The sequence below is a fragment of the Mytilus trossulus genome, chromosome 4, assembly GCF_036588685.1.
Source record: "Mytilus trossulus isolate FHL-02 chromosome 4, PNRI_Mtr1.1.1.hap1, whole genome shotgun sequence".
Classification (NCBI taxonomy): Eukaryota; Metazoa; Mollusca; class Bivalvia; order Mytilida; family Mytilidae; genus Mytilus; species Mytilus trossulus.
In genome coordinates, this window is record NC_086376.1 from 21587484 (window position 1) to 21875841 (window position 288358).

A 288358-nucleotide genomic window follows, 5' to 3' on the forward strand; every position below is an offset into this window, starting at 1 on the left:
TTTCTTTTTTATAGCAAGGGGGGTTGGATGAGGGTGTGTGTGGTTTTATTTATTGGGGGATCATTAGTATATGATGAATATAAAACTCTTCGTATTGATAGAATATAATGCAACCGACTTATCCTGCTTGAATCCCACTTCCGGCTTCTCGTAAGTGAGTAGGTGACTAAGACTAACGGAAAGGGCACTTTTCCTTATAATTGAATACATTTATCAATGAATAAGTATTATTACCTGAGCTTACCTGAGTTTACCTGTCAAATAAATGCGCGCAATTGTAATCAAAAGCGGCGCACAAACGTAATGAGTTTTGCGCGCAAACGTAATGAGTTTTGCGCGCAAATGTAATGGTAATGCGCGCAAACGTAATGCACCGTCCTCTACAATGTGCCACCTTTACTTTTATAAAAGATTAAGGGTATAGCCGCTGTTTAATAAATCTTATAAAAGAGGGACGAAAGATACCAAAGGGACAGTCAAACTCATAAATCTAAAACAAACTGACAACGCCATGTCTAAAAATGAAAAAGACAAACAGAAAAACAATAGTACACATGACACAACATAGAAAACTGAAGAATAAACTACACGAACCCCACCAAAAACTAGGGGTGATCTCAGGTGCTCCGGAAGGGTAAGATGCAGTGACACTATCTCCTTAATTTATTCACCACAAAGCAACTATAGAAAAATATTTGAAAACTAAAACTGTATTTCAAACAATTTGGATAGCGTGTTTCAAAAAATATTTTTTATTGAAGATTTTACTTGCAAAAAAATAATATTCTTAACAAAATCTAATGGTATTGATTCGGTTGGCATTCGTTATATAAGATTTTATAAATATGCTATTTAAATAATTTTTTTTACAATAAATCTAATGTTTTTTGTTGTTGTTTTTTTTAAAATTCTATTCGAAACATCTGCTGGTGGTATACTTGTCACGGGGGACATCATTTGATCGGTAGTCCGTGCTTCGGTACGGATACCATTTATTACATTCTTGAAAAAATCTATCCATATTAGAAAAGAAATTATTTAGAAACCAATATTTCAACTCCTTCAAGAATACTTTACCTTAGAAGAATTTAGGTATTTTTTTAGGATCTATTGATCATACAACCCTAACGTTTTTACATATTTATTCATCATTGGATTGCATTTGTTTATGTTTGAGCGTTACAGATGAAGGTAAATCCAGAAACACGAAGGTATTCATGTGATACTTTCATTTACTAGCACTGGGTCGATGTCTCTGCTGGTGGACTATAAGTCCCAGAAGGTATCATCATATCAGAAGTCAGCGCTTCGGTGCGGACATGATTTTTAACAATACTCCTAATTGATAAAATAAAAATTATGAAGAAACTAAAGTATCAACTTCCCAAAGCCAAAATAGTCCTCAGATGAATTTGGCTATTCTTGTTTGTCCCCTTTTGGTCATATACCTCCTAATGTTTCTACGTATCTATACATCACTGGCTTTCAAGTGTTAGAGTGTTACTGTTAAAGATAAATCAAGAAAAGCGTCTCTGAAGCACGAAATTTATCAAGTGTTATTTTTTTCTAAGACTTGAAATACATTTATTGAAAATCACCTGAATATGATTTACCTTGTATAAGCCAGGGAAGTATACACAAGGGGCCCTATAATCCAACGTCCAGGGATAAACGGTGGACTCTATTATGAAAAAAATCGATTTTATATTTTTTCCATACATAAGTTATACATTCATATTAATTACACAGATTGAGTTTGCGTATAAAATATTCATAATATTTTACAGTAAATAAAATACATCAAAAGTCCCCAAAACACACTACAATCTAAACAATAATTTTCCTTTTCTTATAATTGACATTTAATATTTTGTACTTTTAACACCTGGTTTACATTGTTATGTGTCGGTCAGTGATTTTATAGGTCACATGCTCGACCTTGTGTTACTTTCATTTACTAGCAAAGTATCAATTTTCTTGCAAATGTACTGTCAGATCCTAGGATATCATCATCTCAGTAGTCAGTGTTTCGGTATTCTTTATCTTATATCCCATGATGATAAATTAAGAAATTATATATAAAAAAACAAAAAAAACAAGCCCCAACCAGTGTTATCCCTGGCTTAAAAATGTTTAGGTATAAGCGGTCCGGATGAAAATAAATCAAGAAAAGAGCTTCAGAAGCAATAACCTTATAAATTTAAGAGTTACTTTCATTAGACTGACTAGGCAAGTGTGTTTAAGATACATAAATAATTATTTTGTTTCAGGTACATGCATTAGTCAAGGTAAAGTCCAAAGAGAAGGCAACTCATTTCGCTGCGCGGATGGGTGTAATACATGTACATGTCACACGTCAACAATTGCTATGTGCTATAATAGATATCCACCAAAAGAATGCAGAGGCTATAACGAAGGAAAACGTGACACCTTGAGAAAAATACTTGGAGAATAAATATTTCATTTCATTAGTCCTTTTTATCATTTATACTGGTTTCGTTTCATTTTTAAAGTGTAACAGCTGTGTTTTCAGTTACGACTTACGTCCTTGAGGCATGAACACTTGGGCTTGTTTTTTTGTCTTATATTCAGACTTAAAGTGGAATTTGAGTTCTTGGCATATACAGTGTATTAATGAGTGAGTTTTCTAGCCCAACAATCGTACGATATAGTTTTGATCCCGTATTTATAGTTTGATGAAAATCTCCATATAGGCCATTTTTGCCTGATTAAATCAAATATGTAATAAACAATATCCCTTCATGTGCTACTTTTTGAGTCAAATGAGGTCGAAATTTTGTATATTTGCTATAAAAAATTTGGATTTGTGGCCGTGTTTTCCCTTTCGAAAGAAAGCCATAACTTTTTAGTTTTAGACATTTTTTAAAGTTATATCGTATTTTTTCTTATTGTAATGCATTTGAATCGGAATAACAGTACTGTAGTTGAAGAGTTGCCACCGTCAATTTTGATTTGACGGTCGCAAATCTCCGTTTTACTGTCTCCGCTACGCGTCGCCAGTAAAACTGCATTTGCGACCGTCAAATCTACAATTGACGGTGGCAACTCTTTAACTACAGTACTGTTATTCCTTAATTCTACGCTAGTACTATCCTAAACTTACGTCACAAATACGGAAAACCTCTTTTTCGATAAAAGGGTTGCGTTATTTTTTATTTGTAATATACCCATTTATTATTCTGTATACTACATTTTGTTGTTCTTGTTAAACACCATGTGCTTGCCCTGCATTACATGTAACAGTATTCGTCCATACCAATTTTAAGCAAATTAAATCGTCTTGCAGGCCTCCAGATTTTTTTGAAAATTTAGTGTTCACCCCAAGAACTGGTTTAGCCACAACAAAACAATTTCAAGTTTATTTACAAATTACACAGTGTGTATATGTAAAGTATGTTTAAGGTTCATGTGGTCCCCTGGAAAAGTTTTAAGGCATAGCATGCCCTAGATAATTAGAATTCAAATGCATTGTATGATTTAGAAAATTTATTAATTAACTGGATTTAATGTCCATGTCAATTAAAAATGCTCACTTTAACTTTTACCAGAGGGGAAGTTCTCAAACCTGTTTCCCAACTTAGTTTATTTTGGCACCTTCTGGAGGAATAAAAAAAGTGCACAGCAAAATCCCGGTAAGTTTTTATTTTTCTAAAACATAAAACATACTTAAAATTCATTTATCTAGGGCATGCTATGCCTGAATTTTTTTACAGATGCGCAGGTTTGTCTGTACTCAGAGAAAATTTTGAGGAGAAAATACGGCCATTTTAGCCATAGGGTCCACATGAACCTTAAATGAACATATGTTCTCATAGTTTATGACTTTATTCATTATAGGTTGAAAAATACAGGCAAAGTTTAGATGTTTATGAAGTGTCCTATATTTTGACTTTAGTGGAACCTTAAAACAAGTTTATCAATATAGTTATTGGTTAAATCAAATATAAATATGGACAAAATCAAGTGCACCTTTTTGTGTGCGCTCGAGATATGTGACTCGGCACGAGGTGTTTTTCAATTTACAGGTTGCTAAGAACTTTTTGTAAACAAGAACGCTAGCACATCATAGAAAAGCAAGTGAGTAATCCATTTTTAAAATTTTATAACAAAAATCTTAGAATTGAAGGCTGTGGATTTTCTATAACAATCTTTGTTTATTTGCCACAAATTCCTCTTTTTCTATTAAAGGCAATGAAACAGTAAATAACAATGTTTTGCATCAAGTTTCCCCTTGGATAACATACCTGACAACTGTCACTTTTTGCGGGGGATTTCCGGGGTTCCCAAATTGAAATATTTGGAAGAGCAATTTTGTCCACAATTTTAAACAAAACAGTTAATTTACAAAGACTGTAGGCTTATAAAATTATGACGAAGCCAAAAAAAAGCAACATTAAAATGTATTTGAAGGCCCCCGAGAAGGTTTTTTAGGACTATGACAGCCATCTTGCACGCAAACCCCCCATGGGCATTTTCAAAAGTTGGCAGCTATGGGATAATGCAAAAAATAGCCTATCTCTATTATTCATTATATTGTTGTTTTGATACCATTGCAGTTTGAAAAGTTCGTACAAAAATGGCTACAGAAGAGGTCATAAACCTTAAAATACCGAACTCCAAAGATAATTAAAAACGAAAAGTCCATTGATGAATATCAAGATCTAAAGCTCAACCACACTAAAAGAAAGGAAAACAACTGCCAAATTTATGACTAGGGACAGGTGTCCTTTTCTCCAGAAAATGGTTGGTTTAACCTAGTTTTAAAGCTAGTGACACTTCTCATTTGTATGACGGTCGTTTAAACCAAGTTTCTAGTGTCTAGTTCAGTAATGAAAAGAAAATGGTGATCTTAAATGATATTTACCTTGTTTTCATCCTTTCGACTTTCAAAATTATCTCATGATCCTACAATTTGATGCATAAACAATTGCAACATAATAGATTCTTATTTCTTGTGTTAAAACACTTGATTTAACCCAGCCACATTATTTATGTATGTGCCTGTCCCAAGTCAGGAGCCTGTTATTCAGTGATTGTCGTTTGTTGCATATTTGATTTTCGTTCATTTTTTTTTTAAATAGATAAAGCCGTTGGTTTTCTCGTTTGAACTATTTATTGCTGATTATGTGGTATGGGCTAGGCTCTGTTGAAGACCGTAGGGTGACCTAAAGTTGTTAATGAATTTTTCCGCAGCGGTCTTTAATTGATACTACATAAGAAAAACACAGTTATGTCTATTTTTTTCGTTTCAGGTACATGTGACAATGGTGGTAGAGTGTTTAGAGAGAACGAACATTTTACATGTGCTGATGGATGTAATCACTGTACTTGCCACACTCATACATGGATAGGGTGCACATTCAATTTACCACCAGAAATATACAGAAAAAACGAAACCCTTTGAGAAATCTTTTGTGCTTTTAACGTTTTTGCTAAAGCTTTTGATACATTTTGGAGAAATGGCATGCTGAAATAAGTACTATTAAACTATATAAACCCTGTGATATCTTTTTTGTGCTTTTATAGATTGCTAAAGCTTTTGTTACAGTTTGGAGAAATGGCCTGCCGCAAAAATTACAAGTAACTGTTAAATTATTTAAACCCTTTGAGAACTTTTTGTGCTTTTATCGATATTGCTAAATCTTTTGGTACAGTTTGGAGAAATAGCCTGCTGCAATCACTACTATTGAATTATATAGACCCTTTGAGATCTTTATGTGCTTTTATCGTTATTGCTAAACCTTTTGGTACTGTTTGGAGAAACGGTCTGCTGCAATAATTACTATTAGATTATATAAACCCTTTGAGAACTTTTTGTGCTTTTATTGTTATTGCTAAAGGTTTAAATACAGTTTAGAGAAATGGCCTGCTGCAATAATTACTATTAAAAGATATGTTACATATTTGTTTGTTTTATAGTGATTAAGAATATAACACAATGTTGACTGCTGCATCTCAATTTAAAAAAAAAAAAAATCCTAACATTTCTGTCTGTTTTGTTCAGACATCGTTGTCAATATAATGGATTGTGCAACTGTCATTCAAGTGAGAGATAAAACCAGGTTTAATCCACCATTTTCTTAATAAAAAATGCCTATACCAAAGCAGGAATATGACAGTTGTTATCCATTTGTTTGATGTGTTTAAGCTTTTGAATTTGCCATGTGATAAGGGACTTTACGTTTCGAAATTTCCTCGGTGTTCGGTATTTTTGTGATTTTACTTTTTTTCCACTTATGGAACGGATATGGGTTAGCCTTCATAATAAAATATCCTTATTACAGGGGAATAACTAAGTATCACAGAATCAGTTTGGATTGGAGAACATTGATATGCAGTTAACCATATAAATTTATATTAAAATCCATTCTGGTTTGAAATTTTCAATTTGATTATTATTATCTGTTTTTGGATAGTTGGACACATTTGCTGCATTGTTTTTTTAGAGTTACTACAGATAATTACTAAAAATATTATCAATCCTGTTATCATGTGTTCTTTTTTAAATTGTATTTAAATATAGATACTTGGGTTGTTTGTTGCTCATATAAAATATAAATACAATTAGGATGGGAAACGGGGTGGGGGTACTGATCCTATAACAGATTCATTGCAACTTAATCTCATTTAAATGCTTAAATATGGCATTGAGGGCGATTTAGTTAATTTCTTGCATTTTAATCATATATATCTGTGTTCAAGTATAACTAAAAAATGCAGTAAAAATAAAAAGTGAACGAAACGTGTCATCTCGATTACCACATAGTTTCATCATGCAATTTTATTTTCGACTTGATCTCTAAATTCTGTTCAAATTCTAAGAAAAGTATTATTTTTCTTAATAAATAATAGATCATAATAACCACGATGGAGGTTGAGTTTTCTTTTTAACAGCTGAAATTTATTGGGTATGCCATCAACATCAAATTTCCAGTATCAAAACTCAGAAGGAGATATATTTATGTGTGATTAAAAATATACAATTACCTTTCTTTCAATTTAGATTTCTCTTAACTAAAATTCACATTTAATTGATCGGCAGGTGACGTGTATAGAGTTTGCCACTAACACCATCCTGATACCCAATATTTACCCATGAATAACATTTAGGTATAAATTATGTATGCTTCAGGAATAAATTTAAGGCATTCAGAAAACAACTTTAATATGAAGATATGAAAGATAAAATAAATTCATCTAGATAAAATAAAGCAAACAATCTTACAATAAGACTATTTTTATCATCTGATTAGGGACTTTCCGATTGAATTTTCCTCGGAGTTCAGTGTTTTTGTGATTTTACATTTTGAGTGCTGATATCGTAATTGGTCAGTGTTATTCGGATTTGCAGAAACTGGAAACTGCAATTGGATAAAGATTTTGAATATTTAACTGCATGTTAAACTTGAAGAAGAATACAGTCCAAAGTAATAAACAAAAAAAACATTAAAATGTACTAGTATTCAAATGGTAACTGAATACACCAAATCTATTTTTATTTACAACTAAAATAACATTAGTACTTTTAATTGACGTGTGCAAGAAAATAGTACACCCATTTACATATGTTCAATAAAGCTGTTTTAACAGATCAATACCTTATTCACAGTCAATTATTTCAAATCAAAATCCGAAAATTTAAGCAGGATTTGTTTGGTGATCAGTTGGAGGTTTCATGTTCTCGAGAAAGCAAGCACCTTGTTATATATTTTTGTTCACAATCGCGAGTGTACCTGATTTAAGTAATTGCAGAAACAAGTGCTATGTTAAAAGAAATCAGAATCACACGTGGTTTCGTTTCTTAACCACAGTGTATGAAAAATTCTGTAATATCGGACCTTGGTGTGAATTAAGTAGGATAAATTATTCATAGCTTAATTATTTATAGTATTCAAACATTCCACATGTTGAAATTCTACATTGAATATCATTCGGACAAATAACGAAAAGTAATTTACAGAAAATATGGACATTATATTTGAGCTTTGTTATATAAGGACAGTTATTATAAGGCTTAGTTAGTAATTATCAATGTATATTAATTAGATTCTGCTCCATCATACAATAAGACTAGTGAATAAGTTGGAATGGTTACCCTGCTGAAGTCTCCCCTGTAGTCACATACTGTCACGGTTGTTTGAATTTATTCTGATAAAGTAGTGGGTTAAGTTCACAAAGGTAACTTTTTGTCCTATATCTAAAACACTTTATTAGTATTTACTTTAAACGATAGATGCTACCTACAAGGACAACCAGGATATTTCTTAAGGATGCTTTCCGATCAAAATACATCTTTGTATGACACATTTATTTTGTTCTAAGGGTGTATCCAATGTAGGTTTTTTTTTAAAGCAGTTTACATTCATTTAAGAATTGAATGCTTCTTTTTGTAAATTTATTGGGGTGTAAAAAAGTTGACCGAAGTACATTTTGTATGAAGCGCGGAAGCGCTTCATTCTAAAAATGTACGCACGGTCAACGCTTTTACAACCCTATAAAGTTACAAGAAGAAGCATTCAATACTTATAATTACATTTTTTAGCTAGGATTATAAAAACACGATTTTCATGAAGTTCAATTTTTAAATTCACCTGTGCACTTTATTGTGGGACCTCGTGTCATCATGAATGAAATGTTATTGTCTCATGCAATTGCTTACGGAATAACATGTGATGTGCAATTAGCCAATCAGAATAACGTATTATAATGAAACATATATCTAATGTAATTATTTGCATTTAAACAGACAATCTTGTTAAAATCCGTAAAATATCATACTTTTAAACATGTCAAAATGGTTGCAATGAACAGCAGACAGACATAGGGTAGAGTATAAATTTGCATATTCAAGTTCATAGATCTATAGGTTTTTGCATATGATATCATAAATGTATATTTGTTGGGTCAAATTAAGGCTGTCAGAGCCCCAATTCCTTCAACAATGGTCCTTAGGCAGTTCTTTTGTTCGATATTTTTATCTAATGTATATGATATTTGACTCAGTTGAATCAGTTGATATCAACTAAGATATGATACATTGTACAGTACAATAGTCCCAGATTTCAATATCTGTATTTCTTATTTCCATCGTCTACTTACATCTGTACAAAAATGTGCAGTTTTTTCTAGAAATTGACACTATAGAAAGATTTAAAACTAAGATTTATGAAAAAGAATAAAGTAAGTGGTCACTTAATCAAATTGCAATGCTACAATCCTGCTTCAAAATATTTAGACCAATTTAGTGATCTTTAGTGAATGAAATAAACGAACACTAGGCTTTTCCACCTTCTACACAATAATCTCATCACAGATACCAGGATCAAATTTTGTATTTACGCAAACGCGCGTTTCGTCTACAAAAGACTTATCAGTGACGCTCGAGTTCAAAAAAGTAAAAAAGGCCAAACATAGTACGAAGTTGAACAGCATTTAGGAACAAAATTTCTAAAAGTTTTGCCAAATACAGCTACGGTAATCCATTCCTGAGGTAGAAAAGCCTTAAAGTTATTGTTTCAAGAAATTCAAAATTCAAAAGTTTTGTAAACAGTTGATTTATAAATATGACCATATCAGTGACGCTCGAATCAAAATCATAAGATTACATTAAGCTTTGACCTTTTCAAGGACACGTTGGAATCAAAATGGCTAAACAACCCGGCTGAGCTTTCATCTTAAAAAGGTCACTCACTTTTTTAAACACTCTGAGTCTAGTCGACTACGAAATTGATCACACAATGTCATTGTTCTGCATATCCTCAATACATTTCCGTGTTGAAGTAAACTACAAATTTAACAAATAATGTCAATGAACTTGTGTTGTTTTATCTCACCCGAATCTGCTTCCTGTCATAATGGAATACAATAGTGACCTTCATGGGGCTATCAAACTTACAATAGTGACCTTCATGTGTCTATCACACAAATAAAATGTAAATTATAGTTTGCCTTTTAAATCATAAATAGATAACAGATATAAGAAGATGTGGTATGAGTGCCAATGAGACATATCTCCATCCAAGTAACAATTTGTAAAAGTAAACCATTATAGGTCAAAGTCAGTGACGATTCAACACAGAGGCTTGGTTCACACCAAACAGAAAGCTATAAAGGGCACCAAAAGTGACTAGTGTAAAACCATTCAAACGGGAAAACCAACGGTCTTGTCTATATAAAAAACGAGAAACTAGAAACACGTATGAGCCACATCAACAAACGACAACCACTGACCACCAGGTTCCTGACGAGCGTCTGGCGTATCAAATTATAATCCTGGTACCTTCAGATGACATTTGGTAACTATTTTAGGACAGGCCCAAACGAATGCAGCGGGTGGAACCGTTTTAATAGGTACAAACCTTCACTCTAACCTGAAACAATAGGGTTACATCACTACATAGAAAGACACACTATAAGATACTAGTTGAAGTGGCTTAATTCAATCAAAAGACTTATTTACAAAAACAGGTGAACATACCTGAACGAATCAATTTGATCTATGACACAAAGAAAATACAAAATTAATAAAAATAAGGGGTGAGCTGTTAAAAATAATATCAGTAAGACAAGCATAACCTTGGATGCATAGTTTAGAATGATAGTTCTTTCTTTTAAAGAATCAACCCGGACGATACCAAGGTTCAATGAAATATGATTCAAAACATAAACTAAAGACCTGTGTAATTTATAGTTTGCATTTCAATCAGGGAGGTTTATGTCGTGAAACAAATCATTGAAACTGAATATAGTATCTAAGTCATGAAATTCGCGGTTGGTTTTTTTTTTCCTCTTTTTTTCTTGGTAGTGGTCGTTGCAGATGTTATTTTTCAGTAATGTTACAGGTGTTGTCCTTGAAGAATTAGAATATAATGAATGTATGTATCTTACCTATCACATTATATGTTATAAATACCGATGAGCGTCGCCTCAATCGTAGAATTTATATATCCACTGTTAAGATTATGTTTACACTCCTCACGTATAAGTAAGAATAGAAAAGGAGATTACTCCCATTTAACCGTGGACAATTGTTAGACCAGCAAATATAATTTAGTATTAATTTTCAATGTCACTGTGCTTATCCAGTGACCTTTGGGGTATCACAATAGCAATGACTAAAACAGTTTACCAAATTGCAGTTAGATTTCTACTCCAACTAACTGATTAACTGGTGAAATATTTAAGCAGATTGCTCAAGTGAATTATTGTTAGTTTGAAGTGAGTGTTGTAAAACAAAAAGTATTACTTACCATTTAGAACAAGTTGGTTGATACCTTTGACAATCATTTTCTAACAAAAATAATACCTTACTATAGTATGATTCACTGAATAAGTAGGTCTAATTTTGACATGGAAACTTCTATCATAAATAAATATTATAAATTAATAGTTCAAAACATTGTTTTGTAGGTGTATATTTAATAGCTTTGTCTTCTAAGATGAAGTTATTGTGCAATCGTGATTCGAATAATAGTTTCTATACTATTAACTGATCTGCTGGCATTAAAGAGAAATAATTTTTATTGAGTTCAAATGTACACTAAAAATTTAATCAATGATACCAGGCTTATGATTTTTACTACAAAAGAGTCATCAATACGACTGGAATAAAAAAAAAATGATATGCAAAATTAGTATGAAGTTGAAGGGCATGTAGGACACAAATTAGAAAGGTTTTGCAGAAACTGCTTATAAGTTATCTTGTGCTCCTTGGAAGAGAACCCTTTTATACTTTGAACAATTCAACATTTTGCAAAACAGCTGTTAATCTATAAGTTTACCATATCAATAAAAATGCATGTCAAAATAAAATTGCTGACTACTTGGCTGGTGATACCTTCTTAATTTAAAGGGGAATTTGAATGATATAGAACTTTGAGTGTGTTCAATAATAGGGTTTTAAATTTTAAAGCATCTTTCATCATTAAATAAATTTCATTGATCTTTCAGAACAGAGGATAAAAGTTAAATAATCACAGAGATAATGTTACAAACAAATTAAATGGGAAAATTTGATATTTGTCAGACAGAAGAAAATTTTGCTGATTATCAGTAATGTAAAAAATATTTTCCCTTTATAATGCCAGCAGATTAGTAATTTGTATAGAAAATATTATTCGAATCACAATTGCACAATAACTTTCTCTTAGAAGACAAAGCTATAAAATATACACCTACAAAACAATGTTTTGAACTATTAATTTATAATATTTATTTATGATAGAAGTTTCCATGTCAAAATTAGACCTTTTTATTCAGTGACTCATACTATAGTATAGATATTATTTTTATTAGAAATGATTGACAACGGTATCATCTATTAACTTATTTAAAATGGTTAGTATTACTTTTTATTTAACAGCACTCTTTCATACTAACAACAATTTGCTTGAGCAATCTGCTAAAATATTTCACCAGTTGATCAGTTAGTTGGAGTAGAAATCTAACTGCAATTTGGTAAACTGTTTTAGTCATTGCTAATGTGATACCCCAAAGGTCACTGGATAAGCACTGTAAGACTTTAAATGTTCTAATGATATGTGCAATAAGACCTATCAAATCTACTTTTATTATAATGGTGCAAAAATGTACTGAGATAAACAAAAAATCATAGGCAATTGTGTAGAAAAATACTAAAATATGAATACAATACCACATTTTTCTACTTATTCTGCTGTTCTGCAATTTTTTTTTTAGTCTTTAAATTCATTATTATGTTTTCGACAATTTTCTTATATATGAAGAACCAAAAATTTGCGAAAGCAAATTTACAGATCTAACATTGTTGGGTTGATGTTTAGACGAGTTGTATAGACATAATGTACACAGCAATGTATCACCATTTCGGCTGGTTATCCGATGCATACATCTGTTGAAGAGTTGTCACTAGCTCAGACGTATTTATAAATATAATTATTTTCTGTGACTGTATCTACATTAATTTGTAGGATCTTTTACTATATATAATTTAGCTGATCTGTAATAACATATTCATGCCTTAGATATTATGTACTGTAGTACGACGCTAGATTAAAACTGACGTGGAAAGGTAACACCCGGCCACCGACAGCTTCATTTTATGAAGCCTATGTGATCGTGTGGTCTAGCGCAGCGGTTACAGTGCAGGCGATTTAGTATCACGATATCTCAGTAGCATGGGTTCGAATCCTGGCGAAGGAAGAACCAAAAATTTGCGAATGCAAATTTACAGATCTAACATTGTTGGGTTGATGTTTAGACGAGTTGTATATGTTATATATATACATATATATTAAATGTAATTATCCTTGTTATTCGTTTAAGTTTCCTGTTAAGGTTAAAAAAAGAAAAAAACATTTCCTTATTCAACGATCTTACTAGCGATTAATGAACTTCTAAGTTCACATTTAAAGTTTATAAGTGTTTAAAGGTTTATATGAAACTGAAACTTTACTTTTGGATTTATAACTATCCGTGAATAACATTTTTCGTAGTTTCAATAAAATTGTATTTTCGCATATATTTGGTATCGTGGTTCTGTCAAAGTGCACATACAAGTCCAAAGGAAATGTTTACTTTATTGAACATTAAAATGTGTGGTTATTTTTAACCACGAATGCCATGAAAATTGGTAACCCACAAAACATAATGAATCCACAGTATACTAGGTTAGAAAATTACAAAATTGCACGTCACTTCTTAAATAGTTTTCCTTAAATGAATCAGACATTATAGGCCTTAAAAATTTTAACCGTTTTTTGTTATGCCGTTGCCTGTCTTGCTTTAGAAAAGGCTGCAGATAGCATAAAATGAAATTTATTGTCAACGAAATAGTAGGCTAACAACAAAAGTTATTATCTGAATAAAATTGAGAATGGAAATGGGGAATGTGCAAAAGAGACAACAACCCGACCAAAGAGTTTTAATATATACGTCTAAATAAATTAACTATTATAAAGCTTTATTTTGAGATTAACAAATTATTAAAATACAAAATATATCCAGTATGTATAACAAGAACATAAATAATGAGTTCGGAAACTGCTATATAATGATAAAACTGTTCATTTGAGTTTGGAAACTGCTATATATAATGATAAAACTGATCCTTTAATTTTGGAAACTGCTATATAATGATAAAACTGCTTCTTGATCTCCGAGATTGTCTAGAATATCTCACTACATTTAGTTCTCTTCTGAATTTCTGACTCATGATCAAATACAGCCAAAAGTTAAAGAAACACCCCAAAGAAACAATAAGATATAAGTACTGGAGGGCGTATGCTGTAAAGTGCTTAACGATCCTAAGCTCGAGGCAAATCGAAACTAGCACACTTGGAAATTCTGACAGGATAAAAATAACGGTAATATAGATTATAATGAATGTCGAACGACGGTTTCGACGCCTGACCATCTTGCTGTCAGTCCACAGAGTTTTCCTCAGACAAGTCAGTTTGGTTGTGATGTATAACGTTGTCATAATTTGTATCACTATAGAAATAAATAAAAGTCCTGATCTAAAATAATGCGAGAAATCAAAGAATCTTCTTACCGTTAAAGGGTCTATAACTAATACTTTACAACATTCCCCATTTGATGTTGGATTAAAAGAAAAGAAAAACGCATAAGGCATTTCTAAGCCTAAACAAAACGTCAAGACAACAATAGTTACAATTATTGCACATCTCTTGTTTAAGTTGCACTTACTGAACACAGGGAATAACATAACAAGTGTTTTCTGTATTCCCAGTAATGTTGTTATCACAATAGCGGTAGAGTGAAATCCAGAACTCAAGATGTTCCTCGCCCAATACGCTAAGGCACAAAATGGGTATTTCTCAAACGATGCCGATATCATGCTATATTCACCAAAAGCTGTTCCATTGTAATATTTGAAGATCGCTCCAATATGTTCAGGCACAAACCAGAAAAAGACAGAAAGCGTGTCACTCAGAGCTAATACAGATAACAATATAGAAACCGGTGACAGTAGATGCCGCTGAAGAAATATTCGAATGATGATGATGTTTTGAATTACACACACATAAGCTAGTCCTGCTCCAACGTGTGGTAACCATGCCGATCTAGAAAACATGAACGGTAAAATGTTGTCTTCGAAATTACATCTACTATAATTATCTGTGAATAAAGTCTCATTTTGACTGTTTCTTATATCTGTCAAATTCATAGCGATTTTTTGAGAGAAAAAATCCAAAATAAATCTCGTTCACGGTTATCCAAGTACCATAATAAATCTTTCTGTTATTACACCGACTCCATAATGAACTTGAAAGACATACAATGGTCAGTAATGACCATGTCAAAGTTATTCAAAGTCCTGTCAATAGTTAGTATCCAATGAAGTTCTAACTGTTAATCTGTGTCAACTTATTGATCTTCATACAATCACCATATATATTACTAATTGTAAAATATAATGACCGTTCATGTCTCTTAACGTTGATTATGTATTACAAGGAAATCCCCTATTGAGTCTTAATACATAGGACATTAGAAGTCAGTTACAGTTCACGTGTATGAACGTAGTTAACTTAATGACATTAAAATCACAGTTTGCTTTCATGGCGTATGCTGGAAGTTGCTGCAAGCTTTAGTTTTAAAAGAAAAAACTTTTCACGTTACACTACTAGAAGTTCTTTTTTCAAATTGCTTGTATAATGACCTGTTCTAAATTCGTTTTATAAATTATAGAACCCAAACAAATTAAACTACATAAATAAAACATAATTAAAGTTAATTTTTTAACCTTTCGGAAAGGTGTTTAAACTGCAATACACAATTAAATCACAGCGTTTGTTTGTTGTTTAATTAGGCGAATTTTGCAGAAAACCACAGTTAGCATTTATTTACGAAGTATGTATTTTTTTCAAAACTCTGATCCTCTTGTTTTGGTTTGAGTTTCGTTATTACAAGTAATATGCTACAAAATGGAACAGGCATCATTCGGATGGTCAAGAATAAGAGGCTGAAAAAAAGAAAATGAAACATGAAATTTTAGTGCAAAAAATAAAACTCTGACAGGTTAAACAACAAACAGAATATACACAAAAACATAAAATAGTGCATGAAACTGATTTTTTTCATTAGAACAAGGAGGTTAAACTGAATTGAACCTCATTGACTACTGACTGACATGTGATACCATTAATTCTCAGGGGCGGATCCAGCCATTCAAAAAAGGGGAGAGCATTAAGAACAAAATCCAGAAATTATATACCCTCGATGGACACATACTCCAGCAAATCCAACACAATCAATACTTGGGGCTACATAAATTAGAAGATCTTAATTGGACCACCATCCTTTCAAATGTAGTCAAGAAAGCAAATTCGACACTAGGCTTTATAAGACTGAAAATAATGTACTGTTATACCTATGTCTCAGGTTAGGGGGAGGTTTGGGATCCCGCTAACATGTTTAACCCCGCCACATTATTTATGTAAGTGCCTATCCCAAGTCAGGAGCCTTTAATTCAGTGGTTTCCGTTTGTTTTTGTGTTTCATATTTGTTCTTCGTTAATTTTTTATACAAACGAGGCCGTTAGTTTTCTCGTTTGAATTGTTTTACATTGTCATTTTGGGGTCTTTTTATAGCCGACTATGCGGTATTGGCTTTTCTCATTGTTGAACGCCGTACGGTGACCTACAGTTGATAATGTCTGTGTCATTTTGGTCTCTTGTGGACAGTTGTCTCATTGGCAATCATACCACATCTTCTTTTTTTTTTATATTGCACTGTGATTGGACGCAAAAAAGTTACAGTCATAATAATATTTTCATTATTTGAAACCGGGACAGCAAACATAACTAGCTTTATAACCATTTATCACTATCTGTACCAATAGACAACCAACTGTACCAACCGTCAACAAACCAATTGAACCAATCATCAATCAGTTTGATCAACAACCAACAACAAACTTAACCCGTGAACCACTATCAACCAACTGTCAACCATCAACAGCCAACTATTTCAACAATCAACTTTACGAACATTTAACAAACAACTGCACCTACCACCACCATTCAACTTCACCAACCATGTACAATTTATCATATCATCTCTCAATAATCAACGGTACAAACCCCTAATAAAAACTTTGTGAACTATCAACAGTCAACAACCAACTTTACTAAAATATCAACAACCAACTATGCTAACCAATATCAACTAACTTTACCAACCATTAACATCCAACTGTACAAACCACTGTCAATTAACTTTACCAGCCATTAACAACCAACTATACAAACAATTATCAACTAACTTTACCAACCATTAACAACCAACTATGCTAACCATTATCAACTAACTTTACCAACCATTAACATCCAACTGTACAAATCATTGTCAACTCACTTTACCAGCCATTAACATCTAACTATACAAACAATTATCAACTAACTTAACCAACCATTAACAACCAACTATACAAACCATTATCAACTCACTTTACCAGCCATTAACATCTAACTATACAAACAATTATCAACTAACTTAACCAACCATTAACAACCAACTATACAAACCATTATCAACTCACTTTACCAACCATTAACATCCAACTGTACAAATCATTGTCAACTCACTTTACCAACCATTAACAACTAACTATACAAACAATTATCAACTAACTTTACCATCCAGTAACAACCACCTCTACAAACCATTATCAACTAACTTTACCAACCATTTACAACCAACTATACAAACCATTATCAACTAACTGTTCCAACCATTAACAATCAACTATACGAAACATTATTAACTAACTTCACTAACCATTAACAACTAACTATACAAACCATTATCAACTAACTGTTCCAACCATTAACAACCAACTATACGAACCATTATCAACTAACTTTACCAACCATTAACAACCAACTATACAATCCATTATCAACTTACTTTACCAACCATTAACAACCAACTATACAAACAATTATCAACTAACTTTACTAACCATGAACAATGAACTATACGAACCATTATCAACTAACTTTACCAACCATTAACAACTAACTATACAAACCATTATGAACTAACTTTACTAACCATGAACAATGAACTATACGAACCATTATCAACTAACTTTACCAACCATTAACAACTAACTATACAAACCATTATGAACTAACTGTTACAACCATTAACAACTAACTATACCAACCAACTATACAAACCATTATTCAACATTTTAGTAGTCTCAGATTGGAAGTACATGTAGTAGCATTCACGACTTAGATGGATGAAAAGGTCGAATGCCTTCATTTGTATTTATAAAACTTATATTGCTTTTACACCACTACTTCATGTTAGGGTGAAGGTTGGTGTCTGTTAATACGTTGAAACACGCTGTATTTGTTTGCACCTGTCCCAATTCATGAATCTGTTGTTCAGGGGTTGTGGTTTGTCGATGAGGTTCATAAGTGTTTCTCTTTTTTGATATAAATTAGACCGTTTGTTTTCCTGTTTGAATGGTTTTGCACTAGTAATTTTGTACGCAGTAAAACTTGAAAGGATACCAGATGAAATTAAGTCAGATCTTTAGTAATGGATAAAAAGACAGTCGGATGAGGACAAAAGAGATGATTTCAGTTTTCTTATTATTAATTTTCCATTCCTATGTAGCAGAATTCCAGTAGCATCTGGTTTGGTATCATATTCTAAGATTAGTGTTACCCAGCATTATTTTCCTGATATAGAGTTACAGCTTACTAGGAATCATTGAAGTTCTTTTAGGAAGATTTTTGGATGGCATAATTTTTTAGTGATCTGGCACAGATCGAAGCTTTAATTCTATTGTCTGTCACTCATTGTTGAAATCACAGAAAACTTAACTTGCAATAAACAATCCAGTAGGTGGCATCAGAGGAGCAGTAAAAAACAGGCTATTATTTGAAATTGGAATTATTTTTAATTATGGAATTTGCGTGATTTCTCATTATTGAATTTTTTAATAAATTTCATGTTTATTCTGTACTGAAATGTTCTGTGCTGCGCACAACACTTTCTATTTTACAAAGAAAATAGTATATTTTCAATAGAATGTACTGTGTCCCGCACAACACTATCTAACCAAAAATACATTGTATGGAAAGTGTTATTAACCACTCAAAAGATTATAATACCAAATAAACATGAAATTTATTATAAATTTTAAACACAAGAAATCAAGCAAATTCCAAGTTCAAATAATAGCCTGTTAGTTATAGTGTTTGCTTAGCATTGGGGAACACTGGAATTCTTCTATCACAAGGATTTCATGTTGCTTCAATATTCTGGGTTCTATTTTAATTTAGTTTTTTCGTATACCAGGTGAGTGAGTTAGTCTTGTCCTTGACATCTTGTTTTCCTTCTAACTTTAACAATCAAAGAAGTGAAGTGTGAAGACTAAAGAATTAACCAGACCAATTTGGTGATATCTTATGATTAAATGTGAAGTAGGAATATATGACATCTCAGGCACACGAGTATGCCCCAGAATGTTGACATGGTTGCAGTTGCTGAATTAATTTTTTCTATGTACATGATGTAGTATATAGTTTAATGTGAACTGTTGTTTGATTTCCAGCCACATTCATTTTGGCTATGTTATCTTCAACATTGGTCAATGTAGTAAAACCCTTGAAAATTGTCATTATCAATGCTAACATTTTTAATAGTATAGTACTTCACTTTTACATGTAGTGTGTCAGCTATCTAGAGCTTTGGTCCTACATCCTTTTGATACTTAATAAGATTTCTTTTGATGTCATTGGATTAACTCCATTAATAAAGGTAGTACAGTGACCTGTGATTGTTTCATCCTGGTCCTCTGGTCTCTGGGTCAATCACACCACAACTTCATATTTGTATTCTTAAAATTTTAAATCAAGTAAAAGAAGGATATTCAAACTCATATTTAAAAGTCATATATGAAGGGGGATAGGAGGGGTCCTGATCCGGAAATCCCAGGCTTAAAAACACAAAATTCCGTCGTCCCGATATACGAAAAACAGAATTCCCAGATCCCTAAAGGGTCAATCCTGAAATCCTGAGCTTAAAAACACCCGATCCAGGAGTCCCGATAAAGGTCCTTTCCCCCCCTCATATATACAGTTTGGCAAAAAGTGAAAAACAATTAAGACAAGCAACATTCTATAAAACTGAAGATAAATTGACTGATTGATTGTTGTTGTTTTAATGCCACTTTAAACCAATACCTCTTTAATATTGGTGGAGGAAGCCAAAGCACTTGGAGAAATCCACCAACCTTCATTAGGAAAACTGACAATCCTAGTCAATTTAGATTGTAGTCAAGTGCACCTGCACAATCAGTGTTCGAAATCACAACCTAAGTGTTGACTGGCTAATGATTACAGTAGTAGAACTACTTAGACCACTTGGTCACTGAGGCCCTTGAAGATGGAAAACAAAATATTAAGTAACACAAGTAAATTTCATGCCTTTGTTTAACTATTCGAAGCAATATGTATTCTGATTCTTTTACTAGTAATTATTTTCAATCCACAATATGGGTCATCTTTATAATGATATCCATGTTGTAGATTTGATTTGATTTTTGGTGATTTAAAGTAGTTTTTAAGCAGAAGCAGGAGTGGAAGGACCTTTGATAGGAAAATATCAACCTTGTAGAGACATAATATACATAAGACGGGACTAAAAGATTATGAATATTTATTGTTTTATAATATACATAACAAAAGAAGATAAAAAATTTAACAATTGGATTTCATGCTACCACAACCATAAATCCTGGAATTCTCAATGAGATTTATCTCTATCTATAGAATTTTATTGTCCAAAAAATCTGACAAAATAGAAAAAATATCTATGTATAACAGAAAAAAAACACATATACATGTATGTATATAAATATTAAACTAAAACAAACAAAAAATATTTCTCCAACTGAACATAAATTTTGACTTTCGTCACTACCTCTTGTTAGTAAGTTATACTAAAAATATTGTCGTAATAAATTTATCTTCATTAAATATGCAGTATGACACCATACAACCAACATGAATCTTTCAAGTCAAACTAACGTCACATGATCAACTGCCATTGTTTGTTTACTTTTCAAATGATTCCCCAAAAAATTATTTAACAGTTGTTTACACCAAATGCAACGGAACATATGGCTGCATAGTTGCATGTCTATTATAATTGATTGATTAATTTAACTGCCAAAATGTTAACAATTTTAAAGAAGTATGTTTGATAAAAGCCCAATATGACCCTTATTTCTAGTTAAATTTCCTTAGCGGACTACCTACCTTTCAAATATCACAGATTAAAAACTGCTGAAAAAGCTTTGGAGGAAATATTGTTTTGATCATGACCAATTTTGGTATGTTCAAAATGTTTCTACTGATTTTAATATTTGTACCTAAATCTACTTAAAGTTCAAAATAGCAGACTACGTTTTGAAAGTAAAATTTACTTCATTGTTTGTGCCAATATGATATTGTTACCTTTTAATATAAAACAAGACTTGTTGACCATGCTCGTCAGTTTCCTTTTTTAAAATGAACATAAATCAGGTTTGTTGTAAAAATACATCACCAGGACTCATAATATCTATTTTCTGGATATATACTGTAACAAAGGCAGTGTTCCGCGACAAATATTCTCACAGAATTTTTAACAATACTTCAATTTGAATTAAATGGTAACTAGCACAATAGATTTTTTTTTTTTTTTTTTTTTTTTTTTATATTCTCATGTTTTATTGATAGTTTTTCACATTTGTTAGTTGATACATCAAATACCGGTACCTTATCCCGGCCTCGTTAACCGTTAGTAGTATATAATAAATTTTGTTAGTATTTGTTAGTTTAATTTGTGTTTGAAACATACATTTTTTAATTAATAATATAATCTGACTGATTGTTAGTCAATTACAAATAGAAAAAAAAAATACAATATAAGCATATATAATTGCAAATCATTCACATTTATAACTACGTAATTTTGTACCGTATTTGACCCTTACTTTAACATCCTTATTATTAAATACAATCTACCTGACACATATTGCTCGTTTAGAAAAATCGTGCAGATTTCTTAATGTGATCAGATAATCGTAACTTGACGTGATTGAGGGATAATATACTTCACGTGTTAATCTTTTCGCTTTTGGATTATTATCAAAAGGTGAGATATTTTATGTTTATTATTATAGAAATATGAATTTATTATCTTTGTACATAATCTGTACCTTATTGTGTTTTGATTTAAGTTTTAGAATAGGTGTATTTTAAGGGTTTTTCTTTACGGCCGCTGAGGTGTCGATTTTTATATTTTATAATCTAACAGTTTAAAGATTTTTTTGAAATTTGCGAATTAAATTACTTTTACTTTTTTTTACACATCTGTTAACTTCAAAATATAATTCAAATTCTTTTTTAAAGATATTGTATATGTCGGCGGATTTTGTTCTTTGCTCCGACGTGTAAAATGATTTGTAAATTGAGAAACCTATCAACGTTATAATAAGATTTATGTCATTATAATGTTGGTCTCCTATTTTATATCCAAAGACTATATCTATTAAGTTTATTTTCTTACAGAAGTTTATGATATTCATTTTTTCTGTTATTTTATTCCACAAATCTTTTAAAAATTTACAGTCGATAAAAAAGTGTTGATAATTGTCTGTGCATTTGCATAAAGTACACTCTGACGTATTATATATTTTCCATTTAAAAAGATTTTCTGTGTTCGGCAATATATAGCTAAATAATTTCCATTTATATACTTTAAGTTTGTTTGTGTATATTTCTTTGTTTGTAAATGATAAGGAGTGTTTAATTTGTAATGGTTTTACGCCTAATGATTTTTGCCATTTTATTAATCCAATGTTTGGAGTTATTTTGTTTTTTAAAAAATATTGATATACGGTTTTGTTATCTAGATCTGCTAAATTTATTTCTGTTTCATTCATTCTGATTATTTTTTCGTTGATATAAACGCGGGTTTTAACAGATTTATTTGTTTTCAGGATATCTATCCAACATTTTGGAATAGCTTTTTTTAATATTGATAGTTCGGCTATCCAGTTGTGTTTTATTTCTAACTTACGCAGTATTGTCTTTTCGTTGATTTGACCGTTTTCGTCAATAATTTCATTTATATAGATTATATTGCTTCCGATCCAACTGAGCATCAATAATGGTTTATTTTTTATTTTTATGTTTTTATTACCCCATATAATTTCTTTGCGTATTTCTCTAAAGTTAGTGGGTGATTTAGTTTGACCTCCACCTTTCCGTATCCAACATTTTACAATATCCAGATAAAATTCTGGTAGTTCAGTTGTTATTTTAAGTGGTTTTAAATTTTTAAGTTCTAAATTCATTTTGAAGATAAGGAAGTTTTTCCCGTATTTATCAAAAAAGAATCTCGGAATGATTGACCAATTTTCATGTTTTGACTCCATTAGTCTTGATACCCATTTAATTTTAAGTGTGTTGAAGTAGCTGTCGATATCTATCATATTAAGTCCTCCCGTATTGTAATCTGCTATGAGAGTTGACCTTTTTAATTTATCTTGTTTACCGTTCCAGATGAAATTAAAAATTTCTTTTTCTAAATTGTCGCTATACATTTTATTTATGACTGTCATACTTGCTAAGTATGTAAATTGTGGGATGATAAGTGATTTGATAATAAGAATTTTACCGATGATCGTAAGATGTCTTTTTTCCCAAGATTTCATGAGTTTTTTTGCTTTTTCAAACTTATTTTCCCAATTTAGTTTTGCGCATTCTGCTTTATTTGTGCCGAAATACAATCCCAACACTTTAACGGGTTTATCTGTGAATTTTATATTATCTACCTTATCTTTACAATTTTTTAGTTTTCCTATCCAAATTCCTTCCGTTTTGTTTTTATTTAATTTAAGACCAGAAAATGTGCCAAATATTTCAATAACGTTTAATGCTGCTATAATTTCATTTTTTGATTTAAGAAAAAGAGTGGTATCATCTGCTAACTGGGAAATTTTTAAATTATGTTTTGAATGGTCAAGTTTGATTTCGAAACCTTTAATGTTATAATCATTCCTTAATTTACATGCCATAATTTCAACTGCGATCACGAAGATCATGGAAGAGCAGGGGCATCCTTGACGCACCCCCCTTTTTAGACTAATTGGTGCAGAAATCCATCCATTATTGAACACTGAGCTATTTATATCAGAATATAACGTCTTGATCCAGTTAATAAATGAACTATTAAAGCCGAAATGTTCGAGAGTTTGGTACATAAAGGTCCATTTTAAAGTATCAAATGCTTTTGAAAAGTCTAGAAACAAAATTGCACCTTCCACATTAAATTTGTCGGCGTAATCTATGATGTCTTGTATTTGTCTGAGATTGAAGCCAATATATCGTTTTTTTATATATCCTGTTTGGTCTGCATTTATTATTAAATTTAGTACATTTTTTATTCTTTGAGCTAATGTGTAAGATAGTATTTTATAGTCCGAGTTTAATAAGGAGATTGGCCTATAATTTGAAAGATCTAGTGGATCATTCTTTTTGTATATAAGATTAAGAATACTTTGTCTTTGAGAAAATGGTAGCTTTTGCCTGTCGTAACTTGTATTAAAGATGTTAAGAAGGATTGGACCTAATGATTGCCAAAACTTTTTATAGAAATTTGTTGAGATGCCATCTTTACCTGGGCTTTTATTGGGTTTTAAATTGTTTACTGCTAGTGTTAGTTCATCTATTGTAACATATCCATCGCACGTCTGACTTTCATTTTTTGATAATTTATTTTTTACTTCAGTACTGTTAATATATTCCCATGATTGGGCTATGTTTTCGTTTTCTTTTGAATACAGTTTTTCGTAAAATTTCTTTTCAATTTGAAGTATTTCACTTTGATCTGTTACAATATTTCCTTGGTCGTCTTTTAGTTTTATTATTGTTTTTTTTGTTTGTTTATTTTTTTCTAGGCCTAAAAAGTAAGCTGTATTTTTTTCGCCTTTTTCTACCCAATCTTGTTTAGACCTTAATTGGGCGCCCTTAGCTTTATATTCATAATGTGTTTCTAGCTGATTTTCAATTTGATTTATTTTTTGCAAAATATCATTATTTTCATTTTTTTGGTATTTTTCAGTTAAGAGTGTTAATTTTTTTTCCATTTGCTTTATTTCGTTATTTTTATTGTAAGCTCTACTTTTGCAATAATTTATTGTAAATAATTTAATATCAAGTTTAATCGCGTCCCAAAGAAGATGCACATCCGTAGTTGTGTCTTGCATGATAGTTTTATATTTTGCAATTATTGTTTCTATTTCTTTACAATATTCATTTTCTTCTAAAATAGAATTATTTAATTTCCAGTATCCTGGACCTTTACTTTCGGCCGTTACGCTTTGTAATTTAAGAGATACGCCTTGGTGGTCTGTGCTTTTTATTAATGCGGGTCTTATATCGCTTGATTTTGTATTGAGCACAAAATCTTTATTAATTAAAAAGTAATCAATTCGACTTGCTTGACTGAAGTTTTGTCTTTTCCAGGTAAACTGTACTTTTTTCGGATTTAAATATCTCCATATATCGATTAGATTGTGTGTTTTAATTAAAGATTTTAAACTGTTTACTGGTTTTATATTTTTTCGTTTTCCATTAGTAAGTTTTCTATCTAAGTTTGACAATGCATCGTTCATGTCGCCGCCTAGTATTACTGTTCCAATTGCATAATTACTTATGAAATCAGACAGATTTTTAAAGAACTTGTTTCTTTCCGTTTCTATGTTTGGTGCATATATGTTAATGAGCGAATAAATTATGTTTTCTATTTCTATATTTAACATTAGTATTCTACCGTCTTTGTCTTTGTTTTCATTAATTACTTTACATTCTAACTTATTATCAATTATAATGGCTACCCCTCTACTTTGGGTTGTACCATGACTAAAATAGATAACGTTACTAGTTTCAGTATATAATTTTTTTTCAAGATTTTCATCAAAGTGACTCTCTTGTATAAAAGTTATAAGACTTTTTTGATTTTTTATCCATTGATAAAATCTTGTCCTTTTCTCTTTATCTCTGAGTCCTTTAACATTTAGCGTACATATATGGATGTCTTTTATCATATTGATTGATTTTAAATTTGTTATTTATTTTATTTAAAGTACGCTTGACTGACTCGTAACTACTTTCTTGTTGATAAATTCTAAAGGTGTAACACGTGACAGCCTGGTGGTAAAGTTGTTTAAAACTGTTGGGTTACTTTTAGTACCATTCATTAAAATTTCAAAGTTGTTTATTATTTTGATTCTAATCATAGGTGGTTTGTGCATTCTTTCTTTTTTAAGTGCACTTTTAATTTTAAAAAGTGAAGATAAAAATAGGCATTGTTTTGTCTTCACACATAAATAGTTGTTGTTTATATAAATATATTTTTCTGGGACTTTCAATTTTTTATTTTTTATTATATTAGCTTTTTTCCCAAAAGTGCCTAGTTCAGTTAAAGTTTCCGCTAGCCGTATGTGATCGTTTGGCATGTTTGTTCTAACTTTAAATATAAGCTTTAAGATGTTTTCTGATCTTATGCATGTTATAAGATGTTTTCTGATCTTATGCATGTTATAAGGTGTTTACATATTATACGATGTATACAATAAAGACATACGAGTAAATGACAGTAGCGCAAGCATGCAAACCATGCGCGTACAATGATGGTAACATACAAACTGTAACACATGTATGATAAAAACAGAGAATACCTATACGTTGTTAGACAGTCTTTTGGTATCTCTGTTGTGTTCTCGTAACAAATAGTATACAACAAATTACATATTAACCAATGTATATATAGCTGTAAGTCTTTACATTGCGTTATTGTAATATAACAAGTTCTATAACACAAAGTCATTCGTTTACTACATGATTTCCTTGCTGTATTACGTAACTTGTGTTTGTGTATCTGAAAACATCTATTTACAAACAGTATCATCATGTACGAATAATATGAAGTTTTATTTATGTAAATATGTATTACTTTATTTAATTTTATTGATTTATTTTTAGGTTTATTAGATAAGATTTGACAGTCGGTACTTGTCAGAACAGATAATGTAAGTATTACTGTTGTTATCTTTTCTTTTAATATTTTTTGATGCGATCTTGTTGCATTATATCTGTTGTTAATAAAGTTTGAATTGTTACTAAAAATAGAAATGGGAAAGCCCATTTTTGAAAATGTATTTGATTTTATACATTTCTTACAAGTAAGTTTGTTGATAAAATACAAATGTACTAGTATCATCATCACTGTTGAATACTTCAGATAGCATTTGATTTTATGTTGATACTGAATGTATGACATATAGATTTCATTTGTGTTATCACTCTTTTGTAATAAAGGAAAACTAAGTATGGAAAAGATTATATACATTATATACAATGACATCATTTTTTTAATTTTTTTTTTATATTAAGATAAAAGATATAATTAAAGTTTTCGATTAAGTCTTTGCAGCCTTGTTTTCTTTGTCTTGGCTTGGTGGAGTTGGTGGTGTTCTTCCTTTTAGATTTTCTTGTCTTCTATTTGGAGTGGTAAATCTGTTTATGTCCAATTGTTTCTGACTTGTTTGTTTACCTGTATTGTTGGTTTTTGAGACTGCACTATGCGAAAGGCTTTCATTTTTTTCTGGTATGTTTTTCTTTTTTCTTTCTTTTTTCTTCTCTGGGGTAAGATTTTGTTTGTCATCTGTGGTAGCTGTTATGTTCTGTTCCAAATTAGCACTTAATTGAATTGAAAGATCTGTACATCCATCTGTTTTGTCCACTTCTTGATTGTGTTGATGTGTGATATCTTCTATGTGTTCTTTTTGTGTTGTTTCTTGCATTATGTTGTCAGGTTCTGTTATTTGATTTTCCTTCTCTTGTTGGTCTTTTGTTTCTTTTTGTCTCATATTTTCAAAAAATGTTGGACAGTTTATGAATTTGTGACCTGACTTGTTGCAGCCTCTACACATCCATTCATTGGGACAGTCACTTGTAAAGTGGCCATGTTGGAGGCATTTACTGCAGATGAAATGAGTGTTTATGTCTATTTGACCAAAGTGTGAGACTCTAGCAAGATATTTTCCAAATTGCATAGTTTTTGGCAGTTGTTCCTCAAATTTCTCACAGAAAACCACTCTGTCTCCTGTTTCACAATCTGTCATTTGATTATCTACTCTTAATCTGTCTCTGTTTATGGATATAACTTTGATATTTCTCTTCTCTAATTCTCTTTGTATCTGTCCATCATCTGCAGATAATGGCACATTCTTTACTCTGACTTTTTTTAAATTGCTTTTATAGTTGGGGTTGTTTGGGTTATGTGAAAGGATTATCGCCCCTGATACCAAGGTCTCTCGTAGTGAGAACTCTCATATAAATATTGAATTTTTATGCTAAAAAAACAACAAAATGTCTAAAGACTGGGAAAATGAATGGGAAAGTGACATAGGCAGCAGACAATCAATGCAAACCAACCCATATTACGATGATAAACACTTAAAACCGAGTCGAAATGTATCTGACTCGACAGAAAACGTAAACAATATGGCGCCAACATATGCAAAAGTAACTGCTGGTAACCTTACAATCAATACAGATACAAACGGAACAAAAACAAATGATACAAACGGTGTCAAACCTATATTTATCAAAGAAACAGACGTTTTTGGAGCCTCAAACCCACCCAAAGAACTTTGGCTCACCCACTTAGAAATATTCAGAGGAATGTCAATGTCAATAAAAAGAGAACATATAAAAGGAATTCAGAGAATAGGAAAAATGTGGAGGTTATATTTAGACGCAGAAGAAGACAGGCTTAAACTCCTAAGTGAAGGAGTAGTCCTCAGAGGAAAGACCATCCCCCTCCTTCCACATAACCCAAACAACTAGCACAATAGATTACATGATATAAATTTAATTGCTAGACAGTCTGAGTTTATCTATCTGCGTGCCTTTTATAGATATATGAGAAGATAGAATCCTGTTAATGTATTAATTATGCATATTACCTCGTACTCTATAAATAAATATATAAATCTACATGATCAACTTTGGCCACTGATGATAGTTATATTGCAGTTTAAAAATAATTTAATTAAATAAACAAAATAAATGTATATCATTATTCTAACAAATATAAACCTCTCTAGAATGAATCGGATTTCAAGTAAAATAAAAAGGGGGAGTTGAATAAATGAATATTTTAGAAAGTGTGCAGTTCATGTCTTTGACAACAATAAAACCGAGAAGGGAAATTTGGAATATGTCAAAGAGACAATAACCCAACCAAAGAGCTGACAGCAACCGAAGGCCACTAATCGGTCTTCAAAATATGTTTTTTAAAAATAGTTATGGTATTACACAGGACTGTTTTTCTTTTAAAAACTAAAAATTTGCACTGTTTTATTTTCCTTTAAGTCAATTTTATTGATTGTGAATAAGCTGTCATCAAAGACATAAACTGCTACAAGTTTCTGTTAATATTACTGGGAACCAAATATAATTTGGTATATTTCAATGTACCATCAAAAATGTATAATGTTTTCTGGTGACAAATTCAAATAAATTCAAAGCATTCTACATTTGACATTGGAAAGCTTTTAAAAGTTTGTCATTGCACTGTTTAATGGAGAGTTGATCTTGTTTATCACTTTAAGCATTGATATTTATCTGTCAACAGAATCTATATAAACTAAGACATTTTGATTGTAAAACAACTATATTGCACGTTTATGACATGGTTACCATGGTTACCCTTGCAATTTACATACCTGCCAACTGTCACTATTTGCGGGGGGTTTCCCCCATGGAGGCTCCCAAATTGAAATTTTGTCCACAATTTCAAACAAAACAATTACTTTTACAATGAATTGAGGATTATAAAAGTATGAAGAAGCCAAAAAAACAACATTAATATGTATTTGAAGGCCCCCTTGAAGATTTTTTAGGACTATGACAGCCATCTTAAACGCAAAACACCCATGGGCATTTTGAAAAGTTGGCAGGTATGAATTTATATATAATATATGTAATTCTATGTCTAGTATACATTGATGGATTTTGGATACATTTTCAACCATGATACCCATCAACAGTTCAGAGATCATCTTGTCAATTACAATGCAAGGAAACCTTTCAACAAATTGAATGTATAATCTTTTGTGTGCTTACAAACTTCATAAAATTGAATAATATTTGTAAGTTTTAACATAACATTCCATACTGAATAATAAACATAGAATTCATGGTTCATACTCTAGAGATAAAATACAAAGAAAAAAATACCAAAAGAAGTATTTTTATGGATTTTAGAAATGGATTAAAGCGGTAATGTAACTTTTTTTATTCATCAATTTTATATGATCAACTACCAACTGTTTTCATACACCTTATCGCTATTTGTCTGCCATTACTGGATATCACACAGATTCCCGTAAAATTTTGACGTCATAAATATAGAATAACCATACATTGTCTCGAAATATCAATGTTATTTGTACGAGGCTTAGAAACAGGTAAAAGTGAGGCTGTGCCGAGCATTTTTACCTGTTTCCAGCCGAGTACAAATAACCGATTGATATTTCGAGACAATGTATGGTTATTCTTTATATGCTGCAGCTCTTAAAACTGTTCTATTTAGGGTAAAAAACATCATTTTTAAATTTGAAGCGGACGACGTAAAATTTCCGCGAACCTGTATGTTTTATTGACGTCATAAATAAAACTCTACGGAAACGCATTGTCCACGTCATAAACAAGGTGATATACGGTCAGTGACTGTATATGACATATGAATATATGGTCAACGCAATTTGACTGCTCAAATAGCACAGCTGCAGTATATAACAAAATATCTGACGCCACAATGGAAAAGTGATTGTTGTATGCGTCAAAAGGTCGAGCCGCCGCGTCAGCTGGCCGAGTAGGCTAATAGCGATAAGGTGTATTATAAACTCTGCAGGTTAAGTACTGTTAATTGAAACCCCATAAGTTTATATGTAAATAATAGCTGTAAACTCAAGAATAAATCAATAGGAATGTACATCTGGAATTTGATTTTATATGGAATCTATTTTACAGGAATCAACATCAGTATATATATATACAACATAACTTTACAAATAAATAATAATAACAACCTTTTTATAGAAAGACTTATAGACATACCCGCTCATACAACTAAATGCTTTAATAAAGATATTTTTCAACCTGTGGTTGTTTTAAAAATCAACATAATAAGAAATCAACAAAATTTTGATTTATAATCATTTTTTTTCTCTCACTTAGATAATTGTTCATGTCACAGTTTGAAAGTATTGAAATAGTTCAAATGATATTTTTGTTCATAGTCCCAGACAGATCAATATAATTTATTGATTATAACAGTGTTCACTTGTTTAATATTCAGTTCAATTTAATATAGAAAACACTATAAATCAGAATGAAAACAAAATTACCATAAGTATATCAAAATATTTCACTTTAATAAGGTAAATTTATTTTATCCAACTATATATTAACTCTAATAGAATATTTTACTTGTTTAAACAATTATAAAATATTTATCTGACAGATATTATAACTAGTATCACAGAGAGTCGAATAGGATGAACTGAGGATTTGAAAGGATTTCTATCAAGACAAAAAAAACCAAAAAACAAAAACTAGCTTGTCTTATGTTAACAAAAACAATTTAATAATTTACTAACTTGTAGATAAATTTTAATAACTGATTTGGTTACACAGTAACTCGCAAAAAAGTAATATAATTTACTCTTAAATATAATAATAAACTGATTTAGAAGCAAAATTTTCTTAACTCACTGTTTAAATGCTTTTCTAGAGTAAAATCCATCATGTTTGGATAGGTAACAGTTTTACATCATTTCCTAGTTAACTAATTTTTTCACATAGAAATTTAGTTTACTTGTTTGTGTAATGTTTACTGACAACAAAAAGCAATTAACATAATTCTTCCTGTAACTTTGATAATAGACCTGTAAATGGCAGAGAATATTACTTATGTTTGTACTATATATATAGCAATTTAACACTATTCATATGTTAATGTAAATAAAATGTCCTTAAGTTAACAGTTTTGAGGGGATAAGTTCATCTGATTAAGACACAAATGACTTAAATTTTAGTTGACAAAATAATAAGACGAAAAATCCAACAAAAATTAAAGCTTGACGAACCAATATCACATTCGACATTGCACTACAACTTGTTTAAAACCTAGAAACTTAACAGTAGAAATGTATAAAAAAATTCTATACATATATATATATATATATTACACAACTTTGAAAGTTTTGAGCATTTTACAAAATTGTGTGAAAGCATTTGCAAAGACGCATGTTGAAAATCTTGAGTGAAAACAAGAAGTAATATTATATTAATTCTTTTTTTTTTTAATATGTTTTTTTATATGTTACAATGAATAAAAGTTTGATTGTTAGTAATGAAAACTGGAAGCAGAATTTACCATGAACCATGATCTTCACAAATGCTTAACACAACTAGAATTACACAACTGGATTCACTTTCTGGTACCCTCTCCCAAAACCACCTGTCTTCCATTACTCCTGTACTGATATTTTAACCTCCAGCAAGCACTTTTAGAAAACAACCTCAACAGAACCAGTATACCTTCTAAGTAGTGTTCAAACTATTACCAGCATGAGTCCCGAACCAGAATAGAATCTATATATAGACATGATGTAAGGATCATCATTTTACCTCCTCTGCATGCCTTACTTCTGACTTTAATTTCACAAATTCTTTGGCAACTTCATCGTTCGTTCTCTGAGATAAAATACGCAAAATAGTCCATCCTGTCTCGTCTAAATGAATTCTGGGACATAAGGAGCACCAACAAGCACAGCTTCCTTGTTCGATAATGTTTTTTAACTGCATGACTGCTACACCAATCAGTCGATCTTCTCTGGCAAAACAATAGTCTTTAACACAAATATGGAGTTCATATGCATCTGGCTCATCCTCATTTCCAAGGATGCTGCAAAATGTGACAAATATTTTATTAATATGAAATCATCTTCAATTCTTTTCAAAATCTTCATTGTTACTCTTACATTTGATGTAATTTTAATATGTATCAAAATAATTGGTTATCTAATAATTTAAGAGACTTTTAACCTCCACTGTAAAGGAAACTAGATACTGACATAATAATAGGGGTAAAATTGGCCATGCTTTATGTTTGTTGAAATTATTTTGTAAAATCTAACACTACTTTTTTTTGGTGTTTTCAAACCATTTTGATATGAAAATGTCTAATTTAAAGATTATGCTATACCATCCAGTTATATACTTACAATTGAAATGTTTCATTAAACTTTGGCGACCAGTTGTTACTTTTTGATTTTGTGGAATGTTTTCTACGTTTGTCACTCAAATGAGGACCTATAATGATGACCTCCACAAAAGGTCGGAACATTGATGATGTCTGCCATTTAAGGTCATTGGCTGCCACAACTGAAAAAGAAAAAGGATAAACATGAATAATTTTCAACATGTATATTTTTGTAAATAATTAGAAAATGTGTCCAAAGTATACAAATGATACCCCCGCTAGCATATAAAGTTCTAAAGCGACAAAACTCAATAACGGTAAAAGTGATGGTACCAAAATTCTTATTTGATCTAAGTTTCCTGGCAATATTATAAGCATTGTGTAGTCATAACATTTGGTTGATGCAAACTTATTTTAGACATTCTTCTTTTTTACTAACCATTGATATTATGTTTATATTCCTAAATATAAAGTTTTACTACAACTAAAACATAAACCTAATAAGATTCAAGAGAATGAGGTCAAGGACAATAGACATATGACAGATTGAAACCTCATAACATAAGGAATCTATCTATATACAAAGTATGAATGATCCAGACCTTCTGAAACATTAAACTATCAAAAAGTTTGTTAACATAACTGCTGGATCACTATCCCTATCAAGCTTTCTACAACAAAAGTCACTCATCAAAAACAGAATGAAACAAGAATGTGTTCTAAGTACACGGATGCCCCACTTGCACTATCATTTTTCATGTTCAATGGACCATGAAATTGGGTAGAAAATCTAATTTGGCATTAAAATTAAAAAGATCATATCATAAGCAACAAGTGTATTAAGTTTCAAGTTGATTGGACTTCAGCTTCATCAAAAACTTTAACCTGTAACTCTGACTTTCATTTTCTATGTTCATTGGACCGTGAAATTGGCGTCAAATGTCTAATTTGGCATTAAAATTAGAAAGATCATATCATAAGCTTAAGATATGATCTTTCTAATTTTAAAATCTAATTTGGCATTAAAATTAGAAAGATCATATCATAAGCTTATGATATGATCTTTCTAATTTTAATGCCAAATTAGACATTTGACGCGCATTAAAATTAGAAAGATCATATCATAAGCTTATGATATGATCTTTCTAATTTTAATGCCAAATTAGACATTTGACGCCAATTTCACGGTCCAATGAACATAGAAAATGAAGTGATATGATCTTTCTAATTTTAATGCCAAATTAGACATTTGACGCCAATTTCACGGTCCAATGAACATAGAAAATGAAAGTGCAAGTTTCAGGTTAAAGTTTTTGGTCAAGGTAGTTTGTGAGGAAGCTGAAGTCCAATCAATTTGAAACTTAGTACACTTGTTGCTTTTATTGGACCGTGAAATTGGGGTCAAATGTCTAATTTGGCATTAAAATTAGAAAGATCATATCATAAGCAACAAGTGTACTAAATTTCAAATTGATTGGACTTCAGCTTCATCAAAAACTACCTTGACCAAAAACTTTAACCTGAAACTTGCACTTTCATTTTCTATGTTCATTGGACCGTGAAATTGGGGTCAAATGTATAATTTGGCATTAAAATTAGAAAGATCATATCATAAGCAACAAGTGTACTAAGTTTCAAATTTGATTCATCAAATACTACTATCGTAGGTGGGGCATAAAAAAGTAGTTTAATCATTTGTAGAGGGGCATAACACTACAACGGTAAAAGTGACCCCTCTCATTGTATTTCTATTTCTGGTGTGGGTGCCACATGTGGAGCACCTAGATTATTTTTCCTAAGATCTAGACAGGTGCCACATGTGGAGCACCTGAGATCAATAGTCACTCAATACCCGTTTTTTATGGCATTTATGTTGCTCTTTTTCTTAGCTTTTTGTGTTGTTTTTTTGTCTTTGAGTTGTTTTTCATTTTTTGCCACAGCATTGTCAGTTTGTTTCTGACTTTATGGCTTTATTATTCCCTATGGTATTTTCCACCTCTCCTTCTTCAATGTTAGACCTACCTTTAATTGTAACTTTATGTTCCCCCCTTTCCCGGATGAGTTACCTACCTTTAACTGTAACTTTATGTTCCCCCGTTTCTGGATGAGTTACCTACCTTTAACTGTAACTTTATGTTCCCCCGTTCCCGGATGAGTTACCTACCTTTAACTGTAACTTTATGTTCCCCCATTCCCGGATGAGTTACCTACCTTTAACTGTAACTTTATGTTCCCCCGTTCCCGGATGAGTTACCTACCTTTAACTGTAACTTAATGTTCCCCGGTTCCTGGATGAGTTACCTACCTTAAACAGTAACTTTATGTTCCCCCGTTTCTGGATGAGTTACCTACCTTTAACTGTAACTTTATGTTCCCCCGTTCCTGGATGAGTTACCTACCTTTAACTGTAACTTTATGTTCCCCCGTTCCTGGATGAGTTACCTACCTTTAACTGTAACTTTATGTTCCCCCGTTCCTGGATGAGTTACCTACCTTTAACTGTAACTTTATGTTCCCCCGTTCCTGGATGAGTTACCTACCTTTAACTGTAACTTTATGTTCCCCCGTTCCTGGATGAGTTACCTACCTTTAACTGTAACTTTATGTTCCCCTGTTCCTGGATGGGTTATGAGATCTACTTGGATTGACACTTCACCGACAGGATCCTTATTGCCAAGTTCGTCCTGTGAAGTTTGTGTACTGACAAATGTTTTTATCAAAGTATCTGTAGTTTGAGTATATAATGACAGAGCATATCTGAGGGACTGTAATTCAGGGGACTTGTCAAGGAACGTCTTCTTAAGACCCTGCCCACCAGCATGGAAGAATTGCTTGATTGTATCCAAGGCCATGTCCAACACAGCACACTGTTTAGGACTTAAATTCTTCTCTGCCTCTTTTGACATATCCTACATTCAAAAGAACATTCAAATTGTAAAAAATAATAATAATAATAACATCAAATAAAATTCAAATTTAATATAATTATTAAAATCATTAAATGTTTCAAAACAAATAAAAGTATGTTGATTCATCTCAATTAGTTTCTTTAAGTCACTGTAATATTTAAATCAGCTAAGTAGAATTATTCAAAATTCTTTAGTCGAAAAAATTTCCTTATAATTTGTGTAATTTTGTCGTTAATAGTGTCGACTTAAAGTTCTTATTTGCCAGCATTCTGAAGTCATCTTTTGAAGAAAAAAAACCCTCATTTTCTATAAACATTTCATCTGAAATTATTTGAACATAGCTACAATTTTTGACTGTTTTCTTGTGTTTATTTAATTTAACTAATAAGATCTGGAGCTTGTGACTAGAGAAACAATTTTGTTGTAAACATCTTTATTCAATAAAGAACATGCACTATAGAAGCATTTGAAGCTGACATGCATATTTTACTAACCATAGCATGCAAATTTTAAGATTTTTTGTTGTTCAGAAAGGCAGTGAAAAAGAGTAAAAAGCTGAAAATATCACTAGAAACTACAAGACAATCTAGTTGTAGAAATATATGGATCGTCCCTTTTAAAGGAGTTTTATAATAACTCATAATAGGGGCGGATCCAGCCATTTTAAAAAGGGGGCTATATGTGCCAATTCAAATGCACTGATCGTCAAAAGAAAAGGGGGATTCCAACCCCCGGAACCCACTCCCTGGATCTGCCAATGCATAAAGAAATCAATGAAATGGGAATCAGCAAATGCAAATGAAATTCTGGAATGCATTTAAGGATTGGTAATTCATTCAATTTTAGACTACCTCAGTGAATTTTTTATGAACCATAGAGTAAACGTTTTTTTACAGCTGTTTAGCTGTAGTTGCTGATACAAAGTGGAACATAAGGATAAATTAAACAGACCCTTCCATCATTATATACCCCCCCCCCCCCCCCCATGTTTTGTTAGTTGCAGGAGTTTTTGATGGGGGATGTTCGCCCCTATAATATGAAAAAGCACAGAGAAATGGTCTGGAGAGAAAGATAGACACCCTTATCACTATATACCCCTATTCGATTAAGGGATATAGATAGAGTTGACTTATTGCTTACAGTATCTGAGAAATAATTGTCTCCATAAAACCTACACAATCACAAAATCCTTGGGAATATATAGTTTACCTATTGCTTCCAATACATGAAAAAATAGACCTAATCAGGAAAACTGAGTTAATGATCTACGAACTTGTATAACTTGCAATGTTTTTATTTTCCAAATATCTTATTTACATGATAAGTGAGAACATCATGTGTTGCTTAAATGAAACATGACAATAAGGTCAAATACTATGGAAAGTTCAGAACATAAGGTTTCTTTATACAAGATATGAAGTATCAAGATCATTTAACTTCAAGAATATAAAACTTTATATAAATAATTCAAGTCACAAAAACACCCAATTTAGATGACCATCCTTGTGGCTCATATTTTGTGATGTTGCAGGCAAGACAAAAATGACCATTTAGGACAAATATTTCAATTTCAAGTACTGGGGATTCATTTATTTTCCTGGCTATCAATTTTCATGGGTTAAGGAATTCTTTAATTTTTGTAGATATTTGATTTCGTAATTTGCCAAAATCTGCATACATTCCTGTTGAACATTTGAATTCAGGGTTCCTAGGTAACTACCAAATCCACTAAAATTGGTATCCAAAGAATAATTATAAATCCGTATTATTCTGTGTTTATTTGATGATGACATATATTATCGCTATTTTGTGCATTTTTCCTTTGATCTTTTTTTGTGATAATTTTCATATCATGCTTCTCGCTTGAGATGGTAAAATTATCGCTAGAAACTAAGGAGGCCACGTGGCGTTGCTAACGAAATTGACAACTTCGTCATAGGTAAAATAGCGATAAACAGATTATCATTGGTCATCTTAACTCGATTGCTTTTCTCACTTTCGCTGTACCAGCTCAAGCGAGAAAATCAATCTTGTTGAGATAATCAACGATAATCTATAAGTAAACAGGTCTATTCTGCATTGTGATATAGAAAGGGATATACTATCGATTCATTTATTTTCATGGATTGAGGAAAACTTACATAATGATGGATATTTAATTTTGTTGTTTTACATACATTCCTACAGAAAACTCCTTCAAATAATGAATCCCCAGTATTGGATAGAAATAATGAATCCCCAGTATTGGATAGAAATAATGAATCCCCAGTATTGGATAGGAATAATGAATCCCCAGTATTGGATAGGAATAATGAATCCCCAGTATTGGATAGGAATAATGAATCCCCAGTATTGGATAGGAATAATGAATCCCCAGTATTGGATAGGAATAATGAATCCCCAGTATTGGATAGAAATAATGAATCCCCAGTATTGGATAGGAATAATGAATCCCCAGTATTGGATAGGAATAATGAATCCCCAGTATTGGATAGGAATAATGAATCCCCAGTATTGGATAGGAATAATGAATCCCCAGTATTGGATAGGAATAATGAATCCCCAGTATTGGATAGGAATAATGAATCCCCAGTATTGGATAGGAATAATGAATCCCCAGTATTGGATAGGAATAATGAATCCCCAGTATTGGATAGGAATTCTCAACATTTTCCAGTCCCTACATCTGTTAGATAAATTAAATATGATTGGTTTCCATGTGTAAAAGTTTTGAATATCTAATAAGGGATAGTTGTAATGTTTAATCTGGATACTCCTTAGGCAATATCATTGTTCCAATAAAGGTAATACCCCATTTTAAATGATGAACTCCTTAATTAAAGTACTTATGTTGTGCAGTGGTGAGGTATTATATTGAACTATATGTCTGTGTGTAAAATAATCAATCTTTAAAAAAAAAAAAAATGAATGTTATGTTTTATACACACATATATATTGAAATATCTTCCACTACAAGTGCAAACACTACTATTATATGTGCAAGTTTTTTCCTATTCTGATTTATCTCACAAAAAAATATTGAACTGAAAAAAATAACTGACAATAATCAACGTATAAACAAAATCACTTCATAAAAATAAACAAATAATGACAATTACATGAAATCAAAGGGAGACAACAATTGATACAACATAAGGTTTCACCTGGATCATAGGCACATTCATGGGCATTTGGCTGACATGGTTTAGGAAAAGGCGAGAGACATCTTCAATCTTAGCCTGTGCTGTCCCAGGCAAGGGTATAAGCTGAAAGAGCATAGCCATAATTCATACCTCAGTCCATTTCCAACATATCATGACAAATACACAAGTTATATAAAATAAAATATATTTGGACATGCCTTGGTTTTCTCCCATGATCAAAATTTGCCATGGAGAAAGTAGCTTCATTCATTTGGTTGTAGAAAATATAATTCATGCAAGAAATTTCAATCTTATAATTTTTTTTTTAGATCAAATCTTCATAAATCAAAAAGCAGGTGAAAGGTCAAGGTAAAAGGGATACACAAACTGTCTAAAGACTACAACCAACATTTGGTAAAATAACTGAAAAATAAAAAAATCCATAAAAATGACAATATTGTATTTCAGCCATCATAGTCATAAAAGCTAACAACGTAAACAAGTAAGGTGGTTCCTTGACTTACACCACCAAAGATAAAACGTCTAGGTTTATCAAAACCACCTTTGGCTGTTATTAAGTACTGAAATGGTACAGGTAGAAATATATCAATTAAATTACATGGTAAAGAAAAGAGGTGGTATTCTGGCTCCCTGTTTACAAACTGTCTAGGTTTTATCAGAAGTACTTGTGTCATAAATCTTAATAATAGAAATAGTACAGGTGCACCTAAATCAAAATGTTAATTTCATGGGGAAGATTCATGGTGGAATCTAATACATCTTTGGTAAATACATGTACCACAAAAGGTTTTTGCACTGAAAGTTTTCCATCAATATACATAAAACATATATATAATATAGTTCCTCATTGAATAACCAATCACCATGAATTTGAATATAAGCAAAGATAGATAAATAAATGCTGAAAACCATATCCAGTCCTATATAGCATGTCTTAAATCTGTTATCTTAAAATAGTTTGTATTCCTTTCTGTACTAGCTTGTGGTTAATTAAACTATACTATTCAAGTAAAATTTTCAATTGTTAGAACAAATATATATATTCTATATGTGACACTAAAGACACTATTAATGACGTTAGCATATATATATATTTCCACTAGATAGCACACAGTTTCATTAGTAGATTAAAATAACAGATTTTCATCCTGATTATATATTCTATAAAGCATGGTTTTAATCAATCTTCAATACAGAGGCTTCTTCCTTCATCAGACTTTTTTCCAATATTTCTAATTTTATCAAGATTTTTTCAAGGCACATTTAAGAAATTACAATGATGACATATTAGTAAAACAAAGATGTTTGACATGGAAGGAGCTCTATTTTGGAGATTTTAAAAATTACAATCGTGTCAATACCCTAAGATCTTTGTCTTTGTTCTCATCTTTATTCTTCAAAAATACATAACAAACAATTGTACAGAACTAAAAATAACAGCAATATTAGCTATGCCCCAGTAAAATTAATACTGTTTTGATACACTTCTCATACATTTTAGATGTCATGTTCAGTTTAATAAGTACTGTTGGATTAAAAGCAGACAGCTCCACTATAATGATTATAACTTAAAGAGACAAATAGCTAAATAGCCCGTAGTATTTGATATGAGCTTGAGACAGCTAGTATATATGAAGCACATCTTCCATTTTTCAAACCTTTGCCTAATTGTTCTTCAAACTTTTGCAATGTTGTTGTTAAAACTTTTGCCGAATTGTTGATAATGAGTATCTAGATTCTTTCATGAAGACAATACAGGAAACTGCAAGATGATGAACAGCAATACTAGTTTTCCAATTCTACCTAAGTCATTGGCAATATTGTTTTAAGGGGCTCGCGGATCTAAATCAAATTTTTTATTTAATAAAGGATTTCTCTATATTTTTCTATTAATAGAAAAATGAAAAAAGAACTAAATTACAGAAATCGCTTAAATTTTACATTTATTCAGTTAATGTACAGCTTATTCGAAAACAACAATAAAAAATATATAATAGGTCACCAATGAGTTAAAAAAGATATTTCAAAATGGCATTTTTGCACCAAAGGGAGATAATTTGGAGCTTTTTTCAATGATATCTACATTTTAAAAGTCACCTGTGGCAAACACAAATTGATTTTTTGGAACGATTTTTGTACCATATGATAAAGTAACAACTACTAAAGGTAATAAATAAAATTTGTAAGGAAAAAATAATTTTTAATTTTTTTCTGAAAATCTTATACCCGCGAGCCTCTTTAAGTACAATAGCCTGTATATAAAAGTAACTTCAATCACCAACTTCAACTAAAATTCAAATTTAAATTAATAAAACATCACTTTAAACATTAAATATGTGAATTACCTGTCTTGGATCAGAGAGGGGAGGAAGCACAACTATTTTCTCCATCGTATAAACTACTATTCTCCATAACTCCTGAAAGACGAAAATTTAAATTATCAATAAAATATAATATGTATTCATAATATCTTATATCTTAGTTCCATGAAGATCATAATGAAAAGTAAGCAGTAGTGTTCTACTTTATAAATCATTGATGATAATGAACTGATGCATTCAAAGTAAGCCGTAATTCTGAGCTTGAGCTGGTACAGCGAAAGTGAGAAAAGCAATCGAGTTGAAATGACAAATGATAATCTGTTTATCGCTATTTTACCTTTAACGACGTTGTCAATTTCAATGTCAATTTCGTTAGCAACACAAGTGGCTATTAGTTTCTAGCGATAATTTTTCCATCTCAATCTAGAAGCATGATATGAAAATTATCACAAAAAAAAAATCAAAGGAAAAATGCACAAAATAGCGATAAATTGCATTACTCTTGCTTTTTTACTATATTAAACTGTTTGTTATGACAGAGTTGAGGTTTTTCATTAGTGACATAGTTTCTGTTACATTATATGCTTTATGGTGTAAACAAATAAACGGTAACATAGACCATACCTTATTAATATAAATTAAACCACACTGTACAACTCTAACTGACCTACACAAGAAGAAACAATACAATAGTTCATATACTTGTAAAACCTTTAAGATTTCCATGAGACAATATTTAGATTTTCAGCCAATATTGTAGGTGGCTACATATGATTGACTTGCATACTATACCTTGAGTAATCTTTTCAGCACAGTCTTTTCACACACTCTGGCAAACAGTTGTAAGCTGAAACAAACATTGTAGTCATTAGTAAAACATTCCAAACAATCAAAAAGAAAATAGTTAGTATCTTGCAAAATCAAAATGAATCAGTTCTAGATGCAATATCAAACTGAACACAATGCATGATTAGTAGTTTTCTTTGTTTGTTTTTTCATTCTTTCTTTCACAGAATTTAGCAAGGCTTATACAGAAGTGCAAACAAAAGCTAACAGATATCTTTCTTACACTATTCATCACAAATACACTATGTTATTTAGAGCTATTCCATTATGTTATTTAGGGTTATATCATTAAAACCTAAAAGGTGTCCAGGGAAGGCACTTTAAAAATGGGGTGACCAGAGGCATATGGAAATTTCACTTACATTTCCACTTTGCAGAAACATACATGACTATATGCGGTATGGGCTTTGCTCATTGTTGAAGGCCATATGGTGATCTATAATTGTTAATGTTTGTGTCATTTTGGTCTTTTGTGGATAGTTGTCTCGTTAGCAATCATACCACATCTTCTTTTTTATATGAAACTCACCCATAGCATACCTGCCAACTTTACAAAATGCCCATGGGGATTTTGCCTGCAAGAAGGCTCTTGTAGTCCTATAAAACCTTCAAAGGGGCCTTCAAATGTATTTTAATGTTGTTTTTTTGCTTCTTCACACTGTAAAAAGCCTACAGCAATAGTAAAACTACTGTTTTGTTTAAAATTGTTGATAAAAATGCTCTTACAAAATTTCCATTTGCGAGCTTCTATGGGGGGAATCCCCCCCAAATAGTGACAGTTTGCAGGTATGCCATAGTTGAGATTAGGAAGTGCCTTCTTTGGGTCCCATGAATGTTTTCATAAAAGCCTTATAGAACTAAAAAATATTTATTTGACAGTAAGATCTACCAAGCTCTCTTTAATATTCATGCCTAATACCTACCTGCTGTCTAACACATCCATTAAGGGTCGTAGCAGTGTAACTTTCTTGATACCTTCCTGCTATCTAACACATCCATTAAGGGTCGTAGCACCGTGTAACTTTCTTGATACCTACCTGCTGTCTAACACATCCATTAAGGGTCGTAGCAGTGTAACTTTCTTGATACCTACCTGCTATCTAACACATCCATTAAGGGTCGTAGCACCGTGTAACTTTCTTGATACCTACCTGCTGTCTAACACATCCATTAAGGGTCGTAGCAGTGTAACTTTCTTGATACCTACCTGCTATCTAACACATCCATATAGGGTTGTAACACCGTGTAACTTTCTTGATACCTACCTGCTATCTAACACATCCATTAAGGGTCGTAGCAGTGTAACTTTCTTGATACCTACCTGCTATCTAACACATCCATATAGGGTTGTAACACCGTGTAACTTTCTTGATACTTACCTGCTGTCTAACATATCCATTAAGGGTCGTAGCACCGTGTAACTTTCTTGATACCTACCTGCTATCTAACACATCCATTAAGGGTCGTAGCAGTGTAACTTTCTTGATACCTACCTGCTATCTAACACATCCATATAGGGTTGTAACACCGTGTAACTTTCTTGATACCTACCTGCTGTCTAACACATCCATTAAGGGTCGTAGCACTGTGTAACTTTCTTGATACCTACCTGCTATCTAACACATCCATTAAGGGTCGTAGCACCGTGTAACTTTCTTGATACCTACCTGCTGTCTAACACATCCATTAAGGGTCGTAGCAGTGTAACTTTCTTGATACCTACCTGCTATCTAACCCATCCATATAGGGTTGTAACACTGTGTAATTTTCTTGATACCTACCTGCTGTCTAACACATCCATATAGGGTTGTAACACCGTGTAACTTTCTTGATACCTACCTGCTATCTAACACATCCATATAGGGTTGTAACACTGTGTAATTTTCTTGATACCTACCTGCTATCTAACACATCCATTAAGGGTCGTAGCACTGTGTAACTTTCTTGATACCTACCTGCTGTCTAACACATCCATTAAGGGTCGTAGCACCGTGTAACTTTCTTGATACCTACCTGCTATCTAACACATCCATTAAGGGTCGTAGCACCGTGTAACTTTCTTGATACCTACCTGCTGTCTAACACATCCATTAAGGGTCGTAGCACCGTGTAACTTTCTTGATACCTACCTGCTATCTAACACATCCATTAAGGGTCGTAGCACCGTGTAACTTTCTTGATACCTACCTGCTGTCTAACACATCCATTAAGGGTCGTAGCACTGTGTAACTTTCTTGATACCTACCTGCTGTCTAACACATCCATTAAGGGTCGTAGCACTGTGTAACTTTCTTGATACCTACCTGCTATCTAACACATCCATTAAGGGTCGTAGCACCGTGTAACTTTCTTGATACCTACCTGCTGTCTAACACATCCATTAAGGGTCGTAGCACCGTGTAACTTTCTTGATACCTACCTGCTATCTAACACATCCATATAGGGTTGTAACACCGTGTTACTTTCTTGATACCTACCTGCTATCTAACACATCCATTAAGGGTCGTAGCACCGTGTAACTTTCTTGATACCTACCTGCTATCTAACACATCCATTAAGGGTCGTAGCACCATGTAACTTTCTTGATACCTACCTGCTGTCTAACACATCCATTAAGGGTCGTAGCACCGTGTAACTTTCTTGATACCTACCTGCTGTCTAACACATCCATTAAGGGTCGTAGCACTGTGTAACTTTCTTGATACCTACCTGCTATCTAACCCATCCATATAGGGTTGTAACACCGTGTAACTTTCTTGATACCTACCTGCTGTCTAACACATCCATTAAGGGTCGTAGCACTGTGTAATTTTCTTGATACCTACCTGCTGTCTAACCCATCCATATAGGGTTGTAACACCGTGTAACTTTCTTGATACCTACCTGCTGTCTAACACATCCATTAAGGGTCGTAGCACCATGTAACTTTCTTGATACCTACCTGCTGTCTAACACATCCATTAAGGGTCGTAGCACTGTGTAACTTTCTTGATACCTACCTGCTATCTAACACATCCATTAAGGGTCGTAGCACCGTGTAACTTTCTTGATACCTACCTGCTATCTTACACATCCATTAAGGGTCGTAGCACCGTGTAACTTTCTTGATACCTACCTGCTATCTAACACATCCATTAAGGGTTGTAGCACCATGTAACTTTCTTGATACCTACCTGCTATCTAACACATCCATTAAGGGTCGTAGCACCGTGTAACTTTCTTATAACCTACCTGCTGTCTAACATATCCATTAAGGGTCGTAGCACCGTGTAACTTTCTTGATACCTACCTGCTATCTAACACATCCATTAAGGGTCGTAGCACCATTTAACTTTCTTGATACTTACCTGCTGTCTAACACATCCATTAAGGGTCGTAGCACCGTGTAACTTTCTTGATACCTACCTGCTATTTAACACATCCATTAAGGGTCGTAGCACCATGTAACTTTCTTGATACCTACCAGCTATCTAACACATCCATTAAGGGTTGTAGCACCATGTAACTTTCTTGATACCTACCTGCTATCTAACACATCCATTAAGGGTCGTAGCACCATGTAACTTTCTTGATACCTACCTGCTGTCTAACACATCCATTAAGGGTCGTAGCACCGTGTAACTTTCTTGATACCTACCTGCTGTCTGACACATCCATTAAGGGTTGTTGCACCTTGTAACTTTCTTGATACCTACCTGCTGTCTAACACATCCATTAAGGGTCGTAGCACCGTGTCACTTTTTTGATACCTACCAGCTGTCTAACATATCCATTAAGGGTCATAGCACTGTGTAACTTTCTTGATACCTACCTGCTATCTAACACCTCCATTAAGGGTTGTAGCACCATGTAACTTTCTTGATACCTACCTGCTGTCTAACACATCCATTAAGGTTCGTAGCACCGTGTATCTTTCTTGATACCTACCTGCTGTCTAACACATCCATTAAGGGTCGTAGCACCGTGTAACTTTCTTGATACCTACCTGCTGTCTAACACATCCATTAAGGGTCGTAGCACTGTGTAACTTTCTTGATACCTACCTGCTATCTAACACATCCATTAAGGGTCGTAGCACCGTGTAACTTTCTTATAACCTACCTGCTGTCTAACACATCCATTAAGGGTCGTAGCACCGTGTAACTTTCTTGCTGAATGTTATTTCGCTGACTGGGTTGAGCCAGGGAGACCTGCCCTGCCCCCTTTACTTTGGCCAATAAAGCACCAAGTTCCTGCATGCTCTGCTGAATTTGTGATTCCAAACTTTTGGCAAAAGTTGTTGCTAAATTATCCAACACAGTATTTAGTTTCTGCTGAAGTTCATTTAAAATCTGTGCTGCTGATTCATCCAACTGTGAACATATCACAAAGAAAATGGTTTTTTAAATTTCTCCATAACTGGAAAACTATTTCAACTTATAAGCTCAATTCCAACATTCTAGATTCGGAGCCTGCTAGTGCTAGTTAATAATATCATATAATGGAGCTCTTTTTTAACATGTAAGTAACTGAGGTTTCAGACCTATATTCAGAATTGGAGGTAAGGGGACATAACCCTAAGTTGACAGTTGACATTTGAACTTTTAACCTTTTTTTCAGCATATTTTTTATGGCAATTTACATTTCAGTGGTTTCCATTTCAAGGTATTGCTGGGTTCATCATTAAGAAAGATAACAATGAACAAAGAATGAAAAAGTTTTCAAAATAAAATGTATCGGTAATAGCTTAAAAGTTTGCTCAAGTAAATGATAAGTAAAGAATTCTTACCTTTTCTCCTCCCATAGATTCAAACACTTTTTCTAACTGTACCCTCAACTGTTGGATATTGTTCATTAAAGTACAGGCCTGAAATAAATTGTACATACAATATAAATTGTTAATCGTAAAATAAATTATTTGTTATTGACAGCAAATAGATATTTGGTCTCTTATGAGAAGTTTTATCATCTTCTTATCTTAACATACACCTAATTCTCAAAATGTACAATAATTCTTACAATTACCCCCTTCAGTTTTAAATGTAGGTTCTATAAAAATATTTTCCAATCATCAAGTTCACCTTGTTTTTTAAATATCCTCTACATTCAACATAATCACTTATCATGAAAAAAATGTAACACAGGCTTTAATGTAGATCATAACATACACCCAGATGCACGATGAACCATTACAATGATTCAATGTAGAATATTATAATTGATAGATCTATGTCATTAGATAAACAGTTATATATATCAAAATATCTCCTTACAAGTTTGCAGGTTAAAAAATGCTCTGGAGAAATGACACTGAGATGTTTCATGAACTAATGTCAATGAAGGATAATCCATCAATAAGATTTAAGGTATAGATACCATTTATGTTTAATTCTACACAGGTAACTGCAGAGAAATGTAGGTCAGAGTGACCTAACTTACTTCTTTCTGTCTGTGTGTATACTTGTCAAAATCTCTACTAACAATGTCTGCATAGGCTAGGAGTACTTTATTTACAGTCTGAAAAATATATCAACATTGTAATACTCCATTCAGTGGATCAGAATTCAGAATAATTTCTCTAAATATATCTCTCATTCATTCAACAGTATAAAGTAGCATATATATATATTTACCTAACCATATCAAGATATTGGTATTGAGTCGGATCTTAATATGTATTTGTGATTTGTTACAAACCGGTATTTTTAAAAATAAACATACAAATGTCGAAATGTTCAAGACTTAATTAAATCTGTATTTGGGTAAGATGATGCAAACATACAATTTTTATTGTGTCTTACACTCTGAGTGGCAAATAATCTTTTACTACTTTATTAAAATATTGTGTAAAAACATTAATTATGAGCTATGAAAGTCAAGCGGGTCAAGCATTTTTCTGAGGAAGTTTAAAAAAAATTCAAAGAGATATTGTTTACAGTGGATTAGCCTTCATTAGTCTTCACTACCCTATATATTAACAACTTTTGGTTATATTTATAATTTATGAACAGTTAATTCATTATATTGATGTGCCATTTGTATGCAAGAGTGACATTCCTTTGTATTATGTGTGGATTGGAAAAAAAGTTATGCCAGTATGTCTCCCTCTAACAGGTACATTATTTTTAGTTAGGTATAGGTTTCTGATATAATCTTAAATAATCACAAAATGTATCAATTCAATATATTTCAGTTTTTGATATTGGTGTATCAAAAACATTGATGTACGCATATAATTTCATAAATTTGAAACGTTTAAAATGATTACATACCAATATAAAGAACCTTTCATCATTTTTGAAAAAGACTATAAATGAATGTCAAATGATTTATCTCCCCTTCATGAAGTATTGATTGGGAAATTAACCAGAGTTATCTTATATCAATCACAGGGAGGGACTAGCAAGCAATTTTTCTATTGTAGCTAGTATAACGTTAAAACAATTTTCCACTATAAATGAATGTTACTTTATACAAATTTTATAAGAAATTAAGAGGAGTTCTTATTACAATAGATTAATATGCTATATAAAGCTTATAAAAATATTGCTTGAAAGACAATTGAATTTAAATTTTTCCATTTCAAAAGATATCAAGAAATATTTCTTACATTAGCAAATCTCTGCATGTAAATTTTAACAATGTCTGGATCAGGACATTCTAATTTTTTGATGACATCAGAGCATTGATTCAACTGTGTAAATACATCTACGACCGATGAGGAAAATAATGCATGCTCAGCACTCTTCTGGAACTGTAATATAAATAAACAAACATTCAACAATAAGTAATGTTACAATAATTCAATAAATATACAAACTTTAAGTAAAGCAAACATAAATATTTTGAGTTCTGCCATAACTTGGAAGTGGAAATGTAAATGCTTAATCAGTGTGTTAAATTGACTTTTAGATAAATGTGTCATCTACAATTCTGCATTGTTCTGTGTGTGATTGCAATCAACACTGCTATTAAAACCAATTGCATGAGAATCCAGGGGCGGATCCTGCCATTTTTAAAAGGGGTGTTCCCAACCCAGGACAAAAGAAGGGGGGGGGGGGGGGGGGGGGGGGTGTTCCAACTATATGTCCCCATTCAAATGCATTGATCGGCCAAAAAAAGGGGGGTTCCACCCCCCACCCCCCCCTTGGATCCGCCAATGCAATCAATAAACCATCCCCTTATTACATGAAATCTACATCTAAAATTTTTTGCACATCGTAAGCACTGATATGTTTATATTAAATGGAAACATCATCATTCTAATTCAACCCTATACCCTTCATATATATCTATAAAGATTGTCCTTCACTAATTTGAGAGTATACATACGTCATCTTTCTTGTCTCTATCATAAGCACCATGTAAATATTCCATGGAGACATCATCATTTTCATTTAACCACTGTAGCACAAATGGAACAAACCACCTAAAAACAAACAACAGTTACTTCCCTTTATTAAGATTGAAAAACATTTATTTCCTAGCTATGGAAACTTATCAATATTAAAATGCTTCAAATTGGTAGTGAATACTATATACAAATATTCAACAAAAAAATTAAAGGCCTACCTTTTATGGAATATAGATATGGCTATATATATTTTAAGTAAGCAAAAAAAAATAGTACTAAGTCAATACATTTTCTTGCTGTTAATTCTAAAAAAACCACATATAGTGTAAAACAACTTAACATTTTAATTACGTTGTGTTGTAAAAGGTACATTAATCTTCTCAATGATCAAAATTGGTGTTTATCAAATTGCCATATAACCAGTGCAATTTTTCTGACAAAACAGTTGGTTCAAAATTTTTTAAATTTTCATATTTTTGTTTATTTACTTTGACAAAATTTTATGAAAATTAAACGAGCCAAATTATTTTAAATAGTGGAAGTGTTGGGTACCACTTAGTAGTTGATATTATTATACCTCAGTATGTTTTTTCTATATAAAAAAAAATGAAATAGTTGTGCTATTTCATTCTACAGACTATTTACCAGTCAATAGTTTCAAAGACTATTACCCCGGTCAATAGTTTCATAATCATCTTTCCCGTACTTTACATGCTTATTTTTCATATGCACGGAAAATCTAAGACAAGTATTTCAAGTCTAAAATTGCAATTAATGAAATATTTATAAATACAAGGAATACTATAAAAACAGATGTATAGTTCATCTTGTGCAGTTCAAGTTATGTGACATTTTTTTCTTTCCTTTCAGATGATATATTTACACTTTTAGAAAATTAGTTAATTTGGTATATAAAAACACTTAATGACTGTGTTGTTCAGTATAATAAAACACCTAATGACTGGATATTCCAGGATATCTCCTTTGAATTGAGGCACATCATTAACATATTTATTATACAACTGTTTAACATACTTACTTAGGATATTCTGGGATATCTCCTTTAAACTGAGGCACATCATTAACATATTTATTATACAACTGTTTAACTTGGAAGTGGAGATTCATGTATTCTGAACTTTTACATGTTCTCTCTTTTTCATGAACTGAAAAAAAATATACATTATAAATTATGGTGAAATAACATGTTTTCAAAACATCTTTCAGGATAAACACTTTCAAACTAACTTCACAGGGATGTTCATTTTTGACATTTTTGTACTTTGATGTAGTTGTATTGTGGAGATTAGATTCAAGCATATTTTATTTCTTCTCTACCAAGTCTCACAAATAAATCATAAAATGTTAGTTGGTTTAACCTATAATGTTTTTCTTATAAACAGTCAATGCACTATCTAGGTCAGTTTCTGATACGGACTTACAGAATAGATCAAACCTTAGTAAAGATATTTTTTGAGTGTCTTTTCAAATTATTGACATACCATACCACCTTATAAAGACAGTTGATGTTAGATGTGAGAGACCCACTTAAAATTTCAAAATTTGAATGCTGATTGTTTTTATATATAATATAAGAGAGGAAAACCAATTCATTAACAGAGTCACTATAAAAGAAGCCATAAATAGGTAGTATTCAACAACAGTTGAGCCTGTTCTCCAGGAATAATTCTTTAACTTTTGTTAGGTGACAAATTAGTGAAAACCATACCAAAATTAAGATTGTAGAAAATAGTTCTGGTAAAGCTGTGAAAATTGTTCATTGTACCGTAATCGGCCGTGTATAGTACGCATTTATGTATAGTCCGCACCCCCTTTCCATTACCAAACACCATAACATTCTCTATCCCTAATAACCTACCTTGTAATGCATAGCAAGCATCTTGTGCAAATAAAGTCCACATGTTAGAGGCACTGACTTGTCCAACATTTAATTCTGAGGGAAATCTACAAACACACATCATACAAATCAATTATTCTTACTCTTCTGGTTTCAATAATTCATTCTTAAAGGATGAAATATACTATTATATATATACAAATAGGCTTGGGGACAGAAGGTAGAAAAACAAACTAAAAATAAAATGTTAAGTTACTTCTAGAACTAAATACATGTATGAGTACTTACATGGTACATAAGAGCACAATAAACTAAGCTGATAAGGCAATAAACAGAGCAAGCTAAAAATAATCATAGAACGATTGAAAATAAAAGTAAGCAAATCATAGAAAGATTGAAAATAAAAGTAAGCAAATCATAGAAAGATTGAAAATAAAAGTAAGCAAATCATAGAAAGATTGAAAATAAAAGTAAGCAAATCATAAAAAGATTGAAAATAAAAGTAAGCAACAAAATATATAACCAAAAAGATAAATAAACAAACAATAAAATACATAAAACAAACATGCAATAAAAAGAAGTAAAACACAAAATATTGAAACAGAAAATAACTTAAATAAAAAAAGGATAAAAACCAAAAAATATTTGAAGGAAAGAAAAATAAACTTAGGCATGTTAGGAAGGGTTAGGTTCTTGTTAAATGAACCCGATTGTAATTGATTTCCATTTGCAAGCATAATCCTCCCTGAGACCAGAAGTTTTAGATACCTTTAATAAACTGTGAGAACAGAGAGCTATTTCTCGCCTGAATGTGACTTTAAAAGTATAATGCAAAAGTTGAAATCAAAATGGCAATAATTTAAACTGAAAACTACAACACTGTAGAACATTTCAATGATAAGTGACTAAAGGTCCAGGGCCAAATAACTGCCCTGGAAATAGCAAATGCCACAACAACTGCATATCAAATACCATTGAATTACCATTAAAAACTGCTCTAATCCGAAATTTTTACATGTAACTTTGTAAAAGTTTGAAAGTCAATTAACAATTGAACTGTAGGGGCGAGCTTACAGAGGGAAAACAATTAACTGAAACTAATTTTATCTTTTACTTTTCAAGAATTTCTCTATTACTGGATATTAGATACTAGTTCTTAACATTAATCTTTTTAACTTCATAATTATGCTAGCATGAAATCTTTTAGGACTATAACAACACTATATCTTGGTAATGAACTGTTTTAGAATTTATATGTCTATAGGTGATTTCTTCTTTGGTACTAAAAAATGCAAATAGCATCAATATCCATTGTTCAGGACTCTTTTTAACCCACCACAATGTTTTGGTGTCTAGCATAAGACAAGTATATGATTTTAAAACCATGAATTTAATAAGTTTGTCTTCTCATTAGTAGCTTTCACAGCTGAAATAATCTGTACTATAAATTTACATTATGAGTACAATATATTGTGGACAACACAGCTGATTGGACACAGACTTACGGCCCTCCAGCCTTGATCAGATCGCCTTCAAGTTTTGGATCTATGATGACCTGCCTATCAATCAAACCATCATATGTTTTTCATATAAATCAAACTTTGACATTTTTTTGTTAAATTGAGACAGATATAATTATACAAAAGGGTTCAAAATAAATGACAAAAAATCTGATGGTCTATCAGAAGTTCTCTGACTTTCCTGCAAAATAACAACATAAAGATGACTTTGTTTATTAAGGATCAGCCATCTATAAAACGGTCTGGATTAAATGAAAACAAATATCAATGAAGATTTCACACGTTTCAATTTTTTTCTTTGAACATTTATAAAAAATCTAGCTTTAATTAACAGTAATTTAAGTGTTTCTTGACTATTACAGCAACTTACTGATTTAATACAGGTGTATAACATTTTCTATCTTCCTCTATCACAGACACAATTAAAGCAATTAATTTCCGCCAGAATTCTAAACTATGAGCACTGGGACCTTCTTGGTCTATATTAACACTTTCTGAGGCATTACCCTCTTGAAATTCTCGCTGATACAGTTCGTAGCAATTGTCAAATAAGAACTGGTATGTAGACTTTATACATGCTATAACACAGTCTTTTACTACAGTACTGGCCCGTGGAGGACTTGGTAATTCTTGAACCTGGAAAAGTTAAATAAACTGTTTTAGATATATGAATCCTCCCTAAAAAAAGGAAATTTATATCATATTGTACTACATGCCAAAAAAATAGATTATAATAAAAATAAAGTGCAAATAAAAATTACATAAAGTGTGGAATTCAAACTAATATTGCTATTTAAAGTAAAGGTTAAAACAGGGTCACAGTCCCCCAATCTTTCAATTTGACTTTTATCTTTTTTTATCACAATCACATCAATAAATCTCTATGAAAATCTTAAACTTATGTTTTACTTATTTGGAATTTACTGGATACAAATAACAACAGAAGACAAATGTTAAAAAGAAAGTGAATGATTGAAAAAACATGCAAAATACATGAGCTTGGAATTAAATGTTGGTATGTGACATCTGAATATGGGATACTTTTGTTTGTATTTGTATATGGTCTGAAAAGTTGTAAAACCCAATTTCAATTGTAAGGTTTGTAATTTTGTATTTTATTTATTACCAATTGTTTATATTAGAATGTATCGAGTATATTGGAAAATATCATATGGATTAAAGGAAAAGAGAGAACGTAAGAAAGCTAGGTCACTTTAAATGTATAATCTTTATAGAAAGACATTAATATGCAGAAAACTGATTGGACGTTGATTAGTTAAAAGCTAAGATGATATAAGACATGTTAAAAATACTTATCTCGATTCAAGGATATCAAATACCATGACAAAAAGTACACTAATAAAACACTAGTTCGTTCTTTTTTCCAGAAGTAACAGAAAAGGTGAGTAATTAAACATTAAAAGGACATACAAAAAGAACTGACAATATTACTATCCAGCTTTGTAGTCTTAAATTTTTTTAATTAAAAAAAAAACAAAGCAGAAAAGCTGCAGTCAACATTTGTGACAAAACTAATTAAAAGTTATTTCTAAGCAACACTTATACTTCTTAAAGACATTATTTGTTAAACTGTGTACTTAGAAATATTGATGTGCAAGCTTATTGATAGAAAAAATTAATAAAAATCATTTACATGAACTTTCAATATAGAAATATTGCCTTTTCTTGATTACAACAGTTAATTACAATTCAAAAGTTGTGTCTGTGCAGGTTTAATAAAAATTAAAGATAGATGTTTTAACAAAGTGGGTTATCCATTTAAAGATTGTTTCTTTTTTTTGGTACAATTTAAAAAACAATGTCTTCTTGATATCTGTATTTTGTACGTCATGTATTTGTAGTTTTCTCTTATCTATGAACATTCAATGCTAACCTCGGGATAAGGTCCATTTGAATTTGCTTAGTAACTTAATTCAAAGGTGTGAATGAAAGGGGAAGTAGATCCTTAAGCAGTACAGCTGTGCGTGTCAATTGTGAACTAACCCAATTTTTTTTTATCATGACCAGTCCACTGATCCACAATGTGATACAAATGTAACGACAGTTAGTACACATCAAAGAAAAAATGCACAAATTACGGATAATAACTACATGTATTATTACTCTAAGCTCTTATAGTCTGTTGTTCTTGTTGGTTGTCATTTTCAGAGGGAAATGATTAAATAATATGGAAATTTTGTTATTTTTTCAATTCATTTTTTTCCCCTACTATTTACCAGAATGTGATTTGATTATTAGTATCATCCTTGCTTAAATGGAACAAACACTGATAAAGGTCAAGATTTCAGTGTTTGCAAGGGAGGTAATATTTTGACATGTGAATAAAACAATATATGGTTTAAAGGCCAGCTGTCACAACCATAACCAAAACTATACAAAACCTCTCAACTCTCAGTGAAAGATATAATAAAGAGTGTATATGCTTAGAAAATATAATACTTTATATGCAAACACTGTATATGCTAAGATAATTGATGCTGTATGCTAAGTATGCATTCTTTGTACATTGTTTAATTTAAAACACCAAACAAAAACAATCATACAAAAAGTTCTCAAAGTCTTGACAATTGAACCCACTATGTTTTAATAGAGTAAAGTGAAGATCCCTATACATGTAAAGCAGAACGTTGATGTATATGTTAGTAAAGTGTCTATTAAGTCCTACTTATAACTTACAGCAGTATTAACCTGTACATAGATATAGTCTTATAATCAATATTCTTATATATAATATATACAGAGGCTGAGGCCAGAGATATGATAGTCTTACAAATAAAGTGTCTATTAAGTCCTACTTATAACTTACAGCAGTATTAACCTGTACATAGATATAGTCGTGTAATCAATATTCTTATATATAATATATACAGAGGCTGTGGCCAGAGATATGATAGTCTTACAACAAATACATCTCAGTCACATGTAATATTTACACACAAGGGTTGTCTACATGGGAAGTCTTATAAATAAAATGTTTGATTACATTCTTAATGTTGCATGCAAGATGAGTTGGACATGTAAAATATCTTTAAATCACTTTTTCACTTTTTAAATCACCCCCCCCCCCCCCCTCCCAAGAAAATTTAACAAGATTAGACACCCTTTTATGGGAATTAGTTTTTTCTGAGTATAATTAACTAGATCTTAATTTGCAATCTTAAAAACCCTTCATGATACAAGAAGTTGATATAGGTTTGGTTGTGTCCTGACTTATATGCTATGGTCTTGGCAAAGTCAGCAAACATTCCCTTGGGAAATTTATAATTCATTGAAATTTTAATCCCACTGTTCCCACCAAATGATTGACACTAGAAAGCACAAAATAACATGACATTTCAAATTAATGTGGCCATTTATATAAAATCAAATTAAACCAAACAATAACGTTAATTTGATTACAAAATATTCATAAGACAAAAATTGAAACTATGAATAATCAGGTAACCTTTTCTAAAATCCCTCCATTTTGTTTATAAAGATGTTAACCTTTGCCAAGTTGTAATATCCTTACCTTCATTCTAAAGAAAGTTATACTAGTGAGCAAATCTACAGTAGATTTTAAATCTTGTAGCCTAGCCTGGTCAGATGCTGGGAAATTGTTCTGAAAAATTTAAGTATAAAATTCAAATCTGCATCTAATTCTTATGATCTATTTTACTCTAATGGTTTATAAGTTTAATAATATAAATGAAATCATTTCATTAAATACAAGTTCTAGTTATCTGCCTGTTCTGTATTTGGTCATATTTATCAAATCATTAACTAACCAATTCTAGGAAAGTAGTATGAACATGAATCTGCTTTGACAGCAATTAAACCTATACTTATCTTCCTGAAAGAACTCACCCTGTACATAGATAAATCTATCCTGAGAGAATTGTGCAACTGGTCCAACAACTTCACAAACTTTTCTTTCTGTATAAAAAGAAAATAAAGAAAGAATTAACATTAAATAAATAGTATTTGAGTTTTTAACCTTCTTGATACCATTATATATTTAAAATACTTTTTTTTTTCAATTTCTAATTTTTGTGTATACAAAATTAACTTCTCTGGAGAAGAGGTTTGATTTATGTATATTTTTTTTGATTGAGTTAAGTCTGCCAATTGATATTTTATCGTGTGTTTTTCTATGTTGTAATGTTATGCTATTGTTTCCAAAAAAGGGAGAAGGTGTGGATCCATTAAAATGTCTAATCCTGCTGCAAATGTTTGCACCTGTCCTAAGTCAAGAATCTGATGTACAGTAGTTGTCGTTTGTTTATGTAATATATACTTGTTTCTCGTTTTGTTTATATAGATTAGACCGTTGGTTTTCCTGTTTGAATGGTTTTACATTAGTAATTTGGGGCCCTTTATAGCTTGTTGTTCGGTGTGAGCCAAGGCTCCGTGTTGAAGGCCTTACATTGACCTATAATGGTTTACTTTTTTAAATTGTTATTTGGAAGGAGAGTTGTCTCATTGGCACTTATAATGTATGTGTTCCTTTCCTATTGATGTTATATTTGATTGTTTTATAATGTATGTGTTCCTTTCCTATTGATGTTATATTTGGTTGTTTTATAATGTTTGTGTTCCTTTCCTATTGATGTTATATTTGTTGTTTTATAATGTATGTGTTCCTTTCCTATTGATGTTATATTTGGTTGTTTTACAATGTATGTGTTCCTTTCCTATTGATGTTATATTTGGTTGTTTTATAATGTATGTGTTCCTTTCCTATTGATGTTATATTTGTTGTTTCATAATGTATGTGTTCCTTTCCTATTGATGTTATATTTGTTGTTTTATAATGTATGTGTTCCTTTCCTATTGATGTTATATTTGGTTGTTTTATAATGTTTGTGTTCCTTTCCTATTGATGTTATATTTGTTGTTTTATAATGTATGTGTTCCTTTCCTATTGATGTTATATTTGTTGTTTTATAATGTATGTGTTCCTTTCCTATTGATGTTATATTTGGTTGTTTTATAATGTATGTGTTCCTTTCCTATTGATGTTATATTTGGTTGTTTTATAATGTATGTGTTCCTTTCCTATTGATGTTATATTTGTTGTTTTATAATGTATGTGTTCCTTTCCTATTGATGTTATATTTGGTTGTTTTATAATGTATGTGTTCCTTTCCTATTGATGTTATATTTGGTTGTTTTATAATGTATGTGTTCCTTTCCTATTGATGTTATATTTGTTGTTTTATAATGTATGTGTTCCTTTCCTATTGATGTTATATTTGGTTGTTTTATAATGTATGTGTTCCTTTCCTATTGATGTTATATTTGGTTGTTTTATAATGTATGTGTTCCTTTCCTATTGATGTTATATTTGGTTGTTTTATAATGTATGTGTTCCTTTCCTATTGATGTTATATTTGTTGTTTTATAATGTATGTGTTCCTTTCCTATTGATGTTATATTTGTTGTTTTATAATGTATGTGTTCCTTTCCTATTGATGTTATATTTGGTTGTTTTATAATGTATGTGTTCCTTTCCTATTGATGTTATATTTGGTTGTTTTATAATGTTTGTGTTCCTTTCCTATTGATGTTATATTTGTTGTTTTATAATGTATGTGTTCCTTTCCTATTGCTGTGTGTTTGTTTTTTCTACATTGACTACATGTATAGGGGAAGTGTTGAGATCTCAAAAAAACATGTTTAACCCAGCCGCATTTTTGAGCCTGACCTAAATCAGAAATCTTTGGGCTTTGTTACTCTTGTATGATTTTAAATTTTAATATCTTTTATATAATTTGAAGTTTCATATGAAGTCCATTATCACTAAACTAATACACATTTTTGTTTGGTGGCCAACTGAAGCACGCATTCCTTTCTCTTTGTATTGAAGACCCATTGGTGGCCTTCAGCAGTTTTCTGCTCTTTGGTTGTCAGAGTTGTTGTCTCTTTGACACATTCCCCATTTCAATTCTCCATTTTATTTCCTTACCCCAAAGTTTGAAGCAGCAAATCTATCACTTGCTGACACAGCAGTAGAGGCTGTAGTGTGTGCATAGAAGGCGTTGATATTGGCAAGTAATGTACTCATAACAGCAGGCACGCCAGGACACATGTACTTTGTGGAAAGACAGGAAAAATGCCTGAAATATATAAACGGATGAACATGTAACAGAAAGTATTACAGGAAACCGGCGCTTCCTGGAAGACAGGAAAATTGGCTAAAATAAATAAAAGGATGAACAAGTGAAACTGTGAGCTACTGCTCACTGATGATACCCCCGCCACAAGTGGATAATATCAATAGTGTAAAAATATGCAAGTGTTCGGTAAACAGGAAGTTGTCAAGTGATCAATCTGAAAACGCATCACACGGTATAGCTGACTTAGATAAACCCTGAAACCAAATTTCAGAAATCCTTGTATTGTAGTTCGTGAGAAAAATCTGACGAAAATTTTCAACTTGGCTATCATGTGTAAAATCATACAAGTGTTCGGTAAACAGGAAGTCTGTGATGAATCTGAAAACGCATCACACGGTATGGCTGACATATATAAATGTTGATACCAAATTACAGAAAGGGTGGATGTGTAGTTCCTGAGAAAAATGTGACGAAAGTTTCGTGGGACGGACTGACGGACGGACAGACAGAGGTAAAACAGTATCCCCCTTTTTTAAAGCGGGTTTAAAGGGGAAAAGGGGGGGTATAAAAAGATCAAAATATTTTAAGAATGTAGTCATAACATCAAGCAAGTCGATGTACATGCACTTTTGGAAATATCAGGAAAAATGGCACAAATACATAAAAGGATAAAAAGGAGCAAAATATGTTTATGAATGTAGTCAAAACAGCAGACAAGCCAGACAGAGTACATGTATTTTTGGAAATGTTAAGAAAAAAAACTACATTTTATCAAAGAATTAACTTTTAAAAATAGAAGGCACATAAAAAAGTACTTCATCAAAAGACAAAAAAAATGGCTGAAATATATTAAAGAATAAACTCTCAATACTAGATAATTATCAGGACACATTTTTTTAGTGCAAGCAGGGCAAACGACTGAAAAATAATCATAAACTTAATGTTCTTTGTTATTGTAGTTAAAAGTTAAAATCTTTTGTTAAAATAAGAAATAAATCAAATATTATGTCAATTTTTGTCAATTTGATCATATATAAATTTATTGTACAATGTCATAGATTAGTTAACTCACGTCATTGCTTGGTATATAGATTCTATTCCATATCTCATAGCAAATTCATCTACAATTTCTTGTGCTGGCTCATCAAAGTAAACCTTCCAAGCTTCATCCTAAAATGTTATATCATTAAAATAGAACAGCATAATATATATATTAGGTGTCACGATATCACAGTAGCATGGGTTCAAATCCAGACGAGGGAAGAACAAATTTCGCAAATTTACAGATCTAACATTGTTGGGTTGATGTTTAGACGAGTTGTATATATATTCGAACCCATGCTACTGTGATACTGTGACACCAAATCGCCTGCACTGCTGCCGCTAGACCACACGACCACCTGGGCTCTACAAAAATAAAGCTTTCAGTGGCCGTCTGTTACCTTTCCTCGTCAGTTTTAATCTAGTGGTGTACTACAGTACATGATATATAAGGCATGGAGATGTATATACCAGTAAGTGTCTAAGGCATGGAGATATATATATAAGTGTCTTAGAATGTAACTTTAACACAGTAGCTCAAGCTACAAAGATATTTTTTGTCATGCATTCGTTTTCACCTAGATAGATGCACACGCCCGATGAAGCTAATTTGTTTAGTGAAATATTTCTAGAATAATATATAAAATATAACAACTAATTTTATAACACTAATTAGTGTGTTAAAGTTACATTCTTAGACACTTATATAATATAATTTAGTAACTGCATCAGTTTATTTACAAACTGATCTAGGTCTAGATAGATTGAATGTTGATTGTTGCTTTTTTTAGACACTATATATATATATAATTGTTAATTCATAATAGAAAATTTGAATCAAGTTTCCAGTAGGCAGATGTAAATTTTTCAATTTGATTTATTTTTTAAATAATTGTAACAGTATCTTTCTCATTTATCTTTTAAATTGCTTACTATAAATTCAGAAATTATTGCTTGCATTTATTATTGCGACTTTGTCATTTTAGACTTAAATGCGATTTTAATTTTTACGATTTTGAGAAAAACCCTGTTAAATTCATATAAAATATATCAAAATGGGAGTTAAAATTATTGCGTTTACAACTCAGTCGCATTTTTCGCAATAATGAAAACCTTGCATTAATTTCTGAATTTACAGTATATGAGAATTTTTTTTCAAATGGTCATCAGTGTTTTTAATTGTAAACAATGTTTCTTTTGACTTTTATAGCTAGTGGTAAACAAATGCTTTAATGAGTATGTACAGATTATATATATACTGACCCCCTTGGCATCTGGAAGTTTGACCACACCTCCTGACTGCTCACAAAGATAATGGAATAGATTCTGGAATAACAAAAAAAAAACACCATTAAATTATAACTTACAGTTCACATTTGAATATGGATTATAGTACTATTTCTTTAAATCAAATATTCAAAAAGGACATAAATTTTACATGTTGTTGAAAATTTATAATTTGAGTAAATAATACAGAATACCTTCTACAAATTTCTGCAGTAAAGACCCTTCCTATTAGTTTGTCTTCCTCAACTTTGATTGTTTTAAGTGTTTGAGATAGATGTATAAATGGTTGTATATTATAGAGGAACATCCTGAAAATTAAGCCTGGGTTACGGTCAGATGACAAACATTTGGTGACTACACAATTTGGGGGGGATAAAAAGGGGGTGGTACTATACACAACTGCATACTATACTATAAATGGCTGAATACAGTATTCTCATCATGAACAACTATTGAACAAATTCTGTCCTCATTTCTTGTCAAATGTCCAATTATGTGTACATACATAGTGTGTATACCAAAGTGAACACAGTTGTCAGCTTACCTCGTGTAGACATGTATACTGTACATGGTAGGGAGCAACTTTCTCCTCTCCTTTAATTTCTACACTAATGTGTAAACGTATAGCACCAGAAACAGCTGATTTGTCAGTTCTCTTTTCTGTAATGGCAAATTTGATTATAGGAAAAAATATAACATGGCACATAACACATCTGACAATATATTTTCACATCAAAATGCAAAAATTATTCATAACTATAATTTTCAGGAATTTCAAATTTGTATGTTTATGTATATTTTAAAATTAATTCTGTAAAAAAGAATATCTGGTAAATAAAATTTTCTGAATTTTATCCTCCCTATTCAAAGATATGCAGTAATTTGTATTCTATATATTCGACGTCATCAGACATGGTTGTCTATTTTCATAACATCACAATAGGAAAATATAGAAGAAACCAAGAAAAATTTGACATCATAATTAAATTTCAACCATTTGCCAAGAACAAAGATCTCATAAGGTAGGAGAAATACTTTTTCACACTGATCAAGAAAAGTGAAAATAACACAAACAAATTTAGCGGAATCTTATTCTCACTCGACCCAACTGAGAAAAAAATATTACTGTGGATTCATTATTATTCATTGGATACCAATTTTCGTGAATTTCGTGGGTAAAGATGAACCACGAAATTAAATGTTCAAAGAATGACAAATTTCCCATATGTTCTGTACACAGAAATCAGCAAACCATGAAATCAAATATCAACGAAAATGCAAGTTTTCCTCAATCCACGAAAATTGATACCCACGAAAATAAAAGAATCCACAGTATCCGTTGAGCTGCTAGAGATTAAACATTTGTACAAAAAAAGATCAAAGTTAAATTATGAAAATAGCAACAATGAATTATATTTTATAATTTGAAATCATACGATACTTGGTTTCAAAGGGATATGATCTATTAATTCATGAAACAAAATCCTTTAAAACACTTCTCAAGGCAACATCATAAGAACAGCACTTTGGTTGCAATTCTTTATCTCAGCTTAATTTGCTTGATCAAATAAATGTGCACAAAAATTTCATGAAAAATTGAGAGCTTATAAACTGCAGCTTAAAAGAACTGTTTCTAATGAAGCTCCTATTCAAATTGAGCTGTTACAATTCAATATACTATACAAATGTGATGTAAATAATTCAATAATTATTGTTCATTATTCATATAGAGCATAAAATAAAATACATTAAGGAGGCTTGCTGGTATAAAATTTTTGAAAAAAAATAAACATTAATTTTTCATTAATACAAATTTTATTTATTACCTTTAGTAGTTGTTACTTTATCTTATGGTACAAAAAATATTCCAAAAAATTGATTTGTGTTGGCCCAGGTGACTTTTAAAATGTAGATATCATTGAAAACGTTCTAAATTTTCTCCCTTTGATGCGATAATGCCATTTTTTGGCATGTCAATTGAAATATCTTTCTGAACTCATGGGTGACCTATATTTTTTATTATTGTTTTCAAATAAGCTGTACATAAACTAAATAATTGTAAAATTTAATCGATTTCTGTAATTTAGTTCTTTTTTTATTTGGATATTACTACTATTTCTCCTATCAGTTAAACAGAAAAAAAGGACATTAACAAAAATGTATGCTTCTTTCGAAGGCAGATTGTGAGCGTAAATGAATGGTGACCCCATTTTTTAATTTCATTTTTCTTTTAAGTATAAGATAAAGTTCATTTATAGAGAAATACATTGAAATCCTATATTAAAGAATAAAATTGATTTAGACCCGCAAGCCCCCTTAAATGATTGTCCTGTTGCATTTGTTGCAAATTAATAATTATTTCTGAAAATAAGTTGAATTAATGCATATCACGTAGTATGATTTGTTGGTCATTAAGTGAAACATCCATTTTAATGTTTTCTAATAAAATAAAATGTTTTTATACTGCAACTACTTCTGTATATTTTCTAAATATAGTAACACAGCTATAATTTGTGCAATTTCAATTTCTTCAGGGAATACTTTTTTCCACAGTCAGGAGTTCATTAAAGGATGAAAATAAGTTTGAAATTTGTTTTAAAGTTTAAATAGCTATCAATGTATTACTTTAAGTTGCAGTATAGAAACAATATTAGGTCAATGTCATAAAAGTTATAAACTTTTTAGTATTCAGCACAAAACTTGGGAAGGTCTTCATAGAACCTCGCCCTTCCCCAGTTTCTCAGCCTCATACAATTTTTTTATATATTTTTCCAACATTGCCCTAATATTGTATATAACATGTATAAATCAGTAAGAAATCAGGAATCTATCTTTAAATAAAATCATGCTATAAATAAGGCAAATGTAAATAAATTGCTTGTTTCTCAAACCTCATTATAAAAATTATGCCTGATAAAAACTTGTCAAATATGAAAATTAGTTTAGAAATAATAAATTTCCTCCAAAATATTTTTGTCATGTTATAAAGAACATAAATAAAAATCAAATGACATTTTTTTTTTTAAATTTATCTTGATTTGAGTACAAACAAACAATTTATTTTACTCTGCCTATGTTTGTAAGTCTATAAATAGAATAGAAACTAACAATTATTATCAAAGCTGAAACAAAAAGTTGACGAAGTTGAATAGATTAGATGTATGATAAATTTTGTGACAGACAGTCATCACAATGCATTTACATGCAAATTATAAAAAAAAGAAAGATCTATTGAAATAATATTTATTTACTTTATGAACTAAAAGTGATACAAATTCTACGACAAAATAATGTGACATTTAATCAGTTATATATGTGACATGCATACTTCTGTCTCAGAAATTCTTGAATTGATTTCAACCATACATTTCATTTAACTGTTAATTTTAGCAATGATCAAATGTTGGTACAAGGGCTGTCTAAATTCTTGCAAGTCTGTATGCTTCTTTAAATAAATCCATTTTTTTTCTTGTACTAGTCTGAAATCATCCATTCAATAGATGATAACTTTTAATATCATTTCCTATTAGGAATTCTTTTCATACTGTCAGAAGTTCAACAGTAGTTGTATTAATGTACCACTAATGAAAAAAAAAAATTGTTAGTACAAAGGGAAGTATACTTAAGTCATGCTGTGTTAGATAAAATATACCAGTTTCAAACAGGATAGTTAAGGTATAATAGCACACTTTATAAAGTCAGGACTAAATTTCAAGGTATCGTATCTTAAATTACTTTTAACAAAATCTCATTTTGTAAATTTTGTTTTGGTCAAAAGCACTATTATAAATCCTTTTTTCATAACATGTTCATATCTTACTCCTTTGCTCTGACATTTAAACTGTAGATCTGCAATAGTCAAACTACACTTTTGTTCTGAGACTGTCAGAGAAGGGCAACACCCTTATATTTATATTTGACATTCTCATTTTTGTTTTTTGTTTTGAATTTCTTTTGAATTTCTTTGCCAAAAAGTTTGAACAGACTCTGTTTTACTCAAATATATTCATCATTATCAACAGAAGACTGAGATTTTTTATAATTGAAATTTCTCTTTATATCACTTAAAATAGTATTGCAAAATTTGAAAACCTTGAATCTTTATTTTTAAATAAATCTTTTGAGATGAAAGACACAATAGAATTACAAAATGCACTACCAATTAAATAAATTAGAGAGTTACAGCAACATACAAATTGGTATTATTTTGAAAATAACAAGTTAATGAAAAAGAAAGTATGCATATTAACATATAGATGAATTGAAAATAGATATAGATTCTGGGAAAAAAAGAAAAAAAACTGCAGAATTTGACAGACGACACACGCTTGAGCATTGTGCAGGGCTGACTGACCTAAATTATACCATACATCCATTTCCCCACTCAAAGTAGTCACGTCAATAATTGTTTGACCCAAAAAATCATCTGATTCTCTCGTAAATTTTTGTCTCAGCTTTGATTTGATGTCATCATCCTCATCCCTGGAAAGATACAAAAATAAGTTCAATCACAAAGCCCACTTAACACTGTACCCATGATGCAGTTCACATTATAAACTGTCATAATTAAAACAACTTCTAGTCTAACTCACCCAAATTATACCACACGTCCATTTCACCACTCAATGTACGAACTTCTATTATTGTTTGACCCAGAAAATCATCAGATTCTCTGGTCAATTTCTGACGTAACTTGGATTTCAAATCATTATCTTCATCCCTATAATTTACAATATTGTAGCCTTGTCAATATGAATGTAAAATATTTGACAATGTGTTAGTTTTAAAAGTAAGTACATTATTTAAATACTTGCAAGCTTGTATGTCAACCTACTGTATTGTAATATTCATACTGTTGTCCATTGTTCCCTATATCCTAAGTTACGTTTTCTGTTCTTGTTTTTTTTTTTTTAATTTTTTTTTCATAATTTATAATAAGATGCTTTTCATGTCATGCAAATAAAAAATTACATATAAACTACAATACATTTTCCTATACATACCACACTCTAACTTTTATTCTGTCTGAGGAATTATGGCACTCACTGAAAAGAACAAATAAAAATAAAATTAAATATTATAGGAATTACCTGACTAGTGACATGTGGGTTTTTTTAATTAAAGGATCACTTGCAGTTAAATTCATGTTCACCGATTTCACTCATCATCAATATTTCTTAGCTTATTTTGACAAAATTGAACCATACTGGCTGCTAAAAGCGATATATTATTTCATTCATTCAACATAGTAATTGATATAGTTTTTCAGCTATTTTAAATAGAGAACATGTTACATGTCTAGCACACAAAATTTTAAGCCTATCTAAGATAGATTTAAAAAAAAAAATATGTTCTTTTATCCTTTACAAACAGAATAACTTAAAATAAATTAAAATATACATACAAATAAAATTTTTCATTCCAGATTGGATTCAGGTCCTGTGGTACTGTTTTTGTACGTTTCTTCACTTTGCCAACTTGAACTGTGACATAGGGATCACTTGTACCTGTTTTATCTTTACCAATCAAACCTTGGGCACATTTTACTGAAATAATTAAAAATGGAAAATTCAAATAAAAATATAATCCTTTTTCTTTTTACAAATCAACGATTTTTAATTTCTATTATTTCTTAAAATTTACAGAAGACATCTTATAAAGTATTGATCATTTTGCATTACCTAGTCTACCAGTGTGCAACATTCAATTAAACCTGAATATCAAATAAATATATTAGTAATAAAACTTTAACAATGATAAAAAGCAATTAAAGTTTCATATTTCAATAAAATAAAATAAAGCAAATAAGTTCAAATATAATGAAAGTGTAACATGCAAAAAGGACCAAACATTAAATACCATTTGCTAAATATTTAAAAGTGTCGGAATACAGAATTTTAAAATGTAGTTTTTTACATTGATGTTTGAGTTTTGTATGACCATCTCTTTATTGCTATGACTTTGTCGCATTTTTTAATCTGATTAAAAGCATAACCTTTGCACATTTGTCATGATCTCAGAATAACTGACGAAAATAAACCACATTAAAAAAAATCTCCTTTTTAAATCCCCTGTTTGGGAATAAAGCAAAAAGCTGTTAAGTAATTATTAAAACACAGACTGAAAGTTGTTGATTATCAATTTCTTTGTTTCTCTTTAAAAAATCAAATTATCTGATTTTTAACAACAAAAACTTTCCCCAAAACCTAGTTCCCAATCATTGAAAATGTCAAATTATGTTATCAATACTGTGGAAACTTTCAGTCAATAACAACTATAAGTAATGTCTGCCAAAAGCCAAGCCACCAAGCCACACCCCACCACAAATCTACCTGTAATGGCCACTTTGGCTGACCATTTTGATGTGCCATCTAACACACATTGTTTTGCTAGTTTTATATGTTCCTTGAAAGTTTTAGTATCAACATTATAATATTCTCTGAAACAAAGAGCCCAGACAGACTATTAATGACAACAATAGTACAATACTAAATGATACATGTAAATAAGACCATATAGTTTTATCAAGCAGATATTACTCTATATGACCTTAGATATACAGGCATGCAAAAATAACTATGCTATAAATATTTTTTATTGACATTTTTGGTATTTTTCTAAGATATTATCATGCCCTACCAGATTATTAGCCTCTCAATTTGTCACCCCTTCCCTCCCCTTTTACAGGTACAAATACAATAAAGATTTATATGATGTAAATCAGGTATAGATCACTGCTATTGATCCTAAATATTGGCTGCATGACAATAAAATAATTTTTATCTTTCTTGAAATACCAGTTCTTTAGTTAACTCATATCTAGACATTTCCTGAAAACCTACAGCAGAAAACATTGTGTGTGTAGGTAAAGGTATAATCTGTGGGAAGCTTGCTTGTTAGCAGAACCATGAAGAGTCATTATTAGGTTAGGTATACTAACCCACTTTCAGAGAAGTCTAGTCCTACAGCAAGATAGATTGGTTATCTGTTTGACTAGTCTACTTTTAAAGGAGGGTAGTTAACCTTACCTAATAATGACTTCATGCTTCAGCTATCAAGCAAGCCAACTATAGATATTATCTTTACCGACACACTCAATGCATTCTGCTGTAATACAAGACCCAGTCATAAATTCACCCAATAAAGTTAATCTTTCCATGATATTTCTTTCAGAATATTTTCTCTCCCAAATGAAACTTCATATATGTGTGAGCAGTCAAATATTTAAAAAATGTTAGATATTTGTAACATATAGGTAAGAAATATCTATCTCATAGTTATTATTGTATGCCTAAGGTAGAGATCAGTTGTATACACCAAAAGTTTATCATAAATCGAAGAATATTATCCTATTATTGGTAAAATCAAAACTATTCAAAATATATGTCTCATTACATCTAGATAAAGAACCGCCATTAAAATATTTAAATTTTTTGGTTATATAAATACGTTTTCTTTCCTTTTAAAATAAAATTTCACAAAAGAAATAAAATCAGAAAATTTGATAATTGACCGATTGTTTATATTAAACCTTTGGTGTACACATTATATAAGGTACATATTAGTTATACACCAGTTATTAGTATTGCTACAGAGTTACACATCAAGTCGTGCTACACAGTTACAAACCACTCGTTAGTCGTGCAATAGTGTCGTGCACAGACTTACCCGTGATGGCAATTTTGGCAGACCATTTTGAAGTTCCATCAAGTACACTTTGTTTGACTGCCTTCATGTGACCTGTATGGGATTTTTTGTCAACTCCAAAAACTTGCCTATTGAAAGTGGGCACAATATCAATGTCCATAAGTACACATTTAAAACATTAGTATTTCACAGCCCCTTATGTATTTCTTTGTATCTGTTAACCAAAACATAAGACAAAAAAGTTTTATTTGAAAAAAAGACAAAAGAAATCCAACATTAAAAATGTGACCAAGTAATATAAAGACTTGTATAAATTAGTTTTAGATTGTCATGCATTGAACCAGTGGTTTCCTTACTAAGTTATGTAAGTAACTTCATTGATAAAAACATGGCTTTAAGTTGTAAGAACCTACCAAAAGCTAAGTTCATGTTACATACCTTATTAATTCAAATATTTCTGGTTTAACTCTCTCCCGTATTTTCATACGATCTTTCATTGCACTTATTATGTTTTGTGTTTTATCTTCAGCACCATGTTTAGAACTTTTCTCAGCAGCTCCTGTTAAAATAAATATCCATGCTCGTATCATTTTTACAAGTCAGAAAAAAATATTCATATTTAGTCAAAGAAATCCTGTGTCAGTATTATTTGAAAATAAACAACTTCATTATATTTCATCCTTTAAATTTCTTATATCCAACATCATTTGATGACTGCTTTAAAAAGTATATATTCTTACAACCAGTTTAAAATGGTCTTAAAAGCAGATCCAGTAAAATCGGAACACTTTAAAATCTCAACTTGAATTAACCTCAAAAGAAATTAGATTCCTTAAGTTACCAGTATCTTTTGTTAATAAGACATAACAAAAATCAATTGCAAATAAGAAAATTGAATAGTTTTTACCACAGTAACTATAAGTAACTGAACTTTGGGAATGTTCTGCTGAACTGATCAGAGAGGTACAATAAGACTGTACATAAATTCTCCGTAAAATGTCATACATTTTATGCAACTGAGGGGGTGTTTGTCAACCGTGCACGTTCTAAAGTGTTAAATAAATCAACAGTCATTATAATAACATTATCCTGTTAATAACTGACAAAGACATATATCATTTTAGCCAAATCATAAACTTAAAAATTTTCTTTTATCAGCAATCGGTAATGACCTTTATTTAATGAGAGATAATTTTTCATTTCTACCTTGTTTCAGACGCGGAAAGTGTACAAATGTCGAATTATAATACAATAATATCTATCACATCCTATCACAAACCGGGAGATCAATAAATAATCATTGATCCAATTGAAATACTGACATTAGAGTACTTAAAGTACTTTAAAGCTTTACATTAAAAATACAGGAAGTGTTCAAAATTCTAAAAGCAGATGAAAAACCTTCTTTTTTCAAATTACATGAATTCCACATAGAAAATACGGCAAATAATTGATAGTTGTAAAAGCCAATGAAAAGTTTAATATCTGATTTCCAAGAGAGAAAGCATATATATATTTTTTTTATAAATAAGAACTACCTTTTCTTCTCATGGACTTTCTGTACCACAAATGGTGAATTCATTGACACAGATGATACCTTAGCTTGCATATCACATTACAAAGGGACATAACTCAAGCACACTAAAAATGACAAAACCCAAATCTTTACTTGATTTGAGTTTTGAGGTAATAAACATTGTGTATAAGTTTCATTACATTTGGTTGAGGAGACCTTAAGTTAGAGAAAGGACAAACAAGAATGTGTCCAAAGTACATGGATGCCCACTCCCCCTATCATTTTCCATGTTCAAAGACCCGCAAATTAGGTAAATAATCAAATTTGGCATTAAAATTAGAAAGATCATGTCATAAGCAACATGTGTACTAAGTTTCAAGTCGATTGGACTTCAGCTTCATCAAAAACTACATTGACCAAAAACTTTAACCTGAAGCGAGACAGACAGACGAACAAACGAATGGACACACAGACCAGAAAACATAATGCCCCTCTTCTATCATAGGTGGGGCATAAAAAAAGCTGATTTTTTTCCTTTTGTTAAGGCACACAACTTAAGACAGGTAAAAAGTTCACACTTAGTTTGTGCTTTGTGGTAATAGGAAATGTGTATGATTTTCTTAACATTTGGTTGAGGTAAAGTTAAGTTAGAGAAAGGAAACCACTTTCAGAATGAAGGGACAGGGTAGAACTTTATGCCTGGTATATAAATGTTATTTCGAGGCAGACAAAGAACACTTGAGTATGTTAAATGTTAGTATAAGTGAACTAAAGAAGAATGTAATATATTAATGGATGGTATTTTTGTTAGTCAATTCTTTCAGAAGGCTAATTATTTGTCAACAGTTTTTACTAGAGATTGAAGATATAACTATGGATTCATCTTCTTTAGATACTAATTTTCATGGATTTCTTTGGTTCAGGTGAACCACAAATTTAAATATTCAACGGATTACAAATTTTTCATAAACTTGTATGCATACTTTAGCAAAATCATGAATTCAAATATCAGAAAAAGTGTAAAATTTCCTCAATCCACGAAAAATGGTAACCACAATAATAAATGAATCCACAGTAGTTGGAATGCACTATAGGGAAGGACTAATTACCTATAACTGCCAAAAATTTGTCTATGTCTATTTGTTTTTCTTAAAAATAAAATGCTGGATATAACACTAATGTTTCTCTGCATTTAAACCTCTTGTAATTACACTATGACTGTTTTATACTTAAGTTCATCCTTGTTTCAATTCTTCAAATTTCAACATGTTAAATTGTGCCTTTTAACTTTTTGGAATCAAGGGTAACTAATGAGTCTTGTACAGACGAAAATTATGTACTGGTATACATAGCCTGGTATTTTTCAAAATCGTTTTTTTCTATCTCCTGTACAGAAGTTATGACCAACTTCTTTTAATCTAAATTTAATATTATATTACATTTGACAATTATCTATCGCAGACCAAATAAACTGTAATAAATATGTTGAATTTATTTTTTATGTAAATATGGACTGCCTTATAACATAAAAAAAAATATGGAAACATTTACATTTCAGCGTTGATTTTTTTCCATTTTGTATGTATTCAGTATTAAATATGTGTGTATTTTGTGATTATTTTCAGTAACTGAGGACTACTCTGTACAGTTTCTGTTTGATACTTACTCTGTAGACAATCAGCGTTTAATAAATCTTTACATTTCTCGTGACATTTGACCCCACATTCTGTACACCTGACCCCCTGTCGCACCATTCCCCACAGTAACCCCTCACATTCGAAACAGTATGTCGGAGAGGTTGCTGTCCACACTACAAAATGATGAGGTGTTGTACTAGAGATCGGGTAGATTAAGGCTTGTAATGTCTTCTTGTAAACATGCATTTTCTGAAATGAGAAAGATGAGGTTTGCCACATAATTCATATCATATAATGTAGAATTTTAATAAAAAATAGTTTGCAATATTACAATGAAATGGATTCAGTGCAAGGTAAATAAAAAAAAATGGAGAATGTGTTCCAGTGGCTTGTATACAACTTTATAAAGGGACATAACTCAAGAACTCAAGTACAACGCTTTACTGAATATTGTTAGAGAAAAAAATAATTTAAATAGAATATGACGGGAATTACAAATTTTAACTTCAAAGATGTCATCAATTTTCCAATTAATAATTCCTAATTACAACTGCAATGCTTCAATTCATCTGCAGTTATTACACAATACTATTGATGCATCATGACAATTAAATCATATTTCATAAAGTCAAATATACTTCATTAATACAAAATAAGTCATTATCTTCCCATTAAAACTTCTATGACACTGATACAACAATCAGCGTCAACTTTATAAATTAGCTGTGTTTAAAGTTACTGCATGGAAATTATTGAAAAAAATTCCATTATCTTGTCAAACTTCAGATAAATGTGAAGAACAATATTATTTTTCTTTTTTTTCTGTGAAAATAGAAACGTTTATATGAAATGTACTTTTTCTCCTAGTCGAATTAGAATTTCACAGTTAACAAAAGAAATCACCTGATAATGTATCTCATATGATATTCTGTTGTACATAAGGCTATATCCCATAAAAAGAAAGTAAATTAGCCAAATACATAAGACTGTATCCCATAATAAGAAAGTAACACTGACCATGACCTGCATCTAAAATCTTTGCCACTCATAAATGATACTAAGACAGACTGCACTACAAGACGCTCAGTGTGAATCACACAGGCTTTAATTGTGTCAGAACAATATAACATCTAGGGTGTTAGCATTGCAATTGCTTTTCTTGAAATGTTTTTATAATCAAATTTCATTTTGATAAACAATAATAAACATTTATGTATCAGTTAGATTTTGACAAATTAGGTCATCATACTGCTAAAATCTATTTAACACCTGGGCTTCCATTGGTCAGTTCAAATGTAGTCTATGCAGAGATGTATATTGCAATGTGTGAGGACAACAGGGAGATAACTCTGTAAAATCAGCTAAACATTTTAATTATGTTGTGTTGTTAAGGGAATACTAAGCTTTTCAATGATCAAAATTAGTGTTTGTCAAACTGCTATATAACCAGTGTATTTTTTCTGATAAAATGGTTGGTTCAAAATTTTTGAATTTTTTTATATATTTTTGTCAAAAGGTCAAAGTAACTACTTCGTCAAAATTTTATGAAAATTAAACGAGCCAAATCAATTTTAGTGAAGGTGTTGGGAACCACCTTAAGATTGGGATAATGCAACTATGGCAGATCTTTAAAATCTTCAAACTTAAAAGACAATTTCCTGCTCACAGATAAAGGGACCCATCTTCATGGTAATATTTGTTTACATTGCGTTTGGTTATAGGACCTACCAACTCATCATCTTTGAGTGACTGTCTAGCTACCATCGCAGAGGGAACACCAGCATTTCTCTTCGAAGCAGCCATTGTCTGAAAACACAAATTTAATCTTTGTTTCATAAAATAATTGATTTCAGATTGTTTTTTTTAAATAAAAAATGTACATTTTGTATTAAATTTATATCTTATGACATAAATAAGAAAGCTATATCAAACATTTGTTAAACTTGAAGTAGATGTCAAATTGAACACATGGATAATTCTATTGGTCATGCTTTGAGAGTAAAATGTAATTCATGGGAATACATTAATGCTAATTTTTATATCAACCAAACAAAAGGCTCATGTAAAGTTGTAAACATACAACATTTCCCCCAATTTTATTTTAGCTCTAATGTTGATATATAAATACAATCACATACAATTTGTCCATCTGTTTAATTATTAACATACTTTTTGCAACCTGTATTATTTTACACCAAAAATAACATTCATTGTTCCATCAAATTATTAGTTATTATCATTAATCTAACCACATGTATGATTTGTTTCATTTATATAAATTCCTGAGAACTCAAACTACCATCCGTGTAATTAGTTTGAACTTTTCTCATTTTATTTATAGACTGCCTTTCCTAGAGGACAAGTTAAAAGAATAGAAACATGTTAAACAAGATTTAAAACTTTCAGCTTTACTTGGAGTCACAAGAAAGTCTGGTGTATAGGTAAGAAATACACAGAACCATTAACCTATATCATTATTTTTGTCAGATAAATTAAGAAATAAACTATAAGTGAAACAAAAAGTTGTGCAACTGTAAGCAAATGAACAATCAAATTTATCTTATGCAATATGATCTATATTCTGATTCCATGCATTTACAAATAAAAAATATCACATATGTAAGTATGTATGTGTAGCATGCTTGCACTTAATGCACAATTCAGTTGTAATTTCTTAAAACATCTTAAAACACATAAAGTGTAAACGTCCATATCTATCATAACCCTTGTTAAACAAGAATGTGTCCCAAGTACACAGATGCCCCATCTGCACTATCAATTTCTATGTCCAGTGGACCGTGTAAATAGGATAAAATATATAATTTGGCATAAAAATTAGAAAGATAATATCATAGGGTACATGTTTACTAAGTTTCAACTTCATCAAAAACTACCTCTTCCAAAAACTTTGACCAAAACTTTAACCTGAAATGGAAGAAAGGACGGAAGAACAAACAGACGGACAGAAGGACGAAAAAAACAGAAAACATAATGTACATAAACTGGGCATAAAAATCCTTTTTATAAAATTTTAAGTTTTAATGGAAGATTGTGAATGTGTTTTTGTTCATTTTTATATAATTACATTTAAAGATACTTTTAGTTTATTTATATTTTATTTGAATACTTCAGATCCTTGCATTTTAAAGTAAGTTGGATATAGCCTCTACAAACCATAAATATACAGACATTTTACAGACTCTGACCTACACAAACTACATATATATACATACAATATAAAGGAAATAGTTTTTTGATTATCTTTTGATTAGGCCGTGTTCACACCAAACGCCATGTACAGTAAACATGTTTACAATTAGTTTAATGTAATGGACACTGGTTTCACATTAGATTTGTTCACATCTATACACCTTGTTTAATTACCTGTACATAAGATTTGTTCACACTTGTAAACCATATATGTCATTTAAATGTTCATTATGTAGAACTGAATGCAAAGTTTTCTGACAACTTTTCTAGCAGTAAGGGAACGACCATTTGACTTTAAAAAGGGGGGATGAAATATTCCGATCCCCAAATAGATAAAAAAGAATCTAGTCATGCAGATGATTAAAAAAAATCTGAATCAAGAGTTTCCCCATACATTATAGTGTTAAATATTGAAAAACGTTCACATGGAAAAAAAATCTGACTCAGATAAAAAAAAAATTATCCCCCTTTTTTTGAGTTACATGGTTGCTTCTTTATGAAAGCCATTTTGATGATTTACAGTAGTTTAAATATACTAAAGATATCTTGATTACTCATTAGAAAACGTAGGCTGCAGCAGCGTGCTTACATACGAAAAAAAAAGGATTATTAGGGATCACTACATTTTTATCTTTTGTTTGTTTCAAATGTTTTTTCTTCTCCAAGGAGTATTTGGCAAAGGTAGAGGGTAATGTTTTTTTTCAATTTTTAGTGTAGTTTAACGGATATGAGATACTAGACAAACATATCATTCACCTCACACTTTTTCTTAGTAGTGCATTTATTGTGAATCATTGTTTGACTAAAGACCAGTGGTGAATATTTCTGTGTAAGTCAAGTAGATTAGGAAAGACCTTTTTAAATGATTAAACTATTTAATTTTCAGGGGGGGGGGAATAGATTTTTTCAGGACAAATTTTGGTGACAAGTCGATAACAACTTTTTTCAGAGTATTTTTCTCTCTCAAAAAACTGGAAACAAATATTTTTCCAAAGAAATCCATAGCGCCCCCCCCCCCCCCCCCCCCTAAAATCAAATGGTAGCTACCTTATGGGTTCAGCAATAATGCTGCTTTGAGTCTTGATCAGGGGTTATAAAAATATCAATTTTATTCAAAAATAGTTTCATCCTTAAATATATTCACGGTAAAACTGATGTCCTAAATGCCTAGTTTTGTATACACTTAACCTACACAAGGCCTACATTGACTATTGACTGTGTGTAGACAAAACATGATTTAAACTACATGTAAACATTGAGTTTTATCAATGGGAACGCAATTGTGTTTAGTTTACGTGTGAGTTACACTAACACAACACAGAATTTAGGTCAATGTGAACACGACCTAAATTTATGATTTTATAGGATACTTAAAAAATAACAACCAAAAGAAAACATGATTGTAGTGACAATAAAAATGTATGTTGTGGACAAGCCTACTATCTGTCATTTAAAGAAGCCTTTCTTAATATTTGTTTTTCTTAGAGCTCATTTCCTAATGCTTGTAGAGTAAGACTCTGGTTTGTATGCTTGCTATGTTTTTATAAACTTTTCTCAAGCTTTGTAATTCAGATTGACATCTTCATCAATATAGATAGGCATAGTATGTATATGTATTACATTTTATTTTGATGTCCCCCCAAATACTATTGTATAATGAGGGGGGATAGGATCTTTATCAGGACTCCTGGATCAGGTGATTTTAAGCTCGGGATTTCGGGATTGACCCTTTCAAGATCCTGGATTCTTTTTTTTTTAATTTCGGGATGTCAGGATTTGAATTTATTCAAATTCCGGACTTCAGTATTTTGTGTTTTTAAGCCCAGGATTTCAGAATCAGGACCCCTCCTATCCCCCCTCTATAACATACAAACAAAGCCAACTAACCAAAGTCTTGCTCTACATGCATTAGGAAATTAGCTCTAATTGACATCATTTATGCTCTTCTGCACTTGGAAATTTATCACACAAAATATGTTATCTTTAACTAGATGTGTTTAAATGACATGAATGGGCCTTCCTCGCCAAAGATAAAGTTGCCGCAATTTTTAGGAGTGGAAGTCCAAAGCATTTGATTTTAAACCCCTCCAATGGAGCGAACCAAAATTTATGGATGTGAATTTGAATCAATCAGTGAGTTTTGTTTGATTTATAGACAAAAAAATAAATACCAAACATTTTTTTTCAATTATGACCTTAAGACTTATAAATGGATATGATATGTGCACCTACATTTTTTTTGTTGTTTGGTTGAAAAGCTGGAAATAATTTGAATTCTTTGGTTTTTGTTTAAATGCATATTTATAAACTGTGCAACACAACAATGAAAATTACAAATCTAATTCATTAAAAAAAATCCACATTTTTTCCTATTTTTAAAATAAAATGTAGATAAAAGAAACTTTTATATATATCATGTTTTAAGATTTAAACAGATAAAGTATCATTGTGAAGAAAAAAGTGAAAAAGTGATTCCAAGTGAAAATGTGTAAAAAATAAAAAAGTGATTTTGAAAAAATATCTAGCTAATATGTTAAGAAATGCAAACATGTTTATGTAAAAACGAACTACACTACACAACTATTATACCTTCACCACCTGTTGAAATACATAGTCAATTTCATGTTAGTACAATACACAACTCACTTAGAACACAGCAAAAACACACAAATTTCAAATTTCCTTGGTATTCATTTCTTAAATAAATCAGATTAACATATTTCAATCCATTAAATTTATAGTGACTAAGAATTGAAAATGAAAAGATACATTTTCATCTTTAGAAAAAAAAAGAAAAAAAATTGGTCTGAAATAAACTAATTAATGACGTGTATATGATGAATCATTTTACTAATTAAGAACTTTTACAGCAATTAAATAAATCAGTTAAGAAATGAGCGATTTTAAACTGTAACATTTTTATTTGTTCCTGATCTTTAATTTTTAAAATAGATATTGAAGTGAAGTAGCCAAGAACATATTTTTTTAATATTTTGAAGAGAAAACAATTAAAAAATGAAATATCAATCATGGAATGTTTAAAATTAAGTTGAGAATTTAGAAATTATAGACAATGAAGATATTATCTTTAGAAAAAAAGTGATCAAAAGAGTTGTTACCAAAAAGTTTTAGGGAGCCTTGATGGTTATTTTTTGGAAAACTGCCTCAACTAAGAAGCTTTTAAATGTTAGAAAAGAGTTCAGCAGTAGCTCATTTAGTTAAGGATACGCTATTCAAACAATTTTTAGAAGTTTAAGAACTAAATGAAGAATGATATTTTTTTTAAAAACAAAATATTATATGTTGGTTATAACCTTGATTTTATCAATAAATGATTCAAAACTAGTCAACGTTTAAAAAACAATAACCATGAGTTAATGTAAAAATTGGATAGTTAACTTCTCACAGAGTATGACATAAACATATGTGTACCTATCTAATTTTAGAATAGCAATACTATTGATAAAAGGTGCAAGTCTGGTAGAGAAGAAGTTTTATTCTCAGCGAATGATAAAAGCCTGAAGTACATAAACAAACATAACACGAATGGAGTCTAAACAAATGTATGTTAAAAGTTGATGTCAAACTCTGTAAAGGGAAAATTAATTTCAAAACAGGAACAATAACTCTTTATTAATAATTTTACCCTAGAACGATCTAAAAAGCGTAGAGTTCCTGGTGTTATCTGAAGATTAAAATTCAATTATGCAGTTTTCAGTTGATAATAAAGCGTTTAATTCAACAAAGGTAAATATAAACAATGTAATTTTGCCTGACTGATGTCAAACAATAAGTCTTCGGATCATATTTGGCCAAAAAACAAGTCATCTGACCAAGTTAATTAGTTTGTATCCTATAGTTAGTAATTATTAAATTATAAATGAGAAGATTGAGCTACATCAAGCAAACTATACTAACTACCATGCAGTGTTATGTTATGGCACATTTTGTACACTTGTGTATCTAAACACATCAAACCCCGTTACTAGACTTAAACACATGGTTACAAAAAAGATAACTGTATCTAAGGAAGCCTTATTTCTAACCTACCATCTTATAATGGAACAAAAGCCCAAATTTTTGGTATAAAATGGTCAACAAAATTTCGCCTGGCTGTGGTCACTATTATTTTGATCATTAAAAACAATGAGACCCTGCTTTCCTTGGATAATGGATACTGCTAATCGGCCTTGTAGCAGACATTTTTTCATTAATTAACAGTATCAATGTGCCATAACTTTTAACGTACTCTATATCTATTTCTACTTTCAACTAGGTAAAGGGGTAAATAATTCCTTGTCCATGTAAAATACTCATGCACATTGACATCATTGAATTTTATCCCTTAAACTGACTGGAGTTTAAATAAAACTTAACTTTTTAGATAGAATTTGATGTAATTCCTTCCAAATAGTTATTAACTAGACATCATTGGGATTGGAGACATCTCTGTGGGTCCCACTATGAATAGTTTGAGGTCAAAAATATCTATCTTTACCATAGGACCTAGACCTAGAAAGTTGTACATAAATTATGACACACCCTCTGGTGTTAGTAATATGACACACCCTCTGGTGTTGGTTTATATACATTTCAAGTACAAACTTTGAAATGATAAAGATTCTCCATATAGAGTGGACATGATCTTTACCATAGGACATGGGGTTGTCACCTGAGAACAAAGTTTTTTTTTACCTTGACCTTTAGTTTAGATTTAACAGTATTTTATTCAAATAAATTGAATTGGGCTTGAATTTTGACCTAGGAAGTTTTTCAAACATTATGACACACCCTCTAGTGTTGGTTCATATTCATGTCGAAAATAAATTTAAAATTAAAATTGAGCGGACACAATTTGATAAGGATGGATGGACAGACTGATCACTATAGGGAAGGCCCTAATAATCATAATGGTGTGCCCATCATACAAGTATTAAAGACTTCAGCCTCTAAAACAAAAACACCCAAAAAACCCTTAAAATCCTAAATATGTGATAGTAAAATATACCCAAAACAATATTTAACTGAAGAGGAATCTAATAGGAAAACTCTTAATATAATTATAACTGTTATAACTAGAGGTTCTGGAGGGCCTGTGTCACTCACTTTGGTCTATGTGCATATTAAACAAAGGAAAGGACACAGATGGATGCATGACAAAATTGTGTTTTGGTGATGTGTTTGAATATCTCCCTTTACTGAACATTCTTGTTGCTACAAGTATCTCTATCTATAATGAACATTATCTCTATTTTGTGCATTTTTCCTTTGGTCTTTTTTTGTAATAATTTTCATATCATGCTTCTCGCTTGAGATGGAAAAATTATCGCTAGAAACTAAGGAAGCCACGTGGCGTTGCTAACAAAATTGACATTGAAATTGACAACAGCGTCATAGGTAAAATAGCGATAAACAGATTATCATTGGTCATCTCAACTCGATTGCTTTTCTCACTTTCGCTGTACCAGCTCAAGCGAGAAAATCAATCTTGTTGAGATAATCAACGATAATCTATAATTATTGCTGTTTACAGTTTATCTCTATCTATAATAATATTCAAGATAATAACCAAAATCTGCAAAATTTCCTTAAAATTACCAATTCAGGGGCAGCAACCCAACAACAGGTTGTCCGAATTGTCTGAAAATTTTAGGGCAGATAGATCTTGACCTGATAAACAATTTTATTCCTGTTAGATTTGTTCTAACTGCTTTGGTTTCAGAGTTATAAGCCAAAATCTACATTTTACCCCTATGTTCTATTTTTAGCCATGGCGGCCATCTTGGTTGGTTGGCAGGGTCACGCCACAAATTCTTAAAACTAGATAGATACTCCAATGAGGAGTGAGGCCAAATTTGGTTAAATTTGTCCTAGTAGTATTATACAGAGGAGAAGATTTTTTAAAAAGTTTACAGATGCGGGACAATGCTGGATGACGGATGCCAAGTGATGAGAAAAGCTCACTTGACCTTTCAGGTCAGGTGAGCTGAAAAGGGAGAGAAAAAAAAAGTAAAGGTTGTCCAGATATTCAACCTAGTTAATATAATAGTCATGGGTTGCCAAAACTCAGCTGTGGAATGAAGGTAAGTAAAAATGTGAAGGATAAGAACTAAGTTCCTCCTTATTATAAAGAATCAAACCAAATACCAAAATTTCTTTTATAGTAAACAACCATATACCAATGTTTTTGTTAATTTGTTTAACACACATATAAACTAAATGTTACAAATGAGTGTTACAACAGATAGAGGTCACATGGGTACTTACAAGGTCACTGACACATTTTTTACTCCTTGGTTTGATTTCAGGCATGCTGTCTATGATATTATAAAACTCATAGTTACTGGGTCTAAAATAAACAATGTAAACAATATATTATGATACTTACAAGGTCACTAACTAGGACACCAGATTTCTTACTTCTCGGTTTGATTTCAGGCATACTGTCTATGTTCTTGTAAAATTCGTTGTTATTCGGTCTAAAATAAAGAGGCATACACAAATTTTTACTTGAGGTTAACAAAAAGAAATGTATTCTTCACCAAAACTGTCTCTGTAATCTATTTGCTAATACTGTGTCCGTACCAAATTCTCCTCTAATCTGACAAATTCTGTTCTTACAAAATACAATAAGTTGTCTGATTGATCAAAAATTGAGTCAGATGATAGTTTTTGATAAGACATGTTGTATGGGTGGAATAATGGCTTGTTTTCTTCAAATCTGGTACTTATAGCACATTATCAGTAGGAATCAATGAAAATCTATTATTTCTGAAACTGATTTACATAAATTGGGTGATTGTATCTCTTCTTTATTTCACAGTTCTTTTAAATATTAGATGCAAAACAAATCTGACTAGTGTTTTATTTACTGATAAAGACCATCAGACTGAGAGCATTATTGGAAGACAAAATCAACATCCATTGACTTTGGTGTTAAAAAAGACCATCAGACTGAGAGCATTATTGGAAGACAAAATCAACATCCTATGACTTTGGTGTAATACTCATTCACTTCAGACTTCAATTTCAAATGATGTATACAAGGCCCCCTTTTTTTAAAGGACTTGGTACTATACAACCTTCTTTTGCTTAATTTTCACAGACATTTGAACTCAATCTACTAATATTTTAAGACATACCCTCCATTTACATGTGGCCAAGGCCTTTCTCTTCCTTCATCACTAATAATGTCACCCTCCATGGAACTCGTCTGAAAATAAACACAAGATCTTCAACAAAGTGACAACTATTAAATATATTTATACCATTTATGACCTTTTTTTTAATCAGTTATCAGCAATATATGTCTGAAAAGTCAAAAGAGAAGAGGAATATTTGTTTATCTACAGGAACCATGCGGGGCTCCCACATTCCAGTTTAGTGACTGCAAAAACCAAGGGGTTAATACCAGAATTTGGCTTATGCTTCAAAAAGTCCACAGATTTATGGTAAACATACTGATACAGAACAGATGGACCATTATGGACAGATGAGTCTTCTGTGTTTTCATTTTGTGGGGTCTTAAAAAAACTCATTAAGAGTTCTTAAGTTGTTAGGAATAGAAATTGCATGATTTTCTGGAGCATTCATATATTTTCATGGTTTTGTATACATCAGAAGACAGAAACCTGCCAATACCAAACTAAATGGCTTTCAGTAACTGAGCTGAATTTTTAAAGAATTGGGAAAAAAGTATCCTGAATCTCATATAACAGAAATTTTCATCATGGCAATTATTGCGTGTATATAAGCAGGATAAGTTTATTCTCAAGTGGAGATGTATTTATATAACTGAGGTAAAACTCTTTAATGGTTTTTTTCCAGATTATATTAAATATCAAATGTATTCATAACACATAAAAGCATCATATGGTAGTTATAATTAAAATGTCTGGGGACTTATCGTGTCTCCTGTCACTCCAAAGAATCATATCAATATCATTTCCATAACAGAATTTGTAACTATGGTCACATCTTTTAAGAATGTCTGATTTCAGGACAATACCATCAAGACCTAACTTAACAATAGGTTAAACCTTGAAGAATTTGTTATCTTTTTTATGTATGATTCTTCCTTTTATCATGTTTATTTATAATACAAAGGAACCACACAAATAGAAGTTTGTCATAATAGGATTGATGATTCTGCATTCAAAGGAAATTTTATATTCAAATGTCAAATGTCTCTTGCTAAAACAGAAAAAAACCATTCCTATATCATGATAACTGGTCAAATCTATGGCAATGGTCATGATAACTGGTCAAAGCTATGGCAATGGTCATGATAACTGGTCAAATCTATGGCAATGGTCATGATAACTGGTCAAATCTATGGCAATGGTCATGATAACTGGTCAAAGCTATGGCAATGGTCATGATAACTGGTCAAATCTATGGCAATGGTCATGATAACTGGTCAAATCTATGGCAATGGTCATGATAACTGGTCAAAGCTATGGCAATGGTCATGATAACTGGTCAAATCTATGGCAATGGTCATGATAACTGGTCAAAGCTATGGCAATGGTCATGATAACTGGTCAAAGCTATGGCAATGGTCATGATAACTGGTCAAATCTATGGCAATGGTCATGATAACTGGTCAAATCTATGGCAATGACTGCTTGACCTTCTTGATGGTAAACACATGTTAAAGAAAACAAGGATTCCATTTCTACTTCTACCAGATACTGACCACCGTCAACAGCCAAGACAGACAACTCCCCAGTTGTCAAAGTCATTCCAACAAAATAAATATGATGCTCAATGAAAAACATCAATAATGAAAATTACAACAAAATATACAATTTTATGTTTTAGTACTCAAATATCAGATGTCAATATTAAATAATCTGTGAGTTGCTGATCCAGAGGAAGAGTTCCAGGGGTTGGAATCCTTTTTTGTGACAATTAATGCAAAGGAATGGGGACATATAGTTAGTACCACCCTGTCCCTTGGTTAGAGAACCCCTTTTCAAAAATAGCTGGATCTGCCCCTGAAAAATGACAATTAAATAAATTTGAATTCCAGTCTTACCTGACCACCCATATTGTATTGACTGGGTATAAGTAAATCTTATATTCCAGAAAGACTATAAACATGATAAGGAAAGATTCAAAAGCCTTAGGACAAAATGATCAACTTAAAAGTTCCAGATGTGTTATACATACAGTTTACGAAAGCACAGAAACAAAATACTCAAAACAAAAGACGATTAGAAATGTGAGACTTCTTTGATGGAGAATTTCATCAAAATTTAAATAACATTTGAAAACAAACAGCTTTCTTGGTTTCATATGTCATTATGCAAGAATGGTGTATCTTATTATAAGTTCAGGACAACACAATACAGTGGCCTTACAATTATAGACTTATTCTACAAATAAACTTCACCTTTGATTCATGGTAGATGGAAAAACATTTACATTATCATATAACTCAGTAAGTCAATGAAGCATGAAAATAAGGTCAAAACATGTAATTTTTCCAAGCTACAATAATTTCTGAAACTAGAAAAAGGAGGTTTCACATGTATGGCTTAGGGGTTACTTAGCTTTATATCAAATGAACAATGTGAATCAATTGAAGACCCTCAGCCATACATGAATGCCAAACCTTACTTGTAATATACCAGAAACTTCAATGTTTTTCTAAATTTTCAAAATCATTGCAAATTAAACAATTCGGTTTTAATAACATATGCTAGACAGGAAATCCTGACAATAATCCATCTCTCTACAAAACAGGAAGCTTTATACAATCAAGCAATGCAACACTATTATTAATATACATATGGCTAACAAGGTGAGCAGAATATTATGTCACTTTAAAGGAAAAAAACTTTGATTCCAAAAAAGAAACATTACTGACTAACTCTGAGTATGGATCTATCAATTCTCAAGTTGATTATGCAATAGCAGTTAAATTAATGCTAGTTCTAAAATATGGAAATGAGGTTAAGTTACCAAAGGAAGACAACTCACAATCAAAAGACAAAAAGACAAGGATGTTTACAACTAATGGCCTCTTAAACAGCATCTCTTTCAACATTGGACAAGGCTATGATTTACAAGCCTCTTAAACAGCACCTCTTTCAACAATGATTACAAGCCTCTTAAACAGCACCTCTTTCAACAATAGACAAGGCAATGATTTACAAAATGTGATACAATTCAAAGACATAACTAATGGCCTGATTTCAGTCTATTAAAGATTTAACTTCTTCTAGTTTTAGAATTAGAACTTTTTTAAACAAAATATCATTTGAAAATTAATCCATTATTTTCAGATAAATGCATTTTATACGAAAAAAAATTCTGGTGTAGATTCATAAATTTTGTGTGGGACTGCTCTTTGTGGATATTTGATTTCCTCGTTTTGCTGAAGATTAAAGTACAAACCTACATGGTATATTTACTTCCTTTCACAATTAAATTTGTGGTTTACATATACCTACAAAGTCCATGAAAATAGGTATCCCACTAATAATAAATCTACAGTCAAGTTTGGTTTGTGGAAAAAAAACCTCAAAGAAAACAGAAATGATTGGACTTGTCTTACCATTATGTTCAGTGATTCCAGAAAATTAATTTACAGTGTAATCCTTCCGGGTAACAGGATTAATTCATTTCAAAACAAAGGATTTAGATTAATAAAGCAACATTTTCAGACTTGAGGGGAAAATAAACATTTAACACAGCTTAATAAAATGTTTAGATTTCAAGGAAACAATATATTTCATTTCGATAATTAAACAGCCATCAAATAATTTAGAAAACATAACAAAAGAATTAAGTTCATATTCAAAACCATGAGGCTCCTCACCAAAAGCGGACATTAACCAAAGTATAAACCATGAATAAATTCCTCTATTACCATGATTATCAGATTAATCTTTAGAATTTAAAAACAAAATCACATACAAATATTTTGATCTTCCTATAATTTTGTTATTCAATCCAAAAGTTCCCAGAGGAAAATTGTCCACTAGCTCAATTATAGCCAAGTGGAAATGTGTCCTGTAGTCCAGAAATTTCCCAGTGGAAATGTATCTTTTAGTCTAGCAATTTCCCAGTGGAAATGTGTCCTCTAGTCCTGCAATTTCCCAGTGGAAATGTGTCCTCTAGTCCACAATTTCCCAGTAAAAATGTGTCCTCTTGCCCTGCAATTTCCCAGTGGAAATGTGTCCTTTAGTCCAACAATTTCCCAGTGGAAATGTGTTCTCTAGTCCTGCAATTTCTCAGTGGAAATGTGTCCTCTAGTCCGTAATTTCCCAGTGGAAATGTGTCCTCTAGTCCTGCAATTTCCCAGTGGAAATGTGTCATCTAGTCCAGCAATTTCAAGCTGGTTACTAGACCACTAATATCCTATTTGAATTGTATCCACTAGTCCAGTGATTTGCAGTTTGCTACTAGACCAGTACTTTCTAAGTAGAAAAGAGCCCACTTAAGTCCAGTAATTCACAGTTGAAAATTTCCAATATTTACAGTTATTGTTTATTGGAAATGTGTCCACTAACTAGTCCATTATTTTCCAATAGGAATTTAATGTTAACTTGCTGTAATTTCCAAGAGGAATAATGTTAACTAGTCCAGTAATTTCCTATTAGAAATGTGTTCATTAGTCCAGTTAATTTCTAATAAAAATAATGTCAAACAGTCCAGTAAATTCCTATTTGAAATGTGTCCCTTAGTCCAGTAATTTCCAAGTGAAATATCATTACTTGAGTCCAGTAATGTCCAATTTAAATAATATTACTTGAGTCCAGTAATGTCCAAGTTTAATAATATTACTTGAGTCCAGTAATGTTCAAGTTTAATAATATTACTTGAGTCCAGTAATGTCCAAGCAGAAATGAATCCAGGAGACTACTTTACTGTTTACATGAGTTCAGTTTGATGAACAAATATCCAAGGAATATTTAATCTTTTCATCTTTGCTGTCATCACTAACTGAGACCACCATTCCTCCACATACAAACATGATACAACACTTAATCACAACTCTACCCTTCTGTTTAACCAGCCACAACCCATTATACCTAGGCATGTACTAAATCCCTCATTAAGCATTGTAATTTTACTTTCTGGAATTCTAGCTATTTAGCAAATTATGAAGTTATGGATAATTTCAAAGGTTTTACATAATAATTGTCAATCTATTTGCATAATAAAAGCCAATGTACTTATGACCAAATATATAAATTACTTATAGGTAAGAAAGGACCATGTAGAAATGCAACACTGAGCTAAATGTTTTTATTTTTAGAACAATATATAAACTGAAAATACAAACTGCATGTGCTTGAAACTTGTCTTTCTTGCTGGAAAAAACAACAAGTAAACTTTTTTACTGTCAAATGCTTAATTCATAAAATTTCGATGAATAACAATAATTCTCAAAATTACTGCTGATATTAATTTGTTTCTATGTTGAAAGTGAAAAAGAAATGTAAATTTGAAAAGCAATTATAAAACCCTTCCGTTTTATTAATTATTACTTATTCTGACATGCCTAAATTAAATACAAATATTTTCTAAAGTGATTGGTTAAATATTTCTCAGTGTGTTTGAATTTTTTTGTTAGCCTTTTGGTCATGAATGTTTGTCTTTAATATTTAATTAACTGTGCATTTGTATTCAGATATCGCAGATCAAATTTATTCGTTCATTGTGTAATCATACGTTTTTTGATTGAGTTAAGTCTGCCAATTGATATTTTATCGTATGTTTTTATATGTTGTGATGTTATGCTATTGTTTCAGAAAAGGGAGAAGGTTTGGGCCCATTAAAACGTTTAATCCCGCTGCAAATGTTTGCACCTGTCCTAAGTCAGGAATCTGATGTACAGTAGTTGTCGTTTGTTTATGTAATATATTTGTGTTTCTCGTTTTGTTTATATAGATTAGACCGTTGGTTTTCCCGTTTGAATGGTTTTACACTAGTAATTTTGGGGCCCTTTATAGCTTGTTGTTCGGTGTGAGCCAAGGCTCCGTGTTGAAGGCCGTACTTTAACCTATAATGGTTTAATTTTTAAATTGTTATTTGGATGGAGAGTTGTCTCATTGGCACTCACACCACATCTTCCTATATCTATGAAAAATATTTTTTTTTTATCAAATTAAACAAAGAACCTTTAAAATAAATTTTGATGAATGTTTTTAAATAAACAAAGTTCTCATCATTACATTTATTGTTGTCATTGAGCTCTTGCTTATTCATATAATCAAACAGGAAGTCCTTATGTAATCCAATAACACCCCCCCCACACACACACATAAGTTGCACAGCAGAAACTTTTTTTTTTTACATTGAATTGATAAAATCATCATCTTTTTCTCCAATTCAACTATCTCTCTCTTCTAATTTTTTGGAAAATCACAAGGCGTAAAGCAAAAGAAAAGAGAATGGAAATGTGGAATGTGCCAAAGTCAGGCAAAGAGGCAACACACAATGTGACAAAGGCTGAAAACAGTCCATAGCGGCAAATTTGTTCCTCAACACAGCAAGAAAATACCTGGCAATCAAAAATATGCAAGGGCAATAACTCACTTATCCTTCATTTATATTAGTTCTAAAACACTTGAACTCAAAACTCAATTTTTAGTTTAAAAAAAATCTCATGTCCAAAATTAACAAAGTATCACTAAATTCATTATTTATTAAAGTCGATATAAAATATGGAGATGTGGTATACAAGTAATGCCTGCAGTCTGAAAAGAAAACCCAAATTCTATTTTTACCTGTCACATTTAAACAGGACAGAAATTTTAAACAAATCTGGTATACCTTTTTGACAAATGAGTATTTGATATATCTATGCTCTAGTTTGTGCTTCACTGCTGTTAGCAAGGCTGATCAAATGGCTAAAATAACTCAAACATTTTTGTTATATGAATTGATTTCCATTTATAATTCATAAGTAGAATGAAATGACACTGTTTGCTGCAAATGGATTTTCTATATTATGGTTTAAATACAAGTAAAACCTCTTTTTTAAATGTTTAAACTTTGATTATCTATACCAATATAAACAATAGAAACTAAAATAAAACCTAATAGTCAAATATTATGTGTTTACTAACCACAAAATAAATTTATTTAGGTATAAATATATACATGTAATAGATCCTTTCTTGAAACACTTTGATACAGTTTTCTTGAATGGGCTCTCAAGGATTTAGATTGAGGTTGTTTGAGTTCAGATTTAGGTTACCTAGACATCTAACTTAGATTGAGGTTGTTTGAGTTCAGATTTAAGTTACCTAGACATCTAACTTAGATTGAGGTTGTTTGAGTTCAGATTTAGGTTACCTAGACATCTGATTTAGATTAAGGTTGTTAGGTTAAGATCTTATTTGCTCTGCTAACATCATGGTCATCTTAAGCTTGTTATAGTGAGGAACATGAAAAGTAGGGATCAAGACCAAGAAGAACTATCACAGCTAAACTTGAAAAAATACAGTTGAAAAACAAGTGTAGGTTTTTTTAAATTGCCACTAATAGAGCATTACAAAATTTCTCACTCATTTTTTGTGTTCACAATAATAGACTGAAACCATCTAGAAGACCGTGTACCAGCAAAAGGTGTAAAGATATTAAAGGTTTCTTAAAAATTCAATAAATTAACTGCACCTTCAACCTGTTGTTTTAAGCGCTTGCAACTACAGGACAATGCAGTGAAAGCATTGACAAACACACATTCCCCACAAACTCCAATGTTATCTTGAAAAACTTTTAGTGACCTAGCGGATAGCAAAGTGCTTTCTGTTTGCTTTCAGCTGTCACTTTTTTTTTAACAATGTATGATTTTTGATAGTTATAATTTATCTTACACAAAGCTTATTTAGGTATAGCATGTATAATGACCATGACCTTTATTAGTAGTAACCTCAACATCTTTCTCAAAGTATATGTGATAATATATTCAATTAATGATGTTAAATAACAATGATCTAGACCTTGGAGGAAGTCACCTCAGAATAGAAAGGAACCCATATCTCTTATATGTGACCATATAGCATCGTAAGGTTGCTTATTACATATTATTCTTAAATAACAGTAGATTTCATACATTTTTCTTGTTTGAAGGACAATGTTTGAAACAGAAAGCAGAACCAATAACAACATGGTCTGATCCCTGATGCACCTTAGTGCAATGATTATTGTAAAATAATATGAAACAAGAATGTGCCCATAGTACAGGGATGTTGCACTCACACTATCATTTTCTATGTTCAGTGGACCATGAAATTGGAGTCAAAACTGAAATATGCATTCAAATTAGAAGGATCATATCATAGGAAACATGTGCAAAGTTTCAAGTTGATTGGACATCAAAAACTACCTTGACCAATAACTTTAACCAGAAGTGGGACAGACAGACAAATGAACAGACACACTGACTGAAAAACATAATGCCCCTAGGTGGGACATAAAATTCAGAGCATAATAATACAAATATGAGTCTACTTTTGGTTTTAAAGAAGAATAATATGTGAAAATATGCAATTTCGTACTTACATAATCAGAAAACGAAATATCAAAATTGTGGTCCTCAAGAAGCTTACTGCTCGCTACCTTATCAATAACTAATTAAAATAAAACTTCAACTACCTGTGATTTTAAATATTCGTCACTATTTTCATCTTCAATCAGTGATGCGTCTGATACTTCTATATCACATTCCTCCTCAAGTGCAGCAAAATCCTCATCCTCCCCAAATAAAAAACGTAATCCAAAATCATCGTCTTTATCGACTTCTTCTGCCTCAGTGTCTGAAAGAACCTCTTGTGCCTCAGATTCTGAAAGAGCTTCCTGGGCCTCAGCCTCTGAAAGAGCTAGCTCTTGCTGTTCACGGAGAGATAATTCGGTTGTCCACAAAGGTTTAACATAAGCAGAGGAGGTATCAGAATCCCACCTCTCGTTTTCCTTGCTATCGGAGACAAGCTCCTCGATTACTTCATCGCTAGGTTCTTCACAGTAATTACTGACACTTGTCAAGAACGACAATTTACTGAAGAATTTTCCCATTTTGTCAAAATCAAATGGTGTCCTATTCAAATCCAATAACTGTTCTGTCAATATTAATTTCAAGTGACATTTGACCACTAAATATCTCCGGCAAATGTTCAAGACATCTTTTGTTATAGTTGTCAGTGTCCATATCAGATTCTATTTTCTACCCCGTCATTTCAAATTGATCCTGTACGCCTGTATATTTATATATATATTGGTAATGATGAAATAATATATCTGAATTCTGTAAATGATTGAGTGACTGACTTTTCATATAGGACCAATTAAATATGTCAGAATTAAAGGCTTCTATATATGATGGAGAGTTGTGTTAATTTTATGCAACGGTTTATAACATCAGGGACATTGATTATATATTTTGTAGTTATAACAGTGGTATAATTACTATGTAATTTTCTCTTCAACTTGTCTATAGTTTATTGTATATACCACCAATACACGCACGATGCAGATTATCCAAATATCAGTTATTGACATTTTAACAGGCTTTTAATCCTAATTGAATTTTTTTTTTTAGAAATATTGGAAAAACTAATTAAAATCTATTCTTTTAAATTTATAATGAGTAAGCAATAAAAAAAAGGATAAAATATATTTTAATCTTCTTCAATATCATCGTATAATATCCAGTATCTTTTTCGATGGGCTTTTCAATAAAGTCAAGATTGAAACAGATTTTCATATCCATTTAATTTCTCAATACAATGTAGCTGCATGCTTTTAAGAAATTTTGACTTTTACATCTTTGTTATTTGGCTCTTATTCTTGGTTGTCTTATTGAATTACTTATTTCAATACACTACTTATTCTACAAAATGAAAACATATTTGTAATTTGTTTCATATATTTTTTCATAAATACGGCCCGTAAGTTTTCTATTTTAATTTGTTTTACATTTGTCATAGTGGGACTTTTCATAGTAGACTAATTTCTATGGGTTTTCTCATTGTCGAAGGTCTTATGGTGACCTATACTTGTAAACTTGTATTCCATACGGTCTCTGGTGAAGAGTTTTCTCATTGACAATTATGCCCTTTAAAAATCCTTATAAGATATACACTTATCTGAAACAACAATAGGCCCTGTCGTATTTTTTAATCAAGTAGATATTTTTCTAAGATATGTCACAGACAGAATATTATTTCTTATGCAGAATCTTGAAATAAATTGGAAAATTAATGACATGGCACAGATGTTTTTACATTTACTGGATAGAATTATCTAGAAATAATTTGGTATTTTATAGAACATTATTATTAGATCCTTCAAATGTATTTTTGCAATTAGAACTTTAACATGAAACACTTATGTTAAAATAACTATAAATGGAAAATTAAATGTCATTTATCAAGATCTAAAAATGTTTTTTTTTTATAAGTAAGTATACCTTATGTTTCCTAGAAAGGAATTTTGATATGCAAAGATAGTTTTTATGTCTTCATTATGGTCAAAGAAGATATGGGGTAAATATCAATAAAGTATCAACCAGATGACCAAGTAAAATATAACATCAAAAGATTGATTATATTCTTATAAAAAAAACAGAATCTTATTTTATACAATTTACTTTTGTTACTAAGCCTTAAACATGAAAAAATTTCAAAGGTAATTCTTGACATTCGAAGATTTTATTTCTTGAAATTTGATAGCATAATCTTTTGGGAGAAACATTTGTCTATAAAAAAAACATGATATAAGCTAATTTTGAAATCAAAGTTCGTTCATTTCTAATTATAGCCTTGCCCCTACCCCAACCTTAAGGGCAATATAGTTGAACTGCACTATCAAAAGACAAAGAAAATATTATTAACAACTGACTAAAGAACCGTTGATGACTTTTTATTTGTTAACAAAATAGAATACTATTAGTACTATTATAAATTTATCTCTTACACACGGGAAATCAAATTGCTGTATAATTTCCTGCTAAAGAGAGTTTGATTCCTGTAGGAAATAATGTCTTTATCCTTTATTTGATTTGGAATATTCTGTTTATAGGTGAACTTTATTGTAAGGATATTTTCAATACCACCAAACTATCAGTCTTTGAGGTTATCATTTGACCAAGTTGGATTTCTTGATAAGATTAGTTCATTACAATAATGCAAGTCTGAGGATAGGGACTTCACTTCAGGACCCAGACCCAGGCACAGGTTGATTAATCATACCTGTAGCCATGGAGGTTCGTATGAACCCCCCCTCTTGAAACATAAAAAGCACTGTTAAAGTCAACGTTCTTTTCAAATTGTGACTGTTAAAGTCGAGTTTATGAGTCCAAATAACCCCTCTCTGGAAATTCATGGATACAGGCCTGTTAATTGAAGTTTGCAAAACAATCATTTATATTTCTTCAACACCTTACATACTTTTATGGTGTAATGATTTAAATTTTATGGGGGATTAGGGTAATACTAAAAAAATTATTGAGGAAGGTTAATATTATGACAAAAAACCCAAAAATTGTTTAATATAACCACAAATCAAATTTAAATTCTTATTAAAACACATTATTATTAATCTGACAAACTTAATATAAATGTTATACATGCTATAGCATATACTCTAAAATTAACACAACTCTCCTTCAACTTATATAAAACCTGTTTTGTACTTTCTTACAGTTATAACTCTGACTGAAATGACAAAATCTAATACTCATCAAATTGTTACAATCCAAGATGTACTTTGTACACATAAGAAATCCCACATAAAAATCCACTGTGAATATATCCCTCATAAGTCCAAATAGGAAATCGGTTGAAACAGCCTAGTCATCTATTTGAACATATATCAGTACAACGATATTGATCTCTACATGTATGAATCATGTGCAACAGGTGGCACCACTCAATAGGGAAAAAATTAATAATAATAATCTTTATATCAAGGTCTATTTCCCATTGAGACTTGTCATTCGTATTTTCAAAATGTCAATTGTGCAATATCCATTTGTAAATATCAGAGAAATCCAGAGTTTCATCTGAAGGATCTGTGAGGGAGATATCTTTAGAAGCAACTTAGAAGAATTTAAATGACACAAATCTACAGATCACATTAAACTTTTTATCAACAGAAAAACATATTGCATTTCAAATACCCTCCCTAGTCTTTTGGTCTGTGATCTGTGACTGTCTCATTAACAATAATATCAAATCTCCTAATGTACTTATTCCACTGTCTACCATAATTGGTTTTGTTTAAATGTTAGAAGCTGAAATCTGGCTCTTGGCTCTTTCCTTTAAATTGTTCTAAATTTTGTTATCATGGGACATATTATGGCTTCCTTAATGATACAACTTTTGCTCATAGTTAGAGGCCATACAGTGACACATAGTTGTTTTAATCTTAGGGCTTTGGTTTTTGATTGTTAGTTGTCTTACTTGCAATTATACAACATCTCCTTATTTTTATACTAATTCTCTTGAGCTTTCTGGGAAACAAGCTGCAGTTTCTCTGCATGACTATGTTGTGTCTATTTACATGATATAGGTTTTTCCGGTAATACTCCCCAATTATCTGACTTTATCAAGTGCATGATGATATTAAATGAATATAATAGCTATTCTTATTCTGTTTTTCAGGAAATATGCATAAAATCAACAAATTTCTCTCTTGATTTTTATTTACAAACATAAAATTTGAAATACTGCTAGTAGCTCCTATATTTAATGAATTGAGAACATTAAGTTCAAAACTTTGAATGCTTGTTAATGAAAGGGATATTTATCTTAATTACATCACAACAAAGAGAATTATAAAGGTCTATTTCACTACTGATCTTATTCATTCATTTCAGGAATAACCATGTTTTTTTTTTTATCTATTATCTAATATTGAAATCAGCTTTTTAACAAAGATAGTTCAAATTCATTATAGATAATTATCCAAATTATTCTTTTCAGGCGATAATGCACAATTTCATGGCAATGGACCATGTTAGTGCTTGTCACCGTTTGTGTTCAATTGGATAACTGTTTTTAAGTGTCTATAGATTATTTCTAGTTTTAACATATTATGTGGCCATGGTATGTTTATTCCAGGTTTTTTGTTTACCATTGGACAACTGGTTCTAATGAACTTATCTGATACCTGGTTTACAAGCATATGGGATGATTATTCCTGGTTTGTTGTTTTCCTTTGGACGACTGGTTTCAAGTAGTGTCTTTGGCATATTCCTGGTTTTAACATGTTTAAGTGGCTATGGAATGACTATTCCTGGTTTCTTGTTTCCATTGGACAACTGGTTCTAGTGTCTAGCTTTTCTGTGTTTATTAGGCCCTGGTATGATTATCCCTTGTTTGTTGTATTCCATTGGACAACTGGTTCTAGTGTCTAGCTTTTCTGTGTTTATTAGGCCCTGGTATGATTATCCCTTGTTTGTTGTTTTCCATTTGACAACTGGTTCTAGTGTCTAGCTTTTCTGTGTTTATTAGGCCCTGGTATGATTATCCCTTGTTTGTTGTTTTCCATTTGACAACTGGTTGTAGTGTCTAGCTTTTCTGTGTTTATTAGGCCCTGGTATGATTATCCCTTGTTTGTTGTTTTCCATTGGACAACTGGTTCTAGTGTCTAGCTTTTCTGTGTTTATTAGGCCCTGGTATGATTATCCCTTGTTTGTTGTATTCCATTGGACAACTGGTTCTAGTGTCTAGCTTTTCTGTGTTTATTAGGCCCTGGTATGATTATCCCTTGTTTGTTGTTTTCCATTTGACAACTGGTTCTAGTGTCTAGCTTTTCTGTGTTTATTAGGCCCTGGTATGATTATCCCTTGTTTGTTGTTTTCCATTTGACAACTGGTTGTAGTGTCTAGCTTTTCTGTGTTTATTAGGCCCTGGTATGATTATCCCTTGTTTGTTGTTTTCCATTGGACAACTGGTTCTAGTGTCTAGCTTTTCTGTGTTTATTAGGCCCTGGTATGATTATCCCTTGTTTGTTGTATTCCATTGGACAACTGGTTCTAGTGTCTAGCTTTTCTGTGTTTATTAGGCCCTGGTATGATTATCCCTTGTTTGTTGTATTCCATAGGACAACTGGTTCTAGTGTGTAGCTTTTCTGTGTTTATTATGCCCTGGTATGATTATCCCTTGTTTGTTGTTTTCCATTGGACAACTGGTTCTAGTGTCTAGCTTTTCTGTGTTTATTAGGCCCTGGTATGATTATCCCTTATTTGTTGTTTTCCATTGGACAACTGGTTCTAGTGTCTAGCTTTTCTGTGTTTATTAGGCCCTGGTATGATTATCCCTTGTTTGTTGTTTTCCATTGGACAACTGGTTCTAGTGTCTAGCTTTTCTGTGTTTATTTGGCCCTGGTATGATTATCCCTTGTTTGTTGTTTTCCATTGGACAACTGGTTCTAGTGTCTAGCTTTTCTGTGTTTATTAGGCCCTGGTATGATTATTCCTTGTTTCTTGTTTTCCATTTGACAACTGGTTCTAGTGTCTAGCTTTTCTGTGTTTATTAGGCCCTGGTATGATTATCCCTTGTTTCTTGTTTTCCATTTGACAACTGGTTCTAGTGTCTAGCTTTTCTGTGTTTATTAGGCCCTGGTATGATTATCCCTTGTTTCTTGTTTTCCATTTGACAACTGGTTCTAGTGTCTAGCTTTTCTGTGTTTATTAGGCCCTGGTATGATTATCCCTTGTTTGTTGTTTTCCATTTGACAACTGGTTCTAGTGTCTAGCTTTTATGTGTTTACTAGGCCCTAGTATGATTATCTCTTGTTTGTTGTATTAAATTGGAAGACTGGTTTCAATGTCCTTAGCGGACATTTGATAATTTTTCACACACCATTTCTGTATACTTACCAACTAAATAGTTTATATCTCTTGTCTTTGTATCTTTTCAGAGTTCGGGAAAAGTGGCGGTACTCAGGATTTTACCATCAAAATTTTGAATAGGACTGACACACTTTTAGTATTTTTCAATAGAATAATAGTGAGGACCAGCAGATTTTCTTCAAGGACCACCAAGGAAAATAAGATTTCACGAACTCTGTCTCTTCAAACTGTTTATATCTACAGTATCTTATTCACCTTTTTCATAAAACTTTCAAAGACTTTCATCACCCCATTTTATTGCAAGGTTCAAAATAATTTTTCAATTTAGTCTTATAAAGAAAATCAAGTTCAGAGAGTTTTTTTTATTTAACAAAAGATAACTGTAAGTCCTTTTACCTTATAAAGCCTTGACAATCAACATTTCAACATTAAGAAAAAAACAGCCATATATTTTAAGGACAAATTCAATCCTGAGATGCAAGCTGAGCTTTATTTGTAATTTTTTCTAACAAGGTAGACTTCATGTATATAACTGCTATATGAATTCAAACATTTAAGATACCGATAGAAACAAAATGTGCTAAAGAGGTCTACATTACTGAGAACATCAGATTGAACCATCAATAAAATAGGTATCCAACAGTCTTCCAATGACTTTCAAGGTTGAACAGACCAATAAACACTGCTTACAAAGAGTCCAAACAAAAAATTCCTAATCCCTCCCACGGAATTTGGAGGTGATCAAAATAATTTCAATGAAAAAAGACAGAATCTAATTGTGTGTTAATAGGTTTCCTGTTGACTGTGATGGTAGACAAATGACAAAACACAGTTTGTGGCTGAGAAATCAATCACGCTAATAACATCTTGTATTATTTCTAATTTCTGATGACTCAAGATTGACTTTGTGACACTGACGTGTGATGAGCTACTGAGAAAACTTGAGGTTAAAATGGTTTATTATAAATCTTCTGTTATTGAACATCTGACATTTTTTTGTAATCTTAGGAAAACTGCAAAGAGTTAGATTTGCTTAATCCAATAATTAATAAATCAAAGTTAACCAGCCCCAGACTTAAACTCTAATTCTAATAAAGTAATTCTTGTCAAGTTATAGTCAGAATCAGAATGGAACAGTGTGAATAAGGAAGAATATATTTGTTTGGATGTTCGACCAAATATATAATTGAATATAGCTTATTAACGACATGTATAGAGAATGCTAATATCATGACACAATCTTACAACTTTTGAGACTGTGATTATAATAAAATACTGTGCACATTGACTGAAGTCAATCATAGATGTTAGATACAGTATTTCAACTGTGTTCATATAAACTAAGAGAACCATTCTCAAAATATAATTCTTTATTCATCACAGAGCTACTTTAAAACTCTTCATTACCTAAGAGAAAGTGAAACTTTTGAACTGTTCAGAGTACGCTTCACTTCAAGAGTAACTTTCAAAATATAAAACACATGTTTTTAGTCTGATGGACCTCTAAAAATGTATAAATTGTTTACAAAAATTTTATGAAAATTGGACATGTACTTCACATCTATAACTAAAGTACAAAACTACATCAGATGATTATTCCTAATGTTAATTGCAATTCAGTTTGTTTTAAAATTTCACATTTGCTTGAGAAACAACCCTCTGAGATATTCTATTGGTCTCAGAATAGGCATAAACTGAGATGACTATAACATGTATAGTTACATGTATAGTTACATGTATATATAACTTCAATATATAACTAGAACACACCCGTGATATTACGGGTCCGTGACTGAATTAAAGTATATAACTATGCGCAAGCCTTATTTTAGTATTAGTATTGTCATCTGATAAAGTCATGCCGATTATAAGATACACAGTTTTTTCTCTGCTTTCAAATCTCTCTGTTTGAACCCGTCGAACTGGAACTTATCAATTATTGGTAATATTAATTATTTGGAAAACAAAAGGTCCTGGAATGGAGTATCTTTTAATCAACAGCATTGTCCTATATTAGTTATAAAAAAGTTGAATTCTTTGATTCGCTGTTTTACGTCATGCCCTCTAACAAATTGAAGTGTATATAGCATATTAATCCTGAATACACCTTTTGGTGGTGCGCCTGGCAGCTGCAAACGTACAGATAATGTAAAAGGTAACAGGTGAATATACTATTGGTATCGGTATCAGACTCAACCCGGAACTTCTTAATTATTGGCAATATTAATTACATGGAAAACAAAAGGGCCTGGAGTGGTGTAATTTTTAATCTACACCTTTGTACTATATTAGTTATATATAAAGTTGAATTCTGTGATTCGTCGTTTTTACGTGATGACGGCTGACAAATTGGACCTCGTAATTTTAGTATTATAGAACCCTCTGAGATATTCTATTGGTCTCAGAATAGGCATAAACTGAGATGACTATAACATGTATAGTTACATGTATATATAACTTTAATATATAAAGTAATTAATTTGAGATTACAACTGCAGATGTCACAATAGATAGAACAACCATATATCAATACTGTAACAACATCTGCTAATAGATTTTATAAAGTGATAATCAAATGAATTCAGGTAGTGATGAATTAAATGTTTGAAAATAAATCAAAGAACTTGGTAGCTCTAGAGGAAAGTTTTATGGATAGAATGTTTAGAAACTTATGATCATGCACTATATTTTGTGTATCTAAAAAGTAGTGATAAACCTTGGAAGATATAGAAACCATAGAGTTTCATATTATAAGGCAAATACATAGAGTGAAATATATATTTTCAATTCCTTTGGGTCTCATTTCAAGAAGATGAATATAGCTGCTTCAGCATTTGTTAGGGGGAAATCAATTTGTTTTACTCCACCATAAGATTTGGTATAGTAATATTAGGAATTGTCAAGTTCCTTTCTTTCATACATGTCAAAGACTTACCTCTTGAAGTTTTTCTCTGACACGGTTCACTGCATCTATCCACTTAGACCTTGCTGGTGAGGAATAGTCAGGATTCATTTGTGTTTCATATAAGTCCTGTCCATCACTAACTTCTTGTGTACTCCCTCGGCTGATGTTGGTTGATGATCTTGTACTGTTAACAGGGCTAAAATAGACAGAAAATTGTTTACAGGATTAAAAATAGACATAAAATTGTTTACAGGACTGAAAATAGACATAAAAGTGTTAATATGACTAGAAATAGACAGACATTTATCTACAGGACTTAAATTTACGGATCAGTTAACAGGACTTAGGTTAACTATGACAGACAATAACTGTTTATATAATTAAAATAGACAAAGATTTGTTTGCAATACTAAATGAATCAGACAGAATCTGTCAACAAGACTAACAACAGATACTGCAAGCTTCTGCTCACGGATGATACCCTCGCCCAACTGTAAGTGTTCAGATAACAGAAAGTTATTGAGTGATGAATCTGAAAACACTTCACATGGTATAGTTGACTCATATAAACACTGAAACTATTTTTTTAGAAATTCTTGTAATGTAGTTCCTGAGATAATTGTGAAGAAAATTTTCAACTACTTGGATGTCATCAGTGTTCAGTCAACAGGAAGTTGTTGAGTGAGGAACCCATCACATGCCGGTATAGCTGACTTATTGAACTCCTTATGATGTAGTTTCTATGAAAAATGTGACGAAAAATAACAATGGGACAGATGGACAAACAGAGGTAAAACAGTATACTCCCACTTGATATTTGCATGGGACAGATGGGCAAACAGAGGTAAAACAGTATACTCCCACTTGATATTTGCATGGGACAGATGGACAAACAGAGGTAAAACAGTATACTCCCACTTGATATTTGCATGGGACAGATGGACAAACAGAGGTAAAACAGTATACTCCCACTTGATATTTATATGGGACAGATGGGCAAACAGAGGTAAAACAGTATACTCCCACTTGATATTTGCATGGGACAGATGGACAAACAGAGGTAAAACAGTATACTCCCACTTGATATTTGCATTGGACAGATGGGCAAACAGAGGTAAAACAGTATACTCCCACTTGATATTTGCATGGGACAGATGGACAAACAGAGGTAAAACAGTATACTCCCACTGGATATTTGCATGGGACAGATGGGCAAACAGAGGTAAAACAGTATACTCCCACTGGATATTTGCATGGGACAGATGGACAAACAGAGGTAAAACAGTATACTCCCACTTGATATTTGCATGGGACAGATGGACAAACAGAGGTAAAACATTATACTCCCACTTGATATTTGCATGGGACAGATGGACAAACAGAGGTATAACAGTATACTCCCATTTGATATTTGCATGGGACAGATGGACAAACAGAGGTAAAACAGTATACTCCCACTTGATATTTGCATGGGACAGATGGACAAACAGAGGTAAAACAGTATACTCCCATTTGATATTTGCATGGGACAGATGGACAAACAGAGGTAAAACAGTATACTCCCACTTGATATTTGCATGGGACAGATGGACAAACAGAGGTAAAACAGTATACTCCCACTTGATATTTGCATGGGACAGATGGACAAACAGAGGTAAAACATTATACTCCCACTTGATATTTGCATTGGACAGATGGGCAAACAGAGGTAAAACAGTATACTCCCACTTGATATTTGCATGGGACAGATGGAAAAACAGAGGTAAAACAGTATACTCCCACTTGATATTTGCATGGGACAGATGGACAAACAGAGGTAAAACATTATACTCCCACTTGATATTTGCATGGGACAGATGGACAAACAGAGGTATAACAGTATACTCCCATTTGATATTTGCATGGGACAGATGGACAAACAGAGGTAAAACAGTATACTCCCACTTGATATTTGCATGGGACAGATGGACAAACAGAGGTAAAACAGTATACTCCCATTTGATATTTGCATGGGACAGATGGACAAACAGAGGTAAAACAGTATACTCCCACTTGATATTTGCATGGGACAGATGGACAAACAGAGGTAAAACAGTATACTCCCACTTGATATTTGCATGGGACAGATGGACAAACAGAGGTAAAACATTATACTCCCACTTGATATTTGCATGGGACAGATGGACAAACAGAGGTAAAACAGTATGCTTCCACTTGATATTTGCATGGGACAGATGGACAAACAGAGGTAAAACATTATACTCCCACTTGATATTTGCATGGGACAGATGGGCAAACAGAGGTAAAACAGTATACTCCCTCTTGACATTAGCACACAAATCTATGAGAACAATAATATAAAGTTGAGCCTAAAACATGTAAAATATGCTGGTTCTCATTATTTGCTAAAACATATGAAAAGAAGTATTCACAATAGTCCAGAATTCTTGAAAATGATTACCAATATTCATCAATCTATATTTGACCTACTTTCAAGCTCATCAATCTATTTTTGACCTATTTTCAAACTCATCAATACACCAACATCATAATTTTAAAACTGAAGGATTCATTGTTTACAAATATTTACTGGACACTCGATATCATTTGACTCCTATTAGAACTAAAGAAATGGTCATCTCTAACCAAGTTTTAGGAAACAAAGTAATTAAACTTAAAGGGACCTATTGTTCTGTATAATACATTCTTCCTATATGCTGAAATTAAATGCATTTCTACATCAATGACAGCATAATTGATCACACTTTCTACATAAATAACAACAATAAATTTACTCTGGGATTTACACTAATAGTTCACTTTCAATCAAACAAATAAATATTGGATTTTTTTCAAAATCAAAGGATTTTTTTATATTACCTAATAACTGAATTTGTTTCTCATACATCTTGTTTTTTTCCAGCATTTAAAAAAAATGACAGCAAAGAAGCCTCCATTAAACATTCAATAATATGTTCATTTAAACCTAGACTTGGTTTTTTATCACATTTTGATAGCTGACTATTTATTTTGAATTTTGCTCTGTGCTCATTATTTAAGGTAGTATTGTGACCTTTAGTTGCGTAAACCCATTACATCTTGTAAAAAAATGTAAACCCCCAACGAAATAATCCAATTCAAATTATAATACACATTACTGAAAATATTCTACAGTTGAATACTTTAATAAATTTTAATAAAAAAAAGATTTATTTATGTTCAATTTACTTTAACAATACTGCATCATGATTACTTATTTATATAATATTAACCATATTTAATGTTGAAGTTTATTAATTTCTCTATATTAAATCAATTTTTATGCACACATAATACAAGTAAAGATAAAAGATAACCAAGATAACAATGCTGAATGGATCATCAGTTAAAATTTTAATTAAATTTGATATATATGATTTAAATAAACTTACAAATAGTCTTACAAATTTGAAAATGATTTGATAAAAAAGCATCATGGGTTCTCCTGATGACAAAAAATTTATGTTGGACAGAACAAGACCATTATTCTATCAAAAGCTTTGTTACATAGGAATTAAAAGAGGGGCAAAAAATACCAGAGGGATATTCAAATTCATAGATAAAAAATAAGCTGACAATGCAATGGCTTAAAAAAAAAGACAAGCAGAAAAACAATAGTACACAAGACATAATCCCTAAAAAATACTGGGGGTGATCTCAGGTGTTAATATGAGTATATGACCAATTATCTGTCCAATGTTCACATTAATTTTATCATAATGATGAGCAATTAAAGTTGCATGTTACCCCAGAGAAAAAGTTTTTAAAATACATTCAATAAGCCAAATTTCAAACAACGTCCACAATTCCTCTATGGGCGTCCTATTTTTTAACACCATGTGGTACAGATGCATAAATAGTTACCTATATCTAACCTGAACAAATACCATGAAATTCACTGCTCATAAGAACTAACCATACTTAAAGTCCATTACAATACCACTTACCATTCATGTAATAGTTCCCTTCATAATTAAGTAATGCATTGCTAACACACAGAATTGTCATACAATGATACGGTATCACAGTATAAACCTTATAACTGTACTTCATTTCAACCCAAAGTAGACGAAGATAATTATAAATGTGGACAGGTAGTAGAAAAGTAATTATTTATATGTTTGGTAGAAGGTGGATAGTGTCAAACAACGTACTTCACAAAGAAATAGTAATTATATTTGACACCTTTAAACTTAATACATGTATATATATATATATTTACATAAGGCAAACATGGTTGAACAAGAAAAAACACAATCATGTGGATGAACAAGAGAAACTCAATCATGTTAATGTAAAGGAAAAACACAATCATGTGGATGAACAAGAGAAACTCAATCATAATAATGTAAAGGAAAAACACAATCATGTGAATGAACAAGAAAAACTCAATCATGTCAATGTAAAGGAAAAACACAATCATGTGGATGAAAAACAGAGAAAACACCATCATGTGTATGAACAACAGAAAACACCATCATGTGGATGAACAAGAGAAAACACAATAATGTTGGTGAACAAGAGAAAACACAATCATGTAGATGAACAAGAGAAAACACCATCATGTGAATGTTCAAGAGAAAACACAATTATGTGGATGTAAAGGAAAACAACACAATCATGTGGATGCTAAGGAAAAAACACAATCATGTGGATGAACAAGAGAAAACTCAATCATGTGGATGTTCAAGAGAAAACTCAATCATGTCAATGTAAAGAAAACACAATCATGTGGATGTAAAACAGAGAAAACACCATCATGTGTATGAACAACAGAAAACACCATCATGTGGATGAACAAGAGAAAACACAATCATGTTGGTGAACAAGGGAAATCACAATCATGTAGATGAAAAAGAGAAAACACAATCATGTGGATGTAAAACAGAGAAAACACAATCATGTGTATGAACAACAGAAAACACCATCATGTGGATGTACAAGAAAAAACACAATCATGTAGGTGAACAAGAGATAAGACTATCATGTGGATAAACACGAGAAAACACAATCATTTGGATGTAAAACAGAGAAAACACCATCATGTGGATGAACAACAGAATACACCACCATGTGGATGAACAAGAGAAAACACAATCATATGGATGTAAAACAGAGAAAACATCATCATGTGTTTGAACAACAGAAAACACCATCATGTGGATGTAAAACAGAGAAAACACCATCATGTGGATGAACAACAGAATACACCACCATATGGATGAACAAGAGAAAACACAATCATATGGATGTAAAACAGAGAAAACATCATCATGTGTATGAACAACAGAAAACACCATCATGTGGATGTAAAACAAATAAAACACCATCATGTGGATGAACAACAGAATACACCACCATGTGGATGAACAAGAGAAAACACAATCATATGGATGTAAAACAGAGAAAACATCATCATGTGTATGAACAACAGAAAACACAATCATGTGGATGTAAAACAGAGAAAACACCATCATGTGGATGTACAAGAAAAAACACAATCATGTAGGTGAACAAGAGATAAGACTATCATGTGGATAAACACGAGAAAACACAATCATTTGGATGTAAAACAGAGAAAACACCATCATGTGGATGAACAACAGAATACACCACCATGTGGATGAACAAGAGAAAACACAATCATATGGATGTAAAACAGAGAAAACATCATCATGTGTTTGAACAACAGAAAACACCATCATGTGGATGTAAAACAGAGAAAACACCATCATGTGGATGAACAACAGAATACACCACCATATGGATGAACAAGAGAAAACACAATCATATGGATGTAAAACAGAGAAAACATCATCATGTGTATGAACAACAGAAAACACCATCATGTGGATGTAAAACAAATAAAACACCATCATGTGGATGAACAACAGAATACACCACCATGTGGATGAACAAGAGAAAACACAATCATATGGATGTGAAACAGAGAAAACATCATCATGTGTATGAACAACAGAAAACACAATCATGTGGATGTAAAACAGAAAAAACACCATCATGTGGATGAACAACAGAATACACCATCATTTGGATGATCAAGAGAAAACACAATCATGTAGGTGAACAAGAGATAAGACTATCATGTGGATGAACAAGAGAAAACACAATCATGTGGATGTAAAACATAAAAACACCATCATGTGTATGAACAACAGAAAACACCATCAGTTGAATGTTCAAGAGAAAACACAATTATTTGGATGTACAAGATAAAACACAATCATGTGGATGTAAAACAGAGAAAACACCATCATGTGTATGAACAACAGAAAACACCATCATGTGAATGAACAACAGAATAGACCACCATGTGGATGAACAAGAGAAAACACAATCATATGGATGTAAAACAGAGAAAACACAATCATGTGTATGAACAACAGAAAACACAATCATGTGTATGAACAACAGAAAACACCATCATGTGGATGAACAACAGAAAACACCATCATGTGGATGAACAAGAGCAAATGTGACCAGGGAAAAGCAGCTTCAGTTTAATATTTTGGACTTTAATATAAAATTCTCAATGAATGAACAGGGGAAAATGCATGCAAATGGATATAAATGAACATGATGAACAAACACAACCAAATGGATGTACATGAACAAAACACAATCAAATGGTTGTACATGAACAAAACACAATCATATGGATGTACATGAACAAAACACAATCAAATCGATGTAAAAGAACAAAACACAATCAAATAGATGTACATGAACAAAACACTATCAAATGGATGTACATGAACAAAACACAATCAAATGGATGTACATGAACAAAACACAATCAAATGGTTGTACATAAACAAAACACAATCAAATGGATGTACATGAACAAAACACAATCAAATGGATGTACATGAACAAAACACAATCAAATGGATGTACATGAACAAAATATAATCAAATGGATGTACATGAACAAAACACAATCAAATGGATGTACATGAACAAAACACAATCAAATGGTTGTATGAATGAACAAAACTCAATCAACGGGAATATGCATGAACAAACACACAATCAAATGATGTACAAAAGAAAAGGTGGACTTACAAACAGAAAACTTATCATCAAGATGAAGCAGAAGAAAACACAGTCTAATAGATCTACATGTGAGTAACACAGTCACGTGGATAAACAAACAGAAAACACAATAATGTTTATGTACAAAAAGAAAACCAAGAAATCATAATGTACAAAAAGATATATACAATACAGTAGGTAGCAAAACTAATTGTTGACCTTCTGTTCGGTAGAATTGATTTTGGAAACATGTTCTGAACCTGAACAAATGTACAGTAAATTCCACTAACCTTATTTTGGGACAATTTTGTGATAAACCAGCCCTGATAATATGCACACCACTAGAACTTGATAGAACATATGCAAAATGAAAAACCTTCTATCTTTCATTATTGTCAAAGATGCTGGATTATGAATAAATAGGGTTCTGACAAAGGCTATTTAAACAATATTGTTTCCATACAGGAGATAACAAAATAAATATTCAACACAAAGCAAAACTGATATCAATTATAAAAGCAGTAAATAATTCTATTTATTTCAAACAAACTAAACTAATGTTTTCATTTAAAATATCAATATTTTAAATTTTGTGCCACTTTTATTTCAAATGTAGATTTATTTCACAGATCTTTCAGATATAGAAAATAATAACATTTCTGATGTTGTATGTTGTTATTTAAAGATCAATGAAATCCATTTCATCACAGGTGTGTTGTAGGTATCAGATCAATACACTTCAAATATTTCTCACAAAAGTATTGCCAATAATAAAAGGAACAACAACAGATGGCCAAATATCAAATCTAACATTGTTTACATATTCAAATATCTAAATATCATCTAAAAAAAAAGCCTTTTGAAAAATTTTGTATCATATATTGACATTAAGCAAACTGATCATTAGAGCAATAGTTTTACTTTGAAGTTGGGTATTAAATTTCTTAAACAAACATGCAAAATAAAACAAAAAAACAAATGTTTACAATTGTCATGTTATTGTATTTCATTTTTTTTTATAATCTATGGATCATTTTGTGAAAAATTTGTAATATCATATGAAACATTGTTCAGAAATTGCTTATATGGATAATATAAAGGAAATAACCTTGAAAATAACCTTAGAACATGTAATAAGTTCAACAGTTCAGAAGATAAATAGACCCAATTTGATGATAAAATTCACCATGAACTCATGCAAGGTATATACACCATGCACCTGAGTCAATAAGTATGAGATTTTGACTCTCAGATTTCCTAAAAAGCTAAAATAGAAAACAAAATCATTATCTAAATGTATGAACGAGTCTGGAAAACCTGCATCAGGTAAAATTGTAATCAAAGCTTTAGAAAGCCAAAGATATTCAATACTTGAAAGTAAAAAGACCGAAAAAGAACTTAATAAAACAACCAAAACCTCTTCAGTCAGCTTATAATCATGAAAATGATTGACACAACTTTTCTTGTCATCATTTTATTTTCACAATTGTCTCTCAGGTTAAGTTAATGCACAAATACATACAACTTAACTTAATACTCAGACATAATACATGTTAAACACCCCATGCTTGATATCAAATTCAATCATAAAATTGAGAATGAAAAATTAAGTATTAAATAATATTCCCAGACCCAAAACCTCTCTAATTCCACAAGATCCTACAAGTCCTTCCCAAATCCCCTATGTAATATACATACACTAATACCCAGACTTATATATTCGGCCATTATACATACATAATTGTGTGTTTTATAATTACACAATGTTTATTAATGATAAGACATCTGTCAATTCAATATTTAAGTGGTTGTGAAGGATATGCCTCTGTCCTTCTCAATCAATATTTTCAATTAACTAAATATAGACCTCTAATATGGACTGTCCACTTGTGAAATGGCAGGTTATTATTGCAGATAATTAATTAAATGTTGTGGAGACAAATATAACCTGCAGTTTTCTACTGTTCAACAACAGCTAAGTGAATGATAAAACAAAAGTGATTTTGGTATTAATTAAGTCCATTTAATGATACATAGATATCTCCCATCATTTCCCATATCGCCCTTATTAAAACATTATGATGAGTGTTATGTATATAGAGATTATAATTTTCTCAATATAGTAATACTAATACATGATTTAGTTGCGACAATACGAGTCTGTCCTGGTGGGTTATATTCATATGGTCTCCACTAGCCGAGACATTTCAAAATAGGACCCCATTGTTTATAATTTGTTTTGAGAATTTTTTTTCTCATTTGAACTGTTGAGTATATATGTTTGTAAGATACTAATAAAGTTATCAGAGTCAATCATTATAATAAGTCAGATAAACATGGACTTAATTCTATGTTGCTTGGTCATGGGAAGTTTTAAAAGGCTGTAATGGTATTTTGTGTTGAGATGGAAAGAAGGCTACTGTGATAACATGAACAACAAGTTCCAACAGGAATGTGTTTCGTTCAAACATTTTTATCGTTAGTGGATTCACTAGGAAACAAGTTATTGCAACTTATATAATCCCTTTCTACTTTGCATGTGCGACTGCTGCCTTTTAGGGGGCATTAGCCTGCCCTTTTTTTAAATTTACAATGGTGTCTTTAACGTGCAAGAGAATGTCTCTTTCTTGACACGGGTCAGCCATTTAAAGTCCTCTTTTGACAGACTATTATTGTTTCTCAAGACCATACTCACAAATGATGTCGAGGGAGAACTGAAAGTTCAGTCCCTGAAGTTTTCTCCCAGAACAGGCATTGAACCAGGAACCTTTGGTTTAGAAGTTCAATGTGCTAACCACTACACCATGGGAATGTGCGCCTCCCCTATAAAGGTTCCTATTGTTCAAAATGACTAGAATGACTGTAACTCTGTTAAAGTTCATGCAGTTAAGACTTTGAAAATATTTGAATTAGCTCTCCTTACAATAAAGCCATTTTTAAGTAAACACTTATATAATCAATCAATCAATGATTACTTGATTTGTTTATTTTAATTTAACTGACCATAATTCTAACTGGGCATAAGAAAGATGTGATATTCCTTAAACTCTGATGGTAAGTGTGATTTTCAGACCCCCCTCCCCCCTCCCCCCTCCCAATTTTTTTTTGCAAGGAGTACACAATACTTGACCATGCCTTTGTCAATCATCTGCTTAACATTCCTAGACTCAAATGCTTTCACAAATGCATGTGCATATATTTCAAAATTATAAGACTCGAAAACCACTATTTTCATATTTATTCACCTACTTTTATTTATTTGTATTATTTTGTTCTTAAAATAAAAGGTGGAATTATAGCACCGAAATCCACACACTGTTATTTAAATCTCAGCTCTAATTATCCATGTAAAAGTAAAAACAAAATTTTATCGTAATTTCATTATTTGTAAAAATCCAATTGCAATGAACTATTTCTATTGGCCTACCTTGTTTCAGCATCATTTGATTTGAATCCCCAAATATTTCCATAAAACATTCCCAAAAGTTGATATAGATGTCTACTTTAACATTATAATTAAAGTGATAATTAGCAAGGATAATTGTAGAATGATTTACATGAAATGACCTGTTATTGGAAATATACATCTATCAACATAATTACTGGAAAATAGATCCTGGTGGTACAGAAAACTGAGGGTATATCAACTTATTTACAATCTAAGTACAAAATAAAACCAGTACATTAAAATAAATAAACTATCAATTAAATTTGCATAAAAATAGCTGGGAGTTTAGACTTTTAAATCCCGAGGTAACAAAAAGAGTTTACATTCATAGTTTTCTATTCTTATCCAAGTATTACTCCATTTGAAGTCATATTACTGGTAGTCTTAGGTAAGAAAGACCACACAACAACAACAACAGTATAAACTTATAATCCAGCTGTGAACTTCCCATGTAAAGGGGTCACACAGACAAAACAACAACATGGATAATGGGTATGTGTCAATGAGACAATAACCCAACCAGAGAGCAGAAAACAGTCCACATATAGGGTTTTATCACAGCCAGAATATCATGCAAATGGCCCTTGAATAATAATATGTACTATAAAAATGAAAATGTGGTATGATTGCCAACATTTGAGATAACTCTCCACAAGAGATCAAATGACACAGAAATTAACAACTATAGGTCAATGTAATGCGGCTTATGGCCTTCAACAATGAGCAAAGCCTATGCTGTTCCGTGAAATTAGATGTCCCACTAAACAGTAAACTGCAGTAACACACAATGAACTAAAACAAAATCACCATATACATGTACATGTAGCATGACTAGATTTGTACATGTCAGGTCACAAAAACAACAAAACACTAGCCGTTATTAGCCTGTGTACATAAAAACTGATGCATGTATCCTTTGCACTATAATTGATATTAGTAATTCCAGTCAATGAAAGTGACTTAATCTAGGGCTCTGCATGTGCAGTATCATAAGACCAGTGACAGATCCAGGGGGAGGGTTCCAAGGGTGGGAACCCCCCTTTTTTTTGGATGATCAATGCATTTGAATGGGGGCATATATTTGGACACCCCCCCCCCCTTTTGTCCTGGGTTGGGAGCCCCCCTTTTTAAAATGGATGAATCCACCCCTGAAAGACAATACACTGTTAACCATATTTAAGTCCAACTATAATACTTTCTACTAAGACAGATATAACAAACCGTGATAAATGACTTGTGGTTTCATACTTGTTTTTAGGAACAGTGACAACAATGACCAGAGACAACAACAAAGTACTTACCTATAGTCCTGTGTACTATGACGACTGATGTTAGTAGTGTTAGTTAAGGAATCACGGCTGTGCATTGGGCTCCTAAGAAATATACAGCAATATAGTGAATATATAGCAGAAAAAAGGTGAACATTGGTATTTCTACCATGAAGTGGTATAGAAAACTGGAAGTATTGTTCGTTATTACACATGTTTATTTATATGAATTTATTATTTTGGAGGAATCTATTGATGTGATCTGTTGTACTGTGCAGTATTATTCAATCCTTGAACATGTTAACCTAAATTTTGAATTATTTAACATACACCTTAACAAGAATGTGTCCATATAGTACAAGGATGCCCTACTAGCATTATCATTTTCTATGTTCAGTGGACCATGAAATCGGTGTCCAAATTTTGCCATTAGAATTAGAAAGATTATATCATACGGAACATGTGTACTAAGTTTCAAGTTGATTGGACATCAACTTCATCAAAAACTACCTTGACCAAAAACTTTAATCTGAACCTCGCACTATCATTTTTTAAGTTCATTATCATTATTGGGGTCAAAACTATAATTTGGTACTCAAATTAGAAAGATCATATCATAGGGAACATATGGACTAAGTTTTAAGTAGATTGGACTTAAACTTCAACAAAAACTACCTTGACCAAAAACTTTAACCTGAAGCAAGACGAACGGACGGTCGCACACACAGACCAGAAAACATAATGCCCCTCTACTATCATAGGTTGGGCATACAAACATGAAATCTTTTTTGGAGATGTGGAGATGCATGTTATGGGAAAACAAAACGACATTGTACTTTTTTTTTTTTTACTTAATTGTACCTAAAAAATGTAAAGATTGCAAAATTTTACTTTGAATACAGAATAAAACCCCTATCATGCCTATGGTGCAATATGTAACTGTATGTTTAGGAGGTTTCTAATTACATTTAATGTCATTAAATCAATATGCTGTATGTCTCATAGAAACTACCCGTATTATATATGTGAATACAGTAACTACAACCAGAACCTAACATTACACTTCTTGTATTGTTCCATTAAAATAAAATATTCACATTTCAATGAAACAAGTAGCAAATTAATGCAACATGTCATGGTGTTCATTGTCACATAATACCCAATTGAAATTAGAAGTCAAGTCCTAATTAATGATTGTAAGAGACTCATTCTTATCGGAATCAAGACAAAAGTTCATATTATCCGCTATTCAAGGCAGATTATTACTTTAGTACAATTGAATTATCTTAAAAAAATATCATGAATATAGCATGCAAATTAATGTTTTGTTTCTATGAGGCAAACTTTGAATAAGAAAGAAAGCTAGCCTTTAACTTTCACATTCCACTGTATAGATGATATTTTCTATCTGTAAATTGAAAGTTTGGTGACTGTACATGTATTGATCTTATCCTACTCAGAACTTGAAATGAATTAAAGGATACAAGGATACAATTGGAAGTGTTTCATATCATCACTGAAGGAAAGTTTGTGTACATATAAACAGATTTAACCCTATGTAACCATGTTGATTTTCCAAATTATCATGATGGTTTTTATTTCAGCTCAAATAACTCCCTTTAATATTTTTCAGCATTATGCATTCATATGTTCAAGATAAAACTGTCATAAATCTCATTTTATATCAATAAGAACTGTCGGTGTGGGATGGCTTGCCATATAAATAACATTTCAAAAATACCTCCTCTCTCCCTCCCCCCAAAAATAAAATTGTCCAAGATATTGTTGATTTATACTTTTAATATAAATAACATTAAAATAAATGAACTGTCAATGACCTTGAAGGCACAGTATTGCAATGTCCTCTCATTGTAGCAGCTGGGTACAAGGAGAGACAACTCCTAACATTATCATTTTTTTTAATAACATTCAAACTAAAATATGTCATATTCAAATATACTATAAATGTTCATACATATCACAAAGAGGACTGAAAACAGACCAGAGAGCAGCATCTTGCAAGTCAAAAGACCTTAACTATGTCAAAACTAGATTAATCAGATCTAGAAGTAAAATAACACTCAAATATAGGCATTATGTGCATATATCACTTTTTCACAATAAGGCCATTGAAAATTGCATGTTGGCCATGGATTTCCCTAATTCAAGAGTCGACAGGGAGGATTTCTTTTTTTATATTTTTGGTTGAAGTAGATCATTGCAAAAAATCAAACAAGGCACAAGCAGTTTTGCTCTACAGAGAATTTTATCTAAAACCACTGACAGGAAATTCTTGAAAAAACTTGTCGTGACATAGATCTGAAACTTTGGGAATGACAAATGAAAATTCTTGAAAAAAATTATCAGACAATCATAAAAGCATCATTGATTATTGTTTTTAACGAGAGTCTTGCTCAATTTTTCATCAATTTAAAAAAATAAAGGAAAATTGACTTGACCTGGTAGGGTAAAGGGAAAGCAAAAAATCTTTTTGCATGGCCTTACAGCTTATAAAGCAACTATTATCTTATTATCAGACAATATCAAGGCATCAATGATATTTGTCTTAAAAGAGAGTCTTGCTCCCCCCCCCCCCTATCTTTAAAAAAAAAATGACCAAACCTCACAGGGTTAAGGGAAATCAACAACATTTTTTTTGCATGGCTTTATACATACATGTAGCAATACAGTATCATCTGACAACTTAATATCTCGATTTGCAACAAAAACCGAAAAGGAGAAGATAACTGATTTGTGAACTTTTATAAAGAGAATGTTATGTTGTTGCTTTTTTAAGATATCACACCTGGGACACCAATATTAGCTCAAGGAATTATATTGGTTAAGGGTTGATATATATAGTCATTAAATGATATTGAAAAAGTCATTTATAATATATACATACAATTTATCTTACACTTTTCTGTTGTGTTTCATAAAACCTGTGCAGCCCAAAATTGTTGATATAAAAGCGTTAAAAATGTTCATCTTTACCTGTTTAACCCTAGGCCTCTATTATCAAAGGTATCTAGTTTCATTGAGAACGTAATAAAAGAAATTTAAAACTAAACTACGTTAAATATATATGTAAACACAATAAGAATGTGTTTGGACAATTTTGGGTTCATGATCATTTGGCCCAGATTTCATTTAAGGAAATAAATTCAGAAAAAGGTTATGAACATTAATATTTACACCAGATTAAAAGTGATGAGATTGGCTGACCTTGGTCCTTACAACTAGACATTAGGACAATTGATATCACTGGTTATGAATTTCAATTGAATTATCTCCCTTTCATCAATGACTATATTTGTACAAAATGAACTATTGTGTGATATAACTTCTAAATGCCAAGGCAGGTGAATGGTTCATAACATTTAAACTCAAATATCATCAACTATTGATGATTAAATTTAATGTGCTTTGTGTTTCATAAATAAAATTGGAAAATTATCTGTATTATTTACGTGTTGACATCTGCCAATTATACCCTAGGGCTAAAACCTGCTCTTCTGTTTACAAAATTTTGAATTTTTGAAATACTAAGGCTTTTCTACCTCAGGTATAGATTACCTTAGCTGGATTTGGCAAAACTTTTAGGAATTTTGGTCCTCAATGCTCTTTAACTTCGTACTTTATTTTGCCTTTTTAACTTTTTTGGATTCGAGCGTCACTGATGAGTCTTTTGTAGACGCAACACACGTCTGGCGTATATATATATATATACAAAATTTAGTCCTTATATCTATGATGAGTTTATTCATAAAAGGACATTTTTCATAGATACTTTGTGCATAACTTTTTGTTAAGATATTCAATGTGGAGACTAATTCATTGTCTGCTTCATTTTGTTTTTCCCTCCATCAAAATTGCCAGGACAAGTAATTTTATTCACAAATCTATTCAAAATCTGTTTTTGGGGAAAATCAAATGAATACTTTGTTACCCAGATCATTACCTAAATTTTTTTGAAAGGCAACACTTTTATTCTAATTTGGCAATGTTACCAAATTGCAAGCCATCACTTCAGATACTACTTAAACATTCAGTGTGACTCCTATGCAGAGATCATAATTATTTAAAATTAATGCTAACTCAATTATTTTTATACATGAATTCAGGCTGTCCAGCAATATAGAAGGAATCAATAGCAATTCTGAAGTCCCATCATCTTTTTAAGGAAGCTGGCTTGTCATGTTTTGCATTTTTTTGTCAGATTTTCTGAATCCTCTGGTTTAGTCTATTTGAATGTTCTGAAAAAAATTGGCTGGTGACCCCAATTTTTCTTTTTGTAAATCGTTTACATGCATAATGATAAGCCATCTGTAAAAGTCTTATAAAATTTTAATTATTTTTAAAGTTTTTTAGAACTTAAACTCGTCAATGATAAAGCTATGAAAGTCAAGAGAGAATAGATTCCCGTCAAAATTTCAATAGCTAATATCTCGAAAACAAGCAGGGTGACCTATGTTTTTTTGCTCTTTGGATTCCTTTATTTATCCCTTATCAATATAAACTTGTGTTTTGAAAAGTTAATTATTTTGAAACTGAGAGGCGAACTCCCTTAAGATTCCTACCCAAATGGGAGTGACTTTAATCTTCCCATAGATGGTGCAACATTGTTATCACAAATGTTGGCTTAATCCGCCAAGAATGAAGAGAACAGGAGTGGATCATAACCCTTGGCTAGCGAAGATGACCCAATACTGTAATAATATGTTCACTATCATGATCTGGCCACCTATAGTTTTTATGAAAGTGCATTCATAGAACCCCTCTCCATCTTAGTTTTTTTTCTGAAACAGATGTTTGAATGTCATGAATGTTCAATTATGTTGGTCAAACTGTGGCATACATGTATTTAAACCACAAAGACTTTGATGATGATTCATCAGCTAACTGAATGTGTAATCCTATACAACAGAAATAGTCACCTAATTGTACTGACAATTTGACCACTTAAATGTAGAGTATAAATGTATGATTAACAGTACCCCCAACTCACCATTCAAAGTGTAACAAATTAACTTTTTCCATTTCATAATCCAGATTTTGTTTTCCTTTTTTACACTTTAAAAATAGTACACAAGGTATACATCCACACATTTTTATAAACATTGGCCTATGTGTAGTATTTAATGACATAGGATGATAATGTCCTTTGTATCAAATTGACTATGATAAAATTACAAATGTACAATAATTCATATTACTGTATATAATATAGCTTTAGGTGATAAAATAGGATATATTTAAAATGAATGTTGACAGTCATCAGCACCTAATGCCATGAATGCTAAATAAAAAAAAAATCCCAAGAATTAAACATGCTACTTTCTACTTTGTAGCATTGCAATACTTAATTCGATGAGCCTATATCTTATCATTTTTTTTATAGGAATATTTGATTTTGCCTACATGTGATTAGAATTAGGATTGATGTGTATAGCGAGATATTTGGTCCTAGTGCTTCCCACACATCAGTAATCACCATTGGATAGTTGTCTCGTTAGTAATCACACCACTTCCTCTGTAATATTTCTCTTTTGGTAAAAAATATTGAACAAACTGAAGCAATGATAAAGTACAATTACCCTTCACTGATGTATGAATGATGTTGTTTCATCTTTCCCGGTGGACGACTGTTGTATGATAATGGTTCTGAGTCCGTATCACTACGTATATGTTGAAAAGGGCCTTCCTGATAGTAGTCAGTTCTTTGTTTAAAATCGTCAGGTTTATAATCGTCATTTTTAAAATCATCCCGTTTATAATCCTCATGTTTATATTCTTCGTGTTTATATTCGTCAGGCTTATAATGATCAAAATCCTGACTGTCTTGGCGATAATTCCGTACAGAATCCGACTCTTCTTGCTCCACAGATAATTCCTGATCAAAAGAGTCTTGTTCAAATGTATTTTCACGTTCATATTCATCCCTATCTGGTGAACCATACCTGTCAAATGATTCACCACGTTCAAATGATCCGTTATGATCAAACGATTCGACACGGTCAAACGATTCACCCCTTTCAAAAGAGTCTTGATAAGGATCATATTCAGTATAATATTCTTGCCCATGAAGGTGAGACATATCAGATGGCATTGGGGCATTCCTGATCTGTCGTGCGGGTATGTTGTGTGCATTCAGCTGTTGGGGGTAACTCATTTCACTTGTATAATCACTATCTTCTGATTGGCCAGCTGAAATTAAAAAGAAATCATATGAAACTTCACAAAAACCTTACTGATGTCATAATTTAACTTTTTGATGACCATTTTAGTTATAGCTAGTCAAGGTTATTACAAACCCATCATCATGTTTAAATGTCTTTTTTACAGTTTACAAATTGAGATTGATGTTTAAATAATATTTTGATTTGAAACTGTATATATAATATTTGAAACTGTATATATATTTTATAATATTTGAAACAGTATATTTTATGTTTTTTAAAACCGTACATTTCATGATATTTGAAACCATATATTTATGATATTTGAAACTCTATATTTAATCTAAAACAATATTGCTAACTAAAGAAGAGCAGGGCTCACACTACTTCAGAATTATAGGGAGAAGTGACTTCTCTTTTTGAAACTGATAGGGAGAAGTGATGAGATTTGAAAGAGAAGTGCTCATTCCCGCGGTGCGCTACAATGTTCAGATTTTACTATACATGTATATAGTATAAAGGGTCATATGTAAATAATGTTCTTTTTATATTGCTCAATTCATATCTGAGTATACAATTAAAGTAACATTTCAAATTAAAAATTGTTAAGTTTTACTAAGGTTCTTTATTAAACTAAACATTCAATATCTAGCACTAAAAATTTTATTTTGAAAAAAGGTAAAGAAATTATAATATATCAATTACAATTTAATTCAAAACCATCTTATGTATGAAATTTAGTGTTTCTCATGAAAAAATATAAAAGTTATTAAGCTGGGCCATAATATATTGATATTAGTGTAATAGTCTCAGAGTTAAGCAACTTTAATCAATAGTTTGAAACAATCCATAGAAAATATAGGGAATTATATACACCAATCAATTCTAGAAGTAACCAAAAGTCTCTTAGTGCGTGTGGAATAAGTAATTAACCCCTTTGGGGTCAATAGCTGTTCCATCCGTGCGTTCGTAGTATTTATTGTAAAAGTACAGATTTAGGTCATAGCTGGTCCGGTTCAGATCCGTAGTTTAGAAATCAGTCAATGGAGGTCGAATGCAAGAAAATTTACAAAAATAAACGATGTTTGACAAGTTATTTGGAAAGGAACATGACGTTTTTAATGCAATATAAAATGGATGAAACATTTACTGGAGGCAACTTTTATCACGTTTAAATGAAGTAGTAACAACTTATTTTGCCGCCGAAATTTAGGTTAATGTACGTTTTCAAGTAACAAGCACCAGAACTTGCAAATGTGCACGAAGTGATAAAAGATGTATTTTTATCAAATAACCTGCTACACACTGCAGATACAATGCTTCAACGTCTTTTCTTAAGATAATGAATCGTTTATGTCTTAATTACTTTAATTATCAATAAAAAATTGATGTTTCATCAACTTGGTAAAAATTGAAAATGTCCGATGAGGGAAACGACTGAAAGTGAGTATCATCAAGAACAGGGCGACTTGTTTTCACTTTTGGGGGTCAGGGAAAGCGAAATGACGGTCGGGAAAGCGACTTCTTCGCCCAAGTCGCCTGGTAGGGTGAGCCCTGGAAGAGCATTAAAAAAATCAGAAAAATTATTTGAAAAAACATGCATTTCTGTTCACAAGAAGGGAGATTATCATGAACATCTCTGCTTTTAGAGATTTGTGGGTATATATTACATCAAGTGTCAGATAGCTTGTTTAAATAAACATTTGAACGTTGCTCTCTCATCTTTGCTCAAATTGTATCCTTACTGAAATTTAGTACTCCAAAAAAATCTCTTAAAAGTTTTTCAATTTATTTGTTCTTAAATACATGTACATGTACTCCTTTCATCAAGATAAATAAAAAATAAAAAATTCACTGGCAACATTTCGTAATTTCATAACTGTCTTCTCCAGATAATGACAGTAATTCTTTCTAACGCTGTTTAAACCATCATTCAATGTTATATCAATCTATCATCAGAGGAATACTAAAGCCATTTTGTTTCAACTTGTGCTTTCAGCATTACCACATTTGTACCAGGAAGTCCCAACAAATCATTGATTTCTACTGATATACTCAAATTAATGAAACCAAAACAGGAAATATATGACATAACTGGGTCGTATCTATAAATAATACATTAATTTACAAGCATAGTAACATCCTGAATTAATTTGATGGCACAATTACAGATATACAACAAAGAATTTTAGGAGAAAGTTGAGAACAATTCATGTTATTCCTGATATAATTAATGTAAATTAATCAAATTACATCTAATTGCTTAGCTTTATGGATGATTTTTACATAATCATGTATATAATTGAATGAAATACAACTAGTCCTGGTATCTCCAAAGATTAGTTTAAACAGGAACTTACAAAGAACACATGAAGAAGTAACCAATAAAAATAGGTTCTATACAGGTACATACTAAAGGAAGCCTGTGTAGTTAAGAAACCAATCATTAGGATTAATTCTAAAGTGCTCTTTTATTATTGGGTTGTTGATGTGATATATTGGGCAATTTTCTAGTTAAATTGTCTAAATGATCAAAATGTTAACGCATACAAGGCAGCTTTATTATAGCTAAAAAAATTGTTGTTTATTCCTTCTTTTCTTTCCCATTTGGGGGGCTCCTGCTTAACACTTTGTGTAAATCATAGATCTATGATTGGGTTAACATGAATGAGGTAAATGAGACAACAGTACACTGTTTCCAATGAAAATAGCCTACAAATGAAGATTGATGGACTTTTTGTTGCTTAAGGAAGCTGGCTTGTCATGTTTTAGATTTTTTGTCAGATTTTCGAAATCCTTTGGTTTTATCCATTTGAATGCCTTGAAAAAATTTGCCCAGTGACCCCCATTTTTCTTTTTGTAAATCTTTTACATGTATAATGATAAGCCATCTATAAAAGTCTTATAAAATTTTAATTACTTTTTAACAGTTTTTGAGAACTTCAACTTGTCAATGATAAAGCTATGAAAAGTCCAGAGAGAATATTTTCCCACCAAAATTTCAATGGCTAATATCTCGATATCACCTATCTATATAAACTAGTGTTTTGAAAAGTTAATTACTTTGAAACTGAGAAGCGAACTCCCTTAACACCCAATGGCCTCTGACTGAGGAAGAACAGCGGAGATATACTTTAAATCAAAGACAAATAAATCTAAAATAGTGGATGAATGATATGAAAAACAAAAGTACAACCACTGTTATCTTGTGTCATACTTACATTGTATGGATGATGAATGTTGATGTCTTTGTCGTTGTAATTCAATCATCTGCAAGATAAAAAAGAAATGAAAAATTAGCAATCTCAAAATAATCCCTTTCTAATGAAGCTATTGAAAATTTCAATCTGTAAGATTAGAATCTGTATTGCAAATGTTTTAATTTGCTGGTACAATGTATGTGTTTTAATGTTATGAATTCTTGACTAATTGATCATTAGGATGACAACGTATCTATTGTTGAAGACGTTAACCTCTAGATGTCTTTGGATATCTGACTGTCTCATTGGAATAATTATGCTATATAGATCCGTAAACCATGTGGATTGATTTTTGTAATAACTAGAGTAAATGACTGTAAATCATTAGTTCAAACTATGGTTCAATCTTATAGCAGTCCCCGTATAAAAATTAGCAGACATTGTGGATTCATTAGTTTTTGTTGGATACTCCAGAACAATGAATTCCAAGGTCCAATATTAGACAAATTTTCCTAAGGACTTTATGCAGACTTTGGCTTAAACAAGAAAACAATTATCTAAGAAAATGCAAGACTTCCAAACACAATGAAACTCCTTGAAAAATAAAAACCACGAAAATGAAGACCAACATAATAGTCATATTTTCTAACTAACGTAAAGTTTCCAAAATGCTAGAGAGCTCTCAATTAAGTAGCAGTATGCTAAATGCAGATACAAATATATGACTAAAATTGAGAATGGAGAAATTGGTAATGTGTCAAAAAGACAACAACCAAACCAAAGAGCAGAAAACAGCCACCAATGGGTCTTCAATACAGAGAGAAAATGACTGCATGCTTAGGAGCTTGAAAATAATCAAATGAGTGACATGTCCTTTTTAAGGAGATTTGTAGATTTTTTTTAAGTTCAGAATCACTAAAAACAAGAATAACTTTCCATAGGACACCATGCCTTACTAACAGTTTCATTAATTAAAATTTGATCTGATCACAAACTAACTAAAACCAAAAGATGCACTTATCACATATCCATGTTCAGTAAACAGTGAAATCAGAGTCAAAAGCCTAGAATGACATATAAATCTTCCTAATGACCAAAAACCTACCTTAACCCAAAACTTAAGCATAACTTGAACAAAAATGCTAGACAGACATCCAACAGACAAACAGAGTGAAATAATCATGGTATCAAAATTAACTCCAACAAAAAATTGTGCCTGTAACGTACAGAATGTGTATTTTTATATTTAAATGCATTCGGAAACCCTTTGACATCAGTGTGTAAAAAACTATCAAATATGGACAACTCAATGCATCATTTGTTATTCTAGGTTTCTGATATATGTAACTTTTAACAGAAAACATTTCTTCCATCAGCATGTAAATTGAGTATAACAAATTCCTGAAGTGACAACATACATCTTCTGGGATTTTATCAATGATTTTATTGATAAAGAAAATTTGTGTTGTAGTATCATCTAAAATAGAACATGTCTCTATAGTACAAATTAAATAGAAAATACAGACAATTTTTCTGAGGCAATAAGTCATTTGGGAAACATTTGTTTAACAGATAGTTTACTTCAAGAGAATGAACTTCTGCAGGATTTTTCTTTCCACTTTTAAGCAGAGTTCTCAAAAAGAAGTGGTCTGAAGGTTTTGACCATAAAAACTTTGCAAGACTCACACATTTTTTGTTATTTTGCAAATAAAATGACAGCAAGGACCAGCAGCTTTCCCTCGAGGACCATCATGGAAGATTTTGAGATCACAAAGGTTTTTTTATAGACTAAGAGGGTAATGAGATCATTCTGAATCATATCAAAATTGATAAATGTCATCCAATAATTGTAACTGCAAGACTAAAGAGTACTACATTATACCATGCTATTTCAATAAATCTGTATGAAACAATTCTTAATGTGAAAATTATCAACACTGGGTAATTTAAACTGCCTTGCCTTGTATTTAGTATAAGAAGAAAACAAAGTTAACCCAAATATTCAGTAAAGCAAAAAATTTCAGCCAACAATATACAATCCTTAATTAGAGATCTAATATTAACGAACCAAATAAACAATTTTAACTGCTTTTTACTTTGTATACAAAGAAAACAAAGTTAGTGGAAATAGTCAGTGAAGCATGAACTTTCAGCCAACAACATACAATCTATTATCAGAGAATGTATATTTTCGAACCAAAAAAACAATTTGAACTGCCTTTTACTTTGTATACAAAGAAAACAAAGTTAGCCTAAATACTGTTAACCATAACTTATTTTCGCGAGCGATTTATTTTCGCGACTTTCGCGACTACAAAAATAACGCGAATATAAATTGTTGCAAATATGTAAACCTTGGATATTTCCTTATTACACTTTATCAAGTAAATCAGAAAATCGTGAAATTAAATAGCCGTGAAGTGGTCAAGAAAGGGTTAAACGCGAAATAAAGTATCCGCGAAAATAAGTTGGTTTACAGTAGTCAGTGAAGCATGAACTTTCAGCCAACTACATACAATCTCCTATCAGAGATCGAATATTTTGGAACTAAATAAACTATTTGAACTGCCTTTTACTTTGTAAATGAAGAAAACAAAGTTAGCCGAAATAGTCAGTGAAGCATGAACTTTCAGCCAACAACATACAAACTCCTATCAGAGATCGAATATTGATGAACCAAAAAAACTTCTCAGAACCATACACAACCTGAGCTGACATTATCCTGGTAAAAAACAATCAACAATCTATTGACACAGTTGTCCTTACAAATATGTTTTAAACAGACTAATTATAATCCTCTGCGGAAACTTTGTCGATAATTACCGCAACAGAAACCACTTAAAGGAATGAGAAGTGCCAGGATGATAGTTTGTCATTTTTTTGTAATTTATCAATACTCGACTATTTCCTTTCGGGAAAAGATTTATAAAAGATGATATTTATATCTATTTACAAAGAATCGATTCTCCAAAAGGCCACAGAGATAATCTTGCAGAGTCAGTTTTCTACATGACTAGAAACGGCAGAAAACAACAAGATATGTCTCTGCATTGCGACATTAAACATCCATAGATAAACTTTATCTTATTTTATACAAAATCAATACAAACACAGCTTCTGTGGGTACAAAATATTCCAAGTTATAATTTAACTTTCTACTTTTGTATTGTCTGGAAAATCTGATGAATATTTAATTGTTTGGAGGCAACAGAGTAGAATTTAGACCATTCAATCTCGCCAAGACTGTATTATAATGCTTTATTGTGCCATTTATATTTCTTACTTAATTCACACGGTTATTGTTTATTATTCCTGTAGATTAAAGGAAACTATCTTGAATATATAACAAAAGCTGTCAGAAGTTTACTTAATGATTTAATGCTTCAAATAATTCATTTTTCAATCACATATTGGGAAACTGTAGATTTCTTATAACATCATTTATGAGAGAGAGCTTTCTGTCAATCCCCAACAAAAGATGTCAAGAGCTGTAGATGTTATTGCAATTATTTTCTAATAATGTTTAAAGTTGTTTAAAATTTCAAATTTGTCAACATTTGATGTAAAAATGGAATTTAATGAAGTCACCATTCACCATGGCTTTTGAATTAAGTTCTGCCATAATGATGAATTAATATTTTACATTGCACATAACCTTGCATGCACATCAGAAAGGCAATAATATTCATGAATGTATCATGATATGATACAAATATCATGCATTGTATATATATATATATGTCTAACAAGAATGTGTCCATAGTACACGGATGCCTACTTGCACTATCATTTTACATATTCAGTGGACCGTGAAATTGGGGTCAATACTTTAATTTGGAATTAAAATTAGAAAGATCATATCATAAAGAACATGTGTTCTAAGTTTCAAATTGATTGGACTTCATATTCATCAAAAACTACCTTGACCAAAAAATTTAACCAAAACTTTAACCTGAGCTTCGCACTATCTTCTTCTTTGTTCAGTGGACTGTGAAATTAGGGTCAAAACTTTAATTTGGCATTTAAATTAGAAAGATCATATTATAGGGAACATGTGTACTAAGTTTCAAGTTGATTGGAATTCAACTTCATCAAAAACTACCTTGACCAAAAACTTTAACCTGAAGCGGGACTAACGGACGCAGACGAACGAACAGACAAACAGAGGAACAAACAAACAGACAGACCAGAAAACATAATGCCCCTCTACTATCATAGGTGGGGCATAAAAAGAATATATGACCTACAATTCATGGTTCAATGATCATAGCTAAACTGTGGTTTAAATAGTATTTGATGTGAAGTCAATGTAGACCTTCATCTCATCATCTCCACAAATGTACACTTATATGTTCCCCTAGCTGATCATCTCCACAAATGTACACTTATATGTTCCCCTAGCTGATCATCTCCACAAGTGTACACTTATATGTTCCCCTAGCTGATCATCTCCACAAATGTACACTTATATGTTCCCCTAGCTGATCATCTCAACAAATGTACACTTATATGTTCCCCTAGCTGATCATCTCCACAAATGTTCACTTATATGTCCCCTAGCTTCATCTCATCATCTCCACAAATGTACACTTATATGTTCCCCTAGCTGCAAGATTTTTTGTTTATCACACATTACTGTTAATTCTATCAACGGTTTCACTGATTCACTTCTAGCCTCTTATATGAATTTAAGAAGTACTTTAGGGCATTAAGACCCAGTTTTGGTTTAATAAATATAAATGAATAACAGAAGCCTGTTTGTGTTGTGACGCCACAATTACATCACAGCGCCTTTTCTGTGAAAACAAATAAATAAATGCAAATTAATGCAGTTTAACAATGTTATATCTTTTGAGGGGAAAAACATTGGGCAAAGCAAAGGTAGATTTATTATGGATATTGACTTAATCTAACTAAATATGAAGTTGTTATTTTTTATTTTTTTTTGCAATCCTAAGATATTCTTAAAAGATAACTTAAAGCAAACAAATATTAAGAGATTTTACTAAATATACAAATTTTGTCATGGTGTGTTGCCATGAAAACTCATTAAAAGTAAAATTTGATTTTATTTTCTAGACACCTTATACCTTAAGTGTAGTTAATTTTCTATCTGCCTATCTCATACAAACACCACTAAACACCTTATACCTTAAATGTACTTAATTTTCTATCTGCCTATCTCATACAAACACCATCTATCAAGCTGTTAGTATTGATTTATAAATAAAACATTTATACTAATTCATTTCTATTCTGATTGGTCATTTATGTCAAAATAATGGTTCAGTTTCCTGTTCCTAGAAAATTGTCATGATGACTTTTATAGGGCAGTCTTATATCAGAGTTTTTCTTTTCTGATTATACTTTAATTGGTTAAACTCTAAATGGATTTAAGCCACAATAATGATGTGATAGAATCCTACTTTAAATAATTAAGGCCTTACCCTTTTGACATATGAGACATACAGAAACAGCATTCAAAATTACAATAACATACAGGAATAGAATCCCTCTGAAAGAATATGCTGAACAGCATGAAACAATTAATGAAAAGGCAAAAGTTTGTGTGATTTAATGAATGCAATATGCATTGTAATACGTCTTTTTTTGTGTGGATGTTTTTTTATGTAACACAAGACAGCAAAAAGTTTTTTTCCAGTTAAAAACCTTAGCAGTAACATACATGTACATAGTTTTTAGTGGCCAGCTGAAGGACACCTACGGGTTCTGGAATTCTCGCTACATTGAAGACCCATTGGTGGCCTTCTGCTGTTGTCTGCTCTATGGTCGAGTGGTTGTCGCTATGACACATTCACCATTTCCTTTCTCAATTTTACATATATTTCTTTTGTTGATAACTTACTTATTGCTTCAGGTAAAGCAAAACTTTTTTACCCCCCCCCCCCCCCCCCCCCTAGCTTAACTTGATATTTATATGCTTTGCTGCAGCCTAGTTTGAATGTTTTCACTCACCTCTTGAGCTAAAATTGAGTTGAAATATTCCAGTTTATTTTGTAATTCTGCTGCCTCTGATTCTGGTAGATCTGCAACAAAATCTGTATCAATAAAAATAGTATCTAAGTACCTGTCTACAGTGGACAGAATCATTTGTATAAATATAAATAGTACAGTGGACAGAATCATTTGTATAAATATAAATAGTACAGTGGACAGAATCATTTGTATAAATATAAATAGTACCAAATAGTACCTGTGTACCGTGGACAGAGCATTTTTTTTTTAAATATAAATAGGTTCTCAGTACAACTCAAAAGTGAACAAAAAACTGATATAAATCAATTGTGCCAGAGAAGCTGTGTATAATGGACAACAAATTTGTATTATCTAGAAATGTGAAGTAATTATAATAATGTCAGTGCCTGTCTACAGTGGACAGAAAATCTGATAGAAAACAGTAATATTTTAGACTTAATTGGTGAATCAATATTTCATCTCCTAACTATACATGGTCAAGGATAATACCACCAGCAGTATAATCTCTAACCTATATATCAAAAGGTTATAGGAGTATAATCTCTAACCTATGTATCAAAAGGTTATAGGAGCATAAATTCAAGGATAACCCTCTAACTGATCACTTTGGACTTAACCTTGCCATAAATATGTTTTATAACAGTTAGGACATAATTTACATTTTAAGACTTTGTTACAACTTCAGTCTAAATGAGACAAGAGAGAACTGGATGGTTGTCTTAGTTCTTTACATTAGCACAGGACAGACAGCTTGACATTTCCTGTAAAAAAAATTCAGTCCTGTCCATTTTTGATAATTTTGCAATACATTCCTAGGAGTCATTTGAAGAATCATCAATTAAGTTCTGTAACTGCAAAACCCACCCAATTTCTATGACTGTGGTCTCAAAGGTATTCATACCACAGCTAAATGATCAGAATCAGATTCTGTTACCTTAATTAATGGGTGCCACATGTGGAGCAGGATCTTCTTAACCTCAGAGCACCTGAGATCACCTCCAGTTTTTGGTGGGGTTTGTGCTGCTTTGTCTTTAGTTTTCTATGTTGTGTCATGTGTACTATTATTTGTCTGTTTGTCGAGGTTTTTTAGTATTTTTTTAGCCATGGCGTTGTCAGTTTAGTCTCTATCTATGAGTTTGGTTCTCTCCTCTTTTTTGTCATATTAAACAAGAGCCTAAAGATTTACTTAAAAGTATAGTTGACACTGATGACAAACTTTGAATTTTCTATAGAAGCTAAAAGGTTATGTATTTATCTTCTATTTGTAAACAAGTATCATGTGTATTCCTTATTTATCAATGGAAGCTATTGTGTTTGGTCCAAAGTGATCAGCCTGATAAATTCAATTCCAAGTGGTAATAATGTCTATCATATGTGCTGCTTTTTTTCTATTAGGAAAAACTTCATTAAATGTTATCATGCCCCAAGTCCTATTTCTTCACTAAGATGAAGTCAATATTTGAAGGCTTGTACAAATACTGTCAATAAACAAATCAAGCATTAAAGCAGAATGTTTTAGTACTTGGCAAATTAAACATTTCTAAATGAAGTATTTACTATTCTATAATTACTATTGTATGAGATTCTCATTAATTAATTTGTTTGAGTAACAACTCCAACATAAAACTTATGGTTTGAGAAAAAGTAGGGCAAACATTCAAGTGAATGATCCAGATGCCAAAACTGGACTGAATTTGATAAATGAATATATTTTAATTCCTTCAGTAAATAAATTGAGAATCTGACCACTACTTAATTAATAGATCTGCTATCAAGGACACAATTTGATTGGTTTGGCCACTTCTCAAAAGTGAGACTTGCCCAACTGAAAATATTCATTTACTTAAAAGTTTTAGATTCAATTAATAAACTAGAACAGTGGGTGAACTAACAAAAACAAAGACTGGACCTGCAAATATGATTATCTCCCTTGTTGTTCCTGAATTATATTCCATTGAGAACATCCAAATGAAGTTTTCTACAACTGGGTAGAGATTAACCCAAATCCTTCGACACTAGAAGCTACACATACAAGGATGAAGGACTGACATATAGAATTATTTCACCAAAATTTTGTTTTGTATCTAATCAACTTCTTATGATAAATGAAAGTTTTGACTTTGATGTGTTTTTAAGGATCATTTCCCATTTGTACCTTGGGTAACACCTTGTCCTTATATGAAGAGAGGCAAAATATAATCAAACATATACTATGGATTCATTTATTTTCGTGGGTATTAATTTTGCAAGGATTAAGGAAATTTCCATTTTAAGCTTTTTGATTTCATGGTTTTGCCAGTCTTTGCATACAAAGCCTATATAAAATTTGAATTTTGTCGAACATCCACAAAACCCATGCAAATTGGTTTCCAACAAATAATAATGAATCCACAATAAGTGGAAAACAACTGAAGTTTAATAGCGTGAGAAGGTATTGGTAATGATTTGGAATGTTTCATAATAGAAACACATGCAAGAGACTAGCATCTTTTAAACACATTGCTCATTATTGAGAATTAATTTGAACCCATCAAAGTTTTGTAGGAACATAAGGTTGAATATTGTTATTGTTCATATTCATTCAGTTTTTCAGCTGTCCCAAGTCAGAAGTCTCTGTCCTTTAGTCTTGTATAATTTTTAATTTTAGTTCATTATATATTTCAAAGTTTAGTATTACGTCCATTATCACTGAACAAGTACACATTTTTATTTAGGAGCCAGCTGAAGCACCAATCCAGGTCTGAGGTGCAGGATTTTCTGGCTGTATTGAAGACCAATCGATGGCCTTTGGTAGGGTTGTTGTATCTTTAACACATTCCCCATTTCCATTCTTAATTTTATATACCAGCTGGTGTTACACTTTTAATAGGCCTAAGATTTACATTCTTCATCAAGGAAAAAACTTTTAAAATCAAACCTTAAAGATCAAGATCTTGAGAAAAGATATATACTGCATTAGTAATTACAATAACACTCTGGATAAAAGCACTTTTATATTTTATGTTTGTATAGATTATGTCTAACAGGCAAACTTACTGTTAAATTAACAATAATGTACAAATTCTATCATTTTTATGCATTCTGGAAAAAACATCTAAAATATTGGTTTATGAATAAATTTAACAAATCGTATCAGAAAATCATGTTATGACCAAACAGACTAGCCGTATAATTATTCAGTTTGTATCCGAAAATTATGATCAGTTCAAAAATTAGAATGTCATTTTATAAGATTTACCAAAACAAATATGTTTTAAATGGCAGATTTCATTAAATTCTCTTTTCCAAAACCCACGGATTAAAATAAACAAATGTGTTCACTTACTTTCCTTTTTCCACTACTTATACAGAATATTGACATTGGGTAAAAGTACGTCAAATCTTTATATTGACTAATGATCATCAAGTTTCTTGGATAAAATTACATTTGTCAGGACTGAAAAACTGCTGAATTAAAATTCAATCTCCGAACAGATTACTGAATAATCTCTTTATTAAATATTTTGATTTTAAATATTGTCTTATTAATTTTTAAATTGCTTCAAGAGGCTTCTTAAGAAGCATTTCTTCCTCCATACATGTACAGTCTTTGTACAGATACTAAATCAATCTATACCATGTCCAAAGTTCAATCCAATAAAAGTCATATGGGGTTACATTCAAAGCAATTTTTATTTCTATGACCTAAAGCTATCAAAACTATTATAGAGTTATCATACAATATACAACAAATGTTACTCTAATCAAAACAGTATGGAGGATTCAAATACTGTTAGAAACTTCAGCCTGAGGACTTTCTGCATTTTATATCAAATCTGACCTTAAATTGATATTTACATTAGTAAGCCATCAAATGATATATAAAAACGTCACATTTGTAGATTTATATCTCAACCAGGCTTCATCAACTATAGATTTTATTGTAATAAATCTAAAATCTTTTATTTGAGATGAAACAGACGTTTGTGGCAATTCATGATAATTTTAAATTTAAAATGAAAACAAATAAGTTTTTTTTTTCTATAATTTAAATGTGATGATTTTTTCTTTTTTTATTCTAAATGATTTTTTTATTTGGTGTACATAGATTGGGGCCCTTTGTAGCTTACTGTTTAGTGTGAGACAAGGCTCTATATATGCTGAAGGAAGATTTAACAGTAGCAGTTTTCATAACAAACATCAGGAAGTTCAAATCTTGCATTTTAAGTTTATAATTTACAGTTAGAGTGCCTGATATCTATTCCCTGCTGAAAGGGAAATACCAGAATTGTGAAGATGGCAGACTTATTAAGACTTGTATGTAATATTTACCATTAGGTAATTCAAATCTTGCATCTATAAGTATACTGTGGCCTGTTGGGTATCTTGTTCCTCGAACCTCTCCATTGTGCATAATAATTTCACTGTCTAAAGACAACCACTGCCCATCACCTTCCTACAATGGACACTCATATATATAAATACACAATTTATACATGTATATACAATGTACATCATTTCTAAGATTTATACAAGATAGTCATGCTATTACATATATAAACGATAAAACAAATGGGTTAATAAACTGTTAATACAGAGACACCTCTCACCTCTGTGACATAGTCACAAATTTTAACCATTATTGATGCTACCAATGCTAGAAACAGCACACCTAAGGCTCGATTCCACAAATTTGTCACAGACAAGACCAAATTTCAGAGAAGACATAGAGATCCCCTGAGAAATAGACAACAAATACATTCACACATCGCTCCGTCATTTCACTGAGTCAGACTTGTAATAGTCACTAATACAGACATTAATAGAACTTGGAGACAATGAATATATAGGTCATTTAGATATTTATTTGAAACACCAAAATTCTGCAATAAGTGCAATGTTCAAGAGACATCAGCATGCAACTTTTGTAAATGAACAAAATTACATTTAAATCTTATACAAACTATTCCGTTTAATCTTATTCAAGCTATTATGTATCCCACTACAGAATGGTCTAAACCTCAGAAGCTACGTGCGATTATCATATTTATCAAAGTATAGGAGTCTTAATCAAATAAAACATTAATTAGGAGATGAAATGCTGAATCATTGGTGTTGTATACATTCTACATCAATAATGCAATATTAAACTCTTTAATCAAACAAAATCTCTCACAGGAACAAATGTTCAAATAGTTCTTACTATCAGTTCTAACAATTTTTAGATGAGTATAATAAAGCACATTTTTTTGTATTTGGATGTAATTACATATATTTTCAAACTAGTTTCTGCAAGAATAAAGAGTAAATTATGGGAAAGGCCTGAATTGTCGGGGTTCAGTTACAGTAAATATTCTGAGAAAAAATCATTTAAATGATCAGAGGTCTATAGGAAGAAAACTGATATGTTTACTGTAGTTTTTCCATTTGACAAAGTGCAGGTCATGCCAAAAGTTAACCTTCAAACATTTGATGCATAAAAGTGAAATAGGAGATTGAAAAGTATTTCATGTCAGTGAGATTATGTGAAAGTGTGTCACAAAATTCTGTCAAGATTAAGATCTTCCCACATGAATAAATTGTGTGAGATAATTTCTAAAATTTACATTTTTTTAAGTTGAGATCAGACACACAAATGATTGATAATTTGCACCACATCTTTATTCTGCTAGCTAGCATATCACTAAAGCTAAACACTTTTCACAATGTCACAGATTTACACACACAAACTACAAGTATAAATGGTAGTTTAAAAGTTCAGTGCCAATATTTATTAAATTTATTTTAGTATGTCCTCCAATTTTAAGGTTGGAAACCAGAACACACCATTTATTTAAAACATAGCATCAATTCAAAAAAAAATAATGACATTTACATTTGCAGTACTAAAACTGCCTTTTATATTAGAAACTATATTTAACTCAGTGTTTTCACACCTAGCTGTCTTTCAGCACTATCAAATTTTATCATTTTTTTTTATTTTCCAGACAACATATATATATAGTTACAAACTGCAATGGAAGTCAGCTTCACTTCAGTTTTTTGAAATCCTGTATTGCCTTTGTTAAATGATACACCTCTTATGCAAATGGCATACACATCCAAAGATTTGCCAATATTTCATCATATGCTCTACCTTTCCTTAATATTGTAATATCTACTGGAAGGGTTTTTAAGATAATGCTACACTATATCCTTATATTTTCTGAAGTTTGAAGAACTAAGAATATTATTCTTGTAAATTTATCAGCAATTATGTTTCTAGAAACATGTGCCGTATTCATTATGACTAATGGATGAAATAATCCTAACAACAACATATACAAACCGTATTTGAGTGTCTGACTTTCCCAAGTGGCAACCAGTGTAACCCTAACAGTTTATCCCATAGCATTCCTTTGTTCCAAACTTCTATCACCAACCCAGAGTCCAACCTCATGGTTTCACTGTAAAAGAAATACACAAATTATAATATACAGAGTTAAATCTAAAATATCATGGTCTTACTGTGACTGGGTTACTCAATTGATCATTCAGTTGTAAATCTAAAATTTACTCTATGTAAGTGTGTCTTAGAGATAATTGTTTTGTATTGGAGTACTTGATAATATCAGTCAATGATTTTACTCTTATAATACTTGTCATGTATTTTTGTTATATTTTGACATAGAATCGTTTTGTATCTGTACGGTTATATTGTAGATTGAAGTGCTATTTTAGGACTCATTCTTCTCTCCATCTATTTAAGGGAAAGAATTGTCTACTGACAAAACTAGAGAACTCTACAGATATAATGTACTCTAACTGTGCAGTTTGAGTCTATTAGAACTTTTCCATATATAACAGAAGAATATACATTAAATCAATGAAATGGATCTATGGCCTGGAAAATTACCTCAAGTCAGAGACATTGAAAGTTTTAAGCTCACTTTTGAACCTGCAACAGCATTTCTTTTTTTACATAAAGAAAAATCCTATGTTCTTTACAGATAAGACACTTCCAAATTTAAACTTATAGAAATTAATAAGCAGAGACTGCAATGACTTTAACAGAAAATCAACGGCAAGAAAATTTTATTTTTCATCAATTTCTGTACCAAAGCAGGTGATTATAAAATCAATTATCCTTCTTAGGAGTTACTAAAACTGTATGCTACAGACCCTTATCTTATGTTAAAAACTATGATTTATATCTCATGATCTGCGATAATATATAGATTTATAGGTAATTCATATATTTTCTTTTTGATCTTACTGCCTAAGATTTTCGAGTATCAACGTACTGGCTGTATCACTGAAAATATTAGGCAATACATTGCGTGGCGTCATAACATTGCATGACGTCATAATTACCGATAAACAAAATAATAGGTAGTTGAGTTTTTGATACAGACTATATCATGTTGAATATCTTAACTCACCCTAACGGGCTTGTCTAGATATTCCACATGATCTAGTCAGTATTAAAATCTCAACTACCTATTATTCTATATGTAACATTTGTTTTGTTGTGTTGTTGGGTTGCTATTATATTCATATATATGCCTATATTTCTTTCAACTTTCAGTGAGAGAATTTTAATCAATGACCTTGATTTGATTCAACTTGCAAAACAAAGCAACACACTTTTATTAACCTTATTTCTAAAAACAATTCCCTCCTGAAAACATCAATGAGCAATCAAGTCAGAGAGTTAATAGAAAATTACGATAAACATCTAAATTCAACCAAAAAATCATTTCATTAAAACATAAAAACAAAAGTTAACAAATCTGCTATTCATTCTTTGCAACTTGTGCATCATCAATTTAAAACAGAACAGCTCTAACTGATTGAAAATGATAATTGACTACCATTAATGAATTACGATTTTATATTAGCCATTTTTCACACAATTGTTAGCATCATTAATCAACTAATACCATGGTAGAAGTTTCTCTATTCACAGTACAGAATCACACCATATGATCAATGTTATTCATTCAGGACTTTATTGCATTGTTTTTATTGCTGAGAAAGGTGTCCCCCAGGACGCCATAATGACTGAACACTAAAAGTAGATTTCCTACTTAGTACACAATAGCGTGTATAGTTTTCTCACAAAGTGATGAATATCTATAATCTAATATATTTGTTTTCTAGTCAAAACAAATCAGTGAAAATTCTCAGCTACAGTATGTTTATATATACATTGTATATATAAATATAAATATTAGAAAGCTATATAGGTCTTAATTGAACAGAATAAGCCAGTTGGTTTTCCTGTTTGATTGGTTTGACACTAGTCACTTATTTGGGCCCTTTATAGCTTGATGTTCGTTGGGACTAAAGGCAACATTTTGAAGGTCTTACTTTGAACTTTAATGATTAACCTTTTAAAAATTGTGATTTGGATGGAGAGTTGTCTCATTGGCAGTCATACCAATTCTTATATCGAAAAACAAATTTGTAGTGGAAAAAAAGCTATCTGCACCAGTTGCCTTCAACGGCCTACCTTTATTAAACATGCTAAAGTGTTTAATTGATACCTAGATGGATTTGCCTAGTTGATGTTTTTAATACTTGATGAAGCTTAAATAAAGTGTTACATTTTAATTCTTTATATTTTTTTATCTATTCCTCAGGTTGATTTTTTCTTATTTTTGACAGTCGTCACATAACCTCATACCTGTATATAGACTTAATGTTGCCGTGTTTATGTTTCCATGCTACACATTGCACTTTATTAAAGGAAGTTGAGAGCAATCTTTGCGTTTTTAATGCTTAATTATCAGCCAATAAATATTGAGACTAATTTCCATATAATACTCATGTATGGTATAATAAAACATTCAGAGAGTGCAATAAACATAATATTGTTACCATGGAAATGATCAGGTGATTTTGAGGAGAACATGATGACTTTATTAGATACCTCTGGTGCCTGTTCATTGTGACAATATAATGAGAACTATCAATATAACACAGACAATATGACAATATGTATCATCTGTTACTTAGAAAGGTGTTAAATGTACAAACAGTGGATTTTATTATATTTATGTGATCTACTTGTTTAATCCAAAATTGCCTTATATTTTTTCTTCTATTGTCTATTTTGGTGTATGCGCAAGCATGAAATGAGAAGTAAAAAAAAATAAAATCATAATATTAATTAATTACTACTTGAGTAAGCTACTTTTGGCCATAATAAATGATAGGTTTGTTTGTCCAAACGCTACCTACCCAGAAAAAAGCTCCCTGCTCAAATTCTTTTATTGTCCTGATTTAAAGAAGTTTTTTTTAATCAAATAGGCATGAAGACTAATTAACATCTGATACTTGAATTTCTTTTTTTCAAAAAAAAAAGAAAATGCCTACCTACCTACCTACCTACCCACTTTCTCAACCTTTGGATAGGGTTTGGGCAAACCAAAATATTTTTAAGTGTGGCCCAACAAGTAGGTCAACTAGGAAATATCTGTTTATTTCTTCTTTGAGTGGGCTTCAACAATAAGGTGTGTTAATGTGTAAGCAATGTGACTGAGTGCAAATGTTACCAAAGTAACTGAATTATGAAACATCTTCACTACCTAATACCATAAATTTAATGTATCTTTATAGACATTGAGATTATAGAATTTAAATTGATAGTAAGCAGGTGCTTTCTTAATATAGTGATATGAACAATGTACTTTCAGGAAATATCCTCTTATTTACTGAATACAGAAATATAACTGATAAATCAATAATTCTTTCTTGGAATAAACTACTATTAAGTTTTAATGGATTCAAGGAAGAAAAACATCTGCTTTAAATGACATTTACCAAGTTTGATATATTACCAACTAAAACTGGTTCTAAAAAGGTAGAAAATTGGTGGATGTACCAGTCCCCAGTAATACTGGTGCTTAGTGTCACAGTCACAATATAACAGTCCAAGCACTGGTGATTCATAAGACGACTCCCCAAATATATAATGTCTTATATATATTTCAACAGAATGCACTGCAAAGACTTTTACCTGCAATCACTTAAAAAAAGATCTGTGAATAATATAAAAGTACAGTAAAAAAAAATAGGGGCTTTATAGAGGCTCTGTGTTGAAGGCAGCACCTTAGGTTTGACCTATAATTGTTAACCTTACTATACATTGTGACTTGAATGGAGTGTTGTCTCATTGGCACTCATACCTCATCTTCTTATTGCTTTATATAAAGTTACTTACAACATGAAATCCTGCTCCCAACATGGGTTATTGCCCTTTACTTGAATTGTGGTTGACTTGACATTTTGTAATTTTAAAGTTACATATGTGTTGAAACGCTCTGAAAAATAATGAAAAATACATACATGTATTATGTTATTTTCAACATATAAATATATAGATTCTACCACTGCATCAAGTGTGATACAATATTTATCCACTCTTGACAGTTAAAATTTCAAATTTAAAATGTGAGGCTTGTGGAGCGTTTTAAATATATGTAACTGTCAAGAGTGGATAAATATCGTATTACACTAGATTTGGTGGTGGAATCTGTTTCTCTAATTTTTGTGCTATTTTCACATTCCCTGACTGGTGTGAGAAAAATATTTCTCCTCACTAGTGAAAAATCTGTTCTCAGCAAATGATTAGTCGATATTTGATTATGACGACGAAATGTTTTGATTAAGTCCTTCTCAATTTTCCTATTATGACGTCATGGAAAAAGCCGACCTTGCCTGATGACGTCACATATAAAGAACACAAACTTCTGAAAATCTTTGAAAAAGAATGATTAATGTCACCAGAGAAACAGATTTCGACACTATAACTCGTGTATTACGACATTTCTCCACTCTCGACAGTTAAATTTAATTATTCAAAATGCTCAGCAAGCCTCGCGCTTTAAATAAAAAAAATTTACTGTCTCGAGTGGAGAAATATCGTAATACACTCTTTGCAGTGTAGGAATCTATATTTCTCTAATGATTTTCAAACAATATGCAAGCAAACTTGATCCTCATTTGCGACTAATCTGCAAAAAGATGTGTTCTTTCTATGTGACTTCATCAGACATGGTCCCCTTTTTTCATGCCCTCACAATTGGAAATTCAGAGAAAAACAAGAAGTAATTGTAACAGGATGCTGTTACGAAGTCTCTCAAACAATGCTCCCATAATTCTCCATTCATATGGTCCAATATTCATTTTATTTGTTTTATTGTCCAATACAAGAATATGCATGGTTTAGGGGTGGGAATCTTGAACTTTTACAATTTATCGAACCTGAGGGGGTGGGATGACCCCCATTGACTTCACCTATATTTCATTTGATTTGTTTTGTTTTCCCATCCAAGAATATACATGGTTTAAGGGTGGTGATCTGGACCGTTTTCAATTTATCAAACATGAGGGGGTGGGGGTGACCACCATTGAATTTACCTACATTTCATTTGATTTGTTTTTTTGCCCCATACAAGAATATATGGTTTAGGGGTTGGGATCTCAACCATTTAAAAGTTTTTCAAACATGAGGGGGTGGAGTGACCCCAATGGACTCTCCCTATATTCATTTGATGTGTTTAATTGTTCTATACGAGAATATTTGGTTTAGGTGTACATGTGGGATCTTGACTGTTTACAAGTTTTCAAACAAGAGGGGGTGGGGTGATCCCCAGGACTTCCCTATTATTTGATTTGATTTGTTTTATTGTCCCATATAGGAATAAATATGGTTAATAGGGGTGGGGATATGGACCGCTTATAAGATAATAGCACTTTCTTAAAGCGAAGGGGGTGGGGGTGACCCCAGGGACTTCTCTTTTATTTCATTTGATTTGTTTTATTGTCCCAAACAAGAAGATATATGGTTTAGGAGAGGGGATCTCGACCGTTTACAAGATAATACAGTAGCTTATTTTCAAATTGAAGGGGGTGTGGTGACTCCCCAGGGACTCTCCCTTTATTTCATGTGATTGGTTTTATTGTCCTATGATCATTTCTGAAGACTGCATTTGTCTATCATTTACAGTTTTCAAGTTATATTCATTCGAAATTTTTAGAAAATAAAATCCCATAGGGTTCTATAGTAAACCCCTCCCTAAATCAATATTCTTAGTCTAAATCAGTTTCATTTGTTTCAAGGAAGGAATACTCAAATTATCATAGGAATGTTTTGGACACATGGACAACTGAGGAAATGAGCATTCACAGTGATAACTACATATATAATGTTAGGGATAAGAACATGCATTTCAGTAATAATTTTTTTTAAAGAATTTTCCAGTTACAACTATATATATCTAAATACACTTAAGGTTATAATCCTTCCTACATGCATTGATGCACTTATTGTCAATCATCTTGTTAGACCAAACAAGAAAAATGTTGCCCCCTTCATGCCATCAGCTGTGTCCTTTTTTTACAATTTGTACTAAGCTTTACTTATAGAGCTCATACATGCCTTGATGCATTTATATACTGAGGTTTTCTTGAAGTGCTACTACATGCGATGATGCCCGACCCGATTGTACAAAGGTTTTATTGTGGTGCTACTACATGCGATGATGCCCGATTGTACAAAGGTTTTATTGTGGTGCTACTACATGCGATGATGGCTGATTGTACAAAGGTTTTATTGTGGTGCTACTACATGCGATGATGCCCGATTGTACAAAGGTTTTATTGTGGTGCTACTACATGCATTGATGCCCAATTGTACTAAGGTTTTATTGTGGTGCTACTACATGCGATGATGCCCAATTGTACTAAGGTTTTATTGTGGTGCTACTACATGCGATGATGCCTAATTGTACAAAGGTTTTATTGTGGTGCTACTACATGCGATGATGCCCAATTGTACTAAGGTTTTATTGTGGTGCTACTACATGCGATGATGCCCAATTGTACAAAGGTTTTATTGTGGTGCTACTACATGCGATGATGCCCAATTGTACAAAGGTTTTATTGTGGTGCTACTACATGCGATGATGCCCAATTGTACAAAGGTTTTATTGTGGTGCTACTACATGCGATGATGCCCAATTGTACAAAGGTTTTATTGTGGTGCTACTACATGTGATGATGCCCAATTGTACTAAGGTTTTATTGTGGTGCTACTACATGCGATGATGCCCAATTGTACTAAGGTTTTATTGTGGTGCTACTACATGTGATGATGCCCAATTGTACAAAGGTTTTATTGTGGTGCTTCTACATGCGATGATGCCCAATTGTAGAAAGGTTTTATTGTGGTGCTACTACATGCGATGATGCCCGATTGTACTAAGGTTTTCTTATAGTGCTACTACATGCGATGATGCCCGATTGTACAAAGGTTTTCTTATAGTGCTACTACATGCGATGATGCCCGATTGTACTAAGGTTTTCTTATAGTGCTACTACATGTGATGATGCCCGATTGTACTCAGGTTTTCTTATAGTGCTACTACATTCATCAATCATTTCTTAAACGAAGTTGTCCTCAAAGCAACCTATCTTGAATTTTCACTATCAAATTATTTACATTTCCTCCATTTAAAAGCAGACAAAGGAGAAAAGATTAAATTTGATCTCATTGTATTTCAAGATTTTGTTCTATTCAATTTGTCACACATTTCAACTCATCAAGAACTCACAAATTAAGTGAAAAAACGTGAATCTTTCATCCATTTTTATCTATTATCTCCAAGCCGATATTTACACAATAGGGGATAATTTGACCAAAATTGGAAAATTAGAAAAATGGTTGTCCCTGCTGTGCGAAATAAACTCCTAATGAAATATAGCAAAACTATTCATCAAACAAGATTCAATTTAATGCAATCAATTTTTGTTCATCTAGATTGCCTAGCTGTTGTAGATAGAGAAATTAAATTTTTCTCTGAATATATGGCAGTTACAGAAACTTTACCAGGAGCTACATCATCCGCCAGTAGATGATCTAAGTTTTACAGAAACTTGACCAGGAGCTACATGTAGATGATCCGAGAGTTTTACAGAAACTTTACCAGGAGCTACATGTAGATGATCCGAGAGTTTTACAGAAACTTTACCAGGAGCTACATGTAGATGAGAGTTTTACAGAAACAGATGTCTGTGACATATAATGATTAACTATGAATATAAAACCTACATTCCTTCAGGAATTTATTGGTATTGTATAATCGTAACGTTTAAACTCAAATTTATATCATACACATTTTGCAAGCTGAAATTACAGCCTTATTTTCAACTTGGACCAAAAATCAAATTTAGTCTTTGCAATAATGGCATCTAAATGTCAGTGAAAGTATATTGCTCACACATTCCAAGGGTGCTATGCTAAAAAAAGGTTAACTTGTACTAATTAAAACAAGTGGCTTTTCAATATGACTGCAAATCTGGTTTCTTATATTTATCTATTCGCATCATATCCAACAATGAAAGACCATATGCATACATTATAACTCATCAATGGTGAAAATGAAAATCATCATAAGAAATCAAAATAGAACTCTCTACTTGAGTCCCAGTCTTCACGACGAACTATTAAATCTACAGGCCAGGAGCTCAATTTTTGAAATTTTTAGTAAGATTCTGTTGGCCTGTAGATATGATTCTTACAGGCCTGAGAGCAATTTCACTAGCCTGGGCTGCCACTCAGCTTGAAGACTGCTTGACAACTATATTACTAGATTGAACAGCATTAGTAGAATAGTCCTCAACTTATTACACAGACACAACTTAAATCACCTTGTTCCAATCAGCCAAAGAGCATTTTTTGGAGAAGACATTACTAAGTTGCAAAAGCTGTGTCTGAATCATTTGTCATTTTGAACAATAAAGTATATCTAAACTGTTAAAGAGACAAAAAGAAAATTGTCAATATTAGATTTAACCTTTTTTTTTCATTAGTAACACAATAAAATATTTGATAAGCATTGCTTAAGCAGTTCTATTAATTTCAAAAAGCCTTTTTCAATTGATTTTTAAAATTTGTTCAAATATGCTGTACTGTTTAACAGTTACATGACAGTCCCAAGTTTGAGGAGGGTGGGGCACTTGTTTAACCCCATGCCACCACCATCTGTATTATCCTATCACAAGTAAGGAATCAGTACATGTGGTTTTCATTTGATGCAGTACATATTTGATTTTGGTCATTCTTTAGTTCATTAATCAGGCTGTTAGCTTTCAAATTTGAATTGTATTACATTTGTCATTTTGGGGCCTTTTATAGCCAATTGTGTACATGGTATGAGTTTTGCTCATTGTTAGAGGCTGTACGTTGACCTATAGTTGTTAACTTCTATGTCATTTAATTTGGTCTCTCAGGAGAGATATTTCATTGGCAATCATACCCAATCTTTACATTTTTACATGACTTATAAATGCATGAAATGGCAAAAGTGAAAATCAATTTTCAAACATGAATTCCATTTTCCTATCAGAAACTGGTCAAATGATTCAATATCATTTCAATATCCATTCGGAAACAGCTGATTTACAAACTCATTCCCATTTTGCTGATGAAACCTATCAACAATCTACGACTGTATAAATTAAAAAAAAAAAGTTCTTAGTACATTTTGAAGATCTTAGAGGACTTGTTAAGAGCCCAAGCTACATGTATTACATGTATTAGCATGTTATGAGTTAAGACATTCTTTTTCAAATTATCATCGAAATAAAAATACAATTATAAAATATCAATGAACAATGGAATAATCTAATGGTCTTGATTACAATAAATTCATTGTTTGAAGGTTTGAAAGAATATAAAAAAAAAAAAAATATGGTAATCAGAACTGAACTTTCAAATACAAAATAATACAATGATAATCAAAAACTAATTACGAGGATTGATTCATGTTTACAACAGTTCAATAAACTTTAAGCAATTCCATTTGAAGAAACTCGCACATTTTTTTCTACTGATATATTCAGGAACCTCGTACCAGTCATTACAACTTAAAGACCTCAAACCTCACAGAAACTCTCATTTTCTATTAAAATACGGGAAATGATATCAATTGTCTGGGTTAGTGATAGATGACAATGCAATCGTTTACTCAACAGCGTAATTCAATAACAGATAAAAAATATCCAGTGAGTTCTTGATGATTTTTCTTGTTTACTTTTCATTAATACTTTAGATGTATTGTATTGTCCCCCACTATTTCATCAATTCCAATGACATTTCACTGTCCTCCAATAATCAGACTTATACCAATAGAGAACTGGTTGAACAATTAGCCTCATTCAATATCACTATATACCATCAAAGTAAATGAATAATTTATTTGAAAAGAAGTAGTTGTTTCAGACATAAACTGCAGGAATTTGATATCATGAAAATTCATGATCTATTAATGCTGTTTTGTTCTGACATATTGTATTTTTTAATTTCATGGTAATGACCTTATTCACTCAGGACATGAAGATAAACTTTCAAATTGTTCACAAAATTGTATGTATCTGAAATGTCATAACTATCCTCTGACAAAGTCTCAGGCAATATAATACAATGCTAACTGATGTTATGTAATATAACATATAATTAGCTTTGACTAATAATTTAAGCTCCTCAATAAGAAGCAATCAGTCTGGAATATTACTACAGGTATTAGGTTTGTCTCTCCACAGTGAGAAAAGGTCATTTCAAATCTCTAATATCAAATACATTTTGCAAGGCATTTATATCTTGAAAAAGAGATCTTGTTGATCCTTAAGGTTTATCAAAGTTATTATGTCTTATATTAGATCTGATCTTTTTCTTCAAATAATATGTAACTACTTTAAAAAGAGTGGTCTTTTCCCAAATCTCACTCTTTAACAACTGATATTGAAGTAAAATTCCACCAATACTTATAGTGGGTCATATGACATAGTGACTATATTTCATGAGATTTTAGCTGGCATCAATCAATATATACATTCATTTAGGTTTCTCATTTGAATCATTTTACATTTGTCATTTCAGGGTATTTCATAGATGACTATATATACTTGGGTGTAATGCTCATCGTTGAAGGCCATGTATATGTAGAAAAGAAGATGTGGTATGATTGCCAATAAGACAACTGTCCACAAGAGACCAAAAGGCAACTATAGGTCACCGTACTGCCTTCAACAAAGAGCAAAGCCCATACAGCATAGTCAGCTATAAAAGGCCCCAATATGACCATGTAAAACAACTCATACGAGAAAACTAACAGCCTGATTTGTATAAAAAATTAACAGAAAACAAATATGTAACACATAAACAAACGACAACCACTGAATTACAGGCTCCTGACTTGGGACAGGCACTTACATAAATAATGTGGTATACATGTAGTTATTAATTTCAGTGCCATTTAGATATTAAAAAGAGTTGTTTCATGAGCATTCATACCACATCTTCTTTTTTATATACATTTGCAGTCAAATTTAATAGTGTGAGTCACTTAGAATATAATGATGACTCATGAACAATGGTAAAGTATCTTTTCTGTGATTAAGGTAAAACAACAACAATTTTAAATTTCAATTAAAGGTAGCCCGTGATGAGTCAAACATTGATCAATACATGTACAGGTACAAAATATACTGTATAAATAACTCATGTAGCTGTGGTTACTGGTATCTTCTTTTTAAAAGTTGTTTTGACTATTTTTTAGCTGTAAAATAACAAGCATCAAAAGAAGTCTTTGCATTGTGCCACAAGGCTTTTGATTTATTAAATAGAATAGCTATGTAGGATAAAGTATTACTGATGGTATTGACGAAAACATAGTTCATAGCTAGCCATGCCATGTATAAGAAAAAATTTTTTTTTGTCAAAATACTTATCTTAATAATGGCAATTTTTATTCAATTTGTTTTAATTACTTTTAAAGACTTGATTAGTTTATATCTATCCTCCATCTGGGCATGTTATATTTTTTATGGTTTAATTAATCCTTATTCTGAAGGGTTACATGATTAGATATAAATAGATGTACATGTGGTATGTTTGCCAATAAGACAACTCTCCACTAGACACCAAATCATATGACAAAGAAATTTAAAACAACTAAAATATCATAGGGCCTTCAACCATAAGCAGAGCCCATACCACATTGTCAGAAATAGAAGGCCCAGGAATGAACTAGATACCCTAAAGATGATCGTGGCCAAGTTTGGATTAATTTGGCCCAGTAGTTTCAGAGGAGAAGATTTTTGTAAAAGACTACTAAGATTGACGAAAAATGGTTAAAAATTTACTAAAAAGGGGTCAACTGACCATTTCTGTCATGCTAATTTACTTGTAAATATTAAAATGTACTTTGCTGAACATTATTGCTGTTTACAGTTTATCTCTAAGGGCCATGTGAGCTAAAAATACATGTATCATCATCATCATCACTGTAGCAAACAACAACCGCTTAATTACCGGCTCCTGAATTGGAACATTCTAGAAACTGTTTTCTTTATTTTGCCATATTGCCTACTTACCCAAACCAATTACATTTGTATATATGTTCCCTTAAAGTTTGATTAAACATGTTTTGGGATAGGAATACAAATTAGGAATGTCTAATGCAGCAAGAAACTTATCAATTTTAACATGTTCAATGGGACTAGCTTGTCTCAACACAGTGACAAACATGCATATGACTGTATGGCCTAAATAAGTAAATAGCTTGCTATTAGACTAAGCCTCTCAGAGGCGGATCCAGCCATTTTAAAAAGGGGGGGTCCCAACCCAGAGTAAAGAGGGGGGGGGAGCAACCCAGAGTAAAGGGGGGGTTCCAACTATATGTTCCCATTCAAATGCATTGATCGTCCAAAAAAAGGGGGGGTTACAACCCCAAGAACCCCATCCCCCACTCTGGATCTGCCAATGCCTCTTGTTGTACTTTTCAATCTATCACATTATCTTTTAGTTATGTTCTTCCATTTTGTGACTTTAAAATTCTGTCAATTAGTTGAGGAAGACATTTTCTAAAAAAAAAAATCCATTTAGCAGAAACGTTCTGAAATCAAAATAATCGTAACTGCTTTCTGAATGTCTGATTTATCATAATACTGCAAATGACTAATTGAATCACAAATAAGACTGAAGTCTTTTTACTTTGATTATAAGAATTACTGCAGTGTCAATGGCATCAAATCAAATAATCCTCTATCTTCTTTTCAATGATTACTTTTCCTATGTCAAATCCCTTATAAGATACATGGGTTAAAACAAGATTCCAAATGTAGGTCAGTCAGGAATTCTGGGTCAAGGGATCATTGATCAATTAAAGAAATGGATGGATTGTTATAAAGAAAGGAAAACATTACTGCAATAGTCATTATTTGGATTGATAGTCACACAAACCTTTATGACACAGGAATCATACTTCATCTTTTAATGTATAACTTGCACTAAATAATTCATTTTGTTCTAAGTCAACACTCAATACCTTTGAGGAAATAAACTTTCACATGCAACATATCTGTAAATCCAGTTTTTGTTTAGTGTTGTTAAACACACTGAGTGACCAAATAAGACTAATTTTATATTACAGACACTCAACTCTGGAATTTATATTTTTTCAACAGACTTCCTTATATTTGGTAGGACATTCTGGTACTCAAAGAAGTATATGCATGTATAAACATGATAAAGCTTTAAACAATTTGGTTTTTTTTATTTGATTTAACTCCAATTTTGCCATGCAGGGTCTTTTATAGTTTATTTTATTATACCTCAGTATGATTTTTCTATATAAAAAGTAATAAAATAGTTGTGCTATTCCATTCCACAGAACCATTTGCCAGTCAATAGTTTCAAAGACTATTGCCCCGGTGAATAGTTTCCTAATCATCTTTCCCGTACTTTTTCATGCTTATTTTTCATTGGACGACACTGATGTCATTGACTACTTCGCTTAGTTACATATGCTTTGCAACGTCAAACTCCCTCTAATATTGTAAACCTTGGAATCTGTTTGTGTTGATTGTAATTTCTTATACAAAAAGCAATTATAGACTGAAAAAAAAAAAATCTTCAAGGGAATTTTTTAAGATCTAAAATATAGTACCTTATTCAAAATATGGATTCGCTCTCCGTATATTAAAAGTGAATTTGCGTTCGGTGTTCTTTAGCTAGAATTTATTATAAGCATGGAAAGTTTAACATAAGTATTTCTAGTCTTGATTGAAATTAATAAAATATTTATAAATACACATGTACAAACGAATTATAAAAAAAGTATGGTTCATCATGTGCATATAAAGTTACATGTATATGACATTTTTCTTTTCTTTCAGATGATATGTATACACTTTTAGAAAATTAGTTATTTGGTATATATATAAAACACTTAATGGCTGTGTTGTTCAGTATAATAAAACTCCTAATGACTGGTTGTGCGGGAAATAGCAAGTTTCTTGTCCCTTCGCATACCAACTATTGCTCTCGGCTTTGCCTCGAGCAATAGTTGGTACCTCAGGGACAACAAACTTGCTATTACCCTCACACCTAGTCAATAGGTGTATAATATGGTATGGGATTTGCTCATTATTGAAGGCAATAAATTGTTCACATTCTCATCATCATTTGATCTCTGTGGAAAGTTGTCTCTTTGGTAAGCATACATGTCCTTATTTCTAAATTACATAAAGTTATTGAATATCCAGAACCATTATAAATTATCTTCATGTAAGTGACATTTTATAAGTACTAAGAGATTTTGCTTTATAAATTGAATCTTAAAATGAAACCTTTATAGAAAAGCATGTCATTGAAAAACTAATCACCAGAAATGCTGCTATGGGAAAATAAATTCTCCTGACTTGTCAAATGTTGTTCAACTAAAATGTTAGTTCAAAATATGCCACAATGATTTAATATGAAACGAGACTTAAGGAAATCACTTAAGAACTCTGCAAGTATTGAATCAGATTAACAAATTCTATTTCATCCACTGTCTTTACAAAATTTAAACAACTTTTTACAGCATAAAATCACTTCTGTTTTCGTCATTCAATTTATAAGAAATGTATGAATCTCTAACCAATTTTAGTTTTTCTTCATACATTAATCAAGGACAAATATTGTTCTTTTACAATGTACAGGCATGGAAGGGCGCAGGTCCAGATAAAACTAAAGTAAATTAATTTGAAAGAGTCAAGTTTAGATTATTGGTTTTCATATTTCAACACATGTTGTCATTTTCTTACTAATCTATCATTATGATTTCAAAATTGGTGTTAAACATTCATGTACAGTAATTAAGAATACCACAGGAATAAAAAGAAGTGAGCATGAATTCCTATTGATTGGGCAAATGCTGAATGTTTTGCAGAATTTTCATTTTGATCTTATTCAGTTGTTGCAATTGGTGTTAAGTCTTATTCTCCTTCAGTGCTAAAGGACTGCTAAAAAAAATAACATTGCTTATGTTTTGAAATGACATAACAAGTCTTAAAGGTTAACATCTAAATAGAAAAGTGTTAAAAATGGTATTTAAATTTGATATATTTATATATACACACATGTATTTAGTGAACACTGCTTTGTAAAGGACCTTTAAGTACTGACACTATATCTGAAGATTCCAATGTTTGCTTAAAATTTAAATCAATTTCTATACAGATTAATGCTTATAAATGTTTATTTTTAAATCTTTACCAAATGAATTCAATAATAGTATTTTGATTTATAATCTATAGCGAATGCCATGAATGCCAATGGCTACTTTTTTGGGTGTAAAAAATGAAGGAGTGTCAGATTATTATTTCGAAGAAGCTTAATATGTCTGTAAGATTGAACTTTAGCTTGATAGATGCCTCTAAGTCATGACTCCCAAAACAACAAAACACATATGACGATTATATAAGTACTATCGTTAAGTGTATCAAAGGTTGATATATATGCTAAATGGAAATGTGTGAAGGCATAGACTTTTTTCATGTCCACTCAAAACATTGCCTTTTCAAAATCCTGGATCTGCATCAAGTGGCATGGCCATGGTATAGGTATAAAATGGCTTAACTGCACTCTCCCTTTAATAAAACTTTATAGCATTTACGTCATGTAACAGAAAAGTTTATAGGATGGACAGATAAACATGCAGTGAGGTTAAAGACTTTCACTCCTTTGCATTATAAATAAACAGCAGACCGGACACTGGTCCACTCCATGGAATTCAAACATACAGATTGTGTATAATCCTGATAGTATTATCTCTCTGCTAAAACCAATTAAATATTTGATACAAGTCTATTTACTGCTTGGTATTGATTATGCAGAAATTATTTTCAGAGTATAAAATTGATTTTTGTTTATTCTTCTGATCTGTCAAAAATCAATCTTGTAAGGTGAGTTATTAACTTAATCTTTTACTTTCTTCAGATAATGTCAGACTGAAAATGGATCTAGGGCATAACATGTACTTACACATACATTGTATGTTAATGTATTGCAAGATCCTACAAATGAGGAGCTTTCATTTTTTGGTTGACTTTTTTCTGACTATATAAAATAACAAACTGACCACAATGTTGTACCTACATGAATCTGCCAGCATTGTAAATGTACATACCTATATCCTTGATTGTCAATACATGAATACATCTGGCTTTATAATTTGAAGGGGAAAACTTTCTTATGCTACTGGTTTGTGCATGCAGAAATAACAATTCACATGAATATGTATGTACTTCAGGCCCGTAGCCAGGAATTTCCAAAGGGGGGTTTGTTGGCCTCAAAAACTCAACTTTAACAGTCACAATTCGAACAGAACGTTGACTTTAACAGTCATTATTTGTTTTCAAGGGGGTGGGTTCATTCGGATGAACCCCCGAACCACCCCTGGCTACAGGTATGTACTTACAATAGTTATCAAAGGTACAAATGTTCTCTTCAACCTTATTGGTTTTAATTTTCTTACAATTGCATGGAATGAAATTATGATTTATATATTATTAAGGGGTTGGACCTTGCTTTTTTAATAGGATAATTGCATTTGAGTGGTAACATAAGCATGTGGATGCCTCCTCTCCCTTTATCCTGAGTTGGGATCTGCCCCTGAATCATACAACATCTCCTTATATTTTTATAAAACTAGTCCATTTCATTTTAAGTAGTCAATGTTAAATGATCACTTTTTTTTACATTTAAAGATGTAAATTGTACATGATGAATAAGTTTCTTTTGTCATCAACAAACATATTTTGTAATTTGAGAAATGAACCCATATCTGAAATCTATTCTATAAATAATATCATTGATTTCATAAATATTAAGCTACTATATAGTGCACAAAAGTGTGTAGGACATTAAATATAATTATAACATGACAAAAGGGATGATCTTCTCACAGCACTTCTCAGTAGTATAAAATATAACAATTATATGTACAAGTAAGAGCAGTGATGTAGGTTGAATGTATTCTTGTCGCTTTACAGCGTATATATCCACAATGTGTTCACAAACATAGATACATGTATATACATGTAGATATAATACAAAATTGTCCTACCAAGTCTGGCTATAAAGGCTATGTTTATCCAATTACCTTCATGTACATTGCATTTCAATCTTTTAATTGCTGCTGTGGTCTTGGCCTTTGACCTTTCATGCCATAGTGATTTCAAAGTTTCAGTCAAAAGTGGATGACCTTGACCTTTGTCCAATTGACCTGAAAATCTTATCTGGCTTGTGTCTATCATAGAACATTAACAAAGGTTGGTAAATGTTGTACATTTGGTTCAAATTAATGAAAACAATCAATAAAAACATTTTGCCACATCCCTACTCCCGGACAGTTAGATGGAATACATGGACATTTTATTGTATTTTTTATAAGCCCTAATCAACTCGACAGCATACATTTAGGCATTATTAGCCAAGATCAACTTAAATGGCAAACATTGCATTTTGTATCATTAGCCAAGATCAACTTCACCTCAAGACAACTTAGCTTTCACTTCAGTGATGTATCTAAATTCCAATGATTTTACAAAATGACTGTACAATCTATATGTCTTACCTGATGGTCCTATCAGTCTGGCCTTTTTCACTGAAAAATACAAATAAAAAAAGATAAAGCATTTCTCTTCATTTCATCATGTTCATTCATATTAGCCTGTTTGATGTTTTAATATTATACATTTCCCAGTTATTTTAGCAAGTTAAGATGCTCTTAGCATTTTTCTGCAAGTTATTTTAGCATGTTGAGATTTTCTTAACACACTTTCCTGTTATTCAAGCATGCTTTAAGATGGTGACTTGTTGTCTGTTTGACACCTTACCCATTTCCATTATCTTTTAATTTTAAAAACATGGTTATGAAATCAATCATATCAGTACAAATGGTACATGGTAACATTTTCCAGTTAGTCGGTTGTTACAATGTAACAAGTTTTGATGTTTTGATGTTCTAAGCACATTTTCTGTTATGTGTGCATGTTTAAATATATATTCTAGGCACATTTTCTGTTATGTGTGCATGTTTAAATATATATTCTAGGCACATTTTCTGTTATGTGTGCATGTTTAAATATATTCTAGGCCCATTTTCTGTTATGTTTGCATGTTTAAATATATTCTAGGCACATTTTCTGTTATGTTTGCATGTTTAAATATATATTCTAGGCAAATTTTCCAGATTACACTAGATGTTGATGAACATTTTCCTGTTATTTTAGCATGTACAGATGTATGATTTTCTTGGTAGCACTAGTTTATTGTACATGTACATGTATGTATAAATACATGTAGTAGGTGTTTTAAATATTATGTACATTGTATACATGCATACATGTAGATACATTATGTAATAATATAAATTATACATGTAAATGATGTGCATTTAGATTATAGATAAAACCTAAAAGTGTAATCATTTACTACATGTTCTGTAGGGTACATTGATATTTGAAGCTAATCTGTACTTAGAAAGAACTTTTGCCACAGGTGTGACCGCAATAGATAAAATCTAAACATGTCAACATTTACTACATGTAGGTAACATGTATATGTGTAATTATTTGAAAGAACTTTTAGTCTCAGGTGTGACTGCATTTCAAAGTGTCTGACTTCAAAGAATTTACCTTACTGACTAATAGTACATTTTTTTTGCAATTACAAAATTCAATTGCAACCATCAATGGATCTGACGTATTTATAGAACAATTTGTTTGTTAAAAAAAATAGATAACTGCATGCAAGTTTATAATTAATAGTTAAAACGACAGAAAGTTTTAATAACACTGATGCTCTTGTTATTGCAACTCAAATGTAGGCCTATGTTTTGGCTCCATTGTAGAAATGGATAAAACTTCACAAAATTACGATTCTAAAACTAATTAGACATAGGATGTCACAAACACTAGCTGCTAGTCTCTCAACGATAAACATCATCATATAGAAATTAGTAGTTTGTGACAAGAAAACAAAGCCTTTGGGAACATAAATAATTGATCATTTTATGAAATACTGTAATGGTCAGCTGTTGGGGACATATAGAACTGTTATTGATTGTCCTTGAAAACAAAGTTCTATTTACTCATGTAGACAATCGTGACAATACCTAACAATATTATTAAATACCAGGGTACTTTTTCTAGTTAATGTAAATTACATTATGAATCTGGGTCTAGAATCATACAAATTTACTACTATTTAATACATGTACATGCATTTGTATTTACTGTTTAACAAGTAAAAAATTATTTTGTTTCTTAGTTTACAAAAATAAATAAATTATTCATGGTACAAATGTAAACCAGTTTACAGTATATAAAATGTACAAGTTACTTTTTGTGTATACATGTACAAAATCATCAAACAAAAAAAGTTAAAATACAGCCTCAATTTTGTTTATCTTAATTATAACTTAGTAATGTTTAATATATGAATGAATGCATATTATAAATAGGGTTTTGAGTTGTACACTGTACATTCAGTGAGCATTTCTTTGTAGTTCTGTAATAAATGATGTTTTTTTAGGCCATAATAAATAATAGGTTTGTTTGCCCAAACGCACATTGTACCTACCCAGAAAAAAGCTGCCTACTCAAATTCTTTTATTGTCCTGATTTGAAGAAGTTTTTTTTAATCAAATAGGCATGAAGACTAAAAAACATCTGATACTTCAATTTCTTTTTTTTGAAAAAAAAAATAAAATGCCTACCTACATTTTACCTACCCACTGTCTCAACCTTTGGGTAGGGTTTGGGCAAACGAAAATATTTTTAAGTGTGGCCTTATATATATACCCATATAAAATAATAATATTGAAGACCGAAGACTTTTCCACTTGCCACTCTAATATTATACATTTCCTGATGTAAGCGCAACCCAGCAGAGATGTGTTATGAACTAAAAAATGTGAAACTACTATTCACTTATATTATTACAATATAATATCCTAAGCTTGTTAAATATTAACCAATGACTAACAAAGCATGACAGGCCAGACTTCTGTGATGTAATTGACTGTTAAATTTATGTATAAAATAAAAGTAGGTCTTTTATTTACCTTGTAATAATAAATGTACATAAAGATCATATTTTTGAGAACATGCCATATTTTTGGAAATTAAATAAACTGGGACACAATTTCGTCGTTTTATGATTTTGTGGTGTAAAAACTTCTAAGGATGGCTGAAATGGAAGAAAGATAAATTATGATTTTTAACAAATATGATAATTTTTTAAACTTAAACAAAATTACAGCACTTACTGCAAAAGGGCCGAAAAGCAGACAACAATTTTGGTCAATTTCCTGAACATGCTGAATGAAAAACTGGATTTCAAAGAATTTTTTCTTGGTAATTTTTTGACTGATTGGCCTAAATTTCTGTTTTTTACACCTTTGAAATGTTTGCTGTTCATCTATAATGAAATTTATTTGATAAATATTATATAAAGCTGCAGTTATTTGGTTTTAAATAGATGTGTCAAAACAGCGAATATGTGTTCCCCATTGACAAAACATCAGGAAATTTCAAACACCCTTTAATCTAACTTTACAGATGATTATTTTCAAACAAACATGTTTTCAAGCTTAGGAAGGTTTTGCATTTGAAGTTATCTCCATATAGAAATATCAGTATACTTCAAAAACATATAGACTTGAACATAAACTGTAGAAAACATGGAAAGATATGGCGAAAATGAGCACCCCACTCTATGTACATTTGTACTTTACATGGTTTTTTTCTTCTTAAAAGAATTGTTCATATCTTTAAAGTCGTGGCATTTTTAAGCTGACTTAGTATCCAATGTTTCGTTTTGAGATTTCTTACTTTTTCTGTTGTACTAGCTACATGTATACTGTATAATTCAGTGTTCAGGCTTCTGTAAACTATTTTAAGCGCCCATTTCATTTCATCAAGATTTCACACACCAAACTTGTTTTGACAACTTTATTACATTTAGATCATAATATTACATGCATTATATGCATTGTATAATTCCTAATTCTTTGTATTTCCTTTTGGAGATATTAACAGTGAGCTGTACCATATGATGTACATGTATATGACTTAATCGATTCATTTATTTTGAAAACATTGTTTTGTTTCTTAGATTAAAACTGTTTGGTGTGTACTTCCTGTCAATTTAGTCTTTATTGTTTCTTCATTTATTTATAAATAACTTGTGTTTACATGAGCAAAGTCAGGTAGAGTACTGTAATGACGGTAAGAACATAATAAAGTTTTTTTCTAATTGTTGAAGGCCGACTGTCATGACTTTTGCTTATAATAGCTTACATGTATATTTACTTGATTGAACTTTGGTTGATAGTATTGTAAATTGAAGGATGTATTGTGACTTAAAAGTTGTTAATTTCTATATCATTTCGGCACTTGTCTCTTTGGGAATTAAACCACATCTTCTTTTTTATATTCATCCATTCTATTTTGTCTCTGCAGCTGGAAAAAGTTGTCTCCTTACCATTGTCAATTATACTACATTTTCTTATTTCAATATTAAAATGTATATAAATTAATGCAGGTTACATGTTAATTTTCATATCATAAGTTGAGACAATTACAGACAACTACATTGTATTGTACATTGTTAAAACTATGTATAAAAAATGTATACATGTATCTGTTTACTCCTATTCAGTATTGCCCAATTTTAGGTTTCAATTATATATACATGTAGCCATATTCAAAATTTAAGTAATTACATGTACACTTTGTAGTACTCAAAAGTATGCAGCTAAATGTAAATGTAGACATACATGTACAGTAGTTGTACGTTTACACAGCTGCTTTGAAAAATTAGTTTATTGTCAAGATCTGATAATATGGGTTTTTTTCAGCTTTTTATTCTTTAAGACTACGTTTGAATTGGTGCACTATCCTGTAAATAACTCACATGTACAAATGTACAATGTATATACATGTACATGTATTACAGTACATTGGTTGTTGTTGTTTGTTTTTTTCTGTCATATTTGATTTTCATAAATTGTTTTGTTATACATTTGGTCATTTGTTTTCTTGTTTGACATTTTGTCTGGGCCTTTATTTACAGCTGATTGTACAACATTGGGTTTTCTCATTGTTGAAGGCCATATACATGTAGTTGCTGATAATTGCTAACATGTACTGCTTACTACATCTACAATATTCTTCATTTGAATTCTGTTAAATATTTACTGGCACTTGTTTCTATGGGAATTCAGAAGGTGGATAGCAACAGGTGCCTGTGGGATAGTTGTCTCAAGGCAATCATACATTGTACATGTACATTTTACATGTACAGAATACCTTATTTTTATATTAAGTAATAATGTTGTCAAAGAATGCTTCAACCAATTGTTCAATGACATGGTTTTATATTTTAACAAAATTTGGAAATTAATACATACATGTCATGCATGTACATGTACAAATGTATGGACTATCCACAATGGAGATGACATTATTTTATTATCTATGTAAACTTAAAATTTGTACGCTTTTAGTGTACATGTAGCTGGGAAAGCAACGCCTAATCATTTAGGTCCTACTGTTAAATATTTTTAGACAATTTTCAGATGGTGAGACTATAATTATGTATAAAATTGAGGAAAGAGACAACAACCCGACCATAGAGCAGACAACAACAAAAGGTCACCAACAGGTCTTCAATGCAGGGATAAATTCCCCCACCAGGATACATACATGTACATGTAGACCATATTTTGTCAAAAAATAACATTCCTACGGCTTTCGTTCTGCAGCTATATTTTTTTTTATTTTTGAGGGTTTTAATATATATACATGTGTACACATTTTTGAATCTGAAACTTCATGATCAACATCAAGTCATTGTGAATCAAAGCTGCCAAAGGTCACTGCTGTTATTTGAAGACATTTTCTTTTTGATGTATGCAAATAACCCAAAATTTAGATATATCTGTTGTAGATAATCAAGCACCGATATATAATGATTTTGATTAAAATTACTAATTAGAACCATATTTTTTTTAATTTAGATTGATTTTGTCTTTTTCAAATGGCTTTCTAAATTAAAAAAAAAAAATCTCTCTTGTAAAAAAATACAATACGTGTTGTCACTTACACAGGATCACGTAAATGTGAAATCGAATATTGCAGTTTTATATATTATTTATGAAATGAATGAAAATTATATATTTTGTGAATCTCGGCAACCTGTTTTAGCGTTCATTTTGACTTACCACACACACAGAATAAAGACATTATGTCTTCTACCTCCATATTAATAAAGTTTTGTCCTGATAAACTCTTAAATCCATTTAAATTTGACAAAATACGTTAATTTGTGATTATCCATACTCGCATCTGTCATCAACAGTGACAGTATCCGCCATCTTGTTTACGTGACGTCACATATCAATCATAAATATTCATTATTTATTGATTTTTGGCGGGAACGGCAGTATATAAACATAAATATCCCAGACTATAATTTTAGTAATCTTTTTCAAAGAAAATCATAGAATCGAATATGTATTTTAATACATTTATTACCTTTATTTCAACATATTCCGGCGAAAACGAAAGTCAAGAGCTAAAGAAGACTTCCATGTTTCTCAGTCATGGGGGATGGAAAATACAGACACTTTTAAAATAGTGTATCAGAAAAACAATTTATGGTATTTTATAGGATTTTTTTTTCAATTGCCTGTGGAGAAGCAGTAGTAAATTCAAGTTCCTTTCGAAATACATTTAAATTCAGTCCAACTTGGCACCACCCATTTTCAATACCTTTATTCTTGGCCAAACTTAACATACATTCATTTAATTTCTATTTACATTATTTTAGTTCTAAAAAATATTGCAATCAGTTAAAAACGTTCTAGACTGGTTTGATAAGGGATTTATTGTGACTTCGGGAACTCAAGGCCGTAACTACCCTTGCATTGAGGCAAGTGAGGCAATTGCCTCACTAAAAGGCGACACTGATTTCAGTTTTATAGGCTACATAGATATAGGAAGATGTGGTGTGAGTGCCAATGAGACAACTCTCCATCCAAACAACAATGCATATATATAAATATAATAGTCATTTGTTGTTCTGTCTCAACCTTTTCATCACTCCTTTTAAACTATTCTTCCTGGATAAACAGTATGGGATTTACAGTTAAACTGGATTAATACGTATACAATGTAAAGGAAGGCAATTGGTCATCTCAGTTGGCTCAAAAGAAGATGTGGTATGATTGCCAATGAGACAACTCTTATCAAGAGACGGCCTTCAACAATTAGGAAAGCCCATACCACAAAGTCAGATGTAAAGGGCCACGAAATCACAAATGTAAAGCAATCCAACCGAGAAAACTAATCATTATATGAAAAAATGAATGAAAAACAAATATGTAACACAGCAACTACCTATACCCACTGAATGACATGCTACTGACTTGGAATAGAAACATATATATATACAGAATGTAACGGGGTTCAACTTGTTAGAGGGCTTCCAACCCTCCCCAGACCTGGGACAGTGGTGTAACAGTACAACAAAAGAACGAACTATCGAGAAGCATTCATTCGTTCAATAAAATGTCTCACGTCTTTGTCAACATATGCATTTATAGTAAATGGACAAAAAAAAAATCTGTTTACCTGTTATATATTCCTGCAAATCACATGGTATAACGAACTGATTTTCGTCCGAAATACGTTTCACATTGCAGTTTTTTCTTCGACGTGAAACCCTCAGGAATGGACAAATTTCCACGAAAATAGTATTTCGAAATATTTCTGTTAAACACATTGTCAATCTATTCTATTTCCATAAAACATGTAAAACTCATGTATCTATCTGCCACATAATGAAAAAATACACAGGTAATATTTGACAACGAAATTGAGACATTTGTATTTAAAATGATCCTATATTTAAATAAAACAACAGTTGTTAACATGTTTAGTATCAATAATTCATAAAATAAACACGGTCTGTTCTTAATGGGAATTTAAGTTTCTTAAAAATTAGCTATTTTTTTAAATTACATTTTACTATCCAGGTAAAAATCTAAACAAATAAGTAAACCCATTATCTCAGTAGAAATACAAGGGAAAATAAATATAACGAGAGACCAATTCGATTAGAACCTTTCGCCATTTGAAACTGAAAGTGAGTCGTTATTTCATTGCCTCACGCATCACAACTGAATGCATGCATGTATCGACCAAAAACTAAGACTTTAACAAAATGAACATCTATTATAGTAAAATCTTGTTTTTCGTAAAAGTTTTCACTCCAGTTGATAAGACAGCTAGTATAAACTCCAGGCATTATACAATAAGGATATATGGTATAAACGACTTTGAGACTATTTTCCATCAAAAACTTAATGACGTACACGTAGATGTTGGATTGCTGACATTGCTTCATTACTAATTTCCAAATAACCAATCATTTAAAAACTGGTTACTCAAAAACATCTCTTTGTCACCAAACGCCTTATTTAATTATGCATTTACATTTACACTTAATATTCATTTGACTCTTGCGACAAGATGCAGGAGACATTTTGTTTTAAACCTATCCTATCCACATGGGATACATGATTTATACATTTTGACATTTTGGTTACATTATTCATCAATGTATGGTACATGGTTGATTCCGGCCTATCCTACCTACAAGCTTGGTCTTTTGATATTGCGCGTAGTGATTTTGACATATAGATAGCTGCATATTCTCAAAGTTTTTATAGAGGCAGATCTGAATCATTTATGAGAACGAAAACGCTCCCTCCAAAGATATAATCCACGTACCAATGGAAATATTCACAAAAACAAGTGAACTTACACTTAACGAATACAGTTCACATTTATCACGAAGTTAATACAAAATAAATAATAAAAAGAGAGGTAAGATGTAAAAAAAAAATCACGAGTTGCATATCAAAGAATTATAATTCATGTGGGCAACTATCTGTCAAAGCAAAACAAATTAAATTGTATAATAATTCTCATAAAGGTATCGGTTTAACTGTGTCCATTCGTGTATAAAAACTACAAACTCCAATGCATTATTAAGTTATTCCCAATGAGCGCAACACCTCTGAGTAAACATAATATTTTGAATTCAGTGACATCATTCGCTTTCTGAAAAAATTCTAAGCGTACCGGTCTATTCCCATCTCAAATAATAAATTGAAAGACACATTTGAACATAATTGATATACAACAGATCACTATGACCTGCAATTTCTAACTTTTGATACAACATGACTTGGATGTAGAGTTGTCTCATTGGCACTCATACTTTTTTTTTTGGTTATCGTGGTCTTTTTTGTATCTTTACTTTAATTTTCAAAAAGTTATAAAAATGAAATTGTCAGTGGACATTTATTATTTTGTCTCCATAATTTTGAGACATATTAACATGACTCAAAATTGCTACAACTTAGAGTATTTGGTTAATACTTGAAAGGTTTTTAATGAATGGATCTCGTTTGAAATAATTTCAAAGAAAACAAATCGTTTCGTAATTGTTTCAAAATTAGGAAGCAGTGAACCCCCAATACAAGGGGGACTAGAGATTAGAAATATGGTCACTTGGGATTTTTCCTGCCTGCAGCAAAAACTGTGCAAAGTATAACACTGTTGAAAAGTCATTAATCGATTGGGAGTAAACAAATCCAGTTAACAAAAACATCTCAACCATATTAAAATGGAAGACAACGAAACAATAGAAACACTGAAAAAACCCAAAAGACAATACAAAATGCATAGAAACGAACTATTAAATAACAACTGCCAGATTCCAAACTTAATTGGTTCAGGTCAATTAAAGAAAAATATGTAGGTTGAATAGACTTATTAAGAAGGGATATAGTTACGGTACTATTGGCAGGTCATTAAAGATTGCATATTTTGGCGTTATAATATTGATTCACTTATAGGGTCTTTGCATCGGAACTAAACCCATTTATTCAAAAAACAGTTGTTGGCATGACATGTATTATGTTCTTCTCATATATGTTATGTTGGTATGATACTAAACCCCTAACGGGAAGGATTGTGTCTGATGTTCATATGATGAAATCATAATCTTTCAGTCAGTTTAATTGAAGTCTGGAGCTGGCATGTCAGTTAACTGATAGTAGTCTGTTGTTATCTATGTATTATTGTCATTTTGTTTATTTTCTTTGGTTACATCTTCTGACATCAGACTCGGACTTCTCTTGAACTGAATTTTAATGTGCGTATTGTTATGCGTTTACTTTTCTACATTGGCTAGAGGTATAGGGGGAGGGTTGAAATCTCACAAACATGTTTAACCCCGCAGCATTTTTGCGCCTGTCCGATGTCAGGAGCCTCTGGCCTTTGTTAGTCTTGTATTATTTTAATTTTAGTTTCTTGTGTACAATTCGGAAATTAGTAGGACGTTCATTATCACTGAACTAGTATATATTTGTTATAGGGCCAGCTGAAGGAAGTGTCCGGGTGCGGGAATTTCTCGCTACATTGAAGACCTGTTGGTGACCTTCTGCTGTTGTTTTTTTCTATGGTCGGGTTGTTGTCTCTTTGACACATTCCCTATTTCCATTCTCAATTTTATGAATCTGGTTTTGTAGCTAGGCAAACCTGGAGCTGTACGGCAATGCTAAACATACTGCTAAAATGACAGCATTACATAACAGGAAAACAGTACAAATAAATACAAAAACACTCAGGACAGATTGGAATGTCCGTTTGGCTGTTCGGGATGAAGAAGTACAGAATGTTGGTTCCGTAGATGGGGTTAATTTCGGTTCTTCTGCAATTTAACCCTTTTTCAAGCGGTAGTCAAAATTTCCCCGACGGTCTCTTCTACATGACCTACCTATTGTTTGATTGTTATTATGTGCTTGTCCGGAACATACATGCAATATTTGCCACTGGACGTTTGGCAACCTACAATAAATCCATCTATAGTAATGGCAATATACCTGCATATGGAAATTGGTGTGCATACAGTAGGAATTTGATCTAATGATCAGCTTTGAATAAAATTTTGATTTAAGAATATATATGAAATAGTTAAAAATTGTTCAAATATATCATTTTTTACAATTAGATATTTAAAAACACTAGTTTATGAATAAATAACCGATTTTATGTCAATCACTGAATTAAATACCGTGTATTTGTCCCACTTATTTCTTAAAGGACAAATAAAAATATGTTCCTATGAATGTGTATCTATGACTAGTCATAACAAAGAACTTGTCAACATTTGATTCACCCTTAAATAAAGCAATGGTTTAAATACAGGACGCATATATTAAAAATATTGAAAATAGGTCGCCAGGTCATCTCAGTATTGGATGTTCCCTGGATTAGCACTAGAAGAATTATAATGGTTAACGAGTTCTTATGAACAATATTGACAAGAAAAACGTAGTCGGCTTCAGCGTTAGGACCAGAGTGATAAGTTAATTAAGCCAGTCGAGATGGCCATATAGCATCCGTGTCTCGACAAACCAAGTTGTAATTGATTTTAGATACTGAAGTAACTATTAATTTATACCATAAGTGGTCATTGAGAATCTGTAAATATCGACCTTCAAAGTAAAATCGTAAATTGTTTACTGTAAAAGAATTGAAAAAAAAGAAAATTTCGAAAATACTGTGTACTTCACTTATATATAAAAATAACCAACAAGAATGGAAATATTACGCCTCTCAATGAAATGCTGTCATAGTGCATTTGTTAAGAGACAGTGCATCAGGGAACTTCAATAAACCACCATAGATTCTGTATAGTTTGATTGAGGTGTCTGGACAACCTGAATAATCCAGTCCCTCCCAGTAATCGATCGCTCCTATTTGCGCTTATTAATTGCAAATCAGCAGAGCATAACGACATAATAATTAGAGGTTAGTGCCTGGATATTGATGTGCTGCAATAAATAGGACTGGCACCAACAGAAGTGTGCATTGTTTAAAGAAGATGAACACTTTTATTTTTACATTTTTAACGCGATTTAGTTTTCATTGAGCTTTTAGAAAGTTCGAAATGCTAACCTTTGAATGAGAGCCATTCCTTTTTTCTGAATGTTAGAGCGAAAGCTTACCGAGACATTTTCGAGCGCACATTCCATTTTAAAAAAATTAAAAATACTTTTCGAAAATAGAGAATCAAAATAAGTAGTGCATTACTGTTAGGATTATAGTGATTTTTTAAAGATTGTTATCATTATTAGAATGATGTGTGTTGACGTCTGCAGTGAAAATGATTTAAATTTAAAAAAAATATTGCCACAATATAAAAAAAACTTGATAAAAATACCGAACTTCAATGTAAATTCAAAAAGAAGAAAACTGACAACTTCGAATATTGTACTTTATCAATAAACGGAACAATTGTAAAACAAATGTCATATTCCTTACTATTCCGAAAAAAGATGGTTGGCTAATCTTGGGTTTTCAAGCTGGTTGAATTACCAACTTGTATGATAGTTGTTTTTGGAGTCGTTATATTGACAAAATTTGCTAAGCAACCCAAACAGATATACCACGTCAATGTGACAATAATTGACGTTTTTTTTATAAGGTATCATATCCATACGCCTGATATTACTAGGCTAGCAATGAATTATCATCGCGATATGATGAGCATTATCTCCTTCACAAGTGGAATGTAAGTGGGGTATAATACAAAAAGAGATATATAAAAAAAAAACAAATATTTCGGTACTCGATGATTGTATACCCTACAACACAATTATTTTTATTTACCTGTGTACGCTATTTATCAAGCGGTATTTTGTCCCGATTGATGGTTTTTTTTTTTAAATTGTTGAACACTTGGTTATTATTGAATTGAACGTACGTGTCAAAGATCAAAATTATTCGATCAGTGAAAGTTCACTTGTTTTTGTTTATATGTCTTTTGGTTGAGTTATGTCATTTCAATTGATATTTTATTGTTTGTCTTTCTATGCTGTGCTGTTTCACTATTGTTTCAGGTAAGGGTGAAAGTTGATACAAACTAAAACGTTTATGTCCGCTGCATTTGTTTGCACCTGTCGTAAGTCAGGAACCTGATGTTCAGGGGTTGTGTTTTGTAAATGTGGTTCATAAGTGTTTCTCTCTTCTCTTTTTGATTTAGATAAGACCGTTGGTTTTCCTGTATAAATGGTTTTACTCTTGTCATTCTAAGGGCCTTCTTAGCTTACTGTTCGGTGTGAGCCAAAACTCTGTGTTGAAGACCGTACTTAAACCTATACTAATTTACTTTGACACATTGTGACTTGGTCTAAAACTGCTCCAAGAAGAATGGCTTAAATCGATACTCTCAAGTTTTATGGTCGCAACAACGAATTAGTGTACCGATGCGTATGTTTTTGTCTCAACTCAGGAGCGACATATTTCGCGAATTTTAAAGTTCTTTAGAAACCAGACAAGTCGTCTGATCTGTAAGTTTACCGATTGTGTCTTATACAGTCTAGATTCTTTTTAGAGTTCATGAGATTCTCTCAGTTTGTGTTTGAAGCCTGAATTGAATCAATTTATGAGTTTTGAACATCGGTGAACCATTGATGCTTACAGTTAACGATATGACATAATCTACAAAGATGATTCCCTTTCTTATATAAAACTATTCATATATTTCTTATCGCACTACATACCATATGAGAGATCCGTTCTAAGATGTAAGACTCCGTACGATTCAAGCATTTAAGCAATCGATACATCGCAAGAAATTTTGAATGAATTCTAAAATACATCGTATACATTACTGGTTTATCAATAATATTGATTTATTGATAAACACTCATACTTTCTGAAATATAATATACGTTTCAATTTTTCATAATTAAAGGTTTATTTTTGGTCGTCAAGACATATATGTAGTGAAATTAAAAACTAAACATTAAAAATTTCATACAATCACATGAGATAGGCGACCATATTGTCAATCGACAAATTAGAAATGTTTATAAATTCGTATATTACTTGACCTCTTGACCAAAATGAACATATCAACTTAGTACCAATATACCAACTCTATCAGTGTGTGGGGTATTATACAGATATAAGAAAATGGGGCATGAGTGCCAATTTGTAAAAGCAAACAACTATATGTCAAAGTACGGTCTCCAACACGGATACTTGGCTCACATCAAACAGCAAGCTTTACAGAACCCCTCAAAATTACTAGTGTAAAACTATTCCAATGGGAAAACCAACCCTCTATTTCATATAAAAAACGAGAAACGAAAAACACTTATGAATCACACCAACATACGACAATCACTGAACATCAGGTTCCTGGCATAGGACGAGTGCATGCCTCAACTAATGTGAAATTCATGAGCGCCGTACTTTATTTTGCCTTTTTAACTTTGTTTTTATTCCAGCGTAACAGATGAGTCTTGTGTTGACAAAACGCGCGTCTCGTCCTCTTCCCATAGCGTTCATCGGAAAGTACGACTCAAATAGACAAATATCTAGTGTCTTCATTATAAATAGTATTGAAATATGTTGGGTTATACGTTCTTTGTATAATTATTTTTCTTTACCCTACACTTATTTATATATTAAGTAGGTGCTGGTGTGCAACTCGGACGAAAATTATTTTTGAAGTGTTGTCTCCATTTTGTATACTTTTGTATCTATATTTGTACACTATCGAGAGAGAGAGAGAGAGAGAGAGAGAGAGAGAGAGAGAGAGAGAGAGAGAGAATAAAAATAATACTTTATGATTTTGATGATTCGAAATGCTTTTCTGGATTTACATTCAATTGGAACGTTAAAATCCAAAAAATCTAGAATCTGGGAAGGTACAAATATTGAATGTTTGAGCTTTATGACAAAACAAAAATGGGCTTGTAAATCCAAACCCATCTTTTGAATAAAAAAAAATCTGAAGCAAGCTTTACAATTCAAAGTAAGAGAATACATTATCGACTTCAGCTGTAATATGAATAATAGTTTCAATTGATTAAATGTTTTTTTCAACTTAAGTTTTTAATATATTTATGCTTTATGTTGTTTAACAAAGATAAAATATTTAAGGCTTGTTGATATGTAATAATCATTTATTTAAATATCAATTGTTCGTTTGCCAGTCCAAATGCGGGGGAGAACATAAATCAAGCCAACATCAATATCGGTACATATATCTCTGTCGGATTCTCTTTTTAAATCGATTACAGTTTGATTTTATCCAATTATTCCATTGTACTAAGTGATTTATTATGCATAGAACAATAATAAAAGGCATTTAACCAGTTTCGTATATTTTTTTCTCGCACTCAAATGACTAGACATGATTTTATGGGATTGCTCCTATGAAAGCTTTAATATCTTCTATCGATAAGAAGAGATTCGCTCTACATTTGATATAGAACTTCAAACATTTGTTTCGTTCTTGTAGTAATGACGGAAAAATGCATTACCAATGTTCAAATCTCGTTCAAAATCTAATGGAAAAGACAAATCAGGGTAAAAACAAGAAACGAAGGGCATCCCGTAAAATCGAAAAGGGAGATAACCGGAATTAGTGTCTCCAAGCGTTGTCTCACTAAATCACACTAAATAAAGATGTCATATTCCTCACGTGCAAATAATCTCATCATATATACCCAGATTGAAATTTTATATAAGCGCCATACGCGCGTTTCATCAGGAAGGCTCGAATAGAAGTATTTACAGACAGTTTGTTTTTATTAAGGTAGCACAATTCACAATTTTTTTTACTTCCAATCTGCAACCTTCAAAATGCTGTTACTTTCTTAAAAATGCACTTAAATTACTAAAAGAGGTATATATAGATAGACAAGAGATTAATCTTTTAAATTACTGAAATATTTTTGTTATGTAATCAATTATAATGCAATTAATGGCAAATCTTTATCAGTTCACTAGAATGAATTTATCTCTTTCATCTCTCTAACTATGCATGAAATTTTCACGAAATCATAATCAACACAGCAGGAGCTACAAAAGCGTGTCTCAAATTATCGCTATCATATTCCATTCTATCACAAATCTGTAATAAGTGTAAATAAAGACAACAGTAGTATACCGCTGTTCAAAACTCATAAATCCATGGACAAAAAACAAAATTGGGGTAACAAACTAAAACCGAGGGAAACGCATTAAATATAAGATTAGAACAACGACACAACACTGAAACGCAACACACACAGAAACGGACCAAACATCAGACAAAATCCCACGAGAATAACAAATATAACATCAAAACCAAATACTAGTACATGGATTTTGGATAGACAAGTACCGTGCCACGTCTTATTTTAATATCTCAAAAATAAGAGAAAACAAACGACACAACGTTAAAATGCAACACACACAGAAACGAACAATAATATAACAATGGCCATCTTCCTGACTTGGTACAGGACATTTTTAAAGGGGGAATAAAAATGGTGGGTTGAACCGGGTTTTGTGGCATGCCAAACCTCGCACTTTAATGGCAAAGTTAAATATAACATTGAAATGACAACACAACATTACAGGACTACAATACAAATAAATAGGAGAAGATATTAGACAAAGAATCATATGATTGATAGATAACAAAAAGCATCAGGTCTAAAATTCAATACGCCAAAAACGCGCCTCGTCCACACAAGACTCACCAGTGACGCCCAGATATAAAAGATCGAAAGTGAAAAAAAGTACAAAGTTGTATAGCACTGAAGATCAAAAGTTGAAAAAGGCCGTGCCAAATACGGCGTTGTTTTTATGCTTGAGATAAAACATCCCTATTATTTAGAACAACTAATGCCATTGCAAACAGTAAATTTTATCAAATGAATATGAAAGAGATATACATAACGAAACTAAAGTAATGCTTAGACATACACAGAATAGACACACCCGACTCAGTCTAGGCCTAAACGATATCAATAAAAATGACATCATTACCACATAAAAGAAGATAATGTTTGATTAGGTGTAAAATTTGATTTATACATTCTATCCAAAATCTGAGACACCCTTTTGTAGATAATGACTCTACGAACAACATAAATTAAAATGAATCCTCTAGGGGTATCTGTGAAGAAGCTAATTTCAATTGAAAGTGGTTTCTTGTAAAATTTTGTAGACACAGTTAACATTATAAGTGATTATATAATTGTTGTATAATACTACCAGTGCATTAATTTGAAAGAGTTATCTGTAAGCTATCCAACAATACCACTTTTTATAAATTTTCAAGCATTTTAAAGAAAGTTACAGCATTTTAGAATTGGAGGTATAATATCTTTGTATTGTGCTACTTTAAATCGCGTATTATCGATAATATACTGGTAATGTAGAACAGAGTAGGATGATAGATGTTAACATCTGTTTGCTTGTTGTAATCGCTTGTGTCATTTGATACATGTCTGATAATACTTTTTATCAACGATTATGCGTTATTTTCAAATCATAACCTTAAACAGTGAAATAACAAAAATACCAAACTCCGAGGAAAATTAAATCGGAAAGTCAGTAATCAAATGACAAAATCAAAAGCTCAAACACATCGATTGAATGGATAGCAAATGGTCATATTCCTGAATTGGTACAAGCATTTTCTTATGAAGAAAATGGTGTATTAAACCTAGTTTTATAGCTAGCTTTACGTCTCGATTGCACTTTTTTTTTTATTATATTGACAATTATGCGAAAGAAAGCAAACATACATAATAGGTTAACATGTCAAAAATAGGGGTACACCAGTCGATTAATTGCATCACCGGTATCGAAAAAGCAAAGTAAACCCAACTAGTTTACAAAAAATGAGAATGCACCGTTAATCATCATTCTGCTTGTTGTTGTTATTTTATAATGACTTCATTACATAAAGGTCTTTAATCAAAAGAAATTAAGATAGAAACACAATGAGAGGAAATATGGCATTTTGGTAGTTCCGGTTAATGGTATACAAATGTTTTTTAATGTCATTGTCAAACCTAGTTATGTTGAAGTATCAATATGATAGCAACAACTTAATTCAAACAAAACATATTGTGTGCACTTTAAACATCATTACAGGATTTTAAAAAAAGCATACGGAGAGGAAATGGAAACAAAAATCTCCTTTTAACCACGAAATTCTTTCTTTTGTTTTGTAAACGAACAAAATGTGTTTTAACATTTTCTGTTTCGTATTGACTATTAAATGTTAATTTCCTGTTTACGAAAAAGTCCATTAACACATGTAAGTTCTTTTCAGCTGATTGATATATAATACATTTGCTTGTTCTATAGCGGTGTATTATATATACTTTGAGCCTTTATTTGCGATTTGCAATTTACGAAATGGAGGCAAATGAGTTCAATTATAAGATTATCCTTACGGTAAACACAGTTCTGGATCAAATTTGGCGAATGTTTGGTATCCACTACCATGCACCTTCTTTCTTTGTTTGTTTTAACATTTGACTTGATTAACAATTACCAAACGTTTAATTGCATTCTCATCTACATATGTAAATGTAAGTAAGTAAGTAAATAGTTTATTAAAGTGTCACATATTGATTGACATAAATATAAGCAACATTATATAAATATATACACATAAAACAATCAATATCCAGCCATAAAAACGACTTATGAGACAATAAAAAGCTTAAAATTCTATAAAAATTTCAAATATATTCCGTAAAAACAGACAAGTCACAAAAAAAAAGTCACCATTAAAATTAAAAATCACTATATTCAATAAATATATATATATATATATATAAAATTGTCGACATCTGACTTTCCTGGTAAAATTAAAATAATAAAACTCTGAAGCTAGTAAAAATTTCATGAAGAGCAGTTAAACAATTTTCTTCGCCAGAAAAATTTATATAAAAATTTGCAAAGGAAATATTGTATATCAGAACAGTTCATAATTTCAATAAATTTGTTATCTATGTCAAGACTGAAAAAATTTTGAATTAATTTTGAACATTCATGAAAAAGGTTATACCGAATATCGTCATAAAGTGTACATTCCATCAGAAAATGTTTTTCAGTCTCTACACTGCAACTTTCACAAAACAAACAAAGTCTATCTTCTACGGGTGTAGGCGGCCTGGAGTATCTGCCAGTTTCGTGCGCTAGCGGTAGAGCCCCGGAGCGAAACAGAGCCATAACACGCCTTTCCTGTTTAGAAATGTTTAAAAGCACATAAGGTTCTGTTTTCACACATTGTTTATAACATCTGTAAGTGCGCAATTTGTTTCCGTTTTTTATATTACGACGGTCATCAAAAAGTTCTTCATACCATTCTGTGTTGTCCAGCTCACATAGTTTTTCACTAATCATATGCATAACTGATTTAGTCGATAATGTTAAGTCATACGTCGGATCCTTTAGTCTGATCCGGTCAACAATCTTATGCACTTCAAATGACCAACCCTTTCTTCTTCTAGACGTCCATTTAAAAGTTTTGTATGAAATTCTTTGTTGGTCAGTACGGATCAATTTGCACAAAAGTCTACAATAATTTATTCGTTGTTTGGTTATTGGCGAAGTCCATCCCATATCACCGCGTGAAGCTACGTTCGATGTGCGCTTTCCCACCGATAAGAAAAATTTACATGCTCGGTTTTGTACTGCTGATATGGCACTGAACGATTTTGTGCCCCAGATACCACTACCATAAAGTAAAATTGGTTCAACAACGGACGTATACAGTTTATTGTACACTTTAAAAGTCATCCCTCCCATGGATTGAGTTTTTGTAATTAAAGCACCCAAAGCACGGCTCGCTGCTTTGGCCAGTTCTTTTGCATTTTTTACGAAAGTTAAATGTTCGTCCATCCACACTCCAAGGTATTTGTATGAATCAATGTAGTCAATATTTTCCCCAGAACATCGAAACGTAAAATCTGAACGTAAGAATGACTGTGGACGGAAATGGACAATTTTAGTTTTGCCAATGTTTACGGATAACTTCCATTCAGCGCACCATTCGGTTACTACATTTAACATACGTTGAAGACTATCTTTATCTGGAGCTATTAGCGCTATATCGTCCGCGTAGAGCAATAAACTGAGACGGAAATCGTCAATACGCACTCCACATTCTAGAGAATTTATACGATCAGCCAAAGTATTGATGTAAACTGAAAACAAAGTGGGCGATAGGATACAGCCCTGCTTCACACCGGCATCTACACTGAACCAAGGGGTCTGGTCACTATTGATACGAACGGTACATTTTAGGTCATTATACAAGGATTGAATCGCAGATAAGAACTGACCACGGACACCAACACGTTGTAATTTATACCACAGAAGATGATGTTCAACGGTGTCAAAAGCTTTCTTCATGTCTACAAAGCATACGTAAGTTGACTTTCTTGATATTTTTCTGTCGTTCAGAATAGAATGAAGCGTGTGAATATGTTCTTCGCAACTACGGTTACGGCGGAACCCATTTTGTTCATCACACAGAATTTCGTTATTTTCCAGCCAAGAGCTAAGTCTCGTGTTTAAAATGTAACAATATATCTTACACGGCACGGAAACCAAAGTGATTCCCCTGTAGTTCATAGGATTTCTATCATCGTCAGATCCTGGTTTTAAAATTGGATTGATGATACCACTATTCCACTGATACGGAACTTTTCCAAGATTAAAGCAACCACTGATAATTTGATAAAGTAAGTCTATTGCCGCGTCATTCTTCAAAACTTCCGTCGGAATTTCATCTATTCCCGTGGCCTTTCGTAATTTAGCGTTTATTACGGCATTAACGACCTCGTCTCTTGAAATTGGTTGATTTAGCGGCGTGACGTCTATTTCTGTGTTGAAAGTAGATGCATTAAGTTGGCTATTATCTCCACCATTGCGTTGAAATAAATTTTGAAAGTCACTTTTCCATTTATTAAGAACGTCGTTTTTATTCGTATTTACATTTCCATTTGGACCTAATACCGCCATCGGAATACATGGTTTACGTTCACTTGCGATTCCAATTTTACCAACCGACTTCCAAAATTCGCGCTGATTTGATGTACATAGTTTTTCTTCTAATTTCTTTCGCTCTGTTATTTGGTGTTTCCGCTTATATTTTCTGTTAAGACGATCGAATGTCTTCCTTTCCACACAATAATCTGTTTTTAATCTTTGTTTCGTGCCGCTCGGACCATTACAGCGCAACCATTTCTTTTCACATGCACACACTTTAGTCCATTGTGAAGACAAATCATCGTTCCAGTAAGGTTTATACCTAGATTTTGTGCTTTTATTACGACCCAAACCACTTGTGTTTATTTGTAGCTTGTTGTTCATTTCACACTTAAGCAAATCTTGAAATTGGTCATATGCGTTTTGTATATCACTAGATACATTTATATAATTTTCAATATTTTGAATAGTTTCCATCACCTTTGAATATATTTGTTCATTCATCAGAATGGTAGTCATTCAGTCTATAATCAGTGTGTATGTGGTTTTACACATCCTCTAGGGTGATATAAATTATACAACAGAGACAAGACACTGATGCCGAATGAAAATTGAGTCTTAGGTCGGTTTTTAACGAGATGATTTCGGTTTTCTTGTTGTCTTATTCCCATTTTTGACTATTAAGTATACCGTTTTACAAGTTATAACGTTTATTTATTTCAGTTGATAAGATATGCTAGAGCTTGTTCTGACGATTCTATAACCATTGATGCATCAATTATGAACCCAAACGTGATTAGAGATGCTAATTCAAATGCTTTTCAATTTCGTACTTTATTTGACCCTTTTGACTCTTTTGAATCGATCGTTAATGATAAGGAGTGGTGAGTAGTGTGACAAGGAGAATTTCCCAGCAATACTGAATTAATTGTCATTGATATGGTTATATTTATGAATTTACTGTTTACAAATTTTTGAATTTTGAAATACAAAGGCTTTTCTACCTCAGGCATAGATTACCTGAAATGTATTTGGCAAACCTTTTAGGAAATTTGGTTTTCAATGCTCTTCAACTTCGTACTTTATTTTGCCTTTTTAACTTATTTGGATTCGAGCGTCAGTGATGAGTCTTTTGTGGACGAAACGCGCGTCTGGCGTATATACTAAATTTAGTCCTGGTATCTATGATGAGTTTATTTACTTGCATTTGCTACGAATTCATAACTTTATTTTCACTATTGAACAATTTTTTGATTGCAAAATATTCATTTCAGTTCTTTCTTTTGCGAAATTAGCTATTTTCAGTTTTTACAAGGCAAGTTTTTTTATATATAAAAACACTCGTCTCCTGATATTTGTTAAAGGATAACATACTGTATAATAAAATATAAAGTATATTGCTTCTTCGATTATACTTATAACTAAAACTTTGATAGCTGTCTAAACTACAGCAAAAGGAAGAATATATCTATATTAATATGATCTAAATTCAAATTAAAATCAAGAAGTATATTTTCTAAATATAGTCTTGATAGTGTACTGATGTAGAAGAGCTATTTTTGTAATGTTGTATGCAAGTTTGTTTATAGACGAATGGTCTTTTGTACTACCCATTATTTTTGGTAGTTTCTGTATTGTTTATATGTTGTTTAAAGATATGAATCCATTTAGTGTATTTTGTTCAGACAGAACAATAGACTTCCTTTAATTAAATTATGAAGTTAAATATCCATTGTCAGTGCTCCTTAGCTACACTCATAATAAAGTTGAGGTACACAAGACACACAAAACTAAGAGGTATGTAAACATATGGACATTTCTTTGGTTTGTGTACACTAGAACTAGAAAGTTGATAACATTACAAGTTGAGTTCAGGCGAAACATTATTGTTGTGTCAAAAGTAATTGCCTTTTAAATATATCATATTTTTGGGGAAATTACGTATGATAAAGGTTGTTACTGGAAAAGTATAATGATTACATTGAAAATGTCGACATTTTAAAAAGATAATGCTATTGATTTTCAGATAAACTAACGTTTTTTATCAGATGGCAAGTGGCAACATAAATTGCGAATTTTGTAGTACCTCAACTGGCACTAAATGGAAATGTGACGACTGCAATCTATTTCTTTGCGGACATTGCAATAATAAACTTCACACAACAATACCAGCATTGTTTGAACACAATGTTAAGGAAATAAAGGATACAAGAAATAAAGAAGGTGAAAATACCAAAACCTTTGATTTAAAATTGGTACCGTGTTTGCAACACACTGAAAAAACATGTTTTGCATATTGCAAAAACTGTAATAAATCTCTATGTACTGATTGCTTAGTGAAGCCACACCAATACGATAAATTATCAGAAATAGTTTCCGAAAGAATGGAGCAGTTAAAAAAGGTCAAAGATAAAATTGAAGAAGATTTACCATTTTTTATTGAAAATATGCTTAAATTGAAAACATACAAAGCAGAACGTCAAGAAAAATACAACGAAATAAAACGACAAGTTCTATTTAAGGAAGAGGAAATGAAAGATACTATAGCTAACAAAGCGGTTGCTTTAATTAAAGATCTCGATGATTGGTGGATACCACAAAGTGACCAAATTTCGAAAATGGAAGAAACATTGAAGAATGCTGAAGAAGATCTGATACACAGAAAAGCCGTAATTGAAGAGGTGTTCACATCTGAGGATACGACATCTATTTTCTCAGCAGTAGACCAAGTTGTAAAAGAGCTACCGATTAAAATCGTTGCTGAAATAAGGAAACCAGAATCCTTGAGGTTTTCAACAGAAAATTCGACCATGAACCTACAAGTAGGGTCATTAATGAAAATACCAGAACTAAGAATTGTTGATACATACACATACAATGCTACTAACAAACTCGCGGTCGTCAATGCAGATCTTAATGTTGGGTTTGATGAATCGAATGCGACTTTAAATCTTTTTGTTTTTACCAAAACTAAATGCTACACGGTATCAAGTGCATATATTCGTAATAAAATAAATGACATAACTGTAACACCAAAGAAGTCGATCTTATTTACAGAAATAGGAACATCTTCGATTATTTACAAACACGATAAAAACTCAGAAAAAACAGAATTCATAGATATCCATCCAAAGCAAGCTAAAGCAATTCATGCAAACCCGAATGACGACAACTTAATTGTCGGATATTTGAATCGTATTAATCTTTTTGTAACGCCTCCAACAAAAATTCATGGAGAAGTAATGCTACTCAATGAAAAGGGAAATACAATTCATACTTTTAAACTAGAAAACGAACAATTCAATGTTCCAAATGTTATTACAACGAATATTAATGGTGACATCTGTGTAATTGATACAACAAACACAAACTGGGAAGGAAGAGTTATTGTTCTTGAATCATTGGGCAAGTTGAAATGGATGTATAAAGGTCATAACGAGATAAATACTGAACATGCATTCTCACCACGTGATATCGTAACTACATCAACGGGAGATATTTTCGTTGCAGACGCAAAATCTAGCGCCGTTCATGTATTATCAATGGATGGTATATTCATTACAAGTATTGGCGAAAAGGAAAGTATCCAGAATCCAATGGCCTTGTCAATTGACCATGAAGGTCGAATGTTGATTGGATGTATTAATAACTTATATGTTGTAGACATTAGAAATAATTAGACTAATAAGATATACATGTTCTTTCTATGGTTCAAATATTTCACATCTTGAGTGCAGTTGGTGTGTGTCTGTTTGTTTTTTTGTGTTTTTTTTATACTAAAAATAGATATGAACATGTGGTACGAGTGTCAATAAGACAACTCTACATCCAAGTCATAATCTATAAAAAGTAAACATTCCTATGTCAAAGTGCGGCCTTCATCACAGAGCAACAGCAAGACATAAAGGCCGTATGGTGACACATTGTTGTTTCTTCCTGTGTCATAAAGCCCCCCCCCCCCCCCCCCCCAAATACATCAGTTTGAAAGTAAACGTAATTTTGTATGCTTTACTGATTTTAGCTGAAGAATAAAAAAAACAACAATAACAATATAGTACAACATAAAGCCAACCCACATTCCCTCACTAAAAAAACTGGATAAACAGAACAGACAAAGAGAAAAATATAATCAACAAAAATAATCAATTCACTTGATGTGGGAATAATTGTCAAGAGAACAAACAGAAGATGCAGAATTATTAAAGGTGCTTAAGTTGTAAGTTTAAGGATTATTACAACTACTCTGGTGTATAGCTATTGATATTAAACATGTCTGAACTTTTCTTCCTATAACGTTTCTAAACCTTTGAGATGATCCCTTATTTAACTTGGTCAACTCTGCACCCTCAATTGTCAAGTGAATAGATTACAACAACGCCATGTATGCTTTGTGTTGGGTTTAATTGTTAGATCTTTAATTGTGATGTTTGAGTTAAATTGTAAACTTTTTGTTTTTATGATTATGTTCAACATTGAGGAACACTGACAATTTATGTTTTGCGTGCATTCATGTATGTCCAAACCATTATGTGACGATATTTATGACATTTGAGGCATACGTAGATACACATATCTTGTCTTAGGGAGACATAAATTAAGGGAAATATTTTCAACAAACCATTTGCTTCACATGGGTACCAACTGTGCCCCTCTTTTGTCATCTCGTTCCTTTATTTATTTGAGACTGAATTCATACAGCAACTTCTTAGAAAGAAAGAAAAGAAGTAAGAAGTATCCCCGAAATTTGCTTTCCGCTACATAGATGACGTTCTCTTTCGAAATATCATATATTCCATCAAACTTGTGATCAAGGATTCAATAGATAAGGTTAATTCTGCCTCATTTCTTAACCTTCATCAAGAAATTGACCAGGAAGGTCGAAGGTTGAACATAACGAAAACCAAATTTCTTATAGGCTTGTTTGCAGTCTTCCGCAAATCCATGAAATTGTATATCCACGAACACGTAAGTTTTCCTTGATCCACGAAAATTGGAACCCACGAAAATAAATGAATCCACAGTATAAGTCAGCTATGTTTCTTCTGATCGATGTCAATAAAGATAACTACGATGACGACAAAAATAATTGTTCATAGAATAATTAAATATAGAAAGATGTGGTATTAGTGCCAACTCTTCATCCAAGTCATAACATATCAAAGTAAATAATTATAGGTCTTCAACACGGAGCCTAGGCTCACACCGAACAGAAAGCTTTAAAGGGCTCATAAAAGTTACAAGTGTAAAACCATTTAAACGGGAAAACCAACGGTCTAATCTATATATAAAAAACGAGAATCGAGAAACACTTATGAACCACATAAACAGACGACAACCACTGAGCATCAGATTCCTGACTTAGAACAGATGCAAACAATTGCAGCGGGATTAAATGTTTTAATGGTACCAAACGTTCTCCTTTTTCTGAAACAGTAGTATAACATCACAACATAGAAAGACACACTATGAAATATCAACTGGAATGACTTTACTCAATCAAAAAACGAGTGACACAAATAAACACACAATGAACGAATAAATTTGGTCTGAGATATCATTATCAAAGTAAAAGTATAAATCTGCTGTGAAATGCTAAACAAGAAAATCACCAATTTTGAAAAAAAATACTTCATATTTAACACAGGTAAATGAAAATATTCTTCTTCTTTTGTCTATACAATCTCCCGTTTAGGATTACCAAGAAATTTCTTCTGTAAATGAAACTAATCTAAAACTTGGTATACATGGTATATGTGGGGTGAATATCAACAATAAAACTATACAATTGATTATCTATAGAAATTCGTGTTTTGCACAGGTGTTTACATTTCACCAATCGTCTGAAATTGTTGAGATCTATATTTAGTGAATAACTATCAAGCTCCTTCTTTACTACATTTTACAAGTATTTTAGATAGTTATATGAGCTCAGTGATAAATGTATCTTATTTTGAATAAAAGTCTTATATTTAAATTGAATAAAGTCCGAAAAATAGTTTTAATGAATGAAACGATGGACATGCCTATAAAACAAACAATCCAACATTTCAACTCGGACTGCTTTTTCTACAGTGCAGTTGTTTCCACCATTGGGACTTATTCTGATAATGATAATGAAAAAAGAAAGAATTTAGGAACTTCAAATGTTTTTTTAAATAGAAGACTTTGGTAATCGGAGGACTTTCTTCGCAATGAAAAAGCATTAGTGAATAATCTCACGTGACGCAAAAAAATATACCATGACATGTAATAACTTCTTTTCGCTCTTCTGTGTAGCCGTGGATCAGAATAGAATATTTTATGATTTTAAACTTCCTATACGCAAATAGTTTTATTAAAGATAGTACATCATTGATAAATTCACAACAAGATATGAAGTTTTAACAATTTCTTAAACATAGTAGTACTTTTAATCTCAGACATTAAGTTCAAAACGTACCGTAGGGTATTTATGAAACAATATGACAAAAAAGGAAGAATAAATCATAAATAAAATACGTTTAACCAATTCATTACAAAGCTCAAAATGATTTAAAATAAATAAGGTCGTTAGTTTTCTCGTTTAAATTGTTTTACATTGTCATTTCGGACCTTTTAAAGCTGACTATTGCTCATTGTTGAAGGCCGTAAGGTGACCTATAGTTTTTAATTTTTGTGTCATTTTGGTCTCTTGTAGAGGGTTGTCTCATTGGCAATCATACCACATCTTCTTTTTTATATATATATATCTACTGTTGTTACAAAATCAATGAAATGATTACAGTAGAAAAGTTTATGCTTTATTTTTTTTTGTGTTTCTAAAAAAGAATATTTCATTTCTTTTGAGATTTTGGTTTTCAAGGAGAAAAGTAATGTCAGTATAAACATTGAAAGCACCATAACACAAGTACTGAAATCATAAGCAGTTTCTATGTACGTTGGTGTTTGTTTTTGTTGCATCTGTTGTTCTATTGTTTTCCCTTATAGTTGACTTAACCGTATTTAAAAGTTTAGGAACATATGTATAAATAAAAGTTTGGTATGCTTGATCTTGTGTTGCGTACTTGACACCAGAATGATTTCTCTACACGTTATCTACAGTTGCTTTTTTGCATCATTCAACTAAGCTGTTAGTTATCCAATAGGCAATGATATAACGAACTTGATTTTTTTACAAGGTACAGCTACACTAGAATGTAAAAAGTGTGCTTTGCTAAGTGATTAAGGGTTATAGTGAGTTTATTATGTAATGAAGTATATGGACTGATAAAATTATTAATTGAAAAGGTCTACCTTCGTGACAAAAGTAACTATTGATGCTGGATAATATTATTCCAGGAGAAATAGAGTAACCTTCATTAATTATGTTTGATTTGAGAAAATAAAACGAGATCGGATGTGGGGGAGTATGAACTCACTTAGACTGTTCTTTCACCTGATTGTAATAATGTCTGTCTATTCCGAAATTGGATGTAATACATCTTCTTTTGAAAATTTATTTACCTTCACTCTATAATTCAATAAAGTTAATTATCTCTATCTTAATTGATAGTTCCCATATAGATATAGACTCATTTTCCACACGAAACAAGATTTAATTACATAATATAAAGCTGTAGATTGATTTCTTATTGTATAACCAGTTTATTCATCATTGATAATAGTACGATGAACCATTTTATACTGGTATTTAAAACGTATTATCGTCCATCAATTAAATAATATGAAGTGAAAAAACTCCACGTATATAACCGAGACGAGACATCACTTCATTAATAAATCAGTAACGAGAAATGCTGGGGACGTAAGATTTTATTTGGTATGTTTGCTGTTTGTTGGTTGTTGAAGGATGCATTTAATGCATCTGCCTCATGATTGACGATTCCCTACTCGGGTTTGGTTACACTGACCTCTACTAGACTGCATTTTTCTCTATAAGTGTCTTTTTACTACAGGAATAGAATACCTAGACTGTATTAATCAAAACCTGTCGACCTTTTTGTTCCTCAGAACTTTCAACGTTGTAATTTATGTATATATGATCTTCTTACATTTTACATTATTTCATCTTTGGTTCACTGATGAGAGTTTTTAGAAGAAACGCGCGTGTGGCGTACAAAAGTATAACCCTGGTATCTTTAAATATTTTTGTGTCTCAAAATTGATAAACTGTGCGTGCTGTTTTTCAATATCGTGTTTTAAGACTTCCAGAAATTGTTATTTTCTAAGTAAGTATGGTAAGCTTGGTTTTTAATTGACTCACCAAGAGATCATTGACGGCATAAAACTAATCAGAGATACCAGGATGATAATTTTTTAATAAACGTGTATATTTATATTTAAGAAAACAAATACTTCATTGTACAGGTTATATAAATTAATTGTTTTTAATTTGTAGATTAATGAGTATATTCATCAAGAACAATTTAGACTGAACTCTTATCTCCAAATCAACAAACTATAAGGTATTGTATATTTACGGTAGTACTAATATATACCGCAAAATCCAAGAGTATAGTAAGCCAGAATATAGGCAAAATAGAAGTGATAATATAAGATACTTAACACCCATTAATCAGAAGAATATTACTTTTGTGACATATATTATCATTTATATGGTCATATATATATATTATAGCTGTTCGGATTTATTTGTATTTAAAAAAAAAATCTATACACTAAGGATTTACTACCCAAGAAATGTATCACCTTAATATGAATTTAGTTAAACCTTTTGGAAATTTGGGGTAATAAATACTCTTCGACTATATAGTATATGTGGCATAGTATTAATGATGAGTTTATTACATACTTAAATCAACAGTGTTTTACTTTATTAACGCTTCCGACCAACATGCAGATTTAAGCCGGACCACAACAGTAAGTGGCTAACTTGAGAGCTATGATTGGCTTAAACAGAAATTGCTAATGAAAAACCATACAAGTTCAACAGTCAACACCATAGAAAAAAATAAAACAACAAGAAACAATAATCGCTCTAAAGGAGAACGCAGTTTAGTTGTGGTTTTTCCCGATGTGTAGGTCTTAAATCTTTGGATTACAAAATACTCGACTGATCTGTAAGTTTACCCATGTTGTTTCTTTTGTTTCTGATTTCTTTCATTGTTTATATTTCTAACTGACTAACGAAATTGAAATATCGTAAAGCGACATTCTTTTTAAAAAATACGTATAAAGGCGGATGTATACAAGAAAAGTTTCAAAAATTTCCGTTGGTGTATTTATTAAAAACATCATTCAAGTCATCGTTATCAACACAGACTCGATTGTAGTGATATCAAATTATTTGTGATGTCAATTTCTAAGTGACGGTTTTCTGGAATACTTTTATGAAATCATTATCTGTTTATTTGTGTTTTTCAGAAGTATTAAAATGTTATAAATTGGATTGACATTATGTTTAATGGAGAAAAAAACAGAGAGTGACAGTAATTTTCCTTCCAAGTTAATAAAATATATGAAGAAATTAGATTGCATGTACTAAAATCCAAATAACAGCATGATCTTATTTAAAGAAGGGCATGTTTTCATTAAAATTTGTTGAATCAATTCATTATCAGTAGTGCAGACGTTTGTTTAATTGTAAAAAGAGACAAAGAAACAAATCTAAATAATTATATTGTTATGTCGATGTCTTTTCAAAAAGTTAGCTCAAGTTAATAATAATTTTATTTAAGGGATAATTTTACAAATGTTAATTTACTTTTTTGATTGAGTAAAGTCTTCCAAATAATTTATCGTGTGTTTTTCTATGTTGTGATGTTATACTATTGTTTCAGAAAAAGGGAGAATGTTTGTTTCCATTAAAACGTTTAATCCCGCTGCAAATGTTTGCACCTGTCCTAAGTCAGGAATCTGATGTAAAGTAGTTGTCGTTTGTTTTATGTTATTTATACTTGTCAGAAATTCGGTGTTGACATGAATAACAATTATATTTTCTGTTTACAAAACTTTGTTTTTTTCGAAAAACTAAGGATTTTCTTATCCCAGGAATAGTTACCTTAGCCGTATTTGGCACAACTTTTTGAAATTTCGGATCCTAATGCTCTTCAACTTTGTACTTGTTTGGCTTTACAACTATTTTGATCTGAGCGTCACTGATGAGTCTATCGACCATGTTTTCCCAAACATAATCACATCTACTTCTGAATATAATAATTAAAGCACTTCAAATAGCTGAGAATGAAGGTTCTGGGTGAGCGATAGAAAATGGTGAAAATTTAATAAAAACGCTATCATTCTTCCTATTGCCCAGGAAATTTTACTAATCCGCGACAACTTTTTTTATGACATAAATGTTCTTCATATAATTTTTTTAGAACATTTTTTAATATGCAACATTTTATACTTATAATCATGTTTTGAAGACTATTGCAACCTCACTTACCCTACATTCACATACTTGTAGAATTTCATTTTTGATATTTTTTCTACAAGCTTTGAAGGAGACGTATTCATTTGCCGACAATTTTTGAGAGTTTCGTCTTACAATAATATGTAATTTGTATTCACTGCTATCATAAACATAATGTCCGTGGTAATTTGTAGATACCACAGAAAGTATTGCGTGGTACACAATGACTTTCACATAAAAAAAGAGCAAAATTTGATATGAATATAACAATCCAGTACAGACCAAAACGATGAGAATGTAAACAACTATAATGTAATGTAGGACCTTTACAATGAACTAAACCATACCATATAGTACGCTGTCATATGGCATACGAAATTGTACAAGAAGCCATTCTGTAAAAAAAATAGTAATACTCGTTGATTGTGAGGACCATTCGCTTGGTCTAAATGTATGTTGATTACACTTAAAACACACTTTAGATATGCCACAAAAAGTATTTATAAATCATCTATTCTTCGGTTTATTTGCACATTATTTAGGCATAAATAACATTGCACGTTGAATCACATTTGTAACATAAAATTGAGTATTGAAATGGGGAATGTGTCAAAGAGACAACAACCCGACCAAATAAAAAATCAACAGCAGAAGGTCACCAACAGGTCTTCAATGTCACCAAACCACTTTGTTTTGCTTTTACGATTTTTTATTTAAATGAAAGCCCTACGTTAATTTGTGATATATAGCTTTTTAACTTGATTTGTACCGATATATGTTTCAAACATTGTTTTCTTTCAAGTTTTTCAAAGAGTGCACACTTTATCGATTTTGAAGCCCTATATAACGAGAGGCGAAATAAACCAAAGGGAAATTAACACTCACGAAGTCAGAAGAGAACTAGCAACGCCATAACACAAACACAAAAAACAACAAAAAGACAACTAATTTAACAGTCTACAAAACATAAGACGTAAAACTTTAACTAACATTCAAATAACAAGTGTAGAAACATATGAATAGAGAGGAGAAGAAAGAATTGCTAAAACATCTTCCGCGGCTCCTCGATAAAAAATTCTCAACGTAAAAAAGATTTTCCAATGTAATGAATGAACTTTTAGAAAGTCTATTAGATATGTTATACATTGAAATGAAATAAGATAACATAGTTCCGTATATAGAAGTTTGTGATTATAATTTACAGAAACAGTACAAATTGGTCAATAAAATCAATGTAGATCCCAACATAAAGACATGTTATATACGACAACATCAAGAAGTCTTCTTCAAAGAAATTGGAACATTATTCATTATAAGAGGGGGCAAATAATTGATAACTATGCACTATTCTTTTAGACTATTATATAAAAATACATTGGAGCTCGATTTAAAGTATCGATTTATCTGCTATACATCCACATACCACATTTGCACTAATTTAAATGTACGTGAACTTTCATTAAAATCAAAAGCTATGAAAGCCAAATAAAATAGCTGTGGTAACCACTATGCTTCAATTCTATTTTCTTTTTCAAACACCTTCTCGACAACTCACTTCGATAAATTTTTAGACAAGTCCAAACAAAAAAACAAATAATGCGTGGCATGAAAAACCTTCAATGATTCCAAATTTCTGGAAATGTAATTGACAGTAAAAATATTGCTTTATGAGATTCGCGAAAATTTATTAGAAATCATATTTTATCGAACCATTTATGGTAATATATGCAAACATTGTACAATTTGACACCAACTCTCAAATGCATAATACACTCTGACGTTTAAAAGCAAAGAGAACTTCACTAAGAGACAATATACATTTCTGCATTCGTTAAAATAAAGGTAGAATATTTAAATGGAGAGTAAAACTAAAATAACAAAACAAATATGGAATGGCAAAACGACTCAAAAACAGTGAAAATTTAACGACGAAACAAAATCTACAAAAGAGAATTGACGTATAACAAACGCCACCTTTCAAAAGTTTACTATTAATTATGTAATTACCGAATTACTGACTAGTGAGCTGATCATCCCAATGTTGGATAAAAAGTCCATTAACAACAAGCGGTAGCACACGCTATGCTTTAAAAATTTCATCAACTCTTTCATCTAAGGTTAACTTTGCCTGAGTTAGTTGAAACCTTTCCAAATATGTACATCATGTAAATACCAAAGTACTGACTAAAAAAATTTAAATTGAAAGAAAAAATGAGTCACAATCTTTCAAAAAAACCTTTAATAATACAAGAGGGACGAAAGATACCAGAGGGACAGTCAAACTTATAAATCTAAAACAAACTGACAACGCCATGGCTAAAAATGAAAAAGACAAACAGCAAAATAATAGTACACAACATAGAAAACTAAAGAATAAACAACAGTAATATAAATTTGGTATGAACCGAAGCCTTTCTAAAAGGATTATATATGAGGCACAACTTTTCCAAAAAATAATCATATATTAGCCACAACTTTTCCAAAAACAAGTAAAATATGAGTCACAGCCATCTAAGAGACATAAATTAAAGATTTACATTTTTATAACTCAAAATAATGCTATTTTGACAGCAATTGTGTTAGGTTGCATCTGATGTAAGAAGTATGAAATATTTGACTTATGACTAGTGAACCTCTTTGATTGTTATCCAACTTGTAAATAACAGTATGATGAGTTAACAACCCGAAAGTGCCCAAAATAAAGAGGAATCAATAACAAAATACCATTAGTTGATAAATGTAAGTATTATACAACAAATGGCTCAGATAATGTTATGTAACATTGGGCAAAAAGTCTAAAATTTGAATCATGTTTCACCCACCAACATTTCCCCAGAAAAAAATTGCTTAATGTGCGATCAAATAACTGCTTTTTTATATTTGTTTTGTTTTTTTATATTTTTATTTACATAAAACTTACACAAATGTTAATGAATTTTCCCATGATTTCAATTTATATGTAATAGATATAAATATTTAATAGCATTTCATCATTTCTACCAAAGACGAATCCATTTTTGAAACTAAATACTAATTGAAACTGATAGACAACCTTGGCTAATGGTATCAAATTCATATTACGTTTTCGAACTTTTTGTACTTCATCATTAATTTTTTTGTTTAGCTGTAATATTCAATTGATACAAAGGGAAACGAATATCTATGAGGATTAATCAACAGATTTTCTTTTGTACATAATTTAAACACATTGAACTTTGCAATATAATCTAAAAAATATTAAGAATACGAAAATAATACAAAGGATCGCAAACGGGTGCTTCAACATGGTAAGTGTTTCTAGCTTTGAATTTATCACCACCATGTCAAATCCCACTCATCAAAAAATGAAGCAACCAAAATGAGACAACAGATCAGAAGTATCTAAAGATAATGGAAAGAGGAACGAAAGATACCAGAGGAACAGTCAAACTCATAGAATAAAAATAAACTGACAACGCCATGAAAAACAAAGAAAAAACAAACAGACAAATAAGTGTTCAGAATACCAACATAAAAACTAAAGACTATGTCTGGAACCATGTCACTGTGTGTTTGATAATAGTCGGAAACATGGTGAATAGGTCTGCTCGTGAATATTTCAGTTTTTTGTTCTTTGAAGATTTTAGTCTTCATAGGAGATTTTGAGTAGTAACCACTAACCGCACATCGTTTCTAGAAATTCGGAGCTTTATATAATGTTCAAACAAATCTGTATGCTGAAAATGGTAAGTTGACCTTGAAATAGCTTTAAATTGTTTGTGTCCTTGGTTAATCACAATTGACGTTTAACACACACATCCTTTAATCAAATAAAACCAACTCTCTTTTTCTTCATCGGTATTCCATTAAACGTACAAAGAAAGACATTATAAAGTTAGAACTATCTAGATTTACTTGTTTCAATATATCACTTTTTGACGCATTTCATTCAATCTGCATGGTAGAGGAGCTGTGTAATTTTCAATCGTTTATTTAACAATTTCAATAAAACAAATTTGTCAATGCAGAGATTTGTTTAACTCAACGTATACGACAATGTTAAAGAAGCTACTAAAAGATTACAGAAGTTGTTTATATTAAACTTTGATTATTTTGTTTTAACATATTGTCAGTGCTGACTTAGTGACTGTGTGTTGACCCTTATATATTATGTTTGTTTAATAAAACAACTCATTTTACTTTTGTAAATATTGTAAGGTTCTTATATCCCTTGTTATGATCATCGTTAATTTTCATAACTAAAGCATTTAAAACGTTTCTTTTAAAGTGAAAAGTCGAAAGAAAAAGTAAATGGTATTTCCTATTATTGTTCTATTTTTCAAAAGTAAAGATAGCAACGACAGTTCAGAACACGTCGAAGGCAGAGCTGAAGTTTACAAACTTATCTTCTATGCCTAAAATATTCAATTCAAATATCACTAAAAAAGGTTTTTAAATGATATCATAACATCAAGTACATCGTATTAATCATGAGGTTTGTTGGTATATCTAAATTAAAACATTTATACCGGATGTGTTACAACATGCTCTAGAAAAGCTAGGAAGTTTTAAGATGAGTTTTGCTTATACATTAGCATCAAAACATCAAAATTTTATTTAAATGTATGTAACTGAATCCACACTTTGACAAACATAGCTACATAAACCCAATCAAATACAAAGGATGATGTATGGTGCTCTTGGCAGGATCTAAGTTATGGACGATTTTCCACAAATTCCGTATGAGATATTTTCTCAATTTGATCACTATTGTGTTATTGATGGTCACTGTGCTCATTTGAAAGCTTGTGATAATTTATTTGAATTGTCAATGTCGGTAACTTTTCATATCGTATGACAGGCTACATTTTACAGAAAATTTTAGATTGAAAGTTTTTCAAGACTGTCTATAAGAATAAATATGTAAATATGTCCACAGATTTATGTAACTTTAAAGTTTTTGTTTAATTCACTGGTACAGTTAGTATTCAAATATAAAGATAATTAATTTTAATAAATGGACACATTCAAACTAAAACAGTGAGACAAGTGTTTATACTAAATATAGGCTCAAGTCTATGTATCATATAAATCTGATAAAGACTCTATTTACAGTTTTCGCCCCTATGATATCACCAGCCTAGTTGAGTAGAAATTACCTCCCCTGAAACACTCAAAATAGATATTTTCAATGTTTATCCCATTAAAGAAAAGGTGCTATCAATTATGTATTTATTCAACTTAATAGTATGCTAGCTATATACTTGCCTATTATCTTTGGATAAACGTAGCTAGATCAGAGATAGTTACTGAAAAAAACCCAAAGGAATCAATTCAACTGTAGCAAAGATTTTCACATTTGCCATGTTGCTACTAAGGACATTAGAACGGAGTTTATTCCGATATAAACATTGAATGTGAATATATCGAGTACACAGAAGATTAATGTACAAAAATCGAGAAGATTTCTGCTAAAATTGTATACAGAAATAATACAAAAATGCCTACTTATGATGCCGTTAAACTTTTAAGCGTCAATAACTTTGTTAAACGGCGTCTAGCGTAAAAAATATAAGCTTAGATAAATTTCTATACCAACTCTCTTCAATAAGAAAAACTTTGATAAACCAGCATAATAAAAGACAACACCCTTTTAGGGTCATGTATTTATCCTTGAGTTAATGATACTACAAAGATATGAACAGCTGCTACATAACTAGATTATTTTCGTGAAACTGCTCAATACATCCCACTTAACAATTTGAATGCACAAATCACCCTTCTTTTTATACGTGAACACCATATATAATACAAGTTAGCTTAGATTTTAAATGAACACAAGGTCGGGTGCGACATTTTTGATGATACATAACGTTTTTGATAACATCAGTATACAGACAACTACGATATCAAAAGATATATATGTCAATACATTCGTTTAATTTGTTTATATAGTGGAAAGGTCATTGACCTGACTAGTTAATTACATTAAAAGCAAATTATGCAAATATCGCAAATAGAATATATTGCTTACGTAATTGAAAAGTGCAATAATCTAACAAACAATTGCCGACGATTGTTTTATTTATCAACCTTGCCATTTACAATTCTAATTATGGAAATGCATGCAATGTTTCATATTGTATTTCCCTGTATATTCAATTGACTTCTAATTGTAATAGAACGGTCTGTCTTTTTTCCAGATTTAGCTTCATTGGTATTTCTCAACTATCAATTTGTATGAAATAATATCAGCAAAATACTTTGTAAGAGGCGTTTTTTTAGAATTCTCAAATCCCAAAACTTTCGAGTTCTAAATTATTATTTTTTAAGTGTTTAGACCTGTTAACAGTGATCAACTGCTTGTATTATTGGAAAGTATTGTACCCCTCTGGGTTTTTTTGTGTTGTCCCTTTTTAAAAAAACAATTGTGCGCTAGATGCAACAAACTCATCATGGATACCAAGAATGATATTGCATATTTTTGTCTATTGCGCGTGTCCGTCTATGAAAGAATCATCAGTGAAGCTCGGATAAAAAAATTTAAGGAGTCAAAATAGAGTAGGAAGTTGAAAAGCATTGAGGACCAAACATTTATAAAAGTTTTGCCAAATATATCTAAGGCAATCTAATTCTTAGGTAGAAAGGTAATTATTATTTCAAGTTCTGTAAACAGTTAATTTATAATTATGACCATACCAATAATAACTTTTATCGAGACAGAAGTGCTGACTTATTAGCTTGTGCTACCCTCGGAGAGAAAAAAAAACCTCACAAATAGTAGTATTGATCCAAATGTTGTTAATTATGCATTGAAGACCAAAACTTCCTACAAGTTTTGCCAAACAATAGTAGTCTATCGATGTTTAAATATTGTACTTCGAAAAAGAAGAAATCAAATCGAGATAACACACAAAAACAAAAGGAATCGAATAAACTTCAACAGAAGCTAGAGCGGGTGAGTCGAACGGGTGAGCATCTCCTGCTGTACATGAATCAACTGTACATCGAATTGAGAATCAGTCACAATATCACATCCGAGATAAGGACACATTCAGTAAAAGTACACAACAGACGTCAGGATTTGCATTGAAGTATCTCAGACCACGAGAACATGTCAGTAGTGAGTTATTCTACAGACATATAACACATGTTGTCAAACCCGAATGTCAACAGGACCAAACAAGTTCAGGTATATATTTGACTAAAGTTGAGTTTTTGTCTAGGTTTAGTATGATAGAAATATGGTTTGCATGGGAAACAAAAAGTATATACTAAAGATCGATGTCACTTTGTTTTCATAAATTGAAAAACTACAGTTTGAATGATTTCAATTAATGTACTGTAAAGATATATTGCATAAACCAGGTTCAATCCACTTTTTTCTATATTTAGAAATGCCTGTACCAAGTCAGAAATACGACAGTTTTTGGTCATTCGTTTGATGTGTTTTGTCATTTGATTTTGCCATGTGATTAGGGATATTCCGTTTAAATTGTCCTTATATCGGGCAATCAAGCTTTGATAAATTTGTGTGTTGAGATTGCATAATAGATAAATGATCACTATATTGTGCTTTATTCATTTTCTAAAATTGTATTCACAAACCTTCATTCAGCTATTCAAATTATTAACAAATCCCAATACCTATTTAATTTAAAAAAACAACAAACAGAAATTACTTCTTGGGTAATAATTGAGGAAGATAAATATCAGAATAAAGATTATTTATATCGGGTTTTTTTAATTATATATGTTCAGTTTAAGCTAACTTTTAATGCAATGATGACCGTTTTTTCTTCGCTTTACCATTAATTTTGACTCAGAAATAAAATCTTATTGATTGCATTAGCTATTATTTATAGAAAAATGCTGTGTTTAGCATCGAATTTACCAGAAGAGCAGTAAAGATTCACGACAAAGTACATGACCAGAAGGGAATAGCAATTAGTCTTCAACCGTAGCTACACTTTAGCGTAGGCGATAAACACGACAAAAAGACTAGTCGAAGAAATGTTGTCAAACCCGAATGTCAACATGGACCATACAAGTTCAGGTGTATGACTAAAGTTGTGTTTTTCTAGGTTTAATATAATACAAATATGGTTAGCTTTGGAAAACAAATTTGTTTGTAAGTAAAACAAAGTGGTTTGTCAAACAAGATAAGTTTAAACTTTTATAAATATAAACGGTCAAAATTAAAAAAATGTTCAAAATACAATGAAAAGTTCACAAAAAGAACATCGAAGTCCATTTCCATAACAATTCGTACTCGGGCGATATAATCTAGACAAGTCTATATATAACGTATTGACTTTGTCAACAGTTCATAATTAAGAAATATCTGCTGTTAAAGATATAGCTCTACAACGACATAATTTCTGACATGACTACATATCGCCAATCATTGTTTAGTATTACTATTATATGTGTCATTACTTAAGAAGGAAACTAGTACAGAAATAAAGGAATTATTCCTTTGATTAGTGGTAACTTCACAGCATTTAGTATGGCGTACACTGATTCCATTTCCAGTAAATGGTGACTTATAGGACATATCTTCCTGACAGATGAAGCTTTACATGTTACTTTATACCAACATTGATTTGATACAATCAGGGTCAATCAAATAAATAATCAAACAAAACGTCAGAAATATTTGATATATGATTACTTAAAGTATTTGAAAAAGTTATTGTCTGATGTAATTCTATACATTCATTGTGTAGACAATGAAAATTAATGAATACGTTACCTTGTTGTAAGAGTATGATCATTTTAATGTTACTATTATGAAGCATTTGTTCATTTCCTGATGAACGTGAAACTACTTAACAAATGTTCTTTTATTTTTCAATAAATAAGTTGCTATTTATTTTCTTTTAATGAATTTGACCTCTATGATCGTCTTGGATTTGATGTAGTGTCAGCACTTTGGTTCACCCTGCGAGTCCTATTAGATATTGTACAAGACGGACGAAGAACAGCATGTTTAGCACTAATAATTTATATTGTTTTTACTGTATTCATACGTTATTTTGGTTCACTATTATATAATTGTACATATTATTGTCAATGGTGTTTTATCTGCCAATAATAAAAGTATTTGCAGATTGTTTCTTTTCATTTTATGTCCAAAAGTTGAAAAACTAAGTGATTTGCAATTGGAAATTATCAAATATTTCAAATGCGTCTTGCACATTTAAGACTTCAACAATCATTAATCTACTCAAATGTAATGTTATTCCATAGTTATCAGATTTTATCTAGCATTTTGTTTCCATAATCTATAAAAATATATTTTTTAAATTGTCGTCATGCAAAAATTATTGGAATGAATATGGCTGTCAAAAGAATCCAAACCACTCTGCCAAAGAGGAAACCTTTCAGCAAAAGCTAAATTGCATTTCCGGTTTAGACTGTGAACACTAATTGCAAGTGTTAACGACAGGCCAGCAGACTTATTAACTCTAGGAGACATATTGAATTTAATTGCGGTCGACTTGAAAATCAATATTATCCATATAAGTAATTGAATATTAAATACTACCATTGAATGTTACAACATTCTAAAACCTGTCTCATTTACTAGTTAGATATTTAAAAATCTAGGACTTAGAACGTAAAGCTGAGTTCCATCAAAAAAGAATATTTACAAATCTCTAAAAAATAAAATGGGCTTAAAAAATGATGTCTCGATGTCCACCATACTACGTCTGTTTCTATATATTTTTCATAGATAAAAGCTCTTTTCCATGTAATCCACTAACATCTATCGACTGGTCTTAAATGTATTATCCAAGACAGCGTAATGAACGCATTGGTTATGACTGATTGCATGTATTGTACTTGAACTAAGGATAAGAAATATATAGTGAATGACCGTAGAGCCAAAACCTTTCGTTGTATACACTTTAAAATGTTCACTTTATTTAGAGGTTATTTTATATATTTTCGCTCTTGTTTTCATAATGTTAAAATACGGATTATTTATATTCTGAATATGTTGAAAATAATTTTCATGTAGAGCCTTGTAGAAGTAGGAATTGTCTGAGTAAAAAAAGGAACAATTTGTGATTTCGAAATAATACTACAGACAATATAAATGCCCCGCAGTATTGATTTATATTAGCAACTCACTATAATTTGGCTGGCTTTTATATTTCGACGTCACTGTAGTCGTATGATCCGTACCTTTTTCGATTGTTTTATATTAACTATTGTAAAATATTGTCTGCGTTTAGACGCGACGTACGTTATAAACATATACGTTTTCTTCTGTCTCATTTTAATTTATTTGATTGAATAATCTTTAACGATCATTCTTTTTTTAAGATTTAAATTCTTGTAATACGTTTCTTATATAACGACCCAAATATCAGCAGCATTTGAAAAATCTGGATGTTGAACATTCACTATTATTGATAATAGGTTTGTTTCATTAAATGTTAAATACTTCGTCTTCAAAAGATCTTTCCAGATGAACAAGACACATGCAAACCCTTTTGAAGAATCTTGTCTATCTCTGTTTTGAGTAAAACCAGTATAAGGAATACTTTTTTTATTCTGTCGTGTGATTCAAAGGAGAACATACAGCTAACCAAATAGGTTAAGTATAATACCAAAGCAACGTGACCTGCCTGTCAAAGTGCAGGCACCATGTAAATGTTTGTCTATAGTTAAACAATTTTAGTCCTTCAGGGAATATTGTAGTGACATTGTCTATAAAGTTTAATCACGACTTTTCTGTACTTCCAGTAATTAAAAGCCTGAAATATCACTTGTACAATTGAATGATGTTTACAACTGCTTTTGATGTTAATGTGTCGGTGATTTTGTTTTGTCTTATAGTTTCTAAATAAAGGCAACAGTAGTAAACCGCTGTTCAAAACTCGTAAATCTATGTACAAAAAACAAAATTGGGGAAACAAACTAGAACTGAGGGAAACGCATTAAATATAAGAGGAGAACAACGACACAACATTAAAATGTAACACACACAGAATCGGACTATACTCTTTTAATAACATTAAGATATTTTTTATCTTTTCCCCCACTCTTTTGAATTTTGTGATCTTTAAATAATTCCTCACTGCGGAAACTATCTTCTACCTGTCATTTATTTGTTGAATACTGGATGAGAATTAGGTAGGTTTTATTACTTAAGATTGGAAATTGATATGCAATGTGAGATAATGCAGAATAACATTAAATTGAATATGGAAATAGAGATTGTTTCAAAGGGATAATAAACAGATCAAAGAGTAGAAAATAGCACAATACAATTAAAAATGGAAATTGGGAATGTATCAAAGAAACAATCATTCAAACAAAGACATACAAAGGCCAGACGCTCCTGTTTTTGGGACAGGCGATAACATACGGCGGGGTTAACATGTTTTATGAAATCTCAACCCTCCCCTATACCTCTATCCAATGTCCAAATATAAACACAAGGCAATATAGACAAGCCAAGTAAAATGTGTTTATTATTGATGCTTTTTTTTAACAAATTAATAATTATAAAGTTTATAATACCTAACAAATAAGAAGGGGAATATCAATTAAATGTAAAGCAACAGGAAAGGTATACATTTCTAAGGATGAACAGAAAAGCAGCTCATACAAATACTCTACATTTGAACTTGAGCTTTTTTGTTATACGCAAATTGTTTCTTATATTGGTTCCGCTGTTAAGTAGTTAAAGACCTCTTACACTCCGTGTGACATCCCTACATAATGACAGTCATTAATCATTGCTTATTCTGACAGTCTTGTCTTTATGAACTGACCATCCATTGACAATGTTCTAACCAGATAAGTATTTCGGGGTTAATCTATATTGTGCTGACCATTAATCACATTTAAATTTAGTAATTACCAGAAAAGATCCTTACAATATCCGGTACTTGGAATCTTAGTCCAGTTTATAATTTTTATTGATGGCTCTTCACTCAAGTTTGATTAATCATCATTTTCATATTTTTTTGACAAATGAAAAGAATACTTAGCAAAGCAGAAATTCTCAATAGCTTTACCAGTGTTAATAAACTCATTATAGATACCAGGCTGTAATTTTCAGCGACATAAACGCATTTTCTCTACAACAAAGATAAATAACCAAAATATCGAACTCCAAGGAAAAAGTCATATTGCTGAGTCATTTATCGAATTTCAAAATCAAAAGAACAAACGCATCAAAAAAGTCAAAAATGTCAAAATAAGTATGAAATTAAGAGCATTGAGTATGACATACCTCAGACCTTATATCTATTATATCTATCAGATGTCAGGTTTCTAAACCTACATATAGCATCTTTTGATAAGTAAATAATCATATATGTATACCTTTTGAATTTACGATATTTGTTCATAAAAAAGACACTCAGACTATCGTTTGTACAATGAAGACGTCAAACCGAAGGTTATTTCATTTTGAGTTCCGTTCAGATGTTCATCATATCGCATTAAATCGATGGTTTTGAGGTATGTGTTGTTTTACTGTCTGCTAGACATATGATGATACCAATAATAGACCACTTTCGAGTTCATCCGTCACCGGCAAAAACTCGTCAATTATGCACGCCTTTATGACGTCATTTACCAGATAGAGGGGCTCGCCTGTATCCCTGCACTATTTACGTTCATCAAGCGTCTTAGTGATCGTCTTTGTGCAGGATAAACTAGAAATAATGGTTGCTATGTAGGTACTTACTGACAATTCCCTAATGACAGCAGTGTTGATTGTCTATTTTCAGAATTCAATTTGCCGAATAATTCGTACAAAATAGAATTATAATTTTCCAACCACTCGCTCAACATTGTAGGGAAGTGACGACGCCCCTAAACGCACAGATGACGGTGATAAAGGCGCGTATAATTGACGAGTTTTTTCCGGTGACGGATGAACTCGAAAGTGGTCTATTCAGTATAGCATTTCAAGACATGTCAATTGTAGATTTGACAGTACATTTAAACAAAATAATTGTTACACACTGATTGAAATAGAATTCCTAATTTCAAATGATAAGAATCTACTTGTGTAGGTAAAGTCAGAAAGACACAACCGAAATGACAACGATACATCATCCTACAACACTCATCAAGGTTCAAGGAGAAGTTAATTCAAAATTGGCCCAGATCTAATACAATCAATATATATTCCAAGATGACTTCTATGAACTTGTTATAGACACTTTCGTCCTCTAAAAGAAAAGAAAAATAGCAAAAAATAACAAAAACGCAGCACAATTGATAAGTCCTGATCGAACTGCACCTACTAAAATTTGATTTAAGCAATATTGAATACAACATGTCATTCTATTGTAGAAATATGCATTGTATACTGCTTAAGACATTTAAAGCAGCTCATTAGAAATAACATGTGAAGGCCGAATTCTTGTTACGGACATCACATAAAGTTTTGCATATTTTACTTGTTTTTATTGTTCTTAAACTTCTTTCAGACATTGCTGAATAAAAAAAAAGTGATGCATCATTGATCTATCTTTCTGCACTAACCAATCTCAATAACTACAAATGTGTCATAAGTCAAATCTGGGAATATTAATTCTAAAGAATGTATGTTCTTGGTGATTCGTAGTGCATTGTCTGTCATTATATAGTTGCTTTTATCATCTTTAGAATGTTACGATATTTGAGATAATTATAAACGAAGTAAACATTTTGTTCTTCAAAATCTTAGAATAAAAAAGTTAAGTTCATCTCTTGAACAAATAATTTCTTGAACAAATGATTTCTTGAACAAATAGTTTCTTGATTAAAAGTCTTGTTTATTGATATATCTGTTTGTAGTCTTTTAGTACTGTTAATTTAAGTACAAGAAAATGAAGCTTTTAAATTCAGGTATTATATAGAAGTCGTCTAGGTTTTTTTCAATTTTTTTTGTTGTTTGCTAAATCTGTTTCTGAATATTTTAAAAGGTAAAAAGCAGAAATAATTTGCTCATAGACACACCAAAGAGTTGGGATAGAGCTTTTAACAGTCTATATACTTTCAAATATGCCTTTTAATACAAACACATATATTATAAATCTATGTTGCTAATTTCACGTACAGGTGTATTGATGATGTTATTTCCATTAACAATCTAAATTTTTCAGTTTGGTCTCATTCAAATATCATCCTGGACCTTAAAAAAAACCCATATATACAACTTCCTCTGAATCCCTTCTAGACATTTACCTCGAATTTGACAATATTGGTAATTGCAGTACTAGATTCTATGATAAACGAGACGATTGAAATTTTGAAATTATAAATTTTCACACATTAGCAGCAATATACAAAATTCACCCGCGTATGTAGTATACATTTCTCAAGTTATACGATATGTAAGAGCTTACAGATTTCGTTAAACGTCATCGGTGTCTGATCACAAATTCACAGATGCTACAAGGTGACCGGTCTTGAGGGATTTTAGGTGTTGAAGTTGTACATCTTTGTATTTTACACTCGTGTTCCGTATAAGATGTCCTTGTTTTTATATTTTCTGCAAATTTGATAGTTATTTTGGTTGGACGACTTTTGACACAAATCAGCATTCATATATACCGCCAAAAGGTTTTTGAGCGACTTTTCACCACATCAAACGAATTGATAACAACTGTCATATTCCTGACTTGGTACAGGCATTTCTTATGTAGAAAATGGTGAATTAAACCAGTTTTATATCTAGCAACACCCCCTACCGTTATGACAGTCGCATAAAAAAATTCCATTATATTGACAACGATGCGTGAACAATTCAAATAGAAATAATAGCTGAACATGTCAAATATACAGCAGTCAACATTGTTTGCCAATCTTAAGGTGGTACCCAACACTTTAACTAATATTAATTTGGCTTGTTTAATTTTCTTAAAACTTTGAAAAAGTATATACCTTGACCCTCTGACAAAAATATAAAAAAATCAAAAAATTTGAACCAACCGTTTTTTTCAGAAAAAAATACACTGGTTATGTAGCAGTTTGTCAATCAATTCAAAATTTGGTGACTATGTGGAACGCATCTATCCCATCGAATTGGAGATAAAGGATACCACAGATACAGTTAAGTCGGCTTCATATCTTGACTTACATCTAGAAATTGACAATGAGGGTCGGTTGAAGACAAAACTTTACGACAAAAGACATGATTTCAGCTTTCCAATTGTGAACTTTCCATTTCTAAGTAGCAACATTCCAGCAGCACCTGCGTACGGGGTATATATCTCCCAATTGATACGATATTCTCGTGCTTGCATTTCCTATCATGATTTTCTTGATAGAGGGTTACTGCTCACAAGGAAGCTATTTAACCAAGAGTTCCAAATGGTGAAGTTGAAATCATCCCTTCGTAAATTTTACGGACGCCATCACGAGTTGGTTGACCGTTATGGAATAACCGTTTCACAAATGATATCGGATATGTTCCTTACGTCGTAACTACAATCCCCTTCCCTTTCATGAATTTGGCCTACAATTAGACTATTTACCGGATTTGTAATCACAAAAGCAACACGGGTGCCGCATGTGGAGCAGGATCTGCTTACCCTTCCGGAGCACCTGAGATCACCCCTGGTTTTTGGTGGGGTTCGTGTTGTTTATTCTTTGGTTTTCTATGTTGTGTCATGTGTACTATTGCTTTTCTGTTTGCCTTTTTCATTTTTAGCCATGGCGTTTTCAGTTTGTTTTAGATTTATGAGTTTGACTGTCCCTTTGGTATCTTTCGTCCCTATTTTGTCAAACACTTCTTTTGATCACTGAGAAGCTTAATATTCCTTTAACAAAACAACGTGATTAAAACGTTTAGCTGATTTGATGTTATGTCCCTTTGGTGTTAGGTACCACCTTAATCATTATAAAAACAAAAAAATATGTAACAAAGAAGCACAAAATGGTATAAATGTGGCCAGAGTACAATAGGACAATGACAATATGTATAAGTACAAAGCCACGTCATATATGTCACGAAGAGATATAAAAGCATATTGACAAAGCACAATTAAAAAATTGAAAGCCAAGCAACAAACAAAATTTACAATAACACAATAACTTGATAAATCATATATAAGCGCAAAGCTACGCCACATGCATACGACAATATCACAAACAAAAATTACGTTGTGAAAGTATCACAATTACCACAAGCATCTTAATCACAACAACAACGAACACATATTTAACAAGCTTGTTATTGTGAAAAAAAAGCAAACATCCATAATTCTTAGTATATATATTTTCCCCAAGGTATTTACTTTGGTTTTTAAGTTTGCCTAGGGGCGTTTCCGGTAAAAATTAATCCTTTCAAAGAAAGATGAATTTGTTTCAGTTTTCGATTTAATGGCGAAGGTCAGACAACAGATCTTTCAATATTCACTAAACGACCAGTAACATACAAAATACATTTACTTTAACTCTGAATATTGTCTCACAGACCCATTAAAACATGTTATATAATACGATCCATACATTTATAATCTATAGACATATTTATTATATACGTATACATCTTCTAGTTCTGTGTAGACCCGTTGATTAATATACAGACTTGTTGAAATATAAGTACCGCAGCATTAATCTTTTATGACAACTAAGTATGTGAAAAATGCAATTCTTACAAAGACTTTAATGGCAAGCATGCCATTTTTCTATCGCATACGTTTAAAAGACCGCTCCACGTAAATAAATTTAACAATGTGAATTATAATTATCATTATCTAATCATATCAGTTAACTGTGTGTAGTCTGTTGTTATTTATGTATAAATTTCATTTTATTTATTTTCTTTGGTTACATCTTCTGACATCAGACTCGAACTTCTCGAACTGAATTTTAATGTGCGTATTGTTATGCTTTTACTTTTCTGCATTGGCTAGAGGTATAGGGGAGGGTTAAAGTCTCATAAACATGTTTAACCCCGCCGTATTTTTGCGCCTGTCAGGAGCCTCTGGCCTTGTATTATTTTTATGTTTTTTTTGTGTACAATTTGGAATTTAGTAAGACATTCATTATCACTGAACTAGTATATATATATTTGTTTAGGGGCCAGCTTAAGGACGCTTTCGGGTGCATAAATTTCTCGCTGCATTGAAGACCTGTTGGTAACCTTCTGCTATTGTCTGTTCTATGGTCGCGTTGTTGTCTATTTTACACATTCCCCATTTCCATTCTAAATTTTATGTATATGATCACTGCTGAATATCTTTATATATTCATTCACTAACATTTAATTCACAATTAATAACATACTTGTGAAAGATGTAAAAGACAAGCACCCTCAGTAAACTCCCAAATTAAATGTTTTGAATGTTGATAAAGTTTGATAGCGTTATGTATATTGCTTTGATTTGCCTTTGCGAAATTTTAATTTGCTATATAAATATTTATAGTTCAATTATTCCGTTCTAAGTCTAGACACATCTTTATTGACAGCCTGGAAACGATTAATGTGAACAGTACTGAATGAACTACATGTATAGTAAAACCATTACAGTTATGTAATTCTCCGAATGATCAGGTATTCCTTATAAGTATACTTAACAGCGGTATACTACTGTTGTCTTTATAGTATTAGTTATATAACTCTTTGAGAAACCAAGTATACCTTAGGTTATAGCATTATAGTTATGTAATTCTCCGAGTGGTCAGGTATCCTTTAGTATGCTGATCAGCGGTATGCTACTGGTGTCTTTATAGTATTAGTTATATAATACTTTGAGTAATCAAGTATACCTTAGATGATTGCATTATAGTTATGTAATTCTCCGAAAGATCAGGTTTATTTCATATGTTTCTTGCGACATTCACTGATTTATTCTATATGGTTTTACTCTTTTGATTTTCATTTGTTCGGATTTTCTATTTCTAATTGAAAATGAATTCTTAAATGCATATCTGGAACTTCAAATTAGAAATTAAATAAAAGTAAATTTGCTATTTAACGTAAATATCAATTCCTTTCTTAAAAACGACGATTTATGGATTCCTCGTACATATCATTAATCACAAAACAAATATAATTCGAACGTCAAACTATTATACTTCATTCAACAATATGTCACATGAACACCTTTCAAAGACGAAATGTTCTTTAGATGTAAATAACTATAAAGCTTTCTTAGGATTTTGGACAATGAAAATTTTGTGTTATGCACAAAATTGCAAGTTTACAAGACATCCAGTCGTATAGGTCGATCCACATGATTAAACCATTTCGAGAAATGTTCAACGATTGCATTATGTACAAAGTACACCGTTTTCAAAATTGTTCCAATTAATAGTTCTCATAGGATCATCACCAGAGAAATAACATGAAGGTTATATCATTCAACAAAACTAAAACAATTTCTATCACCATCTTATTTTTTGCTCTTTAATATACACAAAGAAAAAAGTTAAGCACCCCCACGATTTTTTGCGAAATGAAAGGGTCATTGGATCCCGGATAAAATAGTGCCAAAATAATAATGAAGCCTGTTATGACATAACATTAGCTTAAATAAAACATAACAAACTGCAGCAGAAATGTTCATTTGATGAATAGATTGTCACAAAACCATAACTGCCGTTTAAACCCTAAAACATGTTTATTTTTGGTATGGAACTTCTGAGTTCGTTTTGCATAATACTATTGTCATTTCACTGAGAAAACTTTCATTGTAAGTTTGTTAACGATATCCATAGTTCAACATTTAATATTGGATGAAACCACTACTTGATTGAATGCAGGCCTTAACTCTGCGTCTCGTCCCTCCTGTTTGTAGTCGGATTTCCTGTTGTGGTCTTTGCCGCCATTTTCGATGCAATGCTGCTTTAACTGACGCAAATTTTGTACAGTTGGTTCGGGTGCCGGTACTCGACGGCCTAACGTGTCCCAAATATGCTCTATCGGATTCAAATCCGGGCTCATGGCAGTCCATGGAAAAGCAGCTACTGCTTCGCTTTGAAAAAAATTGAGAAACCGCCCTGGAACGATGTGGCCAAACGCAGTTGTTTCTCAAGTTCCTCAAGTTTCTGGTTGATAGCTGTCTACAAGGTTACAATTTTCTTTTAAAAAACAGGATTTGTTGCGAATGGCATTCGTCTAATTAGGCCTTGCAGTGCCCTGTCTGCACGATGCGATGTTACCAGTGGTCTACCGGATCTTGACAAGTCATTTGCGTTTTTTTTGGATGTGTTTCTTCACAAGCCTGCTGACTACAGTATAATGGTAGCCCATCTGACGTCCAATAGCGTTATAAGATAACCATGATGACCGCATGCCGATAATCTACCATATTTCACCCTCCGGTATTCGTTTCCGTACCATAATAACAGAGTATGAAAGAAAATTTCAAATTGCTGGACTTTACATTATACGGTATCAAATGTTCTGAAATATATACACAGTTCGACAAAAAAAGTAATCTTTTTGATTGTTGAGGTTGAAAGAAGTAAAAATCATAAAAAATAGTTGAATATAAGGAATTAATTTAATTAAAGAAAAAGGAGCAGACGCGTTTTAAGGACAATACATTTCTTAATAATTTAATTTTGAATGCAACTCTTCTTTTGATTAGAGGACAGTGTTTTGTCTATCAGCTCATAGACATTAATTTAGTCATGTGACCGTGACGCCATCAACCTATTTTCATAAGTTACTCCGGTTCAAAACTTAGAATGACTCAGGAATGACTGCAATATTTTTTCTATCTATTCGAAATAACAAAAAATGTGGTGAACACTTTAAAATAACCCGCTACGCTGGTTATTCAATAAGCACCACATTTTTTATGTTATTTCTTCATAGACAGAAAAAATATTATAGTCATTCCTAAAATATCAAATCAAGTTTTATAACACACGTTTTCAATTTAAACAATATTCGCATGTTCGTGCAATGTTGAAATAACTCAATGTCTGGCCTATAGGTTGCTTTTGTGTTAATTTTGAAAAAGTTAGTTCCCATAGGAACTCCTTTTACGGCTAAAACTGTACCGCTTTTACTATAAAGTTTTGTTAAAAAATGATAAACGAGAATGGAAAGTACACATGCACTAAATTAAATTCAAAGGTCAAAATGTAGGGCTGTGAGGCATGTTTTGAACGTTTGTATGCCCCGAACTCTGTCCAGTTTAAACTAACACTGAATTTCCTAACTGCCCATACCTTGACTGTACCGGTAAAACCACAGATTTCAATATAAACAATACGCGTATGTATATTTACCGGTAACACTTCCAAATTATGTATCTATGAGATAAAACCTAGAGATCAATACTAGGAACCAGCATGTGAAAGCAATTAAGTATCTATGAATATTCTATATCTCCCCAAAAGAGACGTGGTTTGAGAAACAGCTGTAACGTGCTATTTATAGATACCTCATTGGACTAACCATAAAAGTAATAACACATAACAATGCCGATTTAACTGCACCAGATACACATTTCAATAATGTCTCGAAAGATCCCAAAAGACAACATATTGGAAAAGCCGAAATCTTCTACTAAGCCGAAGAGCTAATGTTACCGAAAAGAGCTTTACGTATCTTTTAAAAACCTGCACACGGAAACATAGCTTATGAGGGATTTTTGTCTCTCGAAAAACTAAGGATTTTCTTATTTCAGGCATAGATTACCTTAGCCGTATTTAGCACAACTTTTAATTTTTGATCCTCAATGCTCTTCAACTTTATACTTGTTTGATTTTATAATTTTTTTGAGATGAGAGTCATTGATGAGTCTTATGTAGATGAAACGCGCGTCTGGCGTACTAAATTGTAATCCTGGTACCTTTGATAAGTATTCGACTATAAATGTCACTTTAGCGTTATCTGAAATTGCGTACGTCAAATCTTCTAAGAAGGTAGCATTGTTGTTTCCTACATTATACTTCTACTTTGATTTTGTTTGGCTGTATAACTATTTTGATCTGAGCGTCACTGATGAGTCTTATTTAGACGAAACGCTCGTCTGGCGTACCAAATTTTGAGCCTGGTACTTGTGATATCTATTATCAGTTGTATCTCTTTAAACCAATAATCTTATGCATAAGCATACATGAAAACCGAATTGTTCAATAAATTAAGCTTGGTGTGCAGCGATAGAGGTATATGTTATGGTTCAATCCATGTTAAGTTTAAGATTTCAATAATTGTATATAATAGTGTCCGATACGTTGCCGGTCCCGCGGTCTTCTCGACAGTAATGGTATACAATGTAATATAGACCACTGATATTCAGTTATAAATCAAAAACGATTTATCTAATATAATAAAGATATCAGTCTGATTATTTCGTATCAATAAATTGTCTGTTGACTCAATCAATCATGTATAATCATGTGATTAGGCGAGACGACAGCTGATTTTCTAATAATGTCTCGCAGACATCGTCAGTCTTTTACATATGAAGTAAATAAGAAAATGACAAAGTAAACGTATACTACATATATATACGATAACTTAAATGTAATATTTAGATATAACAGGATCAAAATATGTTTACGTATGTCCATTATATGTTTTACACAATAACATTTTTATTCTTACATCTTGATTTACAAGATGTTTTATTTGCTACATAGTCGATCAGTATTCCTTCAATTATAGTATCAAGTGACATTCAAAAAATTATTCTGATATTGTAAAGAGCTAGATTTATCAAACAAGTCTGAGTGTAAGCTTGTATGATTGATTTATACATTTCTAAGTATTTACTCCCTTTTTTGTTTTTATTAACAGCAAACTAATACCCCGTAAATTGAAAAGCAATTCCATCAGTTTAAAATGTGTGTGCCTAACGCACGTTTCTTATATACTTTGATCATCAATGACGCTCGTAGAAACAACATTGAAAAGTCTAAATAGCACCTCGTCAATCATATTAATTTTAACAAAACTTCACGACAAAATGGATGATTTCAAGTATGAACTTTCCATTTCTATTTAGCAACATTCAAGGAGTGCATGTATACGTAATATATATATCTGCCAGTTGATACAATATTCCAGGGCTTGTTTTTCTTATCATGACTCCCTCGACAGAGGCTTGCTGCTCACAAGGAAGCTATCAAACTAAGAGTTCCAAGTGATGAAGTTGAAATCAACCCTTCGACGACGTGACGAGTTGTTTGACCTTTATTGAATATATTCCTCATATATGATAACGGATATGTTCATAATGTCGTTACTGCAATCCCGTACCCTTTTCCTGTATGTGACCTACCAAATTATACTTATAAACGAGTTTGTAATAACATGAGCAACACGAAGGTTTTCACTTATTTAGCATGATCTGCTTACCCATCCGCAGTTCCTGAGATCACCCCGAGTTTTTTGGTGGGATTTGTGTTGCTTAATCTTGAGTTTTTTTCTATTGTGCTTTGTCTATTAGTCTTTATCTTTTTCAGCCATGGCGTTGTCTGTGTATTTTCGACAGACATATGATTTTGAATGTCCCGAGGGTATTATTTGCACATCTCTTTCACATTATAAGTAGTGTAAATCATTCAAAAGATCCAGGGTGAATTTTCTTATAATATTTTTTTTCACCTAAAAAAACATTAACTACCCATCAAATCAAAATAATGAAAAAAAATACTTGGGACCCTGTTTTACAAAATAGGCGGAAGATACCAGAGGTACATTCAAATTCCTAAATCGAATATGTTTGACATGTCACACTCCACAATCAGCTTAATTGGTCTTGTTGTTTCATTTGGACCCGCCCCATACCAAGCGGTTGTTCGATCGGTCATCTATGATTGTCATTTACACATTACTTTCGTTTGATACAGGACTACCATAGCCTACTATGGTTATAACGTTTCCAGACGTCGAAACGTATGGTATTGATTTGTTATTGAATATTCGTCCTTTTGCAATGAAAACATTACAAACTGTCGACAAATAAAATCATCTTATAATTTATTAGATGATAAATTTAACACTATTCAAAATTGATCTTTATGAACAGGAAAACAAACATTCATTTCCCATCAACTGCATTAGTTTGAAAAAACCATAACAATAAAGTTAAAATAACATTTCAAAACAGTCGTAACTCATTTTACAAGAGTACAATAAAGAGCAACATAGCTTAAGATAATGACACATACTTGTTTACCATATTGATCTTACAAACATTAGCCCATGTTTCATTTGAAATCTTATCTTATTATTAAAAAATATTTTTATAAAACATTTTTAGTGCGTTCCATGAGTGCATCATATAATTATATTTTTTCTACAAATGTTTAATGAATGCATTTAATTCTGATACGATAATGAGTACTTCAATATCGGTCTTTTCTTTAACCGACGTTTTTGTTTTAAGTATTTATGTTTGCATAATATGTCAACTAACATGATAATTTACTCAAATTGTAAGACAGGGCTAAAGACTAACTCTTCATTTTCATCACTGTAATTAGAGAGGTCGTTAGACTTTGGTCTATGACTTTGGTGTATTGCTTTCACTTTTTTTTTATATTGTATATTACAAGAAGGCTGATCCGTACATTATTCTATTGTGTCTCATCCTCCTTTGTGAAATTTTGACCAAGAGTGGACTTGTATTTAGAGTGGTGCATATATGGCAGTTGACACTTAACTTATTATTCTAATAATATCGCTTCGTTATGAGTTATGAAAATGCTCCCAGCTTTTCCTTTTTATCTTGATATGAACAAATTCATCAACACAGTGAAAAAGTGCAGTACTTTGATTAACAAACTATTTATTTGTAAAAGTTATTGATAACATTCTAGCAGAAAAGCAGTATTATGATGACCACTTTAATTAAGGGGTAACATTTAAACCAAGCTATTTTATAGACTAGAAAAAAACAAACAAGCAGCGTCTTTTAATATATATGCTTAAGTGATATGTCAAATTTTGATAAAAAAAAATATACGATACTGATAATTCGTTAAAGTGTATCAACGAGGTCTTTGAATGTATAGAATGTATCCAATAATCGGCCTAAAATATGCTTTTTTGTGTTATTTACTTTAATTGCATTTTCTTATTTTGTACTTTACCCTAATTGTTTATTTTTTTAGCTTTAAACGGATATTTTTTTCTTATTTCGTATCTTTTATTCACATTTTAATACTCTATGACTTTTACTTGTGCTATTTTTGTTACAAATTAAGGAAGAGGTACATTTAATGTAATCAAGAACGATCGTTATATGCATAAAATAATATATTTTTACCGCTGACGTGTTTTAGTTTATATTGCAGGAAATGTTAAGTGACAATATACATAGACTGGCAAGTATCATGTAACAGTATCTATTTCTAAATTTACAATAAGCAGTTGTGAGAGGACCGTTGGATGTAAGTACTTTGTTATTCATATTAAATAGTTATAAAAAATGTAACGAATAAGGAAGTTATAAAAACAATGCTAACATGAGCTGACGGAGGTGGTATCTTTAAACATATCTTACTTATTGAACCGTTTATCAAAGTACCAGGTGAACCAAAATGAAGGCACCAATCAAAATATAAGAAATGCCGGGTGCGCATTTTGTATACATAAGACTTATTAGTAATGCTAAGCTAATCTATACCTGGGATAAAAAAAAACATTACTTAGTATTTTGAATATTTTTAACATTTTAAAAACAAGAAACTGCTAGAAAATGAACAGATCAGTGATATTTCATGTCAACACAAAATTGCTGTGTATACTGCTGATAATTATAGATTATCGTTGGTCATCTCAGACTGACTGATTTTCTCGCTTGAACCGGAACAGTAAAAATGAGCAAATCAAAAGATGACCAATAAAAAACTGTTTATCGCTATTTTACCATTGACGACATTGTTGATTTCATCGATAACGACACGTGCGCCCTTAGTTTCTAGCAATATTTTTCAGATCACTCTACTGTGAATAGAAAGGAAATAATAAGTCAGTATGATCAACATAAAATTTCTTAAAATAGACCATGATAAAGAAAACAACCTATTAATTATTTTGTATGAAGGCATCATCTGTAAACAGAGAAATATCGATATTATTGAGGTTTGTGGTTTATGTTAATCATGTGTCTCTTTTGTCTTTTTGTATGTATGTCGTTCCAGCATTCGACGTATTTAAAACATATGATGATAAATATCAGTCCCAAGTCTGGAAAATTGTCTCTGGTTGTCTATTTCGTCTATTTCGATTAACGTTTTGCTGTTAAATTAATTGAAACTGGAATTTTGACTTTGCAGTTTACTTTAAATAGATAGTCAACTTGCCTAGACTCGTAACGATTTAGGGTAAGACATATGATTTAGACACATGTCTTTTGTGTAAAGCCGTATTATTCCCTTTTTATAATTATTTTGAAGCTTAGGTAAAGTCTGTCAGACATAAATCCTGCATCTTCTGTCATTCATTCTAAACACGGAAGTGTGCAATAATATGAAGGCTGTCCGGATTTTTCTTTATTAGAAATGCTCAAACCCAAGCATAAAAAATGATCAAGCGTAATGGACTGCCTAATTTGTTAAACACGATTAACAAGTGCTCTTTTAAATATAGTTCTGCAGTTTTGCACAATACTTCTATTAAGTATATGTACCATAATCATTTAAACTAAAAGAAAATTATACACTAAAATATTAGATAGTGAAGTTATTTTTTCTTTCTATATATCGTTTTGGTATGGTTCGACGTTTGATTGCGTCTCATTTACATATTAATCACATCTTATTCATATTAATTTACTCTTTATAAACAATTGCAGTTTCATAACATAAAAATCAAGAAATAGCACAACCATTTATAGTATTTTTGACGGAAGCACTATAACAATATTCGTCTTGATATAAATATAGATTAGATGAGAAAAATCATCAGAGATATCAGGTTTGTAATGAAAAATGAAGTATGCACTAAAGGACACCACATTCTCGATACACAATTATTGTACAAGATAGATTTTTTTTTAATTAAGCCAAGTATAATTTATAGTAAAGACTACTCATATCAAATTCCAGACAAGTGTTTGTGTCAATTTGTCGGCTATCTTGACGACTTTTTCGGGTTCTTTGCAAAATCACACATTTAATTGGTAAAGTACATATTGTTTGTCGAAATTTGCATTCGGTACCGCTTATGTTATTGCTTTTGAATACTGAAACAAATCATTAAAATAAACATTGTTTAATGTGTATGATATAGATCTTTTTAATTGATTGTTTTCCATTTAAACAAAAGTTATACAAGTTCCCAAAACAAAATTGTGCTTATTAGATGCTGATGAGCAGTCATTGTTCTGTGCACCTTTCTCATGTATTTGTGCTCTTTATTATTATTATTTTTAAAATGAGTTACAAGTTCATTTATACAGGATATTTGTGTGATTGAAAGAAAAGACACATGAATTATTCTAGAAATGCAACTTTATGTATTTTTTTGTTCACTTAAATTTTTAAATTCAGAAATAATGCTTATGATAGGCCTGATATTACAACTATTAATGACCGTCTTAATATGGCTTGACATACCCAAAACTTCCACACGAGAAAGAAGAAACAAAGTGTATGGTGTGATTGCAAATGTGTCAATTATTTATTAGAGACCTAATATGTAGATCTTTGAATATAATTGTTCGTTGTGATTGCGCTGTGTTATTGGTCTGCAGTTCCAAATTCATTTAATCTTTTATTTAAATTGTTCACAAGAAAAACTAACATATATGGTGTCTTTTGGGTCAATTTTCAATAATCACGTCAAGAACAGTGTTGTTAAATTAAGATGATATTCATATTTTCTACTTGGTTTGTTTGAATCTGATGCAACAATGCATGGGAAAACTAAAACAAAACAAAAAGATTTAATATCCATCCATTCAGATCAAGAAACCTTAATTGTTTGATGACATTATTTATAGCCATTCTAAAGTTTGTGCCGACAAAGATACGATAAACAAAAGTGCACAAAAGCAAACGTTAGGCGCAAATGATTTTGTTTATTAGATGTTATTGGCTTGGAACTAGCTTTTATTAACTGTGAGTACTTTTAGATCGATACATTACATCTGTTCTTTGTGTTTGTTGTTTTGTGCACCATGTCAATCTGATTAGTCAATCCATTTCTAATTGATTTGTTTACAGTGTTTTCTTATGTGGTGCTGTACCATTACTGATCCAGGTATTCAAAATGGTTTGATCAAAATGTGAGATCGATTTATTTATTCGAAATATCAAAAGTGTTTTAGCTCTATCTCTACTAACTATGATATATCCTAATATGTTTTATGATTGTTATACTAATAAATTGGATATGTTTGTCAAACCAAAAACTAAACTTCAAGCATTATATACTAGAACCTCCAAAAACGTATGCTAGAACTTGAAATGCATCTTACTTTCAACAATGAAAAATACATTATGTATAATAATTTGACGTCATCTCAGACATATTTATTTTATGGACAACACAGAAATGAATAATAAAAGAAATTAAAGCTATTTCAATAATAGAGCTTAGTATTAGAATGACTGTATCTCAGACATTGATTTACATGCTATTGTTATGTAATATAATGAACGCATTAAGAATTGATGACAACGGTTTAAGTGAATGTGTGTGTGTATCAATTGTAGAAGTTAATATCTTAGGATAAATGTCTGGCGAGATCTCATCAGTAAAATCATTACATAATTGCATATTTGTGTTTGATTTATATCCATAGAAACCCTTTAAGGGAATATATTAATTTCATTCTATAACTACGTTTTTTCTTAGATTGTACTGATGTATAGTTTTGATATCGTTTACCAGCCTTTTGTCCATTTAGACACTATTACGCAATGCAATCAAATTATTCATATAGATTGGTTTATAAAAGTACAAATGATATGTGGAAAATAAACGAAATGTCTTCATCTGGGTTTCTTAATTCCTTTTTTGTTACGCGGTTCCATCATATAATACTGTCTTATCAAATTGTAATTATTCCTTTATGAAGGAACTCGTACACATTATATAATTCAGTGGTTGTCTTTTTTGTTTTCTAACATATTTGTTTTTCGATCATTTTTTGTACATAAGTTAGACCGTTATTTGTTTTGTGTGAATTGTTTAACATTGTCGGGTCCTTTTATAGCTAACTATGCGGTATAGGCTTTGTTTATTGTTGCAGGCCGTACGGTGACTCATAGTGGTTAATTTCTGTGTCATTTTATCTTTTGTGTAGAGTTATTTCATTGGTAATCATACACATCTTCTTTTTTACATTAAGTTGTTGAAACCTAGGTTTCGCGGGGTTAGTGTTACGCATTCTTTATATGTTTTGTTTTGTGATTTATTTTGAGATTTTGTCGTCTTTAATTTAACACCGAGGAAAAACATAAATCACAAACACATAACACAAGTAAACTAGAACTGTTATATTGTGGAGCAGGATCTTATTACCCTTTTGAGCACCTCGAATCACCCTCGGTTTTTGGTGAGATTTGTGTTGCTTATTCTATGTTGTGTCTTGTGTAATATTATGTGTTCGTTTGTCTTTTTCCTTTTTTAGCCAAGGCGTTGATAGTTTATTTTCGATCTACGAGTTTGACTGTCCCCCTGTGATTTTTCACCCTTTTTTGTATTCCTAGAACATGCGTTTACCTATATAGAAAATGGTGGACTTAAATTGGTTTTATAGCTAGCAAATCCTCTTACTTGTGTGAGAGTCACAATGAATTCCAATATCTTGACAACAATGTGTGAGCAAAACAAACAGACTATTTTTAGAGCTAATGTTTTCAAAAAGAAAATACACGAAACCTCTTAGTAGAAGTTAACAATATAAATAAATTGGATAAAGCTATCAATATTATGTTAAATCATTCATTACAAAATCAAACAATTTTGTTAATTAAGAAAATACACTCTAGAGACAAAACACAACAGTAAAAATAAAGGCAATAATACAAAACATGACCGAAGCACAATTGCACAATTTCGAGATGTATAAATACTGAGCCACGCCAAAATGATAGTACAAAAAAAGACTAAACAGTAAATATTGAAAATCAACAATATAGCTAGTAATTAATACATTGGATAACTTCACGACCTATATTTCATTCTGCAAGGCCACCATGTATTATTTGTGAAGTTGATACGGAGTTTTAAACTACAAGGTAATGTTATCCTTTTGCGAACTTTTCATTATAAATAAGACGAGATGATCTTTGATATAACTTTGGTTCATCAACTTTCTGCTCAAATACTGGTGACGTTTTATAAAGTGAGAAGCAACTGCAAGCTCTTGAATACCGAATAAGATGGGAAATGAATATCCCATATGTAGGTGAAATAGGTGAACGTTGATTTCGAAATCGAGATCTTAGTCTCAAAATGAGGCGATGGCAATAATAAACCATAAGTATACAACATCAAAGAATGCTTGTCCTTCCTAAATAACTTGACTTACTTATTTGTGCCTTACGTTGGGTCAATTTTCAAATCATTAGTCGAGGGACTAGTAAACTCCGATCTCAACAAAACAAAGTGCCTTCCTTTCAAATGACTGCATCGATTGTCCTGTCATATAATATTCTATCTTGCTATTTGCAGAATTCAATATTAACACCAGATCATTTAGTGTGTTTTATCTAACTTTTTCAAACATAGATATACTTTGAGTGCAGCGCTTCAATAATGATAATATGCAATACAAAGAAATCAGATAGTCGAAAACCAGACACAAGAACAAATAACAAATGAAGACAGAACACATTACAATTTACTGGATAAAGCAATATATCTTTAGCCCGCAATATTTTAGTGCCAATATGTCATCAAATTATAGATGTCGTCAAAGATAAAAATACGATTTCAACATTTTTTATAATTTTGCTCTACAATAAACGGGTTTTTCTGGTGCGGGAATTTCTAGTTACATTGAAGACCTGTTGGTGACCTTCTGCTGTCATTTTTTCTATGGTCGGGTTGTTGTCTCTTTGATACATTCCACATTTAAATTCTCAATTTTATATTGTATGGATATCGTTTTGAAAAATATCCCTCGTACCATGGCTATGACGAAACCATTACGAAAAACAAAATCAACGAAAAGTAATCAATAACATACTTAGAATAAATATAATAGAAATAAGAACCCCACTCCCACTTATTTTTACGGACCATGCAGGATCATTAAGGCAAGCCTACCGGAAATATCCAAAGCAATTAAGATGAATCATATAAAAGAAAGAAAATTCTAACCCGAAGAAATTTGAGTTCATTTTTGTTTTAGAATTACAGTTTTCTCTAGCTAGATACACGGTGCATTAAATATTTTTCAAAAAAATATACGCGACAATATCCTCTCTATTCTCGAACGAAATTGCATAATGTATTGGAAAAGTCTTGAAATGATATATACGAATGGATGACAATCGAAGTGGTACATTATGAATCAATTTACTGCAAAAACGTTCTTAATAAACTTATATCGATGAAATGTAACGATATTGCACTAGATAAATCACAAAACTAGTTATGCAAAACAACACCAGTTAAAAGGCAATTTCTCTAATAGTGTTTTCGAATTAGATCATTTATAAGGGTGTGATAACATGATTGAATGAACAGTTAAGTACCGAAAATATTCACCCGTACATGTTAAGTTTTACGCAAAATTATCCTCTTTTAAACAAACAAAGAAGCAACTGTTGTTTTATCACTTAACTATGTTTGCTTTAAACCGAGATATGAAATATTGATATTAGTATCAAATAAATGAGAAATTAACAAACAGTATGAACAAAATGAAATGGTTATCGTCTATCAGACATTAATCAAACAATGTTCACTGAATTTATTTTGTAGGCTCAACATATTAATAGCGTTTAAAATTGACATGCCAGAACGTCTGCTGATAGGCAATTACTCGTCCCGAGTATAGACAATGTATCACTTTACAGAATATAAACGACTTCATATTGAAAAAATATAACTGAGGCTAACAGTCTTACGAATGTGGTAAATATGACAAACATAGAACTATAATGCAAGAAATACGAACACCTAATATTCTTGAAGATAAAGAAGTTCGTTATATTCAGCGCTAATTGATATGCGTACGATCAAAATTAGTAATATGACCAGAAGGATGACAGAATTCAAACTCTTTTGATTCGAGTGACTCTAATGTATTACACCCTAGTGTAAAAGCATTTGACAATTCAACGTTTAAATCTAAAAAAATGATTTCGATTGATCTGTTTTTCATTTGAACGTTGTTGCAACTTCCTCACTTTGATTAAAGTTAAAGATTTAAAAGGGAAACATTCTCACGTATCTGAAATTAAAAAAAGGAAAATTAAAAATGAGAGGTACGTAAAAACTAACAAAATCAAATGCCTTCAGTCAACGGAACATGTGGAAAATTACGGCTACATTCCTCAATTGAATTCAGAACTAAAACAAAAACACATTAAAAAGAAAATTTCTGCTTTAGATTTACCACAGCAACATTAGTGTTTACCCTTGCCTCATGGATTTTAATGTCCTTTTATGCATTATTATCTAGGTCAATCTCAATGTCGGTCGAACTAAAATTATAAAGTGTTATTTTGTATTGGAGGTTTATTACATTTTCTATAGATTCATTTGATCTTCATGTGTTCTATAACACGGCAATTTGCAACACTATATTTAACTCTAATGGGATTATGTAAAACAATATGTATAATCCTGCTTGTTCGTTGTTATGCTTTTGTAGACAGAACTGAATGAATTATTTATTTTCAGTGTGTGTAAATAGGGTCAAGGTCAGTAATATCTATTAAAATTCTATGGTTTCACATTAATTAGACACGTTTGTGGCCTAAATCAGATACGAAAACTGAAAAAAATCTAAATAATTCATATTCATATATCAAAATGAGGATCGAGGAAATGCTATTTTAAGAAATTATACATGAAACCAGAATTCAAATTAATGCGGTATTATAATATATAACCTGGGTTCCATGGTAATTTAAAGCATTGACAATCACAGTTTTATTTAGTAATAATATATTTATCAATACAATATAATACAAACAATACAATTTGCTTTATTTAAAAACACTCTGTGACATTCACATATTAACCAAGTCACTTGTTGCGTGTGTTCTTACCCTTCAATCATGTGTTTAAACCTAAATCAGATAGCAAGGTCTTAACAAATAGATTGTTTTTATAGTTGATCTTAGAGGTTCAAGTACAAAACAAAAAAGTGAGAATGCAAACGAACAGAGCTTTATGAAATTCTACGTTGAAATGTCAGTTGAGAAAAATGTAAAAAGTGCTGGTATTTCCTCTAAAATCAGTTATTATAGAAATAGATATTTATGACTTGTTTTCTATTATTTCAAGGTATATGTTCAAGAAAATCTAATAAGTACATGAAAAATAAAATAATGACCTTCAAAAATGTATGTATAGAAATGCACAAGTTCGTTTTTTGTTCCCTGATTATAACTGATTAAGACTGAAATTATACTGTAGAAGTATATCCCCACCACATCATTTTAACATTTTAACAGTTGAATTTATCAATAAATATTTACAAAATAATTTGATTCAAATAGCAATTTCTGATGAAAAAAACAAGATAAAAAAAACTACCATCATGGATATACAGTTATTTATAAATACAATTAATATACCAAAACCAATCACACCAAAAGTCTTTGTAACTCGTTGGCTTAATAAATATTTTGTTTTTGAATACTAAAAAATCTTTTTTTTTTTATATATACGTTAAGATTAAATATTTTGTTCATATGACGATTTAATCGGAATTGAGTTGTTTTCAACGGACAACATTTCAGCTACAAATGAATAAATTTTACAACGTGCTGTATAGTCAAAATCAGGAAAATGACAGCCAATCAACAAACAAACAAGAGTTTCGACAATTCTGATAAAGTTATCGTTCCCCAAGGGAAAAAAATATTCGTAATGTTTGTGATTTATAAAATCTTTGAACAATAAGTCAAATGTAGTAAGCATTTTCACTGCAAATTCAATTCTAGGGACATTTCGTGTTTCGATTGTTTCACATTAGATCTTCATGCTTTAGAAAAATGAGAAAATGATACGTTTTAAATTGATATAAATGAATAAATCTGAAAAAATACAAACATTATGCGAAAATTTAACGAAATCATTATTAATTCAATTATGATTCTATATTTGAATATGATATAATAAGAGCCGGTGTAAACAATCAATTACAATTCCACCTATCATTTTGTACAGCAGAACTTCGATAATTTAAAAAAGATATTAATGTAGGCTACTCATTAAAAATAAGACCATACATGTTCTCTGGAGTATCAATCTGACAAGTGTTGAAAGTCAGGTAAATGGAGTAAACACAATTTATTTTAGACCGAATAAGCTGTGATATGAATACATTTAACAGTGGGGTTATGTTGCCAGTCAGCAGAAACACTAATTTTAACACGACAGTCTGGGTATCATTGAATCATTCACTTCTAATAAAACGTGCATTTTTGTTATCGACCTGATGATCTCCTGTATTCATTTATATATATATACTTTTTTTTTTAAATAAACGCGTAGTTATTACTGAAATTATGGCTTCTCATAAACTAAATTATCTTTTAATTTAGCATTTTTTAATTTAAGCTTTAGCTTTAATTATGATTGTAAATTTGGACACTTTAAGATCAGTCGGAGATAATTACACACAAGTTATTTTATAAGATTATTCGATGTTCTTTAGTTATTATCATTCCTATACTTTAGTTATAAGAGGAATACTATAAACGGTACCAATTTTACTGCTAGAACCAGAAAGTATGCATTGATAATAAACAGAAAACATATAGCAAACACAAAATTGATGTGTTTAACTCTGTGTCTATAGTACTAGTGTAAGCGTCTATTGTTATTTCTGTAATACCCGCCATGCAATTTCATTCTCATTAGAAATGGTGAAATCGTGAAAAGGACACAACGATCGGTAAATTATATATCAGACGACTATACTGATACATATTAACATATGTCGTTCGTAAGTAGAGCTACAAACTTATCTTAACGGTTACCAATTTGAGATTGTGAACGTAAAACATATGTGTCGATTTTAGTCGTTCTTCCTCATAACTCTTATAATGTTATGTCAATACAACACTGTATTAATGAAGTTTAGTGTGAACATGCACGAACAATACAAATCCCTCAAAGACATAGCGGCATCATGGATTGAGGAAGAAAAGGCATATTCCTCTTTTTGAGAAACAATCTATACATTACCATACGCGCGCATGAAATTAATTCAGTGTAGTGATTTTCTTTGGTCAAATATGACATACTCCCATTTAAATTATCGACCTTTTTTAAACAAACGTTAACTGGTTAAAATAAACATTAAGAAGTTCATGGGATAGGGATTGAAAAAAGGAAAGATAACTTAGTAAATTACACTTTTGGAAAAGAAACAATGTATTTATATAAGGTCAATTCTCGGAATTTTAAAAAGACAAATTGGAAAGTTTTGTTTTGACATCACCCTCAGCAACGACGTCTTATTAACTTTATCCAACATTTCCATCATTTGAATTTTATAAGTACAGTAAACTTTACACATTGTGACTTGGATGAGGACTTGTCTAATTGGCACTCACACCCTACCTTTCTATATCTGTTATATCAATTACACACCAATTAGCATATGAATGCCAACATAAGTGATGTAAATGTTTATTTTTATCATCAAACAATTTAATTATTTACACCTGTTTCAAGATAGGTTTGACGAATTTGGGAAAATAGACCTGCTTTGATTGAACATACCAAAGGTAACACGGTTTTCTCGAAGACAATCGTATAAAACTCCTCACATTGATGAAAGCTTGTGCGTGACTATACAGTCATTCATGAACAATTTATATAATTGAATGTAAGCTAATATATAATTTTATTGGTGCAAACACAGTTTCTTTTAATAGTTAAGCAGCTTACCACACAAATCATGCAAATGGTGATACAAGCATGAAACTTTGTAAGAACATGCCTTTAGGTGTATGTAATCATGTTAGGGGGGTAGCCACGAAAAAAAATCATCCGATCATGGCGGCCATCTTGGATTTTCGAAATGACGTCTTCCCAGGGAAAAGGCATCATATATATGGCCCGTTTTGCTTGTAGTGTATCCAAAATGATTCAAAATGGAATAAATCATTGTTATATAAGATAAAGTATCACTTTCGGTCAAATATCGGTCGATAACCCACTTCTGGTTTTATGAATATCCTGAATATGACTGTTTTATAACCAGAATAATGTCAGTTGTTATATTCCACAAATCTTTGACTAATCTTCGATTGCTACATTAGGTTCGATAGGTTATAGGCCAATAGAGGGCGCAATTTTATTCTAGTATATCTTTTTGAGAGTGTGTGTTCTCATAGTTATAGGACGTGGCTCGGTACTTGTCTATCCATAGTTCATATTTTTAGTTACGAAGTTTTATTTGCAATTCTGATCGGATATTGATTTGAAGGAATTCTATCCTTATTATGAACACAATTCTATAATGATAATGTTGTTAAAACATAAAGTAACATGATTAGAACAGTAATCTTGAATTTTATACAATTTCTAGAATTGTACCTTTGAGGTTTCTCTATGTTGTTTAAATTTATTCATGTTACAGACACACACTCTTCGTGCACTTCTCTAATAGTTGATTAGTTTCACTCGGTTGCATTTATTTATTGCTCAGATGATATTTGCGTTATTGTTCTATTAGTTCATTGTTGACTACTGTTTATATAATAGTAACTGAGTTTTTGAAATGACGAAATTGCGTTAGGAGGTCATAACAGACCTACTGAAATCGTCAGACGAAGGATATACAATGTTAGGCAAAAATGTCCCTCTCTTTCATGAACTAAATTCCCTCCCGATATTCGGCGATTAAACCACGGAGAGGGTATTGAAAGCACAACGAAAAAAGAAAATGCCAAGTACCATACTTTGTGTAGGATAAAGTTCAATAACTAAACTTGAGAGAGCCCAGAAACGCAATATGTCACCGATACCATCTGGAAGTTCTAGTGACTGTACGTCTCCTAAATTTGTAGTAGTACTCCTCGTTCTGAAGATCAACAACAAAATCCAGCTGAAAATGTGCATAAATGTTTCATTTGTGATAAAGAGTCACCTTTATCTGTCTTAAGAGAGGCAATGACAATGAAACTAAACCAACGACTAGTGGATTGTTCAACAGCTCTTCAGGATAAACAACTGTTGGCAAAGCTGAATACTGGTGATGTTATAGCACAAGAGATGAAGTATCACCCGTCTTGTCTCGTAGCTGTATATAATAGAGAGAGATCAAAGAAGTGACAAACAGAGATCGAAAGCAGTTGCACACAGGAGGAAACTATAATCGAAATTAGCTGAGCTGGTCACATACGTTTTTGAAACTCAAAGAAACTCCGAAGAGTCAGTTGTGTTTCGATTAGCAGACCTGGCAAACGAGGAAAGATTGGTACAGCTTGGTTCTTCTTCTGAACAGGTACATTCTACTCGACTCAAGGACAAGCTTTTGCAAAAGATGCCAGAATAAGAACCACACACAAAGGGCAGAGATGTACTTTTGATGTTTGTTAAAGATTTAGGACCAGCTATAGCGTTTGCTTGTGATTATAATGACACCATGCATATGACAGAGACGACCGAAATGATTGGCTGCAAATAAGCTACAACGAAGACAACTTGTTTTGGATCTTGCAATTGGCCTCTGAAGATATCGATGATAGCATACCCTCTCCATTGTTACAGTTGGTGAAAATGATAGAACATGGACCTGATATTAAATCGCAGTTAGACAACGTTTTTACAAAGTCTGACTAAGCTCTGGCCCAACTTTTAATGTTCAATTACAAGTATCAACCAAACAGCCAAAAGGTAACAGTACAACAAAGACATTCAGCTGATCGTGAGACACCATTTTGTGTGTATCTTGGACTGTTACTCTTTGCAAAAACCAGGAAAAGACAGCTAATAGACACATTATTTCAACATGGGTTATGTATCTCTTATGATCGGGTACTGGAAATATCAAAGCTGTTGTTGAACGTTATTTGAATGAAGGTATGGTATGCCCGCCTTTATTGAAGGGCAACATGTTTACAACTGCAGTCGACAACATAGATCACAACCCAAGCTCAACAACATCAAAATCATCTTTTCATGGGACCGGAATCTCTATTTTTCAACATACAATGAAAGATAATATTGGTGTTAGAAGGGATGAGTTAATGATTACCTACACATAAACCAAAATCTAAAAAGGTACCTGAACTCCCTGCTGCTTATTGGCAGGAAAAAACCAACAGCTGAATTTCAATAACCGAACACCAAAACTCAAAATGAGGTCTACCTACTTATACGATTGTATAAAATTATCAAATTCTATTGATTCATTAGGATCTTCATTATTAGAAGATTCAAAAGCAGACATCAGTAAATCAAACAATACACAGGCGGTTAATTGATGTGCTAGTCTAGTTTTAGGAGTATTAGAACTTGACAAGAACGATTCAGCAGTCCCAGAGGATGCAATATCTGCATCTGAAAAAGCCTCTATCCAACGGTATGGGATATTGTACAAGCAGGCACAGGGAAACTGTCACACATTAAACAAATTGGATGCAATCAGTATGCTGACTTCAGAAACAGAATACAGAACACGGCAAGCATCTATGAGCATATCAAGAAAAATAAGTTTCTGTTTTCAGTCGCCAACCAAAAAGTGCGTGTGAAACAAAAAACAAGCTTAACCTCGCCCGAGAAGACTGCAGTTTGTTTTCAAGCCTTTTCATATCCTGCCAAAGCAGACATAGCGACTTGGAAGAGTTTTTCAGCTACGAAAATCAGAAATTTCCGCCATCTTTGTCTCAAAGTGGGAAAATCTATGTTGGCGTCAAATCACAGCTAATGGAAGAATAGAAGCTAAGGGAGATTTACAAAGAGAGGAACCTGAGACAGACATGTTAGTTGTTGATGGTGCGGCTATGGTTAATTCAAGACCACCGCGTGGAACATACACTTTTGATGAATACGCAAAAGATTTGATTTTTTCCGTACATCATCCACATTACTTCAAAACATGCCAGAGTAGATGTTATCTATGATATTTACATAGAAAACAGTCTTACAGCACAAACACGTAAAGTGAGGGGTGTGGATCCAGGAGGAAAGTTGTCGGCACAAGTAAGACTCCGAAAGCTTGGCCAAGCTTCCTTCGAGGGGACGAAAACAAAACGGAATTGTTTTATTTCCTTGCCGACAAAATTTGCTCCATTCAATCTGACAAAATTATTTTTGTGACAAAAGGCGAAATTGTTATTACAAATTCTGACGATGACCATGATTATCTCAGTCCGTGTAATCATGAGGAAGTAGACACAAGGATATGTGTTCATATCAAAAGTGCAGCTGAAAAAGGGTGTAAGTCTTCACTGATAATCAGCTCAGACACTGGTATAGTGGTTTGGCGATGTCTTTTTTCAAAGCACTTCAAGTAAAAAAAACTTTGGGTTGCGTTTAGAAAAGGAAAACACCTGAAATGGCTTCCGATTCACGAAATTAAACATGCTCTTGGTCCTAAAGCAGAAGCTTTGTTATTTATTCATGCTTTTACTGAATGTGACACGGTCTCCGCTTTTCATTGACGTGGGATATATTTGATGATGTAACCGAGGTTTTTGAACGATTAAGTTAGAAAACTGAATTGGTCAGTGACGCTGATATGGAGTTGATATAGGCATTTGTTGTGGTTATATACGACAGAACTACAACAACATTTGATATCAACGAATTCAGACTTGAACTGTTTGTTCGCAAACAAAGACAGTATGACACCATTCCAACAACTAGAGCTGCATTGCTTGAGCATACCAACCGAGCTACATACCAAGGTGGCCATGTATGGGGACAGGCAATCATACATGATCAACATCTACCTAGTCCTGGTGATTGGGGATTTGTTAAGGAGAAAACAGATGGAATGTTGATTCCTCATTGGACACAATGAGCAGCAATTGCTGCATCTTGTCAGGAGTTACACAAATGTGGCTGCAAAAAAAACTTGTCCTGGTAGATGAAAGTGTTACAAAGCTGGTTTGACCTGTACAACATTGTGTTCATGTAGCTGTTAGAACGGAATACATCGGAAAATATCGTAGACTGTTACACCGATCAATCCTCCAGCATGTCTAACATAATTATCGATATACCAAACGGACATTTTTATCATATATCTATGCCAATATTATTTCACTCAAGTGTACGAACTTTTTCGACCAAAACCGGAAGTGGTGATTTTTTTTTACAATTGTTGTCTGTTTGACATATTTTCATATCATTTTATTGTATTTCAAATAGTTTTCATGACACATATACCGTTGAAAATGGTTAGGACAATTTTTCAATGTCAAAGATTGAGCAAACTGATGTCAATTTTGAATTCAAGATGGCCGCCGTGAAAAAAATCGAAAACATGTTGGCTACCCCTCTAATATGATAAAGTACTTCCTAATGAACGCCTATGTCAAATCCCTTGCTTGTATCACAATTTGCATGATTTTGTCAAATTTCGGTACTAAGCCGCCCCACTATAACTATTACAGTCGATTTCTGTTGTTGCCAGTTCTACCAGTAGACCTTAAAGTATATTGAAACTGTTGTATAATTACTTGTGCAGATGCAGCAATATGAATTCTTACAGAATATAATAAACCAAACTACAACCTATCCAAACAATAAAGCATAAAGTACGTCATGCAGACAACTGTCATTTATAATTTTCTGTTGTAATACCAGATGACTCCGTTTACACCAGATTCCTCACAAAAGATTCTTAACTGTCAAAGACTTAAATATTTATTGCAATGATAAACTCTCTTCTTAGATATAACGAACAAAATGAATTCTCTGGTGAGTTGATGTTATCAAAACAGATAATGTGTAACTCCTGGTGATGTAAATTACAACGAATAATATCATAAAACCATCCTTGGACTGTATTAACTACACTTTAGTAAGGTATCATATTAACAATTTGTGAACATACAATGAATTACCTAGACAGTCACAAGCAGACATACATTATGAAGTATAGCAATCCGTGTGAATATATCAATGATGCATAATAGTTACTATCTTTTTAAACTATCTTGTTTGTTGAAAGCTAATTCTAGATCTTTAACAATTAAGCTCTGTAACTATTTGAAGAGTGCATGGAAAGCTAGATCTGATATTATTGGTTAGATACAACATGTATATTATTATTGTATTGTTCTCTGATACCAGTCTTTTTTATATTATGTATTGCCATAGCATGTTTTATATGCTATTGCAAATAAATTCATTCATTCATTCAACAAAACGCCTCAATAAATCAGAGACACCAAGAAGACAAATGAAAATTTACAACAAACGGCAGATTCAATATATAAAATATATCAAAGTCCTCCTCGTTTCGATTTTTAAAAGAAAAAGTATTTAATATAAAAAAAAAGATGTGGTATGATTTCCAATGAGACAACTGTCCACAACAGACCAAAATGACACAGACATTAACAAATATAGGTCCCCGTACGGCCTTCAACAATGAAAAAAGCCCATACCGCATAGTCAGCTATAAAAGCATATATTTATGCTCATCGACTCAGACTGAGTGTAATCCAACATGTATATTATAAACTATATTTTTTGATTAGAGCAAATTTTTTTTAAACAATTGCGTATAAATAAAGTCAACAGTAAAATACCGCTGTAAATAAGTCATAAATCGATGGGAGAAGTCTAATCCGGGTTACAAACTTTATGTGATAGCAATTTATCAATTGCCATGATTCTAAAAATTAGAAGTACATAGATTTAACATACTAGTAACTATGAAGATTATAAATCAATTCAAATAGCATTAAGATTAAGATATGACATGAGAGTACACCTTGCAACAATGGATATACACATGTACATATGGCCATGTTAAACTAATACTTTTTGTAATTATTTATATCAAATAGCAAACTTTGAATATTATTAATCTATCAGATAATATAAGTTCTGAATCAAGGGGCTAGAACAGTTAGTTTATATTTTATTTTTTTATTTGGTAAAAAGTTGATTTGAGAGTCGCTGGTGTATTTTTGCTCAGACAAACCCGCGTGTGACAGACAAAATTTTAATTCAGGTACATACGATGAGATTATTTTAGAAAGGTGTGTTCGTATAGAGTTAGCTACTTGTTTTGGTCGATTATTCTTCATTTCCTTATACAATGGAAATAACACGTTATAAAATAGAGCGCTGAAACATCCAAAATTGTAATCTTACGAGGCTGTAGATTTTATGAACAATATAACAAAGAGGAAACCGTGGAGCGGAGTCACTTCATTATTCGAGAACAATTTAGTTTAATGAACCCGCTTTCAGTAATCCAATGTCATTTGATCATTTTCTTTATTTCGTGTGTTCTTATTATAAATAGTAGAAGATGTAATATAATTGCCAATATGACAATTATCTACAATATTCCTAATGAATTGGATATAAACAACTATTTATCATCAATTTGCCTTCAGAAAGGAGCGTAAATCCTGTAGTTAATCTCTCTTTTTTATTGTCAAAAGGTCGTGTACTTCTTTCAGCAATACAATTCTTTGACGTTATAAACAGATAAAAGTTGTTTATCCAAAGGAGCTAAAAACAAAGAACTTTCGTTTTGTTAAAAGACTTACAATAATCTTTATCGACATCATAACATGGGTAACGAACATGACAAAACGGTTGGCATTACCTTCTTGAAAAAGTAAAATAAAGAAAGATATTAGGCTTATAATTTTGTATCCAAAACTCGTCTACATAAAACCCATCAGTGACGCTCGATTCAAAACAATCCAAAGGTCACATAAAATACGAAGTGACAGCGAATCTTGATCACAATTGATGGAATACATATACTTTTATTTCAATTCTTATCATCAAAAGCTCTGGTTGTGATCGTCGGTCATTTACTACAATGCTATTTCCTTTCCTTTGGGGGAGGGGGGCGGAGATGATGTAGGGGGTAATTTTGTCCTGGTTTATATTTATGATTCATTCAAAAAGAATCAAACATTCCCCATTTGAATTCAAGACCTAGTATTTTCAATCTGATTTTTTAAAAGTAATTATCTTCAAATCCTGAAATTGTAGACAGATTTGATCGTCACAATGTTGATTCTATTTCTTTTTTACATTCTCCAGTGTATAGCCATTCTATCAAACTTAAATTCAGTTAGATTTCGTTGTGACATACCATAGATTTTAAGATAAGGAGAAATCTTTAAGCACTCACGCAAGAAATTCCATTCATGTCAATAATTAGAGTAAACACATATACTTTTCTCGTACAAAATAAATGAAGTATACAAAATATATTTTTACTTTAAGTTAATAAATACTATCACTGAAAAGTAAATACGGCACCCAGCACGCATCCTGAATAGCAGAGATTATACTCAATCATATCTTTTAAACATTATTTATTTAGAAAAAAATAATTGATGTTTGATAACATTATTTGAGCTGTTATATTATGTAATGATTGAAAGCTTTTGATGCACACTAGCAGTAATATAATTGCTGTCAGAATGAGTAACGAGAGGTGTTTTGACAAGAGGATGCAATTATTCAAAGGAGACTCTTTCAATTAGAAAAATAAATTGTAGAGCATGAAAAGGAAACGTTTTATTAAACTGGAGATAATTACATTAACTTCGTTTGCTGTTAGCTTAAATAAGGAATTCATCAAATACTTTTATACATGTAATTTGTTTTCGAATCCGCAGTCAAACGATTTATTTTCGTTTAAAGACAAGTAAAGTTTGATTTGATGCTCTTTTCACTATATGTAAGTTAAAGTGTTTGTAATTGATATTAATCTTGTCTCCGGTTTGTAACAACTTTCGCTTGTCCGTCCACTTTCTCGGTTGTTACGTGTTTCGCCCGTGCATTTTTCTTTTGATTATGAATTATAGAACGTTCAAATAAAAAATAAGAAAACAAAAAGTTGTGACGTATCAGGCTTAGGTATGCCAAACAGTTAGGTAGAAGACCGTCATGTTTTGAATGATTGTTTAAATGCACAGAAGTTCAACATCAACGAGAAATAAGCAGGGACTTCAATTATTCAAAACTAATACTGCTTAACCTTACTTCTGGAAATATGCTTTGACTAATATAATTGAAAAGTAATACAATTTTCTGTCTACATTATTTAAGCATTATTTCATAGGTTTAAAAAATTTTGATTGTTTTTCACAGAAATTTGATAAATCATTCAATACTTTATATTGTTTGAATTCATTTAAGCGATACTAATAACTGTCAAGTTACATTGAAATATAACATATAATTCACGTCTTACAATTAAGTTTTATTAAAATTTGATGCAATGAAATTCAATAAGATAAAATTGAAATTAGAATTGTGCGGATGAAATCCTTTCGAAAAATGCGGTACAAAACATCTAAGAGAGATCTTTAGAAAAGTTAAACTTAACGTTTGTTATAACAAAATGTTTAGTAAAGAAAAATCAATCTTTTTAGTAAACAAAATGAGCGTTGTCAAATAGGGACGAAAGGTACCAGAGGGACAGTCAAGCTCAAAAATCGAAAATAAACTGGAAAATCTATGGCTAAACACTTAAAAAAAGACAAACAGACAAACAATAGTACACATGACACAACATAGAAAACTAAAGAATTAGCAACACGTACCCCACAAAAATGGATATGAACGTTCAAAAATCTTGTAATTACAATAAGAAAGAAAACATCCGCCTTATTCTTTAAAACCTTTTAACGTTAAATATTAGCAGAACATCATAACAGCATCGATCTATCGAAAGAGAAGCAACTCCTAATTCCAATGATATTCATTTTCATGCATCTACTTTCAAATATAATAACACAATAAGAAAAAGAATAAGTACATATACATAATTTGAATATATTTCTTAGAATATAAATACGTAAGCTTTAAATAACGTGTAATTGTGTAATTATAATCATCCATGTCTTGAAACTTGCCTAACATTTTGGTGAGATTCTAGTTTTTTTTTTATTGATTTGTTTAAATGATTTAAGAAGATTCTGCTGAATTTTTATCAGGTATGTTACAAATTTTGATTGAATACACCTTTATTTACTGTGGGTTTCTTTATTTTATTTTGTATAATGAATAATTATTTAGTTTTTTTCCCGGTCAATCATATGTTATTTAACATGTTATATGGGGTTCGTGTTGTTTATTCTTTAGTTTTCTATGTTGTGTCATGTGTACTAATGTTTTTCTGTTTGTTTTTTTCATTTTTAGCCATGGCGTTAAGGTTCTGAATAAAAATAACGAAACAGAAGATCGGTCGATGTTAACGAAAATTCATCAAATGTGTTTCTTAATGCTTGTATCACTTAAGATGAAGGCTATGAAAAGCCTGAAAAATAATAAGACACCTGGTGATGATCTTATTGTAAACAAGTATATATGCTCGTCTATTGAATTTGTTATTGATGTTTGTGTGTGTTTATTGATTCTTATTTTTGACACAGGATTGTTGCATGAGGCATGGTTAATAGGTAATTTTTTTACCTCAATATTGAACACAAGATTATATAATGATCTTGATGAATTATGTATACTAACTTTTACTATACATATTCTATTTGAATTATTGAAATTGGTAAAGAAAAAGTTATATTGTGCTTGTATCGACTTTGAAAAAGCGTTTGACTCTCTACAGCGAAGTTAACTTCTGTTCAAATTATTGCAGAATGAAGTAAATGGGAAATGTTTTTGTGTTATTCAGAGTATGTATGATTATGCCAAATCTCGTATTATAACTTAGGGTGAAAAATCTGATTTCTTCCCTTGAAAGATGGGGGAGTGGCAAGGGGAAAACCTTTCACCTGCTTTGTTTTCTATATTTTTAAATGATCTTTAAACTTTTTTTGAAAAGAAAAATATAACAGGCTTAAAATCTTTTTCACAAGATATCGTAAATGAGCAGAAGTATTAGCAGAAAATAGTACTGATCTTCAATACTTGTTAAATACTTTTCACAAATATTGCGAAGAATGGAAAATGAAAATAAATACAAATTAAACTAAAGTTTTGATTTTTTGAGTGGCAGAATGCCAGCAAATCTAAAGTTCACAGTCAATTGTAACGACATTGAAATTGTAAAAGAATATAAATATTTAGATATTCTATTTTCAAGAAGTGGATCCTTTTTATCATATAAAAATATTTAAAAGAACAAGCCACACAATGCTATGAATAGTGTTTTAAAAGAAGATAGATAAAACAATTTGTCAATAGACTGTAAAATTCATTTTTTTGACCAAATGGCAAATTGGTATAGGGATAAAAAATATGGGGTTTTGAAAATGTACGTAAAATTAAGAACGGAAATGGGGAATGTATCATAAAGGGACAAAAGATACCAAAGGAACAGTCAAACTCACAAATCTAAAACAAACCGACAACGCCATGGCTAAAAATGAAAAAGGCAAACAGACAAACAATAGTACACATGACACAACATAGAAAACCAAAGAATAAACAACACTAACCCCATCAAAAACTGGGGTGATCTCAGGTGCTCCGGAAGGGTAAGAGGAGTAAAGAAACAACAACCCGGCCATAGAAAATACAACAGCTGAAGGTCACCAACAGGTCTTCAGTGTAACAAGAAATTCCTGCACCCGGGGGCGTCCTACAGCTGGCCCCTTAACAAATATATAATAGTTCGTAAAATGATTTTATATTTAAAACAGTCTACTCTAAATTTCATAGTGTATTCAGAACTTGCAGATACCCTATTACTGTGTCTGTAAAACTGCGAATGAATCATTTCTGGAGTAGACTTCTTAATGGAAAAAAGTAAAATTAATTTGTGCGGTGTTATATAAACTTGTATTTTTATATTACAATGATTACGGAATAGACAATAGGTGGATATCATATAATAAAAATATTTTTAATAATTGTGGTATGTCCAATATATGTTTGTTGATAAATGGGTGTTAAAATGTATTGAGCAAAAACTCAAAGACCAGTTTCAACTAGAATGCTTTGCATTTGTTGCAGAATCACATAAAACTTTATGCTGTCGGTTTTTTTAAACAGTTTTCAATTTGAAAAATATTTTTCTGTTTTGCCTTACAAATTCATTTAAACATTATGCAAATATAGATGTGGTAGTCACCACTTACCGATTGAGCCTGAAAGGTGGTAGGGTTTACCGAGAGAAGACAGAATCTACCGTCTCTGTGACTCAAACGACATTGGTGACGAGTACCATTATATTATGAATTGTGGATCTTTAAGTTTGAAAGAAAGAAATTTTTACCTACATACTGTTGGACAAATTCTTATATCTACAAATTTGATCAACTGTTTAATTCATGTAATATTGTAATATTAGAAAAACTATGTAATTAAATTTATCAAAATTATAAATGTCAAAGTCAGTTTTCCAAGTTAATTTCATTGTATTGGTCACAAATGCTTGTAATAATTGTACCGTATAGTTACATTTATTTATGTTCTCTATTACTATGTAACTGTAGTTTTATGAGAAATAAAGTATTCGTATAATCGTGAATTACTGAAAAATTATTACACCAGGGTATTCGATATCACAAACTAGTCAACACATTTACCTAATTTTGTCATTGGTATACAGAAATCAGTCGTAAATATAACTCAACATGCAGACGTCTTATACCGTCAGATATTTTACATCCAATCTTTTATGATAATATTCTTTACAAAGCACAACAATGTCGGTTTTCACCTCAAAAGCTAACAAAACCTTTAAACAGACTTATTAAGAATGGATATAGTTACGAAACTGTTGTCAGGTCATTAAAGATTGCATAGTTTGGCTTTAATATTAATTCAATTAAAGGGTCTTTGCATCGGAAATAAACACATTTATTCTAAAACCAGTTGTTGGCATGACACGGGTTATATTCTTCTCATTAGTTTTTTTATGACGGTATAATATTGAACCCCTATTAGATGGGATTGTGTCTGGTATTCATATGGTGAAGACATAATCGTTCAATCAATTAAATTGAGGTGTGGAGCTGACATGTCAGTAACTGCTAGTAGTCTGTTGTTATTTATTTATCATTGTCATTTTGATTACTGTGGGTTCATTGATATTCGTTAGATACTCATTTTCATGTGTTTCGTAACATAGGAACCACGAATTTAAATGATCAACTAAATATAGATTGTCTAAAGGAATATATGCAGAATTTGTCAAAACAACGAATTTTGATATCCACGAATATGCAAGTTTCTGTCAATCCACGAAAATTGGTACCCACGCAAGTATTTTCTTTTGTTTCCTATCCTGACATCGGACTCGGACTTCTTTAAAACTGAGTTTAACTATTGTTGTGCGTTTGTTTTTTCTACATTGCCTAGAGGTAAAAGAGGGGGGGGGGGGTGATATCTCAAAAAACATGTTCAACCCCGCCATCATTTTGCGCCTGTCTCAAGTCAAGAGCCTCTGGTCTTTGTTGGTCTTGTAAGCTTTTTAATTTTAGTTTTTTGTGTATGATGTTGAGTTTAGTATGACGTCTATTGTCACTGAACTAGTATACATATTTGATTAGTTGCCAGCTGAAGGACGCCTCCGGGTGCGCGTGTTTCCCGCTGCATTGAAGAACCATTGGTGGCCTTCCGCTGTTGCCTGCTCTATGATCGAGTTGTTGTCTCTTTGACACATTCCCCATTTCCATTCTCAGTTTTATTGTTCAAACACAATTTTTAAACAACAACCAATAAATGTTTTTCTTAACATTTAATGTTAAAACGTCATATGCAGTCCTGGAAAAGCATGAAAATCTACTTTTATTTATATTTATATACAAATATTTACAGGATGAGTGACAGTGATGTTTTGTTAGTGAAATATATTATTTCATTATTGTTTTAGTTAAGATTTGAATAAGTAAATGATCAATAGGTACCTTTAGACCTCTTTGAGAACAAATTTCAACCTTTGCTACTCATTGATAGTGCAAGAGCCATCCAATCTTTCATTCGAGTGGTTATTCAATACGGAGAAAAAGCTTTATCTATATGACGTGACTGCATTTAAAGTTAATTACTTGATCGGACGATACTTTGGCAGGATAATTGTCTTTGTAATGATGTTTACTATACGGCTGATCCCTCAATATAATAATAATCCCTACTTAAATGAACCTATCCACTGTCTTCTTCTTTTTGGGTAATTAAAGAATACATTGTAAAAGCCATCTTCTTTATCTATCTTAGAAATGAAAACGTATGATTTCAATGCACATGACTGATGTTTAAAATGAACATCACAGTTACAAAAGATAAACTGAAGGGTAAATCAGACACATGAAACCCAATGTATCTAAATAGAACAGTCAAAATCGGCTATAATCAACTTAACAACTAACGTTTAAAACATTAAAAAAATGAAGAAAAGTATTGTCTAAATCAATCCCATTATCCAATCACAGCCTACGTAATATCACTTTATGGTAATTGAAAATGACATAATCTCCAATGAAAACACAATATCTGCAAAGTGTAATCGGATTAGTTGATTAAGTGTCACACTTAAATGCATGGCTTTAAATTCATAATAAGTATGCACACAGGATAAAAAAGAATAAAAAAATCTCCTCCAGTATGTTTTGTCTCGTGTCAAAAGAAACATAGTTTCAGTATAATTATGAAGCAGCAAATTATTAACACTTCGGTTGGTTAATGCTGAATCCCACATGCATCATTGTACTACGTTTATTGGAAAGTGTTTTCTATTTCCTGATTAAATGGACAAATTAAATCCTTTTTGTGCTGCTTTTTAGCTTTTCTATTTTTGTAATGACGAGAAAATTTTACATGATATACATTCGACAATAAATGGTTTCCAACATATATATGTTCACAGATGCATTCAAAATATTAATTACGTACCTTGTCGTGATTCAGACTACATTTTTATCATTCTCATCATCCAAGTATGTTTGAATAAAGGATAGTAGAGTTGTATTTTTTTATATACTACATTTTTCAGGTTTTAATATTTGTGAGTCTCATTGTTTTATAAAATTGAGAGAGGATACTGTGTGAATAATTGTGATTAATTTATATTGTATAAAACAAATAAAGCAAAAAACATCAACAACTTATAAGAAAAATGTTATTGATATATGTAAATATTGCTAGTGTCAGTATTTCTACAACTACAAAAGAAGTTATGATGGTCGGATGAGTCAATTTTACTTTTTTCAAGAAATGACGTTTCCGTTTTCATGTTAAACAAAGAAAACATACAACGATTATTTTAACATCAAGTTTGTCTATCCTTACCTAGACTTATGGTGTTTAAATAGAAGTCGTTTATCTGCCATATTAATTTTATGACAATAATTATAACATAATACTTCTCTCTGCAATAATTTAAACAAATGTCATATCAAATATAGCTTATAAGAGCTTATATCGACTGAATACTTTTGAGTGTTTTATTAATTTCATCATTTCTTCGCTAACTAGAGTATATATCTGAAGATACTTGATCTGTATGGTACATTCTGTAATAATTATCATATCAATGTATGTAGACGGCAATGTTTATAATTAGTTATCAAAGGTACCAGGCTTATAAATTAATATACTAAACGGGCGTTTCGTCTACGTAAAAATCATCAATGAGGCTCAGATAAAAATAGTTAGATAGCCTAAACAAGTATAAAGTTGATATAAATTATCTCCAGAGAAATTGTATATTATCTGATATGATACTAAAGAATGCTAAATTACTTGATACTTAAAACATTCAACATTTGTGCATAAAGTGCAGCTTTAAAACCCGCCAATAATCCTTATGTTTCTTTCCGATTTTTCGATATTAGGAATTCCCTTGTTTCCATATATGAAAAAAAAGACAAGTGACTACATTTTTCAAGGTTCTTTAAAATATAACGTAGATACCTTTATCCAATATTGGCGTTCCATAACACCATTGTCATGAAAATTCTTTAGACGAATATTGCGAATTAATTGTATAAATTTCGAGATCACATACTAGTTGCGTTAGCGTATCACTGTTGTTCATATCTTGTGGTGTTTTTCGATGATAGAATGTGTTTGTTGTTCTGCAGTTTGTATGCTGTATCGACTGTTATATTTTTTGAATTTGCCTTTCTCTGTGATGACTGATCTTGCGTAGTGATGTGCTGTATTTCTATCACAAAGGGTCATTGCAAAGATATTTTCTATCATTGTCATTAATCGAGAATTTTGGCTAGCTATTAAAAAGTAAAATCACAGCAAAACTTAATTCCGAGAAAAAATTAATCGGAAAGTCCCTAATCTCATGGCAAAATCAAATGACATCAAACGAATTGACAACAACTGTCATATTCCTGACTTGGTACAGGCATTTTCAAATGTGGAATATGGTGAATTGAACCTGGTTTTATAGCGCTAAACCTCTCACTTTTAAACCAGGTTCAACCAAACATTTTTCTTAAAAAGTCAGGAGTATGGCAGTTATTATCAATTGTTTGTTTTTATGTATGTTGGCGTTTGTTTTTTGCTCAATTCAATACGTGGTTCTGTTTTCCTTTGTTTTTTTTATTAGTTAATATGATTACATTAATTTGTAACCCGGATTTATTATCTCGCAATGAATATATGGCTTTTAAACACTGGTATACTAATGTTGCCATTGTTTATATAGTTATCAAAGTTAATGCAATCATAGGTTTGAACGATATTTTCAATTTAGAAGTGGTTATCATGCTCTTCATTTTTGTACTTGTTTGGCCTTATAAATATTTTGATATCAGCGTCATTGATGAGTCTTATGTAGGAGAAACGCGCGTCTGGCGTAATTAATTATAAAGCTGGTACCTTTGTCAACTATAATCAAAGTTAATACAGTTAATATAAAAAAGAAGATGTGGTACGATTGCCAATGAGACAACTATCCACCAAAGACCGAAATGACACAAACATTAACAACTATAGGTCACCGTACGGCCTTCAACAAAGCCCATACCGCATAGTCAGTTATAAAAGACCCCGATAAGACAATTTAAAACAATTCAAACGAGAAAACTAACGGCCTTATTTATGTAAAAAAATGAAAGAAAAACAAATATGTAACACATAAACAAACGACAACCACATAATTACAGGCTCCTGACTTGGGACAGGCACATACATGAATAATGTGTCGGGGTTAAAATCCTTTTATTTAGTTTTCAACGTTCAGTAAACGATACAGTTTAGGCTTTTATTTGGTTATCAACGTTCATTGAAAAAAAGAAAATAAAACGTTTGATAATTCTATGCGTTCGAAGCACTTTTGGATTTACCTTTATCAGGAACGCTCAAAGCCAAACATTAGAAATAAGAAGATGCATAAATACCGAAACCATTGAAGAGCTATATGACAAAAATACCTAAAATCAATTGCCAAATTCATCTAAAGCCAATTTTGCCTGAGGGAGTTGTAACCTAAGTTTCTGAATAATTTCAAAATTTATAAACGGACAATTTTAGAAAAGTTTGTTAAATCCTGTCAGTACCGGAATACTGACTACTGAGCTGATGATACCCCCGGGGACTGACAGTTCCCCATCAGAGGTATCGACCCAGTGATGACAAAAATTGAAACCAACACGTTTAATTATTATATGCGTCCGAAGCGCTTTTCTGGATTTACCGTAATCAGGTACGCTCAAAGCCAAAAATTAAGTTTAGAGGCAGTTATTTGTAAATAAAAATCAAAACTTCTTATAATCCTGTATCTTCAACCTTAGCATGTACTGCCAGAGGCATAATGATATTTTGTCAACACACGGACCAATAAAGGCAAACATAAATAAACCTGCTCACTACTATTGTTCCAAAATTTAACATTTTAATTGGACGAATTGGATCAAAGCAACACACACCAAAATAAAACACTTTCCTGTCGAGAGAAAACCGATATAATATCCCAACTCCAAAATTTCTCAATAAAATTGAGTTGAAGACAATGTAGAGGTTATTGTTTAGTGTTCAACATTCAAAACAAATTAAGGTGGAGGCTTTAATGATGCGTTCAATTTGAGTCATGGATACTGATGTGGCTTTATTAAGTGTTCAAAGTTCAGCAAAATATATGGGTGAGTTTATTCATGTTTTGTTCTAAGTTTAGAAAAGGATTAGGTTGAGGCTTTTATCTAGTTTGCAAATGTTAATGACGACTAATATCTACGGATTTTTTATATTAAAGGTAATACTATATAAATTATTACATGGTAGATTACACAATTATGTTATATGTTACTAATGCATTACAACGACTTATTGTCTTATGAGACACAAACAAATAATAATGTTATATGACCGCAAGCAGAAAACGTTATTAATACAAAATTTGATTTTGTTTAAATTCAAATAATAGGAATATAAAAAGCATATTCATAAGCAATTTTATCTCTTTTTAATGAACTACAATATTTTGCTATATCTCAAAGTATGATAAGTTGTTATTGATTTTGAAAATTAAAAAAAAAATCTATTGGCTGGCGATACCTTCGGGAACTAATAGTACACCTATATATATATAGGTATCGATCAAGTGATAAGAACAACATTAACGGTACAAATGAGAGCCGTGGTGTAGTGGTTAGTGCATCGGACTACTAACACAAAGGTTCCTGGTTCGATTCCCATTTGGGATGAAAATTTCAGGAACTCAATTTTCGGCTCTCCCTTGACACCATTTGCGAGTATGGTCTTATAAATATGTTTAAACTAACGGTACAAATGAAGCTGCATCAGATGCATTTTTCGACATTAAATATATCCACAATGATGATCGAGACCGAAATATTTGAAAGTACAAACACTAATACAAATGTTGAAAAGCTGATTAAGCTAAAAACAAAGGACACAAAGATCTCAAACAGATTAACCAACTACGTATATGCAGGTGGTGAATAACTTCTCGGGTTAAATTTAACCCCATCACACTCTTTTTGTGATTGTCCTAAGTAAGTAGCATGTGAGTAAGTGTTTCGTTTGTTGCTATTTGTCATATTTGTTCGTTCGCTATTTTGTATCTGAATCAGACCGGAATTGCTGATATCGTTCCTTGGTCTGATTAGTTTTAATTCCGAATTTTGAAATATCTTTAGATTTTTTTCTTCAATTCGAATTCAATTTGTTTATATTGCTAAATGGTCGTTTTCATTTTATATGCTAATTGCAAACTTTGCAATTCGAAAAATGTTCTTTTCCGAATCTTTTCATCTTCTTTTTATATTAAAGAATAGTTCGCTTCCAGTTACAGTTAGTTAGACAACTGTATTCGTTTTTTTTTCACTTAATTTTAGTGGTGTTTTTTTTTAGTCAAAGTTTTATGTTTTCATCTGCACTCTTTGGTACAAAAGCAACGCATCTGTTGAACAGAGAATTTGATTACTCCGAGGAGACAATGAAATGTTTATGATAAATATGATATTCAAACAAAAGAAAGAAATGTGGATATATAACATAATAATCTGAGATAATTTTCAACAAATATAATCGTAAAATTCTCTTAATATCTCTCATGAGACACGTCAGAATAATTCTTAACTCTCCTCTTTAAACAACTGTTGTTTCAACAGAACAGTGGTATTCCGGAATATGCAACATTATTTTATGGATTTGACATTATTTAGTAAATCTTTTAGAAGCAATGCAAATTGCTGAAAACACAATTTATTAGATCAGTTATAAATGAACATTTAAGAAAATAAAATATAAAATGGTAACTTATTGAATATAACATTTGAAAGTTAATAAAAATTTCAAATTTCATCATTTCACTTTATTCATATGTAATCGTGTGTGAGGGCTAAATGATTTTTTTTTAATTCAATGAAAAGGACAATTGAAAATCACTAATGATATTACTCAACTTGATAACTTTGTTATAGAAGATTATAACAACATTCTTGTTATTAAATACCGTTAAATCTCTATTTCCGAGGCGAGGAGTTTTAATCTTTTCAACGGATGTTTTTTCAAGTTGTTGATTTCTGAAATGTTTTTTTTTTTAAATTTGTAGCAAAAGTTTCCAACACGTATATTTTGACGTATGAAGGAGCAATTACATGATTTAATAAAGTGAATTTTTTAGGAATTTTGGTCCTCATTGCTCTTCAACTTCGTACTTTATTTGGCCTTTTCAACTTTTTGGATTCGAGCGTCACTGATGAGTCTTTTGAAGACGAAACGCGCGTCTGGAGTATTCTAAATTTAGTCCTGGTATCTATGATGGGTTTATTTGTTTCTAGAATCATTTCCCGAAAAAAGATTTAACAAAGTTATCCAGTAATTTCACCGATTACACTAGCCGTTACCAAGTATATATATAAGTATACATATACTGAAGATTACAATGAAAATAAACTCATCATAGTTACCAGGATTGAAATTTTATAATTACGCGCCAGACGTGCGTTTCGTTCAACAGACTTATCAGTGACGCTCGACTCAAAAAATGTTAAAAAGGCCAAATAATGTACGAAGTTGAAGATCATTGAGTATACTCTTTCCTAAACTAATATTGGGTTTGAAGTTTGACAGTTTCTGTAGACATCTTGTTATCTATATTTAAATAAAAATTATCTAGATTGTTTTGTCATGATCTATTATTTATACTATGCGTTTATTGTATCTTTTTCATGAATACATATTGAAAAACGAATTGAAGTGCATACTTATATTTCTTTAAGTTGTTCGGGTATTCAATACTTTATATATAACGAACTTTATTAAAACTGGCAATTCAAAATTAATGCAATAAAGCAAATCCAATTAGAACATGTGGTTTTAATTCTTTATTGTATATTATTGTAAAAGGCTTGCGAAATCTCCGTATTGAAAATGTATTTTTCCACTTTAAAGCCTCCTTCTTTAACGAAAAAGGTTAAAATACTAGATATACTAAGTCAGGGAAAAAAACGCTATTTAATTCTTTAATAGATAAGAAGATTAGGGTTGAAAGTTTTGCGTTATATGTAGACAAAATATTACTACCGGACAAATTTCATTTTAATTTTAATGGTGATGTTAGAGCTCGTGAAGTAAGATATAATAACTTACAAAAAAATTACGTTGTATTTGCAACACTTTTATGAATGTTTTGTTCTCAATTCTACTGAATTTCGTACTTTATTTAGCCTTTTTTACTTCTTTTTTAATTCGAGCGTCACTGAGTTTAATTGTATGCAAAACACTTGTTCTTAAATCACATTAAAGTTACAGTAATGTTTTTGAATATATTTTTTTATTTGCACTTACAATGATTTAGTTTTTAAAGTTTATATTATATAACTTCACATTCATGTTAATCCATTAATTTTGCAATAATTTTGCTACATCCTGCACTGATCTATTTTTCAATGTTACATAAGAACCATTTTTTTCTAAACTATTTAAGATGTCTTGACATTTTAACCGTTGGCGGTTTAAACTGAGTGACATTTTGATCATAGAAAGCATAGTCTAATTAATAAGTTGAAACTTAGCTTCGAACTTAGATCCGATTTGTTTCGGATAGAAATCGACCTTATTCAAATGCACGTACATTATTACATACATATGAATTTGATCGCGTCTAGTTGTTTTTTGGAGTTCACAAAATGAGATTTACAAAGCTTCATTACATGTTAACTTCATAATTTTAACTTCATAATTTTTCCCCCTTAATGTTGAGTGCTAAATCAGACCATACTTTTTGTCTTGTGTAAAGTTGAACAGTTAAGAATGATCGATGGGCCGTATACAGCTACATTTACAATATAGAATGTATTTACATTTGAATGCCAAACGATGACATCTAGTCTACAGCAATGTCTTTGTCCAACGATACAAAAAGACTACAAAAGACTTTCCAGTGACGCTAGAAAAAAAAGACTCAAAAGACTCATCAGTGACGCTTAGATCAAAATAGATATCAAGCCAAAAAGTAAAAAGTTGAAGAGCATTGAGGATCCAAATAAATTGTGCCAAATACGGCTAAGGTAATCTATTCCTGGGGTAAGAAAATTCTTAGTTTTTCGAAAAATTCAAAGTTTTGTAACAGGAAATTTATAAAAATTACCATATTATTAATGTTCATGTCATCACAGAAGAGCTGACTTCTGGACTGATGATACCCTAGGGAACGAAACGTTTGTACATTTTCTTAATGACTGTAATTACACAGTGTATGCTTTAAAAAAATGCTAAAAAGTGTCAACTATATTCATGTAGATCTATAGAAATGTAGTCCATAAAAATGTCATTATATGTATCACAATTGTATTTCAAAAAGTAAAGTATTTACAAATACAACAAACGTCGTAAGGGGTGACAAGTGTTTTATGAAAACAATGCATTAACATTACTGATTTTCAACCTTATTTTCATTTCGCGTTCTTATTTATGATGATTTTTTTTTTGTGTATAAAATTTAACTGTATCATTATTATTATTAATGCAAAGTGTGCAATGCTAATTCACATTCAAAAACAAGTGGGTTGTGTCTCCGAGATTGCAGCTTAATTTCATATTTGATGTAATGGGTATACAAAAAAGAAGATGTTTAATTCCTAGTGAAAAAAAAACTCTTCGTCAAAAGACGTTTTAATCTAGTAACTATAGTACACTTAACAGCTTTCAACGTTAGACAGACCCTATAGGGTTTGTTGAATTCAGATATATAGAATGATAATATGAGGATAACCAAATGCGCTAACAGGTTGTGCTATTTATAAACTCTTCTTTTCTTTAATAAGGTTTTTTTTTTCAAATAGTTTGGCCTTGGGTATTACAGAACGACATCTCTTGTCAAAATCTGTACCTAGTGCAGAATTTTTTTTACCGTTATGTTATTTCTATAACTGGGTTGATCCACTTCACTGATAGACTCAAAGTTACAGAGGGTCAGTAACGATTACCACTCTTCCATGTCCTTGTGAAATTTCATATTATGGTGACCAGTCAAGGTTAAAGTTATGGTTTTACTTGTACGATTAAGCTACGAATATAAGTTGTGTTTTTTTTTCAAATCTTCAGTGATTACAAATTAACAGTTCTTTTAGTTTTTTCTCTTATACCCAGTCCTGGTTTCATACTTAATTTTAACCCCCCCCCACCAACCCCAATCCCCAAGCTTTTGTTAAATCATCTGGTAACGTTATAGAAAAAACATAACCAATATAAGATAACATTATCTAATGTACACATATTTTTCATATTACAGCAATTTCAGAGATAGTTTTATTCTTCCATTATCAATTGAAAAAAATACATCCCGCACATAAGAGAATAAAAATCGATGTATATACTTACCAGCAAACGGGAATAAGTTTTTCACTGATATGAAATAAATAATATCTTTACTCTATTCTGTTATTCTAAAGGGAACTATAAAATTGTCACGGTCTTGAAACAACGACATTTGTTTATAATTATGATTTTTTCTTAACAATTAGTATATTGATTTCTGTGTACTCGCAGGCTATAGTCGAAATGCTAGTTTTAGTAAAAACATGTCATGATGCTCCAAACATATTTAGGAAAACATTACAAGTAGTAACAACAATTCTAAATAAAACCAAGTTGTATATTTATTTCATCTTCGGTTGATTTGTACAATGATTTTTGTAAAAACTGGTTGATCGTATGATTTACCGTGTATAGGACTTCATCCGATACAGAGTTCAGCACTTTATTAGGCTTTTGAGATTTAGAATAAATTAACAATGTATCTACATGTAATGTCATGACGCTGAAAACATATCTAGTAAACAAGCTTTATGAAATTTATAATGTAGAAATATGAGCAAAGGTTTTGGCGCCATTCATTATATTTATCTTCCTTTGACAATACATTATTCCTTGTACTACTTTTATATTTAAGGCATCATTTTAATATCTCTGAAAACTATATCCGGTTTACAATTTGGAATGCAACCTAATTTCACACAAAGCATATTAGGTTGCCGACGGAAAATGATTTATCTAGAAAAGACAGTTCGTAAACATGTGATAGTTTTCCTGATGATTGTAATAGACAATAATAGAATATGGAATGGATTTGTATTGAACAAATCGAAGACGTAATACCTGTAATTGTTGTTATCGTTAGCATTATTGATGTTCTGGTTCTTTGGAGCGATTAATCGTTTATAACATGTAGTATTAGTATTTATCCGAAAAGAAAAGTGACCTTGTCAGAAGTAATCACATCTAAGAAAAAATATTTTATATAAATAGCAACAGTATTGATATTGATGGTTAGGTTTTAAGCATGCCTAAGACAGGAATGGGATATTCATGTGTAGGTTCAGCATTGCCTAAGACTGGAATGGGATATTCATGTGTAAGTTCAGCATTGCCTAAGACAGGAATGGGATATTCATGTGTAAGTTCAGCATTGCCTAAGACAGGAATTGGATATGTTTTATTTTAGTCTGTTTAAGTATTTCAAGTTTTCTTCTGTTGTACTGTCAGAAAAAACTTTCAAATACATGTTATATTGACAAAAGCAACCACTATTTCAATTAAAATGGCACTGATTAGTTTGTTGATGTTTTGTGTTTAACGCCACTTCCTAAAATAGAAATTGAAATATCTACTTAGTTGAAAACCTTTAGTAACTAATGCTGTTATCTAGAGAAACTGCCCGTAATAATCAGCTTGGAAGATTATGCAACTTTTTAGTATAGTAAGTCAGAAATAATATCAAGTAGGAAAAAGTGACTTACGGTTTACTGTGACTACTGTTGTAAACATGGTACTCCATTGGTACCTTTGCAAGTTACGAATCATCCCATACTGATAACGTTAACACTAGATAAAAATTCCACAGAGTTCACAGTATATTCCATAGTAAATATTATAAAAAAATATAATGTTTGGATGCATCTGTCTGCACAAGGTACAGTGATTTAAATTGGAAATATTGATATTTTCCCTCAACAATGCACTGGTATTAATATTTAATGCTTTATTTACTTATCTTTTTCTTCCTTTCTATTTCACAGAGAGCAAATACTAAACATCAATATAAGGAAAACGCACGTGATTAAGAGTGTCGTCTGCCCTAAACTGACTTGTATTGATTGTTCTGTAATGGTAACATATCATACCATTGTCTTAAGTTCTATGAATTATTATTGATAGATTCAATTGGTTATGTATATAGTAAAACCCATGTGTATTACTATAGGTGAAGTTGTTTGAGTTATCATAACGCAGCTAATTATTTGTGAAGTTAGACTAAAGTTATAGCACTTATTTAGTGATCTGAGACTACAGTCTGTATAATATTTGACAAGTTTTCATACCAATTGTTGGTTAGAGAGACAGCTTCCGTACCACATCTTAAGGGTACAATTATCTACCTATTCTTAACAAATGTGATATCATATGATTAAGAAATAAGATATCTTATTTAAGCGTATTATATACCAGCATCTGCGTTGGCAAAAAGCAATTTCACTTTTACTTATGATCGATTGAAGATATTCAGGGAGAAAATAAAGTTTTACCGTTACTCAAGTTACGTTATATTTACTCATCAAATATGAGTATCAAATTGCAATTAAACTTGCAAATACTTTCGTGAAAAGTTGACAATACATGGTTTTTGCAGCTACAATTTTGAAATACGAATAGCTGCTACAAACATGAACTTTAACTTTTTTCTAAAAATGAAATAAAAGATGTGATATGAATGCTAATTAATCGACCATCTATAGAAACTAGCAACTATAGTTCACCGTAGATTTTTTCAATTCTAACAGAAACTAAGGTTTAAACTCCCTCAGGTAAAATTGGCTAAGATGGATTTGGTAATTTTTGGGGATTTCTTTCGGTTTATAGCTCTTCAACGGGAACGTACCTTATCGGTTCTTATACATCCTTGGCGTTCACATATTGGGCTTTCGTCGTTCGTTTTGAAGGTCAATCGGGGAACGTGCATGACATTGATACCGTGTTGTGCTCATTCTTTTTTCAACATTCTGTAAAAACCATACCGCATTGCGAGACATTATTATTGTAATTAATCAAAGAAAATTCCGGAAAACTGAATAGATGATGGAAAGAATTGGTCTGACTTGGCATTTTGCATTTGTAGAAAAATGTTTTGAAGGCAGATACTATTTTTGAAACATACGCTGTGCTAAACATATATGAATTCGTATTGCAGGAAAATATTAACATAGTTGTATTTGACAGAACCATTCAAAAGTGTGGGTCCTCAATGCTCGTCAACTGTTATATCGTATTTGCCTTTTTAAACTGTTTTAATTCGGGCTTCACTGAAGTGCGTTTTGTAGACAAAACGCGCTTTTGGCATACAATAATTTTATCTAAGTTTCTATAATGAGTTAATTGTTTGGAAATACATTTATGATTAACAAAGTTGTATGGTTATATGTGTTCGTTAGGATTTATGTCGATCTTAGGTATAGACAAATGTTCCTGGTAACTCATCACCATGTCTGTTTAATGGGGGGACCTTAATACTATGGAGTTTTTGCTTGTTACAAACAAAAAAATCAGAATGCGGAGATGTGGTATGAGACAACTATTCACCAAAAATATAATGAGGTGAAAACTATAGACAAATACCATACCGTTATGTCGGCTAAACATGGACACAACACCAAAACTATAATACATTTCATTTGAGAATACTAACGGTAAAATTTTTAACAGAACAATTTACGATAAAAGATAAAACAGACATGAACCAACCGCAAAACTTTCATCAGATACTTAACATACTAAATATATATGCTACATAGATTAAGAATAACCTTGATGCGTAGTAACTTTTTTTTTAAAATATGTACTACTTTTTAGTATGTTCTTTTACAGACCGAGGCCTGATTAGATGTTATACTCACAAAGTTAATTATTTTTGCAAACGTTTCCGCTCACGCCGGTGCGAGGGCAGTCTTAAACTTGCAGTAAGGTAAAAGTTTTTTATTTTATTTTGTTCATTGTTGAAGGTCTAACTGTGACCTTTGAAATGAACATCAGCAATAAAAGCACTGTTCCTTTGCTCTTTGTAGGTTTTGTGCGTGAACTTATTTTGTGTCATTGATATAACGTGACGGTACCCAAATTGCACCTATTTTGACAGTTTTTTTCACCTACATTTTTTTATGATCAAGAAATAAATGTCCTTAATGTGTTTATTGTGTAGCCCTATCCTTTATTGTATAGGTACACCAATTTAATTTTTAACCCATATTGAGTCATAAAAAAATGGGTTTGAATCAACCTCCAAACTATCCATGATTCGGTAATGAGGAGTACCCAAATTACATCCATGCTTCAATTCACATCGTCATAAGTCTAATTACCGAGCTTTTGTTTAATTTCTTCCAATAATTTGAACAATTGGATATTAGTTCATGCTTATTCTTCATATTTTTCGAAATGGATACTTATAATATATTGTATTTGCTAATTTCAAAAAGATGACGTTTTGATGACGTCGCATGATGACGCTTTTGCACATTTTGCTTTTTCAGTAAACAGTCCATCTGTTGATAAATACTGTTTGTGTATGTTTAAATATGTTTGCCTATGTTGAAAGACGTACATAGTGTCAAATCATAAAAATACAAATTGTTTAGTCTCTAGGAAATCTTGCAAGATTTCTGTTGCTATTTTTTCTAAATAGGTGCAATTTGGGTACCCTTACGTTATACTCCATTTTTTTTTCTCTATTATATACAATTTCCAACCAGGTTTTAATGCCAATAACAACTAATAAAAAAATGCACCAAAACCTTAAATATCAATCAGAACATATCAAACATCCAATGGATTTAGCTTAAAAGAGGGACAAAAGATACCAAAGGGACAGTCAAACTCATAAATCGAAAATAAACTGACAACGCCATGGCTAAAATTTAATAAAAAACTAACAGACAAACAAATTGTAGGTCACATTCATGAAAGGGAAGGGGATTGTAGTTACGACGTAAGGAAAATATCCGATATCATTTGTTAAACGTTAAAAGAGTCACTAAAAGTCAAATAAAAGGATGACCATATTGTGCAAGGCAAGATACAGGTATAGACAGATTGCAGAGCACTAACTACTATGTTTTTATTTTAATTGAATGCTTCTTTATGTAAATTAATTGGCGTTGACCGAATTTCATCTTGTATGAAGCGCGAAAGCCCGATTTGCTGTTCGACGATAAAAATGTTGTATTATTAAGAATCAACCATCTTATGTAATCAAAATATAATAATGTTCAGTTTCATTTTATTTTAATAACAAGATCGTATTCCTTTATAACAATATCCAAGGACTTAATTACAGTGTTGAATTGGCAACCTTTTTAGATAAGTTTACATGTATCATATCTAAGTTTTTGGGCTTGGTCAACTAAAAAGATTGCACGTGTAACAGACCCACTAATTTAGCCGGTCAGAAAGAACATACAAGAAAGTGGTACATGTTTTTAACATAACCATTCCTGCACATAACTGAAACTTCGTAAATTAGTAAAACATCAAGTTCCGTTGATCAGATCAGAAGTACCTGTTTTGTACCAACCAACTTCCAGGAACAATTGCGCTCTTTTATGCAATTGAAGGTACATAATGATTTTCCAGCAATTTGTCCAGCAATTTAGTATTAGGTATACTTTTGACATAAAATTACTTTCGTCTTACTAGAGCTTTCTTACAAATTGACGAAAGGTACGAACGAACGTAAAGGGAGCACGTATTTCATTTCTACAATAACAGTTAAAATAGTCTTTGTTTTATCCAGTAAAACAGCATTCTTTTCAAAATCAAGTTTATTGAAGAAGAAAAATAAGGATATCGCAAATAATACACAATTTTAATATAATCAAACAAAGAAAAATAGTGTCAAATTACTTACGTCCGATACGTTACTTACGTAAACCACTAGTACACACATTTCCGCGGGATTTTTTTAAGCACGACTTTCAAGATTAACATTTCAATGACATAATTGAAGTACGTTAGTCTAAATTTAACGACAATATTCACATTTATGTTATGTGTTACATTACACTTTTAGCAAATTGTCAAAGTGGAATATCGAGATTTGCTAAAAAATGATGCTACAATGTTTCTTAAAGGTAATGTTGACTAAATCTAGAAAAAAAGACTTTGTTTATCAAGAAAATAAATCTACAATTTGGCACCATATATATTGTGGATTTTATAATGACTATTTAACAGTACTCATGTTTGGAAGATAGACGCGAAGTTGTCACTTATCGTCCAGTGGCTAATATGTCATGAATGTTCAGGACTATAGGCAAAACGCAGTTATACGCTAAAATAATCGTTCCATTGCTCCGGTGTATCATATTTACACATTTAGAGGGGTCAATGAATATTACCAGGGGGGAGACGATGATTCAAAAGTTATGAAACGAGCACCAGCATAATGCATAGTATGAAGATCGTTTTTTTTTCTTCATCTTCGTTTTATGATTTTGAGCGTTGCAAATTTTGAATCAAGGAAGTATTCGTGTTTAAGAAGACAATGTATTTACTTTGACATTTTATTAGGTTAAACAGTGCAACATTGTCATATTGAAAACTGGGGGAGGGGCCGGTTTTTAGTCCTCTAGGGGCATTTTTTTCGTCTGACTACTCTATATCTAGAATATTTTGTAGTGTTATCTCCTCCGACCTGGTGGTATCAATTATCATATCCTCACCCATCGTACCGGAAACCTAAATATATCTCCAGAAAAATCCAATTCAATACGTTTTGTTGCATGCACGATAATTGTCCGAAGTTACACGACTTTTATTTAAATATGTCAAAATAAAGGATCCGTTAAACGAGTCTTACGTATGATTCGTCAATCATACGTACCTTTCGTCAATTAGTAAGAAAACTCTATTTGTACTTTATATAAAATAGCTACTAATACTTGAAGTTTTTGTATTTGACTAAACTTTAAGGAATTTTTGGATCTCAATGCTCTTCAACTTCATACTTTATTAGGCTTTTTAAACATTTTTTTCAATCGAGCGTCACTGATGAGTCTTCTGTAGACGAAACGCGCGTCTGGCACAAATACAAAATTTAAATCCTGGTATTAATGATGAATTTATTCACATATAAAACAATAAGGGATATGAATAAGTTTAGTTATTTCTATAACTCAAAAGCATATGAAATTCCGATTTCAGAAATTCGACCATTTACATATACAATGGGTCATATGTTTTAGCAATCATGTTACATCAACCTGGATTTAAGAAAACAATATAGTGTTGCCATATAGTACAGCCCTCAAACTGCTACTATATGAAAACAAGAGCATATGGTATTATTGCCAATGAGGCATTTACTTAGTAAAGTTAAAATGGAATGAATATAAACAATATTGGCTTTCATCCTTTTAAAGTCATTGAACATGTTTTCATGTAACACTTCACTGAATTTTCCATGCTTGCATTTTTTTAGACTTCACATATTGGAGTATGTACATTACAACTGGTTTATATGGAAGTTGTTATTGAACAGTCCTTTTCTAAGGATCTTGGCGGTTTTTTTTTGTTGCAGTTCAGAGTTCCTGTTCCGTTCTTTTACTTTTATAGTTGAAGAGTTTCCCTCGGTTTAATTTTGTGACCCGGATGTGTTTTTGCTTAGTCGATTTTTGACTATTGAGCAGCAATTAGCTACTGTTGCCTTTATTCATAGTGAAAAGAAAACTTTTGACCAAATTATTTTGTTTTTATTATAGTTTTCAAGATTTATTTGGTTTTTATAAAATAAACATAAAATCACAAGTATGAAAATCAAACTTAACGAATAAAAATAAACTAAAAAAAATCAGATTGAGGCAAACAAAATGAGTCTATCAATTGTATTCTAAAATAAATGTCAATGTTACAAACAAAACCTGGGGGAATCGTATGAAATTATAAATCTGAGAAATAAAAGATGCATTTAAGGAAATTATCCAGAGTAAAACACAATTAAGAATCAATAGGAAACAAAGGTTCGTGACAGAGTTTTACCTTTCTTGAATTCGATTATTTATTTTCAGGCTCCCGTGTGGTCATATATCTCCGAACGTTTCTATGTATCTATATATCATATATTGTAAAATGTATATGTAATTATATTTATTTAACAACATTGGGTTACCACATTGGGCATCATACCATACATCACAAACTCCATCAAAGTTCTATTTGACATTCAAAGGAAGATAACTTGAAAGTCTCACGTATATACAAATTAATAGCAGTATTACTGCATTGCAGGTAATGTTATAGTCATATGCTAACGCATAGAACATATGTGCATTTCTTCTACAAAAGACACATCAGTGACGCTCGAATTAAGCATTTACACATCAGATAAGAAGTTGAAGAGCATTGAGAACTTTCATAGAGTTTATATTATACAAATGTTAAGAGAATGAACAGAAAACATAAAGAACACAGAAACCGAAAAGACAAAAGTTAAATGATTGTCAAAAACACTATAAAGGAAAGGTTAACGAAACCATGTAAAAATATTCTGTCGAACTTTGATACATAGCATGATCAAATAATAGGAAGACATGTTTCAAGATTAAATTTAAACATCGTTCAACTTCTGTTGCCTAAAATTACCAATGTATCTCAATTTCTATGTTAAAGTATGAATAAAATAATGTTACGAAAAACGCACTCCCATTAATGATCATTGTTTGTTTGGGAAAGAAGACATTGTCTAATTCAAACTAAACATTGGGTACACGTGTTTGACTTCACCATCATTTTGTGAAGTTCCCTTTCTTAAAACGATTGAAACTCTTATATATTGTCAATTACATTCCATTTAAAATGATTCATCAAATACCTATCGAATCACAATTTCAATCACACAATCTATGATGAGTTTATTTAATATTGATCCTTTTTTTTTTATCTAAAAAGTATCTTAAAGACTGGGGTTCTGTCTCATTGAAACATATCTAGAAATAATATTCGAGTATTACTGATAGGGTCAACATTGTAGATTAATCATTTCAGTATATAAAAACTACACCTGATATTGTTAAAAGAGAAAATTGCGTTCAACTATCATTCGATGTTTTTATGTGTATGACTTTCCTGCTAGTTATTGTTTCTGTTGTTAAGATAAAATTGGTTCTTTTTAAAATATGGAATGCATAAAAGGACATGTGTGGTAAACGTTAATGAGACAGCTGTCCGAAAATCTAAATATATCTGGAGTTCAAGATAAAATCTTCAATAATATATTAAAATATATATGCTATATCTAAAAAACCCCTGTATATGAAATGAATGAATGGATAAAAAAAAAGAAAAAAAATCAGACATACTAAGATTACAAAGAACATTTCATTAATTTTTTTTTCCAATGAAGTTAATTGACTACTGGGATCAAAATATTAATAAGACGTTTTTTCTTCAATTTATTTGACATTTCGTAGAATTTTGCATTTTCATGTCTAATTCGCATCATTTGTTATTGAAAATTATATATGACATGAAAGAACATGTAGAAATATTGTCAGATTTGAAAAAAAATTGTACAGCAAAACAAGAACTTATGACTATTTGGAATATACTCAAAGTAAAAAGTAAAATCACAACAATACTGAACTTGAGGAAAATCTATTCGGAAAGTCCATAATCACATGGCAAAATCAAATAACAAAACGCATAAAAAACGAATGGACAAGAACTGTCATATTCCTGACTTGGTACAGGCATTTTCAAATGTAGAAAATGGTGGATTAAACCTGGTTCTACAGCTCTAGCCCTCACTTTGTGACCAATTATGAAAACTAATTGATGGTTAACCATAACCAATTATAACAAAAGAAGAATACTTAAAAGGTATTAACTACTATTCATGTAATTTGAATTGTCAAATAGAAAGTTAAGACATGTGATGCCTACGCGTTTACATAATATACCGCACACATATTTCCATTTACCAGTTGTTGAACACTCTTGTCAAAGCCTTTGTTATCTTTTAGCCCTCTTTTGTAATCAACTTTTGATAGCAATATGAGATTTTTATTCATTGTTTTTCTATTCGGACTTCTTTCGGGATGTAATGCTGCCAGTTTTTCTAAATTTCAACATCCTACAAAGAAATCATGGGGATCAGCAAAAGGAGTACACTGTATTATCGGCGGGAAATGGTATATGGTATCTCCTAACATTGCAGCGATATGTAAGAAGTATCCGAAATGTCGTTGTGAACATTTAAGTGAAATGGTGTGGTGAGAGGATGGTGTTCATATGATTCCGTATAAAAATTATAGAGTGTATTATCATCAGATTTTGAAACTAGAATATATTGGACTTGCAAAAATGAAATATGAATCAGAAAATACAATTTTTATTAAGAATAACGAACAACTACGTGACATACTTATAATAAAAGGAATCTAGATTGACAACGGTTAAATTGGTATGTTTATAAGCTTGTTATTCAAATGTATCAACAAACACTGTTAACTTAGTATGTGTATACCTTAATAAAACAAATTGATGTTATTATATGTTTTAAAGTGTTCAAATATTCTATTATTCAAAAACAAAAAAAAATCATAATAAACCTTTAACAGATTGTTTTTCTTTCTATTCTTGTGTAAGGACGCCATTATTTCAGTATTTGGTCAGATTTATTCAGATTGTATAAATAAACACATCATTTATATAACAGGATTAAATTTTGTAAGACAGACACGCATTTGGTTTACAACTCATCTGTGACGCTCGAATAGAAAAAAGAAGGAAAATATAAATTTAATTGGAATTAAAGTTTATGACATATTTATTCATTTAAGTAATATTCAAGTAATATTCTTTTCAATATTGATTTTATGGGGGAGGCGGGTATTACAAAAACATTAAGCAGCAAGAAGTACAATTAATACATTTGAAGACATGAAAAGCAACTCGCCAATTATGTAAATAAATGTTATATAAAATATTATTAAAATCCAATATATTTTGAAAACAGCGGTTTTCGAATGTGTGAACTTTTCACACAATTCCAATCATTCTTAGTTGTGTTGTTGTCAATTAAGATATACCACTACCTATTGTATATAAACAAACATATATCTTCATATTATTTTTCTTTAGGACCTTAAATATTGTAAGTTCCTTGTAAGGAGTTCAATTATATAAATGACTAGTTTTTTTTGGACAAAAAACCTTTGAAACAAACAGGACGGGTTTAACCGTAGAACCAGATTCAACCCATAATTTTTCTTAAAATGTCCTGTACTAAGTAAAGAATGTGGTAGTTGCTATCTTATAGTTTGTTTCTATGTATCTTGCATTGTCGTTTGTTTTTGTTGCACTTCGAAGTGTCTGTTGTTTCGTTGTTTTCTTCGTATAGTTGATGTTTTCCCCTCGGGTTTAGTTTGTAACCCGGATTGGTTTTCTCTTAACGAATTTGTGACTTTTGAGCAGCGGTATACTACTATCGCCTTTATTAGAGAAAGTAAAACTTTCCATATACAATTTTGAAAACGTAAAACGTTAGAAGAGAAGTAATCAAGATGAAAAGTACGGTTTTTGATTGGGGTCGTGTTAGTAAGTCTTTAGTTTTCTTTATTGTGTCGTATGAACTGTTGTTTTTCTGTGTATTTTTCTTTTTAGCCATGGAGATGTCAATTTATTTTTTATCTATGAGTTTAAAATTCCTCTTGTATATATCGTCCCTCTTTTACTTTCCGCTATATAGATGATGTTCTTTCACTAAAGAATTGGTGACTATGTAGAACGCATCAATCCCATTGAACTAGAGATAAATGATACCACAGATACAGTTAAGTCGGCTTCATATCTTGACTTACATCTAGAAATTGACAATGAGGGTCGATTGAAAACAAAACTTTACGACAAAAGAGATGATTTCAGCTTTCCAATTGTGAACTTTCCATTTCTAAGTAGCAACATTCCAGCAGCACCTGCATACGGGGTATATATCTTCCAATTGATACGATATCCCGTGCTTGCATTTCCTATCATGATTTTCTTGCTAGAGGGTTGCTGCTCACAAGGAAGCTATTAAACCAAGAGTTCCAAATGCTGAAGTTGAAATCATCCCTTCGTATATTTTACGGACGCCATCACGAGTTGGTTGACCCTTATGGAATAACCGTTTCACAAATGATATCGGATATGTTCTGTACGTCGTAACTACAATCCCCTTCCCTTTCATGAATGTGAGATTCCGAATAAGACTATTTACCGGATGTGCTATCACATAAGCAACACGACGGGTGCCACATGTGGAGCAGGATCTGCTTACCCTTCCGGAGTACCTGAGATCATCCCTTGTTTTTGGTGGGGTTCGTGTTGTTTATTCTTTAGTTTTCTATGTTGTGTCATGTGTACTATCGTTTTTCTGTTTGTCTTATTCATTTTTAGCCATGGCGTTGTCAGTTTGTTTTTAATTAGATTTACGAGTTTGACTGTCCCTTTGGTATCTTTCGTCCCTCTTTTAGCAAAAACAAACGATATGAATACAAATATTTACCAGAGAACAACAACAAAATGAAGGGAATTATAAAGAGCCACGCCATATGTTTCCAAGAAACAGAAAAATGATATATTTCGCGGACTTTAGACATCAGTTGAGTCGTCTGATGTGTATCTTTACTGATTGTGTGTCATATCCGATTTTAACTGTTTAAATTTGCAGGGCAGACGATGAAAGCAAAGCAGAATATGTTTACCCTGTTGAAGCACACGGTGTCGCAGCTTTTGGTGTTTTCCATCAGTTTTTGTTTGTTTGATTTGTCTCTTCCTCATCGAATTGCGATATTTTAATACCAAAGAGTACTGTCACCTCAATTTTACCAAAAAGCACATGAATGCCCTCATTTAAGAACATATAGTGTTTAAATGATGATGTCTGCTGTATACAGAGTCTTTTATCCAATTGAACTCGGGCATATTTTTACTGTGATTTCCCTCAATTGAATAACTAAAGAAAAAAATGTAAGACTTTAATATCTAACTTCAAAAATATAGAAGCAGCCACGATTTGAATTCTTAAAAAAAAATTGTAGCGTCTTAACAATTTATTGTAGATTACCAAAAGTGATTTAAAGTTATATTCAAGAGTTAACTCATCTCAGTCTTTTTCAATGTGAAAATCTTAAAAAATATATTATGCCTCTGTGTGTAATTAGTTATCTTATATTTTTATATCGATTTCGAGTAATGAATTTATAACCAGTGTCAACGCAACATATTTCTATATACTTGTGTGACAGGTCAATATGTCCTGAATGCTGTAATTTAGAAACTACTTAATAATGGTGAAATAACATTGTTCTATAAAACCTATTATTTCTTTCCATTTAATTTCCATTACTTTCTTTATTTTCAATTTGGAAGGATAAAACACTTGGTAATTAAGGATACGCTTAAAACAATGTTATAAATTATAGAAAATAATGGAAAAGTAAAATAATGAGCTAGGTGTAATGTAAATAAGTCACTGGTATGTTGTAATTACATCATTTCTACTGCGATCCCAGAAACCCGTCTTTATATATTGAATAAGGGAAAAAGCAGAATCTGCAATTATTCAAATGGAATAAGAAGTATGACGCCATATAAATTGCAGAAAGCACGCTTCAATTTCTGTAGGTTTTGATTACTATTGGAATTAGGTAAAGCAGCACTGCATTAAACTAAAACAAATTCAGATGTTAATTTTTTTGACATTTTCAATTTCCCTGCCAGATGTTTATGTGACGACTTAGTTGTTGCGCGCATTTGCTCGTTGTATATAACATGAACCATGAAGCGTCTGGATCATCTTATTTTCCCTGAAAATGTATATCATTAATATTAGATTTTTCATGTACCATGGAATCACCAGAATTTTCTCTACAAATTAGTTTGCACGTACAGTCATACGTATTTGTGTCCATTTACAAACACAAATGTACTAAAAAGTAAGATAAAAAAAAATACTGAACTCCGAGAAAAATTCAAAACGGACAGACCATAATGAAATGGCAAAACCAAAAGCTCAAACATATGCCTGACTAACACTCATTTATTTGTATCTGAATGATGCATAACGTAGACATAGGGTGATCAATGTCATCATAATGCCACCTTTTTATTTGAGGGTCCTATGTACCACCTCGTCTAAATCAAATGACTTATATATAAAATAACAGGATGTGGTATGATTGATCATTAGAATATTATCAGACATTATATAGATTTAGGCAATTACAAGTCACCGTATAGTCAGCAACAACGCGCCAACATGACGTTTTTAAAAAAAAATCAAACAATAGAAATCGGATATACCGCCCATTTTTTGTAAATGGAGTAAAATGAAATGTAAAGCACGATATATCCCTTTTGTAACATAGTGAATAAAACAAAACAGACAGACAGACACGCTACCACACGTTACAACTCATCATTGTCGAGGTCAGGTATATAGTTAATTTCGTCAGTTAGTATTGTATCTGAAAACAAAAACACTAACTTACAGTTCATTACAATTAAACAAAATCCATTTCGATTGATTATCATGATCCATGAATAAACAACAAGGTGCTTGTCAAATAACTTGTCCCGCTGTTTTATTAATAAGCTTGCATACCTTCAGGCATACAGAAAAGCATGGAATTCAGACTGGATTGCTTTTATTGACTGCTATAGTCAACCCGAATTTAAGCTTACAAATGTTAAAACGATAGAAGGCATAACAAATTATTAGAGATGCCAGTCTTATACTTTGATGAGATAGGTACGTATTTCTTTTAAACAAGACCCACTAGTGCTTCTCTGATCAAAACGTTTAGGATGTTTAATCAGCTACAAGTTTGAAAAGATTCCAAAAAGATGTGCCAAATTTTTATTGTTTTGAATGACCAAGCTAGTATAGACTTATAGATTAGACCGTTGGTTTTCCCGTTTGAATGGTTTTACACTAGTAATTTTGGGGCCCTTTATAGCTTGTTGTTCGGTGTGAGCCAAGGCTCCGTGTTGAAGGCCGTACTTTAACCTATAATGGTTTAATTTTTAAATTGTTATTTGGATGGAGAGTTGTCTCATTGGCACTCATACCACATCTTCCTATATCTATATATTATACGTTTCATTCAGCAACTTTACATAAGCTGTAAGTATCAATATTTCATATCAATATAGGATCACTGACTGCGATTGATGATATCATCGATAATGACATGTTCACTAGGAGAGGCATTGAGACAACTATTCATACTTGGAAGATTTATTTTCAAAATTGATTCTAAAAGTTGAATAGTCAAAAGTGGTATGGTTACAGTTTCCTTGGGGAGTTCTTTTAACATTAAATATAAGATTTCATCTTGTTATAATTATTATTATTGTTGTACCTTAACAATTTATGGGATGACTGAAACAATGGTCAATAAATGGGTAATAACGTCGAATATACCATTTAGTACTTTCACCAGACGCCCGTTTCATCTACAAAAGCTAAATGATACCGTCGAATATTAGTAGTCTACTACCAGTTATATGATATATAAACTGAGGATGAAAAACACTGAAGAACATTGAAAGAATATATAAACTCGGTCAGTCGTCTTGTTGGATAATCAAAAGCAATGATGCATTGTGGGCTATCGAACCCTCAGTCTCCCACGTTTTATGTATCTACGACGTTATCACAGGAGATATTCCAAAGATTACGCGGTTTAAAAAGGTAATACAGAGAATCAAAGTAATAGATGGGATGCATATATGCTAAGCCATGATTTACTACTCGAAATAGAATATTCATGAGGAATTTGGAATGTATTTAGAAAGTGTTTTAACGGAAGGATTGAAATTGTTACAACTAATTTCACATGATACCTCATTGAACTTGTCTACATTGATGTTTATAGATATTAAATATATGTATTGTAAACTATATGTAAATACACATATCGTTAAAAAGTGTCTATGCGTTTTAGTTTGAATTATAAGTTTTTTTTCCAAAATATAAATTTTAAATTATTTATATAAGTTATTACTATATTTTATGTTTATTTCTTTCTGACAAAATTTGAATCTAAATATATGCATAATAATGGTTTATATTTTCATACCGCAAATCTTTTTACTAGTAATTATTACTAGGAAGATAGTATGTTCAGTTTATTTCTTTATTCTTACTGTATTGATTTGAAATATATATATATTTCAAGGCTGTCGTAGACCCTTTGAGGGTACGATCGCTATTTACCAGATGTTAAATGTATTACAGTAAACATAATTCAAACGTGTAATGAAAGATACCAGAGGGACATTCAAACTCATAGATAGAAAACAAACTGACGGCAATATGGCTAAAAACAACATACAAAAAAATCTAAGACAAATAACCTTTTAGATATATCTTATAAATGTTAGAAAATGTATTGTAGATTTTGACGTTGATTTTGATATGTTAATGCATGTAAACTGTAAACACTTTATTTATTTAAGGAATGACTGTATTTTTTTTCTGTCTATGAAGAAATAACATAAAAAATTTGGTGCAAACTGAATAACGCGCGTAGCGGGTCTTTTAACAGTGTGCACCATATTTTTTTTAATGTTATTTCGAAAAGACAGAAAAAATATTACAGTAATTTCTTTTAATTTAATTCTAAATTCCATTTTAAACCTTAGAAAACCATGAAAAACGTTGATGACGTCACGGTCACATGACTAAATTACGTCTATGGGCTCGTAACAAAATATTGTCAGCCAATCAGGAGACGCGTTTCATCATAAATTAAATTATATATGTAGGTTGTGGTCGTTTATCATATTTCCAATTTGTCATAAATGAAATGTGAGATGATTCCAGTTAACAGATGACATCAGTTTGGAATGGCATTAAAATGATATATATATATAAAGCAGACTAAACACCACTATCGATTTTGTCCTTCACTGGAAAAAAACTCAAAGATTTGACGGAAATGCATCGAACTCTATTGTATACACGCATATCTGTAAGGACTATTCTTTTCACTGTGCAAATTACTAGAATGGTGTGTTAATACCATATCACTCTAGGTTCCTCTAAATAAGAACCAACAGTGGTGTCTAATGCCAAATACTTATAAAGTCAAATCGCAGTTGAATCACATTGCAACCAGAAAGAACCACAAAGCGTAGCGTCACGTAGGTACGTCATCATCTTTGCAAAGGGATAAAAAAAAACATAGGAATTTGTATGATTTTACATTTTATTACAATTTAATTAACAGAAATGTTACCATATCAATTATAATGCATTATAACAGGGGTGTTAACTCTGAGCATGTTATACCCTCATGGACGATACGTTTGACAGAAGTGGCATTATGGTAAATAAAGAAATAGTTTCTTTAAAAACAGAGATTATTTTTAAACTTCTTATCTCAAGCTTAGTAGTGTGAAAACACTATTTATGTTGACTAAGCGCTAGTCTGGCGTAAGAAAACACTATATATGTTGACTAAGCCCTAGTCTGGCGTGAACACACTATATATGTTGACCTAGCGCTAGTCTGGCGTAAGACAAAATGATCCTAGTATCGATGATCAATTTATTCATAGATGCTTTCAAAAGGAAAGAGGAAACTTTAATTCTGAATCTCCCTCCCGGAGCTCATGAGATCACCCCTAGTTTTTGGTGTGGTTCGTGTTGCTTATTCTTTAGTTTAATATGTTGTGTCATATGTACTACTGTTTGTAATTTTCATTTAAGCCATGGCATTGTCAGTTTATTTTCGATTTATGAGTTTGTCTGTCCCTCTGGGTATGTTTCGACCCTCTTTTGCAATAAATGTGAATACTCCTTGTCGCTATTTGACCGTCATTACTGGATATCACACAGGTTCCCGTATAGTTTTGACGTCATTCAACAAAATATCTGACGCAACAGTGGAAAAGTGAACGTTGTATGACGTCAAAAGTTCAAGCCGCCAGGTCAGCCGGGATTAGCGATAAGGTGTATTTGTCCTGGTATAAAAGGAGTAGGGGCATTAAGGCCTAGTTTTGGCCCAAGAAAATAAAATGTTTGATAACCATTTCAAATTGGTTTAATTTAAGATTTAAATTATTTTACACCTCAGTAATCACACTGGTTCAAACTAGATTTTCATTAGTATAAACTCTTGCATTAAATTTACTCACTATATTATTTCGCTCTTTTTATTGGATATAAACTTTTCCTTTGTTGTTAATTGTTTATTTATACTATTGCAAAGTGTTTTCTTTACATTTTTGAATTTGATATTACGTTGAAATTAGATATTACGTAAAAGCTACTTGGAATTTTTTGATGCCTATTTGAGTTAAAGTTACTTTTGAAGTTGATAGTAATGAACTTTTCCGCCGTTAAAGTATGTCTCGGGAATTAAGGGAAAGTAAGAACGTTAACTATAAACAATTGCATTGTGTGGGAATGTCTAGCCCTAATGTTACGGAGGATGTGTTCAGTTTGGAGAAGGAGATGACTCCAGTGAAGTCAAGAAGACTACAGAAAGTGGAGGAAATTGAGTCGGAGGACAACAGCAATGACAGTGGTGAAAGCAGTGAGGAAGATGAGGAGTTGCAGATGTTAAAGATGGAGCTGGCGAAAGTAAAGCGGAAAAAGAAGGAACAAAAGTCGCAGGAGAAGAAAGAAAAGATCAGGAAGGAAATAGAGAAGGAGAAAAAAGAGTTAAAGAAGAAAACGGAGAAACAAAAAGGTACTGCTAAAGTAGATGATTCTCTTAACATTAATTCTTTAAGAAAATGTCCTTCAATTAAGAAAAAGGCAGAATCGGCTGTTAAGAAAATTTTAGAAATTGATTCAGATGATTCGTCTGATGAAAGTGGGGATACCACTTCTAGCTGTGAGTCCGATGAATTAAGTGATTCTATAAAAAAATCCAAAAGACACAAAAATAAAAGCAAGAAAAAGTCTGGTATATTTGATCATCCGTCAGATGAAGTAGTAAAAAAGCAATTGTGGCCGCAATCAAAATTGCAGTTTGAATATGCGGGGTCTAAAATCAATTTTGATGATCTTGAGTTTAACTTATTTGTGGCTGGAGAATTGGAAATTTTGTCCTCTTCAAAGATAGGCGATGTCGAAAGAATTGGTAGAACAAAGCTGTTGAAAAAAATTGCGTATTATACAGAATTGTATGAGTGGAAGGGTCTGAAAAAAATGTATGCTCATATAATAAGGCAGATTGAAAATGGTTTGGCTGATTGGTCCAAAGATTTCAGTGAGATTGAAACTCCCATTTTGATTAGATATGTAAAATCAGATGTCAAGTCTAAAAAATCTATTCAGTATGGGGAAAACAAAAAACCAGTAAAGAAAGAAGAGACTGTGTTTTATTGTTCGCATTTTCAAAGGAAAAAATGTGTGCATAAGGATTCACATTATGGCAAAATTCGAGGTGTCGATAAGTACCTTCAACATATTTGTGCGACTTGCTGGAGAGAAGATAACAGAAAGGCTTATCATCCGGAATCGTCAGAAATTTGTCCGCATCAAACTAAATGACTGGCAGTAAAAAATGTGTTTGGTAAATGTACAATGTTAAACCCACTAGCAGAAGTTTTTTTACCAAGTTATATGAAATCGTTGGAAAGTGACGACAAACTTGATAATGATAAGGTTGATAATCTTGACAAGGGAAATGCATTTATTAATAAGTGTACACATTTTTGTAAAAAATACAAAAAAGATTTATTGTGTGATGTAAATGTAGACACATTGAATATTAAGATTAATAAGGTTGGTTTAGTTGCTCAGGATAAACTGAACGATACTGAGTTTAAAAATACTATTGAAATACATAATCAAATTGTTCAATCAGGTTACCCAAATTATTTGGGTTGTAGAATTCCAGTTAAATCTGGAATTAATGTAGATTTTTTTAGGATAAATTTGATAGACTATGACGATGAAATCATTTGCGAGTTTTTACAGTTTGGTGCTCCGATTGGATTTCAGGGAGAGATGTTAAATGAAGGTTCATCTAAAGTTAAGAATCATAAAGGGGCTACAGATTTTTATGATGAAATTTTGGCTTACTTATTAAAGGAAGCTACATATGGAGTATTAATTGGACCGTTTGACAAAAATCCTTTTTCTTGTCATTTCAAAATTTCACCGTTAAATTCGGTGTATAAAAAAGACTCGGTGGAACGAAGGGTCATTTTAGACTTAAGTTTCCCACCTGGAAGATCCGTAAATGATTTTATCTCAAAGGATGTTTATTTAGGTGAAAGGGTTCAATTATCGTATCCGAAAGTTGATGATTTAGTCGGAATAATTAAGGATAAAGGTGGTAAGTGTCTGGTTTTTAAGAAGGATTTGAAAAGGGCCTACAGGCAAATTCCAATTGACCCAGGTGATTTGCATTTAGTTGGTTTTCAGTGGGATAATAAGCTCTTTGCGGATCGTGTTCTTCCTATGGGTTTACGGTCTAGTGCTTTGATTTGTCAAAGAATCACTACAGCTGTTAGTTTTATGTTTTATAAGATGGGATACATGGTTATCAATTATCTAGATGATTTTGGTGGTGCGGATACGGTGGATAAAGCTGATGAAGCTTATATTGCTTTAGGTGCATTACTAGATAGTTGTGGGCTAGAGGAGTCAAAGCAAAAAGGAGTAGCTCCTACTACGAGGATGGAATTTTTAGGAATCACAGTTGACACTGTGAAGTTGACTTTGGAAGTTACTTCAGATCGTGTTCTAGAGATTTCGTTGTTAGTTCAGGCTTGGTTAAGAAAGAAAAAAGCTTCTTTAAGAGAGTTACAGTCAATACTTGGGAAACTTCATTTTGTGTCCACCTGTGTACATCCCGGTAGATTATTTGTCAGTCGTTTGTTGAACTGGCTTCGTAGTGCTTTCCCTTCAAATGTCGTGGGCAGTGGACATAAGATATATAGAAAGATTCCGGTAGAGGTACAGAAAGACTTATTGTGGTGGCATAGGTTTCTGTCGAGCTATAATGGTATCTCGATGATGTCTCTTGAAGATTGGTCGTCTCCAGATGAGATTTTTTCAAGCGATGCTTGTTTAGAAGGGTTTGGAGCTATTACTTCAAATCAGTATTTTCATGCTGTTTTTCCTTCTGATATCACAAAAGATCAATTACATATCAATTGTTTGGAGTTACTTGCTATTGTAGTTGCGGTTAAAATTTGGGGGAAAACATTTTGCGGGAAAAAAATTCTGATCTTTTGTGATAATGAGGCGTCTGTTCAGGTCAGCAATTCAGGTTCATCTAAGGATGCTTTTATGCAAACTTGTTTGAGAGAGCTTTGTTTTATTCAAGCAAGTTTTCAGTTTGAAGTTCGAGCCAGACACATTTTAGGTGTAGAAAATAGACTAGCTGACTATTTGTCTCGATGGCATTGTAGTCATAAATACAGAGAGTTATTTAAGTCAGCTATTTCAGTAGATAGATATGAAGAGGTACCAGTTCTCATGTCAGATTTTTCATTTTTAAATAATTGGTAATTTATTTTACAGAGTTAGAGGTTCTGCGGTTTCAATGTAAAGATTCTGCTAAACATGCTTTTGCGGAGAGTACTTATAAAAATAAGAAAACTCAGTTAGAATCATATTTTATGTTTTGTATATATTTTGAACTTATGCCTGTTCCTGCTACAGTTCATGTTTTGACACTATATGCACAGTTTCTAAGTAGAAGTTTTAAATCTGTTGACTCTATAAAGAATTATCTTAGTTCAGTAAGATATCTGCATTTATTGTTAGATTTAGAATATCCACAGTTTGAAGCTTTTCATTTGAGTTTAGTATTAAGAGGTTTATGTAGAATAAAGGCACATTGTCAAAAACAGGCCTTGCCAATTACTCCTGACATTTTACTTCAAATTTATAGGAAGCTGGATATGAATAGTGCATATGATGCTACTATATGGTGTTTATTTTTACATGCCTTTTTTCTAATGTTTAGAAAATCTAATTTGGTGCCAGACTCCATTTCTACTTTTGATCATAATAAGCAGCTTTGTAGGGATAGTATTATTTTCGATTGTAAGCGTAAGCTATTATTGATAAGTTTTAACTGGTCGAAAACCATTCAGTTTGGTGAGAGAGAATTATTGATACCTTTAGTCTCGATACCAGATTCTCCATTGTGTCCCGTTCAAGCTTTTTTGAATATGAAGTCTTTAGTTTGTACTTCTGATAATAGTCCAGCTTATTGTTTTATAAAACATACATAAATTATGTGTACCTGTCACGTATAGACAATTTCAGACAATATTGAGACAGTTAATTACTGAGATTGGTTTAGATGCTTGTTCATATTCTACACATAGTTTTAGGCGAGGGGGGGCTAGCTGGGCTTTTGCAGCAGAAGTACCTACTAAATTAATTCAATTGTACGGAGATTGGAAAAGCGATGCTTATAAAAGATATCTAAAATTTTCATTAGATGATAAGATTTCAGTAGCAGAAAAGATGACGTCACATATTTCAGATGTTTTATTATAAATTTTTACAGGGAATTTCTTTGAAAAAAGGGCGACCATTGTGTCAGCGTCTATACCTAAACATGTTAGTGGAATAGATGGGTGTACAACTCAGGCCTTTCCTGGTGCCACTATTGGTCGTCTTACTGAGTTAATTTCATCTGGGAAAGTAGATTTAATTTCATTAGATTTCGTTATAGTTCATGTTGGTACTAATAATATTTCTTCGTCTCAATCCGTAAATACTATTATATCATATTTCGGAGATTTAATTCACAAGTTAAAAAAGATGACATTTGCTAAGTTGATCTTTACTTCTATTCTTCCTAGACCAGTTGATCACATGAAAACTGGAGCTAAAGTTAATAAAGTTAATACTGAGTTAAAAAGATTGTGTAAAAGAAATAATTTATTATATTGTAATTTGTATAGGAGTTTTTTATTTACTTCATACATGTATATTGTTTACTGTAATTATTCTTTTTTCTCTTTTCAGAGAACTTGCATCCTGAATATGATGCTGGTTTTCCTCTAACTACTCAAGATCTACATATATTTTGAGTTGGTTTTGCTGTTTTGTCCTTTCATTATCTATACACATTTTGAAAGGATGGAGCTTATTTGAAGTGAGAAAAAAGAGTGATCATAGTATGTCTGGTTTTTATCATCATTATAACTGTTTTGATACTAGTTATTACTTTATCTTTATTTTGTTTTGGCGGCCTTGCAGGCTTGGTGGATGTTTGCCAAAAAATTGGTTATATATCTATGTTTATGTATTTTCATTTGTGTATTTAATTATTTATGATATATTGTATTTTGTAATATATTGAAAAAATATTTATATCAGGCAATACAAATTATACCTATTGACTTCCTTTTATTTCACCCACTTGATAATTGGTTTAATTTAAGATTTAAATTATTTAATTAGCAAAACAGTGAAATTTATATTTTACACCTCAGTAATCACACTGGTTCAAACTAGATTTTCATTAGTATAAACTCTTGCATTAAATTTACTCACTATATTATTTCGCTCTTTTTATTGGATATAAACTTTTCCTTTGTTGTTAATTGTTTATTTATACTATTGCAAAGTGTTTTCTTTACATTTTTGAATTTGATATTACGTTGAAATTACCCACCCTCCCTCCCTTGTTTACTTTTTTTTTTTTTTTTTTTCTTTTCCGTTTATAAATTCATAGTGGCGGATGTTTGCCAAAAAATTTGGTTATATATCTATGTTTATGTATTTTCATTTGTGTATTTAATTATTTATGATATATTGTATTTTGTAATATATTGAAAAAATATTTATATCAGGCAATACAAATTATACCTATTGACTTCCTTTTATTTCACCCACTTGATAATTGGCACATAATGTTTAGAAATGCATAGGGTCAAAAAATATAAATTAAAAACAGAAAGATTTTTATCTGATGACGTCAGAATTACGTCATAATGTGTACTGTTTTCACAAAAACGATGAAAAATACAGAATTTATGCAGTTTTCTATCATTATTTCCATTGAGGAAACATCCTGCGCAGCCGAGAAACAACAAAATAATTTAACAGAAGCTTTATTATAACTATTGGCATAATCTCACCAAAAATAAAGTTGTTTCTTGGGTGCGCACATACTTTTTCAATCTAAAATATACTTAAAATATGATGTAAAAACAAAGAAAATCACGAAATTTTAGAAAATATGCAAATTAGGTCATGATTTGTTGCCATGGTAACTTGTTTGATGTCAAATTTGTTTTGATTTTCTTAGTACCTTATACCTTAGTTAAGTTTTCAGTAATTTAAAAATATGTATAATAACTTTTAAATTTGCAGCTATTTTTGTGCCAAATAAGGGCCTTATTGCCCCTACTCCTTTGAAATATTTCGTGCAAATGAAAAAATTTAAAATAATCTCATGCTTGATATTACTTTAATTGTATGTCAATGATATCTGAATTAAAAAAACTGAACCAATTTGTAAACTTTCAACATAGGATGGCAATTATTCATGCATGTCAAATATTCTGGTCTTAATTGCATATTATGATCATATCAATATTATCTTGCGAACAAACTATCTTCGCCTTGTTCTTTAATGACTATATGGTGTATACATTTATAGAAGTATTTTTCTGTGCACGGTGTTTGATCCATATTCCCGTGTTCCTTTTCTTTCAATTGATAAAACAGTATGTATAAATTTGTTATCGTAGAACATTGTAAATACGATATTAATAACGATGAAAACTGCCATATAATTACTTTTCATCAAATCATTGTTAAAATATTTATTTGTGATAAAAATTGTTTTATAACAAATCTGTATGATAATTCATAGATTTGAAAATCACAGTCAATGATGATATTTATGACTTTGAATTCGAGGCATGGAAATAAAATCTGTGGTAGATGATTTAAACCGAATTTTTAAGGAAAAAAATGAGAAAAATGCAATTGATCTACCATTTATATTTACAGAAACACACAGCTAGTGAACTATCAATATACCTGAAACCCCTAGACATAGTCATGTATGCCTACAACACAAAACAAATTGTCTTAGAAGAGAAAAAATCTCTAAAGAATCAAACTATTATTTACCTACATTACATAAAGTATCTGCCCTGTGGTCAATGCAAATTAATGAATATTAGTTTTGTTATCACATACAAGTTCACACAGAATCTAAAAATTTTCCAACCTTACCTTCATACATTACGATGTTATTTAAAAAAATTATATTAATTTGAACATATTCAGCAGATTTTACTGGAATGTAATCACTGCTTCAAAAATAGAATAAATAATGTCGATTTTGTACGTTTCAAAGTATATAATAGCATAGCAATTGTTATCATTGACGATGAGTACGGAAAATTGTTTCTCTAGAGAACAGTATTCCTCACTTCCATTCGAAATCCATCATTTTAATGTACACAGGGACAGTTTCGTTTTTTGAAACAATCTATAGCAAACCAAGTCGGCACATGATTCCATTTCCAGCCAAAGAAGCAACTATATCCAAATCTTTTGCTCCACCTTCTTTTCTCTACATTTATCAGTGGTGAAGATTGTACATGTAATCCAGATATTATCATTGTTAATATAACCACATACGTAAGATGCATTTTTGATAAGTATTCCTAGCTTGAACGTAGATTTGTATGCAAAGTAGTCTTTATGTGCTTGCTTAAAGACTTGTGCAGTACTGTTAAAACAACTTTTGGAAAGAAATCAAGTGTTTTAAATTAGTATGATAATATGTATCTAGTACAACCATCCTTTTGTAACACTTATTATCTAAGAAGAGGAAAAAATCAATAAAAAAAATATCTTATTCACATACAATTGCATAAAGTATCTGCGCGGTGGTCAAAGCCAATTATCACTTAATTCATACCATACATAACTATGAATATCTCAACAACAGTGATATAAATGACTGAAAAGTAATGTGAAGTAAAGGTCAATGAGACAGCAAAATAAAGACGAACAAAACCCAACTAAGTGGCAACAAAAATATGTCTTATTAAACGCATAGCTCTAAATTACCGAATTTATTATTTCATGTATGGTTTTAAAACTTTCAGAAGGAACTGATACTTAATTGTAAAGTATTTATTTTTCCCAATGTAAAATATTGTTTTCCAATATCAAAGGTGTTTTTCTTCTGAAAACTAAGCTCGAAAAACATAATGTTACACAGAAGTTTATGGTGTGAAAACAGGCTACAGTAGTATACCGCTGTTCAAAAGTCATACATTGATTGAGAAAAAAACAATCACACATTCATATCTATGTTGTATCTAAACTTTATGCCCTAATTATTATAAAATATCTAAGACCTCATTCATAGTGTACAAGGAAAATATTTCCATTACACAGGCACTGTATTGAGAATGTTTTTACCACCTAGTATTAAATCAGATTATTTTAATGAAAGTTTTAAATTCAGTATATAAACAAAAACATCCATTGAAATAATTGTTTTATTTAACACATTGCATTTTGAGGTAGATAAATATAATGGCAAGTGATATGCCAATAATCTATGTGTGGAATATGACAAGTGTCTTGGTAAGGAATGTGTCAAGTAATTCAGTGTATTTTCTTGTGCTTAATTACAAGTGAGTGTTGGTTAATATTGTATGTGTCAATGAACTTGGACTAGAAATCCCATTTGTCTTAATTTCAAAATCATAGAAAAGATGAGAAAGAATTAAACTATGAAAATTATTTTTTGCATACGAGAAATATGTTAATGTGGAAAAAGGGGATGCAGCAGACAAAACCAGTTGTATAAACATACACCAAACGAAAACAACCCAACTGACTAATCATTCAATAATTATAAAAAATATTCAAACAAAGACGACAACAAAAAAGGTGTAAATTTGACAATGATGTAAATCAAAAAAATGTTTATCCGTTCTTAGTACATGACGTTAACAGTAAACAATTTCTCGATAAATATTTACAAAAAATATGTTTCTGATTCAAAATAAATGTGGTCAAAGATCTTACAAATCTATTGCTCACTACTGTACATTGGAGATGTCTGATAGCAGAATAGAAACAACACTGTTTAAAGTACTAAAAATCCTTTCTATCCGAATCGATTCTCAGGAGCCACCTGCACCAAGAATATCACTTTTAAATGACAATCTCATAATGTGATTGCACCTTATATGAGTATCCTTGATTTTGATCGGTTAATAGCTATGGTATTATTCAAGTATTTTATTTCATAAGATGACCCGACCGTGGAAGATCCACATGGGTAGTTAATATATCGTTAAAAACCACCATCGCCATTATAAGATGGATACGGATCACACTTAAACGGTTCGATGTATATGCACATAGCATGCCTTTCTTACCCTCTTTTTCTTGGTATGTTACGAAAAGCATATCAGTTGAGTAATAGATTTAAAAACACCTTAGTCAAATAATATATAATATATATATATTAAACAAGAATGTGTCCATAGTACATGGATGCCCCAATCGAACCATCACTTTCTATTTTCAGTTGACCATGAAATTGTGGTCAAAACTCTAATTTGGCATAAAAATAGAAAGACCATACCATAAGTCACATGTGTACTAAGTTTCAAGTTGAAATGATTTTAACTTCATCAAAAACTACCTTGACCAAACACTTTAACCAAAAGCTTTAACATGAAACGGGACAGACAGAGGCATCCATCAATTGGTTACTTACTAAAATCCACAAAGACTTTTGACCTCAGTATATCCTTATTAAATACTGACAATTGCCTTCACTACAATTCTGCCAATGAATATATTATAATAAATCAATTAATATATAACAAATATAAACTATACTATGCTACACTTTTTGACTCTGAATATTCATTAGGAATTACTAGAGGGATTTTATAAATGCCACAAATTACACAGAATGGTCGTATGTGAAATATCGATATCAAAGTTTTTAGACAATGATTATATGAATAACATATACTTAATAAAGACAACGAACTACCCATCATGCATAAACGGCTGTTTTAATTAAATATATTTGTATCTTGTAGGTTAAGAGACATATATTGAAAAAGACCCTCCAGCTTCTTTAGTAGAGGTATTTTCAGGTTGAGTAGGATACCAAACATACCGACTTCAGGAAAATTTCAAAATGGAAAGTCTCTAATAAATAAATTGCAAAATCAAAAGCTCAAACACATCAAACAAAAGGATAATAACTGTCATATTCATGACTTGGTATAGGCATTTTCTTAAGGTAGATTAAGCCTGGTTTTATAGCTTGCTACACCTGCTAGTTGTTTGACAGTAGCACATTTTTTTCTATATTGACAACAATGTGTAAACAAAAGAAACAGGCATAATGAATAAAAATGTCAAAAAGAGAAATACAGTAGTAAAAATTGAGTTATAATCTTAATTGGAACAGATTTAATCTGATGTAAATGTGTTTTCATGTCATGTGAAATAAAAGATGTACTATTTTAATGACTATATTTTTAAGCTATTCGAATTATCTTTTATTAGTGTAAATACACTTACCAATGCTTCTTTGATGAAAGGAAAATATGAAAATAACATACAACTATGAAAAGCAATAAAACATATGAACATTTATTTTGAATCAACACATACAAATTCCACTTAAAAATAAGGAGACGTGAGAAATTTTTCAATGATACAACTGTCCATTAGGATCCAAACTGCGTGGAAGGATGCAATTATAAGCAATGTTCGACGGCCAAAAATATTCTTTCATATAGTTTTTTTTCAGAGATGTTCAATATCTTACTGCAAAACAAGTCATTATTGTCAGATAAGAATTCATGGATTATCCATGATTTATTTCCATGTTACATGAAACAAAAATTCAAATTCCAGTATATTCCTTTATTTTTTTTATACATTATCCAATGACATATCCCAAAAATAGTAATATGATGATATAATTGATATCAATGTACACATTTACAGTTCGGATTGATAAAACAGACAGCACCTAACCATGCTGGTATATAGTACCATTTGGCTCCAACGATACAATGAATTGTCCGGGTTGTTCCCGAGGATCGCTTCATATGATTATCCTGTTTAATAGCTGTGGTATGTAATCCAGATACACACAAAATAAGTAAAATTATTAAAAATAACTTCATGTTTACAGAGTTTATTCGCTAAGCCAAGTCTTTAACGTCTAGATATCACAAAGTATCAGAGTTAATATTAACGTGTTCTTTTATGTTAATTCTTAATTTATATTCAGATTTGCAATAATTATCTTGTAACCAAAGTTAATCAGCAATTTCAATTCTTTACATGTTAATGAAGAGCAATTCAGAGTCGTAATTGCATATTTTACCTGTTTTCAACAAAACACTCTTATTTATCATGTCATTTCTTCACATATTTAAACGGCATAATTTTTGTTATGAATCATTATGTTTGAAAATATAAGTATCATTATTCATTTTATTTTCCTATTTTTCAAAACTTTAAAATCATCGCATTGGATTTTCTTTGCAATATGTGTACATGATAAGTAGCCTGTCGTGTCTAGATAAATTGAATATTTGTTACCTTTTAAGTTGAATCTGACTTTCGGTTGTGAAGAAATCTCTTCAAGACGCAACACGATTGCTAAAGATACTATGTATAAACTTTTAGGGTTATTATGGCAACAATGTTTTGATCGACTTCTGCAAGGGTTTATTGCCCCTGATGTGATGTCTTTATAGTTTTGTATAAGAGGTGACTATTTTAGAAACTTATCAGAAAAATTTAGTCTATGATAGTTATGCATTGAGAGAAATATAATGTATTTTCAGCTTAATATTTTCAGACGATATTCTATTGTAAAAAGCTTTAACGTATTAAAGTAAAGTCATAGCCTTAAATTAATAGGTTTTCCGACAATAGTGATTAGCTTGCAAATATAAAAGAAATGAAAACTAATAACTTGTAAGAAAATCTTGTTTTAGTAATAATAAAAAAGCCAGTAACAAACAGTATAATTTTTCTCAATCTGCCAGATATGAACATATTATCCTTGTACCTTTGACAACTGTCATCATGTAGTATTTTTATTATATTTTTTTCCCTGTATACTCAAATAGTATTGTTATTTACATATGAACATTTACAAGATCGTGTTTTCTCTGACTGTTGGCAACGTCACCATTCAAGTTTTTCTTTGAGAGTTAACGGTCTTTTTTTGGATGCCTTATGTGAGCAGAGTGATATTCTAGTCTTAGATATATGATTTTTAATTATTAGTTATTAGCTCTAAACTAAATGTAGCTTCAGTAACTGTGAGAACTTTCAAATCTGTATTTTTGCTTTTATTCAGTTGTTTGGGATGTATAAAAACCATTCCACGTCGACTGGTATACCGTATGTGCTTGATAATTTAGATCCTTTTCAGCGGATATAAACTGTTTGTTCATATGTTGTGATGTTACACCACTGTTCTAGGTTGAGGAACGGGTTGGGAGCCCGCAATCACATTTACACAGCTAGATTCTGTGTGTGTATTTTGACTGTTCCTTTAGAATCTTTCGTCCCTCTACCATTCCAAGAGCTTGCTTTTCCGTGGGCCTTTGTTGCGATATATCAAATTTGTCTGATAGTTGAAATCATGATTCCCAATTTGCTCATTCAAAGGGGTACTGATCGATATGATATACAAACGCAAACAAATTCCATGCTACCACAAGGAATATATTACGCATGTGACCAAACGTTCACGATAATAATGTTGGTTTTTCTTTTTCTTTTTTATCAGTGCAGATCTAGATCAATTACTATTAAGTTAGAATAGTGGAGATGTTTCCCTTCTGGTATGTTATTCTATAAATATTCTTAACACGATGTATAACACAAGTACCCAACCTCAAGGTAAACTCTACTAGAGAAAGTCTGAGTTGTCTGCAATGTTTTGTTGACTTGATTATCATTTTCAATGTTCTTTATGTTTTGCAATGTCTGAGTTTTGCATCCCCTAGTATCTTTCGTCTCATTTTAAGTTAGGGGTTTAATTAGTAAACAAGGGGGAGGTTTAGGTAGCTATTTAACAAGTTTTTTTTTTATCCATTTGTGACATTTATTTGAGATTTTGATTTTTCCATTTGAATGGGACTTTCCATTTTGCATTTTTATCTGAATTCAATGTTTAACCCAATAACATTTTGTATCAAGTAGATACATTGATATGACACAGTGTCTGTAATTGTGTCATTTAAGGATAATTTAGTTTGTATCAAGTAGATACATTGATAGGACACAGTGTCTGCAAATTGTGTCTTTTAAGGATAATTTAGTTTGTATCAAGTAGATACATTGATATGACACAGCGTCTGTAAATTGTGTATTTTAAGGATAATTTAGTTTGTATCAAGTAGATATGTTGATAGGACACAGTGTCTGTTAATTGTGTCTTTTAAGGATAATTTAGTTTGTATCAAGTAGATACATTGATAGGACTCAGTGTCTGTAAATTGTGTATTTTAAGGATAATTTTGTTTGTATCAAGTAGATACATTGATATGACACAGCGTTTGTAAATTGTGTCTTTTAAGGATAATTTAGTTTGTATCAAGTAGATACATTGATAGGACACAGTGTCTGCAAATTGTGTCTTTTAAGGATAATTTAGTTTGTATCAAGTAGATACATTGATATGACACAGCGTCTGTAAATTGTGTATTTTAAGGATAATTTAGTTTGTATCAAGTAGATATGTTGATAGGACACAGTGTCTGTTAATTGTGTCTTTTAAGGATAATTTAGTTTGTATCAAGTAGATACATTGATAGGACTCAGTGTCTGTAAATTGTGTATTTTAAGGATAATTTTGTTTGTATCAAGTAGATACATTGATATGACACAGCGTTTGTAAATTGTGTCTTTTAAGGATAATTTAGTTTGTATCAAGTAGATATGTTGATAGGACACAGTGTCTGTAAATTGTGTCTTTTAAGGATAATTTAGTTTGTATCAAGTAGATACATTGATATGACACAGTGTCTGTAAATTGTGTCTTTTAAGGATAATTTAGTTTGTATCAAGTAGATACATTGATAGGACACAGTGTCTGTAAATTGTGTCTTTTAAGGATAATTTAGTTTGTATCAAGTAGATACATTGATAGGACTCAGTGTCTGTAAATTGTGTATTTTCTCCGACCATTGTAATCCCAATCCTTCGTCACGGCTTCAGACAAAGACTCCGACCATTTAATGGCGAAAATAGCGACACAACATCTACAAATATATTATGCTTCTTATAATGGAATTATGTATCCGCTGAGCTTCTGTTTCCCAGGGCCAGCATCCGATATATTTTGGAAGCAATAATGTTAATTAGGATATTATATTGATATATAAGGAAATGACATTATAAGGAATAACAATAAGGTGGAAATAAGGAATAAGAATAAGGTGGAAATAAGGAATAAGGAATGGACAATAATGTGGAAATAAGGAATAAGGAATGGACAATAATGTGGAAATAAGGAATAAGGAATGGACTATAAGGTTTAATTATATATACTAGGGACTTGCCAATTATGTTTCTCGGCAGTCCCATTCTTTGTCAAGCCGTGGCCGTACAATTTTGTACTTTTGCCAAATAAAATATTTCTTACTTTATATGTGTATGTCATTTGGCCCCACGTTGTCTCAGATAACGATACATATGCAGAATTTGTAAAGGCCTTGCAGACAATCGTTACCTCATTCCTCAACCAAGGAAAACGAAGATCACTAGAAATTTATCTCAGTGTGCTTTCTGAGAGATTGTAGAAAGCTACATTAGGCTCTTTAAATGCTTTTGAACTACCCATTGTGTAGAATATCAGTTGAATTGCAACTGACATTGTGCCCTGGAAAGATGCAATACATCTGATATTTTTAAATTTAGTTAGGACGTTTTCATTTTAAGTATTTTTCATTCCAGTAAAATTTTAGAAATTGATAAAATTTAAATCTTACTTTTAAGTAAATCCTACACTACCACTATTCACTGGTTTGATTAGAGCATCACTCATGAGTCTTTTGAAGATAAAATGTTTGTCTAGAGTACCAAATTCCAAGGATTGTATTTTCATGTGTTTTAATCATAAAACTATATCAAAATACATTGGAATGTGATATGATGTAAGTACTATTCACAAAAGACCTAAGCATTGTTTGTTCTTATTTTGTACTGTTATACCACTGTCTCCGGTTTTGGGGAGAGTTGCATGCTCACAAACATGTTTAACCCAGAGATATGCTTTATGTGCCTAAGTCAGGAGCCTTGTTTTCCTAATTTCTGTTGTTATAAATACTGTTGACAGTTTTCTCACTTGGATTGTATCATATTTTCCATTTTGCAGGCCTTTTACATCTATCTATGTGGTTTTTATTTTTTGCTCATATTTGAGGCTGTAAGGTTGCCTATTACTGCTTACATCTATTTGATTTGAACTTTGGTGGATAGTTGTCTCATTAGCAATCTTCCCACATCTCCTTGCTTATTATCAAAATCATCAGTAGGTTCCTGGTTCGATCCGCGTTTAGGGATGAAAATTTCAGAAACTGAATTGTCGGCTCTCCCTTGACACCATTTGTGAGTATGGTCTTGGGCAAAACGATGATAGTCCGTCGGAAGGGGACGAAACATGACTGACCCGTGTAAAGAGAGAGTCACATCTCTTACACATTAAAGACACCTATGGAGATTTCGAAAAAAGGACAGGCTAATACAAGGCAGCACTCACACCCGCAAAGTGGAACGGTATTAATATAAGTTGCAAAACTTGTTTCCCAATCCACTATAAATAAATATGCTTAAACTAAACTAAGACCTGTAGTTAACATCAAAAACTAATACATGTACATCTGTATATATCTTTCTGTTTTGGTATTATTTAAGACGGACGGAAATTGGTAATGCTCATCATGTTATATAATAAAACGATTAGTTTGAGTTTTATAACGAAAACACAATTTCTAATAAGTTTTTCTTTTATTCAGCTGTGCATTTGATCGTGGGATTCCGAAGCTCGTAAGTTTGCGATTCCGAAGCTCGTGTATTTATGTTACAATTCGTTTTGAAATAATTACATTGCATGTATGTTTCATTATGATACGTTACTTTGATTGGCTAACAGCAATCTCGTCGAATCTTCTGAAATTAACATTCATTACACAATGAAATGTAACATTCATGATGACACGAGGTTCCACATAGAAACATTACGATTCTTATATCCCAGTTGTATTTTAAAAGACACATGTTTTACTAGCTATTGAGCATCATTTAATGAACGTTTTTGCATTTAGTCAACTTAAAACTATTGTCTAATCGGTTGTCAATTGGAATTTTCGAAAGTTCAAAAACATTTAGAAAAAATGTAATTAAATATTTTGTGGAGGGGCAGACTAAAATTTTTCAGAGGTTGAAAAACTTGCAAACCTATATAACACACTCAAAAAATAAAGTTGTGCATTTTAAATATCCTGTTGCAAAGTCTGTCGTCAAGTACTTGTAGTGAACATTTATTATTCGAACATACCTATTCTGATGTTATCCTTGCTCAAAAGAAAGGTGTTTGATTTCACTTGACCAATATTTCTTTCTGTAGTACTGTGATTTTTTTTAATGTTATTTAATGAACCCGTAGATATACATAAAAAATAGAATCTGAAGCGAGATGACGTATTAAATATTTTTACTTTAACGTTTTCAAGACATAACAATCGACTCAAACACACCCGAACATAAAAAGGTGCACTGGACTTTCTTTTTTTCAATGCAATTATTGACCTGTTTTAGGATCCTTTTCAAATAACTGTCGTCGGGGCAGAGATGCAACTTAATTCTTTCGTAAGATCAATTTATTATCAATCTGTTGATTTTTTTTCGGCGGAATTTTTGCTTTTGCACATAAACGACCAAGTTGGATTTGAACCTACCACAATCGACTGTTTTATGAAATTTGCAGGGCCGTAGTTTAATGAAGGCAACTGAGGCAAAGGCTTCACTATTGAAACGACGATTAAACTTTAGAAGTGTCATTTTTTAAATTATGTATTTTACATTATCAATATATGAGTTTCTAGTTTCAAATTATCTACCGGCAAACTACATACAGTGTTAGTGTAAATGGCCTAAAAATGTCTTGAGCAATTTTTTTTTTTTTTTTTTAGGTTTATATATTTTATTGAAATCTTTACATTTGCTAGTTTAAAACATCAGTTACCGGTACCTTATCCCGGCCTCGTTAACATTAATAATGATATTTATAAGGAATCAAACAAAGATTATAAATCAAGAGCATTCTTAAGCCACTAACATTGTTCCTTCAAAAGACTTAGGAATAAAAAAATTCTTCTGGAATTATTGCAGGAGAAGCAAACAGAGGAAATGATTTCAGAACTTTTCAGGCGAGGTACTGTCATAGCAAATGCTATTGAAAAAGACATAATGCCACGTAGTTGAGCGTCAAGTTCGTGGGTTTCAATAGTACAGGTCACAGGATATTCTACTTTTGAACTAAAGACCATGAAACGTACATGTACGTCGTTCATGCGATTCACTAGTGCTTTTGACTTTCTTATTAAAAAAAAATAATAAATAAAAAGATATAATGAATAAACTTCAATACTGAAACAGTGACACGACAGCACAAAGTTCATGTACAAGCGGTATAAAACGATGGACATTCGCCTCGATTCTAGATAGGTTGTGGTTTGCTTAATTTTTGGAAAAAAAATTTGTTTTTGTTTTTTTTTCAGTTTTTTTTCATTGCTTTGCATTAGCGTGTATCTTGTGTTGTTCTGCATTGGTGCTTTCCGGGCTGTATTAGCGTGTATCTCGTTGTGTTGTTTTGCATTGGTGCTTTTCCGACTGTCTTTTATTGTAAAATGACAAGAAGGCGTACGAAAATCCCGAGGGGACAATCAAGCATGGAAAACAGTAAATATGGGAACCTGAGATCTAGACATAGAAACTTGTTATACACTCTATTTTTATTGAACACTTGACAAAATCACTCGTTAACAATGCTTTTCTTATTCGAAACTGAAAGTATATTGTTTGTATCAACGTCGGAAATCATTACAAAAAAAAGTAAAATCACAAAAATACTGAACTCAGAGGAAAATCAATTTGGAAAGTCCATAATCACATGGCAAAATCAAAAAACAAAACGCATCAAAAACGAATGGACAAGATCTGTCATATTCCTGACTTGGTACAGGCATTTTCAAATGTAGAAAATGGTGGATTAAACCTGGTTCTATAGCGCTAACCCTCTCACTTTAATAACAGTCTCATCAAATTCCGTTACATTTACATGATGCGTTAAATAAACAGTCACAATCAATAAAATAGTCAAAATATGGGAACATCAGTCATCATCGTATAATAGCACCGGCTCTCCTAGACTTTAATATCGATAAAAACGAAAGAATGTGTAAAAAGTGTGGAGAAAACAGAACATGGATACATACGATTTACACAGTGCACTGAAGGTGAAGTAAAGTCATAGGATTTCTAAAAATCAAACTGTTCAGTGTTTTGAATATTACGCCCCTGTATTGTTCAATGAAAATTCAATCCGATTGAAGAAGCCGTGAAATTTCAATGCTATTTTATAATACAATTGAAAATATTGTCACTCATTCAGTATAATATTTTTATCATAACTTTATTTGAAAGCAATAACATAAACATGTTTTTATATTCAATCACGCTAAATAAAAGGACTGTTGAAATTTAAAAGTAACTCTGGGCGTGTTTTTCTTTTTTGTTCGTCAGAAGAGACCATTGCTGTTTTGTTTTTTTGTGTTGTTTTTTTTACATTGGGAAGATCTTCTGTTTCTCTCCTACCTCTTTATTTTAAATAGGTGGTTAAGACGGCAGAGGCACTTAACAATCACGGCTTCGTTTAGTTCAAATGACATTAATAAATCTATGAATGCAGATAAAATAGAATGTGAGCTGTGTGATACACGTTTTTATGGTATTGCAACCTTAGAACTTCCTTGTAGCAACAATTCGGGGGGGGGGGGGTACAATTGTGTCTGCCTTTTCGGTAATTATAATACTTTGAAATAGGAGATTTTATTTGATCCATTGTTTGACTTTATTAATATTCGATACATTTTGTAGAATAATGTTAGCTAACTTACTTTCGAATCTATTTTTTTGTTTAGTTTTTTTTTTTTTATTATTTTATTGTCCCTAATTCTCTTTCGCTTGTACTCCAAAATATCATATTGTCTGTAAGATTTAACATCCCTTTTTCGTTATCGACCTCTATTGCGCATTGCTCTTCTAAGCTCGCTATTGAACCATGGTTTTTCGTGGGGCTTTTTTTGTAAGGTTACTTGCTTAGTATATAATGCACTTCCTCGCAATGTTCGAAGAAGTTACAGTAAATATTTCACATAGTTCATTAACATACATATCATCGGGAAAAGTGCATACCAATCCGTTTTATTCGTTATTTTCAAAAAAATATCTTTTAAATTATCCATCTTATCGTGTATACACACTTCTCTTTTGAAAGTGCGAGACATTGCTCATGGACACTTCAAAAAAAATATTACTACTGCATTTTGATCACTACAAAAAAAAACTTTCAAACGGAATAATTAAAACATCTGAAAAATAATATGACATACAGTCACTCATTATTATAGGATCTATGAGTGTACTACTTTTATCAGTAACTCTTGTTGTCTTATCAATCACATTTCTTAATTTGAGTAAATCCAAAGTGTCAATAAGTTGTTTTTATCATTGACATTAAACAGGTCAGAATTAAGATCACCAGTGACCACTATATTTCGTTTATTTGAAAGGCAGGTTTGAACTTTCTATTGCATGCTTTAATCGTGCACAGAAGTCGGTGACCGCATTCGGTGGACGATATGAATGACGAAAAGGAAATGTTTACCTTTGTCTCGTATTTCAACCCGAAGTGTTTTATCAGAAGGATTTTCTAATTCACTATTACGGACACTATACTAGAATATAAATGTGTTTCTGTTACAGCTAAGACATCAAATTCGTCAATGAAATTATTCAAGAATTTTATTTTTTTTCTTATTCATAATTGTTATGGATTTATCGATTTCACTACATCTGAAACTAGAAGGTGTACTCGATATGTTATTTTCATCTGGACTAGGTTCTGTTTCCAATATTACCGACAATTAAAAGTACAAACAGCAGAAATATAATGTTAGTTTTGGGATTTATTAACAGCAGACAAGCTAGTGATAGAATAGTAGAACACAGCAGGAGCAATGTAAGTTATTTTTTATTATTTCTAAATATGTGTAATCATTGATTGTGATAATTAATGTTTGTCCTGCTTTTCTTGCTACATGTACAATGAAATAAGGCAATAGCTGCCCTGTAATCCTAAATGCTGAATCCCATATTTTGTAGGGTGTATAGTAATTGAGAATAACGAGAGCCTTGAGTGCTTTTTCACGTTGTTTGATAACTTGCACACATCATCAGAAGAAGAAATAGATGAAGTAATATTTCAACAAGAAAAATAAGTAACAAAATTGTTGGAAAAAAATATGGGTATCATAATACCAGGAGTTTTACTTGATTATAAAATGGGATTTTACTTAGGTTTTTTTCTACTTTTGTAAATCAGTGTGAACCGTGATCTAGCCATGATGTTTGAGAGACAAGTTGTTTCACGTATAAGGTCAAAGATAGAATTGGTTTACAGCTGATTTCCTAACGCATGCAGGGTAAGACTTTGGTTAGCTTGCTTGTTTTTTTTTGTATATTATAATTCTTTATTTGAAAAACAGACAAAAAACAATTTTGGTTATGGCAAATACATTGACAAAACAAACATGATTGACAATTGTAATTTGGATAACTTTCTTTGAATATAATATATACTTGTTTAATAATGCCTGTCTTTATTGTTTGCAGTTGTCAATCTTAAAAACAATGCTTCAGCTTACAGTTATACAAACAAAGCTAGTAGGCCAGCCAAATTGTTACTCCACAAGCAGTAGGAAATTAGCTGTAAAAAGATCCTTCACAAACATGTTTCTAGTATTAAAATGATCCTCCACATATATGTATCTAGTATTAAAATGATCCTCCACATACATGTATCTAGTATTAAAATGATCCTCCACATACATGCACATGTATCTAGTATTAAAATGATTCTCAACATACATTTTTGTACATGTATCTAGTATTAAGGGGGCTCCTGGGTATAAATCATTTTTTTTCTAGTATAGGTTTTCGCTATATTTTTTTATAAATGAACTTTATCATATACTTCACAGAAAAATGAAATAAAAAAATGGGGTCACCGCTCATTTAAGCTTACAATCTGCATCCGGAAGAAGCATACATTTTTGTAAATGTCCTTTTTCTGTTGAGCTAAAAGGAGAAATAGAGGTAATATCGAAATAAAAAAAATAACCTAATTACAGAAAACACTTAAGTTTTACAATTATTTAGTTTATGAACAGCTTATTTGAAAACAATAATAAAAAATATAGGTCACTGATGAGTTAAAAAAGATAGTGTAATAAATAAAATTTGAAATGAAAAAATAAAGGTTTATTTTTTTGCTAATTTTTTTGTACCCACGAGCCACCTTAAAATGATCCTCCACATAAAATTGAGAATGGAAATGGGGAATGTGTCAAAGAGACAACAACCCGACCAAATAAAAAACAACAGCAGAAGGTCACCAACAGGTCTTCAATGTAGCGAGAAATTCCCGCACCCGGAGGCGTCCTTAAGCTGGCCCCTAAACAAATATATACTAGTTCAGTGATAATGAACGCCATACTAATTTCCAAATTGTACACAAGAAACTAAAATTAAAATAATACAAGACTAACAAAGGCCAGAGGCTCCTGACTTGGGACAGGCGCAAACATGCGGCGGGGTTAAACATGTTTGTGAGATCTCAACCCTCCCCCTATACCTCTAACCAATGTAGAAAAGTAAACATATATGTATCTAGTATTGAAATGTTCCTCCACATACATGTATCTAGTATTAAAATGATCCTCCACATACATGTATCTAGTATTAAAATGATCCTCCACATACGTGTATCTAGTATTAAAATTATCCTCCACATACATGTGTATAGTATTAAAATTGATCATTTCTTACTTTCACCTTGAATATACATTTTTACATGGTATGCATAAAATTGAGAATGGAAATGGGGAATGTGTCAAAGAGACAACAACCCGACCATAGAGCAGACAACAGCAGAAGGTCACCAACAGGTCTTTAATGCAGCGAGAAATTCCCGCACCCGGAGGCTTCCTTCAGCTGGCCCCTAAATCAATGTATATATTAGTTCAGTGATAATGAACGCCATACTAAGCTCCAAATTGTACACAAGAAACTAAAAGTTAAAATATATGTCACATATAACCAAACACGAATATTGTGTACAATTATTGATGCTTATATTATATATACAATTTCGTAAAGAATTCAATCATTATATCTATCATGGGCAAGTTACCGAAAAGGTTTTATTAAAACAAAAGGATACTTTTTACGAATAACAGTATATATGTAACACTCAGAAAAGTGTCCTTCCCCCCAAACGTGTCCACATTGACGTCACTGCACTGCAAAAAATGTCTAGTTTAAAACATCGCCAAAGCGTGTGATTTGTATAAACGCCCAAACGTGCCCATTTCTCAACAAACCCCCAAACGTGTCCATATCAAGCGTTATTTGGTTATTGCTATTCCATTAACGTATACTAATTTTACCATTTCATTAAAAATATAGATAAGGTACTTTCTATACGCCCGTCGTCTTTTAGACGGGACGTATTATGGTATATACCGTTGTCCGTCCGTCCATCTGTCCGTCCGTCGTCCACACTTCGGACAATAACTCAAAAACACTTTCACCAATTTCCATGAAACTTAAGTGAATTGTTTATATCTATTGACGTAAGCTCCCTTTCGTTTTTTTTTAATTTCAGATTTTAAGTTTTGGATTTATGGGGCTTTATTCATAAAAAAAAGGGGGGATTTTCAACACATCGGACAATAACTCAAAAAGGCTTTCACCAATGTCCATGAGACTTTGATGAATTGTTTATATCTATTGATGTAAGCTCCGTTTCAATTTTTATAAATTTCAAATTTTAGATTTCCGTGTTATGAATTTTTATGCTTAAAAGGGGGGGGGGGGGGATTTTCCAATTTTGGGACAATAACTAACACTTTCACAAAATTTTATGCAACTTTGATAAATGTTTATTATATCTATTGACATACGCTCCCTTTCCATTTTTATAAATTTTAGATTTTACGTTTTCTTAAGTAATGAATTTTTATACTTAAAAAGGGGGATTTTATGAAACTTTGGTGAATATATTAATGTAACATCCCTTTTGATTTGTATATATATTTCTAGTTGATCATATAAATTCATTAAAGCATAAAAGACAAGTTAAAAGAGCAATGGGCGTATCATGTGCTAAAGCGCAGCCCTTTATTTAAACTTGCCGAAAAAAACTGGATAAAAGTGGGGGCGTCATTTCGGCTATGTCGTATGTAAATTGTTAGCAAACATGTTTAGTTAAACTGTACAGTTAACGGATGAAAGTGCCCCTTTCTCTGCACATTAAAATTTGTATGTTCTCTCCAACTATTGTGAAACACTGGCAACTGGACGATCAACAGTATAAAGTAAAATTATATTGTACAAATGTAAAAAAATAAAAACTAGTAACCTATGTTCTCTCTTAATATGCATGAAATACTTGCAACTGGACAATACGTAATAGTCAATTTAAAGATAATTTAAACAGTATAGAACAGTAAAATCATTAAAACATGTATGTTCTCTTAATATGCATGAAATACTTGAAACTGGAAATACGCTGTCAACAGTCTAAAGTTAATTTATACAGCAAACGTAAAACTATTTCGCTCTAAATAAGCATATAGCACTTGCTAAAATACTTTATAAAATCTTATAAACTTTAGAAGATATCTTAAAGTATATAAGATATCTTAAAGTATATAAGATATCTTAAAGTATATAAGATATCTTATAAAGTTTATAAGATATTTTCTAAAGTTTATAAGACTTATCTTATAAAAACTGGATTATATGAGATATCTTGAAGTTAGAATAAATAGTAAAATGGCTTGCCATAGAATTGACCTGTTACCCGTTATCATAACTTTATAATATTACATAGCAAAACAGAAAAAAAACTAAACGTGAAATTGATTAAATCAATTGAAATATAAATAACACATGAAACGAAATGAATAATGTCTATGTTATAAGTTATCGGTAAACAGTAACTATTATTCATATTTTTTACACTGTCAACAATTCATCATGATTTCTTGATTGCTGATTTGCACTCTCTAGTTGTTTGTCAGGCTGATTGTCAGAAGCAGCAGGCATTTTAACATGTTTTAAGTTGCGGAGTGAGATTGACCGAGGTCTAACCAATACTGTATACTAGTAATTAAGTCTCCCAAACAAAGTTTGGAGACTTATTGTTTTTGCTCAGGTTTTTTAATTCTTCTTCTTCCGCCAAATTAAGTCTCCCAAACAAAGTTTGGAGACTTATTGTTTTTGCTCAGGTTTTTTTATTCTTCTTCTTCCGCCACTTTAAAAAATGAACTTGTCCGCAGCGTTTCTCCAAAACCGCTTGTCAGATTAACTTAGGATTTCATAAAAGGGTAGACTAATATGTCTAGGTGAGCCATCAATCTTTCGTTTGTGCATTGGGGTCTTTTACAGGTTATTTTGGGGGGTAGAAAGGAGGGAGGGGTTTACTATAGAACCCTATGGGATTTTATTTTCAAAAATTTTCAAATGAATATAACTTAAAAACTGTAAGTGATAGATACATGCAGTCTTCAGAAATGATTAAAGGACCATAAAACAAATCACATGTAATATAGGGGGAGTCCATTGGGGTCATCCCCACCCCCTTCAATTTGAGAATATGCTTTTATCTTGTAAACGCTCCAGATCCCCACCCCTAAACCATATATATTCTTGAATGGGACCATAAAACAAATCAAATGAAATTAAAGGGAGGTTCCTGGGGGTCATCCCCACCCCATTCAATTTGAGAATGTGCTATTATCTTGTTAACGGTGCAGATCCCCACCCCTAAACCATATATATTCTTGTAAGGGACAATAAAACAAAAGAAATAAAATAAAAGGGAAGTCCCTAGGGGTTCACCCCAACCCCTCTTGTTTGAAAACTTGTAAACGGTCAACATCCCCACCCCTAAACCATATATTTTCTTGTATGGGACAATAAAACAAATCACATGAAATTAAATGTAAGTTCCTTGGGGTCACCCCCACCCCGTTCAATTTGAGAATGTACTATTATCTTGTAAACGGTCCAGATCCCCACCCCTAAACCATATATATTCTTGTAGGAGACAATTAAACAAATGAAATGAAAGAAAAGGGAAGTCCCTAGGGGGTCACCCCACCCCATGTTGTTTGAAAATTGGTAAACGGTCAACATCCCCACCCCTAAACCGTATATATTCTTGTATGAGACAATAAAACAAATCACATGAACTAAAATGTAAGTTCTTTGGGGTCACCCCACCCCGTTCAATTTGAGAATGTACTATTATCTTGTAAACGGTCCAGATCCCCACCCCTAAACCATATATATTCTTGTAGGGGACAATAAAACAAATGAAATGAAATAAAAGGGAAGTCCCTAGGGGGTCACCCCACCCCCTCTTGTTTGAAAACTTGTAAACGGTCAACATCCCCACCCCTAAACCGTATATATTCTTGTATGGGACAATAAAAAAAATCACATGAAATTAAATGTAAGTTCCTTGGGGTCACCCCCACCCCGTTCAATTTGAGAATGTACTATTATCTTGTAAACGGTCCAGATCCCCACCCCTAAACCATATATATTCTTGTAGGAGACAATTAAACAAATGAAATGAAATAAAAGGGAAGTCCCTAGGGGGTCACCCCACCCCCTCTTGTTTGAAAACTTGTAAACCATCAACATTCCCACCCCTAAACCATATATATTCTTGTATGGGACAATAAAGCTAATCAAATGAAATTTAAGGGAAGTGCCTGGGGTCGTCCCTACCTTGTTCAATTTGAGAATGTGCTATTATCTTGTATGGGACAAAAATTCAAATCAAATGAACATGGGACCATATGAATGGAGAGTTATTGGAGCTTTGTTTGGGAGACTTCGTAACAGCATCCTGTTACAATTACTTCTTGTTATCTTTCTGCTGTTTTCGGATTTTATAACGAACATTTGAACTAATACTAATTTTACATTCACATATGCTTATAAAACAATCAGATTATAACTCAATGCAGAAAATTGATACATAAAAAAAGATAAAAGGTATTCGCCAATGAGGCAAACAAAATCAACAAGACATCAAGCGGTTTGTATAAAATAAATCAATAGCTAAATGTACATGTATGCATTGATGACATCTAATGAGTCCAGCAACATACCAATATGAATCATTGATATAGACCTGAATTGTAATGTGCGTATTGTTATGCGTTTAATTTTCTACATTGGCTAGAGGTATAGGGGGAGGGTTGAGATCTCATAAACATGTTTAACCCCGCCGCAATTTTGCGCCTGTCCCAAGTCAGAAGCCTCTGGCCTTTGTTAGTCTTGTATGATTTTTAATTTTAGTTTCTTGTTTATTATTCGGAGTTTAGTATGACGTCCATTTTCACTGTACTAGTATACATATTTTTTAGGGCCCAGCTGAAGGACACCTACGGATGCGGGAATTCTCGCTACATTGAAGACCCATTGGTGGCCTCCGGCTGTTGTCTGCTCTATGGTCGGGTTGTTTTCGCTTTAACACATTCCCCATTTCCTTTCTCACTTTTATAGGATATGGGTGGGGGTCACAGAATAAAGAAGGATGGGCAAAAAATACAAAAAATACAAAAAATGACTCAACAAAATAAAATATATAGAACAATGAGGTCACGCCTGGTAAACCATCTAATCTCAACCAAAATGTTGAGACGGAAAAAAGTATTCTGGCACTTCCTGTTGAGGTTTACTGGTTCAAAATATTCAAAATAAACACAGGGTTTGTCGACTTTTCGTCAATTTACTGAAAATGAATCAATGATATTTTGGTGAAGTAGGAGAATGTCATGCCATAGATAAATAATAATTGTAACTTATATATCTCTTTTTGGTTCAAAATATCTGAAATTGAAGTCACAATCACCTTTCTCCTACGGATTATAATGTTAACATTCTTTGAAACCGATAGAACTGCTATAATATTAATGACTTAAGCAAGAAAATATGTCAATTATTTGTCTTTTTTGTATGCTTTACGATAACCACGTCTGTAAATTGCAAATATATTTGTTTGTCAAGCCTACTCTTAGCAGAAAAATGAAAATTTCTGAATGGTTGAGAAATAAAGGTATTGGTTGAGTCTTTCTGTCACAATGTTGAGACTTTCTGGTTACTTTGTGCCATACAATATATTTTTGTTAAAAACATTGGCGCTGAGGTTTCTAAGTTCGAATTAACTATGACTAGCAATCCAACACGCGTGTATTATTACAATATAAAGATAAAAACTGTTAAAATAGCTATGCTAGATATTATTTCAACTAATTAAAATGTAATTTCTATTGTTATTTCCCAAAATGAACTAAGAAACTATATCAGTGTACCATTCGAGTTCACCTTTTTACGGTTAACCTGATTTATCTGTAGTAAGTTAAAATCTAAATATATATAAGAATTGCCGATAGAAAAATGCATGCGTTACAAGTATAGATAAAATTATTTTAAAATATTTATTAATATGATTTAGATGAATTCGATTCCTAACAGACACTAGATATTAAATGCCGAAAATGCATAATTGAAAAAAGGTTTATTTTTTCGTACACATTATTTCAGGATTAGTTCTAGAAGGTGGTGATAAAAGAAATAGGATGATTTTAAAACTGCTTTGCAAGTACTATAAGTGTCGTCCAACTTAGTGAAATTGCACGTGTTGTATTGAAATAATTATAACTTAGATTGTTTGTTCACAACTTTATTCAGGGCACCCTTTAATGTTCGTTGATATTCAGCAACATTTATACTATACCCTTGGTCCCGTCACACTAGGCCATGATCGCACTACGAGCTCTAAAAATAACAATGCTTTTGACGATCGTAGTGCGATCATGTAGATCACAGTATTGTCGTGGTATTGTCTTGGTGAGGTCTTGATGATCATGTTGAAAGTAGCCGACTTTAAACATATTCAAAATAATCGTGATGAGTTCGTGGCGAAATCAGGTCGTATTTCTGTTCTAGTCGTAGATTTGTTTAGTCGTAGAACTTACCAAAGATCTAGGTAAATATGTAGACTGTCTAAAAACTGTCTAGGGTGGAACTGTTAGAATCAGCTCCAGGTTTAACTGTGTAAATCAGCTCGAGGTTGAACTGACCGAATCAATTCTAGGTTAGAACTGTTCTAGCTAGAACTATCTTAAAAGTGTCAGAAGATAGTTCTACGTTCTCCTTCAGATAATGACAGTTAGAGGTGATCTCCACTGTATATACATCTCCGTAATTTACACATATCTATTTTTAATGAGAATAACTTTTGATGAAATGTATGAATTTTTAAGATTATCCATTTTTAAATATTAATCAGTTTTCTTTTTTAATATTTAAATACTGGTATCGACGTAACTAAAGTGCGGGAGATGATTAGTTTGAACTCTGGACAAGTCTTACCAAATTAAAAAAAAATATGTTTGTGTGTGTCTATTCTAAGCATGCGATATCTGCTTAAAACTGTGGTCACACCTTACCAGGCAGCTAGAACTGACGCCAAAGGGATAAAAATCCGTTAGGAGTCCGCGATGTAATGATCAAATAAACCGGGCGTGTAATATGCCGAGAAATGGTAGGGGTGGAAAAGGAACACGAAATAAAATGTCAAAATAAAAAACCCCAATAACTTTACCTGATCATGATTTAGAAGTTGAGCCAAAAATATTCATGATACTAAAGAAAACTAACATGTTTTTTTCTGACGCGATTTTTTTTTTCAATTGGTATACATCCGTTGTATTATCAATTATTTTACTGGTATCCTTCCGTTCATGTCCGTTTCACATCCGTTTTGTTCGTTTTACGTCCTGTAAAGTCCGTTAGTGAACCTGTCTACTGGACCTCCAACGGATGTATAACGGACAAGTAACGGATACAAAACGGACACAGAACGGACAAGACTAGGTATTGTACAAAAAGGACGATTACGGGACACTTTATTCGTTGAACGTTCATTTAAAGTTTTGAACATGCTCTATTTTTTCCACCGGACCAAACGGACGTCGACTAAAAAGCGGACACTGAAACGAAATAAAACAGATATGGACGGGCGTCTAACGGATAAATCATGAGCCTAACGGTCACGAATAAAGTGAAAAAAGTTGTCCGTTCGGCGTCCGTTCGCGCTATCCGGTTATGTGTGACCGGAGTTTGAAGCACTGGTCACACCTTATTGAAAAGCATAAACGGACGCCTGACGGGTATTTTATTTTCAATCTGCTCATGCCCGTTAGACTTCCGTTAATTTTCATTCATGTCCGTTCAGCATCCGTTTTTCCCATCAATGTCCCTTCTGTCTGGTGGAAAAGTATAGGCATGTTCAAAACTTTGAATTAACGAACGTTCAACGGATAAAGTGTCCGTTGTACATCCGTCAGTCGTCCATGTTTAGAGTAATACTTTTCCGTTCTGTTTCCGTTTTTAATCCGTATCTTGTCAATCATTCATCCGTTAGGGGTCCGTTTTATTTAAATTAAAATTACTAAGAATAAAAGTATGAAATAAAGTAAGTTTACTAAGTCTATCCAAAACTGAGCCTAAACGTTTTAAAACATTTAATTGCTGTGATGCCTCCCTACAGATTGAGCTGATATGAACATCAAAATTTAGCTGGTAGTCTATTTCAATGCCTAATAATTTTACTGTTTTTTCACATGTGAGATTCGAATTTTGAATTTGTATAGATATGTTCTTTTTAAAGGTCTTTTTGCCAACAGCCAAAACTTGAAATTTTTCAGGATTTGCTTGCATTTTATTCACCCTGAACCACTCAATAAGTATTTTTGAATCAGATTCCAAAGTTGAAATTAAAAAATCGAAATCTGGAGTACAAAAAGACAAAGTTAAATTGTTACTTGGATGGAGGGTTGTCTCATTGGCACTCATTCCACATCTTCCTATATCAAATTACCAACCTTTTACTATTTCCCCCTTTCTTTTCCTTCAAGAGAACTTTCCTCGGAGGTGTTAATTGAATAAATCATTCACGTATTACCAAAACGTTTATGTAAATTGATGGCGTCATGTGTTAAAACAGTAATTGGCCAATGAAATCGGTTTTTTTATCATTTAATCAACACGGGCGGAATGACCCTTTAAATCACACGAAAAAGTTGCGATAAAGTCAACTACAGAGAACTTATGTGAACAAAGAAAACAAATCTACAACTATAGGGCAAATTTTATACTTTGACATGCAACTAATTCGAAATCATGATTAATTGAACCAGAATTTTCAAATATTATCACAACGGTCTTCAAATTATTATGTAATTATATTGCCAGCGTGTGCATGCATCAACTTTCAATGCGGGACACAGAGGCGGATTTAGAGGATGGGCAAAAAGGTGCCCGGGCCCCCATTTTTGGGAAAATATTTGGTTGCTTATATAGGGATTCACTGGAGCGGGCCCCCTCTTAGGTCAGTCAGTGGGCCCCACGTATGAAAATTTCTGGATCCGCCACTGGGAGAGTTGATCTCCCGGAAGTCACTGAAAGCATTTTCTAATGTTTCTGAATAACTTTTAAGAGAATATTATGTAGAAGCA

General features: G+C 31.6%; 3 protein-coding genes and 2 long non-coding RNA genes across 24 annotated transcripts in view; 4 read left to right on the forward strand and 1 right to left on the reverse strand.

Moving 5' to 3' along the window:
* Nucleotides 1-2455, forward strand: part of LOC134716492 (kielin/chordin-like protein) — a 6573-nt gene extending 4118 nt beyond the window's left edge. The window contains exon 4 of the mRNA XM_063579497.1: nucleotides 2271-2455. Coding sequence (XP_063435567.1) covers nucleotides 2271-2455 — 185 coding nt within the window. The remainder of the gene's footprint in view (nucleotides 1-2270) is intronic.
* A 1557-nt stretch (nucleotides 2456-4012) lies between these two features.
* On the forward strand, nucleotides 4013-5525 carry LOC134713805 (uncharacterized). Its single transcript, XR_010106390.1, has 2 exons — nucleotides 4013-4098; nucleotides 5274-5525. It is a non-coding gene; the product is annotated as an uncharacterized LOC134713805 (long non-coding RNA).
* Nucleotides 5526-28949: 23424 nt separating this feature from the next.
* On the reverse strand, nucleotides 28950-158873 carry LOC134714885 (protein unc-13 homolog B-like). Of its 20 annotated transcripts, none has more exons than XM_063576551.1 (42): nucleotides 158689-158873; nucleotides 151623-151652; nucleotides 137879-137978; nucleotides 134000-134117; nucleotides 132004-132127; nucleotides 127672-127742; nucleotides 121717-121765; nucleotides 117914-118523; nucleotides 112350-112421; nucleotides 100536-100701; nucleotides 82926-82996; nucleotides 82172-82262; nucleotides 79430-79468; nucleotides 74302-74379; nucleotides 72603-72822; nucleotides 72046-72084; nucleotides 69859-69979; nucleotides 69442-69548; nucleotides 67178-67319; nucleotides 66777-66818; nucleotides 66128-66255; nucleotides 62318-62433; nucleotides 61750-61812; nucleotides 60518-60615; nucleotides 59295-59445; nucleotides 57194-57262; nucleotides 56859-56948; nucleotides 56024-56035; nucleotides 53697-53962; nucleotides 51828-51913; nucleotides 50988-51114; nucleotides 49927-50023; nucleotides 49205-49348; nucleotides 48034-48111; nucleotides 47384-47461; nucleotides 46717-46967; nucleotides 42562-42616; nucleotides 41794-41865; nucleotides 39449-39550; nucleotides 35963-36284; nucleotides 33398-33557; nucleotides 28950-33078 (listed from the first exon to the last, which is right to left on the reverse strand). In XM_063576551.1, the coding sequence occupies exons 1-42, from the start codon at nucleotides 158837-158839 to the stop codon at nucleotides 32793-32795; spliced, it is 5292 nt and encodes a 1763-aa protein (XP_063432621.1). In that variant the 5' UTR covers nucleotides 158840-158873; the 3' UTR covers nucleotides 28950-32792. The 20 variants fall into 20 exon arrangements, with proteins under 20 accessions (XP_063432621.1, XP_063432618.1, XP_063432615.1 ...); XM_063576548.1 differs by lacking the exon at nucleotides 82172-82262 and adding an exon at nucleotides 82051-82132 and having other exon boundaries at nucleotides 127672-127754; XM_063576545.1 differs by having other exon boundaries at nucleotides 127672-127754.
* Nucleotides 158874-174317: 15444 nt separating this feature from the next.
* Nucleotides 174318-175613, forward strand: LOC134716493 (uncharacterized). The gene has a single exon (XM_063579498.1). The coding sequence runs from the start codon at nucleotides 174318-174320 to the stop codon at nucleotides 175611-175613; it is 1296 nt and encodes a 431-aa protein (XP_063435568.1).
* A 30862-nt stretch (nucleotides 175614-206475) lies between these two features.
* On the forward strand, nucleotides 206476-209475 carry LOC134713806 (uncharacterized). The gene is made up of 3 exons (XR_010106391.1): nucleotides 206476-206593; nucleotides 207141-207287; nucleotides 209372-209475. It is a non-coding gene; the product is annotated as an uncharacterized LOC134713806 (long non-coding RNA).
* The last annotated feature ends 78883 nt before the right edge of the window (nucleotides 209476-288358 follow it).

Bases quoted from the DNA above. Each gene is read 5' to 3' on its own strand.
- LOC134714885 (XM_063576545.1), bottom strand. From the start codon at position 158,839: ATGTGTTTAACAGAAATATTTCGAAATACTATTTTCGTGGAAATTTGT. The intron at 67,320-69,441 runs GTAAGTCTGTGC...TAATTATTTCAG, and splicing joins TGCCAAAATTGCCATCACGG to TAAAATGTGCCCAAGGTTTG. The intron at 47,462-48,033 runs GTAAGTTAGGTC...AATTTATTTCAG, and splicing joins ATACACACAGACAGAAAGAA to GCCTGTACTTTAATGAACAA.
- LOC134716493 (XM_063579498.1), top strand. From the start codon at position 174,318: ATGGAGCAGTTAAAAAAGGTCAAAGATAAAATTGAAGAAGATTTACCA.